Raw genomic sequence first — 288,358 nt, forward strand, 5'->3', positions numbered from 1 at the left:
TCGACTAGATTATTGCAATGCTATCTATCTTGGCATCACAAAGATATATCTCCAAAGATTACAATTAATCCAGAATAGTGCTGCAAAGCTGATCTTTGGAAAAAGTAAATTTGACCCTTTGCTCCTGAGTTTTCATTGGCTCCCGGTTTATCTTAGAATTCAATTCAAATGTGCCTGCATTTCATTCAAAATTTTATATGACATTTTTATTCCCTTCGTTCCCTTATTATGGAATGCTTACAGATTTTCCTTTGCAAGAGGCATCCAACAATTCAAACTCTCCCTTCCTTCTAGAAAAGGAATTAAAGGAGTTAAGATCTTCAGTCAATCTCCAGCTTATAAACTTTCTCAACTATGGAATGAACTCCCCTTAATTCTAAGGAGCCCTAGTTCTTCCCAATCTTTCCATAAACTTCTAAAAACTTTTCTTTTTGCCAAACATTTTGAAAACTAATCTCTTTGAAACTTTTGCTATTACTTTCTTTAGTTTTTATTTAATCTTTGTAAACTTTCTTTAGTTTTATCTAATTGTTGTAAACCGAGTTGAGCTTCCTTAGGTTGACGACCCTGTAATATTGCAATTATATAGGGTGGGAAGGAGTTTCTAGCAACTCCTATTCACTTTAACCCTCTGGCAGGAGAGTTTTGCTTTTGTTTTTATTTTTAGTCAGAGAAACAAGATATATATCTAGAAACAACTGTGATGAGAACTGCTTGATCACCAAAGACATTTCAGATAGACACTGCACAATACATAGGAAACATTTTAAGAATCTTTATTCAGCAACATGGAGTCATAAAATATCTTGTACACCCATTTTTTTTTTCCATTTGTTTTCTTGTCATACACATTTGCTTACATTCAGCAAAATTTCAAAAGCAACAACATCAAAGTGCATCTACTGGTGATCATGGTCAAAGTGCTACAATGGAGTACATCCTGGTCCGAAGACCACTACAGATTGCAATCGCTTCTTTAAATAAATAAATAAATAAACAAATAAACAAATCAATCCAACACTGACTTTGCTTAACAAGATAAAGCATGACTGTCCAAGAAGGGAGGGAAACATGCCCTCTATACAATTTAAATATTCTGTTTATTGGCAAAGGGGAATTTGAGTGCTTTTATTTTGTGGCCTACGTGGGGGGTTTCATAATGCCAGAAAAACACATCACCAATAATAGAATTCAGAGAGTTTAGTAACTGTAGTTTGGTCCTTTTTTGGTCAAGGATCTAAACGATGTGCTCTTCTCATTTTCACCCCAGTGACTTCCACAGTGCAACGGACTTTGGGTTTCATTTAATGCTGGCACATCTGCCCTAGGGGCTACATATACAAACAGAAAGCATATACTGTATATATATATTTTTTTTTTTTCAAAAATACTGAAACATTGATTTTGTTTCTTCATTCTTTGTGCACATGAATCCATAAAGCTTAATTTTACTTCTAACGAAGGATATTCCCAAGTAATTTAAGAGCACATTTTTCTATTATTTATAAGCAAACGTACTCCTCACCCTTAGTATATATACACACACAAACACACAGTAAATTATTTGTATGATTCCAAAATATTACATTTGTGGCTGATTGATTCTTTCTGTGTCATAATGGAACAATCTTTAAATGGTATAAAATGAATTTAACTCTTGCAAGCCAGGACTCAAACATTTCATGTACATTACTTAAAAAAAAAAATAGGTCCATGAAGTTGTCTTCAACAAATTGTTCAAACAAGCTAGACTGAATGCAAGTGAGTTTAAATAAAATGTCATCTACTGGGGTGGCATACTCATCATACGATGGCATCACCTGAACAGCGAATGACTTTATGAACAAATGCATTTTTGTCTTTACACAACTAATAAGATATGCTTTCAATGGTGCATTAATTATTATATTTGTGGACAAAAATTACAGAAAAACAAACAACTGGTTCTAAACACTAGTCTCCTTAGCATGTTTTTTGCTACTTCAGCTTGTCTGCGGTGTTCTTTGCTCTTAGGTTTAAAGACAATAGACTGTTTTCAGTCCAATTCTTTATATGTGAGGTTGCAAACCATTGGACCCCTGAGGAAGGCGTGTTCGCCGAAACACGGACTGTGTAGGGTCTGGTTGGATTTTTATCACTGTATTTTTTAGCATTGTACTTTTTAAATTGAATTTTCATGGTTTTAATAAATTATCTCCAGAACATCTGTATCCACAGTTTTTTTTCTAAACACTAGTCTTTAGGTTTTCAATTAACTGCAACAGAAGAGGACTCAGGCTGAAGTAGCCTAGTGATTAACAGGGATGTTCATCTGTTTGAAAATACACAGAAAATATCAGTGATATTTCTTAGGTTTTTTTTGGATTGCCCAACACATCCATAAAAAAAAAAAAGTGAAATGAACAAATGAAAATTCCATAAACATAGAAAACTAAACAAGATGAAACTGTTTAGGTTGCAGAGCAGCAGGCTGAGACTTAAAAGAAGCCAGGGTTCAAATCCCCCCTCCCCAGCTGGTCCTTGTGATCGTCACTCAATTGTCTCAGGTTCAAACTTAGATTATAAGCATTCAGATCATAGGAAAGGACCTACTGTGCCTGGATATATGAGGAGCTTGCATTTGGAGATGCGATTATATCCAAATACCAGTCTGTTTCTCCATGCTCTGTTTCTAGTAGAAGGCCAAGGAAGAAATGAAGCAAATAATTTCATGTTATAATACCACAATAGCAGTGTCTTAAATAAAGACTTCACACACCATTCTTTAGATCACCTATCATAAGAAACATAGAAAAATGACGGCAGATAAAGGCCAAATGGCCCATCCACAGTAACCATTATCTCTTCCTCTCTCTGAGAGATCCCACGTGCCTATCCCAGGCTATCTTGATTTCAGACACGATCTCTGTCTCCACTACCTCCTCCGGGAGACTGTTCCATGCATCCTTAGCCTATCACCTCTCAACTTCATCCTATGCCCTCTCATTCCAGAGCTTCCTTTCAAATGAGAGATTCAACTCATGCGCATTTACGCCATGTAGGTATTTAAACATCTTTATCATATCTCCCCTTTCCCACCTTTCCTCCAAAGTATACAGACTGAGATGTTTAAGTCTGTCCCCATAAGCCTTATGATAAAGACCATGCACCATTTTAGTAGCCTTCCTCTGGGGTCGCCTCCATTCTTTTTATATCTTTTTGAAAGTGCAGCCTCCACAATTGTACACAATATTCAAATGAGGTCTCACCAGAATCTTATACAGGGGCATCAATACTTCCCTTTTCCTACTGGCCATACCTCTTCCTATGCACCGCAGCATCCTTCTAGCTTTCGCCATCACCTTTTCAACCTGTTTTAGCTAAGTAAGCAATTACTAAGTTTTCTCGTATTTATTAAATCAAAAAAGAGGGGACCTGACCCATCCCCTGCCTCCCGCTGGTCTCACTCCAGCCCCCCCCCCTCCCAGGCCATCTCAAAATCAGGTATGGCTCTCTCAGTCTCCCCTGTTCCCAGCACCTCCTCTGGCTCTGCAATTTTAAAACTTCAGACAGCCGGCAGCATTAGCAACAGGATCCTGCTGCCGTCGACCTGCCCCAGAAGCCTTCACTCTACAGCACTTCCTGTGCCCGCATAGGCAGGATGTTGTAGAGCGAAGGCTTCCAGGGCAGGCAGACAGCAGCAGGATCCTTTTGTTAACACTGCTGGCTGCCCAAAGTTTTGTGAAATTGCAGCATTGGAGGAGGTACTGGGGACAGGGGAGACTCCCAACTTTGGGGTAGGGGCTGGACTGGAGAGACTCCAAAACCCAGGCAAACTCCCTCTAGTCCAGGAAACCATCTGGACACCCAGACAGTCCTCTAAAAAGAGGACCTGCCTGAGTAAATCCGGACGTTTGGTAACCCCTAGCAATTACCTAGGGAAATCCTTTTATGTGAGAAAATACCTGTGTTTTACCTGATGCACAAAGGGGTGAGGCCAGAAAACCACATTTAATTTTTAATCCCTGTATGTACTTTACACCAGTGTTCTTCAACTGCCAGTCCATGGACCAGTGCCGGTCCACAGAAATTTCCTGCTGGTCCACAGGGCCAGCACGTGCATCAGGCCCAAAACAATGTTCTTCAACCGCCGGTCCATGGTGCGATCGATGCGGCGTTATCTTCGAGCCAGTTCCCTCTTTCTAACTGATTCAGTGCACAAAGCCACGGGCAGCGGCTTCTACGAGCATCCTGCACCTGAACCGGACGCCTTCTCTCTGATGTTGCAACGTCAGAGGGAAGGCTTCCAGATGAGGCACGGGACGTGCAAGGTGCAATTAGTACTATTATGGAGGTGGGGTCTGGGGTGGAGATTGGGTAGAGATGGGCGGGGTTTGGCCCACGACTTAGCCCCGTGTTCTTCAACCGCCGGTCCACGGTGTATTCTTTTATTTCTGCCGGTCCATAGGTGTAAAAAGGTTGAAAAACACTGCTTTACACCACCAACTTTGCACTGGTTACAAAGGAAAGTTTTCCTTTGAACAGCTGATTCCAGGCCCAACATATCCATTTTGAAAAGTGCTCCCTAAACATGCATCTTGTAGAAACAGTAACATTGATAGCACCTTCATAGGTAGAACATATGGTAAGTTGTACTTTGAGGAAATTAACTTTGCAAACGAAATTAGTGCACCCCAGCAGGAAGAGAAGGCACAGAATGGAGCTTTCACTCAGGCCTGAATCATAATTTTTTGGGGCCGACACATATCAAGATGATTTGTCCCCTCTCAAAGCCTTTTTCCACTTCCCCTTCAGCAAATCTCCATTTTCTTCACTCCCCCCCCCCAGGTAAACCTTAACTTTCACTTCTCCTTGTCTCTTCACCTCTGCGAAATTTACCTAGCTAACCTCCCTCCCTTTTCACAAAGCTGTGCTAGTGGCTGCCACTGCGGTAACTGCCCGGAAACCCGTAGAAGCCCATAGGGATTTAAAGGTTTTTTGCCGTGAAGCTTTGTAAAAGAGGGTGTAAATAAGCTACAGCTTAGGGCCTCACAATCTGCAGGGGCCACATATAAGTTCAGAATTTTTTTTTGGGGGGGGGGAGGGGGAGGGAAGGGCTCAGAAAATTTTATGTGGCTTTTTATCAAACTTATTTAAATGTTCGAGAGGTGGAATTACTTTCATCTGTACTTTTAAAATAGCTTCATACATAACGAATCTAGTTAATATTGAAAGCAATTATGTTGCAAACAAATTTTTATTTTTAGTTGATTTAGAAGGTTCAGAGCACTCGAGAAGAGACAGGGAACTGTGGAGTGGTCTATGTCACGAGGACGGTCCAAACCTCCACAGTAATGGATCCAGGTGCCACAAAACCAATGAATAGTTCAAGAACAGACGCTGTGGAACCAGTTCCTGAAGTCCCGAGAATTGAAATTGGATTCCTTATTGACACAATATTTGCAATGCAATAGCACAATGTTGAAGCAACCAATGCGACAATCAGGTATGTGAAACCATCTATGTTGCTGTGCTCAGAAACAGAGCTACATGCGGCAGTAGAAAGAGTATCGATGTTGACATCAACCTTACGGGTGAACTGAGGCACTTCCATGCTTATGTCAAGCAGAAGTATCCAGGAAAAGAATAAATTTGCCACAAAGATCTGTATCAAATCATCTTTCAAGACAAGATTCATTTAGTTTTCCCTAATGTGGAAACAATACCACAACTATTTTTATGTCTAATGGTAACAGATTGTTCAGGAGAAAGATCATTTTCTCAGCTAAAGAGAATAAAAAATGAACTGAGAGCACTCAAGAAAAACTGCACTTAGCATCATGTGCATAGAAAGAGATAACCTGCGTAGCATATCATTTGAGGATACAATTCATGATTTGGTTTATGTGAAATCAAGGAGAAAAAATGTTTTAAGATACATCCAATATCACTTTGCAAACAAATGCACTCCACGAGTTGCATTGGCTCCCTGTGGAAACATAGAAACATAGAATATGACGGCAGAAAAGGGCCTACGGCCCAACAAGTCTGCCCACTCAAATAACCCTCCCCTCTAAGTTCCTCTTTGAAGTGAGCCCATGTGTTGATCCCATTTGATCTTAAAATCAGTCACGTTACTGGCCTCAACTACCTGAAGTGGAAGATTATTCCAACGGTCGACCACTCTTTCGGTGAAGAAGTACTTCCTAGTGTCACCATGGAATCTCCCGCCCCTGATTTTCAGCGGATGCCCCCTTGTCGCCGTAGGGCCTGTATGGAAGAAGATATCTTCTTCCACCTCAATGCGGCCAGTAACATATTTGAACGTCTCTATCATGTCACCCCTCTCTCTGCGTTCCTCGAGAGAGTAAAGGTGCAACTTACCTGGAAGCGCGCATTGTTTTCAAACTAGGCTGCTTGCACTATAAAGTCGTCACTGGTCAGGCTCCACAATACCCAACAGATTCATTTGCTTTTTTCATCTCAGAAACTCTTGAGAAAAACCCAAGCGTTGTTTGCCTTTCCACCAGTTAATGGCTGTCAATATTAAAAATTTCATGAGCGACAACTCTCTTTTCAAGCTGCAACGTGCGATAGTGATTTCAGGCATTTGGGCTCCTTGTCTCACTCTTACCTTCAGTTTAGAAAGCAATTGAAGCCCCGTCTTTTTAACAAATTGATAGGCAATTAGATCTCTTCATTCCGATTATTTCTCATAGAAACATAGAACATGACGGCAGAAAAGGGCCACGGCCCATCTAGTCTGCCCACACTAATGGCCCACCCCCTAACTACCTCCAGGAAAAGATCCCACATGCCAATCCCATCTTTTCTTAAAATCTGGCACACTGCTGGCCTCAATTACCTGTTGTGGAAGATTATTCCAGTGATCAACCACCCTTTCGGTGAAGAAATATTTTCTGGTGTCGCAATGAAATTTCCTACCCCTGATTTTCAACAGATGCCCTCTTGTTGCCATGGGTCCTTTAAGGAAAAAGAGATCCTCGGCAACAAGAGGGCATCCGTTGAAAATCAGGGGTGGGAAATTTCATGGCGACACCAGAAAATCACTAGAGTTGTTAATCACTAGCTTTTAACTCTGCTAAGCTCACTTAGTTTGTACCATCTTTTAATCATTGTAAACCGCATAGAACTTCATGGTCCTGTGGTATATAAAATGTTATTATTATTATTTCTGTATCCTTATTACTCTCCCAGGTCCAAAAGGTCTTTTTCTAGGCGTTTGGGACTTCGACGATTTTTTGGACAAGATTGTGGTATAAAGATAGATGACTTAGTGGTCTGGACAATCAAATGGCAGGATGTAGAAGTAGATGATTCTCGGAAAAAAAAAATTGGGATATATTTAGACTTTAGACGCAGCCAACTTTGGATGACTAGCGCCCTGTGCCCAAAATGGACTTAGATTTTTCTTATTATTATTATGCTGCTCTACACTTCCTGTTAAAAATCAGAATATATGGTAACTTTGGATTCTTTGTAGGACTTGGTAGCTAAACTGGGAAATACTTTAAGTCCACAGATTGAAGAATTAGAAAGAAAATTAATGAACTGAAAGCTGAATTAAAGAGTTTAAACAGGAATTATCTTCTATCAAAATTAATTTGGAAAAACTGATAGAGAATTAATGATGGTAAAACAAATCCAAGGAGCTTTGATAAAAGATAACACAAATTTAAGGAGGAAATTGGAAATCACTGAAAATAATTACCGTGCTAATAATTTACGTCTGTTGAATTTTCCTAAAGTTTCTTCAGTGATACCTAGAGAAATGCTTAATAAATATTTAATTGAAATCCTTAACATTCCTGAAGAAACTATACCCCCTTTAACACAAGTATATTATTTTCCCAATAAAATTCAAGAACAATGGCTAATGAATTACGAACAAGATCAAGTTCAACCAGAACACCAATTGGATATTACGGCTATCTTAGAGACTTTAGATAAAGAACTGGCTAAACCTGCTACTCTTTTAATAACAGTAGCTTTACTACCAGACAAAAACTGGATCATGAAATTATTCTTTAAAAATGGTTGCCATACAACTTATTTTGAGGAACTGGAAGAACTGGGATCGGTTTTGGTGGGAGTCTCTGTGTTACACTTTTAAAATGGAACGTATGATGGCCATACAACAGGGACATTATAGGAAGTTTATAGATATTTGGGAGCCTTGACAAAATTCTGTAAGGAGTGATTGTTGGTTTTCCTCTTTGATAATACACGTCCAGGGTGGGTGGGTGGGAAGATATTTTTTTAAATTTAGAATGCAATTTCTGGATATGTAGAATATAATTTTGACTGATTTTAAGTGCTGTTAAAGTGTAAAATGTCTGTAAAATATGTTGCACTTATTTTTGGCTTTAAAATGAATAAAGATATTTAAAAAATAAATAAATAAATAAAAAGAATTTCTTGGTTTGAAAATACAAATATTTCCTGATGTTTCCAGAGAAACTCAAAAACAGAGATGCCAATTCCTGATTTTGAAACCAGGAGTTACATCAATTGGGGGGTGTCTTTTTCCTTAGGTTTCCGTGTCAATGCATAGTGAGATATGGATCCAACGAATATGTTTTCTTTGAACCAACACCCCTAACTAACTTTCTGGCTTTAAAATGCCTTGAAAAAGAAGGAACATCGAGTTGAATGAGGAATTTTGGACTCCCAAAGTCTTCAATGTCAGATACTTTTATTTCTTTAGTTTGATTTAGAGTTTATACTTCTCCCTCCGTATTCGCGGTTTCAGCATTCGCAGTTTTGATTATTCACGGTTTTTAGCTTGCTGGCTCCTCCCCCCAAAATTACATCAGCTTGTGTAGAGAAATCGCTGATTCCAAGCTTTTACAGAGAAAATCAATGATTCCCAGCACTTTCTTCACTGTGCTTTGCCTCTCCTTCAGGAACAGGCCAGGTCTCCCACCATGTTATTCACAGTTTCACCATATTCACGATAGTTTTTAATAGAAAACAGCAAATAACATATGAAAAAGTTATTCACGGTTGTTCTGTATTTGCAGTTCTGTTAATCCCCTATCACAGTGAATACGGAGGGAGAAGTGTACTTACTTTGTCACTCAGATTTATCTTGGATCTAATTTTTGAGGATTTGAGTTTTATTTAAGTAGCAATATTTATTGTAATTGAAAATTTTCTTTATGATTGAACTTATTCAAACTTTTCTGTACAAGATAGTTTAATGCTTGATAAAATGTTTAAATTTATAAATAAATAACAATAAAAACTCCAATATATTTAGCATGTTTGGACACAGAGATCTTTAGAAGCAGGTTTATAACATAACATATTTGACTGCAGTGTTCTCCCCAGAATGGTTGGTTGGTTACAAACAGTATGCTTAGACTATATAGACCTAAACAAGGCAAAAGTAAACGTATGGGAAATGAACAGCTGATAAAACAGACTGTATCTTGAAAACATAAGCCGATAGTAGCTCAAAGACAAGCCGATCGGGTAGATGAAAAGTGAAACCTGGGAAAGATCTAAATTATTGTTCAAATGAGCTTCTATTAAAACCACAGCACTCGGGAAAATAAAAAAGGGAGAGTAAAATGGACTTACCGTAAGCAGAATAAATGTGAACAGGCGACAGTGGGGCTATGATATTTGATCCGTTGAAAGAGGCGCCAAAAAGTGTCGGCAGTGGATTGGATGCACACTGATAGGGGAGGGGCATCGGGCTGTTAAAAAAGGCTGCTTTAATAAATAAATGAAAATACTGGTGAAAAACTAAATAAAAAAAACAAAACCCCATGATAAAATGCCAAACCTGACTGCAAGTGGTAGTGAAAGTAGCATAAGGCATCCCGTACTGTTAGTGCCAGAGCTGCTTAGAATAAAGAACTGTGCTGTACATGAGGAGAAAAAAGAAAGAATGAGGTGATAAGATGTAAAGTGCTGGCCCCTCACTGCACCACTTGATAAAACTAAGGAGCGATGTTCTAGAGCAGGGGTGCCAACACTTTTTAGGCTTGCGAGCTACTTTTAAAATGACCAAGTCAAAATGATCTCCCAACAATAAAATTTTAAAAAAACACAAAGCACACTGTAAGCATAGAAAATGTTAATTATCATTCCTATTCCGGGGCTTTTTCAAAGAGGTCAAAGCAGATGACTCTATGCACTGTCACCTCCATACCATACAAAAATAGACAAAAATAGACAAATACCCCATACAAAAATAGACAAATACCCCCCTCCCTTTTTACTAAACCACGATAGCAGTTTTTAGCGCAGGGAGCTGCGCTGAATGCCCAGCGCTACTCTCGATGCTCATAGGCTCCCTGCGCTAAACGCTATTGCGGTTTAGTAAAAGGGGACCATAGTGTAAAATATAGATATCAGATATAAATTCAGACACATTTTGATCACTAAATTTAAGATAAAATCATTTTTCCTACCTTTGTTGTCTGGTGATTTCATGAGTCTGGTTGCACTTTCTTCTTCTGACTGTGCATCCAATCTTTCTTCCCTTCTTTCAGCCTGTATGCTTCCTCTCCTCCAGACCTCATTCTCTCCCCAAACTTTTTCTTCCTCTCTCCCAGCCTCCCTTTCTTTTTTTCTCTCTTCATGCCCCCTTCCTTTTTTTCAGTTTCTCTTCTTTCCTTCTGTCTCCCTGCCTGCCTTCTTTCTTTCTTTATCCCTGCCCTCCCCCCAAGCCACTGCCACTGCTGCTGCCATCGGGAAACAGGCCCCCAAGCCGCCGCCGCCGCCATCGGATAACAGGACCCAAAGCCACCGCCGCACCCAGCTCTCCCTGCTTCCCTGCGTCAGGCCGACCAGGAATCCTCTCCACAACGTCAATTCTGCCGTCGGAGAGGAAGTTCCGGTCCAGCCAGACAGCGATTGGCTGGCCAGAACTTCCTCTCCGATGGCAGAATTGACTTCGGGGAGACGAAGGCTGATCGGCCCGGTAGATCGCGATCGACCTATTGGGCACCCCTGTTATAGAGAAATGCTGCCGGGTCCTGCTTTCGAGGAAACAGAAAGTAGGCAGGACCCGGCAGCAAGAACAGCAAATTGTAAGCTTCACTGACCTGTCTCCCGCCTTAGCATGTAGCGAACGCATGCTCCGGGGCTCTAACATGTGCGTGCCGGCTTCCCTTCTCTTCCCTCCCCCCCGGATATAACTTCCGGTTTTGGAGGGAAGAGAAGGGAAGCTGGCACACAATCGTTAGAGCCCCGGAGCATAAGTTTGCTACGGGCTAAGGCGTGAAATCTCCAAGCCAGTTTTTTAAAAAATGTTGAGCAGCGGCGGCAGCAGCAGAATTCATGATCAGATGATAGCCGGGCGGTCATCTAAATTAGCCGGGCGGAGCGCCCGGCTAAAAGGCCCTAGGGAGAACACTGGACTGCCTTCCTTGAACAAATTTTACAATAAACTACATCAGTAACAGTGCATTTTTATACAACAGAATTATTGTTGACCTTTATTTCGACCTATATAAGCAGATTACAACTTTTTAACTGTTCCTTCAAAAATTCCCAGGTCTCATTCCCATTTGTTCCATTATTATTTCCTAATTAGACTTTGACCCTGTTTTACAAAGGCACGTTAGACATTTTAGCGCATACTAAATCTACATGCGCTAAACACTAACACATCCATAGACTAACATGCATGTATTAGCGTTTAGCGCGCACATGTAGATTTAGCATGCGCTAAAACACTTAGCATGCCTTTGTAAAAGGAGCCCTTTGTCTTAATGCCAAGAGGTACCTTGAAATTGCTAAAGGGTTTCAAGGTACTGAAACAGGGTCTCAATTTTCGCACTTAAATTTTTTCATTGCACAAGTTTGATATGTTTAATTTAATGTGAATAAATGATACACTGAATACTGATCTGAACAATTTATAGAAATATTCATAATAAAATAACTCATATAACATAAGCAAAATAGACAACAAAAAAATCCACCAACGGCAGTACCAATTTCAGCAAAACTGCAAAATACAGTATCCTGATTACTGTCAAGAAAGATATGTATCAAATTTTTTAGATGTCCCTTTACTAAGCTGGATACAGTCATGGAGTTTGCTCAGTATTAGCGGTGCTAGGGCACCCACTGCATCCACAGAGCTGGCTCCTATGGCTCAAAGTGTTATACTCCAAAACATGGATGGCCTTTGGACATAAGTACATTCTGATGAAAGATTCTGTACCTCCTTTTCTTACTAAAAGCAATGCAACAGCGTAATATATGTAGCTGATTCAAGTGTTGCAAACTCTGCCTTATCACTAGCGCAAGAAAATTTCTTGCCTTTGTCTCAAAGCATATTTTGCTTTTAAGGCACTTTTTTCTTTCTTTCTGGACCTAATAATCCTCCAAAGATGAGAAGCCTCAATGGTCAGCTTTCCAGCATGGATATTTAACAAGCAATTTTTGTGCTTTTGAATAAAAATTGACTAAACACTTAGCAAGGCACTGAGGCTACCTTCTTAAGTTTCCATTCACAACTTTTTGTCTTTAGGTTTCAAACACAGGCTTTTCCAGTCCTGGCTTTTTATACATGTCTGCTAATATCTCCTGACTTATATTGTATCTGCAATGGTGGGGGTAAGAGATCATCAATGACCACATCTAGTAGAACAATTTTTGGTCACATGCTATGATTTACATAACTAAAATTCTGAATGGCCCTCTTTTGTGGCACAAGACATGCGGCACATCTTGAGCAATCAAAATTTTCTCTCACCCTGATTAACTGGAGACATTTAAAAAACATGATAATTTAAATTATATTAAGTTCTACAGTAATGCACATATATTACTTTGATTTTAAGAATTAACTGGTAAAAATATAAAATATGCGCATTTTAGAGCACAGAGAAGTATATTCTTGTTGTAGATTGCAAAGTATCTTATTCAAATATGTCACTATTAAACCTCCAAATAGTTCTGACTGTTTGATAAGCAGCATAGAATCTGTTTTTCTCCTTGGGATCTAACTAGGTACTTGGGACCTAGGATTCATGTATGGCAATTCTTATGTTCTTATGTGAGCCAAGTATAGGACAATCAAGCCACTGTGACATCATTGATGAGTTTGTCTCATAGGCATTGGTAAAATGAGGCATTATGACATCACGCTCTGGAATGTGGCTACTATTTGGGTTTCTGCTAGGTACTTGGGACCTGGGTTGGCTACTGTTGAAAACAGTATACTGGGCTTGTTGGACCTTTGGTCTGTCCCAGTATGCAATTCTTATGTCCTTATGTTATTGTTATCAGTGAGCTACAGTGGAGAATTTGAGGCTGATTCATTAAACTTGTGAGCAATTAACTAAGACCTGCATATCATTTCATGGAGGTCATTAAGCATCATTGCCATAAAATGAATATGATGCTCAGATGTAAAAAAGCTGAACCCCTGCAAGTGTCAATCAAACATTATTTATGCAAAAGAGTAATTGTGCCTAGAATGCAAATTAGCTCACAATTCACCACAGCTTGAAAACCCATACTACCACTTGTGCTGCATTTTTGCTCACAAAACATCGTAATACTTTGAGACCTCACATGGGGCTGTTTTTCAAAGCCACGGTGCTGATTCCCCTATGGCAAATGCACTGAAACCCGTTCAGTTCATATGAGCTTTGGTGCATTTGCCACAGAATTGCTACCACGGCTTTGTAAAAGGGGCCTATGATTAGCAAAAGGCATTTTCATGCAAAAAATGAGATGTTTCCTTTTTGCACAGATAAAGAAGCAAAAGGATAAAAAGCAGGCTTACCAACAAGAATAAAATATGATAAAAACTTATTCAAATGAACTATTATATGAGTACAAATCAATAAAAATAAGCAACATTTAGGAGCCCTTTTACTGATACAAAAATACCTGTACAGATAAGGAAGCTAAAACATCCACCCAACCCCCAGAGCCATATGCAAAGATGCCAGGATGTCCAGGTACAATAAAGAGTTGCTGAACACAGAGATGACAATGGATTTAAAAATAGTCCCACCCACAGAGATTCTAATATACATGTGCTATCTCAAAGGCAAAGCAGCCTGAGCAGCACCGCCAAAAGCAAGCCATAACAGAACAAGTCAGCTAAGATTACTATTAGTAATGATTTTGTAGTGCTGCTTGCCCTGTATTGGTAGCATGGAATATTGCTACACCTTGGGTGTTGGCCAGGTACTAATGATCTGAATTGGCCACCGTGCGAACGGGCTACTGGGCTTGATGGACCATTGGTCTGACCCAGTAAGGCTATTCTTATGTTCTTGCAATACAATAGATACCAGTTTCTATATAAATGTTCACTATTATCTTAAATACTTAAATTAGCTTATAAATTTAGTGAGTGTATAAAAGTGCTCAGAGTCTTATCTCTTGCATGCGAGCCACGCTGAGATCAAAAAGGGACCATCATGACACTTTTATGTTCCTTATATTCTAAGTATTGATCTGTTATTCTGTAACCATCTCTCTAGTGCTTATAGTTTTATCATAAATTATTAAATGATTAATAAGCATAATGCACTTATCTTAGAGGATGGTTATACAGACCTGTACATATACAAATAGGAGACAGTCCCTGCTCTGTAGGGCTTACAAACTATTAAAGATCCACAGCAATCTATATGGATCAATACAGAAACCTCTTCTAAAAACACTTCCTGTCATTCATTAATGATTACTTGGGAATCATATGACAACTTATATTTTGAGACACAAAAGGGAAACATTTGAGAAACAAAACGGGGTGATGATAACCGGCAGCGTGTACTTTAAAGAGATACCCTAGGCCAGGGGTGTCCAATGTCAGTCCTCGAGGGCCGCAATCCAGTCAGGTTTTCAGGATTTCCCCAATGAATATGCATGAGATCTATGTGCATGCACTGCTTTCAATGCATATTCATTGGGGAAATCCTGAAAACCCGACTGGATTGCGGCCCTCGAGGACCGACATTGGACACCCCTGCCCTAGGCAATTGTCATGAATTTTATAGGCACAAAGCAGACAGTATTCATGAATACTTATGTTGAGTCCAGAGAGACAGTGGGGTGACTGGTTGAAACAGAGGAGAGGACTTTGGACAATTCAAATGACACCAAGGAGTTGAAATCTAATGAGGAACCTGCACTTCAAAGATTGATCTTGGCTAGACACAAGAAGAAAAACTGGAATAGATCACCACCTGAGAAGATAGAACATTTTTTTCTTCAAAGGAACAAGACCTGAAGGCATACATACTTGTCACCAGACCTACCCCGAAAATCATGCTAGGGCTTTTTTTCGGGGTAGGTCTTATTTGGGGGAAACACGGTAGCTACCTAGCCCAAAGCGCCTTCACTAAAAGTGGGTGTGGTGAGGGGGACAGATCATGGGCATGTTTTCGAGTTAAGCACCTCTATGTGAATTAGGTGCCGTTAGACTCCGATATTGGCACCTAAATTTAGATGAAGAAAACCCTGGCATAAATATGGTGCGCCTAAATGCTAGGACACTGAACGCTGCCTAAGCACACTTAGATGATGCTAAGCACGATTCCATAATGGGTGCCTAAGTTTTATAAAATCGGTGTCAATATCAGTGCCTAACTTTAAGTGGAATTTACATAATTAGGGCCTTACTGCCTTCCAAACAATATGATAAGGCAGTAGCTACAGACAGAGGGATGCTTTTAGGAGGCAGCAATTGCATCTGAGCTAACTGTAAAGTATCGTGCAAGTTCACGTCCATAACCCACCCCATTATAGGATTTATAGGCAGCACGTGAATTGGTGCACAGTCATGCCAGTTTAGTAATGATTACCACACTCTTACCAACAGCACAGTTTAGTTAAAGGGCCAATAAGTACACTGCACAGCATCCAAATCCGCTGCTATTTGGGTATAACCCCAGACCAAGAATCTTCGCTGTGAAAGGGTAAGAGATTTCCTTCATAAAGAGCAGCTAGTTATCAACAATGCAAGTCTTACCTGCTGTTTTCTATGGTACATTAGGGCCATCTCTAGGTCCCCAGTAAGTTTTTATAGGTCTTCCAGTCATTTGAGAGCCATAATCTGCTCTTTTGAATCTTGTAATCACACCCTTCCCTCCTTAGTCAGAGAAACATAAAAAAATTATGGCAGAATATTTCTAACTTTGTAATTTGAGTACATTGCTCTGATATTATAGTATTTTTCTGTGGTATATACTCTTTAGGGATTCCTTTCTCTTATCTTTGAGATAATGACCATATGGCATATCTACTCTGTACAGCTGTACCATCTACTATCCATTCTTCTCCCCCAGAGATCCTCTGTGCTCGTCCAATGCTTTCTTCAGATACAGTCTTCATCTTCACCACCTCCACTGGAAAGACATTCCAAGCATCCACCACCAGATTACTCCTGGGTTTATCTACTTTCACCTTTATCCTATAAGCCCTTCCTTTCAATTAAAAGAGATTTACCTCATGCATTTATATCATACCATACAATGTCTTATATCCAACAAATTTCAACTAGGATTCTATGTGGCGCACATTAAGATATCAGAAATTACATTACATTTTTGGTTGAGTTTAAGTAGGTTATAAGATTGTTTTGGATGTCACGTCCAGGTGCCTGGATGGATCTGATCTAATCTAAAACAAGATTTCTGAATTGCTCCAATACCATTTACTTCAAGGCAGTCTGTCTGGGTTCTGGAAGACCCTGAGCTTGGGAGCGTGTCTGGAGGGCCTCCAAGCATGCGCGGATGTGATGCAATGACATCACAGGCATGCGTGCATACATGTGACATCATCGCGTTGCATCCGTGCGCGCTCTGATGCTCTTTAGTGCTTTCCTGAACTGGTAGTAGGAGGGTATACGATGCACGCATTGCAGACCTTGGATCCTTGGACTTTAAAGGTAGACTCTAAAGAATTTCTTCCAGCAAATTTGTAGTGGAGATGGAAAGGTCAGTTTATGCCGCTGTGTTGTTCTTGAATTGTTGAAGGAGCATGTTACCTTAATATTAAATATTAGTCCCTGAGAGTTTTCTCCATATATGGCCTTGTAGACCATACAAGCAGTCTTAAATAGTGCTCTCTTTTTCATTGGCAACCAGTGGAATTCTCGCAACAAAGAAATAGCCTGTTCAAATTGGTTTACTCAAAAGATTAGCCTGACTGCAGTGTTCTGGAGCAGTTGTAATAGTTTAAATTCCTTCGCTGTGGTACTAGAATATAGAAAATTGCAATAGTCCAGATAGGGGAGTAGAACGGCCTGTGCAACAATCCTGAAACGATTCTGGCTTAAAACTTGTTTTATCGATCTAAGTTGTCTTAGCCTAAAGAAGAACTTTCTAACTATGGAGTCAATCTGGTCTCCGAAGGTCAGATATGAGTCCAGAATAGCATCAAGAACTTTGGCACTGGGTTTAGTGTGCTGCGGCGCTGAAAAGTTTGCAAGACACTGATTTATATGTTCTCTTCTCCCCCCCTCCATACTGTGCTATCCCTTGTTTCTTTTTGGGATATGCAGTTCTTTTCTATTTTAGTTGTAATTTTGTAAACCGCTCTGTTGCTGCTAAAGGAATGGTGATATATTAAATAAAATTAAACCATAAACCATAAACCACTCAGTTTATTTTTAAGTCACCTGTGTGATATATTAAATAAAATTAAACCATAAACCATAAACCACTCAGTTTATTTTTAAGTCACCTGTGTGGAATTGTGTCAAAGGCTCTGCTAAAATCTACATACATGACATCTAGCGCTCTCCTCTGATCCAACTACTGCCCTCTTCCAGTCTCTCAGCACTGGCCTTGAAAGCACATCCAAAGCATTCTTGAAGGCCAGGAACCAGAATCAGTTGTCTCTGTGAACAGCTGCATGTGCACCTTATCTTGCCATATCTACAGGTACTTGAACCTTGTAACACAGCTCTTTCAAACTGTGTGTAAAAATACATTTTTTACACCCAGAAAAATCTCTTGCATAAAAAATGAGGAGTTATATAAGAACATCCATAACTTTTGTGAATTAGCCCATTATCGCTGAAATCCTAAACCAGGACTAGCTCACATCTCCTGGGGTTAGCTGGTAAGCTTATCCACTAATGCAACCCAGTTTACCAGTGTGTTTCTTAAGTAAACACAATGGGAGTTATTTTAGAAGCTATATTTGCTATTTCCACATGGAAATACTTACATTTACATATATAAATGGTATCTATGTGGAAATCTCAATTTTGGGAAGGTCACAACATCTGCATTCTTATTTCCATGTTTTTAAAAGATGCATGTTGTGAGCTTGGTATAGGTGGTGCTGTGATTTACCTGTGTAGAACTTATTTTGCATGGCATGTCAAAGTGGAGGATGGCCAATCTCACTACTGGGCACATTTAAACATCGACACTTACAGCTCTTTTCTGTTCCAAACTATTATTTCACTGTCTATAATAAATTTGTGGCCTATATGAAAATAAATTTGGCTCTAGGAATCTTCCTGAAACCTCTAGCATAGTTCATACCCTTGTTGGAAGTTTCCAATAGGAGTGGGATGCCAATATGGAGTCTTCAGAAGGGAAAAATTTGAATGATGCTTCTAGACTTTCTTGTATTTTAGTTGATATCTTTATTGATATATTATTTATTCTGATGCACTGTTACTGATATACTGTATTTTAATGTAAACTGTTTTGAGTTGAACTCTTTCAGGGAAGCTGGTTTATAAGTATAAGAGGGGGTGCTGAAAAGTTGTCAGCCCAACCAACCAACTCCCTAAATTCTGAATGTTATTTTGCCACTGTAGCTGAAAAGAGTTATCTTATTTTGTTAAGTGCTAATTTGCAGACATGAAATTCTATATTTTGACATTGTTTCAGATCATTGGTTGAACCATATCCATGTCATTCTCATTTTGGTTGGGCTGAGAACTTTTCAGCATTCCCTCGTAACATAAAAAGTGTAGGCTTCCCAAGCCTGTCATGATAAGTTCATAGCCCGTTGGGATATAGAAGATGTGTGCAATGAATAAATAAGAGTTAAGTTTGTATATATGGACCTCCAAAGTAAGCAAATTGATACTATGTCAAGTTAACTCTGGCTTTCATGAAAACCCAACTGGCAGTGAGATCACCACAGCAGATTTGGGAAACTCTGTGGTAATTAATTCTGTGAGGGAAATAAAGACATAGACATTAATTTTACAGAATTACCCTCATAGAGAATTTTCTGGTAAAATTAGTCATTTCTTTGATGCCATGGCATGATTCTATATTAGAACAATTTTAAATATTTGCCAAGGTCCAGTTGAACATGAGTTTGCACCAGAGCTACTAAAGTACAGAACTGACTGGATTTGCTGTCACAAATTTTTTGATCATCCAGTGAGTGATAATTAACCTTCACAGGTATTTGAGGTAGAGTTTCTACTAGAATCTTTACCACAGGAAGAAACCTCTGTAGTAGGTGAACCATTGGCTAAGCACAAAAACAGAAAGTGGTCAGGGGAACTAATGGAAAAGCATTCTGATAGACAGAACCCTAAAACCATCAGCTCAATGCACGGCGGCAGCAAAGAAAGCAAACAGGATGTTGGGCATGATTAAAAAGGGGATCACGAGTAGGTCGGAGGATGTCATAATGCCACTTTACAGAGCAATGGTCAGACCACACTTAGAATACTGTGTCCAACACTGGTCTCCATACCTCAAGAAGGATATAACTCTGCTGGAGAGGGTGCAGAGGCGAGCCACGAAACTAGTCAAAGGTATGGAGAATTTGAGCTACAAAGAACGCCTCAGAAAACTGGGACTGTTCACCCTCGAAAAGAGAAGATTGAGAGGGGATTTGATAGAGACTTTTAAAATATTAAAAGGATTTGACATAATAGACCAGGAAGAAGCATTACTGACATTTTCAGATGTGACACGGACAAGAGCTCATAGCCTGAAACTGTGTAGCAGCAGGTTCAGGACAAATGTCAGGAAGTTCTGTTTCACACAGCGAGTGGTGAGCGCTTGGAAAGCTCTCCCAGAGGAGCTTGTGGCAGAGACTAGTGTTTCAAGGGCTTCAAGCGCAAGTTGGATGCACACCTTCTTGCAAATCATATCGGGGGATACGGGAAATCCGGGTCTCCAACAGGGAGCACCTAACTGGGCCTCCGCGTGTGCGGATCGCTGGACTAGATGGACCTAGGTCTGATCCGGTGAAGGCGTTTCTTATGTTCATTCAAACTGTCACTGAGGATAACTGTATTGAAGAACTCATCCAACTTGGCTGGGTTTCATAAAAAATGCATATATCAGGGAGCCCAACACTTCACAATGTCTGATTGAAGCACTGGTAACATAGCATAGATTCTTGTTTCACAACCTGTTTTCTCAGCTCACAGCCCTCATGCTATGAGGTTTTATCAGACAGTAAGTAAGCTGTATGTTGTGTTATCAGTGCTTCAACTAGGCATTGTGAAGGACCCCCTGAAGAAGGCATTTTTGCCAAAACCCAGCCGATTTGGGTCATTTCTTCAATAAAGTTATCCTCGGTGACAACTTGGTTGTTCTTTCATCATTTCCCCTCACCACCTCTGTTTTGTTAAACAAGCTCACCATTTCTGTCCAAAAAAAATAACCTGTGTCTGTACTGCAGTGCCTGGCCGACAGGGCCTGTATCAACACAAACTTTCCAATAAATTAAAGCACAGTACTTTCCTTTGGAGAACTTTTATCCTAAAAATGCACACCTAGGCAGCATTTCATTTTAGCAACCATTCACATATCTTCAAATTCAAAGGATAACAGAAAAGGTACAATTGCTACAGGAAAGATGTTCTCAAGAAGCAAATTTTTAAACCGTATTTAAAAAGAGCCTTCCTACAACAAACATCGCAAAACAAAATACTTTGTAATTATTTTATCCCAAAAGTACAATTTTCCAACTTATGATTGCTATGGCTTTTATCTTTCCTGCTGATGTCCTATTACTTTAGCCAATTTACCTTAAGGCACAAAAGAGAACATTTTTCACTTTTTCCCTGTACACCAACATTCGATTATACACACCACATCTGATATCCCATAGCAAATGTTAACCAGCATGGCACACAGTTTGGAAAGGGGCCCAATATATTTTTGAACTCAAAGATTAAGGATTGTCACTGAATTCCAAAGCAAAGTTCAGAAACATGAGCTATCAGTTCTAATGGGGATTGAGCACATTGGACTAAACGCAAAAGAAATGAAAAAATTATATATTGGCTTGACTTGAAAGGGGAAAACCCCCTCAAACACTGTGTGGTAATGCATTTCATGCATAAGGATACACGGAACCTACAATTAAATCTACAGCCAGGGCTGCATTTACAAGCATAAATGCTAAAGCGACAAATTAAAAATCAGACTTCTACTGTCCTTCAGAAGGCAATAAATACACTTTACATCCTAAATAGTCTTCATTGTGGTCTACTTCCCTGTGCTATTAGAGCTTTCTGGGGAATTTTTTTTTTTTTTTTTAATTGTGCTAAGGGCAGATCCACAGCAGACAATATAAACATTACTGCATTTAACTAGCAGATCTAATAGATCTTAAGCATACAACATGTAGACACATGCAGACTATAGGCTTTTCTTTTTTTAAGAAAAATTATATCTATATCTATATATATTTATAGGATGTATAAATAAATAAATAAATAAATACTTACTTTATGTTTCTTTAGATAATTTCATAAAGTCTCTGCATCAGGTCAAAAGCAACTCCTCTATAGTTCAGACCCTTGAAAGGCAATGGGCTATTCCAGACCTCTTCTACTAACAAAGGCCTCAATTCACCCAAAATTGGAACTCAGAAAAATTGGTGGGCAAAAGCTATTTGGTGACTTTGGCACATAAAAATGATTGCGCCCTACATTAAAATAATCCTCCCCGCAAAAAAAAACCAAAAACAACCCAGTTCAGAGACCCTGTGTATCATGGAAAAAGTGCATAACCTCCCTCTCCCATTTCCAGTTAGGCATAAAATAGGGTGTGCAGGCTCAGGGGAACTTCTTTTTGGTTTGGAGGAGCCAAACAAACCAATTGCTAGCCCTTCCCCCAAGCTCTGCTGTGCTGGGCAAAATATCAGTGGGCCAATGGCATCTGTAGCCCACCCAATTCCACTACCTTTGGGAGTGTGTATAAAGACCATCTCTTGCATGCTGAGTAACTTATCTGCCAAACTGCATATTTTCTGTGCCAAATATCTCCTCTTAAACCAGCTGCAATTTGGCAACAACTAACTCAGCCTTCAGAGGCCTAAAGGACTTTGTGTGACTCAAGACAGAAGAGAACAGCAAATGCTGAAAGGGTCAGAGCAGTTTTCTTCCCCACACCTTTTCATAAATCCCTCCCCCCTCCCCTTTGACATCACATGAAACTTATACTTATTTCACAAAGTCGCAGACATTCTACTTGGAACTACAGAATTGCAGAAATACCCATACTTGCTATACACAGGACAACTCCAATCACAGTTTCACATGTACCCCCAAAAAGGTTCCCCTCCCCTTATTCAAGCACCTAGCAGGAACTGTATTTTCCTGTATTCCCAATGTGAAACTCAATAACAAGTTATACAATAACAGCTTCTAAAAGGAGGCGATGAGCAGGAGACCAAAAGGCTTCTGTTCACCCTCTTTTCACCAATCAGTTTCACGAGGTATGTATATAGATGTGAATTAGATTGTTCATATTCACCATCTTAAGAGAAAGGAAAAATAAAGAGACCGGTGCTTCTTGAATGAAAAGTACACACAGCCTCTAGCCCCAGGATATCGTTCACATAACCTCAGCATCTCCCTGTTTAACGATTTGTGTAAGGCTTTCAGGACCCAACATGAAGAAAGCTTGGCTCAGGCCGTATGTGAAAAAAATATCAGCCTGCTGACACTATTCATCAAATCTGTGTTTTCGTTCTTGGCTGTACAGCTGGACCTTTGAGAAAGGTTGACCATTTATTTTCTGTATAGGGAAAGCAGAAACCACTTTTACAAGGAGATTGATTGGATCGACTTTCCAAAGAAGAAGCAAGCTACGGATCTAGCACCTAGCAGTTCAACAGGATCTGATCGAGACCTGCTATTCTCTTTCATTTCTTGGCAGCTACATGTTCAAGAACACTCATTCTGTTCAGACTGCTGCCTTAGTCTTTCTGGAGACAGACAATGGGCAAGAAAAAAATCAAATAACTATGTATAAAGAGTTACTTTTGTCTACAAGCACAAGACACGAGTGCTGTCCCATCAGAAATATGATCAGATCTCTGAATGCTCTTTCGCAGCAGGAAATGGCAGCTACAAAGGGAAGCCATTCGCCTTAAGAACCGCGGTCTTATCTTACTCATGTAGCACCTTTTAAATCTTTGGATCCGTCTTCATACACAGCTTCATAAGCTGGTTCTCATGCACCAGCAGAGACCTGTCACAGTAGGGAATCCGTTTCCATTCATGATTCTCTTCTGAAACGACAGTGCTGGTTTCTCCATGCTGCCAAAGTCAATTCCAGTACTCAAGATAAAATAAGGCAGGCCCTAAGGGGAAGGGTATTTCCTAAGGATGATGAATTCAGACAGTGGACGAAGGTTGTTTGGAGGAAATTTGTTGCACAACACCTGAATGTATTAATATATTGATTAATAGCTGCAGTAGACAACACTATAGTGGACCATACTGTAGTGGTTTGGTTGCAAGCTCTGAAATTTGATGGGCTAAGGTGATGGTTTAATGCCATGAAAGAAGAAACATTTTGTTTATAAAGAATTTAACACAGCAGCTTATCTTCTTAGGAGGTTTTTTTTTTTTTTTTGCAACATTTTACTATATAGCACTGACACTAGTCTCCTCCAGATGCATCAACAGGGGCCACTATTTGACTATACCGAATGATTCTTCTGACGTGGATGTTGGCTGCAGATATGGTCTTATGTTTAATGTTTTTCTTTTATCTTTCCCCTCATTCTAATTTCATACCCACATTTACATATCTATGTTGTTTATGAGTGTGTGCATGAATGATCTATCTATGTCTGTTATGCAATTTCTTTCTATGATTGCAATGGGCCTCAAGTAACCCTCTGATACAAACAATATAAGGGAAAGTGACTGTGTATATTATTACGGTTCACAGATGTATCTACTCAGTTCAGATTTAAAGAAACTGGAGCTGGATCTCTTACTGGTGGCTACCCAATAATCATCAATACTGTAAATTACCCTTGACTGCTCTGGAGATGGACGTGCTCTGATGTACTCCAGTCTTCTCCGACTCATTTTGCTGTTATCACCCACATAAAAAGGGCCTTCTTCACCCTAAATGGCCCCTGCAATACTGTGTCTGTGCTATTGTCTTACTGGAATAAGGAACAGAAAACTACTGCTAAGTATGGAGGGGGGGAGGGGATTGCTTGTCTCACTGGAATGAAGTTCCTGTTTGGCAAAGGACACCTTGAGCCTTTAACATTGTTGCAGAGCATTTCCTGAGGGCAGGCAGAGTCTAATCCTGACTTAAAAGATCTTGCCATCATCTTCACATCCACTGCTGCTGTGTAATCAAAGACTTTCCCTCTCAGGTATGCCTTAGCATCCAGACACAAAGCAGTGACGTGGCAAGTTTTTTGCCTTGGCTAAGGGCATGGAATTCCAGAGCCGAGAAACTTCACATTTCACTTCAGTTCCTGTGTCTTCTAGAGGAAAAAAAAGTTTCATTTCGGCTTGGTTAGCAGCCTCCCTCCACCTTGATATGTAAAATCTCGGAGAATCCAGGTCTTTTTCTTAGGGCCTGAAAAGAAACATTTAGAGAATGGAGGTAAATAGAGGTTCTGCATTTACAGCAGACATTCACATCAATTCTCGTGCAATGCATATTCCTATTCCTAACAATCACCATGGATGAGATAAACCTCCAAGTTTCACTTAGAAATTAAACTGGTATTTACTTCTGCCTATGTTCAACGGCAGCCCTGGGAATCTTGTGTTCTGCCCAGTGGCGCACTTAAGAATTGCCATACTGGGACAGACCGAAGATCCATCAAGCCCAGTATCCTGTTTCCAACAGTGACCAACCCAGGTCCCAAGTACCTGGCTAGATCCCATGTAGTAAAACAGATTTTATGCTGCTTATCCTAGGAATAATCAGTGGATTTCCCCAAGCCATCTCAATAATGGCCTATGGAGTTCTCTTTTAGGAAATTATCCAAACATTTTTAAAACTCTGCTAAGCTAACTGATTTCACCACATTCTCCCCCCCCCCCCCCCCCCCCCCCCCCCCCCCGATGATGACCCACAACAAAAATAAGGCAGGAGGGATGCCCACTCCCTCTTGCTGCCATGAAACCCCCTGCCAAACCAACACCCCCCCTGCCAGGACCCATCTCCCACCCTGTCCTTAGAAAAAATTGGCAGGAGGGATGTGCACTCCCTCATGCCACGTGCAAACTCTCCCACTGAACCGACCCCACCCATCAGGACCTGACCCGACTCCCACCTCTGCCAGGATCCCCCTCCTCTTCCCCACTCCAATCCTTAGAAAAAATCGGCAGGAGGGTTGCCCACTCCCTTCTGCCTCAGCACCCTGGTTCTCCCTACACCCCCCTGAACCTCCTCCCCCGTACCTCTGAGTGGAGATGATAGCAGGAGGAATGACCTGTTCCTCCTGCCCACAGGCCCGCCACTCCAAAATGGTGGACCTTCCCCTTCCTGGTGCATCTTAGGATGCACAGGGACGGCCTAAAGTCCTGATTGGCTCAGATGCCTTAGGCTCCTCCCAATGTATCCCAGGATGCACCAGGCACCTTGGGAGAGGCCTTATGCATCTGAGGAAATCCTGGGATACACTGGGAGGAGCCTAAGGCTATGATTTATACTTATGATTACTGAACTGCAAATAAAAACTATTTAAACATAAAATACTGTCCCGGTAGAGCACTGTGTTCAGAAAATGCCATGTTACTTGAAACATTGACTAAAGTGCGATATGCTGAGACTAGAGCAGCTGCTTTTTGCATGGCAGGTGTTAAAATGTGGAACGCATTGATGGGGCAAATATGCCTTTGTGCTGACAGATTGAAATTTAAAAAACTTTTGAAAACACCGTTACTCGTATCTGATTTCATGTACGGAAACATTTCTATTTGTATAGGCAATAAATGGAAGTGGGCAAAAAATAACACAAAGACTCAGCTTTTTGTAATGTTCATTTTATGCTATGTATGTTTTATATGGACACCGTCTAGATATAAATTTTAAAAATAAATAAATATAAATAATTTATAAGCAGATTGATTTACATCAGCTCTAGGGCAGTTATAAGAAAGCACACCTTACATTAATGCACAGTATAAGCCACTTATACTAGTATCTTATGAAAAAAAGCAGGTGCCGTCCTTCTTTTTAAAATAGGCAGGTTTTGGCTGCTTTAAACTAGGTGCCCTGTTATAGTAGAGGTTGGGAGGCCAAGTAGGTGCCTATTTTATAAAGATCAACTTCTCTTATATAAAAAATTTTGATGAATTAGAGAAATACTTTTCTTGTATTTTTCTTTTTCTTATTTTCTTATCTTCGAATTCACTTTTATTTATATCTTATGCTGAATATCATTTGTAGACCATGAGTTGGGGATTAGAGAGCTGCACAGGAACGGGGACGACGGGAATCCCGCAGGACCCGCGGATTCCCCCTTCGGGTCGCGGGGATCCCGTGGAGACGCCCCCTAGGGTTGTGGGGATCCCGTGGGGACGTCTCCGATGGTTGCGGGGTTCCTGTGGGGTTGGATGCGAGGCTCGTCTTCTCCCTACCTGCCCTGCCGCAGTACACAGCTGATCGGAACGGAAGTCTTCCACGATGTCAGTGCTGACGTCGGAGAGAGGGCTTAAGCAAAGCCCTCCCTCCCTCCGACATAAGCGCTGACATCGGGAAGACTTCCGTTCCGATCGGCTGTGTGCTGCGATCGGCAGTGGCGTACCAAGGGGGGCGGGAGGGCAGTCCGCCCCAGGTGCAGCCATAGGGGGGGGTGCAGAGCCGGCCAGGTCCCCTTACCTTTGTAGCGCTTCCTCTGACTGACCGACAACAGGCCCTGTCCGACAAACCTCCCTGCCCTGTAGCCGCGAATCTAAATTACTTTCTTACAGCAGCTTCAATACTCCAGCTGCTCTAAGAAGGTAATTTAGATTCGTGGCTACAGGGCAGGGAGGGAGAAAGGGAGGAAAGGTGGAGTGGAGAGGAAAAGACGCTTAAGGTAAAACTGAGGGTGGAGAAGGACGCTGAAAGAACATGGAAAAGATGGGGGGGGAGAAGGACACTGAAAGCACATGGGGAAGACAAAGGGGTGGAGAAGGGCGCTGAAAGGACATGGAAAAGATGGGGGGGAGAAGGACACTGAAAGCACATGGGGAAGACAAAGGGGTGGAGAAGGACGCTGAAAGGACATGGGGAAGACAGAGGGGAGGGAGAAGGACGCTGAAAGTACATGGGGAAGACAGGGGGAGAAGGACGCTGAAAGGACATGGGGAGATGGGGGAGGACACTGAAAGCACATGGGGAAGACAGAGGGGGGAGAAGGACGCTGAAAGCACATGGGGAAGACAAAGGGGTGGAGAAGGATGCTGAAAGGACATGGGGAAGACGGGGGGAGAAGGACGCTGAAAGGACATGGGGAAGGCGGAGGGGGGAGAAGGATGCTGAAAGGACATGGGGAAGACAGAGGGGGGAGAAGGACACTGAAAGCACTTGGGGAAGACAGAGGGGTGGAGAAGGACGCTGAAAGGACATGGGGAAGACGGAGGGGGGGAGAAGGACGCTGAAAGGACATGGGGAAGACAGAGGGGGAGAAGGACGCTGAAAGGACATGGGAAAGACAGAGGGGGGAGAAGGACACTGAAAGGACATGGGAAAGACAGAGGGGGGAGAAGGACGCTGAAAGGACATGGGAAAGACAGAGGGGGGAGAAGGACGCTGAAAGGACATGGAGAAGACGGAGGGGGATAAGGACGCTGAAAGGACATGGGAAAGACAGAGGGGGAGAAGGACACTGAAAGCACATGGGGAAGACAGAGGGGGGAGAAGGATGCTGACAGGACATGGGGAAGATGGGGGTGAGAAGGATGCTGAAAGGAAATGGGGAAGAGAGAGTGGGAAGAAGACGCTGGCAGGGAAGAAGACAGAGATGACATACTATGGGGGAGCGGAGGGAAGAAGATGGGTGCCAGACCAATTTGGAAGGGGGGAGAAAGGGAGAGGCAGAGTAACAGAGCAAATGGAAGACGCAGAGAGAAGAGAGATAGTGGATGGAAGGAATTGAATGAGAACATGAGGAAAGCAGAAACCAGGCAACAAAGATAGGAAAAAAATTCTATTTCTTTTTTTTTTTTTGCTTTAGGATAAAGTAGTATATTAGTTGTGTTGATAAAAATTTATAAACAAATCACTGGAGGAATAAGATTATATTCTGTGATGATAGTCTATGACGATTTCATTAATCACAGCTCTTGTACAAAAATCGTGATAAAAATTTATAAACATTAGAGGCTCTGGTAGAAACCCGTTTACAAAGTATGTATTCTTCCCAATTAATATTTCCAAATTAATAAAGTCTTTTTGCTTATTTGTAAATGGGTTTCTACCAGAGCCTTTAATTCAGTAGCATAATTAAATGAAATAACTATTTCTGTAGTTTATAGGGACGGGTGGGGATGGAGGGGATTCCTCGTGGGGACGGAAGGGATTCCTCGCAGGGACGGGTGGGATTCCTCATGGGGATGGGTGGAGACAGGTGAGACTTTGGCGGGGACAGGTGGGATTTCTGTCCCCGCGCAACTCTCTATTGGGGATACAAAAACCTCAAACGTTCGCGGCTTGTCTGATTTTAAGAACCTGTCCTTATCAGAACTGCCTTTTGCGAGCTATCATTGGTTCTTTTGTCCCCCTACACTGACCATACTCGAACTGTATTTTTTCTTTTACTTTAACGTTTTTTTCAGAGTAATAGTCACTATAATCAAAGCCGTGGAAGGGCATAATCAAAAGGGACGTCCAAGTCCGTTTTCGTCTAAGCCGCAAGTCGTCCAAAGTAAAAAACAGCCTAGGACACATTTTCGAAAAACACATCCAAAATATTTTTTTCTGGGGCTTGTCAAGCCCCAGCTTTTGCAGCTGGAAAATAAAATTATTCTTCAAGAAACTGAGATAAAAAATATAAAAGTTGAAATTGGTGAATCTAAGAATTCTATTGAAAATATACAACAGGAATTAAAAGCATCAAAACAGCTTAATGAAGTAATGATAAAAGATAATACAAATATGCGTAGAAAATTGGAAACTTTGGAGAATTTTTCGCGTAATAATAATCTCCGACTGATTAACTTTCCTAAGATACCCTCGGTGACGCCTAGGGATATGTTGAAACGTTATATGTTGGAGATTTTGGGTATTCCAGAGGATACATTACCACCACTTACTCAAGTATATTACCTACCAACGAAACCTATTAAATCACCATCTAAACAACAGGAGAATAATCAACCAATTAATGTTTCAGCAATTTTGGAACTTTCGGATAGAGAGTTCGCATCTCCGGCAACATTGCTTCTTACTGTGGCTCTTGCCCCAGATAAAAACTGGTTGCTTAGATTGTTCTTTAGAAACAAAATGAAAGAATTTCTTGGACAAAAAATATTAATGTTTCCAGACTTGGCACGGGAAACCCAGAGAAGAAGACGAGAGTTTCTTTTGTTGAAACCAGGAGTTATATCTCTTGGTGGGACTTTTTTTCTTCGACATCCTTGTAAATGTGTAATACAATACCATATGAAGAAATATGTATTCTTTGAACCATTCCAGTTGACAGCCTTTTTGGTAGGAACTCGGCTGGATGAAGGAAAATCAAAATCAAAGTGAAGTGCATTTGAATAATGATATCCTTCCTCAGCCAAGGGATCTTGTTTTCCTAATATTTGAATTGATAGTTGTTAGTATTTGTTACTAAGTCCGCCTTATCCTTCTTGGATCTAATTTTGAGGACTTGAGCTGAATTTAAGCTAAAAATTTTATTTTATTTTACCTGATTACCATGTATTTTACTTTTGAGTATTATTTTCCTGCTTTTCTTCAACTTTCTGTACAAGTGGATACTTGATTTATAACATGTAAAAATTTGATAAATAAATAATTAAAAAAACAAAAAACAAAATATTTTTTTCTTTTGAAAATTGTCTAATTATACGTCCTGCAGATCTGATCATCCATGTCGCTAAATCATCCATATTTATACCACATTTTCATCCAACTTTTTGTCCAAGTCAAAAATGCCAAGAACAAGCCCTGTTGGACGTGGGAGGGGTCTGCAAAGTGATGGACTGAACACCCAGACATGGCACCTAAATAGTGGGGTACCTTACAGGGCGCTGCTGTGAACTTCACAAAAAGGATGCCATGTCTTCATCTTACTACAGCTCTCTTATAGGTCATGGTGAGCCCCCTAAACCACCTCCAGAATCCCCTAGACCCACTTATCTACCACCCCAATAGCCCTTATGGCTGCAGGAGCCACTTATATGCCAGTAAAAAAGGGTTTTGGGGGTGTATAGGGGAGTGCACATGTTTAAGTATCAATGCAGTGATTACAGGGGCTTATGGGCATGGGTCCTCCTCTCCATGAGTCCCTAACCCACCCCCAAGATGGCTTAAGCTGCCTCTGTGCTGGACGACTAGGCTTTCCTATGCCAGGCTGCCAGATGATGATGGTCTGGAGGCTGAATTTTAAAGGTATGATTAATATTTTTATGGGGGTGGGGGGATCGGTGATCACTGGGGTAGTGTGTTGGGGTCTTTGTTATGTGTTTGCAGTGCTTATCTGGTGACTTTAGGTGTGTTTTTGTGACTTAGACCATGTTTTACATGGTCTAAGTCACAACATCCAAGTTCCGTCGATCCTGGGCTGTATAACTAAGTCTAAGCTGGCCCACATCCCGCCCAACTCCCGCCCTCGACACTCCTCCTGAAACGACATGTTTAGCTATGGTCGTTCAGCGGCACTATGAAGGCCTAGGTCATTTAGAAATACATCCAAAACCCATTTTTAATATCAGCACTTGGACTTATTTGGACAATGTTTGTCCAAGTGCCGACTTAGGCTTGTTTTTGGACGTTTTTCTCTTTCGATTATGAGCCCCATAGTCTTTATAATTACCACCTAGCCACTTTTACTGGATCCAAAAGTTTTCTGACATTTTCCATATACTTAGCTTTGGTGCACCTATTCTTAACCTTGGTGATTGAAATCCCCAGTTAGAGTGCCTAGATGTCAGGGTAACCAGCTCTACGGAGCATCTCTGTTTCACTCGCAACCGAGCTTCATCAGGAGATCATCCAAACAGATGTTACTTTAATCAACCATTTTAAGCTTTTTAAAGTGCATCTCAATAAACTCTAGCCAAGATGGCTTCTTCTGCCATCCTATACTCATCGACGCTTAAAGAAAAAAAGAAGAAAAGTATTTCTCTAATTCATCAAAATTTTTCATATAAGGGAAGTTTGTCATTGACATTTATATAGTAGGTAATAGTGTTATTTTAAAAAGATGCCTAGGCACCTAATGGTCTTCATAAAATGCCAAAATCACAGCTACAGTGCAACTGTCCACATTTACACCAGCTCGGGAGTCGGTGCCTAAACTCCTCTCCTGAACACATCTACACCAGGGTTCTGAACTTGTATATGGGGCTAATTTTATAAGAGGCATTATTCTCCTAACTCTATAAAAAGTATTGAAAATGATGTGGGCAAATTTGGGCAGGTACCCAATTTGCGCATGCACAATTTAATTGAATAACAATTAATTTGTACCAATAATTGGCATCTCAACAAGCAATTATTGGCGCTAATTGGAATGAATTACAAGCTAGGTATGGAAATTAAGGCTTGGGATCCACACCTAAGTTCTATGCACGAGTCAAAGAGGGAGTGGAAATGGGCGGGTCATTGGTGGATTGGGGGATGTTCCTTTAAGTTATGCAAATAGTTATAGAGGAGCATCACTGCATAAATTTAGGTGTGGGCATTTGCATCACATTTTTATTGGTGCAAATTGTCACACATAAAGTTAGGTGCGGTTGCCAGGCATAAGTGCTATTCTATAAACTGCACCCAACTTTAAGCGTGGTTTATAGAATAGCTCTTTCTTTGGTGCCGATTTTTTAGGCACCATATACAGAAATTAGTTTTAAAAAATAAGAACATAAGAATAGCCTTACTGGGTCAGACCAACAGTCCATCAAGCGCAGTAACCCATTCTCATGGAGGCCATCCAGGTCACTAGTACCTGGCTAAAACCCAAAAAGCAATAACATTCCATGCTACCGATACAGGGTAAGCAGTGGCTTGCCCCATGTCTTTCTGAATAACAGACTATGGACTTTTCCTCCAGGAACTTGTCCAAACCCTTCTTAAAACCGGTAACGCTATCCGCATTTACCACAACCTCTGGCAATGCGTTCCAGAGCTTAACTATTCTATGAGTGAAAAAATATTTCCTCCAATTGGTTTTAAAAGTATTTCCCTGTAACTTCATCGAGTGTCCCCTAATCTTTGTAATTTTTGACGGAGTGAAAAATCGATCCACATGTACCCATTCTGCTCCACTCTGGATTCTGTAGACTTCAATCATATCTCCCCTCAGCCATCTTTTTTTCCAAGCTGAAGAGCCCTAACCTTTTTAGTCTTTCCTCATACAAGAGGAGTTCCATCTTTTTTATCATCTTGTTCTCTCTTCTTTGAACTTTTTCTAGCACCGCTATATCTTTCTTGAGATAAGGAGATCAGAATCAAATGCAATACCCCAGGTGAGATCGCACCATGGCACGATACAGGGGCATTATAAAACATTATTAGTCTTGTTAACCTTCCTTTTTTTAATAATTCCTAGATTCTTGTTTGCTCTTTTGCCACCACCACACATTGGACGGAAGGTTACAGCATATTGTTTACAATGACACCCAGATCCTTTTCTTGGTTGCTAACCCCCGAGGTGGACCCTAGCGTCTGGTAACTATGATTTGGGTTATTCTTCCCAATGTGCATCACTTTGCATTTGTCCATATTAAATTTCATCTGCCACTTGGACGCCAAGTCTTCCAGTCTCCCAAGGTCTGGTCTGCAATTTTTCACAATCTGCATGCATTTTATGTAAGGTAAAGTTAAAAACTTTCTACTTCAACCAGGCTTTTGAGGGATTTTCCCCTTCCATTATTTTGCCACAAAACTAATTTGACAATGTAAGACCTTGACTGGGTTTTCTGTGCAGATTTTTAACATTGTGATTGATTTGACATTGTAATTATTCTATTTATTCTATTTGTCTATCTTTTCTGTTCTACCTTCTCTGTCTTATCTAATTTATGGAGTTCCTTTCTATTTTCAGTTTTATGTACATTCCTTCATCTGTAAACCACTTAGATCAGTCAATGCCAGAGCAGCATATCAAATTAATAAAAAATATAAACATAAATTACCCCTTTATAAAATTATCCCTCATAAGAACAGCCATACTGGGTTAGGCTGATAGTCCAGCAAGTCCAGTATCTTGTTTCCAACAGTGGCCAGTCCAAGTCACAAGTTGCTGGCAGAAACCCAAACAGTAGCTACTAATCTCAGGCCCAGCAGTGGCTTCCCGCATGTCTATCTCAATAGCAGACTATAGACTTTTCCTCCAGTAACTTGTCCAAAGTTTTTCTAAACCCAACACTGCATATTGTTTATGATGACACCTAGATCTTTTTTCTTGGGTGGCGACTCTTAAGGTGAACCCTAGTATCAAGTAACTATGATTTGGATTATTCTTCCCAGTGTGCATCATTTTGCAATTGGCCACATTAACCCCCTCTTTTACTAAGGCGCACTAGCTGTTTTAGCGCACGCTAAACGTTAATGTATCCATTATATTCTATGGACGCTTTAAAGTTTAGTGCGCGCTAAAATGGCTAGCGTGCCTTAGTAAAAGGACCTATAAATTTCATCTGCCACTTGGGGAAAAAGGGTTTTGAAAATAAACCCCTAAATTTCCATTAAAGTAAATGCCAGGTTTAGGCACTGCTCCCAGTGCAGAAGCTCTCACCTTTAAAGAGAATCAGTCCCACCTTACCTGCAGTTTGTTCACCATTTCTTCAAACAGTTTCCTGGCCTCAGGGCTGGTAGGGTCTTTGAAGTAGTCCACAATCCCAACCTGAACCACGATGGATTTAAGATTCCGACAAACACCTCAAATAAAATATAAATAGCCATTATGGAACTTGTCCTGGGTGAAGAGACATTCCCTTAAGATCAATTCCACCTTAGCTTCTAAAAAACTTAATTACACTAATTAGCTGACACTTAGGACTCCTTTTACTAAGCGTCCTATAGAGTGAATACAACCCCCCCCCACCCGCGGCCGTTACCTTATTTCGACCACCGCCCGCTGCCGCTGCTCCTGTGCTCTGCTCCTGCCCACGTAAGAAGAGTAAAGGAAAGGACAGGTGGGTGCAGCGATTGCACGCCACTGGCCCAGAAGCCTTATTCCCGACGTCAATTCTGACGTCGGACTGAAGGTCCGAACCAATGACTGGCCCGGACCTTCAGTCCGACGTCAGAATTGACGTCGGGGGTAAGACTTCTGGGCCGACGGCATGCAATCGTTGCACCCGCTTGGCCTTTCCCAGCAATTCGCTCTGTGCCGGCTCCCTTGACCCGCTGCTGAGCCAGGAGTCCAAACCCCCCGCCACTGCTGTATCCTCATAATTGAATTCAGCGGGTGGGTGGGCGGGCTTGGGGGGGGCAGAAGAGGACAAAGGTTGGAAGGCAGTGAGGGAAACATAGGAGGGAGGGAGGAAGGAATACCGGTAATTGGGGGGGAGAGATGACTAAGGCTGGAAGGCAGTGAGGGGAACATAGGAGGAATGAAGGAAGGGACAATAGTTGGGCCTGAGGAAGTAAAGAAAGAAAGAAATCAAAAGACAATGGGGGGGGGGGGGAAGGAAGAGGCAAAGGCTGGAAAACAGTGAGGGGAACATAGGAGGGAGGAAAAAGGAAGGGACAATTGGGCCTGAGGAAGGAAAGAAAGAAAGAAATCATCAGACAACGGGGAGGGGAGGGGAGGAAGAGGACAAAGGGGAAGGGGAACATAGGAGGAAGGAAGAAAGAGACAATTGTTGGGCCTGAGGAAGGAAATAAAGAAATCACCAGACAACTAAAGGTAGGAGAAATGATTTTATTTTCAATTTAGTGATCAAAATATGTCAGTTTTGAGAATTTATATCTGCTGTCTATATTTTGCACTATATTTGTCTATTTTTCTATAGTTGTTACTGAGGTGACATTGCATATTTTTTTAAAAGTTATCTGCCTTGACATCTGTGCCCTGTCCCTGCCTACCACTAGACCACCAGAGGGGGGACAGGGTGCAGAGTCTGGCAAGGAGTGTGGAGTTGGATGCATAGCCTGGCAGGGAGAATTTGGTTCAGAATGTTTTTTTTCTTGTTTTCCTCCTCTAAATTTAGGGTGCGTCTTATGGTCAGGTGCATCTTATGGAGCGAAAAATACAGCAAGTCTTGGCATCAGTTTACAGAATTACCCTGTTTTTCCCTCCTTTAGTTTATTAATCAAGCACATGAGAAAATAGCTTATCCACCTATTTTCTGTCCTTGGGTTTATATGGTTGGATGAGCTATAAGTACATTGCAGACCCAGTGGTTCCAAGTAGGGATTTCCTCTGTTACTTTAAGGGCCCAGGCACTGTTTGGTTAGTGTCAGTATGGTTTGGGAATAGAGCCTGGGTGGAGCTGAAGCTTAACCATTTAGCAGTGATATTCAGTCCACCAAAAGGCAAAGCAAGCAAATAAAGTTAGGACAGCAACGGAGCTAACTGGTGACTTCATTCAGATAGGTTACTTGTGGAGACTAGTGCATATGATGTCATTTGCTGCCAATTAGTATAAGAACAAGCATTCCCATGAAAAAGTCTGAGGACGGCTAAGACCTGTGTGCCCGAGAGAGGTTGGTTGGTGAAGTGGTGGTCAAGGGAGGTCGGTAAGAGTGTTCTGTTATGGTTTGTGGAGAGCAGAGAGAGAATGGAAGGAGATCCGCTCCCACTTGTGATGTTACCTGCTGCCGACTAGTACAGGAACTAGCTTTCCTGTGGCACAGCTGTGAACATATGATTGAAGGAATGCAAGACCAAAGGGGTTTGCCCAGTGGTGTACGAAGGGGGGGTGGTCTGCCCCAGGCGCCATGTTGGTGGGGGTGCCTCCTCTTCACCCCCTACCTCTTCCTATTCCACCCCTTCCTCCATACCTCTAGTTGAAGTTGCTGTTTGCAGTGGTCATCAACATGCTCTTCTCTTCAATGGAAATCAAGCACAAAAGTTAACATCCATGGAAGTGAGCCTCGATGATGTGCGCAGGCAGATAGAAAAACTAAAAACTGACAAATCCCCAGGTCTGGATGGAATCCATCCAAGGGTTCTGAAGGAATTAAAGGAGGAAATAGTGGAGCTACTACAGCAAATTTGCAACCTATCTCTGAAAACAGGTGTGATCCCGGAGGATTGGAAGATAGCCAACGTTACGCCCATCTTTAAAAAGGGATCAAGAGGTGACCCGGGAAACTATAGACCGGTGAGTCTGACCTCGGTTCCGGGGAAAATGGCGGAAGCACTGATAAAAGAAAACATCGATGAACATTTTGAAAAAAACAAACTTCTGAAACCAGCCAACATGATTTCTGCAGGGGAAGATCGTGCCTGACTAACTTATTGCACTTCTTCGAGGGAATTAACAAACAGATGGACAGAGGAGACCCAATAGACATCATATACCTAGATTTCCAGAAAGCCTTTGACAAGGTGCCTCATGAACGTCTACTCCGGAAACTGAAGAACCATGGGGTGGACGGAGATGTGCATAGATGGATCAGAAACTGGTTAGAAGGTAGGAAACAGAGGGTAGGAGTGAAGGGCCACTACTCGGACTGGAGGAAGGTCACGAGTGGTGTTCCGCAGGGCTCGGTGCTCGGGCCGCTGCTTTTTAATATATTCATAAATGATCTAGAAACAGGAACGAAGTGTGAGATAATAAAATTTGCGGACAACACCAAACTATTTAATGGAGCTCGGACGAAGGAGGAATGCGAAGAATTGCAAAGGGACTTGGACAAACTAGGGGAATGGGCTGAGAGATGGCAGATGAAATTCAATGTTGAGAAGTGCAAAGTTTTGCATGTGGGAAACAGAAACCCGAGGTACAATTATATGATGGGAGGGATGTTATTGACTGAGAGTACCCAAGAAAGGGACTTGGGGGTAATGGTGGACATGACAATGAAGCCGACGGCACAGTGCGCAGTGGCCGCTAAGAGAGCAAATAGAATGCTAGGTATAATCAAGAAGGGTATTACAACCAGAACGAAAGAAGTTATCCTGCCGCTGTACCGGGCAATGGTGCGTCCGCATCTTGAATACTGCATCCAGTATTGGTCACCGTACCTTAAGAAGGATATGGCGTTACTCGAGAGAGTTCAGAGGAGAGCGACACGACTGATTAAGGAGATGGAAAGCCTCTCATATGCTGAGAGATTAGAGAACCTGGGTCTCTTTTCCCTGGAGAAGAGGAGACTTAGAGGGGATATGATGGAGACTTACAAGATCATGAAGGGCATAGAGAGAGTAGAGAGGGACAGATTCTTCAAACTTTCAGAAAATAAAAAAACAAGAGGGCATTCGGAAAAGTTGAAAGGGGACAGATTCAGAACGAATGCTAGGAAGTTCTTCTTTACCCAACGTGTGGTGGACACCTGGAATGCGCTTCCAGAGGACGTTATAGGGCAGAGTACAGTTTTGGGGTTTAAGAAAGGATTGGACAATTTTCTGCTGGAAAAGGGGATAGAAGGGTATAGATAGAGGTTTACTACACAGGTCCTGGACCTGTTGGGCCGCCGCGTGAGCGGACTGCTGGGCGCGATGGACCTCAGGTCTGACCCAGCAGAGGCATTGCTTATGTTCTTATGACGTCACTTCCAGGTGCCACGCAGAGGAAATGATATCAGAAGGAGAGCTGATGGAGTCGCGAGGAACAAATTGTTGACTGCCATGAGCAACAACTTCAACTAGAAGGGGAAGGGAAAGGGGGGCATGCACGGCAGCCAGGATTGGGAGGGGGGGTGAGTGCGGTACCAATTTAGGGGCACTTTGAGTAGAACTATTCTTTACCAGCTTGAATAAGAGGAAGGTTGTTTTCAGAGGTTACGAATGATCAGATCAACTGCTCCTTTCTTGGACTCATCATCACTGAATGTCCTTGTACATTCACTGATCATTTCAAAGTTAGATTATTGCAACTCGCTCTATAAAGGAGTAGCTCTTAAAGAAATCTGTCGACTACAACTAATTCAAAACACAGCAATTAAAATTATAACAAATAGGAAAAAATTTGATCATGTGACTCCTCTTCTCAAAGAAGCGCATTGGCTTCCTATTGTTCACAGAATCTATATATATATAAAATCGGAGGTATGTATGTGTGTATGTTTGTGTGTGTGTGTGTGTATGTGCCGCGATCACGCAAAAACGGCTTGACCGATTTGAACGAAACTTGGTATGCAGATCCCTCACTACCTGGGATGATATGTTCTGGGGGTCTCGCGGCCCACCTGCACACGTGGGCGGAGCTACAAACAGAAAATCAGATTTCACCCATTCAAAAAACGGCTTGACCGATTTGAACGAAACTTGGTATGCAGATCCCTCACTACCTGGGATGATATGTTCTGGGGGTCTCGCGGCCCACCTGCACACGTGGGCGGAGCTACAAACATAAAATCAGATTTCACCCATTCATGTCTGGAAAAAATGTAAAAAGCTGCCATTCTCACAGTAATTCAAAAACGGCTTGACTGATTTGAACAAAACTTGGTATGCAGATCCCTCACTACCTGGGGTGATATGTTCTGGGGGTCTCGCGGCCCACCTGCACATGTGGGCGGAGCTACAAACAGAAAATCAGATTTCACCCATTCATGTCAAGCAAAAACGGCTTGACCGATTTGAATGAAACTTGGTATGCAGATCCCTCACTACCTGGGATGATATGTTCTGGGGGTCTCGCGGCCCACCTGCACACGTGGGCGGAGCTACAAACATAAAATCAGATTCACCCATTCATGTCAATGGAAAAAATGTAAAAAGCTGCCATTCCCACAGTAATTCAAAAACGGCTTGACCGATTTGAACTAAACTTGGTATGCAGATCCCTCACTACCTGGGGTGATATGTTCCGGGGGTCTCGCGGCCCACCTGAACACGTGGGCGGAGCTACAAACAGAACATCAGATTTCACCCATTCATGTCAATGGAAAAAATGTAAAAAGCTGCCATTCTCACTGTAATTCAAAAACGGCTTGACCGATTTGAACGAAACTTGGTATGCAGATCCCTCACTACCTGGGGTGATATGTTCTGGGGGTCTCGCGGCCCACCTGCACACGTGGGCGGAGCTACAAACAGAAAATCATATTTCACCCATTCATGTTAATGGAAAAAATGTAAAAAGCTGCCATTCTCACAGTAATTCAAAAACGGCTTGCACACACATACATACACACATACATACCTCCGATTTTATATATATAGATTAAATACCCGTGCAACGCCGGGGCATCAATGTAAAAAGCTGCCATTCTCACAGTAATTCAAAAACGGCTTGACCGATTTGAACGAAACTTGGTATGCAGATCCCTCACTACTTGGGGTGATATGTTCTGGGGGTCTCGCGGCCCACCTGCACACGTGGGCGGAGCTACAAACAGAAAATCAGATTTCACCCATTCATGTCAATGGAAAAAATGCAAAAAGCTGCCATTCTCACTGTAATTCAAAAACGGCTTGACCGATTTGAACGAAACTTGGTATGCTGATCCCTCACTACCTGGGGTGATATGTTCTGGGGGTCTCGCGGCCCACTTGCACACGTGGGCGGAGCTACAAACAGAAAATCAGATTTCACCCATTCATGTCAATGGAAAAAATGTAAAAAGCTGTCATTCTCACAGTAATTCAAAAACGGCTTGCACACACATACATACCTCCGATTTTATATATATAGATTAAATACCCGTGCAACGCCGGGGCATCAATGTAAAAAGCTGCCATTCTCACAGTAATTCAAAAACGGCTTGACCGATTTGAACGAAACTTGGTATGCAGATCCCTCACTACTTGGGGTGATATGTTCTGGGGGTCTCGCGGCCCACCTGCACACGTGGGCGGAGCTACAAACAGTAAATCAGATTTCACCCATTCATGTCAATGGAAAAAATGTAAAAAGCTGCCATTCTCACAGTAATTCAAAAACGGCTTGACCGATTTGAACGAAACTTGGTATGCAGATCCCTCACTACCTGGGGTGATATGTTCTGGGGGTCTCGCGGCCCACAACTCTATGTTGCTTGCTCAAGGGTGGGTTCACCCAAGAATTTATATGTTCTTGCTCCAGGAGGTGAAACAAAAAATGTTGTTTATAATCACGTTTTGCGTTAGTTGTATTGTATTCATTTTGTCAAATATTTCACATTATAATTTGAATATTGTACTTTTTATTAAGCTGTAAAAAAATAATTTCATTCACCACTATAAAGTACCTTTATTTGAATCCATTTACAGTGTTATTGCTATAATTAAATACCCATGCAACGCCGGGGCATCAGCTAGTCTCCTATAAAATAACACTATTAACATTCAAAATATTAACAATTAAAGCTCCATCATTCCTAGAAAGGTACATTATTCCATATATTCCTACTAGAAGTTTGAGATCAGAGGACAAAAACCTGCTAGTAATTCCATCGCTTAGCATAAGAAATACAAGACAAGATACGATCTTTGCAGTTACAGTGCCCAGAATATGGAACTCCTTACCATCAATTATTAAGGAAGAAAAATCACTAAGTAAATTTAAAGGACTGTTAAAATGCTGGTTGTACAAGGATGCCTTCGAGACCTAATTGTTGGATTCTCCTTTGACCCTGTTCTTTGCAGAAACTCACGTCTCCTCTGGTCTTAGGTTCCGAGAAATTAAAAAAACAGGAAAAACCCCTCTTAATGTTCTCTTTTAATTCACCTTTTGTTTTCTTTACTATGCTTATTGTAGTTCCCCCTACTTCTCCTATGTATCAGTTCGTAATGTTCATGTGTTTGTTGTAGTTAATAACTAAGATCCTGTTTTTAATTGTAAATCACTTTGAATTTATGATATTGTGATACATCAATATTTTAATAAAACTTGAAACTTTATTGTCTTAGGTTGGTGGCCCCACGGATAAATATGTTGTTCCTCAATCTTCAACAACTGCCAATTCTCAGGCCATTGACTCTCCTTTAATATGTTCCACTTCTGGGGTATCTCAGTCCAGTTGCAAGGTCCCCTCTTCCATTGCTGGTGGCAGAATGGAGTAGCCCTAGCTGAATCTCAGCTTGAGGAAGGCTCTTCTTTTTTTTGTATCCCCTCCTAGCATTTCTTTTCCAAAGCTTATCATTTTGGAAGCAATCTTAGCAGAGGATGCTATAACACCTGGACATCAAGTTTGCAGACGACACAAAGTTATGTCGGGCAATCAGATCACAAAAGGATAGCGAGAAACTTCAGAGAGATTTGAGCCAGTTAGAGAAATGGGCAGAGAAATGGCAGATGATGTTTAATGTGGAAAAATGCAAGGTAATGCATTTGGGCAGAAAGAACAAGGAGTATGAGTATAGAATGTCAGGTGCAACTCTGGGTAAGAGCGAACAAGAAAAGGACCTGGGGGTACTGATAGATAGGACCCTGAAACCGTCGGCACAATGTGTGGCAGCGGCAAAGAAAGCAAATAGAATGTTTGGGCATGATAAAGAAGGGAATCACTAGTAGATTAGAGAGGGTCATAATGCTGCTTTATAGAGCAATGGTCAGACCACACTTGGAATACTGTGTCCAACACTGGTCTCCCTACCTAAAGAAGGATATAAAACTTCTGGAGAGGGTGCAGAGGCGAGCCACGAAACTAGTTAAAGGTATAGAAAACTTGAACTACAAAGAACGACTTAAAAAACTGGGACTATTCTCCCTTGAGAAGAGGAGACTTGCGAGGGGATCTGATTGAGACTTTTAAGATAATAAAAGGAATTGACAAGATAGAGCAGGATAAAAAGTTCTTTACGATGTCAAATGTGACCAGGACAAGAGGTCACGGACTGAAGCTGAGGGGAGACAAGCCCAGGACAAATGCCAGGAAATTCTGCTTCACGCAGCGAGTGGTGGACACCTGGAACACTCTTTGAGTGGAGGTTGCTGCGGAACCCACCATTCTTGGTTTTAAGGGCAAGTTAGATGCACATCTCCTTGAAAGATGCATAGAAGGATAAGGGTGACTAAGTTTTTTTTCGCCAGGTTACAACTGGCTGGGCCTCCACGTGAGCGGATCACCGGACTTGATGGACCTAAGGTCTGAACCGGAGATGGCAGTTCTTATGTTCTTATGTTGTGTTATGTTCTTATATATCTGAAGAAATTTACCTCAGAGGCATTTGGATTTTAGGGCCCCTTTTGCAAAGCTGCAGTAGCAAGTACTGGTGTGACAAATTCAATGAAGCCCATAGGAACTGAATGGGTTGCATTGCATTTGCAATGCACAAATTGATACTACGGCTTTTTTAAAGGGGCTCTTAGTTTCTAAAACAAATTTATTATTAAGGTTTTGCGGAACACATTATGAGGCTGTTCTCTCAGGGTAACCCAGAGAGAACATATGACCCAGTTTCAAAGGGAGAATATCTTTAAACTTACCAGAGACTTTTTTATTCTATGAAAAAAACATAGAGAACAACTGACTTTCCCACCAATATTCAAACTGGTGACCAACGAACTGCCCTGTTCTCAATCAGGTCAGTGGACCCACTTTTTACAAAGACAAACTGCAGACCTCACAGCACACCCTGAAGAAAGCTAAAGCATGATGGCTGAAACGACGTCGGTTTCTATCTGACAAGACGTAGCGAGACCCGGAAACCTGCAACAAGCACATTATGAGGTTTTGCAAGAGACTACAGTATTTCCAAAATTCAAGTTCTTCATGCTAGATTAGAAAGTTTAAAAGGTTGCTTGGATACTCAGATCACAGCAAGCAGCTGGTGCTGCAAGAATTAAAGACATTTTGTGATTACATTGGATTTAGAAAAATTGGCTAATAATTCTAGAGCTAAGAACTTAAAACTGCTGGACTTTCCCAAGCTGCACTTTCTCTCTCTAAAAATATTGCTTCAAAATTATTTTAAAGATGTTTTACAGTTAGCTAATCATGAAGCTATCTTTATTTCTATTATGTATCAGTGCTTTCAGTTAATCAAATTGATGTTGCTCTGATTGATGAAAATTCACTGGTTTCCAATTTAACTGAATTTCTTGACTCAATACATGATTTGCTCTTCTCTAGAGCAACATTAGTGGTCAATTTCCAGGACAAAATGGATAAAACTGCACTGCTGAAGTCATATTTCTTGAAAATGGTTATTCCCTCTTGTAACCACAAGGTGAAAATTTTTCCTAATGTATCTGGGAGCAATCAGTTAAGGAGGAAATAGTTTTGACAGTTCAAGCCCCGGGTTCATGCTATCAGGACCTCATTTTTCCTCCATTTTACTGGATAAGTAGGTTATATTACCTTAGAGTAGTGGTTCTCAACCAGTGTGTCCCTTTAACCAGAAACAGCAACCTATTTGCATACCCAAGCATTACCGGCTGTAAATACAAAACCTTCCCTTATAGAACTTTTAAGTACCAAGCAAACAAACAACAACACTGGTTAGACAGCTACATAAATGGAGCAAGGCTGACATATAATGCCTTTAGAAAAACCATAAAAACTGCCTTATTCAACAAAATCATCACCTAAAAAAGTATCTTCACCTAACACTACATATGTCCGCTCCTGCTTTTAAGTCTGAAATGTCTAACATTATATTTTGCTGCCTTTTCAAGATTCTGTTTGCTATTTCATTGCCTTTTGGTAAGTTTCTCTCTCTACCTTTTTGTAAGACTCTATATGCTCTTTGTGAGATTCTATATGCTGTATCCCGGACCTTTTGTAAGATTCTATATGCTTCTTGTAAGTTTCTATATACTGTATCCCGGATTTCAACATATTGTAACTCGCTGACTGTCCAGCTCTCTTCAGTGTGAACCGCCTAGAAGTCTCACGACTATGGCAGTATAGAAAAATAAAGTTATTATTATTATTATTTAAATATCCATAACTGGTGGTTATTCTGCTTTTTGAATACCCTGCTACCATCAGTCACAAAGTCTGAAAGGGATTTTGTGTTGCTATTACTGAGGAAAAGGAGGGGAGACACTATGCTTGTAACTTGGTGAATAGGAGGGGGAAGAGAAGGCTAGTATACTCGCATATAGGTCACCTCCCCCCCAATTTTAGACCTTAAAAATGGGTAAAATGTTGTTATCTATACATGTGTACCTAATGGTTGGGCCTTTTCGATACGACATCCAAGTATGGCAATAATGTCTTTCGGAAGAAGACCAAAATGCGACAGCCATAATAATTTTTTTTTTTTAAAAATCTAAAACATATCGGGTGTTCCAAAATTCAGTGAGATAAATGTCTGCACAATGGGTATCTAGAGATGGTATCACTGGTCACTGACAAACGTTACCACATATACGCCAAAGAAAATGTCTGCAGTATTATTGTGCATAGAGAACGTCAGCTAGGATGTCAACACATTACGGCGATAGTGAAATGATGTTACAATGACATGCTGGTTGTGTATATATAGCACTAATGAAAACAAAAACAAAAACTGTGGATATAAATGTTCTGGAGATAATTTATTAAACACTGACATATAAAACCGTGAAAATTCAATTTAAAAAGTACAATGATAAAAAATACTGTGATAAAAATCCAACCGGTTGGATATTTTATCACAGTATTTTTTATCATTGTACTTTTTAAATTGAATTTTCATGGTTTTATATGTCAGTGTTTAATAAATTATCTCCAGAACATCTGTATCCACAGTTTTTGTTTTCATCGGTGGAATGTTTTCACTGTGGATCATTGGGTCTCCCCATTTTTCTTTATATATAGCACTAAACATGGAGAAATGTTTCTTTGTGGGAGTAAGGAGAGGGAGAAAAGAGGAAAGGAGAAGTAGTGGAGTTAGCAAGCATAGAGACAGATAGTGAGAGAGTGTGAGAGAAGAGAGTTTGATAGAGAGGTAGATAAAGGAAGAGGGAAACAAAGAAAGGCAGAGATACTGATAGAGGAGGAAAGAGGCAGAGAGAGAGACAGGAGGGATAAGATAGAACAAGAGGGAGCCCAATTACTCCTTCTAGAAGACTGAGGCCATGGTGCTCCTGTGCCTCCACTACAGGAGGCACATTTTTCAAATATCACCCTCACTTGCGGCCCCCCCCCTCCCCTCAGTATGTCCATGAGCGCCTTGAAAGCCGTCTGCGGCAGCTTATACAGACGAATGTAAAGCTGTGCCTCCCCAGGATCACAGCAACGCTCATGGCAGGGTGTTGCTCCAAGACATCTAACTTCTCATATTCTAACAAAGGAAAAAACACCACTGTGCAAAGCACAATCCACACAAGAAGCCATTAGGAGCTCAAATGCTCCCCCCACCTGCCCTACCTTTGCCCTGTTAACAAGAGGGTCCCCAAAAATGTAAGCCTCCTTCACTCCCCCCTCCTGACTCACACCTACATAGTTATAGCAATGTTGGAGTCAGTTCACTAAAGTTCAGTAAGCCACCATAAACCACACCATAAGCCACCACACCTACTTGTCCCCAATGAGCATCCCCACCTACCACCAATAGTACAAAAACGCCACACAAAGGCTTCCACACCACCCTGGTGCTCCCCAGTTTACAACCCACCTGGGTCATATTGGTCATTCCTCTCCTAGACCTCCCTATAAGCAGCCTGTTGCCATCTGTCCCAAGCAGACAGAAGAGCACCTCACCTTGGGATATAGACAGTTTAACAAAAGGCAAGGGAGGCGTCTTTTCAACCAATAATCAAGTCTTTATTAAACCCAAATACCATAACACAGACACAATAAAAGCATACAAAAATACCAATAGACTGATGTTGTAAAGGGAAAACAGGTTGAGTTGACACATTTGAAAAAACCAAATGAAAAACAACCCCAAAACCCAATTATAACTTCCAAATGTCAAGAGTGATATGACAACATACTTGAATGGAGGATAAGTGAAGGGTGCACAAAGAATGAGTCAGAGAAGAGAGTAGTACAGTATACCCCCGCATATTTGCGGTTCGCAAATCGCAGACTCAGTCTTTTGCGGTATTTTCCGACCACCTCTTCCTGGTATTAAAGTCTGGCTAAACCAATTAAGAGCTGCTTTGACACGTCAGATAGCATGTCAAAGCAGCTCCTAATTGGTGTAGCCTGACTTTAGTTCCCGGAAGAGGCGGTCGGAAAATACTAAGAATGATCACGCACCCGATTTTCAGCACTCACAGGCACACAGCTGCCCTCTCCTGCCTCCAATCCACTCCTGAACTGAATTCGTGGTTTTTGGGGGAGCACTGTATGTGTTATGTTATTTGGGTTTTATTTGCAACATGATTCTGAATGCTGTTTTTATGTGTTGGATATTTTTAATAGTGTCCCCTGAGGAAGGCATTCATGATATGCCAAAACTTGGATCCTTGTTGGGACCACTGGTTTAATAAAGACGATACGAAAAGAAGAAGAACAACATCAAAAATTACAAAAATCACAGATGATCAGCAGCCACTAAATATTTCAATGATATTGGAACGTTCGGACAAGGAAATAGAAACATAGAAACATAGAAGATGACGGCAGAAAAGGGCTACAGCCCATCAAGTCTGCCCACTCTGCTTACCCACCCCCTGTCTATGCCCTAATGACCCAATTTCCTTATCTTGACCCTCGTAGGGATCCCACATGGGTATCCCATTTATTCTTAAAGTCTGGCACGCTGTCTGCCTCGATCACCTGCACTGGAAGCTTGTTCCAATGATCAACCACTCTCTCTGTGAAGAAATACTTTCTGGTGTCGCCATGAAATTTTCCGCCCCTGAGTTTGAGCGGGTGCCCTCTTGTGGCCGAGGGTCCCTTGAGAAAGAAAATATCATCTTCCACTTCGACATGTCCCGTGAGGTACTTAAATGTTTCGATCATGTCTCCCCTCTTCGAAACATTTAAGTACCTCACGGGACGTGAGGTTGCCGGCCGCCCAATTCACGACACTTCCTCATGCAAATGGAGGCGATTGGAGTCATGCCCCCAACCAACCACACGGATCGATGAAGAGCGATCTCGACGCATGCGCAGACCATCTTCTTTGCCTATAGATGGTCTGCGCATGCTTACAGAACTTGAAACTATTTTTTTTAACTTTTTTTACTTTGCCAGCTCATGGTTTTAACCCGCTTTAAACCCGTGGGTTAAAACCATGAGCTCACACTGCGGGGAAGGGCAGGAGAGTTGGGGTAGAGAGCAGGGCGGCAAGTCAGAGTCTGAGAGAGAAGAGCAGGAGATTCCAAGGAAGGAGAGAGGTGCACTATCCTGTTATTGGAACTGGCTAAACTGGGAGAGTCGGGGCGGCAGAGAGCAGGAGAGTTGGCAGGGACTTGAGCGACTGGTCCTCAATAGTCATTTGTTTTGAGATTGGCTAGCCCAATCGGTGTTCCTCATTTTTTTTTAGTGAATCGCTGCCTGCCTACATTTGCATGCCGTTCCCCCTCATTTGCATGCGTGGATTGGATCGGGCGCGGATCGGGAGTAAGGATAGTGAATCAGGTCGGGGTCGCAAAGTGGTCAGGACATGATCGGTGTCCTTAGTGAATCTAGCCCTTAGTGTCAAGAGTTTACTGAGGGCATAGGGGGCGGACACTGCATCTGAATCAGTGAGGCTATATGAGAAGGTCTACCGCCTTAGATTTTGAACACAAGGAGCAATGCTAATTCTTCTGCCTCTGTGATTGCCTCAGCAAGTTATCAATAATCAGAAAACACTTAAGAGTCTTCTACTGGGTTTGAAGATGGAGAGACAAGCTGAGAAGGCCTCTTCTGAAATTTTTTTTCACAACTGATAATGCTTTCCAGAATTCCCTCTGTGGTAAACTTAACTATCTTTCCAGGAAAATCTTCATCAGTTACTACTAACCGATTATTGTTAAGCATCAGGCTTGGTAAAGCCAATATGATAGTCCACATGTCCTGAGTCAAATATGAGCACCTCTGCCCTTCTATATCAGCCGTGAGAGAGAAATTTAGAAGCAGAGAGGTTTGGTTAGAATTGCTTACTATTAAAATGGAGCAGAGCTTTGGGAGTGACAGGCGTGGACGTCAGAACCAGCATCTCCAGTCCTTTCAATCCCTCTCGGCATACCTCAGCTGCCACCTCCTGGTTGATCTCTGTCACATGGTCAAGTTCAAGCACCTGTAGCCGCATGCAGTTTCGAGCTTGGGAAACAGAAAAAATTTTTTTTATAGAAGAACAAAAATCATAGATCCTTTTCCTTTAAAATTGAAACATTAATACATTATAAGAAATGGAGGTGGGGAGACATGCAAGCAGTGTTGTAGGAGATGAAGGCGAGCTGGAGGGACAGACGTAGGTGACACTAAATCATTTCTCTCCTATTGTTTTATGGATAAGAGTGGAACAGGCAGTGAATGTTAGCATGAAAAGATGTTTCCATTAGTAAAGCAGTTTACTCTAGTGAGGGATCCTTATGGAAATAGGCCGCAGAGGGACAAGTGTTGTCAGTCAAGTGTGGATTTTGCGCCAGTTCTCAAGGGAATGTATATGTGCACATTTTCTCTGAGAGCTGACTAGGAAAACGTGGACACAGATTTGACTCTCCATATCTTTGAAACAGCAAATGTGTTGTCGTTGTGAGGTCATTACCAAAGACGGTGAAAGGTGAGCAGCCGCCTTTCAGATTCTGCCCAGCACCATCCTCATCTTCCAAATTTCTGGGGCTCCTTAAGCTCTCCCAATGCTTATCCCAAACTGAATTGCCATATATGGCAAGTCTGCCTGGAACCAGCCTTAGTACTTCATTTTATACCAATCATATTCTAATTAGAGATCCTCTGTGTTCATCTAATTAGAATATGATTTGTGTAAATTAAACATAGAAACATGATGGCAGGTAAAGGCCAAATGGCCCATCGAGTTTGCCTATCCGCAGCATCCACTCTTTCCTCCTCTCTCTAAGAGATCCAACATACCTGCCACATGCTTTCTTGAATTCAGACAGTCTTTGTTTCCACCACCTCTACCGGGAGCCTATTCCACACATCTACCACTCTTTCTGTAAAAATGTATTTCCTTAGATTATTCCTAAGCCTATCACCTTTTAACGTCATCTTATGCCCTCTCGTTTCAGAGCTTCTTTTCAAATGAAAGAGACTTGCCTCATATGCATGTATGCTTTGTAGGTATTTAAACATCTCTATCATAGCCTCCCTCTCCTGCCTTTTCTCCAAAGTATATTTATATCTTTAAGTCTGTCCCCATATGCTTTATGATGAGAGAAGGTTTTCACTGTTGAATTTGATACTCACTAAACGAGAAAAACTTGAAAGCTCTTTGTTTTCTCTAGCATAATTTAATGAAAATACTGAATTGTACTAAAATTCTGGATATTTAGCAAAAATATTGTTTAAACTTTGTCAAATAAACTTGCAGAATTTTGCAGCAAATTTTGTGCGCAGAATTTGGAATTTTTTTTTGCAGAATTCCACCAGAAGTAACACCATCTCTGCTCAGAAGCCCTTGGAAAATCATCCCATGGTCCAGGAAGCCACAATGTTCTTGAAGAAACCAACTATGCAACTATCCAACTATGCATTGATCTCCAGGATATGAACTTCTCTGCCTTGGTCTTGAACCTTGACAGGGAGGATTGATGAGAAGACTACCTGTGCACCTGTTTGCTTCACCTTATCTTCCAGAGCTACAAAGTCAGTTTTGATACATTTAGAGGGGGTACCTAGCAGTATCGTTTGTGCCAACATGGATAAGCAGCATTGGATAATAGTCATTAGGTTTGATGAGTCTCGGCAAGCTCTCCGTATATATAAGAAAAATGTTTTGTACATGTAATATTAAAGACATGTGGTTTGAAGACTGTATTCTTTGTTCACTTCTTTTTTTGGACATTGGTATATGCCTTTAAAAAAACAGGCATAAAATAGGCACTTTTTTGATTTCTCACACAGGCATTCCGTTATACAATCAAGCCCATGAGTGTTCAAAATTCACTACATGCTATGCAGATGATATATTGCTTCATTTGAAGAATCCTGAATCAACCATCCCACATTTACTGGAATTGATTGATCGATTTGGCAAATTTTCTGGTTACAAAATAAATTGGAGCAAATCAGAGGTTCTTTCATTAAATGTGCATTGTGTAAAAGGCATAAACTAGCCTAAAAGACATTTGGAGCATTGAGATAAAGCAGCAGATTTCTGCTACTCAATGGCCATGGATTTGGACTTGGAGGATGAGATGTACAGCGTCAGCATCTATGAGACAAACCTGGTTCTTTTTGTTACATAGAGTTTTTTGGACCCCAGTTTGTTTGCAAAAGTTAGACAGTTCAAAGTCTAATAGATGCTGGCATTGTCATGTTGAAGTAGGGACACTGGATCATTTGTTGTTTTATTGTCCCTTGATACTCAATTTTTGGAAATCAAAATGGGGATGAATTAATATGATACTGGATACATCAATTCTGTTGTCCTATGATGTGGTCATCCGTGGGACATTGTTGAAGGCTAAACTTCCATTAGACAGATATAAAAGCAGACTCCTTATCGTTATGACTGGGATTGCCTTGCCAATGATTACCAAGAATTGGAAAAACTGGGACAGGCTTAATTTTACCTTTTGGTGGGAAACTTTGGGCTCCTTTTACTAAGGTGTGCTAGCGGTTTTAGTGCACACTTACTGCGCGCTACAATGCCACGTGTGCTAGCTGCTAACGCCTCCATAGAGATTGCGTTAATATTTTCTGTTTAGCGCGGGGTTTGCGCATGCTAATCTTCAGCGCGCGCTAAAAACGCTAGCGCACCTTAGTAAAAGGAGCCCTTTATGTCTATGTTATAGATATGAAAAAATGAACTCAGAAATATTGGGTCATAATAAAATATTTTAAATAACATGGGGTCCATTGATGAATTTTGTTAACTCTGATTAGTTGCATAATGCCTTTATTTCCCATTTGATTTGCACATCCAGGGAGGGTGGGAGGAAGGAGGGGAAATATATTTTGTAGTATTCTTTGATCGAATGTAAGTGCTGTTTATGATATTAATTGTATGTATAATTTCATGCACTTTGTTCTCGAATTGAAAATTAATAAAGATTAAATCCCCCTCCCCCAAAAAATTCACTACATGCTAATGTCGCTTATCTAAGGCTGCAATTGTGTCATGGTTAATACAGCAGAAAATTATATACTAGCTAACAATCTAAAAAAATCAAAGCAAAATTCTAATGGTGATAAAAACAAATATTTCTATTGAAGATATCTCTATTAAAAATATTTTAAAAATTTGTTCTCTTAGGCTTCCGCAGCTGACATCATGATTATAGCAGGTTTTCGGGTCTCGCCGCATCTGGGAATTTGTTTGGGAAAAAAAGGACATTTATAAAGACAGGGCCACTGCTTATTCCTAGGATAGGCAGCATAAAATCTGTTTTACTCCTTGGGATCTCACCAGGTACTTGTGACCTGGGTTGACCACTTTTGAAAACAGAATATTGAGCTTGATGGACCTTTGGTCTATCCCAATATGGCAATTCTTTCCTTAAAAGCTTTTCAATATGGAACTATTTCCACCATAGTTTGAACCCTTGTTTCTACCTTCCCATGTTTCTGTTGAGTGGGGACCACATTCACAAGTCATGCAGATAAAAGTTCCTTGTTGCACACTAAGACTTGGACTATGTAAAAGAAAAAAAAATTATGACAAAATATTTTTTTCTGAAGTGTATAATTCCATAGTATACTAGTCATTGGTGACATATTCATACCAAGATTGTTTACCTAGAGATGCCAGACCCTGCACCCCGCATCCAGCGCCCCCTACTCCCAATGCCCTCAAGAGTGGCCAACATCTGCCAATCATTTGCAGGCAGCGGTTACTGAAACGTGTAGGCTGTTGGCTAAAAAGAGAAAGAAAACGGGTGAAAGGAGATTAGAAACCAAGCATATAATATAGAATAATGACAGGTACTTAGGGACCCCTCTCCTTCAGTCTGAAGGGAAAAATATCCTTCTGCAGAATACTGATTTATTTTAGTGTGGTCTATTTTTTCAAGAGTTGGCACAGACACCCCTACCCCCACTTATAGCTCTTTTATCCCTGTCTTTCCAGCTCTCCCCCAAGAATCACCTATCTTTCACCATTTTTTCATAATTTTCTAAATTTTTAGAAATTTGAAGTTGTTAGAGTTCTGGCATGCCACACTACAGCAGCCTCCATCCATTTTGATCTAGTGAAGTTTGCTGGGGCAGGCCAATCCAGTTAGTTCCATTTAAGTAAAACTCTGCCGCATCACAGAGGAAGATTAAACAAAGATACAAAAAAAATATTCTTGCAAAGTGGTAATTACAATTTAAATATAATTTGATTTCTGGGCACATCAAATTTCAATTGAAACAGATTATGTTCTTACCTTGCTAATATTTTTTGTAATAGATAGGTATGTCATTCTCAACAGATGGGTAATATCCCTATGCTCGCGAGCCATGCAGAAGGAATCCATTCCAGCTTTTGAATCCCTCTTCCTTCACTAGAGGGCTCAGCTGCCCCCTTCAGTTTGTACCAAAGCAGGCAATACAGAAACACATGTGAAGGAAGAGTACAGGGAAACTCCCCAAAGTACAACTCTGTTCTGCTCTGAAATCATAACAAACATATTAAACATTGTCATTGCATTGGCGTTGGAACGGGGGAGGCCACAGGGGCCAGGGCCTCCCCCCCAAATTTGCGGTCAGAAAAGTCAGTTATGGCTCTACTCCCCTATCCACCTCCTCCCAGTCGCTGTAATTTTAAATCTGTGGGGCAGATGCCGTGCAGCATCTCTGTAGAATGAATATTTCCAGAGCAGGCCTGCTTGTTGATGCTGCGCAGTGGCTGCCTACAGATTTAAAATTACAGAAACTTGGGAAAGTAGGTGGGGGGAGTTATCATGTCGCAGGATCCTGCTGGGGCTAGGGCAGAACTTTGGGTTCCCCCCCAAGAAAAAAGCATTCCGCTGCCTGAGTCATTGAACAATCAAAACAGTAAAACAATCATAAGAACATAAGAATTGCCACTGCTGAGTCAGACCAGTGGTCCATCATGCCCAGCAGTCCGCTCACACGGCGGCCCTCTGGTCTAAGACCAGCACCCTAACTGAGACTAGCCCTACCAGCGCACGTTCTTGTTCAGCAGAAACTTGTCTAACTTTGTCTTGAATCCTTGGAGGGTGTTTTCCCCTATAACAACCTCTGGAAGAGCGTTCCAGCTTTCTACTACTCTCTGGGTGAAGAAGAACTTCCTTACGTTTGTATGGAATCTATCCCTTTTCAACTTTAGAGAGTGCCCTCTTGTTCTCCCTACCTTGGAGAAAGTGAACAACCTGTCCTTATCTACTAAGTCTATCCCCTTCAGTACCTTGAATGTTTCGATCATGTCCCCTCTCAATCTCCTCTGTTCAAGGGAGAAGAGGCCCAGTTTCTCTAATCTTTCGCTGTACGGCAGCTCCTCCAGCCCCTTAACCATGTTAGTCGATCTTCTCTGGACCCTTTCGAGTAGTATCGTGTCCTTCATGTACGGCGACCAGTGCTGGACGCAGTACTCCAGGTGAGGGCGTACCATGTCCCAGTACAGCGGCATGATAACCTTCTCTGATCTGTTCGTGATCCCCTTCTTTATCATTCCTAGCATTCTGTTTGCCCTTTTTGCTGCCGCCGCACATTGTGTGGACAGCTTCATCGACTTGTCGATCAGAACTCCTAAGTCCCTTTCCTGGGAGGTCTCTCCAAGTACCGCCCCGAACATCCTGTATTCGTGCATGAGATTTTTGTTACCGACATGCATCACTTTACACTTATCCACGTTGAACCTCATCTGCCATGTCGATGCCCATTCCTCGAGCTTGATTATGTCACGTTGCAGATCTTCGCAATCCCCCTGCGTCTTTACTACTCTGAAAAACTTCATATCATCCGCAAATTTAATCACCTCGCTCGTCGTACCTATGTCCAGATCATTTATAAATATGTTAAAGAGCACGGGTCCAAGCACTGAGCCGTGCGGCACCCCACTGGTGACGCTCTTCCAGTTCGAGTATTGTCCATTTACCCTCACTCTCTGTTTCCTATGCTCCAGCCAGTTTTTAATCCACGTGAGTATTTCACCCTCAATTCCATGGCTTGCAATTTTCCGAAGTAGTCGTTCATGCGGAACCTTGTCGAACGCCTTCTGAAAATCCAGATATACAATGTCGATCGGATCGCCCTTGTCTATTTGTCTGTTTACTCCTTCAAAGAAGTGCAGCAAGTTCGTCAAACACGATCTGCCTTTGCTAAAACCGTGCTGACTGGTCCTCATCAGCCCGTGTCCGTCAAGGTGATCAATGATGCTGTCCTTTATCAGTGACTCTTCCATCTTTCCCAGTACCGAAGTCAGACTCACCGGTCTGTAGTTCCCCGGATCTCCCCTCGAACTTTTCTTGAAGATCGGTGTAACATTCGCCACTTTCCAGTCTTCCGGAATCTTTCCCGATTTGATCGACAGATTGGAGACCCCTGTTCTGGATGGATGGGACATACAAAAGCAGTTCCAGAAATCTAGGATGGGATCACTGTGCCGGCTTGTAACACTGAGGACCCAAAGGCAGAGTCCTCCCTTGCCGCTACATTCACTCTGTAAAACTTGGAAAATGTATATAGAGTGGACCAGGTCATTGCCCTACAAATCTCCACTGGGGAGACCGCCCAAGCTTCTGCCAATGAAGAAGCCATACGTCTAGTTGAATGTGCCTTTACAGAGATTGTTTTCCACAGGCAATATATACTGATGAAATGGCCCCATGGATCCATTTGGATATCGTGGCCTTGGAAGTCAGAGCACCATGTCTAGACTGACTAGTGAACACAAAAAGATGGTCATTTACCCTGAACTCGTTGGTGACCTCAAGATATTGTAGAAGAACTCTTCTCACATCCCACTTCTTCAGAATCTGGTCCTTGATCTTACTGTATGTGAACTGGAATGCCAGCAATCTGACTTTTTGATTGACACGGAAAGTCAAAACAACCTTCTATAAAAAGGACAGAACAGTGCGCAAAAAAATTCTGGTCTTTATGAAATTGAGGAAAGGCTCTCTGCAAGAAAGAGCCTGTAGCCTGAGACTCTTCTCGCTGAAGTAATAGCCACAAGAAAAACTGTCTTGAGCATCAGATCCATCAAGGATGTTTCCTTCAGCAGCTCGTATGGAGTCTGACTGAGACCTTGCAAAAACTACGTTATGGTTCCATAAAGGAAACAGGTGTTTTACCAGGGGACTGAGTTATAGCACCCCCATTTAGGAATCTGGCTATGTCCAGATGAGACACTAACGAAGCCTTATGCTCTCAAGCTCTGAAACAAGATAGTCCTGCCACTTGGATTCTGAGGGACGTCACTAAGTCTCTTGTCAAGGCAAAAGCTCTGCCTTCTCTTTAATGCACCGATGCATTAGACTAGTGGTTCCCAACCCTATCCTGGAGGACCACCAGGCCAGTCAAGTTTTTGGGATAGCCCTAATGAATATGCATGAGAGAGATTTGCATATAATGGAGGTGACAGGCATGCAAATCTGCCCCATGCATATTCATTAGGGCTATTCCAAAAACCCGATTGGCCTGGTGGTCCTCCAGGAAAGGGTTGGGAACCAATGCATTAGACTGTCATAGGCTTTATGGCTTTGAGCAGAGTAGCAGTGACTACCTCTGAATATCCTTTGTGTGCTAACGCCATGCGCTCAAGAGCCATGCCATAAGAGCAAAGTGATCCAGATCTTCTATGACCACTGGCCCCTGAGAAAAAAGGTCCAGTTATACTTGCAATCTGAGACGTGCGCCTTTCTGAAGACACACTAGGTCTGCATACCATGGTCTGTGGGGCCAATCTGGAGCCACGAGATTGACCATTCCCTGATGGCTTGTAATCCTGTGGAATAGTGCTGCCTAATTCAGAAAAATATTTGGTTTCGATTTGACCTATTGAATTGATTTTTTTATTTGATTCACTTTTCCTGCCCAATAGGGCATTTTTTTCCCCAAATGTTCTGATGGGTTTAATTTGTAGACTCTTCACCCACTCCAGCCTCCTTTGCCCTCTCCAGCCCCATGCCGGCACTGTAATGCAAACAAAATAAACAAAAGACCTTTTGACTCTCTGTTAGGTCCTAGCTCACACTCGCTGTCTAACACTAGCTCTGACAGGGTACACATTTCAAATCTGATATTGTAATCACAAAAAATAAAATTATTTTTTCTACCTTTTGTTGTTTGGTCATTTTATTATTCAAATCATGTTGGTCCCAGGATCTGGTTTCTGTTTGTCTTCTGTTAACTCACTGTCAGGGTCTCCTGCCCATTTGACATTTTCTTCTTTCTCTGTGCTCACCATCTATCTTCCATCGCCATATCCAATATTTATGTTTCTTTCCCACTGTCTATCATCTCTCTCTCTCCCTGCTTTGTACCCTGAGTCAAACCTTCCTATTCCCCTTCATTCAGCATCTCTCCCTTCCTCCCTACATTATCATGCACACCCCTCTCCCCATGCACCATCTCTCCCTGCCCTCCACCCTATGTTCAACATTTCTCCCTCTCTCTTCTCCATGCATGTCTCCTTCCCTGCCACCATATGCAGGATAACTCCCTCTCATCCCTTTCTACCTCTCTAGCATCTCTCCCCTCCTCTCCTCCATCCCATCTCCACCAATTTTTCCTCTCTCCTCTCTTCCCCCCCATGTGCAGCAGCTTTCCATCCCTGCTATCCCCCTGTGCAGCAGTTTTTCATCCCTCCCTTCCATCCCCCTGTACAGCAGCTTTCCATCCCTTCTATTCCCCAGTGCAGCACCTCCTGTACAACCCCCATCCCTTTGTGCCTCCTAAAGTAGCAGCACAGGTGGCAGTGACAGGCTTAGGAGAAGCAGCGCGGTGAGCAGGCTTATTGTGGCCTGCCTGCTAAGACTTCCCTCTGCTGTGTTATCAGTGATGTCATCAGTGATGCAGCAGAGGGAAGGCCCCGGTGGGGCAGGCCAGGAGAAACTTGTTCACTGTGCAGGCCAGGAGATGCCTGTTCACTGCACTGCTTCTGCCAAGCTGGTCACCGCCACTGCTGCTGCTGCTACGTTAGGATTCAACTAGTACTAGGCTAATGATAAGTAAACACAGAAAGTCCAAAATACTAGAACTTACCATACATTCAAGAGATGTAACGAACTAATAAATTAATCATAACACGTTGGGGATGTCTCAGAACGCTACTCTGGTAAATGTGTAGCAGTGTAGCAGCACTCCTCACCGACTTCACCCAAAACGTGAGACTATCTTTTTTGTCTATCTATCTTATATTTATAAATATAACTCTTGTAAACTTGATTATATGGGCTTATAAATAATTTCTTATGTCATTTATTCATTTCTTCATTCTGTATTAATTCATTGCTTTAAAAGAATTTTACAGCATTTAGCTTTGAGTGTCATAATCAGATGTTAAATGTACCGCCTCCCATCGACGCGTTTCAAATCTTCAACGTTTTTGCTTATGCAGATGATATTCAGCTGCTACACCAGTTAGACTCTAATAATCCCTCTGAAACAACAGCTATTAATGAGAAACTTGAAATGATTCACCAATGGCTTGAGGCAAATAGATTAGCCCTGAACGTAAACAAATCAAACGTTATGCTCTTTCCTTGGAAAGAAGGTCTCAAACTCACGTTTCCCATTACTATTAAAGGTTCTACCCTGCAATCGACCAATAGCATCAAGATTCTCGGGGTTACTTTTGACTGCAAACTCATCTTCCATGAACATATCAGTAATATTGTTAGATCTACCTTCCTTAGATTATGTCAAATTCGGTAATTGCTAAATTCTTATATCCCAAATCACTGAATATACTAATTCATTCGCTGGTGAGCTCAAAACTGGATTATTGCAACGCATTGTTCAAAGGAATTACCTTAAAAGAAATCTGCCGCCTGCAGATTGTTCAAAATGCCTCAATTAAACTTATAAGGAATGCTAAAAAATTTGATCATATGACTCCTTTACTTAAGGAAGCGCATTGGCTTCCGGTTGCTCATCGTATAACTTACAAACTATGTCTACTGACTTTCAAATCCCTTCTTTATAAAGCACCTGATTTTATTCATAGATTATTGATTTCCTACTCTTCTCTTAGATCCACTGATCAGCATCTCCTGACTGTTCCCTCCCTAAAAACTATTAATACATGGCGACAAACTATTTTTTCCATTACTGCCCCCCAAATATGGAATCTACTCCCAATTCACTTGCGAGAAGAACTGAATTTGGATAGATTTAAGAGAAATCTAAAATGCTTTCTTTTTTAAAGATGCATTTGACAACTAATAAAACTATATTTGGTCCTCTAACCAGACATTAGGTTTATATCAGGTGCTTTGAGTGAGCCCTGGTTTCTAAATTCTCTGATACTTATTGCTCTTCCCTTCCCTAACGTTTTTCCTTTATGTCTTCTTTACTATTTTTTAAATTGTATTTCTGCACCTACCCCTTCCTTCTGTATCAATTAATTTTGTCTTGTCAGTCATATTTATATAATTTGTTTCTCTTTGATTATTGTAACCCAATATTTTTATCTTTTGTTCATCGCTTAGAAGTCGATATAAGCGATTAATCAAATACATAATAAACTTGGAAACTTCTTCAGGATGGGGCAAGTACTGACACTAAAACCAAAACCAAAAACCTTCATATTAATTTTCAATCAAATCCTATCTCTTACTGTTAAACATACCATTTTACTAACCTGATAGGTTTCACCATTGCATTCATTGTGCGGCCATTCTGATAGTTAAATATGGCCACGGCGTTCTTCACAAGCCTTATTATACTCCTCCCTCATGATGTCACAATCTCAACTAACCACCCCCTGCATGCGCTGTCATCATCCGAACTTGAGGAAATGTATACCTCCATACTGCAACATTGAATCACTAACACACAGCAGAAATCATATACGCTCATTCGGCAAGCAGCATCCAATCACTTGTTTCGTTTAAACCATCGGGCTGCATGCTGTTCAACTCATACATCCATTTCAACTCTTTCAAATTTAAAATCCGCTCATAATTTCTTTCCTCCCTCCCACCCTATCTTAACTACATCTATGACTCTCCATTTAAGATCTGCCATCTTATGTTTACATGACATCCAATGGCGAACTATGGGAGGTCTCAGTGTGTGTGTGTGTACGGGGAACTTATGTTCTGTAAGTCTAATTTTTACAGACCGAGTGGTATGGCCCACATAAATTTTTGGGCAAGGGCATTGTATAATATAAATCACATGTGAGGAGTTGCAATCTGTAATCTCTTTAGCCCTGTATCTCTTCCCTGTAATGGGGTGATGCCAACTATCTGCAATCATAGCATATTGGCACCATTGGCAATTACCACAAATATTATGGGAGCCATTGGTATTATCTAACTGTTTCACAAATGTTCTCCTATGTTTTTTAGATCTTTTGTAAGCCAATACAGGGGCTTCATCAATAGATTTATCTATTAGTTGAACCACATGCCAATGCTTACATATAATTTGCCCAATCTTAGGGGCAAGGAAAGAGTATTGCTGAACGAATGTGAAAATATGTTCTGAAGTTGATTTCTGTTGATATTGAAGTAGAAGGGGGCGCTGAGCATATTTAGCTGTAATGCGTGACGTATTACAGTGTTGGGGTAACCTCTTTGCTGAAACCGCTTTTTCATAACCTGCGCTTGTTTTTAAATTCATTTAAAGAGTAACAAATTCTTTGTAATCTAAGGAACTGACTAATGGGTAAACTAGTCTTCAGTTTATAAGGATGAAAGCTATGAAACCTTAAAAGACTGTTTCTATCAGTCGGTTTACGATAGATAGTGGTTATCAACTGTTTGTGATGTTTAATTATTCTAATGTCCAAAAATGAAATTTCTACCCTCTCTACAGTGGCAGTAAATTGAATGTGCTCATTGATCTGATTTAACCATGTTATAAACTCATCTAAGGACTCTTTACTTGAAGTCCAAATCAAAAGCACATCATCCAAAAATTACTTCCATATACGAATATGTGAATAATACTGGGACCCAAACAGATACTGTTCTTCCAATTCAGTCATATATAAGGTGGCCAGAGATGGGGCCAGAGATGCTCCCATAGCAATCCCATGTATTTGTCTATAGAAGCTACCTTGATGCCAAAAATAACTACATGTGAGTATTAATTTGGCCAGCTCCAATAAAAAATAGGCAGGTATTCTGTTACCACGCTGTATTCGCGTAAAGATGTTCTGTAAAAGATCTATCTCTCCCTGCGTTGGTATCATGGTTTATAAAGCTGTAACATCTAAGATTACCAGAGAATCTCTGTTTGGTTCTCTGGAAGGATCTCTGAGAAGAGGCTCCACCTGAGTATTATCAAAAGCACATGGAGCCATGAAAATTAGACTGCCTGGGGCCTCTGCGGTCAGGTAGAGATTTTGGCCAACAATCTGCCACGCTAATCATGAGACTGTTCAGTCCCTTTCTGAACTACATTTGTTCCTTGAAAGGAAGTATTTTGAGGGTAGCCTTGGAGGAATCTCCAGTCCATTGCCTGATCCTGAGCATTTTACAGGCTGAGATCGAATAAGCCGAAACTTTGCTCATGACTCTGATGATGTTGAAGAGAGCATTGGCTACATAGGCCATTCCTGCTAATGGGAGATGGTACAGAGGTTTGCCATTGGCCAGCTCAAGCCCCTGCAACCTGGTATGACAAGCACATGTTACAAAGGAAGCTTCTACAGCTGCCTTGATTCCCAAGGCTAGTCCATCAAATTGTTTTTTAAGAATCACATCCACTCTGCGAACCTGCAGATCCTTTAATATCATGCCTCCCTCATTTGGTAGGGATGTGCATTTGGTTACCTGCGCTACTAAGGAATCTTACTTTGAGCTGAGTGAACAGCTGCTGACACTTCTGTGCAATCAGAAACAGCTGAGCCATTGTCTTGGCTACTTTAAGGGACTCTTCAGGAGCATTCTAATGTTCTATGACTAATACACTGATGTCAGGATTCCAGGAAAACGAGGAAGACTGGGCTCTCACTCCACTCATTATAGACCAAGGAGCAGAGGAGACTTACTGGGAGTCCAAGTTTAACTCCCACAAAGAGTCCTCAATAAGCTCAACCAGATCTGAGGGTCTGAACATCCAGTGTACCATGGGGTCATCTCCTTGATCGAGGGCCGCCACCGTATCCTGTGCACTCATACCGGTCTGCAATCCTGCATCTTCCGATAGGAAGGGCTCATTGTTTGACAGCAAAGGAATACAAATAGACTCCTTATCATCTGAGTTTCCCTCGGAAAGGTCAATTGGATCCTAGCCAGGTTCTGACACCGAAGTCTATTCGCCCTGGGAGCCTCCTCAGGTGCCTCCTGTTGCGCTGCCAGACTTCCCCTGGGAATCTCATCCATTCAGATAAGATTTCCATATCAGATTGACAAATTCTGGAGAAAATGCCATATTTAATCGTAGCTCATTGGGTAAGTCTCTCCTATCTGTACCCTATCTGTAAGGAGTCTCCTTTAGATGACTTCAGCTTGCATCTCTTGGGCTCCATGGTCTCCATGCTCCTGCACTTAGAACGATCGCCATTCTGGGGCTCTGGAAGGGATGTACTCCCAATTGATAGACCCTCTGACCATTCTTCAGCCCTAAACAGCAAAGGGGAAGCTAAGCCAACCTCTCCTTCCACCCCATTCACGTGCTGTGTGGCACGTGGTGCAAGGGTGCTCTTCGGACGCACATCTAGCACAAACCTGGCATGAGCAGAGGATAAAGGAGCAAGAGGACTCCATACCAGTCAGTTTTGAGGCAAAGCGAGGTGATCTGAAGGTTCTGGAGAGCTCTGAAAAAAAAAAATTGGGAAATCTAAGATGGACACCACAGCAGCATTTTGGTGCAAAAAAACGGTTCCAAAATACTTTAATTGAAATAAAAAAACAGCGATTTATGATTTAACAGGGAAGGGGCAGAAACCTAAAAAAACTGGTTATGATGGCCCCCCCCCTGTGATTTTCTTCACAGGCTGTAACAGCCTTACTTACTGTGACCTGTGCTGGAAATGTGCTGCAGCCTGCCTCAGCTCCAAAGGTCCAAAGTGATCTAAGGAAATCACTGCCTAAAAATGAACCGCTCCTCCAACACCGAATCTTCAGACTGCCAGTTGGGCCAGTGTCAGACTGAGCCTTGCACCCCCATGGACCAATGGAAACGAAAGGGAGGGGAGGCAAAACTCAGCTGGAATCCTGTGAAACCCTGCTGACCCCCTACAGATGCCTGACAGCCTGTTCTCAAGTCCCTGTGAAGCAGTAGGCAAGCAATGCTCCAAGCTCAAAAAAAATCTTCTGCAGACTGGTCAACAGGTACCACAGGGTGATTGGTCTGTCAGCTGCAGACCTCAGTTTGCTTCTCCTCAATGCAGGCACAGCTGAACCCTAAGAGGGGATCTCTGAGCACCAAAAACTGTCAAAAATTCACGGAATGAACAGAAAAAGACTGAAAAAAATAAAGAAATATACAGAGCAGATCAGAAAGACTCCTTCCGGCTCGTGTGCAAAAGGAAAAATTGAAGGGAGCAGTGGAGGAGGGATTCAAAAGCTAGATTGGATTCTTTCTGCACGCTTCACAAGCATGGGGATATTACTTGTCTGTCCAGAATGACACATCTATTGCACTATAAAAAGTATTATTTCATTGCTTCTGTATGATACTCCTGTTTTGCTTTTCAAGTCCTCAGTGGTACAGTATAACAGCACAGATATTCCCACTTTGGGAACAGGACGTGTCCATCTCACTGGACCAGTTTCTGCATGGTTCCAGCTGACTCCCTTTGTTATCTGCGTTTGCACCCTAGCTACAAACCCCCAATCAGGTACTCCCATTTTAGTAAAACAGATGGCCTTCCTATAAGATTAGGTTCACGTTTTCAAATTTCAGGGCTTAGTTATTGTTACAATAAATAGTTACAAAGGAAAGTTGCATTAACAAGAGACAGAGACCATGGGTCGTTTTAGACTAGCTTTCCTGTGGCTAAGGGGTTATGTCTCCTTTTATTTATAGCAACCCAAGGAAAGGGGAAGCCATGCAGAAAATCACCTCATCAAAAAAATAACAGTTCAGTGACAGGTGGAAATATAAGACAGATCTGAAAGGGCTTCGTTGAATATTTTTCTATTAACCTTTGCCTCAGCATGGATTTAAAATTATATTTTCTAGCAACTTTTCCTCCATGGGGGAAGCCTCTGCTTGCCCTGGATCGGTAGCATGGAATATTGCTACTCCTTGGGTTTTGGCCAGGTACTAGTGACCTGGATTGGCCACCGTGAGAACGGGCTACTGGGCTTGATGGACCATTGGTCTGACCCAGTAAGGCTATTCTTATGTTCTTATCCCTTAGTCTTAAAACCTCCCCCTAGAAACAGTCATATAACTGAATTGTTATGAGGGGGTGCTGAAAAGTTCTCAGCCCAGCCAAGAAGAGAATGATATGGATATGGGTTCTGAAACAATGTCAAAATATAGGTTTCTGCAAATTGGCACTTAATGAAATAAGATAATACTCTTTTCAGCTAAAGTGGCAAAACAACACTCAGAATTTAGGAAGTTGGTTGGTTGGGCTGAGAACTTTTCAGAACCCCCTCGTATTTCTCCATATGTGAGCCAGTGCCGAGATATTGCAGTGTTAACCCCTGTAAATAGGCAAGAAGGTTGCATCTGAAATCTGAGCCACCCACACACAAGATCAAAGCAAAATACCTGCTACAGATGCACCATCTATGTTTTTTCTTAGCATCCTTCAGATTAACACAGTTGCTGGGGAATAGCTTGATGCTGTCTGACAGAGAAGAAAACTGCCAGACAGATCTAAAACCAAAGCAAGGCTGAACTTGGTGGATCTATAGCAGTGGTGTAGCTATTGGGTGGAAGGGTTCATAGACAAAATCACGCGAGACAACGGCGCGCCGACAACTGAGCGCAAGGTTGACGGCGCGCCGAAGAAAAGCACTATTTTAAAGGGTTCCAACGGGGGGTGTTGGTGGGGAACCCCCCTATTTTACTTAACAGACATCGCGCTGGCGTTGTGGGGGGTTGTAACCCCCCTCATTATACTTGAAACCGAACTTCTTGCATGTTTTTTAGGGAAAAAGTTCAGTTTTAAGTATAATGTGGGGGGTTACAACCCCCTAAACCCCCCACAACGCCAGCGCAATGTCTGTTAAGTAAAGTGGGGGGGTTCCCCCCCACACCCCCCGTCGGAGCCCTTTAAAATAGTGCTTTTCTTCGGCGCGCCGTCAACCTTGCGCTCAGTTGTCTGCGCTCAGTTGTCGGCACGCCGTTGTCTCGCGTGATTTAGTCCCGTCACCGGGTGGAAGACTTGGGGGGCCTGAGCTCCCCACAAATTGGTTGGCAGGGGTCTCTGTGTCCCACCAGCAGATGGCCTCCTCCAGATGATGCTTATTTTCGTCAGCCGTAGCGCTGCCTGCCCTGCTCAACACCCCCCCCCCAAAGCATGCATGAAAACTTTGAATGCACAGAGGGTGGACCTCCCTTGAACATGCTCAGTTTCATCAAAACCAAATATGTGTGCAGGGAGGGGGAAGGGAGGAGCAGGACAAACAGCATGGTAGCTCAAGAAAACCAATGTTGACTGAAGGAAGGCTTCGGCTGGCAGGATTTGGGGACCCCCGCCAGCCCGGGTATGAGGAGTTGTGGAGGGGGAAGAGAGTAATGGAGTATAATTTTTGCCCCCCCCCCCACACTCTGGACTCAATCCCCCCCAAACCTGAAGTCTGGCTACACACCTGATCTATGGTTTAAACTGCAGAATGATATAGCCAAGCTCTTTACAGAGGCTGTAACAGTATTTTAAAATTTCCATTAGTTTTAACTTTCCCTAATTGTCATTCCCTCATTCTCCTTTGTGCACAAACCAGCATGATACTGCTCTTACCAAGGGTGCAGTGGTGCCACCTGTAGGGAGATAATATCTCTGCAGCCAGCACCCAGTGCCCAAATCACTTCATGGCCCACAGGATCTGTAGAGCTCCTGTAACGATACAGAGGTGTCAGATTTAAATTCAGAACATTTCACTACTATTTTTTTCATGCATCTGCACAGTTTTATTACTTCCCTTATAACTGTGTCAAGTAAATTACCAGGCATTTTACCCACACCTTATAATTGGGGACTGGCAGAACTGGCTATGTACAAAATTTACTTCAACATATCCAGATAAATGTATTTACTTAACCTGAGAAAATATGATTATTCTGTATGGGGGAGTTATATTTTATGGCAACAAGGCTGCATATTATATACCTGCTGCCTGCACTTAAAGTCTGTCTTTCCCCTCTGCAGACTCAACATCCCAGTCAAAGCTAAGAGAAGGACAACCATGGCTAGGGTTACCATATTTGTGGAGACAAAAGAGAGGACACAAAAAATACAAATTGTTGCTATCTTTGCTGAAGAAATATTTAATCGTAGCTCATTGGGTAAGTCTCTCCTATCTGTACCCTTCTTCTCTATTGCCAATTCCAGACCACATCTCTTTTCTTGCTGAATCTTATGTTTGGAACAGACTGCCTGAGACCGTATGTCAAGCTCTGTCTCTGGCAGTATTCAAATCTAAGCTAAAAGGTCACTTTTTCGAGATTGCTTTTAACTCTAACTCCTACTCATGTGTAAAACACTCATTCCTGTTTTATCATTCCCTCTCTGAGAAACTCCTGTCCTGTTTCTCTGTTGATTAGATTGTAAGCTCTACTGGGTAAGGAGTTCCCACCTCAACCCTCTTAGTGAAAACCTCTGAATGATAAAATTAGGCCCCAACTATGAGCAGTTTTTATCTGAAGAGCAAAAGTAAGTGTAAATGTGTGTGCGTGCCAAGTTTATTAACAATTTGTTATACACTTCTCCCTCCGTATCCACGGGGGTTAAGTGCAGAGTCGGACCGTGAAGTGTGAAAAACCGCAAATAACTTCTAGGCCGGCTCTGACCCACCCCCACCTCCCTCCCGGCATCCTGAACCTTACCTGGTAGTCTAGCGGGCTTTCGGGGCAGGAGCAATCTTCCTATGCTCCTGCCCTGTGCAGATCACTCATAGGAAATGGCTGCCTTGAGCTCCCGTAGTCTCTCGAGAGACTAGACTACGGGAGCTCACAGCAGCCATTTCCTATGAGTGATCTGCATGGGGCAGGAGCGTAGGAAGATTGCTCCTGCCCCGAAAACCCACTAGACCATCAGGTAAGGCTTAAAAATAGGTGAAACAATTAAAATCGCCCCCCCCCAAAAAAAAAAAAAAATCGTAAATAACTGAATCCATGGATGCTGAAACCGTGGATTCAGAGGGAGAAGTGTACCACCAAATCAAAATTTCTTAGCGGTTTACAGAGCATTAAAAGGGATTACATAATGTAATGATGAAGAGCAAGAATGCAAGCATATATGTATGTTTCTGTTTGACCTAGAATGGAAATACAAATGTACCTGTGTGCATACTAAATGAAGAGAACTGGACAAATTACCTTTGTACACTGTCCTAATACTGCCTCCACTCTTATCTGTATCCTTTCAGAAGCACCAAAGAAAGCTAAATAACTTTTTTTTACATCTTCCCCTTTTTTTTACATCTTCTATTTGTGAAGTTTTTTTTCACATACAAAATTTTGTAAATCTGTATTTTCTACACCTTGCCCATTTCTCACTCTTTGGGGTAGAGAATGACATTCCCCATCCGCGCGGGAACTCATTTTCCCGTCCCCGTGAGTTCTTTTCCTGTCCCTGCCCCATTTCTGCAAGCTCCATCCTCATCTGCACAAGCTTCAAACACTTTAAAATCATAAGTTTTCAAGGCTTGTGCGGTTAAGGCAGAGTTTACAAGAATGGGGCAGGGACAGGGATAGCGCAAAACTCATGGGGACAGGACAGTGAAACTGAGTTCCTGTGGGGGAGGGGGCAAATTTGTCCCCGTGTCATTCTTTACTTTGGGGGTACTCCATTCTAGACATCACTGCTCTAATGGGATTTATATACCACTTGGAATTTTTCCCTATCTGTCCCAGCAGGCTCACAGTCTGTAAGTATACATGGGACAGTCGAGGGATTAAGTGATTTGCTCAGGATCATAAGGGGCAGTGTGGGGTTTGAACTCACACTGTATCTCTAACCACTATGCCACACTCATGTGACTCAGGATGAGGGAGATGGTGATAGAAGTAAATGAAGATTTGTGCTAGGGGTATACAAATTATTTATTGTTTACAAGGTACATGGTGTACTGCTAGAAGAGGGGGCGCTCAAAGTAGTTTACAATCTAAACCAGAGAGGAAAGGAATGTCATAAAATCATAACGAAAGAAAAAATAGACAAAAAAAGTATGTTTGGTTAGGGTCCAGTATAGGGTTAATCCAGCTCTATATAGAATAACTGCCTTTTGGTGGATTTATGATATTGGCTAACTGACAGGGTCTTTTACAAAGCCACAGTAGCGATGCTATGGGGGTAAATGCATCGAAGCCCGTGGGCTTCAGTGTATTTACTGCGGCAGCATCATTACAGTGGCTATGTAAGAGGGGCCCTGAAGGATAGAACATTTTGAAAATAACATGGAATCAGAGGCATCCATTCATACACTCTAGAATTAAGTTTTGCAACTTTCAGGAGATGATTAAGAGTGAATTTCTCAAAATGGGAAATACAAGTATTACTGGTGACCAAGGGAACCTCTCCCAGATGAGTGTTCAGTGCACCTTTGATATGATATCAGACTTTTATTAAAGAAGAAATAAACCTCTCCATTTTATAGCATTCAGATTTTTGCCCTGGTTGAAAGTACTTTTAGTGCAGTGTATTAGCAGAACAAAATGTATTCAGCTATCAGAATACATCCAGACTGGCTATTCATCCACTTGGGAAATTAAACTGGCTAAATGATCTGACCCGCTTTTTGTAAGTATTCTCTCTAGCTCCAGGAGATAGGATTCCCAATGACTAATATCCAAAGCTGCAATAATCTTTAAATACACACATGCACACACTTGTCGCACAGTTGCCAGTCTGCTGCCAGACCACCACCACCACCACAAACTTGATTTTCTGATTGAAATACAATATGCAAATTTGATTTCTCACCTGAAAAAACATATTCTCTGGAGAGAAGCTTGTGCCTCTCCTATGGGAGCCCCTACCCTGCTAGAATTCCCCAATCTGTCAAGCTTTTGCGTAATCAAATAGTAGGAGCTGACAATGACAAGTTAACATGCGGAAAAAGCCCAAGGTGGTGCTAAACATTCAGTGCTGCTGGTGCCCTAAATAGAAAATGACTAAGACAGGATGGAGAAGAGGAAGTTCCAGATGGAAACGGCACTTAAACATAGCACAACTACAGAAGATTATTATTTGAGAGGGGGGGGGGGGAAGAGATGAGACTGAAGGGTCACAACAGGCTCCCCATGTAATACAGGTCCATACGATCACTGTACCCCACTTCTGAAGTACCTTTATTAGTTACCCCTTTCCCATCGTTTTCAATTTAAGATTCTCTGCTTAGATCATATGGTGCTTCACCAAGGTATCCCCTCCTGTCTGTCCAATCTGATCACACCCTACACTCCAACAAGATGTCTTTGTTTCCTAGACACTAACCGTCTGGTCCGTCCCCCTTCCAAAGCTTACCTTGAGGCAATCAGACACTCAGCATTCTTTTCCATTTGAGTAGCATTATAGTCGGAGGCTTCAAGGGGGATATTTATGTCACCAAGTATAAGAAGACTGGTATGTTGGAGGGTAAGGTTGGAGATAATTTCTTGTAAGTTGGTCTTATCGATTGGTTGGGGGCCAGGAGCGTGATATACCAACAGAAAGCAGAGGCTGTTTTTGGTGATACTAGACTTGTCTTATGTATGGTTATGTATTCGAGGTCTGGGTGAATGGCAGAGTCAATCAGTGTTAGGCTGAAGGAGCTTCTGTAGATAATGGCTATACCACCTCCTCACTTGTCCTGCCTGGGAATGTGGATAATGCTGTATCCCATTGGGCAAAGGTGGGGTAGCTCTGGACTGTTGGGCTCTTTTAACCAGGTTTCAGCGATGAAGAGGAGCCCTGGATTGTTAGTTAGGATTAGTTCTTTAATTAAGAATATCCTTGCTGTAGCCTAGCAGCTGCAAATGGGGAAGGCAAGTACAGCAGACTGATACTGACAAAGGAACAGACAGATTCAGGTAACTTTACTGCAGTGGTTCTCAACCGGTGTGTGAACACCCCAGAAGTGTGTCACACAGAGCCAGCATACAAGCAGAGGAGTGGCTCCAGTAATGTGCAGGCATGGTGTGTAGGCACAGTGTAAAAGATGGTTTGCTGGAATCCCTGGGATCTGCCAGATCTTTAATAGTAAACTCATCCTTCCCTCCCCCAGACTCCAGTTCTTTCAGCCCTTTGGTACCACCTCCTCCCCCTCTGAGTTCATTACCTTCTCAGAATTCTGTCCCACCCCCAGTCCTTCAAATCTCTCTATTCTTCCAGTGGTGGTAACAACTCATAGAAACATAGAAATAGACGGCAGATAAGGGCCACGGCCCATCCAGTCTGCCCTCCCTAATGTCCCTGCCCACAGCCTGGGAAGTTGAGTCAGCCAGATAGGATGCAGCTTAGTTGGGCAGACGCCACTCTTTCAGTCCCGGGATGAACTCGATAGAGTCCCAATGCCGCTGCCCGGAGATTCCCGGCTCCCAGTGCTCAGGAAGATGAAGGCCCGATAGTGAAGAATGAGAGCAGAAAGCGAAGGCTTCCTAGGCAAAGCGATCACCTTCCAGACTGGAGACCAGCAGAGCCGCCCCAATGCTCCTCACAGCCCAGAGTGTCCTCGGCAGACACTGTTCTCGGGCACAGCAGGACCCAGGCTCATGGCGCACTGACATCACTCCCCAGCCGCGCGCTTCTCCCAACCGGTTCGTAGCTGCCTGTCTCCACACGCCCTTTAACACAATGGAGTCTCAGCCCAAGAGGGAAGCCAGCATGCTGCTACTGTGCGCACGACCCGTTAAAACGTTACTGTTTCAAGTAGACTCGTTCTCTCCGGGGGTGGGGTGGGGGCTAGTGGTTACATTCACTCCATAAGACGCACAGACATTTCCACTCACTTTTGGTGGGGGGGGGGGGGATGTGCGTCTTATGGAGCGAAAATACATTAATTAATTTTTATAGTTTAATTTTGTTTGAAAATCAGGTTGGGTCAGTATTTTTGTATGAGGGAACTTAGCTTGTAAAAGAAGAGTTACAGGATGCAAAGTGGAGGCGTGGCTGGTGGGGAATGGGCAGCCAGGAAAATTTTTGTGTCATGTTATTTCCCATGTCATTTTACAAGAATGTTAATTTTGTTCATATTCTTCTATGGGTGCTTTTGTTCCATGATTAATGCTGTCAAGAGTAAACACTCTTCCTAAAGAGAACGCACTGTTTTGGAAAGAGGGCACACTCTTGAGTGTGCACTATTAGTAAAAATAATGTGCACTCTTCCAGATAGAACCACGCAAACATGCGGCATTGGGAAAAGAGTGCACATTCATTGCTAACAACGTGCACTCTTTAGGAAGAGTACAATCTCTTTCCAAATAGTGCACACTCTGTGCAAAGAGTGCACAATATTATCGTTGAAGAAAAACCACAAAGTGGCATTTTTTCTGTTTGGTTTTCATTTGATAACGACATACAGTGATATGGGATATGCCACTGACATGTCTGATGTGGTCACAAATGACAGACCAACTCTTGTGGTTATAACACCAGGCTCTTAACCAGGGAAGTCTGGTTCAAAGTGAGCTATTGCTCCTCATGATCTTGGGCAAGTCACTTAACCTCACCTTCCCTCAATGCCCTAGGTACAAATTTAGATTGTGAGCCTTCCAGGGACAAGAAAATACCCAAAGTACCTAAATGTAACTCACCTTGAGCTACTACTGAAAAAGGTGCGAGCTAAATCCAAACAAACACATTGGTTCCACTAATTTATGAAATGTGCCATATTGGGAATTAGGCATTCTCTTTGATCTCATGCTAACAATTTTAACCCACCGGTACGTGACAGCCTGTAGCGCCCGGCAGTAGCAGCTCGCCAGCCAGAGAGAGCGATCTGTCAGGATGTTGGGGCAGTGGGAGATGCGGAGAATCAGCAGATTGGCACCGGTAGACTTCAGCAAGGACTCCAGCCCGCTTTCAAGGCAGCCCCTAGAGAGAAACCAGCAGGGGATGGCAACCAAAAGAAATATCAGCATAATTCCATGCCAGCCCCAACCAGCAGAGGGAGAACACACAGAGATGCGACCACAGCCAACAAGAAAGAGGTAGGTCAAGTACCAAGGAGTTATAAACTTGCTCAGTTCTAAGATAAATTACAAACGTCTATGGTAGTGGTTTGGGGTTAATGTCCCAGTGGGATATTTTAGTATTTATATCTCTCCTGTAGGCTTGGGGGGAAGTTATCAACATAGTCCTGCTATTTAGTGTTAACCCCAGTTATTAGTACCTAGGTCTCATTGCATAAAATGGGACCTATGCCAAAACAGCATGAGCTTGTTGAAAATATTATATCTTAACAACAGCATCTAAATATTAGAAGGAAATCAGCATGCTGGGGGTGGCCAATAATTTCATGCTATTCAAATAAACTAATGTAGTCAAGGGCTCCTTTTATGAAACCGCGTTAGCGGCTTTATCGCACGGGACTTTTCATCACGCGCTAGCCCCCGCGCTATCTGAAAAACTACCGCCTGCTCAAGAGGAGGCAGTAGCGGCTAGCGCAGCCAGCGGTTTAACGTGCGCTATTACGCGCGCTAAACCATTAACACGGCTTCGTAAAAGGAGCCCTAAGTGTGACTGCAAACATAGTGGGGCCGAGGATATCCAGATATCTTTAAAACATGCTATATGCAGCAGCACAGCCTTAACCCACAAGTTGCCGAATATCCAACTAATATTAATCAGATATGGCGCCACTGAATATTACCCCCCACCCGATTGAGTATTAAGCTATCACATTTGTTATTTGGGACTGTTGCATGTAATTCTTACCGTGTGCTTTTCATGAACTCTTCTTTGCTCTCTTTCTTTCCCCTCTGCCGGGGCTTTAGGTTCTGAAGGGTCAGGGAATGGGCCTGGGTGCACCATTGTGACAAGGTCACCAGGAACTATAAGGAGGGAAGAGGCAGTGGGTTAAATGTAAGATGGTGGCGGGAAAATTTGATGCACTGATTTATAGACCGAGAAAGAAAGCAATGAAAATGTCTTATTTCCATAAATTCTTTCAAAACAAAATCCGGCACAATATCAGAGGTAAACACACAGTTTGAAAAAGGCTCTTCACAGGTAACTGAGCTAATGTCTTCCTTCTCTCATTCTCTCTGCTCAGTATTCATTGTCTGATCATCTCACTTTTTATCTTTCCCAGTGGTGTCGCGAGGGTGAGAGATAGTGCCCCTCCCCCGCTCTCATCTCCGCCACCCCCCGTTCCTGCCTGCTGCACGCGCCCCCCCTTCCCTTGTAGCTCTAGTCAAAGATGTTGCCAGCAGCGGTCAACAATGTGTTCCTTGTGATCCCATCGACTCTCCCTCTGAAGTCACTTCCTATGCGCTGCACCTGGAAACGATATCAGCCGGAGAGCTGACGGGGTTGCGAAGAGCATGTTGTTGACAATCGCAAACAACAACATCAACTAGAGGTATGGGAGAGGGGAAGGGAAGGGGGGCTCGCGAGTGGATGGGAGGAATGGGAAGAGGCAGGGGGTGGAGAGAAGGGGAGGCGGAGCCTCCACCAATGAGGTGCCCAGGGCAGACTGCCCGCTTGTCTCCCCCCTTACTACGCCACTGATCTTTCCTCTCTTCTCCAGTCTAAAAAAGTTGCAATCGTAACTGAGTGTGCGCACCATTAATAATCTTACACTTCCATCCCATGTGCCTGTTCCTTCGGCCACACTCACTCCCTTTTCTCTTTTTCTTTCACCATGCAGCATGTCCCTTAACTGTGCCCAAGTTTGTCATCACACCTTCACTGAATGTTTCTTCCCTAAACCTGTCTCACATCGCATGCCATTAATAGCCAATCAATGATCTAATTTTGGACAATGCCATTCATATACTCTTACAGCATGCAAGTTCTATTTTTCCCTTTCTGATAGTTCCTGGACCTCAGCGCCATACCTAAGTACTTCCGATGAATCTTTGTGCTGTGATTTCAGTATTCATGTTGATAACTTTCGGCATCCCCTTACTGGGCTTGTCTCCTCATATCTAACCCAATGATCCACAGACTGGTCCACTGCACCCCCCTCCCTTCCTTCCCCAGTCAGATTTTAAAAACATCCCTAATCAATAAATGCAGGAGATACACATTTTGCCTGATATTCAGCGCTATTTAAATGGTTAGGAATGGCTCCTTTTCAGAAAAGAGGACTGTCCGGGTGTCCAAATGGATTTAGAAAACCTGGTACTTTGCCTATGTTTTGGACAGCCCTGGCTCTGCTAGAGCTCAGGGATACATTTGGAGGGCCTCAGAGCATGCACAGATGTGTCCCCGAGCTCTGTCATGACATCACATGCATGTACACATGTTTGTGATGTGACACTATGACATACACATGAATGTGATGTCATTGCATCACATTCACACATGCTTAGAGGTCTTCCAGATGGGGCCCTGAGCTCCGGGAAGAAGAGATGAGGCTGTGTTGGGGCAAGGCTGGGGTGGGGGGGCCACATGCCCTCTTTTTTGCCATAAAAATATGGTAACCCTATCTCTACTGGATGCCTGCCTTTAGGGACTATGGCCCTGCTTATGCAGCACAAACTCTTAATATTGGGCTGGTAAAGCACCCTCTGAGCACTCGAGGATTGCCCACAGTAGTCTGCACTCTTTCCAGTGGCACTGAGCAAGATTCACCTTTCCTACTTTGCCTTTTACTTGGGAGTTGTATCTGATCAAGGGCCGCTAATGCATTTTATTTTTTGACATCTTTACCTTGTATCATGAAGCATTTTGTGGTATGCTCATAAAAATGATTTTGCAGAAAGGATAACTGTAATGCAATATACTCACCAAAGATTCTGGCATACAATTCTACTTTTGTTATAAACTAGCTGGCATACTGTGATAAGAAATCCCTTTGTACTGTATTTTTTCTTTTTTTTTTTTTAAATAAGCAATAATTTTTTTAAAGCAAATTCTCCCAGTCAGCACTGTGACTCCTATCAGTTTGCTAGCCACTCATTTATTCTGCTTCAAAGTCACTCTAGTCTATTCTGCTCTATTCTACAATTTACGTATAAATTGCTATATCCCAATAGGTTCATAGCCCACAGCTAAGCAAGAATTATACAAAGATTTCTACTTGGCAACAAATAGTACACTAAGAACTAATAAAAAGCTATAACAAGCTCTACTTAAAAGCATAATATTTCTTAAAAAAAAAAAAAAAAAAAAAACGCTTTCAAACTTTTACAAAAAAATTTAGGAGTGTTCTTACACTTCCCCCTCCGAATTCCGCGGTTTCAGCATCTGTGGATTCGGTTATTCTAAATTTTAATACAAAAATTTTTTTTAATTTTTCAGGCTATTTTAATGCTCTGTAAGCCCCCTCTTAAGCCTTACCTGGTGGTCTAGTGGGTTTTCGGGGCAGAAGCGATCTTCCCATGCTCCTGCTCCATGCAGATTGCTCATAGGAAATGGCTGCCTTGAGCTCCCATAGTCTCTCGAGACTACGACGGGAGCTCAAGGCAGCCATTTCCTATGAGCGATCTGCACGGGGCAGGAGCGTGGGAAGATCGCTCCTGCCCCGAAAACCCGCTAGACCACCAGGTAAGGCTTAAGGGGGGGCTTACAGGGCTTAAAATAGCCGGGGAAGCGGGGGTTAGGGACAGAACCGGCCCGAATATTATTTGCGGGCCGGCTCTGCCCCTAACCCCCGTGGATACAGAGGGAGAAGTGTATTTATCAGCTATAGGAAGTTCGTTCCATATCAAAGCAATCTGATACAAAAAAGAGATACTGAAAACTTTCTTAAAACATACACCTTTGAAGCTAGAAAACCCTAATAGAGATGACAATCGTCTAGGATCTGGAATATAATTAGCTCTGTTAAACATACAAGTATCTGACCATTGTTTACATATGCCAAAATAAACATTCCTCTTGCTTCAAAACAAAGACAGTGTAATTTCATCAGTAATGGCGTAGCTCTCTCAGATTTCCTAGAGCATAGGTGTCAAACTCAAGACCTGCAGGCCAAATCCGGCCTGCCTGGTCATTTTATGCGGTCCGATGCCCCTTTTGGCCAGCTCCCGCCTCCTCACAGCCAGAGTGTGCATGGAGCTGCATGCAGTGGCTCCTCCTGCATCCCACACCTCATCCAGAAGCATTCCCTCTAATGTACAATGTCAGAGAGAAGGCTTCCTGTTCAGGTGCAGGATGTACGATTTGCTGCTGCATGCGGCTCTGTGCAAACTACAGCTGTGAGGAAGAAGGAACCGGCCACAAGATAACACCGGATTGGGGGCGGGGGGGGGGGGCCTTGGACCTTGGGCCGCGTAAAACAGCCAGGTTGGAGCCGGCCAGAAGGTTAGACACCTGCCGGAGGGAGGCACAGCATGGAGGGAGGGAGCCAACACAGGTAGGGGGAATGGTTTTATTTTCAAGTTCGAATTGGGTCAGTTTTGAGCATTTTGCACTGCTCAGGAAGAAATACATTTGTTTCTTTTTCTCTGGGGGTTGTACTGCATGCAGAAACTTGAATCTTAGGGTGCTTTTTTAAAATATATTAGTACTTTTAGTTTTTGGTCCTGTATTTGCTTAGGGGTTATCTGTGTTCTGGTAGGAATGAATGTTGAAAAGCATACAGTGTGTTTTATGTAGTTTAATTTTGTGGTTAACCATTACCATTATGTGTTAATAAGATTATATTGTGTGTGTGTGAAAGATGAATGGAAAAAATGGTGTTATAATTAGTATTATTATGGGGATGGGGTCTGGGGCGGAGATTAGGCGGGGTCTGGCCCGCGACTTAGTGTTTTGGATTTCGGCCCTTAATGTGATCGAGTTTGACACCCCTGACCTAGAGCTATGAATCAGTTTAGCAGCAGCAGGGATTAACATGCAGTTTAGACACAACTCTCATTTCACAGCTCTCTTGAACAGGTGTGCCCTGAAGCGCCAAAAGCCATCATCTCGGACCTTCGTTACCTTGGAGGACACCCTGGTATTCTCTAGCAGTACCCGGGTCCAGACAGCGGGATGCCGGGCTACAAACTTCCAGTCCTTGCAGACCTCGGCGGCTTGCAGGAGGGTCTTGGTGTCCAGGTAGGTGAAAATGCAGAAGAGCGCCGCTCTCATTTTCAGGATCTCTGGGCTGATGACCTCGTTCGACCTGGACGGGCTGCCCCTTTCCTGTTTGGCAATCTTTCCTCCAGCCCCCTCAGACCGAGCTGTGTCAGACAAACAGATGGAGATATATGACACATAGTGCCTACGCCACTTTAGTATTCACAAGCTAGTGGTTTCTCTGGCTCTCACAGTATGCATCTCAACTTTTGGAACATTACACTGAGTGTCTGAGTTCTTGGATTTTTAATATCACCCACTCTTCTGACTATTTCAGTTCTAATTGAGAGCTGCAGAGCCATGGATTTCCTCCAGTTATCCTTGAAACCATGGAACACAATTAGAATAAGTTATTCGAGACCTCTGTCTTCCTAAAGACCATCAAAAGCTAAATATAATGAGCCACTGAATCTCAAAGAAGGACTGCCACAGTGTTCTCTTCGCTTCTTTCACACAAATTATTTCTGTAACAGCTGCCATCACAATTCAAATCCACATGACAAATATTTCAAATCTACTGCCACAAACTGCATACAGAAAAAAAGGGCTGTCAACATCTATTTCAGCTACACCAGTGTACAGTGAATTTGTTCTGTGACTTTGAGAGAGCAAAGCTGCATCTCACAATGCCTGGTACTTAATCTTTTAAGATTACTTTAAAGATAATCACTTGAAGTAAAAACAGTGTTTTTCAAATAGTTTTGACTTTCTTTTTTTGGTTTTGTACAAACAATTTTGGGGTGGATCTTAAATCACCAAAAAGAGCAGAGTAGAGACTCCTGTCTACATGGAGAAGACAGCATAAGCCATGCAGCTTGGTTTTCATGCAGCTCTCCCCGAACACTGCCTCTAATTGGTTATGTTATGGCTCCACCCAAACTCCGCCCCTAGACCAATCCTAACTTAAGCCCTCTTTTACTAAGCCACGGTAGACATTTCTACCATGGCCCGAGGCACTAAATACTCTGACGCTCATAAGAATTCTATGAGCGTTGGAGCATTTAGCGCTCCAGGCCACGGAAGAAACCTCTACTGCAGCTTAGTAAAATGGAGGGTTAATCAGTTTCGCAAAGGCCAGTTAGAGTCCATATTCAACAGCACTAGTCAGTTAAGTGGAGCTGAAAATCTGTGGCCAGACAGCTCAGCAGGGTTTCACCAGGCAAGAGCCTCTCCTGCCCAGTAAAATCCCCTTTGAATATTGATCCCTTAATGAATTACAAGTGCCACCCCCCAACCCCCTTTTTCAGCTGCATATAAGAATTTGGATGAACTGTAAAATAATTTATATGTCCAGAATTATATGTATAGCTATATAATTTTTGTTAAAAGCACTGGCACAGTGGACCAGATTCTATAAATGGCACTCAAAAATAAGTGCAGTGAAACGATTGTCACCTTTTATAGAATCGCACTTTGAGCCAATTGCCATGTCCTAACTTTTGGCACCATATTTACACCTGCTGGTGCCCAAGTAGAGAATAGAGACTCAGGGGCAAATTCTATAAGAAGCGGCCAAAAGTTAGGCGCCGATATAGGCACTGTTCAGCGCGATTCAAGCACAATTGGGTGCTGTTTAGTGAATCACGCTGAGCGGCATCTATTTTGGAGGCGCCCATTAAATAGGCCAACTCTAGGCACAACTAAAAGTTAGGCGCCCATGCGAGCGCTTAAGCACGCTTAAGATCAGCAATTCTGTAATAAGGCACCTCAGACAAAGCCACGCCCACGACTAACTATGTTTTTGAAGGCCGCCTAAATTTTTAGAGGCGCCTTGTTACAAAATTGCGCTTGATAGGCGCCTATGTTTCAATCAGTGCTGATTAAAAAGCTTAATTGAGCTTGTTATTCAATTTAGATAGGCACCTATCTCGTTGGGCGCCTCCGAAATAGGTGCCTAATTTTGGGTGCTGGTTACAAAATTTGGGCCTCATTATTCTGTAACAAAGTGCACAATCTTTTGGAACACCCCTGACAAATCTAGGGAACAACTCTTTAGGAAATTATGAGTAAAGGCTAGATACCGTATTCTAGCCCTAGCACTGGCTGAACTTGAAACTGAGAAGTAGCTAGAGGAAAGTGGTTAAAAAAAACAACAAAAAACATTCCTACCTACTTTGTATTTGAAGATCAAGATCTCTAAGGGAAAGGAAGACACAGATAGACACACTAGATAGAAAAATGAAGCCAGATAAAGACCCTATGGTCTATGTTTTTAAGATGGCTTGTGTGGATTGAAATGTATGTGCATTTTGTACCTTGTAAAAGTCATCACGTCTCTGTACATTTTTCACATTCCGCCGTCTAAAAAATAAAACTCAGATTGCACTTAGGTAGGGAGTTTATTGTGTTAGCCTCTGAAACACATTCATCATCAAAGGACAAATAGAAATATTCAAAAAGTTATTTAAGAATAAGGGCTGGATTCACTAAGGCCACGGATCCAATCCAATCCGTGAGTGATCCGATCCGTAGCTGGGGGGCTGATTCACGATTCATGCAAATAAGGGCAATTGAAATCACACTCGGATCGCTCTCTAACAATCCCGACGCATGTGCAACCCATCTTGCCTGTAGATGGTCTGCGCATGTGCTGGCCCTCCGTGCCCAGCAGAGCTGGAAACTTTTTTTTACTTTGCGAGCCCGTGGTTTTAACCCGCTTTAAACCCATGGGTTAAAACCACGGGCTTGCACTGCGGGGAAAGGCAAGAGAGTTGGGGCAGAGAGCAGGGCGGTGAGGCGGGAAAAAAAGGGTGACGAGTCAGGCAGAGAGAAGGGCAGCGAGTTGGGGCTGAGAGCAGGGCGGCATGTCAGGGCAGAGAGCAGGGTGGCAAGAGTGGAGAATCGGGGCAGAGAGAAGGGCGGCAGAGAGCAGGGCAGTCGTAAAGTACCAGAGTGAGTGGTCCTCAGCAGTTGCTTAATTTTTGACTGGCCAGCCCAGTCGGTGTCCCTCATTTTTTTTTAGTGAATCGCTGCCTGCCTATATTTGCATGCCATTCCCTCTCATTTGCATGCTCAGATCGGATCACACGCGAATCGGGAGTAAGGTTAGTGAATCGGATCAGGGTCGCTAAGTGATCGCAAAGTGGTCGGGACACGATCGATGTCCTTAGTGAATCTAGCCCTAAGAAACCATAAATCTTGCTTGTACAAATCTTCACACCCCTTTCTCAGTTCTTAGTGCAATTTCTTTCATAGGAGCTAACAGCCATGAGTCATTTAGGGTAAGTGTCAGAATTTCTATTGGATTCAGGCTGGGTCACTCAAGGACAGTCACAATCTTTTTTTAGACCACTCCATTGTTTTGTGCTCAGGATCATTGTCCTGCTTAAAGGTGAATCTTTTACCATGTTCTGTGGCAAACTGAAGAGATTTCCTTTATGAGCTGTCTGTACTTTCCTTTTTGAGCCATCTGTACTTTCTTTTGATCTTCTTAAGCTTCCCTGTCCCACTGCTGCAAAACATTCCTGTGAGCGAGTGAGCGGTGTAGCGGTAGGTGTCCCCGAGAACACTCCCTCACCGATGTTGACATTAAGCCACTTTACAGCAGGTAGCACTAAACTGTCAGAGGGTGGGGCTCATGCCCTAGAGCAGAGAGTCCCCAAGGGAAGAGGTCTCAAGGAGTGAGACCCCATGTACAGTGGTCTCCTGGAGGAGTACCATGAATGAAGAAATCCTCCCCGAGATGTTGGCTGGGCTGCAGTAACTATAGGGGAAATACAGGGAAGCAAAGAGTGGCCCAATTTCCAAGGTTTGCACCTAATATAAGGAGTAAATACCAAGGTGTTACAAGAAAAGGAACAGAAGATAGAAAAGCTAACATAATGCTTTTTTTAAAAAATTTGTGAGGATCTAGACCAGGGGTGGGCAACTCCAGTCCTCGAGGGCCAGAATCCAGTCGGGTTTTCAGGATTTCCCCAATGAATATGCATGAGATCTATTTGCATGCACTGCTTTCAATGCATATTCATTGGGGAAATCCTGAAAACCCGACTGGATTCCGACCCTCGATGACCAGAGTTGCCCACCCCTGATCTAGACTTCGCCTGTCCTAACTAGAGCTAGGCCTAGATTTATACATGAGTAAGTTGAACTACACTGTAGAAGCCTGACAATATAGGACTACTGTAGAGGGGAGAAAGGGAAAGGGATTGGGACTTGTATACTGTCTTTTTGTAGTTTTACAACCACGCTCAAAACAGTTTACATACAAGTACTTCAAGCATTTTCCCTATCTGTCCTGGTGGGCTCACAATCTATCTATTATATCTGGGGCAATGGAGACTTGCCTAGGGTCACAAGGAGTACCATGGGATTTGAACCCACAACCTCAACCATTGCTAATGTGACTGTTGCTATGTTAAGCCCTGAAACTGCTATTTTGTCTGCCTGTTCAGTAATAAAATTTATTTTTTATTTAAACTGCAACTTGGTTTTGTCTATGAGGCTCCCAGTCTGTCCACAAGCCATGCTGCCACAATCCCTATAACATAACAATGCCTCTGGGACTAAAAATGAACAAAAAAAAACAGAATTAAAATACCCTATGAACAAATAGAGGCCAAGAAAAAGAATAGGGGTGAATAAATGACCTCTAATACTAAAATGGGTATTAAAGTCTAAAAGATTTTTAATGCAAAGAGAGTATTTCCATACACATCCAAGGGCTCAGCTGAAGATGGGAGACTTTTAGAAGTATCCAAAGGACTCGACAAAGCGGAGGTTCCGCCTGCCTCAGAGGTCAATATCTAAAAAAAATACATGGTAACTTGTATTTGTGTTAAACATATAAATTAATAAAAACATAAGTAATAAATAAATAATAAAAAAAATCACATAATGCATAAATAGATGGATCCTAAAAAAAGTTAAAACGGTGAATGCATGATAAATAAATAATAAAATAGACAAAGCACGATAAACAACCAAAGAGATATATGAGGCAAAGTGCACATTCATAAAATGATAAACAATATCAAACAGCCACCACCATGTTTTAGTGAAGGAAGGGTGCTAACAGGGTAATGTGCTATATTTGATCTATGTCACATATATAGTTTAGCACTGGGACCAGAATGCTCCATTTTCAACTTACTTGATCAAAGTACCTTCCTTCACATAAATGCAGTGTCCCCTACATGCTTCTCTGCAAATACTATGCAGCTCATTATCTGGTTTTTCTTCAGAAGTGGCGTCATTCTCCCATACAGGCCATGTTTGTGGAATAATCTTGAAAATGTTCAATAGTCAGCATTTTCCCCAGTCTCATTCAGAAACCTCTGCAGTTTTTTAAAGTCACCTTAAGCCCTTCAGTGAATTTCCTCAGCAGTTTTCTTAATCCATATAGCCAGAGGTTTGGCCTAATGTAGGCAGTGTCTTGTTAGCACTACTGTATATTGTTTACACTTTACAGTCATGGACTTGACTGTACGCCCAAGGAAGCAAACATATAGACATTTTCTCACACTCTTTCCCCCATCTGTACCTTTGAACAATTTTAACCTAGAGTTCTCTTGGCAGATCCATGTTTGGCATGTTTAATCCTTCAGGAGTGTTGAATAACTATGATTAGACACAAATGGGCTCTTATTATTATGGGATATGTTAAGGAAATTTTTGGAAACAAGAGCTAAACCGGATGTCCCATAATAGAGTGTGAAGAATTATGTAATCAGAACTATTGGTGCTTCCCCCACTCTCTATTCTTAATTACTGAGCCGGGCTTTCAGCTCAGTCTGTGTTCCACATACTTTTGAGTAAATATGTCAGAAATGTGAATGGAAACTACTGAGGAAGGACCAAGATGGCGTTGGAGACAGACGTGTGAGTTTTGTGCTCTCCCCGATAGAAGTCTGGTCAGACGGAGCAGCTTACCTTAGCATTATTTTTCACTCATGGGTAAGCAAAAAGGAAATCCTTGGTCTGGTCCTCCAGCGGCCGTGACTTCCAGATGTCTGATCCAGAGAACCATTTCCTTGCCTCGCAATGGAGGCACTGCCGACTTTGGGAGAACACAAGAGTCAGCGGTGAATCTCAGCATTGATAGGGTTTTGCTAAACCAGGATCACAGGCAGGCCCCTCTCCAACCCAGAAGGACAAACCTAACAGGACTGGAGGTTGGTTTGTCCTCTCAAGTGGAAAGGACAATGCCTAACCCCGGAGGAGCAGCGAGGGAGGATATGGTGGTGGAGAATTGCCTTGCTGAGGTCCTGAAACCAGCATCTTGTATGGAAGTCAACCAGCCTTCGGGAGTACAATTTGGAGAGATGGTGAAATCTGCTACTATTGACATAGAAGCGCTGTGGAGAAGTTATGGACTCCAATTTAAAAAAGGCAGTAATTACGTTGAGGAATGACTATAATACTATCAATTCCTTGGTGAACACTCAAGATGAGACACTGCGATAACACGGTGAAAGTATTAAAAAACATGAACAACTTCTTAATCAAATTAAGACTCTAGAAATAGAAATTATTAACCAGAAAAAGTTAGAATATAGAAAACAAAGAATAAAATCATTTGAGAATATTAAATTTTCCTAAATCTCCAATTGTTGAGATGGTACGGAGGTATTTGTGTGAGATACTGTTAATTTCAACAGAGAATTTATCACCAATTCTGAAAGCTCAATATTACTTTTGGTATGGCAATGAGAGCAAAAAGTCAGATTTCTACAAATAATAACAAATTATTACTCATAATGACTGGTGTTGCCATTCAACAAATTACATATAATTGGAAAAACTGGAGTAGATTAAATTATAATTTCTGGTGGAATTCCTTATGTCATGTTTATAAAATGGAGAGATTTATTGCAATACAGCGGGGATGTTTCAGCAAATTTCAAGATGTGTGGGAGCCATTAACAAAGTATTGTACTGATTAGATGACATTGTTTCCCTTAAATTTACAAGTTCAATGGTGAAGGGGGGGTAATTTTATTATTACATATTGTATAAGATATTTGATTATATGATAGGAAAGGGTGGGAAGGGTGGGTGATAAGAGCATATTATTTGTACCATTGATGATTATTAAGTGATATATTTATTGTTAATTTTTTTGGACATATTGTCACACTTATTGTAAGTCTGAAAATGAATAAAGAAATTAAAAAAAAAAAAAAGAAAGAAAGCTCAATATCTCACTTAAGAACAAGCCAGAGAAATCTACTCCGATTGGCATTGTTGGAGAGGTTGGTGAAGAGATGAATTTAACCAATTCTCTGGAAATTTCCTTGATATGATTACTGACAGAACTACTCTTATAGTGACGTTTGCCTTGGAATATGATAGAGATTTAATTCTTTGGACTTATTTCAGACATATTAATGAGCAATGTCTTGGTTCATCAATTTGTTTATTTCCTGCTATATCTCTAGTGACACAGAAAAGATGGAAGAATTTTTTGGCCTATCTGCCTAGAGTCCTTTCCCTGGGAGCTACCTTTATATTAAAATTTCCAGCAAAATGTTGCAAAAATTTTCTTTTTTTAAAACTGAAACAATTGTTAGATTTTATTGTGGCTAGAGAATGGAGTGGAGTAATGATTAAATCAGTGGCCTCTCCTACAGATTAATGTGAACTGGCTGCCAACACTGTACCTCCAATTGCTGTCTTCTTTAATATATATAAGTTACTTCTGTATTTTTATTTCTCCTTGGTCCCTAAAAATATTGTGGACTAAATAATGAAAATTTTTTATAGTTAGGTGATTTGTTTGTTTTTCACTATAAATTTTCTTGAGAATTTATGACTCTGTATTCAAGTACGGTATGCTTGTCTTTAAGTATGTAAATCTATACAAAATTTATCCTCTAGACTGCAGGGGTATCCAACCTGCGGCCCCGTGAAGGATTTTGTGTGGCCCCGGTCGAGGGCGATGCAGTGTTTTCCTCTGCTGGCCCTGGGTGCTCCCTCCTCTGTCTTGCTGCAGCATTTGCACATTTGTGTGGCCCCAGAAACATTTTTTTCGGCCAATGCGGCCCAGGGAAGCTAAAAGGTTGGACACCCCTGCTCTAGAGCAAGAAGTATGATTCTTAATGCTTTACATTGAAGCTTTAGAAACATTCTTTGCATTTTAATACCTGGTACTTGGTGTCACCTTTCATTCTGGGATAGGGGTGGAAATAGGAGGGATGATAGTAATATGTGTGGAATTACTTGAATTGTATTTTTGTTTAATTCATTCATTACAATGTTATAATTATAATTAAAACAATGGGGGATAAGGGAAGGATGAAAGGGAAGGGTGTAGAGTTATGTAATGGGTAATATGGAAATTTATTTTGAAGGAATGATAGACATATGTTTGAAAATTAATATTGTGAATATAAATGTAATGATTATTTTATTGTACTATGTTCAAATGATTTTTATTATTTCAACAATAAACAAACGAATACAGTGAGAAAATTTTCCAGGAAATAACAGAGCAAACACATACCCTCCCCCCCTCCCTTCCCATCCCACCCCACCCCAAGAGTCCAGTGCCAAAACAAAGATTGAGAGTTGGAGGTAAACCTATTAATTCAAGAGTCTACTGCGAGCATGCGGTGTGAGGTCCTGCCAGAAACATTCCCAGGTCTGGCAGAATCCACGACCTGGCCCATGATCCAAGTCTCCCACCAGTCTCCGCTCCAGCGTAGCGTGTATTATCATCAAGACTCTCCATTGGGCATAGGAAGGGGGATCTCGGGACAGCCAGTTAGTGAGAATTGCTTTCTTCCCCATCAAGAGCACTCTAGTGATAAAAGCTGACATTCCTTTGGGTTTAGGCGTGGCTATATTATAGTATCCAAATAATGCTCTCGGTTGCGGGAGCCAACGCCTCCCCCAAAGCATCGTACTATAATGTCCTAGATGTCTCCAAAACTGTTGAATTTTGGGGCAAGTCCAAAGCATATGCCCCAATGAAGCGTGAGCACATTTCGGGCAAGAGTGAGATGCAGTAATCCCCATCTGGGCTGCACGTTCCGGTGGGATATCATTTTATTGTATTATATCATTGTATATTTATTGGATTCCTTCAATAAAATGTTATAAATTAAGTATGTAAATCTATAAATTAAAAAAAAAACAAAAAAAACTACTGAGGCTTAAAGCCTCACGTGGGCAGAATGGGTGAATGTGTCTAAGTGGATGTTCAGCCCTCAAGAGTACATCTGCACTTTCTATAACTGCTCTGGCATTCTGAAATTGTTTAGGTACCTTCTGGATATTACTGAAACTAAACTCTTATCTTTGGCTTAAGTAGTCAAGCAGTAATTTAAAAAAAATGGCCACATGCTAATGGCAACATTAGCTTATTGCTATTAATGCAAAAACTAGAAAAAGACATTTTTACGGCTGCATTAAAAATGGCCTTAGCACGTAAAAAAGACCCACATAAGGGCATGCTAAGGATACTTTTTACAGATATTTAGTAAAAAGCCCTGTAATGTATTCTGAATTATATCTATAGGCAGCAAAATGGGAAAAATGTACATTACTGTAAAGACTTTTACAAAGCATTGTACGTTGTCAGTTAGGTGAATTATTGAAAATTCTGACATAACTGTGCCCTCACAGCCTTTGGGATAGAGGCTCACCTGCCATCAGCCTGCAGCCTCCCACTGCCTGATTGGAGTTCAGCTGCTGGGTTTCTGCCAGGTCTTGATGCTCCTGCTCCCACATCTCTGCTTCCGACTCAGTTGTCCTGGAACCTACGTCGGACACGTCGCCTTCCTCCCCTTCTGTGCTGTTTCGATAGGTCCTGCGTTGCCAGTTTTGGATAGCTTGCCTGCGGAGGCCAGAGCTTCGCATGTTACCAAGTCTCTCAAGACCACTGTCCACGGCTCGGCCTTGTGCATGGGGGTGCAACCCGTCCACGCAGCCATCAGCTGGGTGCAGCTCACCACTATCACTGTCATAGCAGCCAGAGCTCTGGGAGACCGTTTTTACCCTGCTGGAAGTATTAACAGGAGGGAAAACCAAGAGCAACAAGAAGGTTATCATATGGCTCTAGGCCATTAGGGAGAGAGTGAGCCATGCCTTGTTCTTCTCCATTGCGCTTGTGGGCTTGTTTAGTTCTGATTTTCTTAGGGAAATCAGTAGGACCATCTGAACTACAAGACCCTTCGTGCAATGGGGCAAAACCAGGATTAGATCAGTTTTCCCTGATGACCTGGAGCCAGTGAGCCACCTTAAGCAAGAGAAATAAGCATTTCAAATTTACAGATACAGCCTGTTTTCAAAGGTAAAACCAGCCTGGAGTCTTGGCTCAAGATATGGAATAGCAATTCAAAAGGAAACATCTTGGTTTCTCCCCACATCACAAAACCACCAGAAACTTTTTATGTTATTAATATTCTGAATTTATATAACACCTCTCATCCAAACATTGTCCCATTCTTTTTCTAGTATACCAAACCAGCATCTGGGCAGAGGGGCATCTTATCAAAGGATAATGAATGATAGTTTTATTAGTTTGTTATAATGGGGTAAATGGGGCAAAGAAGGGTTGGTTTGTGACTGACCGAGGAAGAAACTGCTTGTGGGTTCTTAGATCGTTAAAAGGCAGGGGTTCTCAACCCAGTTCTCAGGGCATATCCAGCCAGTCAAGTTTGCAGGATATCCAAAATGAATAGGTAAGCCCTGGACTTTTGGGGGGTCCTACTAGGTGTTCGCCTAGTGTTCTCTTCAGGAGCATGAGATGGGGCAGAGTATATAATATTTATTTTCTGGGGCGTGAGCCGGGACTGGAAACTTCTCCAGGAGGCCGATAAAAGCTGTTACAGTTCACACAGTCTCCTTCTTGAATAACTGAGACCACACGCTTGATGTGCTCTAAACCACTATTTTGTTTTACTGATACAATTCAGTTCAATTCAAACAGGTATTTCTTCAGCGGAGGCAGGGGAAAAAAACTTTTTTACTAACACAGAAGTTCCAACTCTTCAATGCAGATATGGGGAACTTCGACTGCTGGTCACAGATCACATCTCTACTCATAAATGCATCTAGTAGCAGAATCACACTCGCATGACTTTGATGATCTCTCTTGTACCTGGGACTCTGTAGATGGTAAGTCTCCTGATAGCTGGAGATAAACTGGTATCCTCTGGGATCTTTTATATAACCACTTAAAGATATTCACTTGATAGATGCCGTTATCAGAGACTAATTAGAACAGATTCCTAATACGGAGAAAAGACCTCAATGTTTCCCGAGAATAAACCCAGGAAACTACTATGACAAGTACTAAGTTGTCACAGAAAACACATCCTCGGTCAGAGAAAAACTCTGTAAAAGTTCAATCAGTGCTATTGCATCAAAATAAATATTTTCAAAATCTCTTTAAGTAGAAATCTCTAGATAATGTAAGAAACCCGCACTTATCTTAATGGTATCCTCTGATATGGGAAAGATCACCGCAGCCCAGTTGAATACACTCTCCTGGTGCAGTTTTTCAATTTAACATAGTCCAGAAGATCATCTTTTAATTCTCGACAGGCCCTGTTTCACAATCATGCTGCATTAGGGAGTTTATTTGAAAACGAGCTACTGCTTCAAAAATCTTCTTTGAGATCCTCTAGAATCTGCCAAGCCAGGCACTGCTATGGTGATGTGAGGGTTCCTTTCCTCAGCCTTGGTAAAATACTTAGCTAGATGTCAAGCCAGTAAAATAAAGCAGCTTTCATCCTCTCCTCCAAATTCTATTAAGTGGGTAGAGGTTCCCCGATGCCCCTGGTTTACCCGAACTCTAGGACAGCCTTAATTTTATTGTCGGCTATTTATAAGATTCACTATGAAGTAGACGCCTCAGCTTTCAATTGTTGTGTTGCTGCTGGCTTTTAAGGCATTAGGTCTCAGAATCTCCGCAACTGTAAGATCTTGTGTAGGAGGGAAATCCAAGAGATACAAGGTTTGCATTTTGTTCCAGGTTTTCTAGCTCTACAAAATTCCTTCTATTATATTATATTCCTTTCATTATAATAACTGACTCCTTTAGCAATTTCTCCTAATAGGTAATATAAAGAATTACACTTCTCCCTCCGTATTCGCGGTTTCGTCAATCGCGGTTTCGATTATTCGCGGTTTTTAGTATGCTGGCTCCTCCCCCCCATTACATCACTGAAATCGCCGATTCACACCTTTTACAGAGAAAATCACTGATTCCAAATTGCACAGAGAATATCATTGATTCCCAGCGATTGTACAGTACAGAGGAAATAGCTGATTAACACTGTTTACAGAGAAAATCGCTGATTCCCATCATGCACAGCTGATTCCCAGCAATGCACAGAGAAAATTGCTGATTTCAAGTTTCACAGAGAAAACCATCCACTGCCTCTCCATCCACCGCTTCCACCCATGAAGATCCACTTCAACTGCCTGAGGAGGGACCTGGTACTCACTCATCCTCTTTTTCTCCTCTTCCTGCACTGCATGCAGTACATGTACTGGACAATGAGGAGGAAGACACCTACTGAATAAGAGATAATTACTGTACTGTACTCTATACAGTACAGTACCAGTTCACTCATGTTTAATGTACAGCACAGCACTGTGTCATTCAAAAGTTGCAATAAATGTTTTCAACTTAAATCGTGAATCTCTTATTTTTTTGTTATTCGCAATTTCTCCTTATTCTCTATGAGGGGCATAATTGAAAGGGACGTCTAAGTCCGTTTATGTCCATATCGCAAGTCGTCCAAAGTTAAAAAGAGCATAAGACACATTTTCGAAAAATACGTCCAACTTTTTTTTACTTTCGAATATCGTCTAATTATACGTCCTGCCGATCTGATCGTCCAAGCCACTAAATCGTCTATCTTTATACCACATTTCCGTCCAACATTTCGTCCAAGTCCAAAACGCCTAGAACAAGCCCTGTTGGACGTGGGAGGGGTCTGCAAAGTGATAGACTTTGCACACCCAGACATGCCACCTAAATAGTGGGGTACCTTACAGGGCACTGCTGTGAATTTCACAAAAAGGGTGCCATGGCTTCTCCTCCCTAAAGCTCCCTTATAGGTCATGATGAGCCCTCCAAACCACCTGCAGAATCCCCTAGACCAGTGGTCTCAAACTCGCGGCCCGGGGGCCACATGCGGCCCGCCAGGTACTATTTTGAGGCCCTCGGTATGTTTATCTTAATCTTAAAAGTAAAATAAAACAGTTTCTTGATCCTATGTCTCTTTAGCTATAAATTACAATATTATTATTAAGACTTAACCAAAAGGAAAGATTTATAAACTATAGAGTTTTACCTCATGCAAAATTGTTATTTCTTTAATACGACATTAACTATTTTTTTTCTGAGGCCCTCCAAATACTGACAAATTCAAAATGTGGCCCTGCAAAGGGTTTGAGTTTGAGACCACTGCCCTAGACCCATTTATCTTCCACCCCAATAGCCCGTATGGCTGCAGGAGCACTTATATGCCAGTAAAAAAGGGTTTTGGGGTGTATAGGGCAGTGCACATGTTTCAGTATCAATGCAGTGATTACAGGGGCTTATGGGCATGGGTCCTCCTCTCTATGGGTCCCTAACCTACCCCCAAGACGACTTCAACTGCCTCTGGGCTGGATAACTAGGCTTTCCTATGCCAGGCGGCCAGGTGATGATGGTCTGGAGGCTGAAATTTAAAGATGTGAATAAAATTTTTATGGGGGTGGGGGGGTTGGTGATCACTGGGGTAGTGTGTGGGGGTCTGTGTTATGTGTTTGCAGTGCTTATCTGGTGGGTTTAGGTGGGTTTCTATGACTTAGACCATGTTTTACATGGTCTAAGTCACAACGTCCAAGTTCCGTCTAGGCTCTGTTGTTAAACTTTCGGTTATACATGCCGTACAACTAAGTCTAAGCTGGCCCACATCCTGCCCAAATCCCGCCCGCGACACGCCTCCCAAAATGCCCCGTTTAGCTTTGGATGTTGAGCGGCACTATGAAGGCCTAGGTCGTTTTTAAATACGTCCAAAACCCGGTTTTATTATCGGCGCTTGGACGTTTTTGAGAAATGTTCGTCCAAGTGCCGACTTATGCAGGTTTTTGGACATTTTTCTCTTTCGATTATGAGCCCCTATGAGTTTTACTAGAAAACCGCGAATAACATGAAAAGTTATCCGCGGTTTTTCAGTATTCGCTGTCTTGGTATTCCCCAATCACCGCGAATACGGAGGGCGAAGTGTAAATCAAAGAAAATAAGGCAATACCTTTTTATCGGACTAACTCAATGCATTTTATGATGAGCTTTCGAAGGTAGCCCTTCTTCTTGAGATCAGAGAAGAGCAAATGTTGACAAATATCAGTATATATAAGGAAAATATGAAAGCATTTCAGGGATAGGAAGAGGGTGGGCAGGAGACAGGAAGGTGGCAGAGCAGTTTTAAATGTCTTTATAGTGGGAAAGAAAGCCTAGATCTCTGTTAAGTCCTGTCTGGTAGGTGTCAAAATACCTTATTTTGATTTCAAAGGTTTTAAGTTTCAAGTTTATTAACTTTTAATATACCGACCATCAACTAGTATCTAGCCGGTTTACAGTAAAATGTTAAAAATAGGGATGAAAGATTATATTCTTGGATTGTCTTAAAGTTTATTTATTTATTTATTTATTCCATTTTCTATACCGTTCTCCCAGGGAAGCTCAGAACGGTTTACATGCGTTTATTCAGGTACTCAAGCATTTTTCCCTGTCTGTCCCGGCGGGCTCACAATCTATTTAACATACCTGGGGCAATGGGGGGATTAAGTGACTTGCCCAGGGTCACAAGGTGCAGCGTGGGTTTGAACCCACAACCCCAGGGTGCTGAGGCTGTAGCTTTTAACCACTGCACCACACTCTCCCCCTTTATGATTCTCACCATAAAATCATTGGTACAGTGGTCAGTTTTTCTAAAGTGTTATCCAACGGAGGTGACATCCTGGTTGGTATTGTAATTCTTAATATGATATCTATGTAGGTTGATTCTGGTCTTAAGCATTGGGCTTGCTTCGCCGATGTAATATGCCTCTTTGCACTGAATGATGAACATGTGAAGGATCCTTTTATGCTGAATGTTTTTCCCGTATGAGTAACCGTAGGCTCCTTTGAGATGTGCCTGCACAGTTTGCAGATTTGTTATACTACAGAGATGTGTACCATTCTCTTCTTCATGGGTTTGTGTGGGGAGCTTGCTTTTTTATCAATTTTTGTTTCAAATTAGGTACCTGACAGAAGGCCAGCACAGGTGGAGCTGGGAATATTTCTTTTAGTAATTCATCTTCCTGGAATAGTGGTTGTAGTTCTCATATAATTTTTCTTAGTTTTTCCAGCTCTGGATTGTATTTCACTACCAAGGGGGTCCTGTCTGTGGTTTTCTTGTCCTTGTAGTGGAGTAAGTTTTCTCTGGGTGTTTTAAGGGATGAGGCAATATTCTTGGAGACTCTTTTAGGGTTGTATCCATCCTTTTGTTTTATAATAGGAAAAAGGAAAAGAGAGATCATCAAAGCACAGCTTTGCTCCTGACCAGTGGCATTACTGAATACACAAGCCAGGTTCCTATTGGTGGAAGCTGGGGGACTTTTCAAGCACACAGTAGAAACAGTGTGAAAACCCCACAGATTCTACAAATATGCATGAAATAAATTTGCATGCAGTACCTCTATTCTATGCAAATCTCTCTCATGCATATCCATTTTGGGTATCTTGAAATCTATCTGGCTAAGTGTATCCTGAGGACTGGGTTGAGAACCCCTGAACTGGGCAAAGCTAAGAGATCAGACATACAGAAGGATCCCTGATAAGGGCTTACTCTGCCTTGCGAGAAAGTAAGGGGAGTCAGCAAGGCAGGAAAGATTCATTCCATCCTTCTCCAACAACCTGCGATTTTTATCTTTTATTAAGAAATACACCATGATTTTTTTTTTTTTTTTTTGCACCATTCTCAATTCTGGAGGAAGAAACACAGTCTCAAATATAATGGTGGCTCTTTTTCATTTTTTAGGTAACAACCCTCAACTGGATTTTTGGAATCTCTAAGACTGGGTTTAAAAGTCCTTAATTTCATTTTAAATCAATCTGTGGGCGTCAAAACATTAAATTAAAGATTGCAATAAAAGAGGTGATGTCTTCTGTAAGTAGCACAGATCAAAATGCAAAACCAACACAGGGATACAGTAACTGAATGAGACAAGTCTTACAAGTGCGGTAAGATCTGTCCTACAGCAGGGCTTCACAAACCTGTCCTTGGGATCCCAACAGCCAGATGGGTTTTCAGGATATCCACAGTGAAAATGAATATACAAATTTAATACATATTGAACCTCCAATGTTTGCTAATTTATCTCTTGCATATTCATTGTAGATATCCTGAAAACCCAACTGGCTGTGGGATCCCCAGGACAGATTTGGGAAGTTCTGGCCTACAGAGTCAGTTGGAAAGGGTGGCATACAAGAAATGTTAAAAACATATGAAAAGCCTTACTAGGTTAGACCAATGGTCCATCTAGCCCAGTATCCCATCTTCATGGTTGCCAATCCTCCAGGTCACAAATACCTGCTAAAAACTCAAATAGTAGCAACATTCCATGCTACCAATCCAAGGCAAGCAGTGGCTTCCCCCATGCTTGTCTCAATAGCAGACAATGGACTTTTCCTCTAGGAACTTGTCCAAACCTTTTTTTAAAACCAGCTATATTAACCACTCTTACCACATTCTCTCAGAAATGTGTTTCAGAGCTTAACTTTTCTCTGACTGAAAAAATATTTCCTATTGGTTTTAAAAGTATTTCCCTGAAGGAGTGAAGGAGTGGTGCAATGATCAACCACAATCACTGAGGCTCAATGGGGCATACTGGGATGGTCAGTAGGTGAAGCGGCTTCTAGAGAACATAGGAACACATCCCCAAAAGTGATGGGCATGGGCTTTGCCTAGAAAAAGGCCAGATTAACAGCGCCATTTTAGCTAGTGATAATGCTACCGGGCCCTTCCACAAAGCAGCGGTAAGCACTAGCGCATGCTTTCCACAGCAAAAAATGACTTACCACAGTGCATGCTGATGCATCTTGCAGTAATTTTGCCATGTGTATGTGTTACCCATATGCTAAAAAATAAAATTTATCTTTTGGTTTGGGAAGGACATTAATTGGTTAATGTAGCTACGGTTGACATATGCTAACCTGTTTTAATAATCGCATGCTAATGGCAAAATTAGTGTGTGGTCATTAATACCAAAAATAGGAATTTTGGCTATTTTACTCCAGTGGTAAAAATGCTTTAACATGTGGAAATCAGCTGCAATTAGGGAGCGATAAGGCCACTTTTTACTGCTGTTTGAACAAGGGGTCCTTTTACTAAGGTGCGCCAACCAATTTAGTACATGCTAATGATTAGCACATGCTATCCAAAATAATTTCAGTATCCCTCAAGGATACATACTGTCCCCTTTACTCTTTAATATCTATTTGGCTCCTCTACCAATCTACCAATCTATTGGTCTTACCGCATACGCTTACGCAGATGACATCCAGATCATCTACTCTATCGATGCCTCCAGCTCCAACAACATTAGTCTAAATCTAAATTAGATTAAATTCTAAATTAGATAAAAATCTAAATTAGACAAAATAAGTCAATGGCTTCACAAAAATATGCTGTCACTTAGCTTATCAAAAACAAGATGTTTGCTATTTCCATGGAAAGATAACTTACAGCTCACATCTCCCATCACTATAAATGACACTCCAATTATCTCTGTGAACGCTATTAAAATCCTGGGAGTAATTATAGATAGCAAACTGTCCTATCGTACACAAATTAACTCAGTAATAAAGAATTGTTCCATTAGACTAAGGACGATTAGATCTCTTGTGAACATTTTGGACCCTCAATCCCTCAACATTCTAATTCACTCTCTTATTATATCCAAACTTGACTACTGTAATGCATTATATAAGGGTATGTACCAAATAGATATTCACCGTTTACAATTGATACAAAATACAGCCATAAAAATTATTACTAAGAGGAAGAAATTTGACCATGTTACTCCTCTACTGAAAAGTGCGCATTGGCTACCAATTCCACATCGAATTATATATAAAATAGCTATTCTTTCTTTCAAGTCTCAAAATACTAATGAACCGGCCTTTATCCACAAGCTCCTTATTCCACATAAACCTTCTAGAGTCTTAAGATCTTCATCTCAACATCTTCTTTATACACCATCCCTGAAAATCATCAGCATGCGTCGGGCCACTTCATTTCCAATTACGACCCCCACAGTATGGAATTCCCTGCCACTTCATATCAGGGCGGAAAAAAATCTAGATAAATTTAAGGGAAATCTAAAGTGCTATCTCTTCCGAGATGCATATAACTGTTGAAGAGACTTGGAATCAGCCAAGGTTATTTAATAATCTTTATCCCCTAGCTTCCCTATTGTGGTTTACTCTTCTTGTTCTCTTTACTTTTAAATTGTAATTCTCCCCACTTTCCTATTGTTTCACGTTTGTGATGTATTGTTTAGTCTGTACTCATTTGTTCATTGTTTTCCCCCTTTTAATACAAATTGTAAAATGCTTAGAAATCTTGATTTGCGTTTTATCAAAATTTTAATAAACTTGAAGCTTGAAGACGCCCATATTCCTACGGGCGTCTTAGCATTTAGCACTTGCTAAATCAGGTAATGCACCTTAGTAAAAGGACCCCTACATGAGTTGTGATGGACTGTGTTCACATTGATACAATTTCTTTTTAGTGTAGGTTGGTAAGGGACATATTTAACTTCCCTTCCCCAAGCCAGAAGTTTGGAAGACATACTAGAATCTTCTTAACTCTCACCCTTTCTTCTCTTGACTATGCAGATATAAGTTGCAGTCATTGCTTAGAAAGCATTTCATAATTTATAGGTAGTGAAGCAGCTTCACTCTTATGTATGTCAATAGGAATTAAAAACAATTATATAGGCAGTTGATCTGTCTGCTGCAATATGCATAGCTAGGTATTCCTAAGAATATTTTAGCTAGACTTCAGACATACAGAACACTGCAGCCACGGTGGTAACTGAATGCTGAAGAGGGAAGAAGGCACCTCTGTCCCTCATCTTACTCCACTGGTCATTGATTAGACAATGCATCATTTTTAGTCTTCACCTTAACATTCAGATCCCTTAGAAGAATAGCGAAAAATTATGTCTTACCTGACAATTTTCTTTATTTTAGACGCAGCAGTTGAATCCAGAAACGAGTGGGTTCTGTTCATCTACCATCAGGTGGAGATAGAGACTACCGAGCTGAACTCTGCCTCATTGGATGGCAAGTCTCCTGGTCAATCAGTATTGCTCATATCCAAGCATTATAAAATATCCAACAAAACTCCTTTCCCACACCTCAGAACTCAAAATTTGCAACAAATAGCATGGAAACTGAGGCAGCTTACTAACACTAACAAAAACCGTACACTCTTGCAACTGCTCCAAATTACAGATAGGGTGGGACTCTGGATTCATCTGCAGCAAATGAATCCAGAGACAAGTGGGATGTAGCAAAGTAGTACTAAGTAGGGAGGGAAGAGGCCACAGCCTCTGAAAGCACCAAGGCTCCAAGCTGCACATTGGAATGTGCTGCCACACTCAGCCAATGAATGGATGACCATGTTGCTGCTGTACAAATCTCTTCCAAAGAAAAGCAACGGGATTCTGCCCAGAACATTGCTACGGCTCTGGTGGAATGCGCATTAATCATCAATGAAATCTGCTTACTTGTGAGAACATAAGTGGACACGATGGCCTCCTGAATCTATCTGACAAAAGGACAAAATCTGACAAAAATCTGTGCTACCTGACAAAAGGACAAACAGATGATCCATATGCCGAAAGTCATTGGTTTCTTGAAGAAACTGAATTAGAACTCTGCATACATCAAAGAGTAGCAGCAACCAAAACTGCTAGCCATAGTCTTCTTCCCTAAAGGATGAAAGGAAAAGTGACTGATATGAAATGAAGATATCACTTTTGGAAGAAAGGAAGGAACCCTGCCTCAGAAAAGTGGAGAAAATGATTTTGACGTGACACTCTGCAGGCTGAAGCCAATGCTACTAGAAATACTGTCTTGATTGTAAGATCTTTAAGCATAGCCTTATGAAGCAGTTCAAAGACAGCCTTTTGCAAACCCAATGTACCATACTAAAGATCCAATCTAGACAAGGCCTCTGCAGAGGAGGCCTCAGCTTATTGACTCCTTTCAAAAACCACATCACATCTGGCTGTGTGGCCAAGGAAGAATTAGAGATCCTGCCCCTATAGGGAATTGCAGGCCAGGCCCTTAGAAAGTCCGTCCTGTAGAAAGGTGAGAATGTGCGACAGTGAAGCACTAAATGGGCAACAGCCCTCTGTGTACAACAAGCCTCAAACACACAACATATGTGAGCGTACGCAGTTGAAGTAGAGCACTTCTTGGCATGAAGTAAAGTGGTTATAACTTTCTCTGAGTAGCCCTTCCTTCTGAACTTTGACCTTTTAATAGCCAGGCTATAATATCAAAGCAGGAGGGCTCCTCTATCTGAATTGGCCTTTGACACAGAATGTCCTGTTTCACTGGTATTCTCAATGACTCGTCCGCCCACAGCCTGATGAGAGTTGCATACCAGGCTAGTCCGGAGCAACTAGTATCACAAGCCCAGAGTGTCGAACCATCCGATGCAGAACCCTGCTTATCATCGGCCATGGAGGAAAGATGTAAAGAAGAGAATCCTGAGACCATGGCTGAAGAAGAGTATTGATGCCCTCCAAAGTCACATCTCTGTGCCTGCTGAAAATCCAGGGAACTTTGGCATTGCAACTCATTGCCATGCAATCCATGACTGGCATGTCCTATTTCTGCACAACCAATTGAAAAGCCCTCAAGGACAATTCCCATTCTCCTGGATCCACCATATTTCTGTTCAGATAATCTGCTTGAACAGCTGCGGAGATCAGAAGAAGGTGCACCTCCACCCAGCCCAATAGAAAGTGTTCTTCTGCCATCAAAACAGCACTGCAGGTTCCTCCCTGTTTGTTGATATACACCATCATCATGATGTTGTCCAATAACACTCAAATTGCCCTGCCCTCTACCAGGGTCTGGAAGGCAAGGAGAGACGTGTACCACTCTCAACTCCATTGTGCCTCCTATTTGGACCACATGCCCTGTGCGTTGGATTAAAGACAATGAGTTCCCCACCCCTTTAGGCTTGCATCCGTGGTCACCAGAATCCAGTCTGGGGAGGCCAGTGGCATGTCCTGAAGCAGAATAGGAAGATGAAGCCAACAGATCATATTGCTGCAGGCATGTCCAACACAGCAGTTTGTCGTAATCCTGAGACACCATTGATCACTGTGACAACAGAGATTGCTTAAGAGGTCTCATGTGAAAATGAGCCCATGTCCAAGGTCACCACCACTGACCCCAAAACCTGGACGTAATCCTATGTCTGAGGACAAAGAGCTCATTGCAGATTGTGAACCTGAGACTAATCTGTCTTGTCATGAAACAGGGAGAAACACTTTGCTTTGGATGGTGTCAAATTGCACCCTTAGGTATTCAGGAGAGAAAACACCCTGGCTTTGGCTGACTCTCCGGTACAGAGGGAGCCTGAATCAGACAGTCATCTAAGTATGGATAAACTTAAATCCCTTTTTTCCTCAGGAATGCCACTACCACCATGATTTTGGAAAATATACCGGGTTGGGAGGGGGGCATGGCAAGACCATAGGACATGGTCCAAAATTGGAAATGCAGGCCCAGAATGTCAAAGTGTAGAAAACGTTGATGAGGAGGCCAAATTGGAATTATGTAACACATCTCCTTGAGGTCCAAAGCCATAAGAAACTCTTCCGGTTGCACTACCACAATTACGAACTGCACAGTTTCCATGCAAAAGTGCTTGACCCTCAAACACTCATTAACCTTCTTGAGGTCTAGCACCGGATGGAAGGAGCCCCCCTTCTTTGGCACAACATAGTATATTGAGTACCAGACCTGACCGCAATCTTGCATAGGCAAGGGACTAACTGCCCCCAGCTAGGGTACTTAGTGCCCAGCCAGCCAGTACTAGGGTACTTAGTGTCTCTTTGACTGACTCTCTTTTGGTCAAGTTAGCGCTCGGGGACTCCAAGAAAAAATCTGTGATGGGAGAGGTGGAGTTTAGCTTGTAGCCATTGCAAATAATATCCAGGACCCATTGATCTGTGGTAATCTTGGTCCACTCCCCCCAAAATTGGGATAGCTGTCCCCCAAGGAGTTTGCAGAGTGAGTCAGAACCCTGCCATTGTGATGGATGGGGCACTATCAGTCGGGCAGACTGTGAAGCTGCTCTCTTGTCAGCACACTGCTCTCTTGTCAGCTTTTGAATAAACTTAGACTTAGGATTAAAGGAGGGTTTGCCTGGTCTTTACCGCTTGGTATCTCAAAACTGGAATCTGCCCTGAGAGGATTTAAAAGGAGCCCTTGGCCTAGGCAAGCACTGAGCCTTGGAATCCCCAAAATCCTTCACTAACCTCTCCAATTCCTCACCAAGCAAGCGCTTACCTTTGAAAGGAAGCTTCATCAATCGTTGCTTAGAAGCAGCATCAGCTGCCCAATGGTGGAGCCATAAGAAACACTTTGTAGTTACTGCCAACAGCATCTGCTTGGCTGGAGTTCTAATGAGGTTATAGAGGGCATTTGCGAATAGGCTAGTCCTATCTCTGTGTCTGGAAACTCTGAAGGAAGCTGAGAACTAGACTTTACCCACGAATCTGTGACCTATTGAACCCAGCTAAGACAAGCCCTGGCTGCATAAGAGCTACACACTACCACTTGCAAGGCAAGTGCCGACACCTCAAAAGACATCTTCAAGGAAGCCTCTAGCTTCCTTTCTTGAATATCCTTCAGTGGCACACCTCCCTCCACAGGAAGCATGGTCTTCTTAGTAACTGCTGCCACTAGAGCACCCACTTTAGGTAGCTTGAATTTATCCTGCTCCTCTAGAGCCATAGGATAAAGCTGAGCCATAGCCTTTGCCACATGCAGCCCTACATCTGGCGTGGTCCACTGCACAGAAATTAACTCCTGCATTGCCTCATGTACATGAAAGGCTTTTGAAGGCTGAGATTGATGGGAATAATAGTATTAAGCGAGATATAAGGGAAGGCCCATTTCCCGTTATATGTGAGACATACCTGGCCTGGGATATTTTTGCCTGAAGGTCCATCAAGCCCAGCATCCTGTTTCCAATCATGGACAACAAACAAAAGGAGTGGGGTTAGACAATAGCCTTTCCAAATGTGGAGAAGCCAGAAAGATCAATAAAAGCAAAATTTATTGTATAAATCCACAGGGATATAGACCAGACACGGCACAGTGTTTAGTATGCCTGCCTCAGTGGTCAAAAGTACACTGGGCAAAGATGTTATAAATAAAGTCACCAGCACACATAATAAGGTGCCTTGTGGATCTCCAGTTGTCTGAACATGCACAAAATTGAAGGTAAGGAAAAAAACATCACCCAGTTTACTTTTGATCCCTGGAGATAGATAGAGCATACTGGTTGACTAGGAGACTTGCCATCCAATAAGGCTGAATTTAACTCAGTAATCTCTATCTCCACCGGCTGGTAGACGGACAGAACCCACTTGTCTCTGGATTCATCTGCTGGTGATGCTAAGGCCAGACTAGCTTTCCAATTGAATACGTTCCAGCAAGGCCATTAAGCATTAAGGTCTAATCAGGAAGCCTATTTTAAGGACTGTTCTCTCAAGAAAATTCATTTCATAGAGATGTGCACAGGGCTAAATGTTTTGGTCTGTTTTTGGCTTGTTTGAATTTTTTTCCTGTTTTCAGCCTTTTTTTATATTTATAATGCATATTAGACCTTTGATATAAAACACTTTAATTTATACATTTTTAAAGATGTACTAATGAATGCACATCCCTAGCACTTAGTAAAGTCTAGGAAATGTTCCTTTACAGGGGACAGTCCATATTTTTTAACTTAGTCTCTCTGGAATTTGGATTGGAATTGCTTTACCAGCATTTTTGTAGGAGTTGAAGACCCTTTTTATGAAGACATTGTAAATTCATTTGGACCCTTTACAGTCAAACTCTGAGTCAGGGAAACAACTCTGGGCTCTTTTTACCAAGCAGAGCTAGTGATTCCCATGTGGCAAATACAATGAATACCTTTCAATTCTTTGCATTTTCTGTGTGGAAATCACTAGCGCAGCTTTGTAAAAGAAGCCCTCTATGTTCTATTTCAAAGCTCTTACTGGTCAGAGGCTAAAAGTGCTTTTTGGTTTATAATGTATCATAATTTGGGATTATTTCCTCAGCAATGTTGAAATACTATGGATGGCGATTCCTTTAAACACTGGTCATGCTGCTTACAATTATACCCAAATACTTGCCACAAGATGCTATCTGAAGACTGGCAATATCTGGATAAAGGTGATATTCAGCACGGGGATAGCTACCCAGTTAACTTAAGAGAGCTTCGCTGACAAGGTACAGCATTAAAAACAAAATGATGAGAAAGCATGCAAAGCTTTGAATTTGGAAATGCATTCCAATTCAGATATGCCTCAAATGATGAAGTTTTTGATGGAAGGAGAGAGACTGCTTGATATTCCCTTTGTACGTTCTGTAGACACTTTGTTTAGGAGACTCGGACTGAATTGCACATTGCCTCTCCCCTTCGTGGCCTATGAGGGGAAGTCGGGGAGAAGGGCTGGGTCTGGGATGACATACTCACCAGCATTCTGAGAACACTGACTGCTATCATGGGCTTGCATTTTATGTTCAGAAAATCTGAATAACTTCTGTTCTGATCAAATTGTAATGCCCTAGCCTTAAGAGCTAGGTTACAAGCAGCCCGGATTTCTGCATCCAGTAACACAATCCACTTGGACAATTGATATGAATCACATTTCTCATGGAAGAAAGAAATCCTTTTCAAATGATCATGCAAACATACATGGCCATATTTCAGAAGCCATTTGAAATTTGCATATCTGCATGGTGCCATGTCAACAGAGAACATTAGAGCTTTGATGCGACACTGTGAGAAAAGAAACTGATGGTGCCATACTTTAGGTTCATAAGCTGATGTGGAATAACTTAGACAATAAACAGTGCAGTGCACGCTTCATGATCCCTCTAGAAAATGAGACAGTTTCCCCCCTATACAATGAAAGCTTACCCTGTGCTGGAAGAAGACCTCTGATTGGAGACTGCATATGAGTTGTGCACAGCAGAACCAGGCCCAGAGTGTCTCTCCCTCTAAAGCAAAAACAGAAGAGAGAACCTGATCAACCTTGTCCCATTATGTACCAGGAGAAAAGCACTCAAATGCTATCTATTTCAATATCGCTTATCTAGAGAATGAGTTTTCTCCACAGCACTGTTTGTCTATAATATATGTGTCCCCCAAAGGGGAAAGAGGAGTAGAGATATGTTTGCAAACTATTTTTTAAGTTTTACAAGGAAAGATTCACCGTGGGCTGAGCCTGATGAAACCTCAAAATATACAGATGCTGGATCTAATACTATTACCTACCCCAACTGTGGATTCACGCAGCCTCTGTATCATACAACCATGATATGTAAAAAGCCTCAGACACTTATGTGAAGGCTGCTATATTACTGTCACCGTTACTTGTGACTATTGTATAACCATCCACCATAGACTGAAATCGATCATAGGCAAACCTCCCCCCCCCCTCTACATTCATTCTCCAAACAACCTGTGTTATACAGATTTTTCATTACAACACGCAGGGTAAAACTTGACTTATCTGTGCAGCGCCTGTTTCCTATCTGATTCCAACAGGACCCATTTCACCAAAGCTTCATCAGGGGATCTGAAAAAGGTGTTTCGAAAATGAGCCGCATGGGCTTTTTTTTGCTGGTACATATCCTTACTTATATTTCATATGTGCATCAAAATGTTCTAAAATAATTGTATCCGATGAGGATTTGATTTAAAAAAAAAAGTTTAATCATTGAGGAAGCCCAATAAGGAGGATGAAACAGGCCCTGTCGGGTGGATTTTAAGTGCATCCAAAAATGTTTTATAAAAAGAACTGCACCTAAAAGTTACACTGTCTTATTTATTTATTTGGTTTTATATCCTATTCTCCCAGGAAAGCTCAGAACTGGTTACAAGTTTACATACATAGTAAAGTATATTTCAGGTGATGGCAAACATGGCATGGCAAGACCCTGTCTGACAGAGATGGTAAAACATAACCTGACAAACGTGATAAGGTGAGATATAGTATAACATGCATTGTATGACAAAACATAGTATGGCAAACACTGCATGCCAAACATAGTATTATAAGCGTGGTTAACACAGCATGGCAACCATTGTATTATATATACAACATAGCATGGCAAACATAGCACATATACAAGCATAGTATGGTAAATATAGCATGCCAAACAGTGTTATATATAAGCAAAGCATGGTAAACAGAGTATTATATATACAAACATAGCATGACAAACATAGTACATGGTAGATGATGCTGGAGAAAACCGTGACACCCAGATCACAAAACTCCTAAACTGCCTCACGGAAATCAAAAACTGGATGTCCGTTAACAAATTACAACTAAACGCCTCCAAAATGGAACTCCTTTGGATCCGCAAAGAACACTGCAACTATGCCCATCCCTCGCTATGCTGGGACTCGAATACCTTAACTGGAAAAGATCAAGCACGCAGCCTAGGAATGCTCCTTGTCTCCAACCTGTCATTTTCCAACCATATCTCTCAGGCGGTAGCTTCATCGTTTTACTTTTCTGAGTCTGACTTCACCCAACTACTCTATGCCTTAGTCCTCTCCTGCATGGACTACTGCAGAGCCCTATTCAACAGTCTTAAGGCGAAGAACATACGACATCTCTAGTGTGTACAAAATGCAGCAATCATAAAAAAAACCTCCATGCCCGCGATCCTGTCTCCCAGACTGTAGAAGGATTTATGGTTCACTTAGCAGTATTATAAACACGTTACGTCTCTGTTAAGTGGTCTAGAGAAAACCATAACCTCTTATTCAAGTTCAAATATCAAGGTCTAATTATACGACACAAAACCCAGGCTAATGAGAAATATCTTTATTATGAAAATAGAAAAATATAATTCACAAGCCAGCTGCAGAATCTAAGTATTGTTCAAAATATCTAATTACACAAATGAAACTCAGTACATGATTGTCACAATCTAATGGTTAAACACACACACTATTCCTTATAATAATAATCCCTGATTAACAAATGATTATATTATCACCCAGGTAACTTTCCAACCCTTTACCTTTACCACAATTGATTCCTATCTAATTCCCAAGCTAATAAAAGTAATTTCCGTATGCTCACCCTTAATTAGCCTCTCCGGCACAATTAGGTGGAAGAGAAAATTTCTTGTCAGCTGAAAGACGTCAGGAATACCGTTGTAAAAGTTACACGTGTTGAAAATCCTTGATGAGGCTATAAATCATCAGCAATGAGTTCTGTTTATCTGTGCTAAATTCAGAACAGTTTTTAAATGTCCGAATTTCTATCTCTTAGGCAGAGAATCACACGAGGTAACTTACAGGTCTAATTATTGAAAGAAAAAGTTTACATATAGAACATCTGTGAGCAGATCTGAGCTTCCCCGGACCTTATCACAGACTAACTAATTATTAATTAATTAGCACCTTTCTTTTCTTGAATCTCATCAGATGACTTCCTCGGACCAATCCAGAAACAGAACTTGATGAATAGCCTTTCTGTATAAAGTATCATATATGCTGGAAGACCCAGGGCCGTTAGACAGATAAGAACAGAATAATTTCTTCAAGATTCACACTGTCCCATTATTAAAGCACAGATGAATGCCCTTGAATAGCAACATTCGGGTACATCCCCATAATGCATCAGGCAGAAACAGCAAAGCTGTGTACTTCTTACTTCTTGCAAAATTCATGCTGGAAAGTTGCTTGCAGAGAGAGATTCTTGAAACAATGGTTCAGGCTTGATGACATCATAGAGGCCTAACCTTCAGGTGTGAATACGGAAATATCCCTACAAGACTCTATCGTCAAGTCACTGGCTGCCCGTAGCCAAACGTTGTATCTTCAAGGACCTGATGCTAGCGTTCAAATCCTTGCATGACATGATGCCTGGCTATGTGACAGCCAAGCTTCCTCAGTAAGTGTGAACAGGTCCCTCCACTCCCAGGATGAAATATGCCTCAAAACGCCTCCTGGTCGTGCCTTTCAACTGCAAACCGCCAAATGGTGTTCCTACTCCTACTTCATACCGAGCCACTGGAATCAACTGCCCCGGAGATCAGATCCCTTGATGGTCTCCTCAACTTTAGGAAAGCAATAAAAACATACCTTTTCATTTAACTCCCCTGCCACGTTCGAAGGATTACAAAGAAATGGATATCGGTACCAGATCCTCAGTATGTGTCATGTTAGAATAAAACTTGTATTGAAAAATCTTGAAATGTAACTATGGCAAATTGTACCTGTAAACTGTATATTATATATATATTGGTATTAGATTCCTAGTATGTGTCAAGTTAGGATAAAAACTTGTACTATAACTATGACAAATTGTAATATGTTAACCGTTTATTATATATGCTAACCTGTAACCCGTTCTGCGCTCTTTGGGGAACATGGGATAGAAAATGAATTAAATAAATAAATATATAAGTGTGGCTAATCTAATATCGCATGACAGTATGATATGTAACATGGTAGAACCTAGCGCGGTAGACATGGGATGGCAAATATTGTGTAGTGGGCATAGCATGAGAATTTGTAGCACGGTAGACAGCGTAGCAAATATACCCCCTCCCCCAAAAATTAGCATATTGAGAAAAGTAATTATCTGTAAGAATGGTTTCTGAGGTCCTCTTCTTTATTTACCTCTCCCCCCCCCTTTTTACTAAACCACAGTAGAAGCTTTTACCGCGGCCCGGAGCGCTAAATGCTCATAGAATTCCTATGTGCGTTGGAGCTTTTAGCACCCCTGGACGCAGTAGAAATCTTTACCATGGTTTAGTACAAAGGGGGTGGGGGTAATGAAATAATAAAAAGACTTTTTGAAGGATTTTAGATCCAGCATAAATTTTGAGGTTTCACTATATGGTCTATACCAGTGGTCTCAAACCCGCGGCCCGGGGGCCACATGCGGCCCGCCAGGTACTACTTTGCGGCCCGCAGTCTGTACTAGTGCTGCCCACTCTTTGCAGTGTCCTCCGGCTTCCCCCCTGGCCTCCCACTCTTACCTTCAGATAATTACCGCAGCCTGCAGAGAGGATTGCCAGTGCTGTAGCGATCGTTGTAGGCTGCCATCGTCCTCAGCAGCACGTTCCTTCTGCCGCGATCCTGCCCCTGACGTCAGAGGAGGGTCAGGATCGCGGCAGAGGGAACGTGCTGCAGAGGCCGATGGCAGCCTACAAGGAACGCTACAGCACCGGTGATCGTCTCTGCAGGCTGCGGTAATTAGCTGAAACTAAGACCGGAAGGCCAGGGGGAAGATGGAGGACACTGCAAAGAGAGGGGAACATGCAGGCCTTCGGGGAGGGGGGGGGGGGCGCGAGAAGTTCATAAACTATAAAGAGTTTTACCTCATGCAAAATTGTCATTTCTTTAATAAGATATTAACTATTTTTTCTGCGGCCCTCCAAGTACCTACAAATCCAAAATGTGGCCCTGCAAAGGGTTTGAGTTTGAGACCACTGGTCTATACGCATCGTATTTGGCTGTGCATGCTTGATGGCCTGGTGCTTAACACACTAGTCTTGTCAGGGAGACAAACTGAGACTTGATCCTAACCGAATGAGCGAAATGCCACAGGCCACTTGAGGTCTTGGAGATATGAAGAAATTAAATCCATTGATAAATCCTTGCAGAGACAGACATGAGTTAACAAAAATGAATCGCTCGTATTCCTGATGCTTGCTATGCAACATCTAGCTATTGCTTCCTGAGCTAATGCTATTGGAAGTTAGGACAAGGAGAACATCGTCTAATAATGCCAGGAATCTCTCTAATAATATAATTTTATGAAACAACAAATGGTGGGGGGAGTGCTGTTTCATTATTACATTTTCAACAGTGAAGGACAGGCAAGCTCTGTAGGGCTGCAGGAATCCTGCCTGTGCATAGCAACCAAATGCACAATATTGACCCACTGGCAGCAATGCAATTGGAAAACTCTGGATCAGCTTAGAGGAAAGTGTGTGTGTGTGTGTGTGTGTGTTGTGTGTGTGGGGGGGGGAGGGGGGGAATTCTATAAATTAGGGCCAGGAGGTAGGTGCCACAATGAAGTGTGGTTAGTGACAATTCTACAAATGCTCGGTGTGCCTAAGCCATTATGGACTACTAGTGCCAAGCTGCTTTGGTTTCCTGAAAGTTAGGCATGCAAACCTACGTTCCCTCTAAGCGAAGTGCGCAAGCTATCGCTCATACATTTTGCTCACAAAAATATTGACCCAACCTGACTGTCAACCAAAATTAACCCACCCTTTTACAAAACCGCACAAAAGGTTTGCAGCGCTGGCCGGCACGCTGAATGCTCTGCGCTGCTCTGACGCTCATTGGAACTCTATCACGGCCAGAGCAGCGCAGAGCATTCAGCACCCCAGCTGGCGCTAAAAACCTCTTGCGCGGTTTTGTAAAAGGGTGGGTTAATTTTGTTTGAAAGTCGGGTTGGGTCAATATTTTTGTGAGTGAAATGTATGAGTGGTAGCTTACACACTTTGCTTAGAGGGAACTTAGTTTAGGATGCCTAACTTTCAGGAAACCAAAGCAGCTTGGCACTAGTAGTCCATAATGGCTTAGGCACACCGAGCAGCCTTTGTAGAATTGGCACTGACCCCCTCTTCTACAAAGCCGAGCTAGCGGCTGCTGCGCGGTAATGGCCCAGAAGCCCATAGAGATTTAAAGGGCTTCGGGGCTGTTGCCGCGCGGCTTTGTAGAAGAGGGGCTAAGTCAGGGATCTCAAAGTCCCTCCTTGAGGGCCGCAATCCAGTCGGGTTTTCAGGATTTCCCCAATGAATATGCATTGAAAGCAGTGCATGCACATAGATCTCATGCATATTCATTGGGGAAATCCTGAAAACCCGACTGGATTGCGGCCCTCAAGGAGGGGACTTTGAGACCCCTGGGCTAAGTGCACCTCACTGTGGCACCTACTTCCTGGCCCCAATTTATAGAATTCCTCCCTTCCCCCCCCATTGTTTCCTATGAAATCTGCTCAGCTATGTTAAGCTTGATATGCAGCCCTTTCCTAGCAACAGAAGAAAAATCTTCACTTTTTAAGGTTCTGGCTCCACTAGAATAGGAAAAAAAAAGAAAATGGCAAACAGCTCAGAAAATATTCATCTTGAGATACAACCCTGTACAGGTTGACTTTGTAAGTGCAATATAAAGGCTCTCTGATACTCGCTGGCTACGGCAATAGAAAGTTAATAACCAAAAGCATTTGTAAGCTCCATAATGGTGTTGGCACTGGCCACATAAGTGCTTTTTATATACAAAACATTACAGTGGATTGAACAGATAAACAGATAGCATCACTGAATTTAAGTATAAATTGATCAGGTTTAAGTCAGATGTTACAAATTATACATCTTCTGTGTACTGAATATTGGACCTTTAAGCAGCAACGTACCTAGTAGATTTGACATCCGAGGTTAATCATTTTTAACTCCCCCCTCCTCTATATAATTTTTTTTTTTTAGTAATTTTAGTAATAATCCATGAGTCACACAACAAGGGTGCACCTAGGAAAAGGCAGCATCTTAAACGCTGCAGTGAGCGCTAGAACATCAATACACCCATTGTAAAACTAAACAAGTCAGATTAATATAGACCGATCCTACATAGTCAATTATAACAGAAAAAAAATCCTTATGCTTGTTATATACACAAAACACAGATACATCCTCGTCCAGTATGGAATAAGTAATCACAATCTAAAAATAGAAATATGTTCAAAAGTTATACGGAACTGCCATGAAGCCAGACTGCATATAATTCAACACCACAGAAACAGTGACATGTTCCCTAATACTGCGCAAAATATAAAGAAAGCAGATGTAAATTTGAAAAAAAAAACACTGACAAATAACAAATCACCACTTTACATACTAACAAATAGAAATAAAACAAAAAAATGGAAAATAAGAAAATATTTTATTTGGACTAATTGAGGCCAAAACATCCTTCCTCAGGTCAGTATAGTATACTGCAGTTACGCTATACTGTCCTGACCTGAGGAAGGGGGTTTTGGTCTCTGAAAGTTAGTAGTCCAATAAAAAAATTACCTTATTTCCACTTTCTATTTATAAACATTTATCAATACAGCTACAATACTACTTTATTCTAAAGCAACAAAAACATTTTTTTTCTACCTTTTGTCTTTTCTGAGCTCTGCTTTTCTCAACTTCTCTTCACTCTTTTCTCTCCATCCAAAATCTGCCCTCTTTCTCTACCCCTTTCATCCATTGTCTGCCTTCTCTCTGCCCTTCCATTCACTGCCGCCCTCTCTCTCTCTTCCATCCAGTGTCTGCCCTCTCCCCCTTCCATATGGCATCTTCCCTCTTTCAATGCCCCTTCCATAATATGTCTATCTTGTGCCCCTTCTCTCCTTTATACTTTATTCATTTCAGCTTCACACCTCTCCATTTTTCTATCTCCTTCTTTAACTCCTACCCCATGCTCTGGCACCTCGCTCTCTTCTTTTCCTTCCTTCCACCCCACCCATTCCCACGGTCTGGCATCTCTGTCTCCTTCTCTTCCCTTCCTTTCCCCTCCCCATGCCCTGGCATCTCTCTCTTCCCCTCTCTTTCCTTTCCACTTCTCCCTGCTCTCTCTGGCATTTCCTCTCCTTCTTTTCCCTCCCTCCTTTCCCCCTGGTCTGGCATCTCTGTCTTCTTCCCTTACCTCCCCCACCCCACACGCTGGCATCTTTCTTATCTCCTTCCCTTACTTCTCTCCCTTTCCCTCCCCCTCAGTGCTCTGGCATCTCCTCTCCTTCCTTCCCCCCTCTCTCCATTCCTTATGATCTGCATTTTTTTTCCTCTCCATTCCCTTCCCTTGTCTTCCTTCTCCCTTTTCCCCAATTGAATAGCTTTCTTCCTTACCCATCCACCCTTCCTCCGCAATCAGTGTAGCATTTCTTCCTACTACCTCCCTGGATGGTTACATCTCTCTCATTATCGTCAGCGGCATCCTTCACAACTTGCTCTTGCTGGCTTTGGGCCTTCCTTTCTACTAGTCCCGCTTACTTTCTACTTCTGCAAAGGTAGGACCTGGTAGAAGAAAGCCCGATGCCGCTAGAGCAGCGAGTTGTGAAGGCTGCCACTGCCAGAAGGAGAAGAAGTTCATGGACCATGATGCCAGCCCTGGGAGTAACCCCTTATGGGTTGCACCTGGGGCAGATGGTCCCTACCCCCATGGTACATCACTTCCTTTAAGTGTGTGAGGAAACTGAAAGGAGACCCCTACCTGCATGGAGTGCATAAAAGCTGAGATACCTGTCTGTGGGAGATCTTAAAGCCAGGGATGCTGCACTGCCCCAAACTACCATTGGGGGTGCTGCCACAGCTGCTGATGATCTGGAGTTGCTTCTCGGCCCGATCTGCCCGATCCAGGAGCTCTTCGATAAACTGCTGCAGCCGCACCTTGGCACTGGCTTCCCGGTTTGCCGTCTCCTTCAGAAAATGATCTATCTGGATGACCTCCCTGTGGATGCCCAACACAAGCAAGAATCAGATGGATAAAAGAGCAAACATGCAGCTAACACAACTCACCATATTCAAGAGCAATCACTTAAATAAGACATGTACATTCCCCACGCTTTTACTGTATAATGAAACGACAGAGGCAATGAATGATTTGAGTATTATGAGCCAGCCTGACTGCTACTGGTTTCTTTCTTGATATATGATGCCCTTGGTAACAAACAGTGCCGTGTATGCTTTTCAGCGCTATAGAAATGATAAACAGTTATAGTAGTAAATATCTGACTAGGTCTGAGATGTGTATGAGTACCCTGCAACCTAATACTCAGTTTCACTCTGCTCCTTTACATACTTATTACATTTTTTTAAAAAAAATCAAAACATGGCACCTATTAAAATGTTTACTTAATACCAAGAAAATTTGTAATTATAGACTGGAGCGGAAAAAGTAAAATTGGAAGAAATGCAGTAGGTTCAGATATTGTTTAAGGGATTTAAAAAAAAAAGTTCATACTTTAACAAAAGTAAAGAGAGAGAGGCAGGCGCCCAGCAGGACACTAACAGTACAGTCTTACAAACTGGTGCCTAGATGTACATGCCGCTTACAATTGTCTAAGGGACCATTAATTGACAATTAGGCACCCATGTGCATTAGGCGCTATTCTATAAAGACCATAGTGCCTAAGTATAATGGGGTGGACCATTGAATTATACATGCCACTTGGCACACACAGGTGTGCCAACCTACGCCAGCTGTTGACATGATACACGAGGGTAGGCCTACACTTAGGGCTCCTTTTACAAAGGCACGCTAGCGGTTTAACGCGCGTAATAGCTCACGCTAAACCGCCGGACGCACTAGCCGCTACCGCCTCCTCTTGAGCAAGCGGTAGTTTTTGGTCAGCGTGGGGGTTAGCACGTGATGAAAAGTCACACGTGTTAACCCCGCTAGCACGGCTTTGTAAAAGGAGCCCTTAGACGCACCAATGCCAACCTTAAGCTAGTATTTTATAAAGGAAATTTGGTATTAAGATACTGTTTTTAGAATTGGTGCTAAGTGAATGGTATTAGAGCGCTTAAACTAAAAGACCAATTTATAGAATTTTTCCCTAAGAAAATGTTAATAGAATATTTTATCACCTCTATGTTAAGATCAATAATAGCACAAGGCAACAAAAATTTTTTTCTCCAGAATCATCCGATAATACAGCACATTTTTCTAAATCAGTTTTCCATGTAGATTTCAGATCTGTTAGGTTTTTTTTCAGTCACATAAACTTTTAAAGTTATGCCTAATGTTAGTTTATAGCGTTTTAGCATATAGGGTTTTAAGAATTGCAGCATCAACTTAAAGAAATGTTGCAGTATCTTCGGTCCAAAGTCAAATAAGCACACAGCATAGCATAATTATACTGGACCGTGTCACTTAGCAGCCAATATTTCTTCAAAAATGCTAAGAGTATGATTTTTTTTTTTGTGAGTTGTGTCTGGATTGTCACAGCACAAACATCCAAAAGTAGTTGGCCATCATACTCTCATTCCAGAAACCTTGGTAGCAACGCTCCATTAATTGAATGTCCTGGTGAAAACGTACTCCTTGCTCATCACTCACCATACCAAGATTTTCCGGAAAAAAGTCAAGATGTGAGTGCAAAAAGTGTATTTTTAATGAAATGCGACAGCCAAGTTTCTTATATCAGTCAAACAGATTCTGAACTCCTTCCTTGTATGAAGACTTATGGTTGCCCAGAAAGTTTTCCGGTAACCACTTGAATGCCTCCCAAGCTATCTAACACGACCAATTCCTACCTAAACCTCACCTACCCACTCTACACCCTTAATATACTCTAATATGCTTCTAACTACCCAACTATTGCTAAAATGCCTCTATTTACCCACCACTTACCACCTTATTTACCCATCACTTACCACCTTAAGATCTCGACAACTCTTTGGTAATTCTTATTACCCAACATTTATCACTTTAAGATAACGACAACTCTTTGGTAATTCTTATGTAACTCTTATGACATCTCTTATGCTATTCCTGTAAATTTTTATGTAAACTTTTATGTAATCTCTGAAAACTTTTATGTAATCCGCCTAGAACCGCAAGGTATTGGCGGAATAGAAATCATTAATGTAATGTAATTGCTTAAAATCTTCATCCGGCATAACAGACTTGATCTGTGGGCCTATAAATATCCCTTCCTTTAGTTTTGCAGTGCTGATTTTTGGAAATTTCTTAACAAGATATTGAAAACCTGGTGGGTTTTCTTTATCCATGGCCTTTACCAGGCTCTTCTTCAACCCCAGCTTGATATGAAGAGGTGGAAGAAATATTTTATGAGATTCCATCAATGGTATAAATTTTACACTGCTTGTCCCTGGGTTATAGGTATTCCTCAGCTGCCAGACTTGCTTGACATAATGTTCAGCTGTAGATCTGCTATCCCACAAGCACAGGAAACAGCAGTATTTAGTGAATTCTCTTTGCATTCCCATTAGCATGCCAATGACCTTCAAATCACCACAGATGTTCCACTGGTGTGTTTTATATCTGATTGATTCCAGTAAATTCTTCATATTCTCATAAGACTCCTTTAGATGAGCAGAATGGGCAATTGGTATACTTGGTTTGTAATTTCTGTTGTGCAGTAACACTGCCTTCAAGCTTCTCTGTGAAGAATCAATGGAAAGACGCCATTCATCTGGACAATGCACTTGTGACAAACTGTTGATGTCATGACAAAAGCACGAGCCATTTACAGTGAAGAATGTTGTTAAGTTATGATTCATTTTTCTGTAATGAGTTACTGTATATTAGCATCTTTTGCAAGCAAGTGCTTTTGCTTAAGCTTTCAAGCAAGAAGTTCTGTCTTTTCTTCTGAAAGATTTAGATCACAAATAAGATCATTGAGCTCAGCTTGTGTAAAGATCTCTGGTTCTGAATCTTCATCATTCACATAATCAGGATCAGATAATTCTGGATTGTGACCTGCTGCTGCATCATCATTATTATATTTCTCATCATGTTCCACAGAAGCAAGTCCATCTTGTGGAGGTACAGTGACAGACAGTGAGTCATCATGAGGAACAGGCCTAATATCAGAATCCAGAGTAGGCTATATAATTTTGTGCTTTTAGTTGAGAATCCACTTGTGTTCACAAGGCAAAAGTAGCAATCTTTAATATGGTCTTGCGGTTCCCTCCATATCATTGGGATTGCAAATGACATTGCTGCCTTTTGTCAATTGAGCCAGTCACGAAGTCCGCTGGAACAATTGGTACAGATGATATGTGGAGCCCAAGACTTATCCTGGTCACCCAGTGGACAGCCAAAGTACAATCTGTATACCTTCTTCAGATCTACGGTAATTGGGCGTCATTGTGCTTTCATCGTGAATGAACCACAGACGTAACAGAAACTATCTAGATGACAATGTCTTGGCATGATAAAGAATGATATTAATCACCGTAAATAATGTCTGTAGCATAAAAAAAACAAAGACAACTGTCATTAACCCTCCTTATACATTTATCTGTTAGTTTTTTTCGGTCACGTAAACTTTTAAAGTTATGACTAATGTTAGCTTATAGCATTTTAGCATATAGGGTTTTAAGAATTGCAGCATCAACTTAAAGAAATGTTGCAGTATCTTCGGTCCAAAGTCAAATAAGCACACAGCATAGCATAATTATACTGGACCATGTCACTTAGCAACCAATATTTCTTCAAAAATGCTAAGAGTATGATTTCTTTTTGTGAGTTGTGTCTGGATTGTTTATAATTATATATAATGAGCCTCATCACAAAAAAGCAACGTGCTAGTGAAAAACTAAACACAGATTTGAAATCAGCATGAAAAATACTACGAAACCCACCCAACACTAACTCTGATGAAAATGAAGTGTTGACCTATGTAATTATGCATGCAACTTTGAGAAACACCTCCAATCCGCCCATGACTCTCCCTTTTTGGCAATACGTCTAAATTTTAGGCATAAATGCTGTGCCTAAATTTATGAATGAATAGAAATGCTCCACTTATAAACTCAAGAGCACTATTCCAACAGAAGAAAAGGCTTCAGGTATTATCACGGCAGAGCATAAAAGCTCAAACCTCCTCCACCACATCATGGGCCAAAAAACTTCCGGAAAGTATGTACTACTGCCACTATTCTAGCGACAGGACGCTGGTATGAACAAGAAAGCAAGCAATGCAGTGAGTACTACGGCTGATATATTCATCTCAGTTCGAGGTACTATATAGAGATAGATAAAGTGATTGTATATGCTTTTTTCACAGACATATGTGGGGAAGTGAAAGTGGATAAAGCCCTGAAGAAACGGTTGTATACCGTGAAACGTTGGCTATCACATTGTACCACCGTTACCTACATAGTATGAAAAGCTGCTAGTGATTATAGTCCTGCTAGAGTAGTGGCAGTAGCACATTCTTTCCGGAAGATTTTTGGCCGATGATGTGGGTGGAGGAGGTTTGAGCTTTTATGCTCTGCCGTGATAATATCTGAGGCCTTTTCTTCCGTTGGAATAGTGCTCTTGAGTTTATAAGTGGAGCATTTCTATTCATTCATTTATATTTATCCACTTCGACGGTTTTAAATAGATTAACAGTGCCTAAATTTATACCACAAATTTAAATTAAAAACAATTAATGCTAATAATTGCTCATTAAGAAGCCATTTAGCACTAATTGGCTCATTATTCAATTAAGTTGAGCAAGCAAATTGGGCACACACCCAGATTTGCACACACAACTCAGCCATTCAGAGAGTGGTGCAGGGCTAGGCAGGAGCATGAAAAGCTCGCTCCTGCCTTGTGCGCCGCTGGCCGCAAGAGATGAGGAGGCAGCCGTCCAGCAAGGGAGGGGCAGGAGCATGGAAAGCTCCTGCCGATACAGCGCTGGACCACCGGAATTAAAAAAAGGTACCGGGGGGGAGTGTTATATTCGCTCCATAAGACACACAGACATTTCCACCCACTTTTGGGGTAAAAAAAGTGCATCTTATGCAGCGAAAAATACGGTAACTTGTAACTGATGTTAATTGCATTGGATGGTAGGCACCTAATGAAGTAAGTGCCTACCACAAAGTAGGCGTGATTAAGGGGCAGATCATGGGCATGTTTTGGACTTAGGCGCTAGTATTTAGGCCAAGAAAACCCTGGCATAAATATGGTGCAACTAAAATTAGAATATCTAAGACCACTTTAGGCACCTCTAGGTGTGATTCTATAAAGTGCGCCTAACATTTATAGAATTGCACCTAAGTGCCACACTACTTAGCGCCTAAGTTTTAGAAAAATTTATTAAATCAGACCATCAGTTCCTAAATGGACAATTTTCTAACTTAGCAACTCCAGACTGGCATGCCGTTGCTGCAGGCTGAGTGCCAATTCTACAGCGGCATCTAGATGCCAAGCTGCCATTACAGAATAGTAGCTTAAACCCAAATTAACACACCTAAGTTTAGGCGCAACCATTTAAGCCAGGTCAACAGCAGACATAAATGGCATGCCTAAGCGTACTATGCAATGCGTAAAACTGATAGTATTCTTAAAGTTATGGGGCTCATTTTCAAAAAATGATAGATGTCCAAAAGACAGCATAAACCAGCACTTGGACATTTTACTAGTCAAAATGTCCAAGTGGGCATTCTCAAAACAGGCTTTCTATGTCTTTCTGGTTGTTTTGTCTCCAGTGCATCTAAATCTTAAGGGGGGCATGTTAAAGACGTGCTTTGGGCGGGCTTAGGATTTGGACACTCTGCAAAGATAATCAAACCGTTAAGAAAGCATCCAGGGCTTTTTCTTAGATGTTGGAACTAGACCTGTTTTAAAAGCGTCTAAATGCTAAAAAGGTGCCCAAACTGACCAGATGACCACTGGAGGGATTAAGGCATAACTTCCCCCAGTGGTCATTGACCCCCCTCCCACTACCCAAAGATGTGAAAAAACCCAGTACTGTCCAGCCTGTATGAAAGATTCAAATGGTTCACGTACATCAGTACAGCAGGGCAGAGAGGCACTCTAAGGATTACTGCAGTGAATGTCATAGTAAAAGTCCCAGGTACAGATGTCACTATAACTTGCTTGTATTGTATGGTGAGCCCTCCAAAACCTACCGTACCTACAGGCATAAGGGCTATTGTTGTGGTGTACAGGTAGGTACAGTAAGTTGTGGGTGGGTTTTGGAGGACTCACTGTACAATATAAGCAAGCTATAGTGACATCTATACCTGGAACTTTTAATATGACATTCACTGTAGTAATCGTTAGAATACCCCTCTGCTGCACTCAGGAATGCTCAGCTGGCTGTGTCAGTTTGCTAAGAATGCTGGCTGCATGGACATCAGAAAAACTTGCTTTTGTGCATTTTTCATGTGAACGTCTTTATATTCGAGAATGGCCAAAAAAGATAGATGTACTAAGGGCCCAAATGTCTAGATAATTTATTTTCAAACAAAAAAGACAGACCTTGCAGTTTTGAAAATGAACTTTTTCTCTACTGGATTTCTGGACATCTTTCCCAAAACATCCAAACTCAGACTTAGACATCCTATTGAAAATGCCCCTCTATGCATGTTAATTGGAGACAGGCTCATGCCCCTCCCATGCTCCTTCCATGTGTACATCCCCTTGTGGTTATGTACTAAAGCACCTACAAGCTACAGGTGCCAGTTACAGAACTGCTCTTTAAGGCTTTCTGCGATTCAATGTCGTTCCTCTGAGTAGCTTGTCAGAAAGACCTGGCTATGAGAAACATCTAATTAATCAGACCATAAGAGCACATAATCATTTGTGAACTCATACAGATATATATGTCACAGTCAGTCACATTCACCCCTCTGGTTGAGCACACTTCAGATCACTCATAAGCTTCTGCATGCACTCCATCACCCACTTATACAAGGACTCACTGTTGTTTCTTGGTTAACTCCTGCTCCTTCTGCAGAAGGTCCTGTTTCAGGGAAGCTAGCATTTCCACACTGACATCCACCTGACGAGTAAGCTCAGAAGCTCGGTCCTCCAAATCTTGCTTCTCTTGGCTCAACCTCACGCTCTCCAGCTTTGCTTTCTCCAGTTCTGAACTCTTCCTGTCCAGTTCCACCTGCAAGCGACCCACCTGGGATGCAATCTTCTGCTCCACCTCTTCTGTCAGCTTCTCCAACCGCTTGTCCACTTCCAGCTTCTCAAATGCCCTGACCTTTAATCTTGCCAAGCCTTCCTCATAGGCAGCATCTACTGCAGCTGAGGCAACCGCTGCAGCTGCCACAGCACTGGAAGGAGTCGAAGTGGCCATCCCCTTTTTAGTAAATATCTCACTCAGGGGGATTTCTATTTCGTGCATGTAACGAGATGATGCAGAATCTAGATCTTCTCCCTGGATGAGATCACAGGTGAATCTCTGCTCCTTCCCCTGGAAGGAAGTGCTTTCAAAGATGTCCCTGCGGGTGGCTGGAGTCAGCAAGGTCGTTTCACTGGACAGAGGGAATACGGTGGCATCACAAATGCTATTGGTCTTAGAAAGGACATAAAGAGTCTCATAGGTGTGGTTATACTCCAGGTGCGCTCGTAAGGATGAGAGACTCCGGAAGCGTTTGTGTTCCCCACACCGCGGACAACGATAAGGCAAGTCCAGAGAGGCCATTCCTCAGCTACAACCGCAATGTCTACTGTGTACCCGTCCTCGGAGCAACCACCAATGGCCTGTCATGGTGTGTGGGCTTGGCATTAACATCAGAAACAGCAGTGGGTATAAAGTGCCAAAACACGGTACAGTTTTGAGTCCACAAAGTCATGTCTGGGACAAACAGAGAAGGAAGTCCACCTACGTTTCAGTCCTTCTTGTTCCATTCAGCCAGATTTCAAAGATATGCCATCAAGTGCATTAGTTTTGAAATGAATTTCCTGAAACAGAAAGGAAATCAGGATCAATATACAGTGGTATTTGGGTTATTTCCTATCTTTCCTAATTTGGTCCTACCAACTGCTAGATCAATGGTTCTCAACCTTTTTTTCCATCGTGATACACCTGACAGTGAAGTCAACACAAGTAGAGATGGTAAAGATGTATCAACCGGGACTTTTATCAACTCCCCAAAAAACCCCACTGACTCAACACAGCCAGTGTTTTGGCACCTAAGTGCCTTCCTCAGTTACGATCATGTTTTTTCATGTATTTACGCGCAAACAAGAGGGTCCTAGGGATTTCTCAGGGTCCAAGTCCCCAATGATTTGGGTCTTAGGCATTTCTTATGTGGATTATTGAACTGTTCTTTTAATAAAGCCTGCATTTTGAACATCATCTTCTCCACAGCGTTTTTGTTTTAATGTATTTATAAATGTCTCAGTTATCGTAGTGTAGGTTTTTGTAAGGTATTGACATAAGGAAGGTAATTTTATAACAGCACCAAAATAAGAAATATTACGTTACATTATATCATTTTATATGTGATTGTATATCCCGCCAATTCCGCCAAAGCAGAGCTTGAGGTGGGTTACAACAGCATTATTATTACGCATCTCAAAAGGTGCCTATTTCAAGGGTACCGTATTTTTCGCTCCATAAGACACACCTTTTTTCCCCAAAAAGGGTGCGTCTTATGGAACGAAACCCCCTCCCTCCACCCCAAACCCCCTCCCCCCACCAGGTTACCTTATTTTAATTCTGGCTCCCTCCCTCGCTGAACGCGGCTGCCTCTCTAGCGGCAAATCTCTTTGAAAATCTTACCATTCACAGATTGTTCTGCTATCATCCTTTCATATCTATATTATAAACAAAGTGTTTCCCACCAAAAAGAAAAGTTCAACCTATCCCAACTTTTCCAATTTCTAGTTATTAATTGCATGGCCACCCAGTCATAATAAGAAGTCTATTTTGATATTTGTCAATTGGACTGTTAAGTTTTAACAATGTCCCAAATAAAACCACGTCATACGACAATGGAATAGAGACACATAATATCAAATTGATTTTACCCCAAATTGACTTCCAGAAATTGAGTATCAACGGGCAATAAAAGATGATCCAGTGTCCCTACTTCAAGTTGACAGTGTCAGCATCTATTATATGGGCCATTCTAGATACACCAATAATAAGCTTTGCTACTGAATTCATCAGTAGTTGTATCCTAACTTTCACAATCCCCAAATATAATGCATTGCAATAATCCACCTTACTTAAAATCAACACTTGCACCAGAGTACAGAAATCATGATACAGAAAGCATTGGTTTTAACCATTACAACATTTGTAACTGCATGTACGCCACCTGATTGTCTTCAGTATTTGATTTCCCATTGTCAATGACTTATCCAAGCATCCCCCCCAACACATTCAACTCTTTTTTAACCGATAATTGCTCCCCCATCACATTTACATTCTCTAATTCCAAACAATTCTTCGGATTATTTTTATAATCATCACCTCTGTTTTGTTCACATTCAGTTTTAAACCATGAACATCCATCTATTCCACAATCTTCTCCATGCAACCTTGTAAATACTTCTCTATCTCATGGACATCTTTACCTATCGGGAAAAAAAAAATAGTTCATCTGCACAGAGCCTATATTATACTCCTCTAAGTTCTGAAACACAACTCCTAATGTGGACATATACAAATTGGAAAGTATGGCTGAAAGGACCAAGCCCTGTGGTACACCTCTCTTCACATCCACGGTCCTAGAAACCTCTACCCCATTTCTCACTCTAAATCAGGGGTACCCACACTTTTTGGGCTTGCGAGCTACTTTTAAAATGACCAAGTCAAAATGATCTACCAACAATAAAATTTTTAAAAAAACCACAAAGCACACTGTACGCAGAGAAAATGTTAATTATCATTTCTATTCTGGGGTTTTTTCCAAGAGGTCAAGGCAGATTACTCTATGCACTGTCACCTCAGTAACAACCATACAAAAATAAACAAATATACCCCCCTCCCTTTTTACTAAACCACAATAGCGCAGGGAGCTGCGCTGAATGCCCAGCGCTGCTTTTGACGCTCATAGGCTCTCTGCACTAAAAAAACGCTATTGCAGTTTAGTAAAAGAGGGGCCATAATGCAAAATATAGACAGCAGATATAAATTCAGACACATTTTAATCACTAAATTTAAAATAAAATTATTTTTCCTACCTTTGTTGTCTGGTGATTTCATGAGTCTCTGGTTGCACTTTCTTCTTCTGACTGTGCATCCAATCTTTCTTCCCTGCTTTCAGCCTGAATGCTTCCTCTCCTCCAGACCTCATTCCCTCCCCCAACTTTTTCTTCCTCTCTCCCTGCCTCTCTTTCTTTTTTTCTCTCTTCATGCCCTCTTTCTTTTTTTTCTGTTTCCCTTCTGTCTCCCTGCCTGCCCACTTTCTTTCTTTCTTTCTTCATGCCTTCCTCCAAGCCACTGCTGCCGCCATCAGGGAACAGGCCCCATAGCCGCCGCTGTCCCAAGCTCTCCCTGCGTCGGGCCGACCAGCATTCCTCTCCCCGACATCAATTCTGCCGTCGAAGAGGAAGTTCCGGCCCAGCCAGGCAGCAAATGGCTGGCCTGAACTTCCTCTCCAACGGCAGAATTGACGTCGGGGAGAAGAAGGCTGATCGGCCCAGTAGATTGCCAAGGCAAAGTGAGTCTATCACGGAGCTTTGGCAATCTATCGGTCGATCGCGATGACCTATTGGGCACCCCTGCTCTAAATGATCTGCCCCCCAGATAAGATGCGAGCCATTGTAAAACTTCCTTATCAATTCCCAATCTTTCCAACTTCAATAACAATATGTCCAAATTAACAGAGTCAAAAGCCTCTGAAACATCCAGGGACAAAAGGCAATATCTCAAATTTTTATCCATCCCTTCCCTCACGACATCCAATACAGAAATCAATAGCAGCTCCATGCTAAGCATGTGTCGAAACCCAAATTGAAATTGATCTAAACAATCATTCCGACTTACATAATCATTTAATCATCATCACTACTTTTTCTATCAACTGAGAAATGGTACTACAGAAATAGGACGAAAATTTTTCATCTCATCAACATTTAATCCAATCTCTTTCAAAATCGGTGTAACCGTAGATTCTTTACATCCTTATGGAAATATTCCCTCTTCTAAAGACTTTTTCACAACTGAAGTTATGAAAAAACGTACATCCTGTGATATCTAATGTATTATATTAGTATTGCATGGGTCTAACATCGCATGTGTAGGCATACCTAGTGGCATACCTAATGTATTTGACACCCAGGGTCGGTTAATTGTTATCACCCCCTCCTCTGCAGTGAAGTGAGCACTAGAAAATCACTACACTCATTGTAAAACTAAACAAGCCAGATGAGTATAGATTTGATTCTGCACACTCAATGCTAACAGAAAACCATGTCTTTTTCATACACATAGAACACAGATATACCCTTGGCCAGTATGGAATACATAATCACAACCTAAGACATTTTAATTTAATCATGAAATTGTGATTATAGGGCAAACTGAATGGGCCAGTCAGGTCTTTATCTGCCATCATTTACTATGTTACTAAAAATAGAAATATGTTCAAAAGTTAAATTGAACCATAAAGAAACCAGACTCTGTATACAATGCAACTCCACAGAAACAATGACCCATGTCCCCTAATACTGTGAATCATATAAAGATACAAGATGTAAATATGGAAAAAAAAAACCCTGACAAATAATCACTACTTTACAAATTAACAAATAAAAGTAAATAAATAAAAAATGGAAAATAAGATACCATTTTATTGGCCTAATCCATTTTTTAATTAAATTTCAGAGGCCAGAACTCCCTTTCTCAGGTCAGGACAGTATATTGCTGTCACATGTTATGGTATTCTGTTGTGACCTGAGGAAGGGGATTTTGGGCTCCAAGTTAATATAAAATGTATTAGAATTGGTGCAATAAAAAGATCCTTATGTCCATTTTTTATTTATAAATGTTTATCAAGACATCTATAATACTACTTTATCCTAAAGCAAAAAAAAAAAGAAAAAAAAATTCTTGTTTCTACCTTTTTTGTCTCTGGTTTCTGCTTTCCCCATCTTCTCTTCATTCTATTTTTTTCATCCACTGTCTGCGTTCTTTCTCTGCCCCTTCCATTTGGTCTGTGCCCCAATGGCATACCTGATAGGGCGGGACCCCGGGACGGAGAACTTCCTCCTCCATGCAGTGGTAAGATGCATGGATCAGTCATGTGGTTGCAGGTCTGTCACCCCAGAATAGAAAGTTGATGTCAGAGGGGGCGAGGGCTAACAGAACCGACAGCCACGCACAGGTGGACCGTAGACCCACGACTACTCCAACGCCCTTTCACTCCCTTACCCGGGGTGGATTTCATCCCTGCCCTTGATACACCACTGCTCCCTTCTCTTCTTTTTACATGATGCATTCCACATTCATCCCTCTCTCCATTTTTATTTCTCCTCTCTGTCTCCACTCTCTCCCCCTCATGTTCTCTCCCTCCCCTTTCTCTTCCTGCTCTAGCATCGCTCTCTCTCCCTTCCCTTTTCTTTTTTCCCCCTTCCCTGGTCTTACTTCTTCATCCCAATTTGGTGGCTTTCTCCCTTACCCCTCGCTCCCCCAATCAGGTACAATATTCTATCTCCCCCCCCCCTTGGATGGGTACCTTTTTTTTTCTCTCTCTCTCTCTCTCTCTTTTCTTCTCCCTATAGACTTTCGCTTGTACTCTTCAGGCTGCTGGCACCTCAGTGAGCTAAATATATTGCCCCGGAAGCTTTCCCTCTGCTTCAACTTCCTGTACCTGTAGAGGGAAAGCTTCTGGGCTGCCAAATGCAGCATGTTTAGCTGATTGATGCTGCCAGCGGCCCTAAGATTTAAGACTGCAGTGTGGGGAAGAGACCAGAGCACCCCCTTATGATCTGCACCTGGGGCGAACTGTCTCCACCGCCCCATCCTTGGTATGTCACTGCCCCAGTATCTCTCTTCATTGTGAACACACATCATGCCACTCTATGACTACTGTTGCTGGAGTCTCTGCAAAGAGGTGAGGCCAGTTCTGCAGCATGCAGGAGTAATTCACTCACTATCTCCACATGGCCTGCAAGGGCTCCAGTAGAATCCCTCTGCTGCGCTGCAGATTGTCAGGGGTGCTAGCACTGACCTGCTGCTAAACTTCCTGCAGCCACCTTTCCCAAACAGCAAGAGTGATTCAACACAGACAAGAGAGTTGGCTGCCCTCCAGCTGAGGCATAAGCATGGCTGCAGATATGTCAAGGCAACTCCAGCAGTGTCATCACTGCTTTATACTTACACAGAGGCCTGCCAGATGATCAGAGTTAACATGGGTGTTGGGGTACAGAGCCTGGCATCTCGACTTTCTTTCCCCTCCCCCAACTAACCCCTGCCCTTCTCAATCCCCCACCCCTGAAGTCCAGCATCATAAAATATAAAACTTTTTTTTTTACCTGGCTCCTGGTGGAGAGGAAATCCAAGCTGAATGCTAGCCTGGGAGGCTTCAGAATCACAATGATGCTGCAGGCAACTGTTGATGTCTGTCTGGGCTCTGGGATGAATAAAAGGCCCTGGATTTCTCCAGCAAGGGGGGAGGAGAGGGGCAGTACTAACTTATAGCAGCATCAACTGAAGCTCCTGAGTCTCCCCCTATTGTGGTACAGTCCTTTATGAGGAATCCTGGGCTCATGTGTAGGAACTCAGATCCAGTGGCTGCAGCAGCTGAGCCAGCCTACAGGCAGGGACACCTGAGTAGACCAGCAGAGCCTATCCAATGCCCCAACAGCAGCACAAGTGAACAATGCAGGCAAGTATGAGGGGGCAGGGGTGGGGGGAAACAGCTCTATGAACGGGGCAGTGCAATACAAACTGCTGATGTCTGTGTGGGCTAATGGGTAAATCAGTGCCTAAGAAGCAGGCACCTCAGAGAAGTGCTCCTTTTTAAAGGTGTGTGGGTAATTCCTTATATAAATGTTTTTGTGAAATACAAATTGTTCAATGGTGCCTCTGGTACTGGTGCCTCCAATGATATGACAGATCCAAACCTACTGATGGTCCACCTACTTTAAACAGTGAGTATTCTGTGGGGATATATTTGTAGCTATTTTATAAAGGTAACTTATGCACCTATTTGTCTTTATAAAATAAGAACATAAGAATAGCCCTTATTGGGTCAGGGTCCAGTAGCCCGTTCCCACGGTGGCCAATCCAGGTCTTTAGTACCTGGCCAAAACCCAAGGAGTAGCAATATTCCATGCTACCGATACAGGGCAAGCAGTGGCTTCCCCCATGTCTATGTCAATAACACTATGGGCTTTTCCTCCAGGAACTTGTCCAAACCTTTCTTAAAACCAGTTATGCTATCCGCTCTTACCACAACTTCTGGCAATGCATTCCACCTAAAGCTTCTATACAGTTACACCTGTGTATGTGCTAGGAAAATTAGTGCTTATTTGCCTACCTGCCCCAGCTCCAGGAATGCTTACACATATACATTACATTACATTAGTGACTTCTATTCCGTCTGTACCTTGCAGTTCTAGGCGGATTACAAAAGAGCTGACTGGACATTTCCAGGAACGTTACAATTTTGTTGGTTACACATTGGGTAAAAATAGCTGGATAATTCCAGGAACGTTACAATTATTTTTGGTTACAGATGAGATAGGGTACCCCCAGACAGTGGCGTAGCGAGGGTGGGAGACACCCAGGACAGTGGCACCCCCTCACCCTCTTCTCCTCCCCAACTCCTCCCCTCCCCCCGCTGCACGTGCGCTCCCCTTCCCTTCCCCCGAACCTGTTTAGCTTCCCCGACACGAGCAGCATCTCTAACTTGCTGCCTGAGCCCACATCGGCTCTCCCTCTGATGTCACTTCCTAGTCACAGGACCCAGAAGTAATGTCAGAGTGGAGTGCCGAGGCTGGCACAAGCAGCAGGTTGGAGCTGCTGCTCGTGCCAGCGAAGAGCTAGAGGTACGGTGGTGGAGAATTGAAGGCACTACTAGTGGATTAATTCCGTCTACCCCCCCCCCTCCAAGAACTTGTAGGCTGCCTCATATTCCAGAGACTTAAAAGCCACCACTCTCACCTCTGCACTGCCCCCTTAAGAATCAATTAGTTGTAAAGCAGCCAGGAACATTTGTAGAGGACAAAAACAAGAGAGAGAGAGGGGTACGGGGATACTCCCCGACAAATAAATCTAATCGGCTCATGTCAAGAAATGCAAAACAGCAACAATTAAACAAAATTGAACCAGGTCAGTAAACATTATAAACTGGAATGACAACGACAACGAGACACAGCCTGCACTGTCAGAAGGGGGCGCCCTAATTAGGGACCCCCAAAACTGAGTGCTAAACCCATTCTGATGGCACTCTTATAAAGGCTGGTCAGAAAACAGAAATCCAGCTTACCAGTATTGGAAAGGAAGACAATCAGCAAAGTACAGGGCGAGTTATCGGAATAAAGTGTGAATTTACAAGAAAGAAGATTTGCAAAGATAAGAACCGAATCTTTCGTTCTTGTACAATCCCACTTTATTCTGGGACTAGTGGGACATAACAGAGCATCAGAGAGAATCAGGGTGGGACTGATGAGCCTGCTGTCAAAACAGAGGAACAGAGCAGAATCTTGTTTGGCCGCCACATTGATCCTATAAAACTTGGAGAACGTATGCAAAGAGGACCAGGTAGCGGCCCTGCAAATCTCTTCCAAAGAGACCGACAACAACCTCTGCCCAAGAGGATGAGATACCTCTGATAGAATGAGCCCTTACCACAAGGTTTTCCTCCTTTGCATTCCATCATCCTGAAAAGAAGAGCATATGGTTCCCCACTATGGCTCTTTCTGATCCTGGGCATGTCACTTAACCCTCTAATGCCCTAGACACAAAATAACACACTGTGAGCCCTCTAGGGTCAGAGAAAGAATTTGCATGTCATAAATGCAAACTGAATTGGTTGTACCTCAGAAAGGTGATATATCAAGCTCATGATCCTTTACTCTTTGATGCCATCCGGCACCCACATTCTCATTCCTAAACACAGGTTCCATAATGATAAGAACAACCAACAACATCTGGTCTCTTAGGTCCCCTGCACGGACTGCTAGAAAGACCTGACCACATTAGCCATATCTAGTTAATTTACAATACTGACAAAGTTCCAGTTAGTACTACTATTAATCATTTTTATAGCGCTACTAGGCATACACACCACTGTACATATTATACGCAGGTACTATCTGTGTCCCTTGCAGGCTCATAATCTAAGTTTTGCACCTGGGGCAATGGCGTGCCAAATGACATGCCCGGGGTCACAAGGAGGCTACAGTGGGTGCATTAGGATGAGGGGATTAAGAGTTAAAAGCAACCTCAAAAAAGTGGGCTATTAGTCTGGACTCACATGTCCCCCAAATAAGAAAATAAAACTGGTGTCATCTACTTTCTCTTCTCTGAACTTATGCAAAGCAAGAAGTGGTGGTACCAGTAGTAGCAGGAAGCACGGGGTCCTGTGTGCCAGTACTGCACTCACAGACTACTGTAGTCTGCAAGGCTTTCTACTCCACACTGGAGAAGGCCAATGTACACTCACTGACTCATAGGGCCCATGTTGACTGGCCAGTAGTCCAGAGAGAGGGGAGCAGTCCTCTTTCTGTGATCCCATCAACTCACGATAGTACATTTGAGGTTGGGAACCAGTGTTTTAATCTCCCAATATGATCTAAATTAGCAAACAAAGGCAAAATGCTTGCAGTGGCCTCAGTATTCACCCCACTTCCCAACCCAAACTGTTAGTCTCTCCTTGAAGTCCCCCCTTCCTCCGGGGTACTCTTTCTTTCTGTCCTCCCTCAAGGTATTTTCTCTCTGCTCCCTAGGACACCCTTTCTCTACCCCCTTCCCAGGCACAATCTTTTTCTCTGTACCCTCGTCTTGTCTTCTCTCCTTGGCACACCTGCCTCCATGGTGCTTCCTATGAGCCAGATCTTGCGCTCAGATGTCTTCGCGCTCAGTTGTCTACACGCAATTGTCCGCACACTTTTGTCTTGCGGGCATTTGACTACGAACCGCCAGATCCTTCAGGTCACCACAACTCTTCAACTCCTAAGTGCTCCTTATTGGATCTACATTGTGGTATTTGTGAGGACAACGCTATGACGGGGCCCAACTGCTCTCTACATTCTCTTGGACCTCTATGTTCTGCCACGTGTGCTGAAGGGAAGAAGATGAGGCCATATGCATAGGCACACACGACCAGCAGCAACAAGCAACCCTCAGATCCATCCACTATTTGAGATATATATAAATATCTAACATTATGCAGTCTTACAGGTCCCTAGTGCTTCCTGCCAGACAAAATCAGCTATGCAAATGCCTGCAATTCTGCAAATACTTCTAGTTAATTACAGAATGTTGTGGCAGGCAGACACCAGGCTCTGAGGCTGGAACAAACTAAAAACAAGTTTCTGCTAAAAGCAGGAAACAGGACTTTAAAGCAACTTGGGGAAAAGGAAGGGATTCAGAAAATACAGCAACCAGGAATCCAGGTGGGAAGGGCTCCCAAAACTAGCTCTGTCCACTATTATTCTTTCCCGAGGTCTAGTGAGAGTACTGAGTCTGTTTCTCTAGCAGGGCAGCCAGTGAAACACAAGTTCAATGTAAAGGTGGGATATGACAGTCCCAGGGAAACTGCAGCTACCTAGTGTGAAAGAACCAGGGCTGTAGGTGAATAAATTAGCCTCAGCTGAACCAAGAAGGGGAGATCAGACATGCACAATCTCCCAGGCTCTGCAGCTTCCACTGGTAACAAGAAACCAGGTGGAGTTCTGTCTGTGGTTCCTGGTAGGCAGAAAACTTCCTGAAAGAAAGGTATTGGGCTTTGCAGTTTAAACCTTTACAAGAGAGAAGAATAATTATCTGGAAGGGAATTAGAAGCCAGTCCTAAGAGTTCCTTTGACTCCCAGGGAGGGGGTAGTGTAGCAGAGAGTGAGGACTTGAGTGCATGGAAACAATCGCATATAATTTGAGCCCCAGTGATACAGAGTGGGAGGGGCTCCTGAGACAGGCTTCTTTATGCAAGACGAGTATATGGAAGAGTCGCATGAAAGAGTTCATAATTTGCTAGATTTGGGGTTTAAGTTTTGATCCTGAATTACAAGTTTGAAAGTAAATGTGTGTGTGTGACAGCTGTGCTGGGAAGGCAAAAAGAGGTGCTGAGATGGGGCAGGGCAGAAGTATGTTTGTGTTTAAGCCTCCCCAGTGAACTGGAGATTTGTCCCATGGGTCAGGGCGCTAGGAGTCCTGAGGGCTGCCTTTCCAGTTACAGATAGAAAGGACACTGGAAGCAAATGGGTGGGCAGGGTCAACTATATTTGGGAGGAATGCTACATCTAGCAGTGCTTTAAAGCAGTCCTGTGAGTGTCCTAATAGGAAAAGAAAGTTTGCCAGAAATAAAGTTTTTGGAGAAATAATTTTCCTGTTTACCTGGAAAGATGTAAGAACACAGCTGGCAGGGACAATTATTTTGACCAGCCAGCTGGCCAAGGGACTTGGGGGACTAGGAGCCTCAGTGAAAAAGCATAGTCGCATGCTGGAGTTTTTGGTTTGCCCTACTTTTGAACTGTGCTATATATAGGGTGATGTGGCTATGAACTGCTTGAATATGATGTCATTTTGAACTATGATGTGGGGCATAAAATGATGCCGTGAAAGGATTGCTGAGCGGAAAAGGTGAACAGCACTTAATTTTGGAGTTTGTTTAATAAATCCAGAGACTCTTTTGGTACATATTCCAGTTTCGTGGTTTTCCTTCCAACCGGGCATAAAAAAAAAGGCGCATAAATCTTGCCTGCAGTCCAGGCAAGGCTTTACCCCACAATGTGCAGTATACTACTTGGACCCAGCTGTCAAGTCAATTTTACCTTGAGAACAAAAGGAATAGTGAGGCAACTCAAATAAAATTTTATTGATGGTCAAGAAAAAGGCTTCAAAACAATTGTAAAAACAGTCCTAGATGTTTTGGGGTTCCCAGCTCCTGTGTCAGGGGTAACTATTATATTACTAGTTCATGATCTGCAAGCCCTGATGTTAGAGGCAGATCTGGATATTGTTGCTATCACAGAGATGTGGTTCAGTGAATCCCATGGATGGGATGTAAACATACCGGGATATAATCTTTTTAGGAAGGACAGAGATGGTCAAAAAGGTGGAGGAGTAGCTCTCTATGTAAAGATCGATATCCAAGCAACTGAAATGCAAGGGATCTGGGGAGAGGAAGAAGCGATATGGATCTCTCTGAAAAGAGAAGATGGAACTTCTATCTACGTGGGTGTAGTCTACAGACCTCTGACTCAATCGCAACAAATTGATAAGAATCTGATTGTGGCTATCCAGAAGTTTAGACGGAAAGAGGAGGTGCTGCTGTTGGAAGATTTCAACCTGCCGGATGCGGACTGGAATGTTCCGTCTGCAGAATCGGAAAGAAGTAGGGAGATTGTGGATGCCTTTCAAGAGGCTCTGCTCAGACAAATGGCGACGGAACCCACGAGGGAAAAAGTGATATTGGATCTGGTCCTCACAAATGGAGAAAGTATCTCTAATGTTCAAGAGGGTGCTCACCTGGGAAGTAGCGATCATCAAATGGTTTGGTTTGATATAACGGCTAAAGTGGAGAGTGGCCGCATGATACTTAAAGTCCTAGATTTCAAACGTAAAGACTTTAATGAAATGGGAGAGTAGCTGAAGAAAGAGCTGTTAGGATGGGAGGACATAAGAGAAGTGGAAAGACAGTGGTCTAAGTTGAAAGACAGTGGTCTAAGTTGAAAGAAGTGATAAAAATAGCTATGGACCTTTATGTGAAGAAAATAAATAAAAACAAGAGAAAAAGGAAACCGATATGGTTCTCCAAACTAGTTGTGGAGAAAATAAAGGCAAAAGAGTTGGCGTTCGTGAAATATAAAAAAAAAACCAAACGGGGGGAGTGGCAAGATGGTGGTGGTGTGAGGAAAGGAAAAGGAATTGACCCCAAAATATCCACAAAGAAGAAAATCCAGAGAAAACCAAAAAACTCTGTGGAGTGACGATGTTCCTAAATGGTGTGAGAAGTCAGGAAGGATGCTGTAAGAGCTTATTGTGTCTGCTTTCCTCAAAATATACCTCGTTTTTTCTAATGCCACATACGAAAAGGAAAGGGGTGGACAGGGCCATTTCCTCGCCGGCCCTGGCGTCCACCCCGGTTCAGCAGATGATGGACCATTTTTTCTTGGCCCCTCCAGGAACTGCTCAATCCGGAGTGGAGAGGCCGGCGCTGGGCGGAGACGAGAGGGAGTCGTTCACTCTTTTGGGCATTGAAATATCTTTATCTCCTCCGGCTTCCCTTCACCTTCCGTGTCCAGCGATTGATGAGGCGTTGAGGCAGGAGATACGCAATCCCAGAAATGGAGACGCGGGGTCTCCCGGCGGGAGCACGATGTCCTCGGCAGAACGACTGATGTCTGCAAGCAAGAATGAGGAATTTTCACCCTCTTCCACGGAGGTATCCTTGAACAGCATCTGGCTGCTTCTTCAGCGGATGGAGAGCAAAATGGGAAAATCAACGGAAGAGGTAACCAAAATAGCAGATAAACTAGACTCCTTAACAAAAACTGTGGAATTAATGAAATTGGAATTTATAGCCCAAGCTAAGCAAATGCAGGATGATATACAGCATTTGCAACAGTTTAAGATAGCCTCAGTTAAAGATAACACTTCAATACATAGAAAACTGGATCAATTTGAAAATTTCAACAGACGATTAAACCTCTGCATTTTAAATTTTCCACAAATTCCGGGAACGTTACCTCTAGATATATTGAAAAAATATTTGATTGAAAATTTACAAATTTCTTCAAATTGCATTCCTCCAGTAAATAAGATTTATTATTTACCAAATAAAAAGATTCTCAGAACAGAAGAAGGAGAAAAAGGAAAAGAAAGAGGAAAAAAGAACAATGAAATAGACTTTGCCAATGTAACCGCTCTTCTTAAACAAACAATAACAGTAGACACTGATAGAGCAACGCTCCTAGTATCGTTTGTATTTGAGCAAGATGTTAACATGATTTTGAAATTGTACTTCAAAAATTTCCAAAAATTATTTGCACTACAGAAAATATGGATTTATCCAGATGTCGCTAAGACCACTCAAGAACGAAGGAAATAATTTATTTCTATGCGTCAAGATACTATTAAATTAGGAGCCACGTTTCTTTTGGCATATCCCTGCAAATGTTTAGTTAGGTATTTAGGAGTCATATTCACCTTTTTCTCTCCAAATCATCTAAGGGAGTTTTTAGATGTTAAGAAGATCGTTAAGGAATGTTGAAAGAGGGATAGTAGAAGTTAAAGCAGTTGTTTAGAAGCACTAAGGCTTTTATTTAATCAATTTCCTTTCCTCCCCTCATTTTATGTAACTACTTACCACTCTCCCCATTATAGTTGTCTATGAAGGGGAATAAGATTATCTGTATAAGTAAGATTGAACTTTAATACCTTGATTTGTTTTTCTTCCCTGTGTTTAATGGAGCAAGATGTATTCTTGTAAATTTTGATTTATAATTAGAAATAAATAATAATAATTTAAAAAAAACAACCCAAGAAGAGGAGTGCAGAAAGGACTAGAGGGTGAAACTGAAAGACACCAAGAGAGAGATATGTCTGGCGAAAGCACAGGTGGAAGAACAAATGGCTAAACATGTAAAAAAGGGAGACAAAAATTTTTTCAGATATATTAGTGAAAGGAGGAAGATGAAAAATGGAATTGCTAAACTAAAAAGATGCTGGGAATCGATATGCGGACTATGATGAGGAAAAAGCAAATGTGCTAAACAAATACTTCTGTTCTGTGTTCACGGAAGAAAATCCTGGAGAAGGACCAAGATTGTCTGGCAAAGTAACACGACAAAATGGAGTAGATTCTGCACTGTTCATGGAGGAGAGTGTTTATGAGCAACTTGAAAAACTGAAGGTGGATAAAGCGATGGAACCGGATGGCATCCATCCCAGGATACTGAGGGAGCTCAGAGAGGTTCTGGCGGGTCCTATTAAAGACTTGTTCAACAAATCTCTGGAGACGGGAGTGGTTCCTGGGGATTGGAGGAGAGCTGGTGTGGTCCTTATTCACAAAAGTGGTCACAGGGATGAAGCGGGGAACTACAGGCCGGTGAGCCTCACTTCGGTTGTTGGAAAAATAATGGAATTGTTGCTGAAAGAAAGGATAGGATACTTCCTTGAATCTAATGGGTTATAGGATCCGAGGTAACATAGCTTTACAAAAAGTAATTGTGCCAAACGATCCTGATTGAATTTTTTGATTGGGTGACCAGAGAGCTGGATCGAGAACATATGCTAGATGTAATTTACTTAGATTTTAGCAAAGCCTTTGATACGGTTCCTCATAGGAGGCTCTTGAACAAACTTGAACAGCTGAAGTTAGGACCCAAAGTTGTGAACTGGGTTAGAAACTGGCTGTCGGACAGACGCCAGAGGGTGGTGGTTAATGGAAGTCGCTCAGAGGAAGGAAAGGTGAGTAGTGGAGTGCTGGGGCCGATCCTGTTCAATATGTTTGTGAGTGACATTGCTGAAGGGTTAGAAGGAAAAGTTTGCCTTTTGCGGATGATACCAAGATTTGTAACAGAGTAGACAGCAAAGAGGTAGTGGAAAATATGAAAAAGGATCTGCAAAATTTAGCAGAATGGTCTAATGCCTGGCAACTAAAATTCAATGGAAAGAAATGCAGAGTAATGCATTTGGGGATTAATAATAGGAAGGAACCGTATGTGCTGGGAGGTGAGAAGCTGTTATGCACAGATGAGGAGAGTGACCTTGGGGCGATAGTGTCCGAAGATCTAAGGGCGAAAAAACAGTGTGACAAGGCGGTGGCTGCTGCCAGAAGGACGCTGGGCTATATAAAGAGAGGCATAGCAGTAGAGGGAAGAAAGTGTTGATGCCCCTGTACAGGTCATTGGTGAGGCCCCACTTGGAGTATTGCATTCAGTTTTGGAGACCGTATCTGGCGAAGGTCGTAAGAAGACTTGAAGAGGTCCAGAGGAGGGTGACGAAAATTATAGAAGGCTTGTGCCAGAAGACATATGAGGAGAGACTAGAAGCCCTTAATATGTATACCCTAGAGGAAGGGAGGGACAGAGGAGATATGATTCAGACATTCAAATACTTGAAGGGTATTAACGTAGAACAAAATCTTTTCCAGAGAAAGGAAAATGGTAAAACCAGAGGACATAATTTGAGGTTGAGGGGTGGTAGATTCAAGAGCAATGTTAGGAAATTCTACTTTATGGAGAGAGTGGTGGATGCCTGGAATGCACTCCCGAGAGAGGTGGTGGAGAGGAAAACGGTGACGGAGTTCAAAGAAGCGTGAGATGAACACAGACGATCTAGAATCAAAAAATAATATTAAATATTGAACTAAGGCCAGTATTGGGCAGACTTACACGATCTGTGTCTGTATATGGCTGTTTGTGGGAGGATGGGCTGGAGAGGGCTTCAATGTCTGGAAGAGTGTCGATGGGCTAGAGTAGGCTTTTGACGGAGATTTCAGCAGTTGGAACCCAAGCACAGTACCAGGTAGAGCTTTGGATTCTTGCCCAGAAATAGCTAAGAAGAAAAAATTAAAAAATTTAAATTGAATCAGGTTGGGCAGACTGGATGGACAATTCGGGTCTATATCTGCCGTCATCTACTATGTTACTATGTAGTAAGTTAGATAATAACATATCCACCTTTTGTAATGTACCACTAGACATAGAAAAAGATTCTTTAATGACAATGCAATGAAATGGAAAAGCAGCTGTTCACCAAGGTACATTGCTACAAGCTGGAGCTCTAGAATCCAGGAGAAAAAAAAGCCAGAAATTTCCAATAGGTTGAAAACCAGCAAATAAACATGTTTGTGCTGGCACATACTCATTTATTTTTGCCCTTAGAAATATGAAGGCAAATCAGAAAGTAAAGGAAAAATACATTTAATGGCTTTAATAGAAGTAACTGTGAGCAATTGAACATATCACTTTTCCACATAGTCCCAATTTAAGACGATGCATTTCTTGTTTTGTTCAACTAGCTTTTGCATTCCTGCAGAGAATTTTTTTTTTTTGCTGCTCCTGAAGCCAGGAGAGCACTACATCCTTTACTTCATCATGCTTTGTTTTTTGCTCTATGGGTCATAGTAATGCACCCATGTCTTTTTGCCAGTGACAATTCTCTCCAGAATATTCAGATCTTCTTCATACCATCTCAGGAACTGAGCTGTTACTAGAGAATGGCACAGTGACTGTTACCCGCGACTAGCCTTGAATAACCCGCAGGAACGTGGGGGAGGGGAAGATTAGTTGTCATGGATACAGGGACAAGGCCATTCACCGTCTTGTGGAGCGGTAAATGGCCTTTTCACCTGAAGTAAAGTATCTGCCGCGGGTTGCCTCCCTTCCCACTCCTCCCAGTCAGCAGCTCTCCTCGCGATCGTGCATCCAGCAGTTTCCTCTCGCGACTGTGGGTGCAGCAGCCCCCTCTCACAAGTCCAGCAGCCCCCTCCCTCTCATGGGTCCAGCAGCCCCCCACCTTCGCACCCTGCATCCCTCCTGATCACCAATGGCAAAAAACCCTACAAACCTGAAACGCTCCGGCTGGAAGTTACATCGGAAGGAGAGACTCAGCGGCAAGAAGGTTCTGGTTGGAGCAGCCCTGCATGCATATTCTCAGGTTCTGGTTCCTGTTTCTTTCTGTCTTTTCTTAACTCACTCACCAGGATCTCCTCCCCATTTGACATTTCTTTGTTCTCCAAGCTCACCATCCATCTTCTATCTCTGTGTATGTATTTTCCCAATGTTCAGCATCTCCCTTCTCTGTGTCTCCTATACTTCCCTTTCTAGTATTTCCCATGTGTCCATCTCCTTGCCTTCATCATCATCATCATCACCATTCTATGTCCCCATCCCTTCCCCCTGTGTCCAGCATCACTCCTCTGTGTCCCTATGTCTACCGAGTCCAGCATATCCCTTCTGGGTTCCTCGGTGCAGGACTGCAGGGTGTGACTGGAACTGAAGAGTTGCGTGAAACTGGAAATTACATCAAGGAAGGATTCAGTAGAGGGAAGGCTTTGGTTCTGGCCTCTGAAGATTATTCTCCATGGCGTGGCTAAGGACTCTTAAAGGTAAAATAGGTGAGGGTCAAGAGGGGAGCTGAGAAGAAGGTTTAAGTGTATTGATCTAGGCACAATTTTTTTTACAGCAGCAGCAAGGCTTTTTACTGCTCCCATGGGGCAGTAAAAGGCTTTGCTCCTGTTCCTGCAGTAAATTGGATTAATTTTTTCCTGTTACATAGTAACATAGTAGATGATGGCAGATAAAGACCCGAATGGCCCATCCAGTCTGCCCATCCAGTCTGCCCAACCTGGGTTCCAACTGCTGAAATCTCCGTCAAAACCTACTCCAGCCCATCTACACCCTCCCAGCCATTGAAGCCCCACCCCATCCTCCCCCAAACGGCCATGATTTCCCAAGGGAACCCATCCCTGTATCATTCTCTCTAAGGGAAAGGAAAGGATAGTAGCTGTCATGGATGGGTAGACTGAATAGGCCATATGTCTTTATCTTCCTTTGTTTGTCTCCGTTTCTGTGTAAGCTATTTATATACTTAATGACTGAATCATCAACTGAAATGACTAGTAGCCCCTGAAGCCATTGAAGAAAGTTGTGAGGAAAAGATGTCAATCACTCAGCAGTGGAATGTCCAAAATTCACTTTATTAAATAGCAGCATCATACGAATCTGTAGACTCGACACTGACAGTGTTTAGGCAAATTGCCTATGTCAAGAGTCATAAATGCAAAATAAACTGCTGGGGAATAAAGGTCAAAAAAATGTTCCTGAAGGTCCAAATAATGTAATACAACAAATAAAGGAACCAAAAATACGCTTCAGATACCTTATTAACCTTGAGTGGTGCTCAGAAACCAAGATGGCATATAAAGAACTCAAAATTGGGGAAAACCCCTAAAGAGATTCTTATGATATCTATCATTGCACCAGTGTATGGTATAAAGGTACTGTAAACTCTTTGAAAATTATGTTCATAGCTGGTAATGTATCCAAAACTTGAATTGTCCAATATGGCTTTAAAGAGAGATAGCTAAACAGCTTAATAAGTAAACTTAGCTTGAATGTTCAACCCGCGATGGTACAGCTGGGTTCTGACGCGTTTCGCCCCTATGGCTTCATCAGAGAACCCGCCAAGCTAAAGATGAACACGACTTGAAACAGTCCTGAAAAAATGAAACAAAAGAACAAGATGCATGACTAAGTTAACTACTAAAAGGCAACTTGTAAAATTAGGTAAGTAACAAAGTCAACGACGCTACCGGTGGACTACCTGTGCTGAAACAATGGATTTTCAATTTCCTGTAACGTGAGCGCTCAGCTGAGCTCTCGATTTTTATGCAGGGAGAAATGTCAATCACCATTTAGTGGAGGAACGCCCACCACTCTACTTCCTTGTTAAGGCCAGAAGGAGCCACTGTCTGCCAGTGAAAAATGAAGCTCTGTTCTTGCTTCCAAAGCCAAGCCTGTACATTGCCCCCTCTATTACTGTGTGCCACCTTCAAAACAACGAATTTTAAGTCCTGTAATTGATGAAAAGAAGATTGCCAATGCTGAACCAACGGGGCATTAATGTCTCCTCTTCTGATTTTACTGAGGTGTTCAATAATGCGGGTCTTGATGCATCTGGTGGTGTGTCCCACGTATAACATGTTGCATGGACAAAAAATCAAATATACAACACCCTGAGTGTTGCAATCTGTACGTTGCTGTAAAATATGTTGCTTCCTTAGCCGGGGATGTTGAATGCTGGTGGTTTCAAAAACATGCGCACACACCGTGCACTGTCCACATTTGAAATGACCCGTAAGAGGTGCCTCAATGTTGTCTGATTTACTGGAAAAGTAAGAGGTAGATATATGATCCCTCAGATTTCTGCCTCTGGAATATGCAAATAGAGGAGGCTGTTCAAGGCATGTATGTGTCTGCAAAATGTGCCAATGGGTACTGATGATTTTTTTAATATTAAATGCTTGATAAGAGTAAGGCAATGTACATACCATTCGGGATTCAGAGTGGTCAGGAGACTGATTTAACAGGTAAGAGCGATGAGCATATAAAGCCCGTTTGTAGGCTTTTCTGATGGTACCATGGGGATACCCTCGATCTTTGAACCGCTGCCACATGTAGTACAAAACACATTACAATTAGATGAATTCACCACTAAGATGGATAATTTCAAGAAAGAAATGGAGGTCTTCAGAGCAGATATTAAAAAAACTAAAATAGGTAAATTCAGACGGGACGAGGGTGATTACATCCGGGGATATGTTTATCCCTGGATGGATCGCAATAAACGTTCCCGACAGTTAAAAAAACCTACGTACACACATACATCGAGTGGGTCAGGAGGGGATGATTCTAGCACTGATTCTAGCACTTCTACAACATCAGGTTCGATACAAACCCGTTCTGCTTCTGTAAATTTTCAAGGGACGGCCTCCCACAAACAAGGAGGCCCCCGGACTGCCAAGGGGAGACGTCCACCGAAGCCCTGACAGTGATTAACAATAACGTATTTAACCTATCCAGTAGGGGGCTATCCACCATGGAATTGACTGTTTTATCCAAGGGGCTGTCTTTCGTCCCTTTCACGAATTACAACCCCTTGGACACTAGGATAAGTCTGTATAAACTCATTAGGAAATGCAATTTAAAATTATTCTTTCAAGACAAACCCAGTGACCCAGAGCTTACTGGCCTACATAGGCCGTCAACCTGGAATCCTCCAGGGAATTTGGATCCGCATTTAACGGTGTTTTACAATCTGGTTGAAAAGGACATTGTCACCTTAGAGGCACAGCAGTCTTACATCAGACGGAATATGTCCCTTGAGATGACCCGGGCGTTACGAAGCATGGCTCAAGACCCTGACATTGTCATACGGTCAGCTGACAAGGGTGGTGGCATAGTTGTTTTAGACACTTCTTCTTACATAATGGAAGCTCGCAGACAATTGAGTGATCCTCATTACTACCAGCCCTTGCCAGGGGACCCTACAGTGGACATTGCAGATTTTATTCAGCATGTCCTCGTTCAGGCCTTGGAAAAAGGTATCATTACTGAGAAGGAGTACCGCTATCTTCATCAAAATTTCCCGGTCATCCCTGTGATATACTTCGTCCCAAAAATACACAAACATGCCACCAATCCTCCTGGGCGTCCCATAGTTTCGGGCATCGGCTCCATTTTGGAGCCTCTGTCCACCTTTGTGGACCAATATCTTAAACCTTTAGTTACCACCGCGAAGTCATACGTTAAGGACACTACTAGTATGCTTGCATGGCTCCAGGAGGCTCAATCTATACCTCAAGGAGCCTTATTGGTTACTTTAGACATTCAAGCCCTATACACTAATATTCCCCAATCCAGCGCGATTGAGACTGTGAGGAAATACCTTGAATCTTTACAGTTGTCTGCAGCTAGAACAGACTTTTTAGTCACCCTAGCCAGTATAGCTTTGCAGCATAACTACTTCATGTTTGATTCTGAATTTTTTTTGCAAATAAAAGGAACAGCAATGGGGGCAACCATGGCCCCTTCTGTAGCATGTCTTTACGTCACTGACTTCGAGGAAACACATGTTTATTCTTCTACATATGTTTCTGACATTTACACATGGAAGCGTTACATCGATGATGTATTTTTGATATGGACCAATACACTTGAAGCCTTTTATCAGTTCCTTCAGTGGCTTAATACACGCAATCCACACTTACAATTCACTTCTTGTACTTCTTACACCCAGATTGCTTTTTTAGATATCACTATCACTCTTAATCAAGGGATTTTTCACACTTCCATACACCGCAAGAACACAGATAGGAACGCTTTGTTACACTATGACAGTTATCATCCACGTCACTTGAGAGATAATTTACCAGTGGGTCAGTTTTTGAGACTCAGGCGGTTGTGCAGTACCACGGAAGAATACAAACATCGTTCAGAAGACATGTGGCAGCGGTTCAAAGATCGAGGGTATCCCCATGGTACCATCAGAAAAGCCTACAAACGGGCTTTATATGCTCATCGCTCTTACCTGTTAAATCAGTCTCCTGACCACTCTGAATCCCGAATGGTATGTACATTGCCTTACTCTTATCAAGCATTTAATATTAAAAAAATCATCAGTACCCATTGGCACATTTTGCAGACACATACATGCCTTGAACAGCCTCCTCTATTTGCATATTCCAGAGGCAGAAATCTGAGGGATCATATATCTACCTCTTACTTTTCCAGTAAATCAGACAACATTGAGGCACCTCTTACGGGTCATTTCAAATGTGGACAGTGCACGGTGTGTGCGCATGTTTTTGAAACCACCAGCATTCAACATCCCCGGCTAAGGAAGCAACATATTTTACAGCAACGTACAGATTGCAACACTCAGGGTGTTGTATATTTGATTTTTTGTCCATGCAACATGTTATACGTGGGACACACCACCAGATGCATCAAGACCCGCATTATTGAACACCTCAGTAAAATCAGAAGAGGAGACATTAATGCCCCGTTGGTTCAGCATTGGCAATCTTCTTTTCATCAATTACAGGACTTAAAATTCGTTGTTTTGAAGGTGGCACACAGTAATAGAGGGGGCAATGTACAGGCTTGGCTTTGGAAGCAAGAACAGAGCTTCATTTTTCACTGGCAGACAGTGGCTCCTTCTGGCCTTAACAAGGAAGTAGAGTGGTGGGCGTTCCTCCACTAAATGGTGATTGACATTTCTCCCTGCATAAAAATCGAGAGCTCAGCTGAGCGCTCACGTTACAGGAAATTGAAAATCCATTGTTTCAGCACAGGTAGTCCACCGGTAGCGTCGTTGACTTTGTTACTTACCTAATTTTACAAGTTGCCTTTTAGTAGTTAACTTAGTCATGCATCTTGTTCTTTTGTTTCATTTTTTCAGGACTGTTTCAAGTCGTGTTCATCTTTAGCTTGGCGGGTTCTCTGATGAAGCCATAGGGGCGAAACGCGTCAGAACCCAGCTGTACCATCGCGGGTTGAACATTCAAGCTAAGTTTACTTATTAAGCTGTTTAGCTATCTCTCTTTAAAGCCATATTGGACAATTCAAGTTTTGGATACATTACCAGCTATGAACATAATTTTCAAAGAGTTTACAGTACCTTTATACCATACACTGGTGCAATGATAGATATCATAAGAATCTCTTTAGGGGTTTTCCCCAATTTTGAGTTCTTTATATGCCATCTTGGTTTCTGAGCACCACTCAAGGTCAATAAGGTATCTGAAGCGTATTTTTGGTTCCTTTATTTGTTGTATTACAAGAGTCATAAATGAACATGTTAAAATAAACATCTTAAAACATGAATCTAATGAATCATAAAAGTACATACAAGGAAATCTTTTCCTCACGACTTTCTTCCTTGGCTTATTGACCAATTAATTACCTACCTTATATGTTCTAGGGCTGTAACAAATCATATAAAAGCTAGAGCAAATGGATTTTAGACTTTTAGGGCCTCTTTTACAAAGCTGTTTAGCACAGGACACTGCGATAACAGTCCCGAAGGTTAAAAAAAACTAATGACCAATGTTGTTTTTTAATGGAATTTAAAACCCAGAATTTTTTATTTATGAAAGTTGTTATTTTTTTTTAATACAGTACTAATTTGTACAGAAAAATCATAATGTTCATAGAAAAACATAAGGAAAACATTCAGAATAATATTTATATGTATGTCGCTATCCTAGTCCACAAGAAGGAGGATCCATTCAAAGAGGAGACTAATAAAGAAAGGAAAAACCTAAAATAATCAAAAGAAAGTAAGGGTCAGAATGCAAAGCTATAAAAATACCTTATACCTTCTATAACAATTTAGCTCATATGCCCTATCCATAAGTTGCTAATACAGAAATTTACTTAGCTGCCAGAAAGGAGATTAAATGAGAAGCATTCTAAAAATATATATTTAATAGGCCTGTAACAAATTATACATTTGCTGGGGAATTTCAAGAATAAACTGTTCTAAGTTGAAGAACACCAGAGGGGAGCAATAGAAATTGCTTCCACTTCTTTTGTGTCTTGCAACAATTATCAAGAAATATCATCAATTTAAATCCCAAAAAAGGTTTTTCCCTTATTCTTGAAATATTGTTTCAGCCTCTAGTCCAGGGGTGTCAAAATCCCTCCTCAAGGGCCGTAATCCAGTCGGGTTTTCAGGATTTCCCTAATGAATATGCGTGAGATCTATTGGCATGCACTGCTTTCATTGTATGCTAATAGATCTCGTGCATATTCATTGGGGAAATCCTGAAAACCCGACTGGATTGTGGCCCTCGAGGAGGGACCTTGATACCACTGCTCTAGTCCCTCTCATAAGCATTTGCAAATGATAACCAGTATTGCATGACATAATTTAAAATCAGATCTAAATTCTAAATTTCATTCCAGAGTCAAGTTATATCTTCTTTGATTCTACGAGTCCCACAATGCTTAGATGGCTTGCAGTTACTATATGTGATGTCATTTCAGGCTGTTGTGACAGGGAAGCTCCTGTCCCAGCTAAAAGAACTACTAAATCCAGCAAGCACACAGCCCTGGTCCCTGGAAAACTTGGCATGGAGCCCAGACAGCCGGCACAGCTAGGAGGGGAAGAAAAAAAGGCAGGTCATAGTACAGCCCAAGAGCCAGAGGGGGAGGGCACTGGAAAGCAATTATTCCCCCTATTACTCCTTTCCTCAAGCCCTGAAACATAAAACCAACCCAGGAGGGGGTGGGGTTAGCACTTGTGGTGTGCAGGTCAAACAGCCTCAAATAGGAAACAGGCAGAGTCAGCAGGGGAGCTCAGCTGGCTCTAATCAGGAGAACCCAGCCACACCCCGAGACTCCAGCTTCTCCAGAGTACCTGTTCCCCAACCTCGGATGTTTGCAGGACGCCAGCTCCACAGCAGGGAAAGTCTAATCCCAGGAAGGTATAGTACCTGGCCCAGTCAGTCTTGGGGGGAAAACCCGGGAGTTGGTCCTCAGGGAAAGAATGTTATGAGAGAGCTGGCAGGTAGGCAAGGAGGGGGCTGGGAGGAACAGCCTGATGTTAATGGGTGGAGAAACAGCCTTGAATACCTGAACAATGAGTGGGAGATGAGCAGTCTTCCGACGAGAATGAATTTGAAGAGGGCATGGATATAGGAGGGAGTGAAACCTGAAAGGTCGTTTCCTATCCTAGGAGAAATCCAGTCCTGGTTAATTAAAACCCTGAGTTAAAGCAGGGCTTGGAACAAGGCAGAAGCAGCTCTGCCCAATTAAGGGAAGATATTCTGGGAAGTTTGTTTTGCCCTACTTCTGTGGAACTTATAAAAGAAAAGTTGATAGTTTTGCTTTCCTCTTGAACTGAAGCAACATATGAGGAACCTGAGAGCTGGCACAGGTTGTGCTCAGCTGTATAAAGGAACTCAGGACACACTGGAATTATTGTTTTGGAGCGGGGCTTTTTTCTGTTAACCAGCACTGTTTGTTTCCTAACCCTAAAGTCCAGTGCAAAGTAGTTTTGGACTGAGATACTGGTAATTGTACCAGAGGACATTGATGAAAATCCCTACCCAGTTTAATGTTTTTTCTCCTTATTCTAAGAGCAGTAATAAACTTGGTGGATTTTACTCAAGATCCAGCATCCGGGTTTTTCTTTCAACCAGCCACATGAAAGGTGCTACAATAAATCTACCTTTGGTCTGAACCAGGCTTCCCACCTACTTAGGAACTGGCCCGGCCACACTGTGAAATATTACAGATTTCAGAAAAGCACACAGAAGCCATCTCCATGGGTGATATGTTAGAGACTCAAAGAAAATATACAAGCCTTAAAATGACTCTTTCAATAACTTTCCATTTTTACTCTTACAGCAATATCCCCTGTTTTGTCTGCAAAGTATTAATCTTTGAAATCTTTTTCTCCTGATGGGAAATATTTCCCCATAGATCTTTAACTTGTGCTGCCAATTATCTGTAGGTAATATGTTAGTTAGTATGTTAGTTAGACTTGTGTTCGAGTTCCAGTGACTTGATGAATTACAGATCTAAAAAAAAATTGGTTTTCTGCTAGTCCGGTAAGGTCCTCCAGTGTCATCCCCATGGTTGTTTTCAACATGTCCAGCCATTTGATTGCAAGCCACCCTCTTCACTTGATTCCTTTAATGTTCCCAAACATGATGTCCTTCTCCAATGATTTTTCTCTTCTTACAGTTTGACCAAAATAAGACAGTCCTAACTTCATCATTTGGGCTTCAAGTGACATAGCTGGTTTGATTTCTTCCAGAATCGATTTATTAGTTCTTCTGGTGGTCCTTGGCATGCATAAAGTCCAAAGCTCAAATGAATCAATCTTCTTTCTATCTTGTTTCTGTAGTGTCCAGCTTCCACATCCAAAATTGACCACTGAGAAAATGAGTGCGTGGACAAGTCTGATTTTTGTTTGGAGTGTTATTTCCTTGCCTTTGAATACTTTGTAGGTAGTATAGCTTTGGCTAAATCTGAAATAACCAGCCAGATTGATTCACAAGTCATTACAGATGGTATACTCACAAGTATAAAACAAAAAGATGAGATTACATTAGTGCTATTGCCCCTCACTGCTTCTCCAGTGGTGCAAAGGGTTAACTGAACTGATTGTTCCAGTACGGACATTGTTGAACACTCCAGATCTCACAGAAGGTCCTCAGCGGTTCCAGCCAGTTGAGAAGCAGACTCTCTCGATCCCATTGGGCACTTCTGGTGCTTGTCTGCTGATAGACCATGTCCTGCAGTTCAAGGAAAACCCGCTGCACTTATTTGTAGAGGCAAAGGGCTAGATTCACTAAGCAAACTAATCGTGTACCGTTCAGTTTGCGCTCACTTTCTGACTCTGGCTCGATTCACTAACCTTCCTCCAGACCCCATCCGCACCGATCTGATCTGCGCATGCAAATGAGTAAAAAGGCATGTAAATTTCTTAACACGTCGATTCATGAAACCATTTCGTCCAAACCGACTGGCCTTTCCTGTCCAAAAAGTTACGACTGCTGAGGACCAGTCGTTTACATCCTCACCAACTATTTCTGCTTAGCAGCTGACGCGTGCATGTTAAGAACCCCATTAAAAATATATACAGTATCTACCCCTCCAAAAATCTAAAATATTTTAAATATATGTAAACTTTCATATACATAAGCGTTAGAAATATTTTTTTTATTTTTTGGGAATGTGCATAGCGAGCGCGGGAGTGAATCTCGTATTTGTAATGCGCATGGTGAGAAAATCACTGATTAACCCCGTGCTCTCCTTGCGCATTCTACATTTCAAATATCAATGCCAAATAACAAAAAAATCCAAAATCAAATAAAACTTTTATGGGCCAGCTATCCCCCCTTCCTTCCAGCTGGATTGTCTCGTGCATGTGACGTCAAGGTGTCGCTAGTGGTTGCTAAAACCAACAAAGATACAGTGCGCACGCGTGTCGATCGATGTTTCAGCGCTAATAGCAGCGTGTTTACGATTGGATCATTTGCATGGACAAGCTTTACTGAATCGATCGGCTACAATAACTCGGAAACGGATAGGATACGAATTGGATAGATTTCGAGACTTTAGTGAATCCTGCCCTAAGTTCTTCTGTCAGGGCTGAGTGTTACCTCAAACTCAAGGAGCCGCTACTCCACTCAATACAGGGGATTCAGCTCCTGTAAGTCCACTTCCAATGCTCCTCTGATCTCTCCAACTTGGGTTACATAAGAATCAATAGGGCCTGCAACAAGGACTATAGGCAGCCAAACTAACCATTGCACCCGGGAACCCTTGTGCTTCCTCATATGCTCAGTGCCAAAAATACTTAGTAAGAAGAGAAAAACCGCCACTCAGCATTTGCAGCTGGTCGCCATCTTGGAACCAGAATTTATTAATAAACCCCAAATCCCTCTTCTGTCCCAAGCTTTAATACCAATTTCCCCACCAAAGTAACCTGCACTAAAGGAGTGGGCCTACAAAGGCTTCTGAAGTTCTGATCTCAGTATTCCCCTCAGAAAAGACAGTACAGTACTTGGGATCTTCCCTTACCATATATCTGTTTCAAGAGGAAATGCTTCCAACAATGTTCCTTGGATTCGTTTTCTAATTAGTCTGCTAGAGTGACCTTTTCAGCCATTCTGCTTTCCTAACAATACCTTAATTAGCACCTATTCAGCCCGGTATCAGTTTTCTCACCATTAGACAAAGGAACACAAATAAAAGAGCCCTATTTTAGGCAGTTAAACACTAAAGAAATGCTTGAACAAATGAATTTTATACTCTTTTACCAATTTAATTTATTCTAGAGCAGTAATAAGGAACTTATACAGAATACTTATACAAATGTTTGCATGAGATGAAATTTACTTCTGCATGGAAAAGATGTTTTCCTACATAAGATCCATGCATAAGAAACTGGCACACACAGAGCAATGTGGACGACTAAGGCCCCCCCCCCCCTGCTGCACAAAAGGTTTCTTTGCAAGCTGGTCTTAACCAGTCTTACTTGCAAGGAAACTCTCCTGCAGAGTTCTCTGTGGGCCGTTTGCTCTAAAATCACAGTTAAAATCCTGTGGGTCGCTGTGGTACCGGTAAATTATCCAATTTGAAAACAGTGATCGATGCTGAAATAATTTTGTATCAAATGATTTTGACGGAGGTCTGTCATAATCCCATTCAATCAGTCATTGGAGAAAGCAACTGACACATACACAGAGCCGGTAGAGGAAGCCCTGAAGAAGCCTCCTGCCACTCAGCTGTTCGGGGCATGAAGAGTAGTTTTCTGGGTTTTTTTTTCTTTTTTCATTTTAATGGGCACAGATGTGCGTGTGTAACACATGCACAATGTGCCCATTAAAAACAAACAAACAACAAATCATGCTGGGACCCCCCCAAACTTAAAAAACCACTCCCTCTTGCCATCAGCCTCCCCCACAAGCCCCCCAAGTTTAAATTAAAGATCGGCAGGAGGGATGCCCACTCCCTCTTGCTGGCAGGCCTATCTGTTCAAAATGGTGGCCCCCTTTCCGGTGCATCCTGGAATGCACTGGGAGGGGCCTAAGACTCCGATTGGTTCAGGCACTTAAGGCCTGGGCCAATCAGAGTCTTAGGCTCTTTTCAGGTGCATCCTGGAACATACTGAGAAGGGCCTAAGGCTCTGATTGGTTCAGATACCTAAGGTACCTCCGTAATTTACCGTTTGTGCTGATGCTAAACCGGTTAAATGCACGGTGAGTTTTGTGCTTCTGGCACTGTGGTTGCTACTGACCTCTGGTAGCAGCCACTGAGAATCCTACGTTAATGCAAGGAGCTCATTAGTATTCTAATGAGCACGCCATGTAATGCACAGCAGGGAAATGCATTGTTTTACTGACAGGGTCTAAGCTGTCGTAGTCTTACTTTCCTGTCAGTGCCTACACATTGAGGGGCAGATTCTCAAAAATAAACCTGCCTTTAACGTGTTCACTAAACCGGTTCCAGCTGGTTTAGCGTGCATGTGTTTTAGCAGCGGATTATCAAAACGGCTTACTAAGGTCTTTTACGAGTTTTCTAGTGGTCTCCGATACTGCCATGCAAATGTAGTACAATGAGGCCATTAGTATTAAAATGAGCACTCTGAGCGATTCTCTATAATCGCCAAGTGATTCTCTAACCTCGTTGTGCCACATTTGCGGCCAAAATTTACCAAAAGGTCTAAGCTGTCATTGCCTTACTTTCTGATCAGTGCCTGAGCGCTGATTGCCTCAGGCACTGACAGGAAAGTAAGGTTTGACAGCTAAGACCCCCCCCCCCAAGCAAATTAAAATTAAAAAACAACCAACCCCAAATTGAAGATTGGCAGGAGGAAACAGACTTCTTCTGATTATGATGGGAGTGGCCATGCAAATGATAAGAAATTGGAAGAACTAGGACAGATTAAATTTTTCCTTTTGGTGGGAAACGCTCTGTTTGTATTACAGATATGAAAGAATGAATGCAGAACAATCGGGTAATAGTAAAAAGTTTAAAGAAATATGGGGTCCATTAGAGGCATTTGTTATATAAAAGACTGATTACCTGATTAATCTTTAATTTCCAGATGATTTCTACACACATCCAGAGAGGGTGGGAGGGAGGGGTAAAGTACTTTGTTTAGTATTTGTTTGAAGATAAGTGCTGTTATATGTTTTCTCTGACTGTATATTTGTTTGCACTTTGTATAAGTTCTGAAAATGAATAAAGATTAAAAAAAAAAAAAATCGGCAGGAGGTTGCCATCTCAGAAGAAAAAAATCTGCCACATGTACACTTCATATGTTCTATTATTGTTACAACCTTTACATAATATAGCTATAGTAAACAAACCTTGCAAAAAAAAACAAAACAACCAAACCATATTCCAGACTATATAGAAAATCTGTCATAATTAAGCAACACTAATGTCCAATAGCAACAACCCTACATATAAAAAGGCAGCGCACTAGAATTCCAATATGTTTTGGGCTGAAAATACAAAAAATGACTACTGTAGATACAGGAGCCAGCTCTGTGGGTGCTGTGGGTGTTTGACCATCCCCAATATTGAATAAATTCCTTGGCTGTGTCCAGGGAAAAGTAATTTCCATTGAGTTTAGCACCCCCAATAATTCTTAAAAGTTGTCTCCTATGGCTGCAGATTTCTGAACAGAAACTAAACACTAGCAGAATCCTGCACCCTGCTTGCTCACACATGCAAAAGCACAGATAAGGCTCCGTTTACTAAGCTGTGATAGCGTTTTTAGCGCGCGCAGAATTTTAGCATGCGCTAAACCCGTGCTACGCGGCTAGAACTAACGCCAGTTCAATGCTGGCATTAGTGTCTAGCGTGTGTGGCAATTCTGCGCCTCAATGGCTGTGAAAAAAGGGACCACCCATCTAAATAGAGATATGAAGGCAAAAAACTAAGCTGGAAAATTCAAGAAGTCAGACTCTACATGTACAGCAATAACTAGAGAAATAAAAGCGTAAATGCAAGATATCAGAGATGCACATTTGCCAAAGCTGACATATTCCACTTAAACTCAGAATAAAATATTTTTCTACTTTTGTTGTCTGAGCATTGCATTTTTCATTTGCTTTGGTTCCAGTGTCTCATTTCTGCATTTCTCTGCTTCTTCCTAATTATCTTGCAAGGGTCTCCTTTCCATTTGACATCTTCTCTCTCCATGTCCATCATCCATTTTTTCCTGTGTCCCATTCGGCATTTCCCCTCTGTCCCTGTCTCTATCCTCCCTTCTTGTTCAGCATGGGGGAAATTCTATAAGAGGCACCTAACTTACCCCCCCTTTTATGAAGCCACATTAGGCTTTTTTATCGTTGGCCGCAGCGGTAAAAACTCAGACGTTCATAGGAACTCTGTGAGCATTGGAGTTTTACCACCACGAGCGGCAATAAAAAAAGCCTAATGTGACTTTATAAAAGGGAGGGCTAATTAGTAAATTGGCTTTAATTATGAGCTTTAACAAACTCTTAATTGAAAAAAAAATTAATTGGCTGATAGGCGCCTATCTTTATAGGCAAGATTCTACAAAAGATAGGCACCTAACTCCAAACTAGGCATGCTTAGGGGCGGAGAAGGACTTAGGCGCTGCTAGGCAGGATTCTCTAAAGGACTAGGCACCTATAATGTAGGCCTTTAAAACCCTGGCCTACATTATAGGCACCTAAGTTTTAAGTTAGGTGTGATTCTGTAATAGGCACCTAAGTGTGGTTGACAAGAGATAGGTGCCTATATTATAGGTGCCTCTTTTAGATGCCATTTACAGAATTTTCCCCTTAGTGTTCTTATCTCTTTTCCTGTGTCCAGCGTCACCCCTTTGTGTCCCTCTCTTCTCTCCACTTCCCCCAGGGTCTAACATCTCTTTCCCTTTCTTCCTCTCCCTTCTAGAACCAGTATCTCTCCCCCTTTTTCCCTCATGGCTCTGACTTCTTTCCTTCTCCTCCCTGCTGCCCTGCAGGTCTGATATCTTGTCCTCTCCCCCTATTCCCCTCACCCCTGCTATCCTCTAAAAAGCAGTAAATTGCTAAGAGCAATGAAGACACAATGCCACCAGCAGCTATGGGGCCTTCTTGCAATTGCCTCAAAGGAGGATGGACATAGCAGAAGGAAGGCCCTATGGCCTCTAGAAGTAGTATGTCTTTATTGCTGCCTGCAACTCATAGCTTTTAAAGGACTGCTGGGGCTAACCCTGCTGGGGTTGCCAGACGTCCAGGAAAACCCGAACATGTCCTCTTTTTAGAGGACTGTCTGGGTGCCCGGACGGACTTTCCAAAATCTGGTAGTTTGTCTGGCTTTAGGAAAACCCTGGCCTCTGGCCATGTCTGGAGGGCTTCTGAGCATGTGCAGATGACATCACATGCATCTGTGCATGCTTGGAGACCCTCCAAATGCAGCCCAGAGGTCAGAGAAGAAAGCCGAGGCTTTGTGGGGGGTGAAATGGGGCGGGGCTAGGGTGGAACTGGGCGGGGCCATGTGTTCGGGTTTCTATGTTGGAAAATCTGGTAACCCCAGCTGGGGTGGGAACACACAACAGCCTGGGGGGGGGGGGGGATAGAGGCAGAGGGAGAGATGCCAGATCCATGAGAGGGAAGGAAAGAGAAAGGAGAGTAAACTGCTTGATTGTGAGGGCAGGAGCAGGGAGCCTTAGGCTGCAAAACCTCTTCTTCTCTGTTGCTATTTTAAGGGTCTGCTGGTAGACAGCCTGGCTATTGAAAAAATAGACAGGCCAGCTAAATTCCAACCAGTTAGCAACCATATGAGACACTGCGTCCTTCTTAGCTCCTGGCCTATGCCGTTCTGAACGTGAATTCGCAGGCCTTCAGCATGCGCAGATGCTCAAGGCCCAGGAAGAGGAGGCCGATCTTCGGACACTGGCACCAAGCACAGGACATGCTGGTGCCCAGATGACGGTAAGAAGCGGCGGGGGGGTGCCCAATTGCGTCAGGGGGTGCAGGATAGCGTCAGGGGGGTACCCAATCGCGTCGGGGGGGGGGGGGTGCCGGATCGCATCGGGGGGAGGGTGCCAGATTGCGGGGGAAGGAGGCCGGATCGCGGGAGGCGAGGGTGCCGGATCACGGGGGGGGCGCTCGTAAATCGAGCCAAGCTCGGTTTCCGAGGTGCCGATTTTGCAAATGAAACCGGTGCACTCGTAAACCGAGGTACCACTGTATTACATTTCCACTGTCTGTGTCCCGCAAATGACAAGATGGTTCAGATAGGCTGGAATGAGTTTTAACATCTCTAGTAGCTGGATCCTAAGGATAGTGCTGGGCAGATTTTACAGTCTATGTCCCAGAAATGACAAAGAAAGACAATTTAATAATGAATTAATAATAAATGTGACTGTTAGGCAGACTGAATGGATTGTTCCGGTCTTTATCTGCCATCATTTACTACGGTACTATATGAGTGAGACACTGGTCCCAGGTAAAGGTCTAGAAGTGTACTATCTTGAAGAAACTCATAATGTAAATTAACTTATTTTAATTTAAATGTTTGCATGTAGTTTAATCTTATTGAATATATCAGAAAACTTCAGATACGATAGGAAACTGTAGTTTGGATATTTTCTGGACTGAGACTTGGGCTTATTGATTCAGGTCCTCTTTATCTCTGTCACATTATATAATGTATATCTGACTCCCCAACATCTCCATCGTTGGAATTCTGGTATTTCACCCTATTGTTGGAGATGTTGTAATCTACCTGGAGAAATGATTCATATGTGATGGACTTGTCCATGAATTCAAATTTTTTGGAAAGCTATAGTGAGATATATTCCAATTCTAGTTCAAACAGAACTTCTGCTAGACCCTGTTCTTATTTTATTGGGTAAATCACCAGATCAGTTGAGCTCTTTTGAACATTTGGATTTTATACGACAACTTTTTGTGGGCTGCAAAGCTCTGCATTGCACAAACATGGAAAAGATCCTATATTACCTTCACAGCATTTCTGGCTGGATAAAGTCTGGCATATCGCTGGAATGGAAAAATTAGTATGGCTTCAAAAACACAAATTATGGAAATATGAATTGTTTGGGGCTCCTCTTTTTCAAACTACTGTAATATCTCTAAATTCTTCTTAATTTTCACGCATTATCTATTCTACACTGTCCTTCAACCCACCATAAAAATATATAATTTTTTTTCTCTTTCTGTTTTCTTTCCTATGGTCTCTGGAGTACTGTTGCTGTACTTGTTCTAACATTTACATGTGACCTTTTTATGGTCTATCTCTTGGTTTCTGAGCTTGTTGCTCAATTACGGTTATTGACTTGATACTCTTATACTTACAATTTTGCCCATTTGATATGGTCTGTATATTTCTTGTAGTCTCGAGACTACAACAGGAACTCACGGCAGCCATTTTGATGACGGCTCTGCATGGGGCAGGAGCATAAGACGATCAATCCTGCCCCGCATCACCACTAGACAAGTTCAAGTTCAAGTTTATTATTTGATAAATCGCCTATATAAAACATTCTAAGCGATGAACAATTTAAAAACCAAGTAAGGTCTGGGGAAGGTCCGGGATGCAGAGTTTCTGTTATTACAAACCACTGGGCAAAAATCGCAAATAACCAAATCCGTGGGTACTGAAACCGCGGATCCGGAGGGGGTACTGTACAAGATATAATATAGCTTTTGCACAAATATAAAGACTTAAAATTTTTAACACCTTCAGATGCAAGGCAAAGAGCTAGGGGTGGCCACATATCCTCAGATAGAGAAGGATAGGCTAAACTAGCCTGGTTTTATTCTCGCTGCATATATAGAAGCGTAGGTTCAGTTTCTTAAGAGCACCTCTTCTTTCTTTTTTTTTAAACTGGATCCTAAGGGCTTCTAGCTCAATCAGAAACAGGCACTTAAGAGTTTTATTTGAAATCACCTGGATAGGGTGATCTCGATTTCTAAACATCTCTACACTCCTATCTAGGGCAGTAATTTTAGGAAAGCCATAAGTTAAGCCCCTTATTTACTATCTAACTCCCATTACTCCATCTTATCTGTCTATAATATGCTGCACTTTTGCTTACACCCTATGTTTATTAAAAAGTTTTATTGTGTATTGTGCTGACATTGTAAGTAGCACACTATACCATAATCTGTAATGCATACTTTTTTTTTCCATTGATAGCATCTATTACCTATGTCTGCATTGATCATGTTGTACACTGCTGTGGATGCAATTTCTTCAAAAAGACAGTACAGTAAAACCTTGGTTTGTGAGCATAATTCGTTCCAGAAGCATGCTTGTAATCCAAAGCACTCGTATATCAAAGCGAATTTCCCCATAGGAAATAATGGAAACTCAGACAATTTGTTCCATAACCTAAAAACTTTAATATAAAATACGATACGTACTTGTGTTGCAAGACCTTGCTCATTTACAACAGTCACTACACTCCTGCAGCGTCAGAGAGAGAAGAACCATCGGCTCAGTTGTGATGATGTGACGTGAGTATACGGTATGTACTCGTATTGCAAGACTGCTCGTTTAGAACAGTCACTACACTCGCAGTGGCAGAGAGAGAAGAACCATTGGCTCAATTGTGATGTATGTATACTGTATGTACTCGAATTGCAAGACATTGTTTGTATACCAAGTTAAAATTTAATAAAATGTTTTGCTTGTCTTGCAAAACACTTGCAAACCAAGTTACTTGCAATCCAAGGTTTTACTGTATATAAATCCTAAGAAATAAAGTAAATTTTGGCTCCCTCCTGAAATGGTATGCATGTACGTTGGGCCTGGCCACTAAGAATCACCACTATACACTAGCCAGGACTTCCCTCCTCTTGATGGCTGTGAACACTGCATCTACAGCAGTCCCAGCTTGCTCCTAGATGAAAAGCCAGGTGTGGTTATCAAACATACAGCTTCTGCATGGTAACACACAATACTACCACTATGTCATAGCTCCAAATGCAGGAAATACTTGCTTAAAAGCATATGTACTATAAGTACAACCATTTGATGCCTGCTTTGTAACTGGAAATAACTGCTAAAAGACACAAAACTGGTATTCAGAGCCATTCTTTCTCAAGTGCTGATAGGATGAAGTGGCCAAATAGATTTGCCAAGGTTGCTATGGCAGCTGCACTGTATCTCCATAGTCTGCAACAGAGCTGATCAAGGGTTGCCATAGCAACCACAGCAAAGCTAGGGCACACTTCAGATTGTCGGCACTTCAGAGCGGTTGGCGCTGTCATTCGTTTTCAATGTGTGCAGCAAAACAAAATATATAATGAACCATAAGGTCATTATAGCAGTCCAGCCCACACTAGCAATAAAATTTTTATACTGGGCTTCCAACAAGTGGTGAAAAACATGCAAAGAATGGCTCATGGAATACTTTCCAACACACCTCTGCGTGTGTACTGTTGAGACAATTGCAGAGATAGATGTGGAGGGTGCTTTTTTGCAGCAGGGGCAAATTGTACGGTGGAGGGACAGCTTTTGGGAGTGTGGGATGGGACATTTTATAAGGGTAACAGCAGTTTGAAGGGAGGTGAGTCAGTAGTGAATTTGGGGGATGGGATGTTTGCAGGATGGTAGTGAAGTTGCACGGAGTAGTTTTTGGGGCAGAGGCAGTTTGTGGGTGGTGGGGCAGTTGTGAAGTAGTTTAAGGGGTAAGGGCATTTTGCAAGGTGGAAGGTCAGTTGCAGGGCAGACTGCAGAGCAATGATCAGTTGTGGGATATAGTTTTGGGGGTTTGGGAAGCTGGTGGAGTAGTAGAGCACATGTGGAGCATAGTTTTTATGAATGGGGCAATTGCAGGGCATAGTTTTTGTGGGTGGGGCAATTTGCAGGTGGTTAAAATTGGGATAGGAACAATAAGAGGGTTTATGGGGCAATTGCAGGGATAGATTTTGGGGATGGGGCAGTTTGCAGGGTGGCAGGGCAGTAGCAGGGGTATCATCTAGGGCGGGTCAGTTTATGATATGGTAGGGAAGTTGAAGGATAGTTTTGGGGGGAGGTATAGTTTGTCTTAGAACATAAGAATAGTCATACTGGGTCAAACCAATGATCCATCTAGCCCAGTATCCTGCTTCCAATCATGGTCAATCCAGGTAATGAGTTCAGAATCCCAGAGAGAAGCAAGATTCTATGCAACCAGTCCCAGAGAACTAGTGGCTTTCATCATGTCAAGAAAACATGGGATAGGCACGAGGGATCTCTTAAGAGAGAGAAAGAGATAATGGTTAATGCAGATGGGCAGACTGGATGGGCCATTTGGCCTTTATCTGCCATCATGTTTCTATGTCTGTCTTAATAACAGATTATAGACTTTTCTTCCAGAAAGTTGTCCAAACCTTTTTAAAATCCAGATACTCTTAACTGCTGTTAACACATTCTCTAGCAACAAGTTGTAAAGCTTAACCAATGCAGACAAGACAGCAGCATGGTTTTGAGCCATTAACCTCAGAGTTATAAGCCCAGCACATTCCATTGGGATAGTAGTCTGGTAGCTTGAGACCATTAGGTTGAAAGTGCCTATTAAGGTTCCCTGAGATGTAGATGGGCAAAAGGAGTTACATGTATTTAATGGGCCATGTGGCAAAGGACTTGCAGCATGTGATGTGCAATTATGCAGTGACGAGAGGAGACCTTCTGGCAATTCAAGGTAGGAAGGCACAAGTTTGAGTTGTGTCTAAGAGGGCTCCAGTGAACTCTAGAGTTTGAGTGGGTTCTAGTTAAGATTTCTCGTAGTTGATTGTGAATCCCAGGAAGGCCCGATGAGAAGAGGTCTCTAGTTCTGAAATCCTGCTTGATTGGAGTGTGCACTCAAATGTCAGAGTGCTTAGCAATTAAATGTTCTGCAGGACTGAAGAAATTATGCAATCCAGATCCACAAAGGTAAAACTGAAGGGACACGTCTTGTAGTTTTCCATAGAATGTGTTTTGGAGCTGTAAGAAAACCAGGCCCTGTTTGTTTTTCCTTCTCTGTAATAATGCAAGGACATCTATGTTTGAAAAGATGTGTGTTCTTATGCTATGTTTAATCCAGATATTGTTTGCCTTCTCTTGCCGAAATATTATAAGGCTATTCTATTATGAAGTTTTCCTTAAGTTGTGTTTGAAGTTGTAAATCCAGATTGTTTGCCTTCTCCTGCTGATATACTACAAGGCCATTGTATATTTGAGAGCTGTGTTTTCTTATTCTGTTGTAAAGTGAATCTAATTGTTTTCTTAGCTGTATTTGTAAGAAAATTTAGATAAGACTCTGCTGGCCAAAGTACCTCTAGACTTTGGTCTTAGATAAGTAAAGGATTTTGTTATTTCTTTTAAAGTTGCATGTGATCTGTTATGGTTTGCATTTATCATATGATATGGTTTGCATTTACGTCATATGCTGACGACCCTTACCCATGTAAAATGATATAAAATGAGATACAGAATATTCAATAAAGTGGACATGTTTGAGAGATAATAGGTGTCTGTTTTCTCTTAGATATTGTCCCCGGATGCATCTGCTTGTCAAATGACAGAGTGTGTACGGCCATAATCGGGCCTTATCAAAAACCATTTTCCCTGAATGTTCAGGACACTGAATCCAAGATAGAAGAGAGAGAACATGTTGCAAACAGGGGCATAGCAGAACTGAGCAGACGCAAGAGTGCCAGCTTTAGTAGCTGAGGCATACCACAGATTTCCATTCTGCTCAGGCAGCACAGGCTTGGGGCGAGAGGAGGCTTGGACCCTGGTTTAGTCATTCTGGGCTCAGTTCTTAGGTGTGGAGCACAGGGCTTTTTGAGCTCTCTACCTGTTTTAGGATGGAAGAAAGGCAGCAAAAAACAAATGAATCCTCCCCTTTTTCCTTTACTACAAAATTGAGTTGGTACATAAGGCACATGCCACAAGGCCAGAGACTTCAGACTACCAAGTTTGCAGCCTGCTTCTAGGTGCCAGAAAAGTGGCAAGAGACAATTTTCACTCCAAAACTAGAACATTTATATTTCACCTCCCATGGCCAGATCCCCATAGCGAAGTTATAACATTCCCTCATTATATATAATACTGTTACCTCAGCTACCAGCAACCCTATGGTGCAGGTATAAACATTACCTTCAGGTTTTGAGCTAATAAAGGAGGCCCATATTATCAAATCAGTAGGGTGTTGCAGTGACCTGTTCACACAGGGAAAAATCAACAACTTGCAATATAAAGTCTCAGAAATTCATAGTATAGTGCTAGCCTTAGCTAAAGATAATATAGTGTGCTACTCCACATGCCAAGATTTACAGAATGCAGCCAATACAGGCTTTTAAGACATTAGCTGTAACATCCATCAAGCAGCTCTTAGGGTGGTCAAGGGTATGGCAACTATGATTTAATGAAGAAAAATACAAGCTACTCCTTGGGTTTTGGCCAGGTACTAGTGACTTGGATTGGCTACCGTGAGAATGGGCTACTGGATCATTGGTCTTACCCAGTAAGGCTATTCTTATGTTCTTATGCATTTGGGGTGCAGAAGTTCATCGAAGGAATGCATGACAGGAGTGACTCCAACATGCATCAAACAGGAGAGAAATTCTAGGGTTACCACAGAGGATAATATCAGGATTACAGTGGGACAAGCACCAAAGAAATGTTCAAGCACATAAGGAGACAAAAAAAAGGGGTGATGAGAGACATCATCTGGAATACTGCAGTTAGTTCAGGAGACTCTTTCTAAAAAGATATTCACCTATTAAGATAGTGTGGCGCAGTGGTTAAAGCTACAGGCTCAGCACCCTGAGGTTGTGGGTTCAAACCCACACTGCTCTTTGTGACCCTGGGCAAGTCACTTAATCCCCCCATTGCCCCATTATATAGATTGTGAGCCCACTGGGACAGACAGGGAAAAATGCTTGAGTATCTGAATAAATGCATGTAAACCATTCTGAGCTTCCTTGGGAGAACGGTATAGAAAATTGAATAAATAAATAAATATACCTCATGAGGTGAGAAAAATATCTGTAGTATTATAGCAGTCCAGCCTTTGAATTGTTAGAATGGAGGGTCACCCCTGAGGTGGGTACAGGATAAATTTGCAGTGTCTGTGGCAAAAAATATTCTCCTTCCTTATCTTTTAAACCAGGGCACATGTACTGTAAAGAGTTCCCTGCTAAATTATGACCTTACTGTTACTGTGGTATCAATAGAGAGTTAAGCACAGGAAAAATATCAAAAGCCAAAATACATTGGAGACCTAAGTAGCTTTAGGATATAAAGCTTCTTTAATGGGTGCAGTATTTAAGTGTGTACAGCAGTGTCTCAAAGTTTTTTAAGCTCCGGCACACTAAACGGAGCAAATGTTTTCATGGCACATTATAACTGAAATGATAAAATTGCAATACCAACAAAAAAATAAATTTGAGAGTTATTTATTTACAGTTCTTTAAGCTATGAATGGGTATATGGTGAAACTAAAGTAGACAGAATTGCTAATCAGTGCGATGGATGTGCTTGTTTTGAGTGCAAATTAACTCAAAACGCGGCTCGATAGTTGACAAGCAAACACGCATTTCATTATCCACCATCTGCAGTCATTCTCTTTTTTTCAATTTAATTTCCGTCAGAGCTGAAAATCTAAGTTCGCAAAGATAAGAAATCCAAACGTTATCAAAGCCTTGATTGCTTTGTTGCTCAAGTTAGGAGGATAACTACTGCATAAAAAATAAAACTAAAAATTACTTGCTGTTAGTTTTCAAGGACCAATCATGTCAAAGAATGATGCTTGTCTGGGCACACCAACGTTCATTAAATTGACAGATTCTTGCGTAGGCAACGTTCATGTCATCTATTCTAGTGTATAGTTATGAAGGGAATTTTTAAAAATAAAGTAAAATTCTGGGATCTCTTGTGGCACACCACTGTGCCGTGGCACACAGTTTGAGAGACACTGATATAAAGGATAAGAGAAATAAGAAGCAAAAGATGTTGAGGGGCATAATCAAAAGAAATGTTTAAGTCTAATTTGGACGTAGGGTGCTAGTCACCCAAAGTCAGCAGCTCCAAAATGTCCATTCTCGAAAAGTTCATCCAAATATACTGTATGTTTTTTAAAATCGTCTATCTGTACGTCCAGGCATTTGATCGTCCAGACTGCCAGTACGTCTATCTTTATACCATATTCTCGTTCAAATCTCAAACGCCCAGAACAAGACCTGGACGTGGGAAAGGCCAGCAATGTGATGGACTGGTCACCCAGACATAGCAAGAGAACAGTGGGACAACTTATAGAGCACTGCTGTGAACTTCACAAAAAGGATGCCACATAAACATCTCACCAGAACTCCCTTATAGGTCATGGTGAACCCCCCAAAACCTACTATACTCACCTGTCTTCAAACCCAATAGCCCTTATGGCTGAAGGTGGCACCTATATGGCAGTACAGTAGGGTTTGGGGGGACTCACATTTTTCACCTTGAATGCAGTAGTTAGAGTGATTTATGGGCCTGGGTCCTCCTCTCTATGGTTTACTAGCCCATCCACCCCCAGACTACTTAAGCTACCTCTGTGCAGCTCTACTAGGCTTTCCTATGCTAGGTGCTGATGTTCTGGAGGCAGGTATGTACGTTTTTATTCTGAGTTTGATGGCGGTGGGGGGAGGGGTCAGTGATCAATGGGGGAGCATCAACAAGCAGGCCTGGGGATGTAGGAGCAGGGGTGATGCCCACTCATGGGTCCTCCAGCAAAATGGCTGCTATGACCAGGGAGTTGATAGGTAGGCCCAGGAAGTCTACTGGGCAGTGGGGGGGGGGGGAGGGAGGGGGATCTGGGTTAGGGCCTGATCTTGGCGGGGGATGGGGGTGCTGGGAGGAGGACTGGAATGGGGGCCCACCCACCTGTCAGGGGTGGTCAGAGGAGTTGGATTGGCATGGGAGTAGGGTGGGAGGAGCTTGCCCAATATTCAATCTCCTACCCGGTTAGCTAACAGAGCAGCAGGTTGAATGTCTCACCTAGCTGCATGTATTCTAGAAACAGCTAGAGTCCACACAGAGTCCTAATATTCAGTGCCCATTCCTGCATAGGTGCCAGCACTGAATATCAAGGACCAATTTAGCCCATTGCAGTCAGATTTTTAAAAAAACAAACCACTGACTGCTGCAAGCTGAATATTGACAGGTTAATTTCTGGAGTAGGGGTCAGTACGTTCTGTCAGCAAACCTGACAACATAACATTTTGACAGCCTGTTATACATGTGTATTCTAGAGGAAAAGAGGCAGAACAGGGATCTTACGGACATACACTAATACCTAAAAGGTATAAATAATGCATAACAAGAAAACACTTTTCAATGGAAAGGAAGCTGAAGATGTTCAAAAAGAGGGTTGTGATATACAGCTCAAGGGACTCAGACTCAGAAGTAACTGCATTAAATATTTCTGCACAGAAACAGTAATGATTCTGGTGGAGAAGTTCAGAAAACATGGGATAAGTACAGGAGAACATTAGATTCAAGGATTTAAGGGTAAAATCTGAGATCAGGTAGACTCTTGGATCAGGAATTAGAAAATTAGGTGGACCCTACCATCTTCTGAAAAATTTAAAAGGGATAGCTGTGTTAGTCTGGGTAACAAAAATGACAGAGGCAGGTGCCACTTTATAGGCTAATCAATTTATTGAGGTATGAGTTCTGAGGACCAGATTCTACTCGATCACGTGTGCCTAGTATCTCCACTATATACAAATTTTTCTCATGCATATTCAGCTCTGTGTCCCATCTCATTGTAGTAGGTTGATAGTATTTCAGAACTCAAGTTGGCTTCAGTTTTAGTGTTTTCTCCATGGACAAGTAGTCTTAAGTCAGCCACACTTTGGTAATGGCATCTAATATTCCTAATGTCCCGTCATCTAACATTCCCAATTCTTTGAGCCTTTGTGGCATGTCTACAAATAAAGTGATTTTTTGAACTCTACACCCTTGGCTGAATACTTGACATCTTATCCTAATGACTCCTTTGTTGTGTGTTCTTCTCTCGTCGTTGAGGCCTGTTCTTGGCTTCCAATTCAATGTTCCATGGGCGGACCATTTATCATATATACTCATATATAAGCTGAGATTTTTGAGCCTAAAAATGGGGTCTTGGTTTATATTCAAGTCATCCCCCTCCCAACTGACCTGCTTGCTGCTGTCCCTGTCTCATAGAAACATGATGCCAGATAAAGGCCAAACGGCCTATCCAGTCTCCCCAATAACCATCAGTATGCTGCTGTTCACCCCCTCCACTCTTCTCTCCCTCAGATGGCCAGTGCTGCTGTCATGACATTGAGTGGAATTAATCTGTATGGATCCTGAACTTGGTTGCCCCCAATAATAACTGTTTGGAGCAGCAAGGTATGTATTCACCAAAGTCATGGGCTGTACCTCTGAAGACTCAAAATCAGATGCAAACCAGTAGCTGAATGCAAACCGAGATATTTCTCACAGTGAACGGCAGTTGGTAATGCTGACTAGATCGGGCTGTGCTGAGACAATCTCATAGGGAGGGGCTTCTCTCTTTGAACACTGTGGTTGGAGGCTACCAGAAAAGAGGCTGCTGGGGCTGTGTGTATGCTTGTACTGGCACATGGCTGTTCAAGTGAGAGTCTCCATGCGCGCCTTCCTCTGACTCGACTCTCATGTCTCCTTCCTGCGAACCATGCTGAGTGCTGGCCACTGCGTATCCTGCCTCTTTCAGTCACCACAAAGCTGCACATCCAACACTCTGCTTACCTGCACCTGACAGGTGAGGATGGGGCTTTCTCAGTACTGCAGGGGACTTAAAGTCGTTCTCTCCAGTTAGGTCATGGGAGGGGTCCCTGAGAGGCCATTCCGCAGCTAGAGATGTTTGTCTCCCCTGTCAGGTTCCTTTTTAAGGGCCTTTCTCCTTAGGAAGGGTTTCCAACACCATGGGTTATTGCTTGGTGGGTTAAGGTTGACAGGAAGTCAGCGCTCATTCCAGAGGTATTGGGATAGTCTGAAAAACTGAAGTCTCCTAAGATGGTTACGCGCTTGTAGGAGATGAACAAGTTGGTGATGAAGTCAAGGAGGACCTCAAGGGTATCAGAAGGAGAGTGGGGTGCCCTATAAAGCAGGATGAAAGTAACTTCACTATTGGGGCCCATGGTGAATGCGAGGCATTCTAGTGTGGGGAGGGCGAGAGAATCAATCAATTTAGGAGAGGCACTTGTTTTGATGATTGCAGCTACACCACCTCCCTTCTTTACAGTGCGAGAGCAGGTCAAGTCTTGGTAACCAGGGGGGTAAAGATCACCTAGTGCAACCCCGTCATTGTCTTGGAGCCAGGTCTCTGTAATCATGAAGGCATCCCATCTGTTGTCATTGAGGAGATTGTGGAGAATGATGGATTTGTTATTGGCGGATCTTGCATTGATAAGAGCTATTGAAAGAGGGTTGTTGGCTGTAGTCAGTGGGGAGGGCTGGATGAGGGTGAGGTTCAGGAGGTTCCTAGTTCAGTGGCTCTTATGTTGTGAACTTAGGTCACCATATCTGCCTTGTCCTATGATTACTGGGATGGTGAAGTATAGTATGGTAAGCAGTGTTGGAGTAGTAGTAAGGTGCCTGTTGCTGTATGGTATTGATCCAGGCTGGGGAAGTATGGGGGGTGAGGTGGTGGGGTATAGGAGCCATGGTGGTCAGAGGGCAGGTTCTGGGTACTGGCAATACTGTTGCTGGAGAGGGATGGCTTGGGAGTATTGCTGCTGGAGGAGGGCAGTACTGCTGCTAGGGGGGTTTGAGGGTATTGCCGCTAAAAGGGAGGTGGCAGGGGTGAGATCAGAGAGGAGAGATGGATTGTTCCCTGATGGGTTTGCATGCATCCAGGTAATATGGGTAATGGGTATGGCTCCTGGCTTGGTCTCTCCGGTCCACTCAGGGGCTACACAAAGCTGGTGGGCAGAGCCTGGTGGGTCTCGGCATCGCTGCGATGATCAGCAGGAGAAGGAGGGAGCAAAATGGAGGACTCCTTGTTCCTTCCCCTGCCTGGAGCACGGTCAATGGTCTGCTGGTCATTGGCCCTTCAGTAGGGCTTGGAGGAGAGCTGGAGCTGGTGGGCGGAGCCTGGTGGTTCTCGGCATCGCTGCGATGATTGGCAGGGGAAGGAGGGAGCAAAATGGAGGACTCCTTGTTCCTTCCCCCTGCCTGCAGATAACAGTTTCTCTGATTTTCAGAGATGGGGGTAATGCTGTGTACAATCCCCTCTTTCTTGCTGAAAGCAGTCTACAGTACAGTTGTCAGCTTGCACGTCCTCGGGATCCAAGAAGAGTGAAAAAGCTCTGAAATTGCTGGATGTCCTCAGAGTGTTGCTTTGTTATCTGGAAGTGACAAATGAGTTTCAACTATTGGATCATCTCTTAGTGCTGGCAAGACTTAGTGTGTGATGATCTTAAGGTGGCCAAAGAGGTTGAAAAGGTGACACCAAAAGCTAGAAGGATGCTAGGGTGCATAAGGAGAGGTATAGCCAGTAGGAAAAAGGGGGTACTGATGCCCATGTACAGACTCCGGTGAGATATCATTTAAAATACTGTGCACAATTCTGGAGACTGTACCTTCAAAAAGATATAAACGGGATGGAGTCTGTACAGATGAAGGCTACTAAAATCGTTAGTGGTCTTCATCATAAGGTGTATGGGGACAGACTTAAAAGATCTTTGGAGGAAAGGTGGGAGAGAGGAGATATGATAGAGATGTTTAAATGCTTATGTGGCATAAATGCGCATAAGGTGAGTCTCTTCCTCTGACATCACTTCCTGGACACGCACCTAGGAAGTGATGTCAGAGGATAAACTGACACTGGCGCGACAACAGCTTGGGGGTTGCTACTCATGCTAAGAATGTTACAGAAGTACGGGGAAAGGAAAGCAACACGCGTGCGGCAAGAGGTGGCGGGGAAGGAGTGTGTGGAGGTGGGGGGCAGGGGGGGGCAGGGGAGGTGTGCTACCACCCCTAGCGCCTCTCACCCTTGGTATACCACTGGCCGTTACCCACTTATCTAATTGGGTTAAGACAGTACTACCTTTTATGTGGTCCCATCTGTGGTTATGTTTGAGAGCACCGGCACTGAACCTCACTGATGCCCACATATCTTCCGGGTCCGCCCTGACTCCACCCATGGACTTCCCCAACACTAACCAGATAATGCTGTAGGTCCTGTTCAGGTAAGTGCCAGTGAATATATCCTCCTGGCCTCTCCTGCCTGCTTAAAACACTTTGAAATACCTACTGCACCTTGGGTTTGCAGGCAGTATATAAGAAAATAAATAAATAAATTTAATTTTATCTTTAGTTTAATGAGTAGAATGTGTAACAGAAAGGCTCCTGGAATAAACTGAATTCTCACAATCACTGACTTGGATGTAACTCCCAAATAACATAACATAATACTCCATTTGCATACCTCAAACACCTTGCAGCTTTATACAGTTAACACCCTCCTCTCCTTTTACTACGCCGCGGTAAAGATTTCTACCATGGCCTGAAGAGCTAAATGTTCCAACAATTTTTCAATGCTCGTACAATTCCTATGAGCGTTGAAGCATTTAGCGCTCCGGGCCGTGGTGGAAACCTCTACCGTGGCTTAGTAAAAGAGGACCATAAAGAAAACTGTGCATTCACAGAGAATTACAAAATAACAATGGAAACATACATTACACCCACATTTCCCCCCCATAAGTGCTTAAATAAGTTTTTAATATTTTCCTACAATGATCATAAGATACAGATGCTCATATTATAGGGCCTAATTTTCTCTCCCAAACAGCAACCCGAAAAGCCAACATCTTTTCCACATATTTCAATTTAAAACAGCCCCTTAACGTCCACTGGAAACAAAAAATGAAGGGCACCTCGATATATTGAAAGCAAATTAATTAATCAGATAACACGGCAATAGGCCACAAAGCATCTTTTAATAAAAACAGCCAAATTTGAAAACTACCCTGGGCTCTATCGGAAGCCAGGATAGTTTATGAAAATAAGGAGTGCTTTGGATAATTTAATTCTCTTGTATGCAGGATTTGCAGAAGCCTGAGGGGGTATTGGGCCCCCCAAATATTTTGTGATAACAAAACTTAAAGCGTTTGGATATTGTTTGTGTCGATTATTACAATGTCCCACGGAGACAGTCCACTGAACTACTCTCACCACAATGAATGGTTCACTCTATACTAGCACTGCAGGAAAGAAATATCCTAGATTCATTGAGCAGCAATCTACCCTCCCTCTATCCCGCTGACAGGAGAGTAGAGCTTCTTGCCTTGCTTGACCTCCCAGCTGGCTTCAGTCTGATGTCTGGATGCACACAGCCCTGTCATCTCACAGCATCCTTTGGGGATTGTGTGGCGCAGTGGTTGTGGGTTCAAATACCATGCTGCTTCTTGTGACCCTGAGCAAGTCACTTAATCCCCCATTGCCCCAGGAACATTAGATAGAGTGTGAGCCCACTGGGACAGATAGGGAAAATGCTTGAGTACCTGAATGTAAACCACTTAGGCTATAACTGGTATGGTAAAATTATGGTCATACCTGTTAATTTTCTTTCCTTTAGAAGCAGCAGATGAATCCAGAGACTAGTGGGTATAGCTCACATCGACCAGCAGGTGGAGATAGAGAACTGATTAACAGTTGGCCTTAAAGGCTGGTGTTCCTTCAGTTAATTCAGTTATGCACTTTGCCCAAGCATCCCGAAAGGAGAATGAGCAGCCACAAACTCCATTCCAGTAAAAACATTGTCTTTCTCTTCTGAATACCATTGATATTCCTATCTTTTTTATTTTAATTCAATTGAAAATTTTATATTTTTTTTTTTTTTTTTTTTTCAGTCATGAAAGAATACACTTACCAACTATAGCCCCGGCTACCCTAATGACATAAACCCCCTACACCCAGCCCGTGCATTTGGGGAGGGGCTCTGGATTCATCTGCTGCTTCTAAAGGAAAGAAAATTAACAGGTATGACCATAATTTTACCTTCCATAGCAAAGCAGCAGATGAATCCAGAGACTAGTGGGATGTAGCAAAGCAAAACTCAAACTGGGTGGGACGCCAATGCCGCCTCTGCCAGCACTGCTGCGCCAAAACTCGCCTCTGAACGGGCCGCTACATCTAACCGATAATGCTTTGAAAAAGTATTCCCTGACGACCAAGTGGCCGCCCGGCAAATCTCCTCTAATGACATCCCCCCGGACTCCGCCCAAGATGTAGCCAAAGCCCGAGTAGAATGAGCATGAAGATGCTCCGGTACTTTCTTCCCTGACAACACATACGCCGAAGCAATAGCGTCCTTGACCCAACGCGCAATGGACGCTTTAGACGCCGCCATCCCCTTGTTTTTCCCCGCAAACGCGACAAAGAGATGGTCCGACCGGCGAAAATCATTCGTCACCTCCAAATAATGGAGAAGCATACGGCGCACATCTAGTAGCCGTACCGACGAAAAACGCTTCCCCCAATCATCCTTCCTGAAGGATGGCAGGAACAAACTCTGGTTCACATGAAAGGACGAAACAACCTTAGGCAGGAAGGACGGCACCGTCCGCACCGTCACCCCAGTCTCCGAAAAACGCAAAAAGGGTTCCCTGCAAGAAAGTGCTTGCAGCTCTGATACTCGCCTTGCTGAAGCCATCGCCACCAAAAAAACTGTCTTTAGTGTGACATCTTTCAACGTGGCCGCTGACAGGGGCTCAAAAGGTGCCCCCTGCAACTTCCCAAGGACGAGCTTAAGGTTCCAAGTAGGACAAATTCGCTTAACCGGCGGCCTGATATGTTGAACCCCCTTGAGGAAACGCACCACGTCCGGCTGTGATGCGAGAGCCGAGCGAGCCACCCGGCCCCTGTAACAGGCAATGGCCGACACTTGAACCTTTAAAGAGTTATATGCTAACCCTTTCTCTACGCCCTCCTGCAGGAACGCAAGAATAGCCGGCAGAGAAGCATGGAAAGGCGCAACTCCGTGGCTTCCGCACCATGCCTCAAAGATTCTCCAGACCCTCGCATAGGAGGCTGACGTTGACATCCTCTTAGCCTTAAGCAGGGTTGAAATCACCCGTTCTGAATAGCCCTTCTTCTTCAGCCTTGCCCTTTCAATAGCCAGGCCGTAAGACCAAAGCGGCCCGGATCGTCCATGAATATTGGACCCTGAGTTAGCAAGTCCGGAGTTACCTGGAACGCTATCTGCTCGCCTACCGACAGCAGCATCAGATCTGCGTACCACGGCCGCCGTGGCCAATCCGGAGCTACCAGGATTACTCTGCCTCGAAAGCGAGAGATGCGTTGCAACACCCGCCCTATCATGGGCCAAGGTGGGAATACATAAAGAAGGGAGTTCGGAGGCCACGGGAGAGCTAATGCGTCCACCCCCTCCGATCCCTGATCCTTGCGTCGGCTGAAGAACCGAGGCACCTTCGCATTGCGGGAAGAGGCCATGAGATCCATCTCTGGCAACCCCCAACGACGGACTAGCAGGTCGAACGCTCGAGCCGACAACTCCCATTCTCCCGGATCGAGAAGAGTTCTGCTGAGGAAGTCCGCCTGCACGTTTTCGTGCCCTGCAATGTGTGCCGCCGATAGAAGCGGAACATGCATCTCTGCCCATCGAAACAAATGACTTGCCTCTTCGGCTAACTGCGGGCTCCGGGTCCCCCCTTGCCGATTGACATACGCGACCGCCGTGACACTGTCCGACAAGATCCTGGTCGGTCTGTCGTGAACTCGGGCCTGAAACGCCCGCAGCGCTAACCGGATCGCTCTTAACTCCAGCAAGTTTATGGGCCATTGAGCCTCCTGGGAAGACCAAATTCCCTGCACCGACGTCTGCATGCAGTGGGCTCCCCAGCCCTGCAGGCTGGCATCCGTTGTCACTACCACCCAATCCGGTGTGGCCAACGGCATGCCCCTCCAAAGATGTAAGTCCTGGAGCCACCAGCGCATGCTGTGAGCTGCTCGAGGACTCCACTGGAGACGGACATTGTAGTTCAGCGAAGCTGGAGACCAGCGAGAGAGCAGAGACTGCTGTAAGGGCCTCATGTGGCTCCGGGCCCAGGGAACCACCTCCAGAGTCGCCACCATGGAGCCCAGCACCTGTACATAATCCCAGACGCGAGGTCTGGGTGCCCCGAGCAGGAGGCGAATTTGAGCCTGCAATTTCTCCCCCCGATCTTGGGGTAGAAACACCTTCCCCAGAGCCGTATCGAACCTTACCCCCAGATGCACCAAAGACTGCGAAGGGGTCAAAACACTCTTGGGAAAGTTGACAATCCACCCCAACGACTGAAGGAGAGAGATCACTCTCTGCGTCACCGCCCGACTCTCCTGCCGGGATGAGGCGCGTATCAACCAATCGTCCAAGTAAGGGTGTACCCGAATCCCTTCCTTGCGTAGAAAAGCGGCTACCACCACCATGACCTTGGAAAACGTGCGGGGGGGCCGTCGCCAGGCCAAAGGGCATAGCCCGAAACTGAAAATGCTGGCCCAGAATTGCAAACCGCAGATACCGCTGGTGCGGAGGCCATATCGGAATATGGAGGTACGCCTCTTTGAGATCGAGAGACGTGAGGAACTCTCCTGGTCTCACCGCCGCAATCACCGAGCGCACCGTTTCCATTCGGAAATGGCGCACGCTGAGGAATCTGTTGACCCCTTTGAGATCCAGTACTGGTCTGAAGGACCCCCCCTTCTTTGGTACAATGAAGTACAGGGAATAGAAACCGCGGCCTACCTCTTCTGGGGGCACCGGTACCACCGCCCCCAGATCGAGCAGCCCCTGCAGAGTCCTGCGGACCTCGGCTCCCTTGGCCGCACCACGGCACGGGGACACCAAGAAAGAATCTACGACGGGAGCGGCAAATTCTAATTTGTACCCTTCGCGAACAATGTCCAATACCCATTGGTCGGACGTGACTTTGGCCCACTCCGCCCGGAATGCCGAAAGCCGACCCCCTAAGGGCAGGGCGGAGGGAGCCAAGCCCCCGTCATTGTGGAGGGCGACTGGCGGGGGTACGGGCTGACTGCCCGGAAGAGGGTCTCGCCGTCCGAAAGGAACTTCTCTGCTGAAACCGAGGTCTCGAAGCAGAAAACGGGCCAGATGCAGACCTGGAAAAAGGCTTACCAGCCCTGGCCCGCCTAACATCCCGGAAACGCGGCCTAGACGATGCGGCCCTTACCGGAGGCCTAGCCCTGTCCTCCGGCAAACGCTGCGTTTTGGTATCCCCAAAATCTTTTACCAGTTTCTCCAACTCCGTTCCAAACAATAAACCCCCTTTAAATGGAAGTCTCACCAGCCGTAGCTTGGATGCTGCATCGGCCGCCCAATGACGGAGCCACAAGGACCTGCGGGAAACCACAGACAGAGACATCTGTTTCGCAGACGCCCTAATAATATCATACAAGGAGTCCGCCAAATAAGCCAAGCCGGACTCCAAATCAGCCAGTTCCGAAGGGATAGAACCTCCAGACTCCAGCAAATTATCGGTCAACCCTTGGGACCACTGCAGACAAGCTCGCGCCGCGTAAGAACTGCAGATCGCGGCCTGCAAGGTAACTGCAGCCACTTCAAAGGACATCTTTAGGGAAGCTTCAACCTTCCTATCCTGTGCATCCTTAAGTGTCACGCCCCCTTCTACCGGCAAGGTAGTTCGTTTAGTCACTGCTGCCACCAGAGCGTCCACTTTAGGCAATCTAAACCTGTCCAATTCGGTCGGAACGACCGGATACAAGAGCCTCATGGCCCTTGCCACCCGCAAACTGGCCTCCGGCGTCTCCCATTGCGCCGAGATTAGCTCCTGCATGGCCTCATGGACCGGAAAGGCCTTAGACGGCCTACGGGTACCTACGGACCCCGTGGCATCTTCCTGAGCAATGTTCAAACTTTGCAAAGCTTTAGTAATAAAAGAAGAAAGCTCCTCTCTATGGAACAACCGGATAGCCGTAGGGTCATCCCCCTCCCTACCCGGGATACTCTCCGCGTCCCAATCCAAGAGCTCCCCTTCCTCCAATGACTCAGGCAGGGAGAAAGGAGATCTGGGCAAAATATCCGCCGCCTCCGCAGACCCTAGCCTGCGTTTCTTAGCCCCCTGCAACTGCCCCGGGGATCCTGCTGCCCCTGCCGAGGTTCTATCCTCTGTCCCCCCCCCCCCTTAGAGGTAGAGGGTACCGCAAGGGCTTGCCCGGCCCCCAGCCCCGGCTGGGTAGGCTGCGAGCGCTGCAATTGAAATGCCTGATGGAGCAACAAAACAAACTCGGGCGAAAATGCACCCCAGCTAAGAGGCACTCCCCCGCCCTGCTCCGAGCCGAGGGGAGGGGCCGCGCCGGCCACCAGCGCTCTTGCCTGTTCCCCCGCCGCCTCACTTTTGTCCTCCGTGGCCGAGTCCTGCAGGAACCCTGCATCGACTTCGAGCGGCGGGGACATTGCGCAAGAGTCCCGTACCCGGGACATGGCCGCCTCACAGGCCGCCAAAAACGGGTCGTCTGCCGGTGCTTCCAAGCACCCGGCAGAGCACGGCCCCGCTCGTGTTCGGCGCTTCCCGCAGCGCGAACACATCTGACCAGCCTCTTCAGCCATCCCCCCTCGGCCTGCCAAAAGCTCCGACGCGGGGTTTTTTTTTTTTTTTTTGTTTTTTTTTTGAACACACGCGGCGAACGCCGCCGAAAGACGACTCCGCCCACTAATACGCCCGGCACCCGGGAAACGCGACTCCACTCAAAAAAGGCAAAACCAACACTTACCCGGTCCGCCGCTTACCCCCGAAGCCAGGCCATCGTTGGTAAAACGTACTGGAAGCCGAGTTAACCACTGCCCGGCTCAGTACTAGCAGGCAGGCTGTAAATTTTTTTTTTTTTTTTTTTTTTTTATACTGGAATGAAGCAGCCAGCCACTATCCTGCACCTGGAAAGGAACCCCTCTATCCAACGGAGGGGAGGGTGGAGCAGGGACCTGGGAGGGCCCAGGTGTACCTCCCAAAGCCGGCACCAATCAGCCAGGCACCCCCACCTACTGAAGAGAACTAGTCTCAACAGAGGAATCCTAACAGAACACCACCTCCATCTACCCTGCAGCAGGCAGAGACCCGGAGCTAGAAGGATAGCTCCAACCCTGCTGGGAGATAGAGCAAAACTGAATTAACTGAAGGAACACCAGCCTTTAAGGCCAACTGTTAATCAGTTCTCTATCTCCACCTGCTGGTCGATGTGAGCTATACCCACTAGTCTCTGGATTCATCTGCTGCTTTGCTATGGAAATAAATAATAAAATAAATAAAACCCTTCGCTCTCATCAGACTGAAGCTGGCAGATGAGGTCTAAGGATTTAGCAACATTTGATAAGGTGTACAGTGAAGATTAAACAAATTCAAAAGCACACCACAACAAAAAAAAGGTTAAATACTGTCACACAGAGCAGCCAAATATTTGACAATGCCACATCTCCCCCTTGCTTCTCTCATGGCAGAGGCGGTGTGGATAAACAGAAGCCTCTATGCCTCGACATGTTTAAGCTCCCTAGTTTGACAAATCAGAAATGACTAAAAATGAAGGAAAGGCATGGTTAATGAAATATAGAAATTTAAGATGATTATTAGATAGGCAAACATGAGCCACAATCAGAAAAAGATTCAGGGCTGGTTTATATTCTCAATATGCTCCTGAATGTATGTGTGAAGCAATATGCTTGATGCAGATGTGACTGTGGACTGTGATTATCACGTGTGTGTCGAAATAATGATCTTGGAGTTTGTTGTGTACATTCAAAGTGTAGAATTAGTATGAATACACTAGTGTCACAATGCAACATTATGATGGGCGTCTGTGATGGGATGTGCATCCCTTCATATGAGAAAGTACTTCTACAAGAGAGGGGTACACCAGAACTTTAGTCTCCCAAGGATTTCCTAAGGGATGGACGATAGGTAACTGAGGTTAAGCGGGGAATAGCCGGGTAAATCTAATTCCTCATGTGGTAGTACTAGCCATTGTGAAAGACTAGGTGGATGGTGTTAGGAACAGGCTACCCATAATTCCCTAGAGTGCTGCTTTCCCCAATAACAGAGAAGACTGGATGACATTTACATTGGATTTGATGAATTGATTTACATCCTAATTTGCAATTGAACTACAGAGAAAAGGATTTAAACATAGAAAAGACTCTTAAAGACTGGAACTAGACTTCTGACAAGGAGCAGAGCTTCAGTTTGGACCCTTTCAGCCATTAGGGGACATTTTGAGGGGTTCAGAGGGACCTCGCTCTGAACTACAAGGGGGGAGGGAAGGCTAGTTAATGGACTCCCATTACAATGCGCATAGTTTGAAATTCTTGGGAACAAGGACTCTCTCGGTGACCCTTAGCTGAGGAATGCTGCCTAACCCTTGGTAAGCCCTAGCACACATGTGTCAAACACAAGGCCCGCAGGCCAAATCTGGCCTGCCTGGACATTTTCTGTGGCTTGAGGGCGATGCGATGATTTCCTTATTGCCAACCCCCGGGTGTTTTACCTTTTGGCTGGTTCCCTCCTCCTCATTGTTGCATTCGGGTTTCTGTGCACAAAGCTGCATTCGGCCCGCATTCGGGTTTCTGTGCAAAAAGCCACGGGCAGCGTCTCCTCATGCATCCTCCGACTCATCCGGAAGCCTTCCCTCTGATGTTGCCTGCGGCTTGTGCACAGAAACAAATGCGGCACTGAGGAGGAGGGAGCCGGCCAGAAGGTAAACACCCACTGGAGGGAGACAACATTTTGAGGTACAGAATAGAGGGAGGGAGAGGTGCATGTTGGGACTCGAGAAAGAGGGAGCACAAACTTCGGACAAATGATAGAAGGAAGGAGGGAGGGGGCATGAATTTGGGACATAGAATGAAGGGAAGGAGAGAGGGGAGCATGAGCCATAGAATGGAAGAATGGAGTGAGGGAAAGATGCTGAGGTGAGGGACGGAATAGAAAGGGAGAATTGGGTGTCTGAGAGAAGGAAAGAGATATTGCACATGAGGAGATGAAGAAAGAGGAGAATTGTTGGGTAGAGAGAGGGCAGGAGAGAGAATTATTTGACATAGTGGTGGGAGAGGAGTGAGGAGAGACATGATGGTGGGAGAGGAGTGAGGTGTCAGACCACCAAATGGGAAGGAGAGAGAGAGAGATACCAGACCACGGAATGGAAGAGAAGGAGGGAAGAGAGAGATGCCAGACCACGAAATGGAATAGAAAGAGGGGAGAGAGATGTCAGCCCATGGAATGGAAGAGAAGGAGGGGAGAGAGAGAGATGCCAGACCGCAGAAAAGAGAGGAAAGAGGGAAAGAGATGTTAGACCTCAGGAAGAGGAGGAGGAGGATAGAGAGATGCCAGACCATGAGAGAGGAGAGAGATTCTAGGCTATGGGAAGGAGAGGAGAAAGATGCCAGACCATATGAGCGGGAAGGGGGAAGACAGAGTTGTCTGACCATTGGAGAGGGATGAGATGGTGCACAGGGATGGAGGAGAAAGGGAGACAGAGGAGGAGATGGTGCATAGCAATGGATGCGGCAGGGAAGAGATAAGAAGAAATGCTTCTTATGGACAGATGGGAATAGGCGAGAAGAAAGAGGAGGAGATGGTACACATGGATAGATGGGAAGGGAGGACATGGAAAAGTAGATAGATTTTGAGAAGAAAGCAGAAAAATGGAAGAAAGTTAAATGTTAAAAGTTAATGCTAAAGATGACAAATGGATAAGGTGGCCCTGGATACACAGTTAAGAACACAGACAGAAGGAAGTGCAGCCAGAGACTGGGAAAAGAAGGTTTGAAAAACAAAATCAGCAGACAACAAAGGTAGGGAAAATGATTTTATTTTAAATTTAGTGATTGAATTGTGTCAGTTTTGAGAATTTACATCTTCTGTCTACATAGGCAACAGAACACTTTTTTGGGGGGCCCTCAAGCTCTCCCCTCCTTCCCTTCCATTCTGTGGTCTGGCATCTCTCTCTCCTTCCCTTTCCAGTGGTCTGACATCTCTCCCTTCTTTGGGTCATCTCTCCTCCCTTCCAGTGTAACATTTCTCCCTCCCTCCTCTCTACCACTATCATATCCAACAATTCTCCCTTTCTTCCTTTCCCCATATACATCATCTCTTGTTCCCTCTCACACCACACACCTAAGTCAAACAATTTTCCGTTCCTTTTCCTTCCCCCACTGGCAGCATTTCTTTCTCTCCCTTCCCACTACTCCTCCTGTGCAGCATCTCTTTTTTCCTCCTTTCTTATCCCCCAGCCCATACATTTGTCCTTCCCAACCCTTTCCCAGTACGTGCAGTATCTGTCTTTCCCAAACCCCTGAGAATCTGTCCTCCCTGCCTGTTCAACTCCCTACCCCCTGCACCCAGTCTATCCCTGCCAGGCTCTGCACCAGCCCTCTTCCCTCCCTCCCTCCCACCCATTAGATACTGCGCCTAGCCCCCTTCCCTCCTCCTCCCCACGGTCAGACTCTGCACCCAGCCCCCTTCCTTTCCTCCACCTCCCCTATCAGACTCTGCATCCAGCCCCTCTCCATTAGACTCTGCACCCATCCCCCCTCCTTCCCTCTCTCCCTGTCAGGTTCTGCACCCAGCCCCCTTCCCTCCCTCCCCTGACAGGCTCTGCACCGAGCCCCTTTCCTTCCCTCCCCTGTCAGGCTCTGCATCCAGTCCCCGTCCTTCTCTTCCCTGTCAGACTCTGCACCCAGTCCCTCACCCTGTCAGACTCTGCACCCAGCACCCTTCCTTCCCTCCCCTATCAGACTCTGCACCCAGTCCCCACCCTGTCAGGTTCTGCACCCAGGCCCCTTCCCTCCCTCCCCTGACAGGCTATGCACCGAGCCCCTTTCCTTCCCTCCCCTGTCAGGCTCTGCATCCAGTCCCCGTCCTTCTCTTCCCTGTCAGACTCTGCACCCAGCCCCTCACCCTGTCAGACTCTGAACCCAGCACCCTTCCTTCCCTCCCCTATCAGACTCTGCACCCAGCCCCCACCCTGTCAGGTTCTACACCGAGCCCCCTTTCCTCCTTCCCCAGTCAGACTCTATACCCAGCCCCCTTCCCTCGCTTACTCACTGTGCACTCTGCCCCATCCTCCTACCTCCTCTGGCCTGGTGGTCCAGAGTTGCAGCGGGCAGGAGCGAGCTTTCTGGCTCCTGTCCCACTGCTAACTCGGCCGGTCGTGGCTGGTTTCTTCTACTGCTAAGTGGCAATGAGCGGGAGCGTGCTTTGATGCTCTTGCTCAGCGCTCAGCAGCTTCTTTGACTGGCGCTGATCAACAGCATCAAAGCGCGCTCCCATTCATTGCTGCTTCTTTGACTGAGTGCCAGTCAAGAGTGTCAAAGCGCACTCCTGCTCATTGCCGCTCAGCAGCAGAATAAACCAGCTGCGATCGGCCGGGTTAGCAGTGGGACAGGAGCCGGAAAGCTCGCTCCTATCTGCTGCACCTCTGGACTACCAGGGATGATGAAAGTGGCAATTCTGGGGGAGGCCACAGCCCATGTGGTCCCCCCCCCCATTCTGACACTTATGGCTGTCTATATTTTGCACTATTCAGGAAGAAATGCATTTGTTTATTTTTCTCTTGGGTTGTACTGCATGCAGAGTCTTGAATCTTAGCGTTTCATTTGTATATATTAATACTTTTAGTTTGTGGTCCCGTATTTGCATGGGGTATCTGTGTTATGGTAGGAATGAATGTTGAGAAGCATACTGTGTGCTTTGTGTAGTTTAATTTTGTGGTTAACCATTACGTGTTGTTAATAATATTGTGTGTATATATCAAGTTTCAAGTTTATTAGGATTTTTATATACCGCCTATCAAGGTTATCTAAGCGGTTTTTACAATCAGGTACTCAAGCATTTTTCCCTCTCTGTCCCGGTGGGCTCACAATCTATCTAACGTACCTGAAAAATGAATGGAAAAAATGGTATTAAAATTAATACTATTATGGGGCGGGGTCTGGCCCGCGACTTAGCCTGTGTTTTCGATTTCGGCTCCTTAATGTGATTGAGTTTGACACCCCTGAAGCAAGAACACTTGGCCTATACCTTCAGGTAAGCAGTGGCAGAGACTTGGCCTACACCCTCAAGTAGGCAGGACAGAGCTTCACAGAGAGTGATGTGTAGCTGTGTACACAAGATTCTGGAACTCTTTAGAGGCATGTGAAGGGCAATTTTACAACAGGGCACTTTTATGTACCACTTACATATATAAGTGTACAGAAAACCAGCACTTACACACACGAGTCAGCAAACTGACTGAGAGTTATTCTGAATGGACACATGCAAGTGGCATAGCATGCAAATGCAAGGCAGTGTTCACATGGGTAGAGCATGGCAGGACTTCCACTTATCTGCCCACCTTACAGAATACAGAAAGATATGCATGCCTTTGTTGTATTTAAATATTTGGAGTTACACCAGGACTATGGTTGGTAAAACTGCTAGTGCATAAGTGTTAGACACACCAATACTGGATTACACTATGCTGTTATGGAATACTCCCAGTGCATCCAAAGGATTTGAAGCAGCAAACTCTGCACCAAATCACAAAGAACCACAAAAAAGAGCAGAGAAGACCAGGCCTTCATGCTTGAAAAGTTACTTTAATGGCATCATCTCTCGTTTCCTCTCATACCACACACCTATGTCAAACAATTTTCCGTTCCTTTTCCTTCCCCCACTGGCAGCATGCAGAATAAAAACTAAAAATGAACCCGACACAGACTGTGTTTCAGCTGAAGAGCCTGCATCAGGGGTCCTAAAACACAAACATTTAATAAATAATGGAAATACAATCATAAAATAAACATCTACTAAAATAAAGTGATGATAAAAAGGCCCAAGAGATATAAATAAACATGAATATCATAAAATCAAAATAAAAAATGTGTTAAAAACAAATATAAATATAACTAGTATTTTAACCCGTTATATTAACGAGTGCTAGAGTAGATGTCTGCCTGTCTGTGTTTTTTTTTTTGTCTCTCTCTCCTTCGACACTGTCTGTCATTCTTTCTGTCTGTGTTTCTCCCTGGCCCCCTGTCTGTCTATCTTTATTTCTAACTCTATCCTCTTCCCTCACATGTGCCCTTTTTTCTTTCTCCTCCCCACTTCCTTCCAAAGTCTGCTCCCCCTGTCCCTCAGACTTCCATTTAGCAGCTGTCCCTCCTCTCCCCCCCACTTCTATTCAGTGTCTGTCTACCCCTCTCTACCCCTTCTATCTACTGTTCACCCTTTGTCTTGCCCCTTCCATTCACTGTCCTCTCTTCTCTTCTGGCGGGTCCTGTCTTCATGAAAACAGGAAGTAGGCAGGACCCGCCAGAAAGGAAGGCCTGAAGCCAGCAACAGCAGCTGCTGCCCGAAGAAGCCAGGCCTTAACAACAAACCTCCCTCCAGCGTTGGCAGCCGCGAGAGCCGTCTAACAAGGGAGGGATACCGCTGGACCAACAGGCTTTTAAAAAAAAAACTTACCAACGATGGCGGCAGTGCTGGGGGGGTGGAGGGTTTGAAAAGGTGCAGCGGCGGCAGTGTTGGGGGGGGGGGCTTGAAAAGCCGCTCGATGTCAACTTCGGCCATGAAGTATGCCGCCTGCATCGAACTTTGTAAGCACGCATGCGCACTCATGCCGGCCACAGCCCGACAGATCAGGGATCAGGGAAACATGCGGTAAGAGTGCGCATGCGCGCTTAGCATTTTATTATATAGATGAGATTTCTTCTAGAATAGTTAAAAAAGAGTTATTTTATCAGCAGGCATTGTATTATGATAATTCGAATAAGTCAGGAAGAATGTTGGCTAAGTATCTTAAAGCAAAGAAAAAGAAAGTAAAAATTTTAGCTATAAAAGATGAAAAAGGAGAAATTCATTCTAAAATTAATAACATTTTGGAACAATTTTTGAAATTTTATAAAGCATTATATTCTTCCAAGCTTGATTCAAATAAGAAAACTAAAGGAGATGAATTTTTAAAATTAACTGAAGGACCTAAAATTCCTGATCATTTAAAAGAATCTCTTGAAAAGCTGATTACATTGAAGGAAATACAGGCTGCATTGAAATCCCTTAGAGTAGGATCCACTCCAAGAGGTGATGGTTTCACTGTTGAATTTTATAAATCATTTCAAACCACATTAATACCCCGATTATTAAATTTATATCAAGATCAACTGATTAATGGTTGTATTACAGGTGCTATGGCAGAATCTTTAACTATTGTCTTGCCCAAGCCAAATAAAGATCCTACTTTGGTCTCAAACTACAAGCCTATTTTGTTGATTAATGTGGATGGGAAATTGTTGGCAAAGACTTTGGTTATGAGATTGGCTAAAGCTCTCCCATATATTATTGGAATGCACCAGACAAGGTTTGTTGCTCAAAGACATTTTTCTAATAACACCAGGATGGCTTTTCATATGTTAAATTTATCAAAAAATTTAAATGATCCGGCCTTCTCTGTATCACTTGATGCAGAGAAGGCCTTTGATCGTGTGAAATGGACTTTTATGTACCAGACAATGGAATGGTTTGGAATTGGTTCAGGATTTATACAAATGATTCAAGCCTTGTATAGTTCCCCTTCCGCTAAATTATATATTAATAACAATTTTTCAGATCGTTTTGACTTACGGAGGGGTGTTAGACAAGGATGTCCATTATCTCCTTTACTGTTTGATATTGTATTGGAACCCTTATTATTGGTTATACAACAATTAAAGGAGATTCAGGGTATTCCTTATTCAGGTTGGGAATATAAAGTTTCTGCTTATGTGGACGATATTTTGCTTCATTTGAGAAATACGGAATCTACCATTCCACACTTATTGGAATTGATAAATAAATTTGGGGAAATATCAGGATATAAAATAAATTGGTATAAATCAGAGATTCTTCCATTAAATATTCATTGTAAAAAAGGATTATTTGATTTGTTTTCTTTTATATGGAAAGATGAAGGCATTAAATATTTAGGAATTTGGATTCATAATACAATAGAAGAAACGATGAAGATAAATGAAAAATTTTTATTGACAAAGGTTACCGAGATGTGTGAGCAATGGAACCCAATGCATCTGTCTTGGTGGGGGAGAGTTCAGACAGTTAAAATGATGATTTTGCCTGTAGTTTGTTATCAAATGAGTATGTTACCAATTTATTTTCAGGGGTCCTTTTATAAGAAATTAAATAGTATTCTAACAAAATTTATTTGGCTTGGGAAATCTGCAAGATTCGTTATGGTAGCTTTACAAAAGCCAATTGCAGAGGGTGGGGTAAATTTTCCCAACTTTTATATGTACCATCAAGCCTATATTATGCGTCAAGGTATGTACTGGATCCTCCCTGAGCTCATGAAAGAGTTTCCAGATTGGTTGACATTGGAATGGCAACTCATGTTTCCTTTGAGATTGAGTCATGTCATCAGTATCAAAATGCCTAGATTATATAAAGATCACAGAATATTAATATATACATGGAAAACATTAAGATATGTTAATGATTTAACACCTATTTCAATTTTTAAATCAACATATCAGACTATATGGCTAAACTCCAAGATTAAAATTGGCGGTTATAAGGTCATCTGGAAATATTGGATGAAGGCAGGCATACGTACTTTAGATGATGTTATTTCTAATGGTAGGTTGCTTGACTTTTCACAATTGCAACGAAAATATGATCTTAATAAATCACAAAATTATAAATGGTTGCAATTGAAGCAAGCCATTCAGGCAGGGTTCCCTGAATGGAAAACTCTTAATGATAAGTATAGTTTGCCTTTCTTATGTTTTCAGGTGGACTTTCTGGGTCACCAGGCTGCACAGTGGTATAAATTGATATCTGGATTTATGAATAAAAAACCAAAAAATGGCCTTCGGGATATTTGGAGCATTGAGATTAAGTATCAAATTACTTTGTCTCAATGGCCACGAATTTGGTCTTGGAGGATGAGATGTAGTGTTGGCATCTATGAGACAAACTTGGTATTTTCTGTTACATAGAGCATTCTGGACCCCGGTGCGTTTACAAAAGTTAGATCGTTCTAAGTCTAATAGATGTTGGCACTGTCATCTTGAAGCTGGTACATTGGATCATTTATTGTTTTTTTGTCCTCTAATACATAACTTTTGGAAATCTATTTGGAGTCAAGTTAATAATTTACTTGAGAATCCAGTAGCGCTTTCATACGATACAATATTATTTGGTACATCAATGAGGGCAAAGAGCCAAAATCCTCTAAAAACAATAAACTTTTATTCATAACTAGCTGATGCCCCGGCGTTGCACGGGTATTTAATTATAGCAATAACACTGTAAATGGATTCAAATAAAGATACTTTATAGTGGTGAATGAAATTATTTTTTTACAGCTTAATAAAAAGTACAATATTCAAATTATAATGTGAAATATTTGACAAAATGAATACAATACAACTAACGCAAAACGTGATTATAAACAACATTTTTTGTTTCACCTCCTGGAGCAAGAACATATAAATTCTTGGGTGAACCCACCCTTGAGCAAGCAACATAGAGTTGTGGGCCGCGAGACCCCCAGAACATATCACCCCAGGTAGTGAGGGATCTGCATACCAAGTTTCGTTCAAATCGGTCAAGCCGTTTTTGAATTACTGTGAGAATGGCAGCTTTTTACATTGATGCCCCGGCGTTGCACGGGTATTTAATCTATATATATAAAATCGGAGGTATGTATGTGTGTATGTATGTGTGTGCAAGCCGTTTTTGAATTACTGTGAGAATGGCAGCTTTTTACATTGATGCCCCGGCGTTGCACGGGTATTTAATCTATATATATAAAATCGGAGGTATGTATGTGTGTATGTATGTGTGTGCAAGCCGTTTTTGAATTACTGTGAGAATGGCAGCTTTTTACATTTTTTCCATTGACATGAATGGGTGAAATCTGATTTTCTGTTTGTAGCTCCGCCCACGTGTGCAGGTGGGCCGCAAGACCCCAGAACATACCACTCCAGGTAGTGAGGGATCTGCATACCAAGTTTCGTTCAAATCGGTCAAGCCGTTTTTGCGTGATCACAGCACATACACACACACACACACACACACACACACATACCTCCGATTTTATATATATAGATGACAGGAGCTGCCATCCAACATATTACAAAAAATTGGAAAAACTATGATAGATTAAGTTATAATTTTTGGTGGAATTCATTGTGCTTATTTTTAAAATGGAAAGAATATTAGCTATTCAGCAGGGATGTTATAAAAAGTTTAATGATGTTTGGGAGCCATTAACAAATTATTGTAAAGATTGATTATAACTAATAATTTATTTCTTCCCCTTTTAATTATTGAAGTATAGGGTGGGAGGTGGGAGGGTTTAATTTTAAGGTATATGAAACTAGGATGTTTATATGGGAGAAGGGAGGGAGGGAGGAATTATTTTATGATTCAATATATGTTTGATTAACAAGTGATATTAAAATGTATATAATTGTATTATACTTCACTTGTTGAAAGTTTAAAAATGAATAAAGATTTAAAAAATAAAATAAAAAGTGTAATAAAAATATAGAAGAACCTAAAATAAGAAATGTAACAAAATATAATACATTTGAAGATTAGCACTATGTCTTTATGTAATCGCTCTTGTGCAAGCAAAACTCTGTATATTGAAAATGTGAAACGGATGTCACCTCCACACCCCTTTCTATAGACTCACACTTGTCAAAAGTTTCTTCAATATTCACCAACCCTCAGAAGTGCCACCACGATACTCAAAACATTTCATTGTATCTGGCTTCACGCACTATATCTTCACTGGGTCCAACTTTTCCAACTGTCTTAGTTGAAATGTTTTTAAAGTTATTTTTAAACATTTTGTAAACAACTAAGACAGTTAGGCCAGGAAGTGATGTCAGAGGGCAAGCGGATAAGCTGATCATGCTTGTGAAGAGTTAAAGAGGTACAGGGGGAGGGAGGGCGTGAATGTGGTGTGGGGGGTGGAGAGAAGGGCTCGGGGGGGGGGCCTCCTATCCTCGCTTTACCACTGACTGCAACTCCCTTTATGTGGGTCGGCGGCAAACTCTACTATTCTGAATAAACTGCAGATGATACAAGACACGGCGATCAGACTAATATTCACACTAAAAAAAAAAATTGATTTCCATCTCACCAAACTATAAGAACTTATACTGGCTACCCGTCAAAACTTGTATCATCTTCAAACTATCATGTATAATGTTCCAAATTCTATATGCAAAAAAACGAAGGGTCACTCATAAACTTATTCATCAATTCCTAGTCAACATCAACCAGAAAACTGGAGTCACTTCAACTACTCCTTTCATCTCCCAAAGGAATTAAATACAAATACACATTCAACTCACTCTTCATTTATCTTGGCATCAAGACCTGGAATAACCTTCTGACTGACATTAGGATGGAAACATTCTACAACAGATTATGAAAAAAATTTAAATCTCTCTTCTTTGAAAGCATACACACTATAGACAACTAACTCAAAATACCTAGTATCACTAAATCTCATACTCAACCCAAGCATTTTACCCATACAGTTATGGAACATCAATCCTTCTTTCCCCATTACTCCATTTGTAACTCGGTCCTCCTCAAATTGTTATAATATAATGTAGCATATACATCTGTAATTCCTAATATTGTAAATCGCCTTGAACCTATTTGGGCACATACAAGAAATACAAGATTAGATTAGATGATAATAATAATAATAATAATAACAGCTTATATACCGCAATACCGTGAAGTTCTATGCGGTTTACAAAGATTAAGCAAAGGTACAAATTGATTGACTTTAAGAAGGGAGGAAGAAAGAGGGTTAATAGGACAGGAAAGAAACTATGGCCAGTGGTTTGTAGAAAGTTGCAGGCTGTGTCCCCCATCTCCCCCAAATAGATGGCTCACCCTACATCTGAGAGCTTGTTTAAAGCTAGCTTTTGGGTTTTGGCGATCTTGCACTAAAAAAGAGTTGACAAAAATTACTCCCTTGTACAATAATGACTATGACAAGGGACCATGGGGAGGTATTGCAACCTCAGAATAGGTTTCAGGGGGCCAGAAGATAAATAAAAAATGATAAGTATATGGATAAATAATTTTTTGTGGGGCAGTTTGCAAATAGACCAAACTGGGATTCTGTTTCTGCATGTCCCAGGTCTCTTTTTGAACACTTCAGATTCCCAAATATTCGTTTTTCTGGCCACTGCTATACACCAGAAGCTGAATATCCACAGACGGTCACCCTCCAGAGCCACCAAGTCAAATGGGAAGAATGAAGAGCATGATATATGTATAAATCAAGGTGTGTGTATGGAAACTGAGCATACAGTACATGAGTATATGTATTTAACAGAAATGTCATGATAAAACCGTTACCCAAATTGCTGCTAGCTACTACAGACATTAGACTGCACAAATATAAAGCATGCAAGTAAAGAAAGACAGCACAATCTGATATGTACGTGCAGAGAAGTCTGATTACCAGCAAAATGACAATTGCTATAATTTTTGTTACCAGATGCCTGTCAAACCCAGTCGATATTTTTCCCCCCTTAGTGTCAGAAAACAGAAAGCAACACATTAACAGAATCTCCTCAACAGCTTATTGGGGGAGGGGGGAGGGAAAAAGCTAAGAATCCGCATTTTACTATGTGATCTCTTCCATCAACCCCAGCTCCTTGTTCCCCCCTCCATTCCTTCCCAGCATATATTATACTCCACTACAAGCCCAAGTACCAATTACAATTCTTCAAAAGCCTAGGCAAGCCCAAAATCAGTCAATTAGAGCTGGCCTTCCGATTCACCAACAATCTGCAGTTGATATTCTCAGTGTAACAGCAGCTTCCACCTTAAGAAGCTGCATATTGAAATCTGATCCTGAACCCCATTCAGTGCCGCTTACCTATGCAGGGCTCTCTCTTCTCACACCTTCTTGTAAGGCAACCCCCCCCCCCCCCCATGCATTTAGGACACTGCAAGTCCTTGGAATTAGCCGTATTATCTTCCGCTTCTAAGTTGTAGGGCAGAATAAAAATAGCCGTTCTCCGGTTCCGTACCTGTTTTAGTGCTCCCGGCAGATTCGCTTCTCCCTTTCCCCGTTTCCTCCAGAGAGGGCAGCAGCCTCTCTCTGCGCCGAGCCAGTCAGCTGCAGCAGGCAAAGCAGAAGGAAGCAAGGTTGGTTTCAAAGAAATGTGTGCTATCAGACAGGCAGTGGAAGAAGGAAAAGCTGCCGTATTTAAAGACTAACCACGCAAAAGCAACAACTCCGGATCTAGCTGGCAGTGGGACAGTCCTCTTGTCTCTCGTCCCCTCTGACAGGGCACAGAATCGGGGTAATAGCGATGCTTCTTAGCAGCATGCTGTGGAGCCCGGGGAAGACTCCATTTACAAGGAGAGGGGTGCACTGGTTTGCCCAGGCGGGGACAGAGTGTAGGTGGCGGAGGGCTTAGCCTGAACTAGGGCCTATCGAGGAAAATCTCTGGAACACAGGAGTCTGTTAGTGTCCCCCTGGATGCTTGCTGCACTAAGCAGAGCACTGATGCTCCTTGACGACCCCCTGGGAGCGTTCCATCCATAGTCCTCCCTCCACCCTGCAGCCACCACCAACTCTCACCCTCCACTGTCATTACCACTTTGTGGGAGCCAAGCTGTAGGAGTCCTCACTGCCAACACTCAGCTGTTTCTGTGACCCTGCCCTTGTAATTTTCTGTTACCATTATTATTTACAAGTAAAAAACAAAACAAAACACCAAACCCCGGTCAATTCTGTCAAATATGGAGGAGGCCAAGGGGCAGGTAAAGTGACTGATGAAACTTGCTGAGGCTCCTGGGTGACTGGTGGTGGTGGCAGACCTGGCACACTAATCCTGCAAGAGACAAGGTCACTGAGCACTTTTCACACATCATTACGAACACATGGGTTTTGAAATTTAATTTAACATTACTAGGAAATTGAATATGATAGACAAAAGGTTATGCTTTATATGAGAGGTGTTTATTAGTGCCTGTACACAACCATGGTTGGACTAAGCTAGAGGTGAAACACCCAGTATAATAACTTGCTTAGTGTGTAAATGCAAAGGAGGCTTTCACAGGAGAACAGCATGGGCGGAACCAGCATTTACACACCTAACTTAAAGAACGCTGTTAAGTAATGTGCGAAAGTGCCACATTTAAGCACACCCAATCATGCCTGCCATTGACAGGAGCTCATTGGTGGTTTCTAATCACGTCATAATCTCCCCCTGAGGCCATCCAGCACACAAGAACTTTATGCTGCTTTCCCACTCATTCAGATTGCCTGCTATCCCTGACTCTTCTAGAACTGATTCCTGAGTCACCAGTTGGGCGCTGCTCTATCTGATCCTGTGCCTGGCATGAGGATGAAAGGGGCTGCTAGCGTGGAATCCACCACCAGCCGCAGAGGTTCAAATTTATCTATCCAGGCCTGGATATTTTCTCTGCTGGGCTGCGGTGTCTAGAGCCTGTGACACCAGGTGGAGGTAGACGGGAGTAGGGTACATGCCTCTGCTCCACCTGACACCATATCTAGAGGGGAAGCTGCATATACATTAGAGAATGACACGGTGAAAAAATTGGTCCCCGTCACCGCCCCGTCCCCGTCTCACCATCCCCGTCACCGCCCTGTCCCCGTCTCACCATCCCCGTCACCGCCCCGTCCCCGTCTCACCATCCTCTTCACCGCCCCGTCACCGCCACTGCCACCCCATTCACCGCCCCGTCACCGCCACTGCAATCCCATTCACTTTTCTTTATTTACGTATAAAGGAAACATTCTTTAAAACTTTAAAACTTAGTTAAATATTAGTTAATAACTATACAAAAACAAAACACGCAGAGAAAAAATTAATTAATATAAATTCCCTGACTTCCCTGCACTGTCCCCCCTTGAAGGTCTGTCCCCATCCTGAAAGCCTGATGCCCCCCCCCCCCGACGTCCGATACATCCCTCCCCCCGAAGGACCGCCGACTCCCCAACAATATCGGGCCAGGAGGGAGCCCAAATCCTCCTGGCCACGGCGACCCCCTAACCCCACCCCGCACTACATTACGGGCAGGAGGGATCCCAGGCCCTCCTGCCCTCGACGCAAACCCCCCTCCCCCCAACGACCGCCCCCCCCAGCCGACCCGCGACCCCCCTGGCGACCCCCACTACCCCCCCACCCCCCTTCCCCGTACCTTTGGTAGTTGGGCCAGAAGGGAGCCCAAACCCTCCTGGCCACGGCGACCCCCTAACCCCACCCCGCACTACATTACGGGCAGGAGGGATCCCAGGCCCTCCTGCCCTCGACGCAAACCCCCCTCCCCCCAATGACCGCCCCCCCCAGCCGACCCGCGATCCCCCTGGCGACCCCCACGACCCCCCCACCCCCCTTCCCCGTACCTTTGGTAGTTGGCCGGACAGACGGGAGCCAAACCCGCCTGTCCGGCAGGCAGCCAACGAAGGAATGAGGCCGGATTGGCCCATCCATCCTAAAGCTCCGCCTACTGGTGGGGCCTAAAGCGCGTGGGCCAATCAGAATAGGCCCTGGAGCCTTAGGTCCCACCTGGGGGCGCGGCCTGAGGCACATGGTCGGGTTGGGCCCATGTGCCTCAGGCCGCGCCCCCAGGTGGGACCTAAGGCTCCAGGGCCTATTCTGATTGGCCCACGCGCCTTAGGCCCCACCAGTAGGCGGAGCTTTAGGATGGATGGGCCAATCCGGCCTCATTCCTTCGTTGGCTGCCTGCCGGACAGGCGGGTTTGGCTCCCGTCTGTCCGGCCAACTACCAAAGGTACGGGGAAGGGGGGTGGGAGGGTCGTGGGGGTCGCCAGGGGGATCGCGGGTCGGCTGGGGGGGCGGTCGGAGGTTCTTGGGGGGGGCGGTCTTTGGGGGGGAGGGGGGTTTGCGTCGAGGGCAGGAGGGCCTGGGATCCCTCCTGCCCGTAATGTAGTGCGGGGTGGGGTTAGGGGGTCGCCGTGGCCAGGAGGGTTTGGGCTCCCTTCTGGCCCGATATTGTCGGGAAGTCGGCGGTCCTTCGGGGTGGGGGTGCGAGTGGTCCTGCCGGGGGGGGGGGATGTATCGGACGTCGGGGAGTCGGCCGGGCAAGAGGGCTTGGGCTCCCTCTTGCTCCGATCGCGGGTGCGGGTGGGAGCGCGTTATATGCGTGAAAATACGGTAAATAGCGGTTCCTAGAAGGGGGTACATTGGCCCGCGGGGACAAACCTGTTCACCGTTTCCGCGGTCGGTGAATGGCCTTGTCCCCGTCACCGCAGCGACTGCTAGTTTTCTTCCCCGTTTTCGGCGGTGACCCGCGGCTTAAATGCGGTGGCCGCGGGTAAACCGTCACCGTGTCATTCTCTAATATACATATGTCCATTTTCAAAGACACGCCTGTGTGGCACACCCTGCAGGACATTGCAGACACAAAGCAGATGGAGAAGAGAGCAGCAGCAATGCAGATTACAAACAATTCAAAACACAGCACTGAGACTCATCTACTCATTGAGGAAACACGACCACATTACAGAAGCATACCTCAACTCACATTGGCTTCCAATCCCAGCAAGAATACTTTTCAAATTTTACTGTCTACTTTACAAAACTATAAACAGAGACAGCCCAACCTACCTGAACAACCGCCTCATCCAAACCACCTCAACCAGGCATAGAAAAACTCACACCCCATTCACACACCCTCCAATTAAAGAAGTTAAATGGAATAAAAAAACTATATGATGACCTCCTAGCCACTCAAGCAGTAAAATTAGACAACCAAATCTCCAATCTACTGATAACGACCCCAGACTACAAATCATTCAGAAAAGAAATAAAGACTATACTTTTCAAAAAATCCCTGAAAAAGACTTAACACCACAAGCTGCCGTCTTTCCTCCCACCACCTCCCTGACCTCCCGAAAAAACCCGATCTACTCTTTATCTTCCCTGGAAATGACCTGTTACTCTCTCCATCTCCCCTGGAAAATGTCCAGATATCTTTTTGTAATCCACCTTATTTAACTCTTTTGAAATCCGCCTTGAACCGCAAGATAATAGCGGAATAGAAATCCATAATGTAATATAATTATTTAAGAACTGCCAGAATTGTCCCCCCCCTCCTCCATTACATGGCAGACAGCTAGAATGGATGCAGCTTTAAGTGAAGTGAGTCTAAGGGGGTCCCTCAACCTCCATGTAATCAATATCACCAGCCCACAGGGACATGCATGAATGCCTAATGGTTCAATTCACCCCAAACCAGGGTGCTTTTTAGTCTATCTGGCAGCTTTGTATTTAGGACACACTGCAGTGTTTTTAGAAGATTTTCAGCTGGGGTCAGGAGTCTCCACTCCAACCTCCATTCATTGCATTGCCACCGCCTCTGCTCCTTATTCCCTGCCAGGGTAAGTCATAGTTTGAGTGCTCACAGTTTGTACGAGACACTGTGGCATGAGCATCTCCTCCTCCCCAGGGTGTTGCGGCACACCTGAAATCTCAGGAGGCACACAGTTTGCGATACACTGCTTTAAACCAGTGTTCTTCAACCACCTGTCCATGGACTTGTGCCTGTCCACAGAAATTTCCTGCCGGTCCACAGGGCCGGCATCTGCATCGGGCCCAAAACTGAATTATTCAACTGCCGGTCCACGGTGCGATCGATGCGTTGTTAATAAAATTATATTGTGTGTATAGATGAAAAATGAATGGAAAAAATAGTGTTACAATTAGGACTATGGGGGCAGGGTCTGGGGTAGAGATTGGGTAGAGATGGGCGGGGTCTGGCCCACGACTTAGCCCAGTGTTCTTCAACCGCCGGTCTGCAGACCGATGCCGGTCCACAAAATAATTCTTTTATTTCTGCCGGCCCATAGGTGGAAAAAGGTTGAAGAACACTGCCTTAAACCATTATTTTTCACCATGTAAGTACACACACGTACTTTTAGTCACATAAGCCAATATTCAAACACAGTGTACTCAGAACCTCGATGCTGAAAATCAGCTAGATTTGTGTGCATGCACTGCCAGTTAGGAATCCAGTATTTACCCTTTGTATATTAACAGACCCTAGTGTTTGGCTTTGACAAATCAGAAAGAGCGGTCAACCTTGTGCGTGCCCAAAGTGGAATAATCAAGCCAGTGAAACCAAGCAGAAAATATATTATGCAGAGGAGAGCAAGGGAAGGACTTAGAAGCTGCATAAACCCTTGTCACACTGTAAGGCTCAAATATACAGCAAGCAGAGGGATTGGGGTGTGCGCTAGTAGAGCTGTGTATGAGTCCCCAGGATTAGAATAAGCAAGATTAGCTGCGAGTGAGGAATGAGATGCAGTCATGGACCATGAGAGTATGAGAGAAATGGCATATTATTCACCTCTTGGTAACCTGCTTGCCCTCTAATTTACAGCAGGTGATTAATTTCTCTCAAATGCAAACTGAAACGCAGACATTTTAAAAAACACACACAATTGCAGTACAAATTTATTCTCTGGGATTTCATTATGAATTTGTTCTTCCCCTTCGCCCCACCTGTAAACAACATTCACTGTTCCTTGCAATGTTTTCCATTTATAAAACATGAGGCCTTATTAATGCCTCTTCAGAACAGACATCAAATATTGATGGGAGAGCCTGAAAGGATCAGTAACGCAGTCTGGGAACCCTTCCTTAGAGCAGGTACTGGTGCTACCACCGCTTCTCTGGCTTACACATATTATTTCCAACCTAATGGAAGCTGGTCAGAATTATACAACAAGGGTTGAGATTGTATGACCATCCATCTGTTTGGGTGCAAAAGAACTCTTCGAAAATGAAGTGGAACGGGATGAAACTTGCATAATAGAAAATCTAGTAAAAAGACATGTCGGGGGAAATTCTATAAAAGTTGCCCAAAGATAGGTGCCTAAACAAATAGGCGTCTCTCGTAAATTAGCTTCAATTATGAGCTTTAAAAGTTCATAACTGGGGGAAAAAAAAATTAATTGGGTGACTGGCGCCTCTCTTCTTAGGCATGATTCTACAAAAGATACAGTGTAGGTGTCTAACTCCAAAGTAGGCGTGTTTAGGGGGCAGAGAAGGACTTAGGAGGAGGGAGGGGAGTGTGGCGCAGTGGTCAGAGCCACAGCCTCCACACCCTGAGGCTATGGGCCCAAACCCCACACTGCCACCCATGACCCCAGGCAGGTCACCCAATCCTCCACCTCCCCAGGTACATCAGATAGACTATGAGCAACCAGAACAGAAAGGGAAAATAAAGCTGAAAAGTATTTTGTGTGGCCCCAGTCAAGGGCGAAGCAGTATTTTCCTCTGCTGCCCCCGGGTGTTTACCGTCTTGCTGGCTCCCTCCTCTGTCTTGCTGCAGCGTTTGCGCGTTTGTGCAGTCCCAGAAATTTTTTTTTTGGCCAATGTGGCTCAGGGAAGCCAAAAGGTTGGACACCTCTGTTTTACAGTCTTTTTATAATAAATACCAGGTGGTATAGACATCTCACTTGCCTTTATTTTGTTGCACTTTCATACTTTAAGGCAAGATTCCTTTTATCCTTAAGTTTTAAGTTAGGTACGATTCTGTAATTTCCCCATCAAGTATAAAAAAAAAAAAAGGGGGCAAAACTGAAACAGGGGTTCCGTACAAATAAGCATCCAACCCCCTATGGGAGCAGATCTGGGAGCAAAATAGCTCTTCAAAAATTTAGTAGAATGGGGGAGAAAGTTGGCATGTGGGAAAAAATTGGCAAGACACATGCAACTTGGATAGAGAGTGAGCCTATCAGGGCAGATAGGGGAAAGTTCTTGAGTACTTGAATGTAAACTAGAGAATGACACGGGGAAAAAAAATCTGTCACTGTCCCCTTCACTGCCCCGTCCCCGCAGCATCCACCCTTCCTTCTCACCACTTCACTGCTCTTTGGCACCCCTCGTGCGGTCCATGCATCTCTTTCCCTCCCCCTTACCTTCTTGGCGCGTTTTAAGGTTTCACACTTGTTAAAAGCTGCCGGAGTGTTCGTGCAGTCGCGTGTGTGTGTGGGTGGAAGCTTCTCCTCTAACGCAACCGGAAGGAAGGAGGTAGGGGGGAGGGGGCCGTGCGATCGGTGACCGCGTGCATTCCCTCCCTTAACAGCAGGGACAAGGCCATTCACCGCTCCGCGGGTAACATCCACCATGTCATTCTCTAATGTAAACCACTTAGGCTATAAGTGATATATAAATACTATAGATCAGTGGTCTCAAATTCAAACCCTTTGCAGGGCCACATTTTGAGTTTGTAGGTACTTGGAAGGCCTCAGAAAAAATAGTTAATGTCTTATTAAAGAAATGACAATTTTTCATGAGATAAAACTCTTTATAGTTTATAAATCTTTCCTTTTGGCTAAGTCTTAATAATAATATTGTAATTTATAGCTAAAGAGACATATGATCAAGAAACTGTTTTATTTTTCATTTGTGATTATGATAAACAAACATACCGAGGGCCTCAAAATAGTACCTGGTGGGCCGCGAGTTTGAGACCACTGCTATAAATAAATGAATTCTGTACATAGTGCTCAAATTTGAACACTGAAAAAAAAAAAAAGAGCACTAAGCACTATTCTATAAACCAGTGTGTCGCGAACTTTTCGGCCGGCGGCACACTAAACGCAGTACCTCGGCTGGAAGGCACCCGGAAGTGCGCGGCCTTCGCTGCGTTGATATCATGCGCATGCCTGATGTCATCATGTTGACGTCCGCGCATGCACAGAGGCCCATCTGGCCGCTTCGGTGGAGGGATCCAGGAGGAGGGGAGGTACGGAGAGAGGAGGAGAGACACCAGCGAGGAGGAGAGTCATCCGCGCCGGCTGACTGCCTACAGGACGTGCCTCTCACATCGAGAGGCACGTCCTGAAGGCAGTCAGCCGGCGTGGATGACTCTCCTCCTCGCCAGTGTGTTGCGGCACACCTGAAATCTCAGGAGGCACACAGTTTGCGATATACAGTACTGCTATAAACAGTGCACTAAGCTTGGCAGAAGGAGTAATCTAGTGGTTTGTGTAGTGGCCTAAGAACTGGGAGAACTGGGTTCAATTCCCACTATAGCTACTTGTGACTCTGGGCAAGTCACTTAAAATCCTCCCTTGCCCCAGGTACAATAGACAGCTGTATGTAATATGTAAGCTGCTTTGATTGTAACTGCAGAAAAGCAGGGTATCAAGTCCCATCCTCCTTCCATTTATAGAATAACACATAAAGCCAGGATACAATTTGTGCATGTGGATTTACAGCATCTGAAACCTGGTGTAAATCCTCGCCACTAAATTGGGCGTGGATCTACCATCCTATATAATAAAAGACTAAGCGCACATGCGCACTTAGGATTTTGTGTTGCCTGCCGCTGTGGTGTGTGATCCGTGGCAGCCAACCCAGCGGCAGGGAACATTCTGGCCACTTCCCTCCTCCCGCCCTCACTCACCGTGGAAGCCAGGCAAGCTCTCTCCCTGCCCGCGTCCTCGGCAGGGAACACACCTCAGTTTTATTCGCTGCCGCCGCTGCTGATCCTCCTGTAAAGAGGCCATCCCTTTGACGCGATCCCATGCGTCAAAGGGAACGTGCTACCGAGGCTGGAGAGCGGCCTGCGAAGTTCGCTAAAGCCGGCCACCATCGCAGGCTGCTCATTACAGGAGGATCAGCAGCTGAGAGGAACCGCCGCCGGCACTTTTAAAAACTTAAAACAAAAATCTTCGGCCGCAGCAGGCCAGCCCGCGGGAAGGGAAGGGGGAGGGTCCGAACGAAGCAGGCCAGATCGCAAGGAGGGGCTGAAACGGAGGACAGCTCAGGTAAGAGAAGGGAATTGCTTCAGCAGGGACCTGGAGGGGAAGGGAAATATCACTGCTGCTTCTGCAAAGGAAAGTGGGGGGGGGAGAGAAGGGAATGGGGGGGAAATGCTGCTACTACTTCACAGGGACCTGGTGGGGAAGGGAAATACCACTGCTGCTTCTGCAAAGAAAAGTGGGGGGGGGGGAGAGAAGGGAATGGGGGGTGGGAGAAAATGCTGCTACTACTTTATAGGATCTGGAGGGGAAGGGAAATATCACTGCTGTTTCTGCAAAGGAAAGTGGGGGGGGGGAGAGAAGGGAATGGGGGTGGGGGAAAATGCTGCTACTACTTCACAGGGACCTGGAGGGGAAGGGAAATACACTGCTGCTTCTGCAAAGGAAAGTGGGGGGGAGAGAAGGGAATGGGGGGTAGGGGAAAATGCTGCTACTACTTCACAGAATCTGGAGGGGAAGGAAATATCACTGCTGTTTCTGCAAAGGAAAGTGGGGGGGAGGAGAGAAGGGAATGGGGGGTGGGGGAAAATGCTGCTACTACTTCACAGGATCTGGAGGGGAAGGAAATATCACTGCTGCTTCTGCAAAGGAAAGTGGGGGGGGGGGGGGAGAGAAGGGAATGGGGGTGGGGGAAAATGCTGCTACTACTTCACAGGGACCTGGAGGGGAAGGGAAATACCACTGCTGCTTCTGCAAAGGAAAGTGTGTGTGTGGGGGAGAGAGACAGAAAGAAATACAGACAGACAAAAGAAGGCCAGGGAGAGGGACAGACAGAAAAAAAGACAGACAGGGAACCAGAGAGACAGACAGAAAGAAAGAGACAGACAGACAAAGGGTGCCAGGGAGAGAGAGAAAAAAATAGCAGGAGGGAGAGAGACAGAAAGAAAGGAAGAAAGAGACAGGAGCAGGGAGAGAGACATAAATAAAGAAAGACAGATAGGCATATATTCTAGCACCCGTTAATGTAACGGGCTTAAACACTAGTACTCTATAAAACTGTGCACAAGGTCTAAGAATGCACAAGCCCCTCCCATGGCCACACCCCCTTTTCAGATCTGCATAGAAACATTTACGCATGCATCTTTATAGAATCTCAACTAGGAAGATGCGCATGTAAATTGTAATTGTTGCCAATTAATGCCACAAAACTGACACTCTTGCAGTCAATAGTAAGGTACTGAAATTAACTCATCTCTTCAAACAAAAACCAGTATCATATTTGCATTCTTTCTTTTTTTGTTTATTTTTCTAAGGCCTTCAGAAGTGCCAGTTTGTTAGTCAAGTGTTTTCAATGGCTAAAAACATTAGTATTATTAGAAACCAGTAATTTGTGTAGATTAATATCCAACCCACTCTATTAAATCATATATAAATACGGTGACTGGGTTGATACATCAAGAATAAAGCTATAGGCTTGTTCGAAATACCTCAGCCCCACCACTCCACCGCAATAATAATCTTTTCTAAAGCGAGAGATTTACGTGGTGCTTCATCATTGGTAAATCGTTTTTAGCGCTGTGATTGTATTTAATTTAGTTTTTTATAAGTTTATAAATTCAATAAATAAACAATTGTGAATTTGTATAAAATCGTATACTTAACGTCTATGCACAGCTAGACTTGGGAGTCCGACCCGACATGTTTCGCACTGATTGTGCTGTCTCAAGGGTCTCCCTGCATAACAGAATGAAAAAACATTTTAGGGCAGTGATCATGATCTTTCTCAACCTCTCACCGCTCCCATATCAAATTAAATAACAATGTAACTATCTCCTCTCATCAGGACTCACCAAGGAAGCCGCAGTCATCCGACTCACAAGTGTAGTGTCTGTGAAAGATGGCGGCGGCGTCCTCAGTACTGGTGTAAATAATTTTCTTAATGAGACACACCCCCCCACACGCAGCCGTCCATTGGTCCATTCACCCTCCAATCAATGTGATCCAATCAATCTCAGCATTCAATCCCCGCGGTTCAACAGTATCTAATGTAAAAATTGTTCTCTGTTCAATCTCATTCAATCTCCGTACATCCTTCTCACCCTCCCTCCCCGTCACTCTCTGCACCACACGCCACCTCAATTGATCCACCCCATGTTTATATTTTTGCCAGTGGGTAACCAAGGGGGCCTGAACAACATTATTGACGATCCGTGATTTATGTTCATTAAGTCGGATCCTGATCTTACGGTTAGTTCTACCAATGTAGATCAGCTCACAGGGACATACAATCGCATAAATTACATCCTCAGATGTGCAATCTGTACTTGTGTTTGAATATAATGATACTGATCTACCTGGAGGTCTCCATACATCCCCTATAATGGTCGAAGAACACCACTGGCACTTCCCACAAGGATTGTGGGATCCTCTCTCCCTCACAGTCTTCTTCTCATATTTTAAAGGGTCACATCTCTGCCCCAGGGTCCTACCCCTAGAATATGCCACACGAGGGAACTCGCTAAGAGATGGATGAATCTGTACTATGTGCCAGTAATAGTGCATATATCCCACCAACATCCTAGTGGCTTTCGAATAAGGAAGCACACATGTCAGAACGTCTTGGGTGCTCCCCTCAACGTCCTCTTGAATACCCAAAAGTAGGTCCCTCTGAGCATATCTAGCCCTTAAATACGCCTGACGTATAGATTTTTCCGGGTAACCCCTCCTGCGGAATCTATTAGCTAACAGATCCGCCTGTTTTTTATACTCTTCTAAAGAGGAACAGACCCTACGAATGCGTAGAAACTGTGCTATAGGGAGATTAAATCTTAACTTAAATGGGTGGAAACTATCGTAATGGAGGATGGTGTTACGGGTCACTGGCTTACGATAGAGGGAAGTCTGGATTTTACCGTCAACAACAGTAATAGCAATATCCAAAAATACCATCTGTGTGGGATGGCATAGCATGGTAAATTTTATGTTATCATCAATCATATTGAGATATTGTATAAATTGATCCAGCTTATCCCTTGTATCACCCCAGATGAAAAAAACGTCATCAAGAAAGCGGCCCCAAAATACAGTGGAACCAAACCATTGAGATGAATATATATGGTCCTCTTCAAATTTAGCCATAAAAAGGGCTGCCACAGAGGGGGCCAGAGTCGCCCCCATGGCCACCCCCTGAACCTGTTGATAGAAATCATGATGGTAACGAAAATAACTTTCCTGAATGACCCACCTAGCTAACTGTATGAGGAAGGTGGTAGAGATACGGTGAGGAGGGGCACGGAGATCAAGGTTTTCAGCTATAACATTCAGTGCCTCTACCTGGGGGATCCAGACTTCCCTCTATCGTAAGCCAGTGACCCGTAACACCATCCTCCATTACGATAGTTTCCACCCATTTAAGTTAAGATTTAATCTCCCTATAGCACAGTTTCTACGCATTCGTAGGGTCTGTTCCTCTTTAGAAGAGTATAAAAAACAGGCGGATCTGTTAGCTAATAGATTCCGCAGGAGGGGTTACCCGGAAAAATCTATACGTCAGGCGTATTTAAGGGCTAGATATGCTCAGAGGGACCTACTTTTGGGTATTCAAGAGGACATTGAGGGGAGCACCCAAGACGTTCTGACATGTGTGCTTCCTTATTCGAAAGCCACTAGGATGTTGGTGGGATATATGCACTATTACTGGCACATAGTACAGATTCATCCATCTCTTAGCGAGTTCCCTCGTGTGGCATATTCTAGGGGTAGGACCCTGGGGCAGAGATGTGACCCTTTAAAATATGAGAAGAAGACTGTGAGGGAGAGAGGATCCCACAATCCTTGTGGGAAGTGCCAGTGGTGTTCTTCGACCATTATAGGGGATGTATGGAGACCTCCAGGTAGATCAGTATCATTATATTCAAACACAAGTACAGATTGCACATCTGAGGATGTAATTTATGCGATTGTATGTCCCTGTGAGCTGATCTACATTGGTAGAACTAACCGTAAGATCAGGATCCGACTTAATGAACATAAATCACGGATCGTCAATAATGTTGTTCAGGCCCCCTTGGTTACCCACTGGCAAAAATATAAACATGGGGTGGATCAATTGAGGTGGCGTGTGGTGCAGAGAGTGACGGGGAGGGAGGGTGAGAAGGATGTACGGAGATTGAATGAGATTGAACAGAGAACAATTTTTACATTAGATACTGTTGAACCGCGGGGATTGAATGCTGAGATTGATTGGATCACATTGATTGGAGGGTGAATGGACCAATGGACGGCTGCGTGTGGGGGGGTGTGTCTCATTAAGAAAATTATTTACACCAGTACTGAGGACGCCGCCGCCATCTTTCACAGACACTACACTTGTGAGTCGGATGACTGCGGCTTCCTTGGTGAGTCCTGATGAGAGGAGATAGTTACATTGTTATTTAATTTGATATGGGAGCGGTGAGAGGTTGAGAAAGATCATGATCACTGCCCTAAAATGTTTTTTCATTCTGTTATGCAGGGAGACCCTTGAGACAGCACAATCAGTGCGAAACATGTCGGGTCGGACTCCCAAGTCTAGCTGTGCATAGACGTTAAGTATACGATTTTATACAAATTCACAATTGTTTATTTATTGAATTTATAAACTTATAAAAAACTAAATTAAATACAATCACAGCGCTAAAAACGATTTACCAATGATGAAGCACCACGTAAATCTCTCGCTTTAGAAAAGATTATTATTGCGGTGGAGTGGTGGGGCTGAGGTATTTCGAACAAGCCTATAGCTTTATTCTTGATGTATCAACCCAGTCACCGTATTTATATAAAAACATTAGTATGGCATTGGCTTCCTCATTAGGCCCGTGAATTATACTTAATCAACTCTTCAAAAGTGTTCAGTGCTCTATTTTATATTAATTTCATTAAATAGCTATGATAAAAAGCTAAAACGTATCTTTTATTTGTTTGTTCGTTCATATCGGGAAGGGACCTGTCATTTCGACGTGTTTCGCCTGGAGGCTATTTCAAAGTGTCCCCTTCCGTTTTGTATCTGCACCATCCCGATACAAAACGGAAGGGGGGAACTTTTCTTGAAACAGCTATAGCTATAGCTCCATTACCTATAAACTGCCCTACTTCTCAAAAATTCTCTCACAACTGCCCTACAATCGTCAAACTAAAAAATGACCCACTCATAACTATCCCACCATATTCCCAACTACCCCAACCTACTACTAGTACTTCTGCTCCTTGTGACCCTGGGCAAGTCACTTAATCCCCTGTTGCCCCAGATACATTAGGTAGAATGGGAACCCACTAGGATAGATAGGGAAAAATGCTTGAGTAGCTGAATATAAAGCCACTTAGGCTATAAGTGGTATATAAATACATAAATAAAAATACTACTACTTATCATTTCTACAGCGTTACTAAACATACACAGCGCTGTACATCAAAACGTAGAAGAGACAGTCCCATCTCAGAAGAGCTTACAATCTAGTCAAGACAGACAAATTGGACAAGAAGGTGCATCAATATACAGGGCTCAGGTGGAGAAATTACAGGGGGAATGATAAGACAGATATTGGTGCTGAGCAGGTGGGTTCTACTATTCCTCACTCTAAAAGCTACCTTTTGTGACTGCCCCACCACTCTGAAAACAAACCCACAGGAAAGGCGAGCAATCTATTGGCCATTTACAGGGGTAATATTTTTGGAAAGCTTATAGGTGCTTATTTTAGGAATCCTATGCATGTTTGAGATGTTTGCATTTTTTTTGCTACTTCAGCTTCTCTGCGGTGTTCTTTGCTCACATGTTTAAAGACAATAGACTGTTTTCAGTCAATTCTTTATATGTGAGGTTGCAAACCATTGGACCCCTGAGGAAGGCGTGTTCACCGAAACACGGACCATGTAGGGTCCGGTTGGATTTTTATCACAGTATTTTTTAGCATTGTACTTTTAAAATTGAATTTCATGGTTTTAATAAATTATCTCCAGAACATCTGTATCCATAGTTTTTGTTTTCATTGGTGGATTGTTTTCACTGTGGATCATCGGGTCTCCCCATTTTTCTTTGTTGCGATAAATTTATGTCTTAATTATTGTAACATTGTATTTATGAGATCTTTTATGTGATGTATAATGTGATTCACTGATTGCCCAGCTTTTCTTGATGTAAACTGCCTAGAACTCATGGTATGGTGGTATAAAAAAAGAAAGTTTACTATTATTTATTATTATTATAGTCCAGGGCTACTGTGCTAAATCCTCCTGAAATAAACACTTGAGCTCTGATTTCACATTGCTTCTTATATTATTTGTTATGTTAAAGCTCAATGCTCATTACTCGTATTTGATATTTGTATTTGGGTGAATAATATTTTTCATTATTCATATTCAGCCAAATAGCAAAATATGCTGTTCGATACAGTGCTAATGGTGAAGTTCTGGGCATGTAATGGGTGGGATTAGGGCTGGCCCCCAAAAATAAGTTTGTATTCCACATTTCAGAAGAATGCATCTCTGTGTTCCAAAAGACAGACATCAGGTTTTATAGCTACTACTTGGGACATTCAGGTTTAAGAAATGTAATGCGCTATAGGGATATTGGGGTGATCACCCCCTAAATCCCCCAATATTTCTTGTCCTTCTCACCCCCTAAAAGTGATATTAGAGAGCTCTCTGACAATGTCATAAAACAGATGTGTATATTTCCAAAATGGCTATCATCTGTGTATATATACTGGCACTTAAATATGTGTCTGACAATAGTTCTGAACATATATGTTGATGTTGTCATGTTGTTCCTATTGATATTTGAGATATTTATGCTTTTGAAATAGGTGCTACTAGCAGCCCTTAAATATCTATTTCACAATGTATCTTAGAATAGGCTCAATGTTGGCAGATTCTGTTCTTAATTTCAATTTGCACGTCCTTTCTAAAATGCCAGTCGTAATGTTGTATAAGGATACTAAACAAAGTTAAATATTTAAAAATCTGATGTCCAGTTATGTTCTTAGAAGGGTTGTGTTGGTATGTCATGCTTGTAGAGTTTCAATATCAGAAATCCCAGAAGGGAAGGATTGTGCAAGACTGAAATGTTGCCTAGGGTGTCTAAAACTCCTGCATTGGCATTGGGATTAGTTCATGATCTATTTTGATTAAGGGAGAGGGAAAGGAAGAACACTAGGTGAGAGGGTGTCAATGGAGTTCTGTCCCAGACACCTTGCTTTTTTTCCCCTTCTTTTCAATATCTTCTCTTTAGGTTAGCCTGATGAAGCCACATCTGATCTACTAGCGACGGCAAAGCATCTTCCCCTCAGTTTGCAATCCACAAGGTTTGGAATTTGAAAAATAAGGGATTTCAGTGCTATCTATATTTTCTGGATCTACACAAACAGACTGATAAGTTGCATATAAGTTGCAATTTGCTCAAGACTTTCTTCCGAGCCTTGTTCACCATCACATCAAATAGTCATGGAGGGGCATTTTCGATAGGATGTTTAAATCCAACTTTGGATATTTCCCGCAAGATGTCCAAAATTGGGGACAAATAAACACCCATCTTTGAAACCAGTGAAACCGCTAGATGTCCAAAATATTTTGTTTGGAAATCTACTTAAGACTTCTTAGCCGACAGGTTGTCCAACCTCAGGACGCCTAACTTTATTTGCCATTTTCAACAACAGAAATGTCCAAGCGCAAAACATCCGGACCATTTGGACATGAGAGCGGGTCAGCATTTTAATGGACTGGTCATATAGACAGGCTAACAGAGCAGTGGGTCACCTTAGATGGCACTGCTGTGAACGTCACATAAAGGGTGCCAGATGTACATCTCACCATATACCTCTTCTAATGTATGGTGAGCCCTCCAAAACATACTATGTCAATCTGTCTACCACCCCAACAGCCCTTATGACTGCAGGTGGTTCATCTCTCCCCACAATCCCCCCCATGCACACACAGGCACTCCTCTTATTGGACAAGTCTCTCTTATCTATATCCTTCTCTATGGCCAACTCCAGACTCCATCCCTTCTGCTTTACTGCACAGTAAGCCTGGAAGTGCCTGACTCGGTACGTCAAGTTCCCTCTCTGGCAGTATTCAAATCCAGACTCAAAGCCTACTTCTTTAAAGATGCTTTCAATTCCAAACTTCAACCCACCTTCTAAGTACCAATATCTGTCTTATCATTCCCTCTGTAATTCCCCCACCTCTTGTCTAGTTTGTCTGTCTTGACTATACTGTAAGCTCTTTTGAGCAGGTTCTGTCTTTTATGTTTTGATGTACAGTGCTGTGTATGTCTAGTATCACTATAGAAATGATTATTATTAGTAGTAGGTGGCACATATATAGCAGTGTAGTAGGGTTTTGGTGGGTACATACTTTCTACCATAAATGTTGTGCTTAGAGTGGTTTTGGGCCTGGGTTCTCCTCTTAATGGCTCACTAGCCCCTTCACCAGGATACTTAAGTCACCTGTATGATGCTATATACCAGTGGTCTCAAACTCGTGGCCCGCCAGGTACTATTTTGAGGCCCTCGGTATGTTTATTATAATCACAAAAGTAAAATAAAACAGTTTCTTGATCATATGTCTCTTTAGCTATAAATTACAATATTATTATCAAGACTTAGCCAAAAGGAAAGATTTTTAAACTATAAAGAGTTTTACCTCATGCAAAGTTGTCATTTCTTTAATAAGACATTAACTATTTTTTCTGCGGCCCTCCAAGTACCTACAAATCCAAAATGTGGCCCTACAAAGGATTTGAGTTTGAGACCACTGCTCTATACAGTGTATCACAGAACAGCGGTGTGCCTCGATACACTGGCAAGGAGGAGAGTCATCCGTGCCAGCTGACCGCCTACAGGCCGTGCCTCTCGCAGCGAGAGACACGTCCTGTAGGCAGTCAGCCAGCATGGATGACTCTCCTCCTCGCTGGTGTCTGTCCTCCTTTTCCTGTACTTCCCCTCCTCCCAGATCCCTCCACCAAAGCAGGTCACAACCAGTTGGGCCTCCATGCATGTGCAGACGTTGACGTGATGACATCATGCATGCACGTGATGTCATCACATCGACGACCACGCACATCCAGGTGCCGTCCAGCTGGCACTGGGTTTAGTGTGCCGCTGGCCAGAAAGTTTGTGAGACACTGCTCTACTACAATTTCCCATACCAGATGCTGCTGTTCTAGAGACAGATATATACTGCTTCATTCAGATTTTTTTGGGGGGTGGGAAAGGGATAGTGACTACTGGGGGAGTATGGGGGGTCATAACTTAATCCCTCCCGTGGTCATCTGATCAGTTTGGGTAGCTTTTTGGGACTTAGACACTTTTAAAACAGATTTATTCTTGAACATCTAAGTTTCTTCCAGGATGTCATGGGAAATGTTCGATTATCGCCGTAAGACATCCAAGTCTAAGCCTGCCCCAGAGCAGGCCTCCAACATGCTCCCCTTTAGTCTTGGAAGCACAGTGAGTAGAATGCCTCACAAGACATCCAGAAATATGGTTTCAAAAATCATCACAAAGACGTCCTGATGATTAGGATATCCAAGTTCCAGTTTATGCCGTCTTTTGGACATCTTTCTTTTTTGAAAATGCCCCTGAAATTATATATTTTTGATTCGCAAAAAATAACACTTTATTCCTGGCATAGAAAAGTGCAGCACAGCAAAACAAATGATTAACTTCACTTGAATTTTGGGGTTTTTTTTAAACCGTGGCTGGCTTTAAATCTGGCAGAAGAAACTCCTAGTCCCCTTTCAAAACCGACCAAACACTGAATCAAAATATCATGATTAAGTATTTAAAGAAAGGACAAATCAGTACGGGCTAAAAAAGTTAGATAATAAATACATAAAACTTCTGGGGCAAAAAAAGTTTTATGGATTTATGTATTATCTAACTTTTTTAGCCCGTACTGATTTATCCTTTCTTTAAATACTTAATCATGATATTTTGATTCAGTGCTTGGTCGGTTTTGAAAGGGGACTAGGAGTTTCTTCTGCCAAATTTCTGTTTTGTAACATTTATTATTATATTTGACTTATTTAGGGTTTTTTTGTGGCCTTCTGGCTTTAAATCTACCAGTCTAGGACTCAACTGTCTTCCTGTGGTCTAGACAGCTTCTTGGCATCTTAACATTAACAAATAACACTCTCAGGCAGAATCTGGGCCTTTTACCATGACTATAACCTAATCGCAGCAGTAGCATATACCCTGTCCTCTTCCCAGCCTTGCTCGAAGCTCTGCCTCTGGAATTCTTTCCTTAGGGAGCCCACAAGAAGAGCATGCTCACTAAACAGAACCTTAAGTGGCCTCACCTGGGCCCAATTAAAGTTGCAATCAGGGCAGTTCTAGCAGCATTTCACATATAAGAAGCTGGGTCTTAATCCTCTACTGCTCATTTTTAGATGTCATGGTAGGACTATTCAAGCTATCACAGGATGATTCTCTTTACTTCACGAATTGGAGCCATGTAGAAAGCCTCATGGTAGAGCCCATAGTCTGCTGCAAAATTAGTGCAACCCCCCAACCCCCCCCCCCCCACAAAAAACCAAAAACCAGCAGCATGCTATAATCAGTGAGCATGCAAATTACTGATGCATTAAAATCAAATCAGTAGCTCATTACCTACCCTGTCAGTACCTGTGCCGTAATCGACTCAGGCACTGAAAGGAGGGATCACACACACACATTGCAGCACATTTATTGTTGCCCCCCCCCCCTCCTGATTCTCAAAACAAATTGACCCCAACCTGACATCTGTCCTCACCCTCCCCAAGAAAAAGCTGTTGTCTAGAAATCTCTCTCTCCCCCCCCCCACTCCCCAACATGAACAATGTCCCTCCTGCCCCAACTCCTGAAGAATTTCCCTGATAGTCTAATGGCCCCCTCTTCCCCTCCACCTACTTTGAAAAAAAAAAAAATCCCTGGTAATCTAGTAGCTTGTCTCCTTTCCACTAAAAAAAAGGCCTTGGTAATCTAGTGGAACCTCATCCACCCACCCTGTACCCCTTGCCTGGATCCCCAAGCCCCATAACTTAATGCAGGGGCCTCTGCCCTCTAGTATTGTCACTTGCAAAATGGCAACACCCTGCCCTACTTGATACATCCTCAGATGCACTGGGTGGTATCAGGCTCCCTTATATGTAGGGTTACCATATGGCGCCAGAAAAAGGAGGATGGATGGAGACATCCGGGTTTTACTTCCATTGCTTTCAGTGGAAATAAACCCAGATGTCTCTATCCATCCTCCATACTTCTTTCAATGGAAGTAAAACCCGGATATCTCAATCCATCCTCTTTTTTTCTGGAGCTATATGGTAACCCTACTTATATGGCAATATGACACTGCCTGGTGCATCCCAGGATGCAACATGCAGGGCAGTGTGCCACCCTTTTATAGATTACTGCACTGGAGGCAGGAACAAGTAGGCATTGCTCCTGCCTCCTTTAAGGTATGTGGACTGGGGACGAGGGGGAGGGGGGCTAGGCAAAGAGTTGCAGGGTGGGTGGAGGGTCCAATGATTACAAGGGAATTTTATTGGAGTGGGTGGGAAGGAGGGGAAGCCAGTAGACTACCAGGGAATTTTGTGGGGAAGAAGGGGAGCCTTTAGATTACCAGGCCAACAATTTGGTTTTGTATCGTATGAAGGAGAGGCTTGGGTCAAGTCAAGAAGGGAACTACTAGGCTAGCAGGGCAACTTTTTTGTATCAGGGGAAGGGGGTTTGGGTTGGGTTAGGTCAGGAGGACAAATTGGACCACTGCAGAAAGCAGTTTTGGGTAGGTGGTCAGATTGGAGAGGAGGTGCTCCTAGGCACCCACTCCACTCAACCAACCCTTCTATGCTGCCCCAGAGACCTAACACAAAGTTTTCTGCACAATGCATGGCTGAGGAATAATCATTGCATTAACATGCATTGTAATGTGATTTGTGGTAAGGGTTTCTGTATGAATTAACACCTGAGCTGAAACTCTTCTTGCATTGCTATTCTGCGCTAAGACAATACTACATTTATGTTAACCATGTGGGAAGTTTTCTGTATGGGCCCCAAACTTTGCTTTTTTTATAAGCCCTCCTAAACTGAAGCAAACATAGGAACGGCCAGTATTTTTCAGTACTGCTGCAGTTTGATGATAAAGGACAGAAAAATTTTGCAGGTAGAGAGTGAATGAGAAGAATCTCAAAGGGGGTCTTTTATTAGCAAATAGTACATTTTATCTGCAGCAGGATCCATAGGAATAAAATGGATCCTCTGGGCAAGTAACTTGTGCCATTCTTTAGCAAAAGACTCCCAAATTCCTAAAAGGTTTTGGAGACTGACATAATAAAGTTGTGTAAACAAATGGGTACAACTGATTCAGCACACTTTTTTCAGTACCTCCCTAAAACCTAAACTTTACAACTGATGCTGTAAGCTAATAAACTGCGTTGCTGATAACCCCCAAAAATGCACTGAAAATTAAAAATGTGCTGAAAAGAACAATGAACTAACAAAGTACTCTAAAATGAAAGAAAACTATTTTACCACCATCTTAACTTCAAATAGAGGTGGAACTTAAGTTTGACTTACACCTCTAATCACTGAATTCAATAAAATGGAAGTTACTTGGTCTAGTCCAGGGGTAGGCAATTCCGGTCCTCGAGAGCCGGAGCCAGGTCAGGTTTTCAGGATATCCACAATTAATATGTATGAGATAGATTTGCATGCATCGCCTCCTTGAGATGCAAATCAACTCATGCATATTTATTGTGGATATCCTGAAAACCTGACCTGGCTCCGGCTCTCGAGGACCGGAATTGCCTACCCTGGTCTAGTCATAAATAATCATGGACCTCCATGCCAATCTAAGCTCATAACTCCCAAAGCTGGGTATGTAAACCCTTTGAAAATTAGCCTACCGGTAACTGCTTTATAAAATGGTGTACATTTCAAGTACATTTTCTGCAATGCGACTAAGGGCTCCTTTTACTAAGGTGCGCTAGCGTTTTTAGTGCGTGCAAAAGATTAGTGCGCGCTAGCCCAAAAATTATCTCCTGCTTAAAAGGAGGTGGTAGCGGCTAGCACGCGTGGCATTTTAGCACGCACTATTCCGTGTGTTAAGGCCCTAACGCACCTTTGTATAAGGAGCCCTAAGCTAAGGATGTGCACATAAACATTTTTTTTGTTTCATTTTCAGATCAATCACCATTTTGGTTTGTTTTCAGGTTCTAAACAATTCAGAACGTGCATTCTATTCATTCCCATTCAAGTCAGCAGGGCAAGCAATTCTGCACTTTTAAACGTGAGATTTTCCATCCATTTTAAATCACTTTCTTAAATCTGAAAGGCAACTGCCGGGAAGGCAACAGCATCCAAGATTTTCCACTTTATTCGTTCCGTATTTTTCAGATGGAACGAAAAAAGTGGAAAAATCACTGGAGTAAGTGTATAGCCCTTGATGGAGACTGCCCCAACTTTGTTGGCTGGGCTGAGAGCAGCTATTCAGTGGCCCCTCGTAGATCTCATGCATGTTTAATGGAGAAATCCTGAAAACCTAACCAGGTTGCCCACCCCTGGTATAGAATCACATTTAGCACTGCCTGAGTGCTGCTATTCATCTTAACTTTTAGGCGCTTCCATTTCTGCCAGATTTTTCTTGGCCCAAATGCCTACAATAGCACATAAATTTTAAAAAAAATGCCCACAATCCGTCCCTAACCGTGCCCACTTTTAACTACATGCACTGGACGACTGCACTGTTGTGCTATGCGCCTACCAAGTTGTACACTGAACTTTCAACTAGCTCCAATTAATGTCAGTTATGAGGTATTAATTGGCATTTATTAGCATGAATTAGTCATATTATTTAAGCTATGCACATACATCAGTTAAGCGTGCTGATGATTATATGTATAACTTTAGACACTGTGGCAGAGTCCAGTCTAGACCTGCCTGGAGCCTTGCACACATGTTTTCAAACCAGCAAAGATGCTCATGGAAGTTATAAGGAAAAGCTTTTATTTACACACACTTTTGAGCCTGTTCCCTCATAGGCTTAGGGGAAGTAGTTTCTCTATGCAAATAAACAGTCTCAGCTAGACCCATAAACATACTCCATAGTTCTTAGAATAATAAGTTGGGCCTACCTCAGTCAGCCAAATATCAAAAGTCTCACAATGTCAGCTCCTTCAAACAGTCCTTTCCAGACTTATACAGTTAGGGAATTCTCCTGGTGAGTGTTTCTTGAGGCTTGTATCAGCCTCTAGATTTGGAAGCCTCCTCTCACTCTGGGACCCCCTCCAATGTTTCTCCTCTATAGCAGATAAACACCTCCCTGCTGAACCCGCCCCCTGACTTAGCAGGGTTAGTTGTTAAGGTAACTCAGAGCTGAACTATAAAGCCCAGGGCAGTCTGGGACATTGTGACCAAGCAGATGTAAGCCCGACCCAAGCTTTAGCTGAAATAAAAACCCCCAGGGTTAAACTAGAAACCCGGCAGAGAAAGTCCAGGATCTGGGAAGATGAAGCTGAGGAAAATAATAATAAGGCTCAGTTGGAACGGCAGGCCGCCCAGTTGGGTTCGGTGGAGGACTCAGTGAAGCGGGTGGGCGGTAGTGTGACGAATTTGCAGGATCAGATACAGGAACGAGTGGAGGAGATAGCCCAAGTCCTGACGTCCATCACAGAAAGAGTGGAAGGGTTGGAAGGTGTTACATCTAATGAACATCTGGGCACAAAGAACCTTGAACCCGCTGTGCTTCACTGGCCAGAGGACTTTGAGAATTTGTGTTCAGATTCCCGGCCTGAGGAAAAGAAATTTAAGAATAGGCGACGCAAATAATTTTTGCTGGATGAGGGAATCACCATGCTTATAGGGATAAGCAGGATTTAAGGGTGGGGATATGTGACCAAGCAGATGTAAGCCCGACCCAAGCTTTAGCTGAAATAAAACCCCCCAGGGTTAAACTAGAAACCCGGCAGAGAAAGTCCAGGATCTGGGAAGATGAAGCTGAGGAAAATAATAGGAATCACCACCAGGGGAGCTCTAGAGGTCCCTGGTCGTCAGCTGACACTGCTAGGTCAGGACACTCCCCAAGAGTAGAAAAGCCAACAGTGGCTTTCAAACAAGGCAACAGGTTAGGGAGGAAGTTTGTGCCTTGCCTCCCTAGGGTGCTTCCCAAGCCAAACAGGGTCAATGGTCCTGGCCCTATGGAATGGAGTGAAGTTGAGCCAGCAGAGGACTTGCCCAGGCTCCGGGAAGAGCCTATGGATTTTGAAGAAACCTGTGCTGCTGTGGAAGTTGATTACCCTGAAAGAATGCAGGTGGACTTAGCTTGTTGCCACAAACTGTGAGTGGAATTTACAGTGAAATGTTTGGGGTAGTGTTTTGTTTGTTTTGCCATATAACACACGAGTGGAGAATTACTGTGGAAAGCTTGGAGAGGCGGGGAGAGGTTTGCTTCCAGCTGGGAGGGAATTTTGTAAAGCTGTTTTTTGGCTTTCAATTGCAAACCTAGAGCTATCTCCTTCTTCCTGGCATTTGGCTCAATCCTGCCAGAGGCTTGTTTTTTCTTTGTTTGAAGCACTGTTGTTTTGCAAAGCAGTGCCCTGGACTGTGTGTTGTGCTGCTACCCAAATGACTTGAAAGTTTTGGACTGACAAAGAGAAGCTGAGTTTTCAGCCTGTGTTGGTGTTGAACTTTATTTTTCCTTGTTTTGGATATGTTTTGGGACTGTTAGTTTGGCCATTGCCATTGATCCCACTCCTGATACCAATTATGTGGTCACCACTTTAGCCTAACACAGGCAAGGCCAAGATACAGGTGACTACAAACACAGTACTTTTTGCGTGTGACCCGAACCGGAGTCACCCTGCAGGCTGGATTGGAGTTCAAATACAAAACAACAAAAAAAAAATACTTAATCAAATGGTTGAAAATATCTTTCAGCTTTACTCTGGATCAATATACAGGTAAGTCGTTCATCAGTAGTGATATCAATGGCAATGGCCAAACTAACAGTCCCAAAACATATCCAAAACAAGGAAAAATAAAGTTCAACACCAACACAGGCTGAAAACTCAGCTTCTCTTTGTCAGTCCAAAACTTTCAAGTCATTTGGGTAGCAGCACAACACACAGTCCAGGGCACTGCTTTGCAAAACAACAGTGCTTCAAACAAAGAAAAAACAAGCCTCTGGCAGGATTGAGCCAAATGCCAGGAAGAAGGAGATAGCTCTAGGTTTGCAATTGAAAGCCAAAAAACAGCTTTACAAAATTCCCTCCCAGCTGGAAGCAAACCTCTCCCCGCCTCTCCAAGCTTTCCACAGTAATTCTCCACTCGTGTGTTATATGGCAAAACAAACAAAACACTACCCCAAACATTTCACTGTAAATTCCACTCACAGTTTGTGGCAACAAGCTAAGTCCACCTGCATTCTTTCAGGGTAATCAACTTCCACAGCAGCACAGGTTTCTTCAAAATCCATAGGCTCTTCCCGGAGCCTGGGCAAGTCCTCTGCTGGCTCAACTTCACTCCATTCCATAGGGCCAGGACCATTGACCCTGTTTGGCTTGGGAAGCACCCTAGGGAGGCAAGGCACAAACTTCCTCCCTAACCTGTTGCCTTGTTTGAAAGCCACTGTTGGCTTTTCTACTCTTGGGGAGTGTCCTGACCTAGCAGTGTCAGCTGACGACCAGGGACCTCTAGAGCTCCCCTGGTGGTGATTCCTATTATTTTCCTCAGCTTCATCTTCCCAGATCCTGGACTTTCTCTGCCGGGTTTCTAGTTTAACCCTGGGGGTTTTTATTTCAGCTAAAGCTTGGGTCGGGCTTACATCTGCTTGGTCACAACATGTAGTCTCCTTGGGCTAGCAACCCCTGCTGTATGGAGGTGGAATGGTAGCATTAGCAGAAGTTAACCCCTTATTCTATCACAGGCACCATACATAGAATTTGGGCTAATGTGTGTACCCTCTGATCTATTTAATAAGGATGTTCTTACTGTGAGAGTGCAACACAGCCACTCCCATCTGTGCATGCCCTGTGCTAGATCTTATTTGCAAAATGACTTTATACTCGTAAAGATAATGCGGTAAATATTCAGCAGTGGTGGGAGTTATGCTGACCATTGTTGACATTATTCTTGGATATTTAATGTCAAGCCATGGTGCCTCCAGTCCTGTAATCCACAGGATTCCAGAAACTTGACCATTCTCTGTTTTAAAAGCATTTCCATTAATGTGCTTACCACAGAAGTATAGATAATGAGCGTGAAGAATCCAGAATAAAACCCAGAATTCTAGAGGGCCTAAGGACTGTGTTTTATGCAGTCCCATTTATTCAGTTACCTAATCCCTCCTTTTACAAAGCCACAGTAGTCGCTGCCACATGGCAAATGCTCCAATGCTCATTAAATTCCTATGGCCGTCGGAGAGATTACCACAGCAGCAGCTGCTACTGCGGCTTTGTAAAAGGGGCCCTTAGCTGGTTAAGTGCTGAATATTGACACTTAAACAGCCAACTGCTGACTCAGCCACAGGAGTGCCCCCCAAAATAGCCAGCTTTTACTTAGGCACTAAGGAGGAAATTCTATAACCAGCACCTATTTTAGGCATTGGTAGGTGCCCTGCCGATGCCTAAGTAATTGAAAAATGCAGCCAGAAATGGCAGTGTTGAAGCCGCCTACCGATGCCTAAATAAAAGGCGGCTGAAATGGCCACTGGAATTGTGCCTAGGTAGTCGTTTTAAGCCACAGAATGCCAAAGTCGGTGTGGTTAACACCAGAAGTAGCATCCACTAATGAATATTTATGAGACAGATTTGCATGCCTGTCACCTCTATTGTTTGCAAAGATCTCTCATGCATATTCAATAGGGATATCCTGGAAACCTTCTTATTAGCACTGTCAGGTTGAAAAAAATGTGATAAGTTTCACCCTGATGTAGCTTGTACTGGTGAAATAATGACCACAGGTGGACATTTTGTAATAAGTTTTGCTGGGCTTAGTTGGGTGTTTGTATGAAGGAAACATGGAGCTCTGGCTTTGAGATAAATGAAGTATTTTTTTTATATCTTTATTAATTTTTAAAACTCACAATAAGTGTAATATAATACAATCATTTATACTTTAACATCACTTAATATATCATCAAATTCTAACTCGCATCAAATTTCCCCCCTCCCTTATACCCAACAGTTATTCATAAACAAAAGAAATCATAAAATATTCCCACCCACCCACCCCCATCCCACCCTGGACGTGTATGAACAAAAGGGAAAAAATTAATATTTATTCTATGGCAGTAATTTCAATGAAGTATTTTTTAATATGAAAAGTTGTTTGTCTTTGTGTCATGTGAACTATAATTTGGAGATTTCTTAGGACCAGTGATTGAGTTTCAAAACCTGTTTGGTCTGAAAGTTATGGATTCATACTGAGACCCTTTTTCTCTTAATTTTGAATGAGTGTTTTTTAATGGTGTGTTCAGTCGATAAGGAATAATTTTAGTAATCAACAAAAATTACCAAAATAATGTAGAGTTTTGAACAGGCCAAGTGTTCTTACCTATGAAGCAATGACGGAAATGGTAAGGAAGAAACTTAGGAACACTTCCAAAAATATGGCAAATGGTAGAACATGCCTGGACTTTTCTCAAGAAAACGGTGAGCGAGGCGCAAAATCTGTATATCCCCAGATTCAGAAAGGGGTGAAAAAAGAGTCAAACAAAAGACCTGGCGTGGATAACTAAAATAGAGAAGGAAGCGATAGGCAATAAGAAAAATTCATTCAGGAAATGGAAAAAGGACAAAACTGAGAGGAACTGGAAAGAGCACAGGAAGTATCAAAAAGAATGTCACCGAGTGGTTCGAAAAGCCAAAAGAGAGTATGAGTATGAAGAGAGGCTAGCCAGGGAAGCACAAAATTTCAAACCGTTCTTTAGATATGTTAAAGGGAAGCAACCGGCTAGGGAGGAGGTGGGACTGCTGGACGACGGAGACAGGAAGGGAGTGGTGAAGGAGGAGAAAGAAGTGGCAGAAAGACTTAACATGTTCTTTTCGTCTGTATTTACAAACAAAGACACATCCAACATACCGGAACCTGAGCAATTCTTCAATGGAAATCAAGCAGAAAAATTAACATCCATGGAAGTGAGCCTTGAAGATGTACACAGGCAGATAGAAAAACTAAAAACTGACAAATCCCCGGGTCCGGACGGAATCCTTCCATGGGTTCTGAAGGAATTAAAGGAGGAGATAACGGAACTACTGCAGCAAATTTGCAATCTATCCCTGAAAACAAGCATGATCCCGGAGGACTGGAAGATAGCCAACGTTACGCACATCTTTAAAAAGGGATCAAGAGGTAACCTGGGAAACTACAGACCGGTGAGACTGACCTCGGTTCCGGGGAAAATGGCGGAAGCACTGATAAAAGAAAACATCGATGAACATTTTGAAAGAAACAAACTTCTGATAACCAGCCAACATGGTTTCTGCAAGGGGAGATCGTGCCTAACGAACTTATTGCACTTTTTCGAAGGAATTATCAAACGGATGGACAAAGGAGACCCCATAGACATCATATATCTAGATTTCCAAAAAGCCTTTGACAAGGTGCCCCATGAACGCCTACTCCGGAAACTGAAGAACCATGGGGTGGAAGGAGACGTACATAGATGGATCAGAAACTGGTTAGCGGGTAGGAAACAGAGGATAGGAGTGAAGGGCCACTACTCTGACTGGAGGAGGGTCACGAGTGGGGTCCCGCAGAGCTCGGTTCTCGGGCCGCTGCTATTTAATATATTTATAAATGATCTAGAAACAGGGATGAAGTGTGAGATAATAAAATTTGCGGACGACACCAAACTATTTAGTGGAGCTCGGACTAAAGAGGACTGTGAAGAATTGCAAAGGGACTTGAACAAACTAGGGGAATGGATGACGAGATGGCAGATGAAGTTCAACGTTGAGAAATGTAAAGTATTACATGTGGGAAACAGAAACACGAGGTACAACTATACGATGGGAGGGGGGGATGTTATTAAATGAGAGTACCCAAGAAAGGGACTTGGGGGTAATGGTGGACATGACAATGAAGCTGACGGCACAGTGCACAGCGGCTGCTAAGAAGGCAAACAGAATGCTAGGCATAATCAAGAAGGGTATTACAACCAGAACGAAAGAAGTTATCCTGCCATTGTATCAGGCGATGGTGCATCCGCATCTGGAGTACTGCGTCCAATATTGGTCGCTGTACCTTAAGAAGGACATGGCGTTACTCGAGAGGGTTCAGAGGAGAGCGACATACGCTAAGAGATTGGAGAAACTGGGTCTCTTTTCCCTGGAGAAGAGGAGACTTAGAGGGGATATGATAGAGACTTACAAGATCATGAAGGGCATAGAGAGAGTAGAGAAGGACAGATTCTTCAAACTTTCAAATAATAAAAGAACAAGAGGGCATTCAGAAAAGTTGAAAGGGGACAGATTCAAAACGAATGCTAGGAAGTTCTTCTTTACCCAACGTGTGGTGGACACCTGGAATGCGCTTCCAGAAAGCGTAATAGGGCAGAGTATGGTACTGGGGTTCAAGAAAGGATTAGACAATTTCCTGCTGGAAAAGGGGATAGAGGGGTATAGATAGAGGATTACTGCATAGTTCCTGGACCTGTTGGGTCGCCGCGTGAGCGGACTTCTGGGCACGATGGACCTCAGGTCTGACCCAGCAGAGGCATTGCTTATGTTCTTATGTTCACACAGGTTATGGGAGAGAGGGGTAAGCACAGGGAATCAAAGGTCAGTGTACTGCAGGGATCTCAAGTCCCTCCTTGAGGGCCGCAATCCAGTCGGATTTTCAGGATTTCCCCAATGAATATGCATTGAAAGCAGTGCATGCACATAGATGTCATGCATATTCATTGGGGAAATCCTAAAAACCCGACTGGATTGCGGCCCTCAAGGAAGGACTTTGAAACCCCTGGTGTACTGGAAGGTGAAAGGTTGGCTACCAGAAGGTGGTCACAGTGACACAGCTTGACTGGCAGCCTCACAGGGCCAATCACTTTCTATCGGCTTCTTAGGTAAGATATATGCACATGCATTTTCATGCTTTATCTCATCTCTTGTGTTTCTTTACCAGCTCCTGCACACAGGCAAATTTTCCAAGACATACAATGTAAGCATAATTCTTCTCTGCCTGTTAAGGTTAGCAAGTCTTTTACTCTGAGCTGATTCAGGACCTGGGACAGCTGCCTCTTTTCACCAGCAGATGGCACTATAACCCACTGTGGAACAGTATATTAGGTATTGTAGTCACTTTTGTTGTTTAATGTTTTTAATATATATGATAGCCCACAAGAAAGTTATTAGCCAAGACTGGTTCTAAAGACAAAATAACAGCGGGCACTTGAGATCCAAGGTCTCTAATTCAATTTCATTTATATTGATATTCTTGATCTAGCATCAGCCTATTTTTAGGAAGTTTAGTGAGTTTCACATAGAAGGCATATTTTTAATATATTTTTACTATTCTGCTTTTATGATCGTAGTATATATAATGTTATAAAAATTTTTTTTTACCAATAAACCATTAAAATAAAATGCACAAACAAGAAAATAATACTGTTGCTTTCCTCTTTTTGACCTGGTTCAACTGCATAGTGCTTAATGCTGTGTTGTATTGTTCAGTTAAGGATCCTTTTTCTAAACTGTGGTAACAAATTGCCTTAGTACACCCTGCATGCTTAAGCTTCTTTTTTTTTTTTCTTTCTAGGGATGTTTTTCTATTTATTTTATTAATGACAGTTACCATTAATGTGTGGCCATTTTAAAAAGTTATCATGAGAGTCCTTACTGCCACCAGTTAGCCCAGGGGTTTCCAACCTGCAGCCCAAGGGCCACATGCGGCCCTGTGAACTATTTTGTGTAGCCCCGGTCGAGGGCGATGCAATGTTTTCCTCTGCTGCCCCCGGGTGTTTACCGTCTTGCCGGCTCCCTCCCCTGTCTTGCTACAGCGTTTGTACGGCCCCAGAAACTTTTTTTTCAGCCAATGCGGCCCAGGGAAGCCATAAGGTTGGACACCCCTGAGTTAGCCTGTGGTAATGTAAATGTGCTAACTGGTTAGCACATGCATGCCCACCTTGTGCCCTGACATGCCTCCTCAAAAAGATATTTAAAAATTACCTGTTAAGGTAAATGATTCCAAGTAGAATTCAGTTGTGTAAGTTTCTCATTTTACAAGCTATGCTAACAGAGTGAAGTTACACAGAATGAAAAGACAGCCTAGTTGAGGTTTTGTCATGTTTGTGAAGCTGTCCTAGAAAGTTCCTACTGAACTGAATCATTAACCTGCTAAATACTGTATGCAAGGTATTCTAGTGTCTTAGGAGGACATTGCTCAGTTAAATAATTCTGTGATAAAAAAAAAATCTTTGATTTTCTGCTCCATTAAGGAGGATCAACTCTGATATGAATTTCATAATGGATAATGTCAGAGATAAGACTGTTCAGATTTATTGCAGGAAGAGATTAAGCATAATTGCACAAATTTTTCGTAACAGGTTTAGAAAGGTTAATCATGTGCAAGGGCAATCCATTTGCTTTTTGGCTGGCTAGGAGGAGTCAGTTTTGGAGTCCGTTCGAGACTGGAATTCCCGTACTGAGGTGTGGAACACACTAGGGCATAGTAGGACACAGCAGCAAGATAACTCCCAAATATTCTGGAAAATAAGTTCTTTTGTTACAAGACCAGAAGACATAGTAAGATAAAGACCCAGTTGAAAAGGGCAGCTGGTTACACAGTTAGTTCATTCTTATTTTCTTTTCTTTTTATAGCTTGTAGAATTATTTATTTTCAGGCACATTTTTAGATCATGAATAAGAGAAACTAATGACCCAATTCTATAAATGATGCCCTTATTTGGGCACAAATAAAAATTAGAGCTAAGCGCTATTCTATAAACAGCGCTCTGAGTTGGATACTGTTTATACTGTAGAATAACATTTGGCACCCAGGATCTGCACCCAGTTTGGGGCAGTTTAAATTCTTGTGCCTAAGGCCCCCTTTTATCAAGCTGCATTAGGGTTTTTTTTTATATTGCTGGCTGCTGCAGTACTGAGCTGCTCTGGGAACAATGGCTCACCGCATAACATATAAATTAAGTCTGCTGATTCTCAAATCTCTTCTTTATAAATCTCCCGCCTTCATTCATAGATTATTGACTCCCCATACCTCTACAAGATTACTCAGGTCTAACGACCAACATCTATTAATAGTTCCTTCACTCAAAAACATTAATACATGGCGGCAATTCATCTTTTCTGTCACAGCCCCCTAAATATGGAATTCCCTCCCTATTTACGTACGGGAAGAACACAATTTAGACAGATTCAAGAGCAAGTTAAAATGCTTTCTTTTTAAAGATGCATTTGACAGCTAGAAAGCTAGATTAGGATCCTCAGTTGAATCTTATTTCCTAACTTTTTTGAAGCCCACTGCTCTCCCCCCTCCTATTGTTTTTTCCCTTACTCGTCTTATTTACTATCAATAACTTGTATTTCTTTCCCCATTTTTTTCCTGCTGTATTATATGTTCTGTCAGGTTAGTCGTATTTAATTGGTTTGTTTCTCCCAGAAATTTGTAATTTTACTGTTTTGTACATCGCTTAGAATTTTGAATAAGCGATTAATCAAATCTATAATAAACTTGAAACTTGAAACCCCATCCAACGTCCAGAATGTCATAACATCTGGAGTTTGCAAAGGGCTGAGGGTAGAAATATGGTAAAGAATAGGTATAAGGGATGAGGAAGGAGAAGAGAAAAGTAGTTCATTCAGACATGAGGGGATGGGGTAGGAAAGAAATTGAGCACTGCTGTCACTATTGGGGAGATGAGGATGGGAATGAAGAGCATTGCAATCACTCTTTACTGATATGTACTCACATTCACATACAGTACCTTCACTTAAAATACCTGTTCACGATCAAAATGGTAGGCCTTTCCCTCCCCGCCGCACTTGGGTGGAAGGTTTCAGCATATTGTCTACAATGACACCCAGATCTTTTTCTTGGGTGCTGACCCCCATGGTGGACCCTAGCATCTGGTAACTATGATTTGGGTTATTCTTCCCAATATGCATAACCTTGCATTTTTCTACATATAAATTTCATCTGCCATTTGGAAGCCCAGTCTTGTAGCTTCCTAAGGTCTGCCTGCAATTTTTCACAATCTGAATGCATTTTAACAACTTTGGACAGTTTAGTGTCATCTGCAAATTTAATCACCTCACTCATCATTCCAATTTCCAGATCATTTATAAATAAGTTAAATAGCACCAGTCCCAGTACAGATCTCTGTGGCACTACACTATTAACTCTCCATGGAGAAAAATGACCATTTAACACAATGATTCCCAAACTTGTCCTGGAGGACCACCAGCCAGTTGAGTTTTCAGGATAGCCCTAATGAATATGCATTGGGCAGATTTGCATGCCTGTCACCTCCATTATATGCAAATCTATCTCATGCATATTTATTAGGGCTATCCCAAAAACCTGACCGGCCGGTGGTCCTCCAGGATAGGGTTGGGAATCACTGATTTAACCCTACCCTCTGTTTTCTAGCCGATAACCAATTCCTAATCTACAACTGAACTTTCCCACCTATCTTTAATTTTCTCAGGAGCCTCTTATTCAAAATCTTTCTGAAAATCTAGATATATTACATCAACTGGCTCACCTTTATCCACATGTTTATTCACACCTTCAAAGAAGTCAAGCAAATTGTTGAGGCAAGATCTCCCTCGGCTGACTCTGTCCCATTAAAACATGTTTGTCTACATGTTTCATAATTTTATATTTTATAATGGTTTCCATTATTTTGCCCGGCACTAAAGTCAGGCTTACTGGTATGTAATTTCCCAGATCTCTCCTGGAGCCCTTTAAAAAATTGTCATAACTTTGCCCACCCTCCAATCTTCAGGTACTACAGAGGATTTTAGCAACAAGTTACAGATCACTAACAGCAGATCAGCAATTTCAGTACCCTAGGATGTATATCATCCAGTCCAGGTGATTTATCACTCTTTAACTTGTCAATATGGCTTAGTACGTCTTCCAGGTTCACCATGCTTTCTTTCAGTTCCTCCACATCATCACCCTTGAAAACCATTTCTGGTTCATGTAGATCTCTTACATCTTCTTCTGTAAAGACTGAAGCAAAAAATTCCCATCATGCACTTCAACATGTTTTGCAAAATCAATTCTACGTGAGTAAATCTCAGCAACACCCATGCCTTGCCCCTGGTATGCCTTGTTTTTATAAGGGGATATCTGAAGATAGCTGGAGCATCCACATTTTTTTTTTTTAATTAAAATTTGATATACCATCTGGGTTTAATCAGATCAGTGATTTTCAATATTAATGCAATAAAATCAAATCAAAAGGAACTCCATTAAATCATAGGAAAGGCCTACTACAACCCTACCAGGATCAAACAAATGTAAATAGTGAAATTTCAAAAACTGTGATTTTTTTTTTAATGAGTTAAATCACAAATAGGGCTTCTAAAATAAGCTCATTATTCTTAGAAATGACATAAACAAGTATACAAGACTTGGTGACCTCCCCCACCCCCAAATCTCAATACAGTTGGATCAACCCTATCTGAGATCTTCAGTACCCTGTGCCATTTTTTACATTCTGCACACATGACCAATCATACTGTACCTGGCTCACAGGAAACTTTCCTGAATCTACCCACTCTATATGGCATCCTCTGATTAGGGAAAAAAAAAACCCCCACTTCAGCAATGATTAATATGTTTTAATAAGAGCTTGAGCACACTGCGTACTGATTTCTCATTCATTATTTTGTATATGCTACAGAGAGAGCTGTTCCGTGTTGCCAGCTTTCTTCAGGGAGAGAGAAGGCTGGGCACAGAATGTTCACATAAAGAATCTCAGTCATACTTTCTGGCAGGGGAAGGACTACCATGATATGGCTGCACAGCACAGACCCATGCCAGCTCTCTCTGGCACTGTATTAATAGGGGGCCTGGCCCACTTACAAAGCCATGTTAAAATGTGGCCTGCACTATTTTAAGTGCAGCTTTAAAATGATCACCATTTCCTTTTTCCTATTAGCACCTTGTGACCCTGGGCAAGTCATTAACCCTTTCAGGACCATAAGGATCGTAGGCCAATTTTTGTGGTTTTGACGACATTTTTATGGTAAAAAGGGCTTGCAGATGCCAAAAAATTGATTTTTTTTGTGAAATATCATTATTTTTATTTAAAAAAATCACACTTCTGGCTTATGGACAGTGTGGCAAGTGAATCTTCTCGTCAATCTAGCAACGATGCTAATGAATGAATGTCAGAACCAGTTTGTTTACATAAAGGTAGTATCATATGGAATCCGTACATATCAAATTTAGAACTGTAGACTATCCCAATCAAAATGTATAGGATTTTAAAGTTATGGGACAAATATGTCCCTTGGTCCTGAAAGGGTTAATCCTCCCATTGCCCCAGGTATTTTAGATAGATTGTGAGCCTGCTGGGACAGACAAGGAAAAATGCTTGAGTACCTGAATAAATTCATGTAAACCGTTCTGCGCTTCCCTGGAAGAACGGTAGAGAAAATTGAATGAATTAGTGCATAGCCATTTCCCCGGACGGCTTTTCAAAACCCAGCATTTTGTCTGGGTTTTGAAAAGCTTTCCTCCACATAGTGTCGGGCAAGCTTGGGGGCGGGTCTAGGGGCCCGGATTTTCCAGAAGGACAATCTGGTAACCCTACACATGATTCCCATGCATCTTACCGACACCTATTTTGTAGGCAGTAAGGGCACCCGTGCTAATCCTGCACAAAACAGTCAGTGCGCACTAATGTCCATGCAAGAACCCAATTAGTTCAAGGCATACTTACTCTCTGCCCCAAAACAGACGCTAAAAAAATAAAATCTGTTTTTCAGTGCATGGGAAGTACAGGACACTTAAATACATCCTGCGGTAGTGTCTATTTAACTTGTGGTAAGCACATGCTAGTGCTTACTGCAGATTGTTAAAAGGATCCCCAGGTGTGCTATACTGCTTTTAAGTATTTATTTTTTGTTTATTCATATTTATTATTTGTCAATTTTATTAAAAAAAGTATTCTGGTGAAACAGAATTTAACAAAAAAAAAAATCATAGAATTTAAAAAAGCACAATGGATAAAAAAAAGATAAATGCATTAAAATAAAAGTTGTGTTAATCATTAACCCCCCTCATTTACAAATTGCTATGAGCGTCCAAGCTGTTACCACCCCAGACGGCGCTAAAAATGTTAGCGTGGCTTTGTAAAAGAGGGGTAAAATGTGATAACAGGCAATAAGAAACAAAAAATGAATAGTGTATACTAAATGAGGAAGCACCTGAGCCAATCAGGACCTTAGGCTCCTCCCCGTGCATCACATGGTGCACCAGGGAGGGGAAGGCCCATTTTCCATGGGCATGGCTTGGAGCTGGAGGGGCATGCTTCTAGAAAAGGTACCGGGGTGGTGGTTTGGGAAGCATCTAGTGGCAGGAGGGAGGAAGGAGAATCTCCGTTGGTAGGAGGTAGTGAGCATCCCTCCTGCCTTTTTTTGGGGGGGAGGAGGAAGAGGGGGGTCTCCATTGGCAGGAGAGAGTCGGCATCCCTCCTGTCAATTTTCTCTCATGGGAGAGGGGGGATTCTCGGTGCCTCGTGCAAAATATCTGTGCCGTTGAAAAAAATTGAAAAAACACCAGGCAGACCTGTCGGTAACACCTGTCATATTTTCCTGATAGGTAAATCCCCTGGGTTTGATTTTTTTTTTTTTTTTGCATAGTCAAGCGATGTTAGTGCATCAGTTGCTTGGCTACTTTGCATAGGGTTTTAGCTAATTTGCATGGCTGGATTGGAAAATGGGCAATCAAGGGAAAACACGCAATGAGCCATTTTGTGCATCCGGTCGGTAAAAGCGATTGTCGCTAAAGCTATGAAAGCAGGTTTAGCGATGATTGCTTACTTTAGTGCATCTAACCCTAAGTTCAGCTATTTGTGGAAGGATAGAACTATTTTCCTTATACACACACAGAAGCAGCTCTTTAACTAAATATCCTTTCTGTACATTTTTAACATGCTTATTTCTATATATATCTAATATACCTTTTTCAAATCTCTCTTGGGAGTGGTCAAATCACCCGAGGGAGGTGGTGGGGAAGAAAACGGTGACAGAGTTCAAAAAAGCGTGGGATGAACACAGAGGATCTCGATTCAGAAAATAATCTATATATATAAAATCGGATGTATGTATGTATGTGCCGCGATCACGCAAAAACGGCTTGACCGATTTGAACGAAACTTGGTATGCAGATCCCTCACTACCCGGGATGATATGTTCTGGGGGTCTCGCGGCCCACCTGCACACGTGGGCGGAGCTACAAACAGATAATCAGATTTCACCCATTCATATCAATGGAAAAAATGTAAAGAGCTGCCAACGCAAAAACGGCTTGCCCGATTTGAACGAAACTTGGTATGCCGATCCCTCACTACCTGGGGTGATATGTTCTGGGGGTCTCACGGCCCACCTGCACACCTGGGCGGAGCTACAAACAGAAAATCAGATTTCACCCATTCATGTCAATGGAAAAAATGTAAAACAGCTGCCAACGCAAAACCGGCTTGCCCGATTTGAACGAAACTTGGTATGCGGATCCCTCACTACCCGGGATGATATGTTCTGGGGGTCTCGCGGCCCAACTGCACACGTGGGCGGAGCTACAAACATAACTTCAGATTTCAGCCATTCAAGTCAATGGGAAAAATGTAAAAAGCTGTGGGACCGATTTGAACTAAACTTGGTATGCTGATCCCTCACTACCTGGGGTGATATGTTCTGGGGGTCTCTCGGCCCACCTGCACACATGGGTGGAGCTACAAACAAAAAATCAGATTTCACCCATTCATGTCAATGGAAAAAATGTAAAAAACTGCCATTCTCACAGTAATTCCAACTACCTGGGGTGATATGTTCTGGGGGTCTCGTGGCTCACCTGCACACGTGGGCGGAGCTACAAACAGAACATCAGATTTCACCCATTCATGTCAATGGAAAAAATGTAAAAAGCTGCCATTCTCACTGTGACCAATTTGGACGAAACTTGGTATGCAGATCCCTCACTACCTGGGGTGATATGTTCTGGGGGTCTCGCGGCCCACCTGCACACGTGGGCGGAGCTACAAACAGAAAATCAGATTTCACCCATTCATGTCAATGGAAAAAATGTAAAAAGCTGCCATTCTCACAGTAATTCACAAACGGCTTGACCGATTTGAACGAAACTTGGTATACAGATCCCTCACTACCTGGGGTGATATGTTCTGGGGGTCTCGCGGCCCTCCTGCACACGTGGGCGGAGCTACAAACAGAAAATCACATTTCACCCATTCATGTCAATGGAAAAAATGTAAAAAGCTGCCATTCTCACAGTAATTCACAAACGTCTTGACCAATTTGAACGAAACTTGGTATGCAGATCCCTCACTACCTGGGATGATATGTTCTTGGGGTCTCGCGACCCCCCTGCACACGTGGGCGGAGCTACAAACAGAAAATCGGATTTCACCCATTCATGTCAATGGAAATAATGTAAAAAGCTGCCATTCTCACAGTAATTCACAAACGGCTTGACCGATTTGAACGAAACTTGGTATGCAGATCCCTCACTACCTGGGATGATATGTTCTGGGGGTCTCGCGGCCCACCTGCACATGTGGGCAGAGCTACAAACAGAAAATCAGATTTCACCCATTCATGTCAATGGAAAAAATGTAAAAAGCTGCCATTCTCACAGTAATTCACAAACGGCTTGACCGATTTGAACGAAACTTGGTATGCAGATCCCTCACTACCTGGGGTGATATGTTCTGGGGGTCTCTCGGCCCACAACTCTATGTTGCTTGCTCAAGGGTGGGTACACCCAACAATTTATATGTTCTTGCTCCTGGAGGTGAAACTAAAAATGTTGTTTATAATCACGTTTTGCATTAGTTGTATTGTATTCATTTTGTCAAATATTTCACATTATAGTTTGAATATTGTACTTTTTATTAAGCTGTAAAACAATAATTTCATTCACCACTATAAAGTATCTTTATTTGAATCCATTTACAGTGTTATTGCTATAATTAAATACCCGTGCAACGCTGGGTCATCAGCTAGTGGTATATATTGAAGAACTAAGGCCAGTACTGGGCAGACTTGTACGAGTTTGTGTCTGTATATGGCCGTTTGGTTGAGGATGGGCTGGGGAGGGCTTAGACAGCTGGGATGGTTTAGATGGGCTGGAATGAGCTTTGATGGAGCTTGCAAAGATTTCCTTATCTTGAATTTTGCATATGGGGAAACTAAATGAGCCTCGCCTTTGCAGCTCACAAGCGATTTTTCAGTGCAGGTTCTCTTTTGTTCAGGGCAGTGCCTGTATCTTGGGCACTTTCAAGTTGAGTGCTTGTACTGAAGCTAGCAAGAGAGGGAGGATGGAGACGAGGCGGAGGCTGGATAGTCTTGGCTGGGCCCCCCTTTCAGAAGCGGAGGAGATGCTCCAAAAGTATCGCAGGTTTTTTAAAAAAAAAGTTTCATGCTCTGAAAGCATGCACAGACCATCTACAGACAAAGAAGATGGTCTGCGCATGCTTCAGGATCGTTCACTATCAATCCGCGTGATTGGTGGGGGGCGTTCCTTCGATCGCCCCCATTTGCATGCTGACCCTTTGTGAATTTGTTGGCCTGCCATGGATCGACCACGGATCGGGCAGGTTAGTGAATCTAGCTCTTTGTTAAGTAGGTGACAGAGCGGTGACAAAACAGTTTGAATGAAAGCCAAGGTCCTTGCTGAGTCCTATCCAGTGGGTATAAAAATATTTTATCATTTTGATTTCAAAAGTCTTATGCTCCTTTTAATATTCTCACCATAAAATCATTGGGGCAGTGGTCAGTTTTTCCAAAGTGCTGTCCAACAGAGGTGACATCCTGGTTGGCACTTTAATTTTTAATATGATATCTATGTAAGTTTAGTTTATCCTAGTCTCTAGCATCTGGCCTGTTTCACCAATGTAGCATCCTTCTTTGTACTTTTTGCACTGAATGATATATATCACATCGGAAGATGAGCATGTGAAGGATCCCCTTGTGTTGAATGTTTTTCTCATATGAGTAACCATGGGATCTTTTGAGAGGTGCTTGTACAGTTTTCAGCTTGCCACACCACAAGGACGTGTGCCATTTTCTTCTTTGTGGGTTTGTGTAGGGAGTTTGCTTCTTACCAATTTCTGTTTTGGATTAGGTGGCTGATAGAAGGCCAGCACAGTGGAGCTATGAATTAGAGAATGACACGGTGACAAAATTAATCAACGTTCCCGCCCCCACGGATAACTGCGGGAAACCATCTTCATGTCATTCTTTAAGGAGAAAGGGAAGAATCAGAGTATGAATGGCCACAACCACTGCCCCGCAAGCTTTGCTTTGAAAAATGCTGGGGTAGAAGCAGTGGCGTACCTAGGGTATGTGGCACCCGGGGCCCATCATTTTTTGACACCCCCCCCCCATGTAAAAAAATATTTTTTGTAATGACCATGAAATGGAATAAATGGTCAGAATAGAAACAGGCAGTGAAAATTTTCTTATATTCCAAACATAACATAACATAAATTATGTCTGAATTGTCATGACATCAGAAGTACATATGGAGTAGTTGCAGGTGATGCTTGGGACAGTTCTGATTGTGTTAGTTCGGTTTTATGTGATTTTTGAATAGAAGGGTTTTTATTTCTTTTTGAAGGTTTTGCAGTATGTGGTCGATGTCAATTGGTTGTAGGGTTGGGGGTCGAGTGTTGCAGCTCGAATGGCTAGGAGGTTGTCGAACAGTTTTTTTCATTTGACGTTTTTGGTTGGAGGGTGTGTGAATGGTGCGTGAGTTCTCCTATGTCTGTTTGAAGTGGATTGAATTATTTAGCTGAAGAAATTAGTTACCCCCTCATCCCACACACATTAATTCTCTTCTATTTTTGTTCCCATTATAAAAAACACTGATAAGTTCCCAGAAAAAAAATACATTAAAATAAGAAGTGAAAACAAAGGCCCCTACAGATGAGAACATAACATAAGAATAGCCTAACTGGGTCAGACCAATGGTCCATCATGCCCAGTAGCCCATTCTCATGGTAGCCAATCCAGGATACTAATACCTGGTCAAAACCTAAAGAGTAGCAACATTCCATGCTACCGATCCAGGGCAAGCAGACACTTCCCCCATGTCTTAATAACAGATTATGGACTTTTCCTCCAGGAATTTGTCCAAATCTTTCTTAAAACCAGCTACACTATCTGCTTTTACCATAACTTCTGGCCACTTCATTTTTAAGTTTAGATCTTTCCTTTCAAACAGAGACCTTGCTAGATGTCAAATACAGCACAAGGTAACTTCACATGGACTTAGCTGTGCAGGAAATGTGAATCTCCTCATACACCCACCATATAGTGCAAAAATGTGCAAAGGTCTGTTTTTTTCTTTCGATCACTACATAGCCTAATGCCACACAAGCAGCGCTGTTACAAACATATTCTGTAGGTCAATGCTAAGGATAACAAAGTTTCCTTCCTTGGACCAGAAGGAGATACTGATAAACCACTGGAAGAGATCCAACACAACACCCAAAGACCCACTCAGTGTGTGAACCAATTGAGTGGAGTGGACTAACTGGGGGGTGGAAATGGGCCCGGAGTTTGCTCAGCAGAATTTCCCAGACCACCTCTTCCTCTCAACACATTGACACGCTGCCACCACCACCACTAGAAACACCTCACTGGGTAGGCCAGCTATGCTATAAACTTTATAAAACACATTATTATATTTTCTTATAAAGCACATATTTTAACTGAACTCTCTGACATCCTCAGCCTTTCCATTCACAAAAATAGAAGGAAGAAAAGTTCCCATTTCCTGCTGTTTCATGTCCCCGGCCTATACAATATTTTTTTTCTGCAGACCCTTCAAAAGTCTGACCAAATCCTCGTTTCACTTGCATTATAAAGTACTGAGGATGCCATCTCTCCCCAATCCCAGGTTCTAAAGTCTAAGACAGTAGCGCAAACTAATGCTGCCAGATTTAGGAAAAAAAATTTTGATTCGATTCAGCCTATTGAATTGGTTTTTCAATTCGATTTTCCTGCCCAGTTGGGTGATTTTTTTCAAAACTCCTGGTGGGTTTTATAGCTTTTTCACCCCCTTTGGCTTCTCCTAACCACACTGGCGCTGTGGTGTAAATAAAATAAAGAAACAAAAAGGACTTTTCCTCTCTCTGTTAAATCCTAGCTCACGTTTGCAGTCCAACACCAGCTCTGTCAGGATACACATTTCAAATCTGACATATTATAATCACAAAACAGAAAATAAAATTAATTTTTCTACCTTTTGTTGTCTGGTTATATTTCAAATCTTGTTGGTCCAAGGCTCTGGTTTTCTTCTGATAACTTGCTTGCCAGGGTCTCCTTCTTTCTTCTTGCTAACCATCCATCTGCCAACTCTGTCCTCCCTTTCCATTTCCCTTCCCTCCCCAGGAAGTCTGGTATCTTTCCTTTTTTTCATCTCCCTCCACAGATCCACCTTTTCTTAACTACCCTTTCATCCGGCATCTCTCCCTCCTTCCCCACCACCCCAGAGTCCACCATCTCTTCCTTTCTTTTCCCAATTACCCTCCTATCCAGTATCTCTATCCCTCCTCCACACCATCCCTTGTGTCCAATTTCTCTCCCTTTCAGTTCCTTCCCTCCCTAAATCTCATGGTCCATCATTTCTCTCCCTCTCCTCTATTTTCAGACCCATTATTTCTTCATCCCCCCCCAAAGTTTGGCATATGCACGTCTCTTTGAACACCCCCTTCCCTCCGTGTACTTCTAAACCAGGGTCCCCCCCAAAGGCCTGTCCCCCCTTAAAGGTCTGCCTGTCCCCCCTTGAAGGCCTGCACCCCCCTTGAAGGCCTGTCCCACCCCCTTGTAGGCCTGTCCCCCCCTTGAAGGCCTGTCCCTCCCCCTTGTAGGCCTGTCCCCCCCACCTTGAAGATCTGCCTGCCTGTCCCCCCCTTGAAGGCCTGTCCCCCCCCTTGAAGGTCTGCACCCCCCCAAAGGCCTGCACCCCCCTAAAGGCCTGTCCCCCCTTGAAGGCCTGTCCCACCCCCTTGTAGGCCTGTCCCCCCCCTTGTAGGCCTGCCTGCCTGTCCCCCCTTGAAGGCCTGTCCCCCCCTTGAAGGCCTGCACCCCCCCTGAAGTCCTGCACCCCCCTGAAGGCCTGTCCCACCCCCTTGTAGGCCTGCCCACCCCCTTGTAGACCTATCCCCCATTGTAGGCCTGTCCCCCCTTGAAGGCCTGGTAGAAGGACTGAGGTTGAAATAGACACTAAAAAATGACATGGGATTATTTCCTGCGGTTATCCGCGGGGACGGGGACGGTGATGAATTTTGTCACCGTGTCATTCTCTACTATGAATATTTCTTTTAGCAATTCATCTTCTTGGAGTAGTGGTTGTAGATCTCTTATCATTTTTCTTAGTTTTTCCAGCTCAGGATTATATGTCACAGAGCTGGAAAAACTAAGAAAAATGATAAGAGAGTGTCACTAACATAAAAACATTCAATGACTCAATACTGCATGCGTTTCGGTACTCAGGGTACCTTCCTCAAGAGTCTTGAAATTTGTTAAGAACCAAACGGTTGGTGTTTTAAAGGTACATTTTGAAAAAAAAAAAATGTTGCCTCTCTTGTAAAGAAGATTTAGACTGGCTCTCAATTGGATCAAATTCAGTGAAGCCCTCTGCAGCAATGAGCCAATCCCCTTTCTTGTGTTTCATTGTACTGCTTTATTGTGAACCAGTCTAAATCTTCTTTATAAGAGCTTATGTACTCTCAGTTTGAGAGAATGTTAGCAGAAAAATCGGGTGAATTCCAAAAGTTCAAAGAGATTTGAGGTCCATTAGATTCTTAAGTCAAACACCTTTAGGCTATATTGTGTCTTCTGGAACCTACCAGATTCGAGATAGTTTAATTATTCTTCATACACATCTAGGACGAACAGGAGGGAGGGAGGGAGGGAAGGGTTGAAGGGGAAGGTTGTTTCATGTCTTCATATAAGTGCTTTTTGATGGTATTACTGTTTATATAAATTGTTGCACTTTTTATAAGCTGTTTTTATAAAAATCAATAAACAGTTATAAAAATGAAAAAGAAATATTTCCACGTCCTTCTGCTGTGGCAAGCTGCAAACTGTGCATCTCACCATCTCCACTGTGACAATATTCCAAGTATCCACCAACCTCTGTGTGAAAAAGTACTTCCTGAGGTAGCCTGTAAGGTTTTAATCTACACCAATCTTTTTGGGCAGGAAAAATCCTTGCAGACACAGAGAACAAATTGCATATGAGAACCAAAGACTAAGCAAGTACAGAAAGCAGAAATGTGCTGTTAATTAGTCAGCTGCTCTAGGGAAGCATATTTAATTGAAAGACATTGCAGGTGATGTGCAGGATGGATCACCCTGGAGAGATTATGGAAATTCCCTTAGTTCTCTTGATTTGCTCTGATCACCGTTTGTGCAAACTCCTTAAGCCACACCAAATATCTCGGGAGATAAATTATTTATTATTTATTGTTATTTGATATATCGCTTAGCCCAACACATGGGTCAAAGCATTTTACAAGTTAAAAACATGAAACTAAGAAAGGAACTCCAAAAGGTATAAAAAATTTAAACCATTATAAGTAAAATTAATTAATTAATTAAAACATCATAACTACAGCTACATTTAAAAGTAATAGGGCTAGATCCACTAAGGACACCGATTGTATCCTGACTACTTTGCGACTCCAACCCGATTCACTAACTTTACTCCTGATCCGATCCATGCCCGATTCATGCATGCAAATGAGGGGGAATAGTATGCAAATGTAGGAAGGCAGCAATTCACTAAAAAATTTCATGAACACCAACTGGGCTGGCTGATCAAAAAATAAACAACTGCTGAGGACCAGTCGCTCAGGACCTTTCCCTGCTCTCTGCTCTGACTCTCCTGCTCTCTGCTGCCCTGACTCGCCATCCTGCTCTCTGCCCTGACTCTTCTTATGCCGCCCTGCTCTCTGCCCCGACTCTCCTGCCCTTCTCTGCAGTATGAGCCCGTGGTTTTAACCCGTGGGTTTACATTAAAATTTAATGATTAAATCACTATTTTATTAAAGGAAATTCTTCACACTTATCCTTTTCTCTTTTCCTGTCTTTTTCCTAGAAGATTTCTTTTAATTCAGGTGCTCGTTTGTGTTAGGATATCAATAAAATACTTATATTCCACATAGTGCTAATTACAATAAAATTCAGCAAATAAGGGAACAGGCATCCCTGAAAAAATAGTGGATTAACTGGTTAAACACAAAAAAATAAAGAGTTTAAACGTTCAAGATCTTCTTAAATTAAAAAAAAAAAGACTTCTATAGTTTCTGAGAAATGAGAGTTCCAATCTCTGGCAGCCTGTAAGAAAATAAAGGAAGTAGTGAAAAAAATCTTGTATAGCATACTTGGACTGCAGAGGAAAATAGAACAAGAGGCTATTCTTTGCTCAAAAAAATATAAAGGAAGCAGAAGGAACAGATAAATAGGTTAAATAACTTGGCACTAAATCATATAATATCCAGAAAACCAGGAGGAAGTGACTCCTTTCTGAAGTCAAACACCCAAAAGAAATCAGTATAGAGGAAATTCTGTAAAGGACATCTAAAAAGATATCCTGATCTTTTGACTTTTCCCTTTACTCAGGCACTACTGTTTAACCGAAAGGCAACTAAATACAAGAGAAGTTTCTAACTGCCTAACTGAAAAGACCTCTGTAGGGCTACTTATTTTCCAGCTGTATTTTAAACTTTTTTTTTTTTTTAACTTTATGTTCAAACATTTTTATTGAAGGAACAAAAAGAAAATACATTCATATAATATATAAAGATATTTCTTACAAATAAATACACATATAGAAAAAAAATTCCATTCCATATAATACATATTATCAAATAATATTATCATTCCTCCAATCATTTTATATTATAAACCATAATCCCTCGTTATCACCACCTATCTCTCCTTTCCCTGGCCTTCCCTTCCTCCTCTCTCCAACCCATTTCTTTTTTCCCCCTCCATCCCATTCCCTCTTCCCTCCATCCCATTTTCCTTCCCCGGATGAAAGGTGACAAAAACAGCCAAGATCTGGAATGCAATTAAGACAACCATAGCTTCAATGTAATTAATTGAGAATTAAATTTCTTGCCCTAGGTGAAAGTTTTTGAACATATGGATCCCAAGTTTTCATAAAAAGACGAGTACGTCTAGGAGATCTACGAACCTCCCAAACCTCAAATAGCAGTAAACGATGTAATTGATTCCTCCAATGCCTAAAACTTGGAGGCTCTGTCTGTAACTTATACTGCATAATACATTTATGACCTATCATACATGCTTTCTGAAACAAAAGACATCTCCCTTGACCAAATACCCTACAAGCCGCTGCCTTACCAATGTTTAAAGTGAGTTAAAGCCACAGGCTCGCGAAGTAAAAAAATTAAACAAAAAAAAAAGTTTCAAGCTCTATTAGGATGCACAGACCATCTGCAGGCAAAGAAGATGGTCTGCGCATGCATCAGGATCACTCTGCAGCGATCCCTGCGGTCGGTTGGAGGTGTGACTTTGATCGCCCTCATATGCATGTGGACAAAAGAGCATAAAAACATAAGAATTGCCGCTGCTGGGTCTGACCAGTGGTCCATCATGCCCAGCCGTCTGCTCACGTGGCGGCCCCCAGGTCAAAGACCAGTGCTCTAAATGAGTCCAGCCTCACCTGCATACGTTCCAGTTTAGCAGGAACTTGTCCAACTTTGTCTTGAAATCCCTGGAGGGTGTTTTCCCCTATAACAGACTCTGGAAGAGCGTTCCAGTTTTCTACCACTCTCTGGGTGAAGAAGAACTTCCTTACGTTTGTATGGAATCTATCCCCTTTCAACTTTAGAGAGTGCCCTCTCATTCTCCCTCCCTTGGAGAGAGTGAACAATCTGTCTTTATCTGCTAAGTCTATTCCCTTCAGTATTTTGAATGTTTCGATCATGTCCCCTCACAGTCTCCTCTTTTCAAGGGAGAAGAGGCCCAGTTTCTCCAATCTTTCATTGTACGGCAACTCCTCCAGCCCCTTAACCATTTTAGTCACTCTTCTCTGGATCCTTTTGAATAGTACCGTGTTCTTCTTCATGTATGGCGACCAGTGCTGGACACAGTACTCCAGGTGAGGGTGCACCATAGCCCGGTACAGTGGCATGATAACCTTCTCTGATCTGTTTGTGATCCCCTTCTTTATCATTCCTAGAATTCTGTTTGCCCTTTTCGCTGCCACCGCACATTGCGCGAACGGCTTCATCGATTTGTTGATTAGAACTCCCAAGTCTCTTTCCTGGGAGGTCTCTCCAAGTATCGCCCCAGATATCCTGTATTCGTGCATGAGATTTTTGTTACCGACATGCATTACTTTACACTTATCCACGTTGAACCTCATTTGCCATGTCGATGCCCATTTCTCGAGCTTGATTATGTCACGTTGCAGATCTTCTCAATCTCTCTGTGTCTTCACTACTCTGAATAATTTCGTATTGTCCACAAATTTAATCACCTCACTCGTCGTACCAATGTCCAGATCATTTATAAAGATGTTGAAGAGCACGGGTCCAAGCACCGAGCCCTGCGGCACCTCACTAGTGACGCTCTTCCAGTCCGAGTATTGTCCATTTACCCCACTCTCTGTTTCCTATGCTCCAACCAGTTTTTAATCCACGTGAGTATTTCACCGTCGATTCCATGGCTCGCAATTTTCCAAAGTAGTCGTTCATGTGGAACCTTTTGAACGCCTTCTGAAAATCCAGATATACAATGTCGACTGGGTCGCCCTTGTCTATCTGCCTGTTTACTCCCTCGAAAAAGTGCAAGTTCGTCAAACAAGATCTGCCTTTGCTGAAACCATGCTGGCTGGTCCTCATCAGACCTTGTCCGTCAAGGTGATCAATGATGTGGTCCTTTATCAGCACCTCTACCATATTTCCTGGTACTGAATTCAGACTCACTGGTCTGTAATTTCCTGAATCTCCCCTCAAACCTTTTTTGAAGATCAGCGTAACATTCTCCACCTTCCAGTCTTCCGGAATCTTTCCTGATTTATCAACAGATTGGCTATTAGTTGAAGCAGTTCAGGTAGGGTCCCTTTCAGTTCCTTGATGACCCGTGGATGGGTGCCATCTGGTCCCGGGGATTTATCGGTCTTAAGCCTATTGATCTGCCTGCATACCTCTTCTTGACTGACCATCAACCCTGTCAGTTTCCCGTCTTTGTTTTCAGCATATAACCTGATGGGTTCTGGTATGCTGTGTATATCCTCTTCGGTAAATACAGATGCAAAAAATGTGTTCAGTTTGTCGGTGATTGCTTTCTGCTCCTTTAGCACTCCCTTTATTCCATGGTCATCCAACGGTCGCATCGCTCCCTTCGTGGGAAGTTTTTAGCCTCCTTGGCTATTTTTTCTTCGTGGTCTCTTTTGGACGTTGATGTTGCTTGTGCTTATTCCAGTTTTCATCCGTTCTTAACCTTTTCCATTCCTTAAACAAAGTTTTCTTGTCTCTGATCGCTTCCTTCACCTCTACAGTGAGCCATGCTGGTTCCTTGTTCTTTTTCCTCTTGGATCCCTTGTTTATATGCAGTATATATAGATTTTGTGCCTCGGTGACTGTATCCTTAAAAAGGGACCAAGCTTGCTCTAGCATTTTTACAGTGCTTATCCTCTTCTTAATCTTTTTTCCACCATGAGTCTCATCCCTTCGTAATTCCCTTTTCGGAAGTTCAGTGCCGTGGCCGTCATTCTGGACTGATGTTTCGCCCCTGTGTCTAATGCAAAGCGGATCATGTTGTGATCGCTGTTTCCCAGCATCCCTTCTACTTCTACACCTTGTGCTAGTCCTCACAGTCCATTTAGAATTAAGTCCAGAATTGCATTTCCTCTTTTCTTCTCCTTCGCTTCATGAATCTGCCCCCTGGCCACCGATCGGATCGGATCGCTCACGGATCAGATCCGTGGCCTTAGTGAATCTAGCCCAAAGTTTCTTATGTAAATCCCTGCCTCCGCCACCCCCCATGTTGCTCCCGAGACTCCAATTTGACAAGGATTAAGGAGTCTGGGAGATAATCAGATTAGCGGGATATGTAATCAAGGAGGCACAGGGCTAAGGACTAGATTCACTAAGCTTTGCAAGCCTTCTTCAACCAGTTTGTGAGCCTTCTCCAACCCCGACCCAATTCACTAATCTTCTGGTCAATCCAATATACACCCGATCCGATCTGCACCTGATCCAATCCGTACATGCAAATGAGGAGAAATGGCATGCAAAGTAGGAAGGCAGCGATTCACCAAACCAACGAAGGAACCCCGATTGGGCTGTCCGATCAAAAAAGAAGCGACTGCTGAGGACTAGTTGATTGGGCATAGGCTGAGGCCAGATAACTCCAGTAGGCCGGAGGAGTTGTAATCCCTAGTCTCAACTGCAACCCACTCAGACCAGTGTTGAGATTTCCTGGAATTTACAGGTGTGATAGGTGTCACAGATGATATGAAAACTGAGTTTGTGAATAAATTAAAACTAAGTGATTATATATTAAAATTTATGAACTCAGATGAGAAATCTAGTGAAAAAGCCTGAGACTTTGTAATTAAAGATTGATGTTTAAATTGCTGTATCTGCACTCTAGCTATGCTAAGGAAGTTGAAAGGTTGCTGTGACTTTTAAGACAAGGGTGAATTTAGAACTTGTTCATATACAAGAGGATGTATTGTATGGAATTAAAGATAAGGTTCTCAGAGGAAACAGGAAAACCTGGTCCTTATAGATAAGAACACACAAAGCTAATTGGGAGTTAGCAGGGAAGACTTAGCGGATCATGGACAGGACAGAAATCCGGATGGATCAAATGGGACGCAAGAGGGAAGAAAGTGCAAGAAAGTAACATGCCGCAAACTCAAATGTATATACACGAATGCAAGGAGTCTAAGGAACAAGATGGGTGAATTAGAAACTACGGCATAAAAAGAGAACCTTGACATCATCGGCATCACGGAAACATGGTGGAACGAGGAAAATGTCTGAGACAAGCTATACCGCAGAGACAGAATGGGTCAAAAAGGTGGGGGCATTGCCCTGTACGTCAAAGAGGGAATAGAGTCTGCCAGAGAGAACATGCCGGAAACAAAGAATAAGTTAGAATCTCTATGGGTCAAAATTCCGAGAACAAATGGAACAGAAATGAAGATCAGCATCTACTACCGACCCCCAGGGCAGTCCAAAGAAATTGATGAAGAAATGACGACAGATTAAACACAATGCAAGGGAGGAAATGCAGTTATCATGGGTGACTTCAATTACCCAGGGATAGACTGGAACCTAGGCACCTCTGGCTGCAGTAGGGAAACCAAGTTCCTGGATGCAATGGGTGATTGCTTCCTGGAAAAACTTGTCAAGGAAAACACGAGAGGAAATGAAATTCTGGACTTATTTCCAAATGGACTATGAGGACCAGCACAAGATGTAGAAGTAGAAGGGACGCTGGTAAGCAGTGATCATAATATGATCTGCTTCAACCTGGACACGGGGATGAAACAATGATCCAGAACGACGGCCACGGTGCTGAACTTCCGAAAAGGGAATTACGAAGAGATGAGACTCATGGTGGGGAAGAAGATTAAGAAAAGGATAGGTGCTGTAAAAATGCTGGAGTCAGCATGGTCCCTTTTCAAGGACACAGTCACCAAGGCGCAAAATCTATATATACCACATATCGACAAGGGATCAAAGAGGAAAAAGAACAAGGAACTGGCATGGCTCACTGTAGAGGTGAAGGAAGCGATCAGAGACAAGAAAACTTTGTTTAAGGAATGGAAAAGGTCAAGAAGGACAAAAACTGGAATAAGCACAAGCAACATCAATGCAGGTGCCATAAGGCGGTAAGAGGGGCCAAAAGGGACTACGAGGAAAAAATTGCCAAGGAGGCGAAAAACTTTAAGCCGTTCTTTCGATATATTAAGGGGAAACAACCTGCGAAGGAAGTGGTGGGGCCGTTGGATGACCATGGAATAAAGGGAGTGCTAAAGGAGGACAAAGCCATAGCCGACAAACTGAACACGTATTTTGCATCTGTATTTATGGAAGAGGATATACGCAACATACTGGAGGCTGACAGGCTATACCTAGGAAACAAAGATGGGAAACTGACTGGGTTGACGGTCAGTCTAGAAGAGGTATGCAGGCAGATTGACAGGCTTAAAAATGACAAATCTCTGGGACTGGATGGCATCCATCCGAGGGTAATCAAGGAACTGAAAGGGGTTATAGCTGAACTGCTCCAACTAATAACCAATCTGTCGATCAAATCGGGAAGGATTCCAGAAGACTGGAAAGTGGTGAATGTTACACCGATCTTCAAGAAAGGTTCGAGGGGAGACACGGAAAACTACAGGCCGGTGAGTCTGATCTCAGTACCAGGAAAGATGGTAGAGGCGCTGATAAAGGATCGCATCGTTGGCCACCTTGACGGACACAATCTGATGAGAACCATCCAGCACAGCTTCAGCAAAGGAAGATCTTGCTTGATGAACTTGCTGCACTTTTTCGAGGGAGTTAACAGGCAGATAGACAAAGGTGACCCGGTCAACATTATATATCTGGATTTTCAGAAGGCGTTTGACAAGGTCCCGCATGAACGACTACTTCAAAAAATTGCGAGCCATGGGATTGAGGGTGGAATACACATGTGCAGTGTTCCCTCTAAGCGGGCGGGTGTTGTGAGCAAACTTTTTTCACTGTGAGCTAAAAATATCGGGCGCCAGCAAGTTATGAGCCAAATAAATATGTTGCTTTCTACCACAGAACTTCCTTACGTTTGTATGGAATCTATCCCCTTTCAACTTTAGAGAGTGCCCTCTCGTTCTCCCTGCCTTAGCTACTAAGTCTATTCCCTTCAGTACCTTGAATGTTTCTATCATGTCCCCTCTCAATCTCCTCTGCTCAAGGGAGAAGAGGCCCAGTTTCTCTAATCTTTCGCTGTACGGCAACTCCTCCAGCCCCTTAACCATTTTAGTTGCTCTTCTCTGGATCCTTTCGAGTAGTACCGTGTCCTTCTTAAAGTACCAGTGCTGGACGCAGTACTCCAGGTGAGGGCGTACCATGGCCCGGTACAGCAGCATGATAACCTTCTCTGTCTCTTCAGTCCAGCATCTGCCCCTTCCATTCACTGTCTGTCTTTCCCTGCCATCTCTCCTCCTGCCCCCCCCCCCCCCCCAATTTGGTCTAGCATCCATCATCTTCCTTCTGTTCCCCTCATGGTCTGGCATCTCTATCCTTCCCTCCCCCCTGTGGTTTTTAGCATATCTCTCTTCTCATTTCCTCCACTCAGATCTGATCATTCTCTGCTCTCTCTTCCCTTTTCTTCTCTATTTTCTGCCTCCATCTAAATTAAATTCTTTCTTACTATTTAGTCCCGTTTCCCTCTTTTCACTGTGTCTACACACAGCTTGTCACCCCTTTCCCTCACCCCTCCATTATCTTACTATTTTCTTCCCCCTTTATTTATCTCCTCCTTCCATCCAGTATGTGTTCTTTCCCCACTTCCATTCAGCATCTGCTCTCCCTTCTCAACTGACATCCATCTGCCTTCTGCTCTCTCTCCCTTCTTCTCACTTCCATCATCTGTCCCCTTCTCTCTCTCTCTCATCTCCTCCATTCCATCATCTGCCCCTTCTCTCTCTCTCTCTCTCTCCCCCCCCCAACTTCCATCATCTGCCCCCCTTCCCCTCACCTTTGTGGGTCACTTTCTTTCCCCTGAGGGTGGCTCATGTCACAGGGGAAGCTTTGGCCGAGCAGAACCGCTTGATTGACAGTGGAACTTACTTGATTGATGTCGATGCTGGGGCCCGTTGCCGTTTGAAGGAAAAAAAAAAAGGTGGAAAAAAGGAACCTGTAAAGGCGAGAGGAAGGGAAACCTCCAGGACAGCTGCTTTTTGCCCTCCTTCAGCGGCCCAAGAGTTCAGACCAGCAGCGGCAGCTGTGTATGCTTTTAACTTCGGCACAGAGCTGCCCCTAATCAATAGTTTAGCGCGGTTTCATGAGGCAGCCTCGGGGCCTTTGATAGCCGGCCCGCTTCGATGATGCGATGTGGGCCGGCCTAGCAAAGGCCCCGAGGCTGCCTTATGAAACCGCGCTAAACTATTGATTAGGGGCAGCTCTGTGCCGAAGTTAAAAGCATACACAGCTGCCGCTGCTGGTCTGGAGGTGCGGAGACAAGGCAGGAGGCAAACGCGGTGGAAGGCAGGAGTCCCGGCGAAGGCAGGAGTCCCGGCACAGCGACTGCAACAGGAAGTTGCAAGTCAGCTGACGCCGGCCTTTCGTTGCGGCGGGGACCGAATCCTTCGCGGACCGGCAAGATTTTGTTTGCGGACCGGCGGTTGAAGAACTGTGCTCTACACTGTGTGCGCTGTGACGAGAAACTTGTGCGCTGCGAGGTAATATTTTGTGCGTCAGCGCACCCCAGCGCAGCTTAGCGGGAACACTGCACATGTGGATCAAAAACTGGTTGGTAGATAGAAAACAAAGAGTGGGGGTAAATGGACAATACTTGGACTGGAAAAGCGTCACCAGTGGAGTGCCGCAGGGTTCAGTGCCTGGGCCTGTGCTCTTCAACATATTTATAAACAACCTGGAAATTGGAATGACGAGCAAGGTGATTAAATTTGCAGATGATACAAAGTTATTCAGAGTAGTGAAGATGCAGGAGGATTGCGAAGACCTGCAACAGGACATAAACACGCTTGAGGAATGGGCTGTGACATGGCAAACGAAGTTTAACGTGGACAAGTGTAAGGTGATGCATGTTGGTAATATAAATCTTGTACACTAATACTGGATGTCTGGTGCAGTACTTGGAGAGACACCCCAGGAAAGAGACTTGGGAGTACTGGTCGACAAGTCGATGAAGCCACCCGTGCAATGTGCGGCGGCAGTGGAAAGGGCAAGCTGCATGCTTGGAATTATTAAGAAGGGGATCATGAACAGATCAGAGAAGGTTATCATGCCACTGTACCGGGCCATGGTACGACCTTACCTGGAATACTACATCCAGCACTGATCACCATACTTGAAGAAGGACACAGTACTACTCGAAAGGGTCCAGAGAAGAGTGACTAAAATGGTTAAGGGGCTGGAGGAGTTGTCGTACAGTGAGAGATTAGAGAAACTGGGCCTCTTCTCCCTTGAAAAGAGGAGACTGAGAGGAGACATGATTGAAACCTTCAAGATAATGAAGGGAATAGACTTAGTAGATAAAGACAGGTTGTTCACCCTCTCCAAGGTAGGGAGAACGAGAGGGCACTCTCTAAAGTTAAAAGGGGATAGATTCCGTACAAATGTAAGGAAGTTCTTTTTCACCCAGAGAGTGGTAGAAACCTGGAACACTCTCCTGGAAGCTGTCGTAGGGGAAAACACCCTCCAGGGATTCAATACAAAGTTAGACAAGTTCCTGCAGAACTGGAATGTACGCAGGTAGAGCTGGTCTCTGTTAGAGCGCTGGTCTTTGACCTAGAGGCCACTGCGGGAGCGGACTGCTGGGCACGATGGACCACTGGTCTGACCCAGCAGCAGCAATTCTTATGTTCTTAGTTCATACAGAAGTTAGGATGTGTATGCAGGATGTAGGCCTTTTACTGACATGATTGGTGTCTGAAAAGGTTAAAGGGTCCAAAAGTTATTTAGAAGTCATATGGAGAAAAAGTGAAACACTGTCACCTGATGGGTTTAAAAACTGAACATTAGAATGGACTTAACATTAAATTAAGGATTTAAATGTAAAATTGACTCCTGTGAAGGAAGTCATGTGATCAACTATGCCATTGTATTCTAAAGCATGATAATTACTACAAATGATATCACATAGGGTATAAATCTGTTTGACCTTAATTTCTCCTTTGGAGAGCACTGAAATTTTGATGCCATGTATCGGCTCTCCCCAGGCATGGGAAGCATTAATAAACTTATTTGACTATTACATGGCATTTTCTCATGTCTGTTATTTGAATTCACAGAATGGAGTCTCTGGCCCAGTTATGTTGGGAGAGAGATTCCATTCTGGCAATTCTTTTGGCCCCGATGTTCAAATCTTCCAGCCTGGCTTGAACACCAGGCACAGATCCCTAGCTGAAAGAAATCTAGCCCAGTCCAAGGTGCAGTTGGACAAACAGGAACCTTGATTGTAGATTTCCAATTTAACTGTGTACAATTTACTCAGTGATGACAGTCATCAGGTTCAAGAAATCTTTTCAATTAATTATGCAATTATTTCTCTGTCTATTCTCCCCCTTGGAATAATAAAGGGGTCTCCCTCAGTATACAGGGCATCGGCAGGAGAATAAGGATAACCAAGCCCTTCTCTCTTTTCCCCAAACACTGTTTTCTCACTTTCAATTCTTTTCTCTTTGTCCTCTCCCAAGAACCAGTCTCCCTCGGTACAGTGGGCTTTGGCGGGAGAATCAGGATCAACCAAAAGCCTGTATTTTCTGTCTATTCTCTGTCCTCTCCCAGGAACCATTTAGGAGTCTCCCTTGGTGCTAGGGCCTTGGCGGGAGAAACAGGACAACCAAAAGCCAGGAATCTCTGTCCCTCTCTTCTTTTATAATCTTCCACCATCCCCTCAGGATAAAGGGACCTCCTATTCTTCCCAGCTTAGCTCCAGTGACCCTCTGAAAAGTCCACTGTCTCTGTCTTTATGGTACAGGCATTTTTCTGTGTGTGTAGGGGGGTGTCATTTTGTTAGAGCGGGCTTATCCAATCTACAGCCCAGGGGCCAGAACCTAGCATATTTTTTCTGGCCCTCAGAAGCTTGCCATTTCTTGTGCTTCTTAAAGTAGGATTCCCCCTTCCCCACTGTGACTTGGCTCTCTGCGCAGTGCTGTGCTGTGTGGAAAATTTAGGTTGATCTCGCGGTTTCAAGTCTTGCGAGGGTTACCGTATGGCTCCAGAAAAAGGAGGATGTACTGAGAGTCTCATCTGGGTTTTACTTACATTGCTTTCAATGGAAGTAAAATCTGATCGTCTCTATCTATCCTCCTAACTTCCATAGCTTTCAATGGAAGTAAAACCCAGATGTCTCAATCTGTCCTTCTTATAGTAACTCTAGCACCAACCCAAACTTCTGGCACTATGCAGGTCAAGCTTGCAGAGAGCCAGGTTATGGTGGAGAGTAGAAATCCTGCTGTTTTTTCTGCAGCTGAAGCCAGGTGAAGGGAAGGAAACTGAATGAAGGCTGGGGGAGGTTACATGAGCAAGAGAAACTGGTTGAATGCTGATTGGGTTAAATGAGCAAGAATGAATTTGGGTGAAAGCTGGAGAAGGGACGATGCAGCATTATATTTTGCCACTATTTGACAAAACATACGGCAAAAGCAACTGTGCGTGTTTTGGCCTTCTAAGTGTTACAAGTCTGCATTAAAGATGTGAATATTTTTTTAAATTATGGATTTTTTTCATAGCTTAGAATGCCAAAATGAACCAGAAGAGGAAGCTCACCTGAAATCTGTTTCATATTTCACATGCAAGTCCATACGTCAACATAGACAAATGCCTAGGGTGCCAAATTCTGATGGCACAAATACCTGAACTAAACAGGACCCTGATTATTTAGGACTGGCTCTATGATCTCTGAGGAGAACCTCTCCTCCTCACTGCTTTCTGATCCTGCCTGTTGGCACCAACATTTTAATTCAGGCCCGTGGGACTAGTTGACACTGCAGTACCAGAGATTCCAAGGTTGGCTCATCCCCAGCCATGTCTAAAACCAGTTCTGGCAGATGCTTATTTCAAAACCTGACATATTCGTTTTGGTCCCAGTCTCTCCTTTCTGTTTTCCTCTGGCATCTCTTAACTCCCTTCCCAGGGTTTCATTGTCCATTTGGCATTTCTTCTCTTTCTCCATGACCTCTATCCATCTTCTCTCTTCATCCAACCATGGCACTATTCACCCTATCTAATATTTCCACTGTGTCCCTGATCCTACCCTCCTACCATGCTGAGTATCCTCCTTCACTGTGTCCATATTCTTGTCCTTTTCAGCACCACCACCCTTCTGTGTCCCCATCCTCTCTCACATGCCTATCCTCATCCCTCTGTGTCTCTTTCCCTCCCAATATTCAGAATCTTTCCCTCCCTTGTCCCTTCCTCTATCTTCCCATGCCCAGGAATTCAACAAATGTCTTTCTTTCTACTGTTCCCTACCCCACCTACATGCGGATCCAATATCTCTTCCTCCTTTCCCTACAGGTCCCAAATCATTTAGCTACCGTCCTGCAATATGGAAACTCTCTCCCTTCCCTTATCCTCTTCTCCTGTGGTTCTACATCTCTCTCCCACTTCCTTTCTCTTCTCCCTCCCTCTCTCCTTCCTTCCTGCCTGGTGCTTTAAATTTGCCCTCAATTTGGCACCAGCAGAAGCAGCCTCACTGTCAAAAGCAGGTTACCTATGGTTGGTCCACAGGGCCTTCCCTCTACTAGCCCCACCTCCTCTGATTCTCCTTCCTGTTTTCAGAGGGGTGGGACCTGCAGAGGGAAGGTCCTGTAGATGGCTCACAGTCTGCCTGTTTACTGTGCCGAGGTTTCTGATGCCAGTGTCTGTGTTCAAGGTCAAATTTAAGAGAGTGAGTGATGCTGAACTGACAGAGGGGTAAAGGAGTGAGAGATATTTATTGTGAGGGCAAGGAGCCAATGCTGGAGGGAAGGGCATGTGAGCAGGAGAAAGGGATCAAATATGTGTGTCACACACCTAATGTGTGTGATTTGACATGTCTGCAGGTACTATAGAGATGAGTTCCCATGCTTATTCTTTCAGCATTTCAATCTTTCTGCAATTCAAAGTGGCTCATATGTATCTCTATCTTTATTACAAATTTCTGTACCACTAGTACTAACCAAGGTCAGTTCAAAGAAGTTTACAAAATTACATTCAGAACTTCCAAAACAAAATCATACGTAAGACTTACACATTCTCAAACATTAGAGCAGGGATAGGGAACTCCGGTCCTCGAGAGCCGTATTCCAGTCGGGTTTTCAGGATTTCCCTAATGAATATGCATTGAAAGCAGTGCATGCAAATAGATCTCATGCATATTCATTGGAGAAATCCTGAAAACCCGACTGGAATACGGCTCTTGAGGACCTGAGTTCCCTACCCCTGCATTAGAGCGTTAAAACCCCTAAATCTCAACATCCCACATTTCTTACTGTCAGGCTGCAGGAATGACACAATTTAAAGGTAGTCTGGGTGCCAAATGATGACATCAGCACCTTGTGCCACAGGTATTTCCTGCACTTCCAAATACAAGGGTCTGATGAAATGTTCTCAACCCAACCAACAAAGTTGGGGCAGTCTCCATCAAGGGCTATACACTTAGTCCAGTGATTTTCCACTTTTTTCATTCCGTCAGAAAAATATGGAACAAAAAAAAAGTGGAAAATCACTGGACTAAGTGTATAGCCCTTGATGGAGACTGCCCCAACTTTGTTGGTTGGGTTGAGAACTTTTCAGCAGCCCCTCGTAGCTTTGTCCCATCATCAGTCATCTTCATTGGAATTATCACTCCTTCATGAGACTCAATCCGGCTTTAGACCGCTTTTCAGCACAGAAACGGTAATTGCGGCCATCTTAGATTACTTGCACCTATTTTTAAGCAAAGGCCTCAGTGCCCTGATCATGCAATTCGACATGAGCTCTGCCTTTGACCTTGTAGACCATGCAAATTTGCTACAGTGTCTAGACGCTATTGGCATCAGAGGCGAAGTGCTAAACTGGTTTCATGGTTTCCTTTCGTCCCGAACCTATCAGGTTCGCTTCAATAATGATCTCTCCAACATCTGGAGCAACCCATCCGGCGTTCCGCAAGGGTCCCCACTATCCCCTCTGCTTTTCAATATTTACATGACCTCACTGAGCGTTCAATTAACCCAGCTGGGGATAAAATTATTCAGTTATGCTGATGACTTCACAATTATTATCTCATTTGCCAACTCCATCTCGGAAACAATTCCAAAAGCATCAGAAGCCATAAACTTGATGGAACATTGGATGACAGACTTCAAACTCAAGCTCAATACTGAGAAGACAAAATTCTTTGTCGCTACACCGCGCCCTCTTGACATCAAAACCCCACTAGACATCAACAAACATAACTACCCCATACAGCCCACCATTAAAATACTGGGTGTAACTCTGGACCAATGCCTCACCATGAAAGATCAGGTGGACTCCCTAATCAAAAAGAGTTTTTTCACCCTCTGGAAACTTAAATCCATTAAAGCATACTTTGATAACTCTGCCTTCAGAATCTTGGTACAATCCTTCGTATTAAGTCAACTCGACTACTGTAACATCGCCTACTTAGCAATCCCCCAAAAGAATATGCGACGATTACAACTAATGCAAAACACTGCAGTCAGACTAATCTTCGGTCTAAAGAAGTTCGATCACATGACGCCATACTTCAAACAGCTACACTGGCTGCCGATGGAAGCTCGTGTAAAGTTTAAGTTCGCCTGCCTCTGTTTTAAAGTTTTCTACGGTCTAACCCCTAAATACATCACTGACCTATTCTCCTTCTCAGCCAACAAACACAAAAGAAGCTCCCACTCGCACTTCGTTTCTCCCCCGGTTAGAGGATGCAAATTAAAAAAACACCATGAGCATCTTTTCTCACATCAGGCTGCTCTATGGGGTAAAGACCTAGAACAACTCCTATTGCCCACCACTTATGAGGTATTCAGGAAACGCCTCAAAACTCACCTATTCCTGAAATACCTAGACAGCTGACCCACTTCCCTCCTTCCCCTCTCTTGCACTTTCTCCCCATTGTTCCCACATCCCTTAAGTTAACTCAACTTGTACGTCAACTCAACTTGTACTCCACTAATCTTCTGTAAACCGCATAGAACTTAACGGTATTGCGGCATATAAACTGTTATTATTATTATTATTATTATCAATTGGACATAATCCACATAAATACTGTATAACATTCCCATCCAAAATTTCTAATAAAATCCCCCAAAAGTTTTAAAAACATATTAAACAGCAGGTCTCTGCTGGGAAAGAGTTCGTAAAAATGTGCCTGCATGACTGTACCCTGCTGTAAGAATAATCCTGCTCAACTCCATGTAGAGTGACTAGTGGTTTACTGTATTTTGATTTACATTTTAGTGCGGGCTCCTCCTTAAGGCCTGGGCTAGGGTTACCAGATGTCTGGGGAAAACCTGGACATGTCCTCTTTTTAGCCTGGACTGATTTTCAAAGTCTGGTAATTTGTCTGTGTTTCTGAGTTCAGAACCGCGTCTGGTGCGAGCAGCAGCGAGGAGATGATACTCGCTGCCACTGAAGATTTTGAAGAGGCATGAGGGGTGGGTGTGGTGGTATGCATACAATGGGGAAGAGTATGGCAGGGGCACTTGGTGAGCTGATGCTGGGTGCCACTGCCCTGAGCACCTCCTTCCCTCACTATGCAACTGTGTGGAATAAACACAAAGGATCCCTATATGAAAGAGTTTGGAATCGACGCAAAAAAGGTGTATGCACAGAGCAGCAGGTACAACTCTAGATGCGTTGTAGGACAGACTGGATGGACCATACAGATATTTATCTACCGTCATTTACTATATATCACCTCTTTTTGCCTTTGCACCTGTTTTCTCTTGGTTATTGGACTTTCTTTTTTTTTTTTTTTAATTCTTTATTTAATTTTATAATTTGACATAATAAACAGTCAATTCAAAGAAATATTCCAATACCAGTCTCAACCATTGTTACATAATAATCAAAAAGGTAAATAGGTAAATTAAAATAACAAAAAAGAAAATAAACAAAACAATAGTACAGTACAATAGGAAAAATTTTCCCTTATAATTCTAAGTATACTGGTTTGGAGAAATTAGACCTCAATAAAGGGGAGAAAGCTACTTTCGCTGAATTTTCAATCAAACATTACAAAGAAAATACAGATGGTATTGAGTAGGGGCAAGGAACCTAATTAAACTAAGCGGGTTGTAACTACAATTCTCTCAGGAATATTAACTTTGCTCTTTCGCAGAAATAAATTTTATCAACTGCTGAGGTTCAAAATAAACATGTCTATTCCCCTGATAGACCATCACACATTCACATGGTTATCTGAGTACGAACGTAGCACCCAGCTGTAAGACCCTCGGTCTCAAAATGAGAAACTGTTTTCTTCTCTTTTGGGTCAATCTTGACACATCAGGATACATTCTCACAATTTTTGTCATAAATGGTATATCCTTAAACTTAAAAAACATCTTAAGCATCCATTCTCTGTCAGAGTCTATAGCAAACTGTACTAGCAGCGTCGCAGTTGCCGGTGGTTCATTATCCGACCTCTCAAGGAAATTTGTTAGGTCCAAACTATCAGCAGACAAATTCTGCTGGCCTGGTTCCTGACCCAAAGTCCTAGTTGGCAAATAATATATTTTAGTGAGGGGTGGATAAGAAGTTTCGGGCACTTTCAAAATCTCTTTCAGGTATTTCTTAAACATATCTTGTGGAGAAATAGTTGAAAGTTTTGGAAAATTTATAATCCGAAGATTACATCTTCTGGTCATGTTTTCCAGCATTTCAACTTTAAAATTAAGATTTCCACTATCCCTGACCCACACCGAGGCCTGGGACTCCACAGATTTTATTCTGGTCTCATGTCCATCCACTTTTGTTTCCACACTAGATAGTCTATTTTTCAGTTCCATATTTTCAGAAACAACAGTTGTATATCTTGTGGTAAGTTGCTGCATTTGAGATCCTAAAGAGAGTTGTAATGTAGATATTGCTTCCCATAATGTTTCCGTAGTGAAAACTTTGGGCCTCTGCATGGGAACTAGTTCAGACCCCTGACCCTCTGTTGCAAATAAGTTACCTGAAACCTCAGCTGGAGATACGTTCAATTTCAAGAAATCCTGAGGAATTTGCAGTTTCAATTTCTCCAAGTGCTCAGATAATCCACTTGGCTTCCCTTCACCGTCCACCGAGACGTCTCCCGATCTCGGCTGCGCTGGTGAGGAAACACCCTGGGGCGCTCCGACCTCCATCTGCTGGTTTGACGCCCCCGGGCGACTCAGAGGACTCCGCTCCTCCGGAGACAGCGATGTTACTTCGAGGGAGGGATCTGACGCCTCAGCCAGCGCGTCTCTCCCTGCCGAAGAAAACTCCGGATGACTCATTCCAGCCCCACGCTGGAGGAAAGCATCCATCGGGCCCGCAGCTGCCACCGTAGATTCCTCCGGGAAAACCCGGAGCTTAGACTTTCGTTTAACCATCAGGTAAAAGCTAACAGCTCAAAGCCTGCGTGAGTGCTCAACCGCCAGCTACTCGCGGCCATCTTGTCCAGCACACGCCCCCTGTCCAGCACACGCCCCCCGTTTATTGGACTTTCAATGCAGTATATGACATTGCTCATCTGATGAACCATTGTGATGTTTTCCTGTTTGTTCATCACCCAGTTCTTGTAGTTCCTTTGTTTCTTCCTTCTTTTCCCTTATTTGTTTGGATTCCTTCATTTGTATGGGAATTTTGCAAGCCTGATCACAGCTGTGCCACTGCTAGCTTTTGTTGACAAGACAGACTTACTAGGAAACTTGTTGCTAGGTTACAGGAAGCATTTGAGACAAGAGTGGTGGATGGATGGTACTGCCTCCCAAAAGAAAGTGGTGGAGACAAAAAGGACAACAAAATTATGGGATATGCACAGAGGATCATTAGTGATAGGAGTATAAACAATCAAGCCAGAGATCAAGTAGGGTCTGCGATGTTGGAATATTATGAGAAAACGGTCAGACCAAGGGCTCCTTTTACAAAGCTGCAGTAGGGATTTCCGGCGCAGCAAATGTGACAAAGCTCAAAGGAACTGAATGGACTTTGTCGCATTTGCCACATGGGAATCATTAACACAGCTTTGTAAAAAGAGTCCTAAATGAGCCTAGTGGTCTTTGTGTGTTACTGTATTGTTGTTATGGGACTACACCTTACAGAACATGTTTTATATTTTAAACCAGTGGTTCCCAACCCTGTCCTTGAGGACCACCAGCCACTCGGGTTTTCAGGACAGCTCTAATGAATATGCATGGGACAGATTTGCGTGCCTGTCACCTCCATTATATGCAAATTTCTCTCATGCATATTCATTAGGGCTATCCCAAAAACCCGACTGGCTGGTAGTCTTCCAGGACAGGGTTGGGAACCACTGTTCTAAACACTGTGTGAACCTTGAAATAATGACTCATATTCAGTGTTATTTTCTGCAGAATAGGATTTTTTTATTGAGCAATTATTTAGATTTTATATTTTAGGCATCATTTTGACTTTGTAAATTTTGTGCTCAGTTTCCTGAAGCAAACTGGCAGGTTGGCTGCCAAAATATACATCAGTTTCCCTAGGATACCTTTAAGTAAGGTTGACAGTGGAGAATATATTATTATACTACTTAACTGGGGAATCATGGTTGTTGCAGGGCTCTTTTTTTTTTAGCTACTTTTTAACATCTATATATAGGAAGCACTTTGGATACAGACTGATTGGCAATAGACCAAGAATAAATCACTTGTGCCAACCATGCCTATGAGTGACTCAACATAAAAACAACTGGTACTCCCTAGTTGCCAATTTTCATATCTAAAATAAAATTTAATGATAATATTGTGGTGACTAATAAGATCTAATTGGGTTCTTTTTTGTACCTTCTACCTGATATATTTTATGACATAGATTTGCCGTCATATTGCCAGGACAAACACCCAAACCCAAAAATTGCACTGCAGTTAATAGGAAGGTCCAGATATTTAAAATAAAGATCTAAAAATAGAAGGTTAATTGAAAATGGGCTCTGGATATCCACAAACAGAGAAAGCAATGTGCTATTAATGAGTTCTAAGAAGACTCTGGCTGTGCAAAGACCATTCACAGCTGTCATGTTAACAATTACTGGTACAATGCTTGGCTCTATGGGGTGTGGGTCACCTGCTTTTTGATTCTGTTAAAGAGGAAAGAATTTACACCAGGGAATACATTTAAGAGCAGGGTGAAACCTGCCGCTGCATATGAATGATGACTGACTGCTGTTTTCCTACAGCCAGAGATAAAAGAAATTGTGAAATAGAAGACTTCTGTAGTGCCTGTCCATCAGCAGAAGAAATAGATTAACATATATGGACTAAAATCAGTCACTGAGGATCCAAGGGAGAGGGCACCAAAGAAAGAAGTTTGTGCTGTAAAGTGCGTTTAATTTCTGTGTATGAAATACTTGAGAGTTGGCATTTCCTGGAGGGTGTGTTACGAGGGGCTGCTGAAAAGTTCTCAGCCCAGAAAGAAGAGAATGATGTGAAGTCATTAAACATATAAGTTACTTCACACTTTTCTTGACACTTTTCATGTCAATGATATGAAATGAAATGAAAAGTGTTACAGAAAGTCTCCAAATAATACAGAACACGGCCATAAAAGTTATTTTGAATGCTAATAAATTCGACCATGTAACTCCACTCCTGGTAAAAGCACACTGGATCCCGTTTACACACAGGATCACCTATAAAATAATAACGCACAAATATAAAAATTGCCGCTATTCTTAGACAAACTTCTTATTCCATATACGCTATCGTGTTTGCTTAGGTCTACTGACCAACATTTATTAACTATTCCTTCACTGAAGATTATTCAGCGCCATGATATTTTCTCTGTCATCGCTCCACAATTTTGGAATGCCCCACAGACGCACCTAAGAGAAGAAAAACTTTGGACTGGTTCAAAAGCAAATTGAAAATCCTTTTATTTAAGGATGCCTTCAATCTATAACAAATAGGCATTTCAACTTCCATCCATTCTATGATTCCCTATCTTTTATCCTCTACTTTGTTATTTTTGCCTTAAATGTTCTTCTGTCATATCACAAATGTATTTTCCTCCTTTCCTTCCCTCTTTGTTTCAATGTCTAATTGTATTTGTATTTTGTAATTATTTTGTACGCTCATTTAAAATTTTGTACCCATTTTTAATCTCTGTACATCACTTAGGTATTTGATGTGATCGAATCAAATTTTTAGAAAACTTGAAAGTGTGGAATAACTTGTACGTTTCATAGCTCCACATTCTCTTCTTGGTTGGGCTGAGAACTTTTCAGTGGCCCCTCATAGAAAACATGTCTTCTTGAGCTCTTCCACTTCAAGGTCCCTTCAGAGACTAATACTATTACTGTGAAAAAAGGAAAACATTAAATTGAACCACAATTGGTTAGATTATGAAAAGACTGGCAGATCTTCAAGATCATGAAAAGGGCAAGTCTCTACATCTAGAATACTTTACACTTAGTTCTAGTCATTAAATTTAATTACCATATTATTATTCCACAAAGAGTTTCAAAGCAAATGACATCGTATAACAAAATAATTTAAACCATCTTTGTAATATGCAATTTACATATGACTACAACTCAGAAATTAAGGCTCACTTGCAGTCACAAATTACTTTTCCAAATTCTAAAACATTTCCGGGACAATGAATTGATACTGATCTTGCTAGATTTGTTCGTCAGGAAATGAGCATCCATGTACAACTGTGCAAGCAGGGTTTGCCTCTTGGAAAGCAGGCCAAGTCCTTCCAATTGATATTTCCCCAAAATTGTCTGAGGGAGCTCAATCTAAACCCCTTCTGTTCCCCCCCCCAAATGTAGTCAAGTTTTGAGGTCAGGAGGAGCAAACCTTTTGTAAAACAGGTGCCAGTGTGAGGTTGCAGGCCCAATTCGCATAGACACCATTTCAAACAAAATCCGTTGGGGAGAGTGGCTGCTCCCCTTCCATCCCACCTAGCTATGCCTCTGCCCTCACCCCACCAGCTTGATCTTTTATATTGTTACTCTATTATGTTTATGCTTTACTTATTTAGTAATAAACATATGATTGTCATCCATTCGTCATTTTATGCTCCAGTTTTACACCTTCTCTTATCTTTCTATTTTTCTCTCCCATTTTGATGTTCAGACCCTTGAAATCTCTTTTTTTTTGCTGCTTTTTTTGTCTTTGTCTCTTTGTCTCCTTTGTTGACGTTTCCTTACGCCATCTTTCCATTGATGATCAGGCATTCTCCATCTCCAGCGGGGATAGACCAATTCACTACAAGGGCTTTTGCTGGCATGACCAGCAGATCTAGTGATTTTAAAAAGCAGCGTGTGGGGAACAAAGAATATCATATGCTCCCCAAATGCGCATTGCAGCAGCTTTCTAAAATTGCTGCATCCAGCAGCCTAGAACACCCTCACCCCCTTCATCTCCTGTCCCCCCCAAAGCCAAAAAACCCCACCCCAATTACCCAATCCCTTCCCCCAACAGGCAAGTTTCCCTCACTTCCAAACATAGCCCTGGCTCTTACTGGAAGGGGGGGTGGGGTTGGTGACTAGTGGGGGAAGGAGCAATCCCCCATTGCTCATACCCTGTTGGTTGCCAGGTTAGAAATGGCGCTAGTTGACCCTTAGTTGTAGTCTTGCAGTACTGGCACTAGGGGTCAGTATGCCAAATAAGGACAAGTGTACCTTATTTGGCAGCTTTACTCCTCATAGTAGTATTATGATGTCACTGTTTGGGGTCACCAGCACCATTTTGAACTCAGACACCAATGGCTTAAGAGCCCCCAATAGAAAGCAGGGAGTCCTTCCAGTAAGAGTTGGAGATAGGATGGAGGAGAATATCTTGCCTCTTGGGAGGTTGTATTGAAAGTGTCTTGGCTGTGGACAATTTTTGGTATATCTGTGTTTTGCCTTTGTAATATGGAGGATATAAATCTATAATTTGGTGCCACCCAAACCATGCCCCCTTGAAATCTTCACATAAGTAGTGCCATTCTAAAATCACTATTTTCTTGTGCAGCTGATTTAAATGAGTAATTGCCACTATTTACATAGGGGAGGATTCCAAAACAAAGCCCTTTGTCCATTTACTAAGAGGCTTATGAGACACTCATATTTTAAAAGTGTTTTTCTATTCTTTATGGCCCTCTTTTACAAAGCTGCACAGCCAGGTGCCGCACAGCAAATGCTCCGATGCCCATTCAGTCCCTCTCAGAGCATTTACCGCTCCAGCCCACGCTGCCGGCTTTTGTAAAAGAGGGGGTATATATGTAAGTTGCCTGAACCCTAATATTAGGTCCTAAGCAACGTACATAAAAATTAAGACTACTGCATACACCAGGACATGCAGAATTAAAACATAATCAGATATGAAAACAATATTTAATTATCATTGGCATAAGAATTTGCAAAATAAAAAGTTTTCATGGCCCATTGAAAACTCAGATGGGCAAGTCACTTAATTCCCCCCCATTGCCCCAGGTACATTAGATAGATTGTGAGTCTGCTAGGACAGACAGGGAAAAAATGCTTAAGTACCTGAATGTTAAGGGTTTGAGTTCCCTCGTGAGAACAGTATAGAAAACAATAAACAAACAAATAAATAAATAAAAAGAAATGTGTCTCAGGTATGAAGGGAGAGCAGTCCAGAGCTTAATTGCTTGGAAAATAAGGTTAAAAGAAGAGTAGCCAAGATGATAAAAGGGATGGGACTCCTATTGAATTCAGCTTGGAAAAGAGATGGCTGAGGGGAGATATGATTGAGGTCTACAAAATCCTGAGAGGTATAGAATGGGTACAAGTGGATCAATTTTCTACTCCATCAAAAATTACAAAAACTAGGAGACACTTGATGAAGTTACAGGGAGATACTTTTAAAATCAATAGGAAGAAATATTTTTTTCAATCATTACCAGAATGCATTACCAGAGGATATGGTAACAGCGGTTAATGAAGATAGGTTTAAAAAAAGTTTAGACAAGTTCCTGGAGGAAAAGTCCATAGTCCTGCTATTGAGACAGACATGGCGGTAGCCACTGCTTGCCCAGAATCGGCAGCATAGAATGTTACTACTATTTGGGTTTGTGCCAGGTATTTTTGACTTAGATTGGTCCCTGGGATGAAGGGATACTGGGATAGATGGAATATTGGTCGGACTCAGTAAGGCTATTTTTTATGTTATTATGAATTGGAAAGAAGAGCCAAAAATTTGTTTAAATAAAATTCCTCTACTAGATGGAAATTCAAGTAATCAACGATACCAACTCTGTGGATGTTTGGATGTAAGTAAACCTTTTCTATCCTGCCTCTATCTCAACAGATCCTACAGTGGAAAACTGCTCTTTACTCATTAGACTCGGTTATCCCAAAAGCTCTCTCTCTCCCCAGTTAACTAAACAAACTTCAGAACCTTGGTACAACCCCCAGCTATGACTCCTAAAATAACAATTTCACTCTCTAGAACAGGGGTCTCAAAGTCCCCCCTTGACGGCTGCATTCCAGTTGGGTTTTCAGGATTTCCCCAATGAATATGCATGAGATCTAAGTGCATGCACTGCTTTCAATGCATATTCATTGGGGAAATCCTGAAAATCCGACTGGATTGCGGCCCTCAAGGAGGGGCTTTGAGATCCCTGCTATAGAGTGACATTGGCGACACAAAAAAAAAATCACCTCCCTCAAACTCTGAATTAGGCCAGCTTTTATTTTGTAATCATCCTGGTCTCTTTTTCCAGTCTCTTAGAATATGTTATCTGCTTAGAGCTGTAGAGGTTTAACACAGAATACAACAACTGAATTGTACTGTACTGTATTTAATTTGTATATAATCTATATAAAAACAAGGAAAAAGAATACAAAATGACTATTCATTCAGCTTTAAAACAACATTACACACAACAAATCACCATAGCAAAAAAACTCTTCTGCCTTATACTCAATCCTATAAACATTAACCACACCGCCTGCCCCTACTGCCCATTCTTCCTCCTTCCCCACAGCCCAAGACTTAGGGACAACATTTATAGATAAAGTAACTCACATACATTCTACATTCACAACACCCCAAACCCCTGTCTCACTTATCCTTACAGATTAATCCAGCAACTCTCTCTCCAGTACCCTTTCCAGCTTTAATATCCCTTCTATGTCTGAACTTTTCACCCTAATTGCATCTATGAACTTACTAGGAGGCATAAGTTAGTAGTAGTTGGTGATTTCCTTCTGAGAGGTACAGAGGCATCTGCAGACCAGACATGATGTCAAGGAAGGTATGCTGTCAACCAAGATGTTAAGGAGAGCTTGCCAAGGCTCATCAAGCCTAATGACTATTATCCAATGCTGCTCATCAGTGTTGGCACTAATGATATTGCTAGGTCCCCCTCCAAATGTATCAAAAGTGACTTTGTGGCTCTGGTAGAGAATAGTCAGCTGTGCAGGTGATATTCTTGTTGATCCTTCCTTTCAAGGGTAAAGGCCTGAATAGAGAAGCTCACATCCTGAAGATGAACATGTGGCTGTGTGAATGGTGGCTTCGAGAGCATTTTGGCTTCCTGGACCATGGGATGATTTTCCAAGGGATGATGTGCATCTATTAAAGAAGGGAAGAAGTGTCTTCCTGCAGCAGACTGGTTAACCTAAAGAAGAAGGCTTTAAACTAGAACTGTTGAAGCAGGGTGATCAAAGCCCCCAAGTAAAAAGCCCATAATAATAATAACAATTTATATACCGCAGGACCGTGAAGTTCTATGCGGTTTACAATGATTAAATATGGAACAAACAAAGTTCAGAATTAGTGATTAACAGTTCTAGAGATCATTTGTTGAGGATTAAGATTGTATAGGTTGGTTTCCTAAGTATTTCAGGAACAGATGTGTTGTTAGGCGTTTCCTGAATTCCCTATAAGTAGTAGGCACGAGCAGTTGTTCTAGATCTTTACCCCATAATGCTGCTTGATGTGAGAAAAGATGTTGGTGATGACTTTTAAATTTACAACCTCTAACCGGTGGAGAAACAAAGTTCGGGTGTGAGCTTCGCCTATGTCTGTTGGTTGTGAAAGAGAAAAGGTCTGTTATATATTTAGGGGCTAAGCCGTAAAGTAGCTTGAAGCAAAAACAACCAAACTTGAATTTCACACGTGCCTCCATCGGCAGCCAGTGTAGAAGTCGAGTGGAAGGTGTTACGTGATCATACTTCTTCAGTCCACAATCGCCGCATATTCTTCTGGGGGAGTGCCAAATAGGCGATGTTACAATAATCGAGTTGCCTCAGTATAAGGGATTGTACCAGAATTCTAAATGATGAGACACTGAAGTAAGCTCTGATGGACCGAAGCTTCCAGAGGGTGAGAAAGATTTTTCTAATCAAGGAGTCTACCTGGTCTTTCATGGTCAGGCTCTGGTCCAGTGTTACTCCCAATACCTTCATAGTGGGTTGAATGGGATAACTAAGATTATTGATGCTTTAATGTCAAGTGGGTGTGATGATGCTATAAAAAATTTTGTTTTCTCTGAGTTTAGTTTTAGTCTGAATTCAGTCATCCATTGCTCCATCTGATTTTGTACTTCTGTTGCTTTGGGAGTGACTTCTGAGACAGTTAGTGAATGGGATAATTATCGTGAAATCATCAGTGTAGCTAAATAGTTTTATCCCCAGCTGGGACAATTGCGCACCCAATGAGGACATGTAGACATTGAAGAGCAAAGGGAATAATGGTGACCCATGTGGCACGCCAGATGGATTGCTTCATGTGTCAGAGGGATCGTTATTAAAATGGACTTGGTAGGTGCGTGATATAAGGAAACCTCAAAACCAGTTTAATACCTCTCCTATGATTTCAATTGCATCTAGGCATTGTAACAGTTTCCCATGGTCCACCAATTCAAAGGCAGAGCTCATGTCAAATTGCATGATTAGGGCGTTGAGGCCCTTACTAAACAAGTAACGCAAATTGTCCAGGATAGCAGCAATTACTGTCTTAGTGCTAAACAGAGGCCTAAAACCAGATTGAGTTTCATGCAGAAGAGAGAACTGGTCGAGATATTCCTTCAGTTGGGTGTGTACCAATCCTTCCATGATTTTTACCATAAATGGAATGGATGCTACTGGTCTATAGTTGGTTACTGATGTTGATGATTCTTTGTTTTTTTGGGGATTGTGGTTATTATAATGTGACCATTATTAGTGAGGAATTTTCCATTGTTTAGGTTATTGGTTAGATAATTCAATAGAGATAGTTTAAAGTCTAATGGAGCTGCTTTCATAATTTCTGGGGGACATGAGTCCAGGACACAGTATGATTTAGAGTATTTGTTATATAACTTGATGTAGTTATTCCATTCTAAATTGTGGAAGGAACTCCAAATCATGTCTGCTGGTATTTAATTTCGTTGTATATCAGTTGATTGATATTCGTACGAGACAATTGTCGAGTAGTTATTTCTTAGGTTTTTAATTTTTGAATCGAAATGTTGTGCTAGGTCATTTGCTGAGGGTAGCTTGATATTATGCATGGGTTGAGTGTAACGTGTGGTGTCAAATAAATTCGTAACTATGTTGAACAGTTCTTTTGAATTAGCTCCTTTTGAGCTAGTATTAGATGAGTTAATTTTGGATGAGTAAAAAGTTTTATGTTTTTCTTTTATCTGTTGTTTGTAGAGTTTTATGTTGGATCTCCAGTTGTTCCGGTCTGACAGTTTTCCCGTTTTTTTCCAGATACTTTCTAATCGTCTTACTAATAGTTTCATTGTTAGGAGTTCAATGTCAAACCATTTGTTGTATTTATTTGAGCAGCTTTTACTATTTCATTTAGGGGCAATTTTATCTAAAAGTGAATCATTAAATACCTCTACACAAATGGGGAAAGCGGACAATGTCTGGAAAACAGTACAGTCAAACCTTGGTTTGCGAGCATAATTTGTTCCAGAAGCATGCTTGTAATCCAAAGCACTCGCATATCAAACCGAATTTCCCCATAGGAAATAATGGAAACTCAGATGATTCGTTCCAGAACCCAAAAATTTTAATACAAAATACTATACCTACTTGTATTGCAAGACCTCACTCATTTAGAACAGTCACTACACTCCTGCAGTATCAGAGAGAGAAGAACCATCGGCTCAGTTGTGATGATATGACACGTATGTATACTGTATGTATTCGTATTGCAAGTCTTTGCTTGTTTAGAACAGTCGCTACGCTCCTGCAACGTCAGAGAGAGAAGAACCATCGACTCAGTTGTGATGTGTGTATACTGTATGTACTTGTATTGCAAGACATTGCTTGTATATTGAGATGGATAACCTGGACATACTAGTCTCACTTGTGTATGCTGGACACTACAGACATTTTTAACATATATTTTCCCATAACCTGGCCCAGCCTGTACCTTGCTGTCTGTGAACACATGTATCCTTTGAAATGCTAACCCAGCTGGCCTTTGCTGCAAAGTTCCTGTCTCCATTCCATGCTGGGAGGATACTTCTCCAAGGTTCTGCTGAGCTGTTATCAGTGCTATATGACTTCACATATAACAGGCACCCTAGAAAGCCATAAAACATTTATAACAAGCAACATTCCCTGCAGGATTACAGGGGAGTAAGAGACATAGGAGCCTGATACCAAGACAGAACTCTTACCCAGGCTGGCCTGTCTCTGAAGCAAGTTATGGGAACATAGCACAGCTGAGGTGCTGGAGGTCACCCTTGCCAACTTTCTGTATAAGACTATCTACAACAGCGGTCTCAAACACGCGGCCCAAGGGCCGCATGCGGCTCTCCAGGCCTATTTTGTGGCTCGCGGTCTGGACGCGATCAAGACAGCATTTCTCTTCCCCTTCCCTTCCTTTTGAAGCAGCAGCGTGTCTGGCCGGCTCAGTCCATCGTTCCGTTCAAAGCCGCAGGTTGGCGGCTCCTCGCGCTATCCACTCCTGCATCGGAAGCCTCTCTGACGTCACAACATCAGAGAGGCTTCAGACGCAGGCACGGATCTCTCGAGGAGCCGCCATCTGCGGCTTTGAACTGAAAGATCAACTAAGCCAGCCAGACACGCTGCTGCTCCACAAGGAAGGGAATGGAAGGGGAGGGGGAAAGAGAAATGCTTCTGCTGCATAGGAAAGGAGAACCCTAGGGAAAAGCTGCTGTTGCTGCTGTACAGGGAAAGGGATAGGGAGGGAAAGGGGAGACAAATGCCTCTCCAACACAGGAAATGGGGAAGGGAAATGCTTCTGCTGCACAGGAAAGGGGGAAGGGAAATGCTGCTTCTGTTGCTGCTGCACCCAATTGGGGAAAGAGAGGGAAGGAAGGAGAAGGGAGAGGAGAGGAACAAGAGAAGCCAAGTTCATGGGAGGGAGGGAAGGAAAGGAGATATCAGACCATGGAGGGAGAGGGGGAGATGCCAGGGCATGGGGGAAGGGAAGGAGACAGATGCCAGATCAGGGGAAAGGAAGGAAGGAGGGAGGGAGAGAAAGGAAGGAAAGAGATGCCAGACCATGGAAATAGGACGGAAGAAGAGAGAGATAGGAAGGGAAGGTAAGACATGGAAACGTAGATTTTGAAAAGAAAGCGGAAAAATTGAACATTAAGTTAATGCCAAAGATGGATGCAAGGCAGAATGTGAAGACGGAGAGAAAAGCAGTCAAAGGACAAGAAGGCCCTGGAAACATAGTTGAAAGTACAGAAAAATAAAGTCACCAGACAACAAAGGTAGGGAAAATGATTTTATTTTCAATATAGTGATTGAAATGTGTCAGTTTTGAGAAAGAAAATATATTAAACTTTAAATGTGAGGGCTGCAGAAAAAATAGAGTACTTGGAGGGCCGCAGAAAAAATAGTTAATGTCTTATTAAAGAAATGACAATTTTGCATAAGGTAAAACTTTATAGTTTATATATCTTTCCTTTTAACTGTTAAAGGAAAGTTTTATAAACTATAAAGATTTTACCTCATGCAAAATTGTCATTTCTTTAATAAGACATTATTTTTTCTGCGGCCCTCCAAGTACCTACAAATCCAAAATGTGGCCCTACAAAGGGTTTGAGTTTGAGACCACTGATCTACAAGGATGCCATCCAAACCACAAATTAGCATCTGCAAGGTGATAAGGATCTCAGAGCTGGAGGAAGAAAGTTCACGAAGAATTCTCTGTTTCTGCTCAGGCCCCCTTCCTGGGGGGGGTGGGGAAGTGAGAGAGGCGTGGACTGGGGAGAGGAATAGTTAGGTATACATTTTTGTACCAATAGGGAAGTAAATGACCAGAGTTCGGGGATGTGCTTTTTTGGAACGCAGGAAGAATTTCTCTGTATAAAAAAAACAGTGCATCACAGGTAGAGCCAGAGAGATTCACTTGCTTATGCTGCGGGGAACTGCTAGCCCCCTGCTAAGCATATGAGTGTAAGTTCTATTCTCCATTGCATATTCTGAACTGACAATATATTTCTTTCTACTATGCCTTTGCTGCTGTAATTTTGTAAGTCTTTATACTAACAATAAAAAATATTGTCTGTTTTGGAACATACAATGCCGTTTCGTAGTCATTCCAATGAGGTAAAATAAGTGGCATTACTTCAGTATCAAGTTAAAATGTAATCAAATGTTTTGCTTGTCTTGCAAAACACTTGCAAACCAAGTTACTTGCAATCGAAGGTTTTACTGTATACTAATGCTTGAAGTATGGGAAACAAAGTTCTGGATCTCACGGAGAACCATGGCTATAATCTGTTCAGTTTTCCAAGTTTATTTTTCCTTTGCTATACCATCTATCAATAATTTACCTAGATGGTTTACAATTATTAAGAAATAAAAACATGTAATAAAATAAAATCCACATACTGATTTAGGATTTACTATAAAGGGGGGTTGCAGGTCCTATAAAACACACTGGACAGAAGGGGAAGGACAATGGCGATCCAGGGGAGGCCACATTGCTGATCGATGCTGGGGGGGGCCCATCACCATTTGAAAAAAATAAATACCCTCCTTCATCGGGCCCCCCTGACCATTTTGGGCCATAGGCACGTGCCTACTGGGCCTATTCGTTAATCCGGCCCTGGCTGTACATCTGGAACAATCTGCCTGATTCAGCGCGTCAGGTTCCCTCTCTGGCAGTACTCAAATCCTGGTTGAGGACCCACTTTTTTGAAGCTGCATTTAAGTCCTAACCCTATCAACCTGTAAACCACCAATATCTGTGTCATTTCCTCCATAGTCCCCTATCATATCCTCATCAGTTCCCTTGTAAATTCCTACCTGAGCAATAAGCATAGATTTACCTCTGTCCTATGTGTCTGTCTTAATTAGATAGTAAGCTCTTTTGTAGAGAATGACATAGGGACCGTTTACCGCGGTAAACTGTGATTACCACAGTAAATTCACAGTAATGGGGACATTTGCAACTGGTTTACCACAGGAATGGGGACAAGACCTTTCGCCACCCTGCGGGAATGGGGACAGGACCTTTCACCGCCCCGTGGAAGCGGTGAAAAGTCTTGCTCCCGTGGTAAAAAAATTGTGCCCGTGTCAGACTCGGCATCTCTTCCCCAGCTCCTCTTGGGCCTATTTACCTTCAGGAGCCAGCTATGCCACGATGAAGACAGAAGAAATCCAAAACCAAAGCCTGAGACCAATGTGATTTGAAGAATAAAATTACCAGACAACAAAAGGTAGCAAAAAAAATGTATTTTATATTTTGTGATTATAATATTTCAGATTTGAAATATGTATTCTGCTAGAGCTGGTATTAGACATAACTGGGAACCACAAAGCCCAGGCTGTGCTTCTTTAGCTTCCAGCTGGCTTAGGGCTCTCTCTTTGACCAGGGGGCAGTTGCCCTAGTTGTATTCCCCTAACACTATTCCTGCCATGTGTGACTGAAGTACTGTATTCTGTTAGCTTGATTTTTCTATGTAGCATTCTGTAGTAATTTGGTTTGTTCAGTTTTCACAATAGTGGAGGGGATATTTGTGAAAGGGAGGGGAGACAGGGGTTTTGTTGATCCTTGCTCTGTATTATTTGTGTTTATAAAATGACAATTGTATACCTTAATAAAATAAGTTCAGTATAAAATCATAACTATTCGAGACTTGTGCGGGTGGGATCTGACAGCTTGCAGGGACGGGGACTGAGCTTGTGGGGACGGAGCAGGAACGGGAACGAGCTCACAGGGATGGGGTAGGAACGGTGATACATTTTTTCCCCGTGTCATTCTTTACTCTTTCGAGCAGGGACTGTCTCTTGAGTGTTTAATGTACAGCGTTGCATATGTCTGGTAGTGCTATAAAAATAATAAATAGTAGTAGTAGTATACATGGATGGCTGTATTCTATAAATTTAAGTGCGCAAAGGACACTTAACTTTAGGCAATCTCTTAGAGAATGAGGGAGACAGTGCCCATCAAGGCTTTGTGGACCCCTTTAAAATTGTCAAAAATAGATGTCTCTAAAGGGAAATTCTGTTGGACTTGTAAAGATACTATTAGAACTATGGAACATATAATATTCAAATGTCCCTATGTAGCTATGTATTGGAAAAAGGTTTGGTCAACCATATTAAATTTGTTTTCTGTATCAGAACCACTAACTTACTCAATAATTATTTTACGGGGCGTTTGGTCTAAAATCTGTGATAGTCCCAAAACACAATTACTGAAGAATTTATTAATGATAACAATCAAAACAATATTATCTAATTGGAAAGACTTTTCTAGATTGGATGATAATGGTGGTGGAACACAGTATGCCTGTATGGTAAATATGAGAAAATATATGTAATTAGGAGTGGTGGCTTGAGAAAATTCAACAAAATATGGGATTTTTTTAGTTAATTTACTAACTATATTGGATTGCTGTGATACCTTAGGACTAATTTTTATTTATGTTGTTCTTAATATTGTTCTTTATGTATTTTTATTATTTAATATTGTGTTTATTAGTCTGTTATCTTGTTGTAACATTTAAAATTTTAATAAAAATATTTATGGGAAAAAAGTAATTTATCACATTTCTGCTGCTGTAGACCCTCCTAGTCAATGCATTTTCTGCCTTATAATCTGAGTACACGATTCCTCTTTAAGATTAAGCCTCGCTCTTTCCTCCAGCCTGTTACTTCACTCACTGTATTTTTAATAACTCAGTAAGAGTCCAAATTAAAACAGTATCCCAGGCAAACGCACATGCCAGCTTTTTGAAACTATTCTTAGGAATAAAGGACGTACTGGAGTGTGGCACACTTAAAAACCATATGGCACAGGACATTCCAGCTCACAATGTTCTACCTCATGCTACAGTGCGCCCCAGTCTATAACTGTGTGAGCAGAATTGCATGAGACCTTTCAATATTTGCATAGGAGCAATTTTCTCCCCAGCTTTAATATATCTGTGCATTTATCGCCCCTGTGGCACCAGGAGCAAGCATGGCGTCCCTTTATTCTTTGAAAAATAAACTTGCAAGTGGTATCAGAAATAGAAATTCTATTTTCGTCTGCTGGGTTAAGGCTAGGAAAGAAAAAAAGGGAAGAATAAAATGCAGTATATGGGGACTAATACACAATAAAGAATATAATTAAATCTGTTACAATCCAAGATAAATACAAGCTGCCTTTGTTCCTAGGGAAATTACAATGTATGATCCAGATTTATGCCAAATTATTTTACAATCATATTATTAGGCATATTGCTTTGGATGCCTGTGTAGGGAAGGATCACTTTAAAATTATTATGCCTGATTTTTAAAATACTGAGGGGCTCTTATTTATTTATGACCCCCACCCCCCTTTTTTTATGAAGCTAGTTAGGAATTCTATGGAGCTTTTATCACTGCGGCCGGAGATAAAAAACGCTAATGCAGCTTCATAAAGGGGGGGGTAATTTATTTTAAAATTTATATACTGTCTATTAACTAGGAAGTTTACATCAACACTTACATAATACTCAAGTGCAAGCATCAAATAACAGCATCATAGCTTATCCTTTCTTCAAATTGAATCTACTACTTCACTAAACAAGCAGTCGCTTTACAAGAATGCTGCAAAAAAACAATTGTGTTTTAAATCATTTTTTGAATTTTAACCTATCTGCACATAGCCGCAGCTGACCTACCAATGAATTCCATCATTTAACGCCAGCTGTGCAAAAGGCAGCCGCCCTAGTATTTGCATATCTCCCCTTTACCATCAAATCCAATAACTTCTGATTTTCCGATCTCAAAGATCTGCTCGGTTGATAAGGTACCACAACTTTGCTGAAATACCATGGGGTTTTGATGGCAAAGAGTTTGATGAACAACAGAAATCACTTTTTCTTAAATTAGCATGCGTTGACCCTACCATGGGCCACGTGGCACTTAGGGGTCCTTTTATCAAGGCACGGTAGGGGTTTAACGTGCGGAATACCGCGCGTTAAACTGCCTGCCTCGCTAGTCGCTAACGCCTCCACTGATGAGGCGTTAGTTTTTTGGCTTGCCGCAGGGGTTAGCGCGTGATTAAATGTCCGACGTACTAACCCCACTAGCGCACCTTGATAAAAGGAGCCCATAGAGTCAGAATCTATAAATTGCGCCTACATGTGCCTACATTTTAGGTGCCACTCTGGGCAGTTGTCAATCGGGGCTCCTTTTACTAAGCTGCGATAGCATTTTTAGCGTATGCTAAACCCGTGCTACGCGGCTAGAACTAATGCAAGCTCAATGTTGGCATTAACGTCTAGTGCGCGGCATTTTAGCACGCATTATCCCGCGCATTAATGTCCTAATGCAGCTTAGTAAAAGGAGCCCTTGGTGCTGTTTATAAAATCACAACTAGCAGCACCTAAATGGACTTAGGTGTCGCTAAGCGTAGTAGAGGTAGGTGCCGGTATTTTAAGCCAGGCAAACCTGGGCTAATTTACCAGTGCCTATCTCACGCACCTAGGAATATTTATGTTTACCACACCTATTCTTTGCCCCCTAATCATGCCTACTTTTCAGATAGGAGTCGTTAGGTGTCAGAGGGCACCTCAACTTAGGCGTCGCTAGGCACCATGCAGACATCAGCATGTAATTATCAATTGTTAGAACATAAGAATTGCTACTGCTGGGTCTGACCAGTGGTCCATCGTGCCCAGCAGTCCGCTCATGCGACTGCCCTCTGGTCAAAGACCAGCGCCCTGAGACTAGCCCCCCCTGCAGGAACTTGTTCAGCAGGAACTTGTGTAACTTTGTATTGAATCCCTGGAGGGTGTTTTCCCCTATGACAGAGTCCGGAAGAGCGTTCCAGTTTTCTACTACTCTCTGGGTGAGGAACTTCCTTACATTCGTACGGAATCTATCCCCTTTCAATTTTAGAGAGTGCCCTCTCGTTTTCCCTACCTTGTTCAATTATCAATTAATTGAAGGCACCAGCATACCTTGTAAATTGTATTTCTCCTTATGTTTTGCTTTTGGAACTACGTTCTGCTACACACAGAATGCTTTGTCAATTCCAACACGTTCTGCTACACAGAATGCTTTGTCAATTCCAACGAAGAAAGAGTTGAGACTACAGTCTGTAAGATCTGGAGTTATTTCTTGTGCAGGGCTTAGGGAATGGAACTAGCTTCCACTTTATCTCTGGAATGAAATGAACATTTCTGTGTTTAAAAAAAAACCTGTTGATGTGATATCTGTTTTGCCAGATGATATATGTAGAGTAAGAATATCATAGTTAAATGGAGAAAAATGTGAATGTTCTGTGCTGATGTTAGGATGGAGTAGAATTAAGATTATATTATACTTTATTTTATGTGATATTGTGTACTGTATGTTGTTTAACTGTGTATGTTTTGTTGTATTCTGCTTTGGGAAAAGCAGATTAGAAGTAAATAAACTATAATTAAAATAATTTTTAATCAGTTTGTAATTGCACGGTCAATTACCATCAATGTTGCTTTGATAATAATAAGTTTGCTAATGATGAGTTGCACTAAGGGATAAATTGGGAAAGTAGTTACTATCAAATGGCAAGCCTCAAAACCAGAAAACAGGCTTCAAAATAGACTACTATTGGGATCAGAAGCCCAGCTCATATCACTGGCTCAGCAGTAATCTAAGGAAATTCTTTTTTACAGAAAGGGTGGTAGATTCATAGAATAGTCTCCTGGTAGAGGTGGTAGAGAAGGCATGGGACAGGCTTGTGGGTTCTCTTAGGGAGAGGAGGAAATAGCAGATGCTGTGGATGGACAGACTAGATGGGCCATTTGACCTTTATCTGCCATCATGTTTCTATATGTAATGTATTTTAAAAGGATTATGCATGTTTGGAAGCCGCCTAGGTTTATAGGTGGGGTATAAATTTTTAAATAATATACATGGGTGGGAGCATGGTGCAGATGAGGGTAAGGAGGCAGGGATGGATGAAGGCATGCAGCCTTGTTCTGGAAGGACAGGTCTGAATGGGTGGGAGCAGTGAGATGACATGGCAGGAAATCCTGGAGAATGGAATGGTTGGGATCTGAGGGTGGGATTGTTAGGTGTGGGTACGTGCCTTTGTGGGTTACTCCATTCTTGCTGTTGGGGGATTATAATGGTGTGGGTGGCTATACATGAGGTTTTGACTGATGGGGGCAGAGGGGAGGGGACATGTCATAGGTGTGGGTTCCCAGGATAGGAAGGGAGAGGGATGTGTGTGTGTTTTGGAAGGGCCTGTGCTATGGGTATTGAATGGGTTTCAGGTGTGTGGCTGGCAGGCATGTCTCCCGCAGAAGCAGCCTGGCCTGTGAGACTGCCAGTGGTGTATGCAATGGGTGTGGATTAGGGGTTTTGAGTGGCTATCAGTTGCAGGGGCCCGGGATGCTGTGAGGGCCTTCTGTGGCCACTGTGCTGTCCTTCCTCACACTCCTTCTTGTTAGCTGCTTGTATGGTATAGGGGTTCTGAATGAGGGGTTGCTATGCACTGGGAACGGGATGGTTGCAGGGGTGCTGTGGGGGTACTTACATTGGGTGCAGTCTCATGCACCCAATGAGCACGCCTATACTGGGGCCTCAGGGACTCTTGGTCTCGATGTATTCTGAAATGCCTGCAAGATACAAGTAAAGGGAGAATAGGGTCAGGTGAAGGGACATCTTGCCTTCACATACATGATTATTTTGGGGACATTTTGTGCCATGCAGTTGGCAAGGGGCTGCTCTCAGGGAGGGCTGTGTCTGTGTCTGTGCATAAGGGGACTGGCCAACATGGCCCTGATAGGTTATGAGCTGATGTGACCCTAGGGTTAGTGGTGTTTTTTTTTTAGTGGACATGAGCAGTTCTGTGTGTTGGAGCCACGCCCTGCCTGTGTGCAGTGCATGGACAGGAGTGTTGCATTGTACCTGGGGAGTTAGAGTGTGACACTCACTGATACAGACTGCTGCGGATGCCTCTCCATGCCCTCAAAGAGACACCAAGAGAGGGTAAGTGGTGGTGGAACTTGAAAATATACCTCCCATATCGGAAGCACAGGTGCACCAGTGCCTCTAGTTCCTATGGCAAGCAGTCTGGCTCCCTCCTAAGCGACATTGTTCTCTCTTCTCTCATACTTTCCTCTCTCTCTCTCGATCTCATTACTCCCTCAAAGAAATGCTACTCCATGTGTAGTGCTATATATATACACGTTCAGTACGTTGTGGGAACGTCATTTTGCTACCATAGTAATGTCCTGACATCATTGCTGACGTTTTCTGTGGTGGATCACAGAGTGGACATTTTGCGTAGGGTGTTTTCAGAGATGCGGGGGACATTTATCACCAAACAGTGAACCAGGCTGTGGACACTAATTTGTTGAATGCCTATTTTGGCAATTTTCAATAAAAACCTCATCGATTTTGGACATTTCTTTGATTATAAGGGCTGGTGAATTTTGAACATGTTCCTCAAAACATCCAAACTTTTATTTGAATGTCATATCAAAAATACCCCTCAGTGTCTTTTTAGGTTTCATCTAATTCCCTTTTATAGTCTTTTAATATGCAATAGCAAAATACAGTGTTCTCAATTCAATCATTTGTTTCTGCTCTCTGCAATTTTTGTTCAAGATCATGTACACTATTAGAATAGCATGGAACATTATACAGTATTAATGATGGGAGCAGCCTACAGACCTTATTTATTTATTTTTTCAAAACTGATAAAAATATAATTAAAAATATAAAACAATTTAACTTTTTAAATAAAAACTATTTACAAAAAAACTACAGTGATACCTTGGAATCTGAACTTAATCCGTTCTAGAACCCCGTTCAAGTTTCAAAGCGTTCGAGTTCCAAGACAATTTTTCCCATTGAAAATAATAGAAAGTGGATTAATCCATTCCTGGGACCCACAAACTCAAATTTTAACAGGAAATACACTGGATTTTAAGGTAAAATATTAACAAATATTCCAAAGCAGCATTCAGATTCTGAGGCAGAAACACACACATACAATGTGCAGGGCGTTCGGATTCCAAAAGCAGAGTTCGGATTTGGGGGCAAAATTTACTACAATAAAAAGTTTGGATTCCAAAGTGTTCGAGTTCTGGGACGTTCAGATTCCGAGCTACCACTGTATTTACAAAAAGTGGGGGAGGATAGGCCAGGGGAGGGGGGCAGAGAGGGGTGGGAGTAGGATAACCCCCCCCCCTGCAAGGAGGAGCACCTACCATGCACAGGGGGAGCATGGCTGGTTCCTTAGGAGGCTTATGGCTGGGGGGGAAGCACCCCTCTGTTGTCCTCCAGGGCCACCATGCGACCCTCCAGGGCCACTATGCTGAACGGGAGGAGCTAGATGTGATGGAGGGCTGGTTCCCTACAGCCCTTATTTTTAATGTACTAAGCTGTCCTACCATGATAGCCCACCACTTTATCTGTTGGAGCTCTATGCCCATCTATATAAATCCAATTCTTACAGAATTTCTGAAGATCTACCCTACTCTGCTTAATTTATAGCATAATGGTCAGATCATGGAATAAGTTGACCCCATATTTTTAAACATCTTAAAAGAATGTGATTAATTTCAGGAAAGAAGGTTAAATCTAATGCCTGGTCTTTCTGTATGAATCGCACAGTTAACCTTTTTGTCTACAGTTCAGTATATTCATACCATGCAGAAAACATTCATTAAAATGCTGTTGGGGGACAACGGCAGCATGGAAAGTAGATTCTGCCAAAGTAAATATCAATATCAGACAGGGAAATGAGACATGATTCATGGCTCTCCCTGGCTTTCTCAGGGACTCCTGGGAGCACCTTGTTAAATTGTTATATGAATATACGAGGGGGTGCTGAAAAGTTCTTGGCCCAACCAACAAACTTCCTAAATTCTGAGTGTTATTTTGCCACCGTAACTGAAAAGAGTGTTATCTTATTTCATTAAGTGCCAATATGCAGAAACAAAATTCTATGTTTTGACATTGTTTCAGATCATTGATTGAACCATATCCACATCATTCTCTTCTTGGTTGGGCTGAGAACTTTTCAGCCCTCCCCCTCCCCAACCCACCACCATAAGGAGAACATCTTACTGAATTCAGTAGGGCTGACAAGAACCCCTTGACACCATCTATATCATGTACTTATCTTTCCACAGGGTCCAACCTATTTCAGAAGAGATCTGCTTACAACATCAGATGGTCTGTTTGCAAGAAATGAATGGATGGCATCGTTCATTAATAGCTGACATAAAGTCTGTGATCTGTCTTCTGGTAGCTCCTTGCTTGTCATACCCAGGAGCAGGCAGGAGTGAGTACAGTAACCATGACAGGGTTAATGGTTAATGAAACTTTTTTGCTCTCCCTTTTCAGATGCTGTTTGATCACATGGATTCTTTTAAATCATTTTCTTTGAACATTTCTGTAAACCTCAATGACTTGGTGTACAGCAGGTTATAAAGGGCTGATGGAACTGCCTTCTTCCAAGATGCCCATTGTACTTTACATCTCTTGTCATTGTCAAATATTGAAAGCACAGAATAGCACAAGGACAAGGTTAATAGTTAACTAAATTCTTTCTAGTGAATTTCTTGCTGGACCTGGGCCTCTTCTCCGTTTTGTCTAACATTTCTCCAGGACTCTTTGTGAAAGACAGCACACCTCCAAGCTCTGAGACCTGAAAGTAGGTACACCGTGAATAGAAGAAATGAAAATGAAAAAAAAAAAAAAAATCCCTCATACAGAGGCAACTAGGTGCACTGAATAAATGTGTGTTTTATAGAAGAACTAGCGTTAAGCCCGTTACATTAATAGATGCTAGAATAGATGTGTAGAATTTCTTTCTTTCTGTCTCTCTCCTTCCTGCTGTATTTCTTTCTCTCTCCCTGCCCCGTCTATCTTTCTTTCTGTCTCTCTCCCTGCCCCATCTATCTTTCTTTCTTTCTCTCTCCCTGCCCCCTTTCTTTCTTGTTTGCTTTCTCTCTCTCCCTGCCCCATTTCTTTCTTTCTGTCTCTCTCCCTGCCCCGTCTGTCTTTCTTTCTCTCTTTCTTTCTGTCTTTCTCCCTGCCCCCTGTCTCTTTATGTCTTTCTTTCTTCTATTGGCTACCGCGCTATCCATTACCATTTCCTTAGTCCTCTGTACCCTTTTGGCAATCATTGATCCTCCACTACATTTATCACCCTTTCAGTCCCAGCTCCATTCCTATCTATCCTTCCTTCCATTGCCTCCAAGGCCATTCTTCCTGTCCATATATTCCATCCCCACTCAGCTTCTCTTCCTTTTTACCCTTTCTCTTGTACCCTACCCCAGGACCAATTTCTCTCTCGTCACTCCCCTGCTCCTCCCCACGGTACTGCAACTCTCCCCCTCCCCATTACTTTAACCCTCTTCACCCAACCGCACCCCAGCACCAGAGCCTGCACCAATTCAAACCCCACCCCCCTCCCCTACCTACCTCCTCCCTGATGGACCCTTCACACGCACACACACCTGGTTCACCATCCCCACAGGTCTGCCCTTCCTCCTTCCATGTGGGTCTGGTCTCCTGTACCACTATTACTTACCCGAGGCAGCAGCAGCGGACCTGACCTACCAACCCCTCCTCCCTCCCTCTGTGTCCCAAAGCAGTAGCAGTGGCAGCAGTCCTGACCCGCCAACCTCCCATTTCTTACCCAAAGCAGCAGTGGCAGCGTTGTAAACAGGCTGTTTGCAGCCAGCCCTGACAGGGCCTTTCCTCTACCGCATCCGAAGTGATGCAGCAGAGGAAAGGCCCTCCCTGGGCTTGCCGTGAACAGCCTGTTTACAGCGCTGCCACTGCTGCTTTGGATAAGGAATGGGGGGTTGGTAGATAAGGATTGCTGCTACTGTGCTGAAACGCTTCCCTGCTCAGCGGTTCCTCCCTGAGACGCTTCCCTGCTCGGCAGTTCCTCCCTGCTCGGTGGTTCTTCTACTGTACAGGCGGAGGCACGGAGTTTCAAGTGTGCATGTGCGGCTAGGGTTTTATTATTATAGATGACAGAGAAACTTGGAAGCAGCAGAGCAGTAGTAGAGAATGTTGATTGTTCTGCAAGAAAATTCAACTCATTCTGAAGTCGTTCTACATTTTCCAGAACTTTCAGTTATTCTATGGGCCCAATAGTCAAAAAAAGCTGAGCTCCTAAACCAATGCTCCTAAACGTGTGCTTTATTTTCAGTTGCACTGCCTCACTGGATGGTAGCATGGAATGTTGCTACTATTTGGGTTTTTGCCAGGTACTAGTGTCTTGGATTGGCTACCGTGAAGTCAGGCTACTGGGCTAAATGATCTTATTATCATCTTAATTTAGGAGTTTAAAAGTTATGCTTACAAATTTAGGCCTTCCATTCACTTGTCTAGGTTTATGAGCCTAGTGCTGAAAATCTGTGCTAAGGGGGTAATTCCACGGCACGAGTCTTAACGGGAGTAGTATTACTAACCTCCAAGTGTGTTCATGCCGCAGCCCCTCAGTATTTCTCTTCTCTTATCGCTCCTTATACGCCGCCCCAAGAACTCCGTTCCTCAGATAAGTTGCTTTTATCTGCACCCTTCTCCTACACTGCCAATTCCAGACTTCATTCCTTTCATCTAGCTGCCCCATGTGCTTGGAATAAACTTCCCGAGTTTGTCTCTTACCTTGTTTAAAAGCAGACTGAAAATTCACCTTTTTGATATAGCCTTCAATCCATAACCTTATTCCCCACTGCCCACTGCTCACCATCCTAGCCAGCAGATTAACCATCTCCATTAACTATACCTACCCTGGCATCCTGTTTGTCTCTCTTGTCTGTTTAGATTGTAAGCTCTTTCAAGCAGGGCCTGTCTCCTTCGGGACTCTGTACAGCACTGCATAGGTCTGGTAGCGCTCTAGAAATAATTAATAGTAGTAGTAGTAGAGATGGAGCTGAAGAATGTCAATTTCATCCTTCTGCAATCAACTCGCGAGTAAAGGAATATCACCTATTGTCAGGACTCATATGTCCTTTGCACCAGAATGTGCTATTGTTCCATGTCTGCTGGTTATAACTTAAGCAACAAAGAAACCCATTAAGAGGAGTACTGAAAAATTGAGAGAACAAGCCTCCCCTGTCCCAAGAAAGGGGGTGAGGGGAAGAGACAGCTCAACAAGGCAACCTAACCTTTTTTTTAATTTTTTATTAAGTGAATGGGAAGCCCTCAGTCTCACAGCCTGCAGTGGGGAACTAGCCCCTAATGCACCAGCTGTCACAGTCATACACCCAGAAGGGTATTATCTGTGAACCATCCCCAGGCCCAGACTGACCCAAGTGAAACTTAAATGTGAATTAACTAGTGCACAAACTAGTATGCTAAAAGTGAAATAATTAAATAAACAAAACAAAAAGCTAGTTAGGCTGTCTCTGCCCCTCATCTGAGGGTACAGCAGCATCCAAAATCGTCCAAGCTTGCACAATCACAAGCTGAACATGAAGTTAAAAAGGTACTTAGCTTCTCCGTAGAAATTTGGAGTAGATAAATGTGTAGCCAGCATAAATTGAACCCGTTTCTCGAGCATGATTATGTCACGTTGCAGATCTTCGCAATCCCCCTGTGTCTTCACTACTCTGAACAACTTCGTATCATCCACAAATTTAATCACCTCACTCGTCGTACCAATGTCCAGATCGTTTTTCACTTTTAGCACACTAGTTTGTGCACTAGTTAATTCACGTTTAAGTTTCACTTGGGTCAACCTGGGGATGTTTCACCCCTTCTGGGTGTATGACTGTGACAGCTGGTGTATTAGGGGCTAGTTCCCCACTGCAGGCTGTGAGACTGAGGGCTTCCGATTCACTTAAAAAAATTTTTTTGGTTGCCTCATTGAGCTGTCTCTTCCCCTCACCCCCTTTCTTGGGTCAGGGGAGACTTGTTCTCTCGGTTATAACTTAAGAACATAACATAAGAATTGCTGCTGCTGGGTCAGACCAGTGGCTCATGCGTCTGACCCCAGGTCAAAGACCAGTGCTCTAAATGAGTCCAGCCTCACCTGCATACGTTCCAGTTTAGCAGGAACTTGTCCAACTTTGTCTTGAATCCCTGAAAGGTGTTCTCCCCTATAACAGATTCCGTAAGAGCGTTCCAGTTTTCTACCACTCTCTGGGTGAAGAAGAGCTTCCTTACGTTTGTACAGAATCTATTCCTTTTTAACTTTAGAGAGTGCCCTCTCGTTCTCCCTTCCTTGGAGAGGGTGAACAATCTGTCTCTATCTACTAAGTCTATTCCCTTCAGTATCGTGAATGTTTCGATCATGTCCCCTCTCAATCTCATCTTTTCAAGGGAGAAGAGGCCCAGTTTCTCAAATCTCTCAATGTACGGAAACTCCTCCAGCCCCTTAACCATTTTAGTTGCTCTTCTCTGGACCCTTTCGAGTAGTACCATGTCCTTCTTCATGTATGGCGACCAGTGCTGGACGCAGTACTCCAGGTGAGGGCACACCATGGCCCAGGACAGCGGCATGATAACCTTCTCTGATCTGTTCGTGATCCCCTTCTTTATCATTCCTAGCATTCTGTTCGCCTTTTTCACTACCGTTCATTGCACGGACGGCTTCATCAACTTGTCGATCAGAACTCCCAAGTCTCTTTCCTGGGAGGTCTCTCCAAGTATTGCCCCGGACATCCTGTATTCGTACATGAGATTTTTGTTACCTACATGCATCACTGTACACTTATCCACATTGAACCTCATTTGCCATGTCGATGCTCATTTCTCAAGCTTGATTATGTCTCATTGCAGATATTCGCAATCCCCCTGTGTCTTTACTACTCTGAATAACTTCGTATCGTCCACAAATTTAATTACCTCACTCATCGTACCAATGTCCAGATCATTTATAAAGATGTTGAAGAGCACGAGTCCAAGCACCAAGCCCTGCGGCACCCAACTGGTGACGCTCTTCCAGTCCGAGTATTGTCCTTTTACTCCCACTCTCTCCTATGCTCCAGCCAGTTTTTAATCCACGTGAGTATTTCACCCTCGATTCCATGGCTTGCAATTTTCTGAAGTAGTCGTTCATGTGGAACCTTGTAGAACGCCTTCTGAAAATCAAGATATACAATGTCGACCGGGTCACCCTTGTCTATTTGCCTGTTTACTCCCTCAAAGAAGTGCAGCAAGTTCTTCAAATAAGATCTGCCTATGCTGAAACCGTGCTGGCTGGTCCTTGCATCAGCCCATGTCCTTTATCAGCACCTCTATCATCTTTCCTGGTGCCGAGGTCAGACTCACCAGTCTGTAGTTTCCCGGATTTCCCCTCAAACCTTTTTTGAAGATCAGCATAACATTTGCCACCTTCCAGTCTTCCAGAATCTTTCCCAATTTGATCGACAGATTGGCTATTAGTTGAAGCAGTTCAGCTATAGTCCCTTTCAGTTCCTTGATGACCCTCAGATGGATACCATCCGATCCCGGGGATTTATCATTCTTAAGCCTATCGATCTGCCTGCATACCTCTTCTAGACTGACCGTCAACCCTGTCAGTTCTACAGTGAGCCACACTGGTTCCTTGTTCGTTTTCCTCTTGGATCTCTTGTTGATACGCGGTATATTTAGATTTTGTGCCTCGGTGACTGTGTCCTTATAAAGGGACCAAGCTTGCTCTAGCGTTTTTACAGTGCTTATCCTCTTCTTAATCTTCTTCCCTACCATGAGTCTCATCCCTTCGTAATTCCCTTTTCGGAAGTTCAGTGCCGTGGCCATCGTTCTGGACCGATGTTTCGCCCCTGCATCTAGGTCGAAGCGGATCATGTTGTGATCGCTGTTTCCCAGTGTACCTTCTACTTCTACACCACCCTGGTACATCTGTGAATTGTTGTGTATCATATCAGTAAATAAATAAAATAAGCCACTATAGTCCTGATTCAGTCCAATAGCATACAACAGAAAAATCTTTGGTACCTCCAGTGTAGTAGACCCTGGGATGTTACTGAGGATCTAGAGCAGGGGTGGGCAACTCCAGTCCTCGAGGGCCAGAATCCAGTCGGGTTTTCAGGATTTCCCCAATGAATATGCATTGAAAGCAGTGCATGCAAATAGATCTCATGCATATTCATTGGGGAAATCCTGAAAACCCGACTGGATTCCAGCCCTCAAGGAACGGAGTTGCCCACCCCTGCTCTAGAGCGACTCCTTTTTTTTAATATGGATTTCCAAACTCTTTTCAGTGAATCCCTTCTGGATATGAACCATTTGGAGAATTTGTAGCTGCAATCACCGCCCTTGAAACAGCACTTTGCAAAACAGGGCCACTGTCGGGCTGCTTTTGAAATTGCGGCATACTTGAAGCAGCTTGACTTTCAATATTAAGCCAAGTATGAGGGTCATTCAAAAAGTTTTTGCACTTTCATATTTTTGTGGGAAATGGTTGGGGCAGGAGAGAGGTTAAGAGAGACATGTTGGAGAATGTCAAGTGGCTAGTCAGTCAGGCAAGCCGGCTAACCTTGCAGGTAGTGATGTAATTTGCTTTTGATATATTTAATAAATAGTGTTAAAAAAATAATAAGTGTGTAAAGTTTCTGAAGATCCTTCGTGCTAATGATTTCGGACTTTTCCACCTTTTTCGTGACTCTGTACTCTTAAGAATTTTGTTTGTGATTCACTTTGCATACTCACTTTCATGTTTTTTTGTGGACTTTAGTTACAATGGACTTTAGTAGTGTTTTCAGCCTGGCTTGAACAGTAGAAAGTGGAGGGGTTTTTTTGACCAGTGACTGTAGCAGCTCCTTTATTACTATTTATGGACTATTGAAGTCCCAAGTAAGGAGCGTTGTCTCTGATGTCTTTTTTTCCCCCACTGTTATATTTGTATTACATTAAAAAAAAAAGTTTTATGTTGCTGGTGTACTATATATTTTGCTGTATTTGAATTTTCTGTGATTTATATAAAGTTTGTTTCTTTGTAAAATTAGCCCACAGTGTTAAGTCACTTGGAGAAAAAGAAGTGCTTTAATGTTGTTTTGATCACAATTAGTGTGTGCCCAATTGGGGTCTCTTGTAAAATATATATCCAGACTTGGATGCCCTGCTACATCAAGACTACTAATAACAGTTTGAAATCTCTGGCAGCTGCAAGTAACGCAGCTGTGCATTAGAGTGGGATATGATGAGAGTTTAAGACAAGGCAAATTCAAGGTCTACGTTCAAGTAGAATTCACACTTTGACTGTGACTGGCAAATAGCTCTAATCCTTAATGCAATGTTTCTGTCTTGGTGTGCTCAGAGCAAACGTATATCAGCAGCTTTGAAGAATATTAATAGCAGACCTCTTGCTGAGCACCTTTGCATTGAATTAAAGCTGATACTGTGATTATACAGATGTTTAATAGTTCTACAGGCTGATGCTTAGAACTCTGGCGCCGGAAAATACTGCTGGAGCAGCACAAAAAAAAAACCCCTTTCCAATTCTCAGCACTAATAGTATACAAATCATATACGCACTGTTGGCACTGAGAAATAGGAAGTTAAGAGAGGAATGTATGTTGTGCATGCACACAAGAATTGTGCATTAAGGGCAGCTCTTGTGCACATGCTAAGGGGAAGAAAAGATGCAGTTGACCATCTCACTCTCCTTCTCCTCCCTCTTCCTCGTCGCCAGCTTTTTTTTCTCTCGCTCTTACCCCCCCCCTCTGAAATGCTCTGCCATCCTGAACAATAACTGCCTCTTCCACATGGCGGTGCTAATTTCATTGGTGACGTGCAAGGTAGCGGTTCTGCCTTTTCACCACTCTACCAAGAGGGTTGAAGGAAAGAAGAGAATTAAAGTTTGCACTGATTAGGAGGCTTTATTTTTTGGAGCACAGACAGTCTGCAGCCTATGGAGGCTATCACACTCCAATGCCAGCTCTGAGCCATGTCCGTCTCAACAGCAGACTATGGACTTTTCCTCCAGGAACTTGTCCAAACCTTTTTTAAAACCAGCTACATTAACTGCTCCTATCACATCATCTGGCAACGCGTTCCAGAGTTTAACTATTCTCTGAGTGAAAAAATATTTCCTCCTATTGATTTTAAAAGTATTACTCTGTAACTTCATCAAGTGTCGCCTAGTCTTTATAAATTTTGATGCAGTAAAAAATCGATCCACTTGTACCTGTTCTACATCACTCAGTATTTTGTAGACTTCAATCATATCTCCCCCTCAGCCGTCTCTTTTTCAGGCTGAAGAACCCTAACCTCTCTAGTCTTTCCTCATATGAAAAGAGTTCCATCCTCTTTATCATCTTGGTCGCTCTTCTATGAACTTTTTCTAGTGCCACTATATCTTTTTTGAGATAAGAAGCCAGAACTGAACACAATACTCAAGGTAAGGTCATACCATTGAGCGATACAGAGGCATTATAACATTCTTAGTCTTGTTAACCACACCTTTTCTAATAATTCCTAGAATCCCGTTTGCTTTCTTGGCCACTCCTGCACATTGGGCAGAAGGCTTCAATGTATTGTCTATGATGACACCCAGATCCTTTTCCTGAGTGCTGACCCCGCAAGGTGTTTCCTAGTATCCAATAACTATGACATTAAATTTCATCTAAGTCAAAAATAGGAAAGGTGAGGATGATTGTACAAACAAAATTTTCAGGGCTGAGAAGTCAAAGCAAAATATGTAACACAAAGAGAAGACTTCTCAGAAGAAAGGTCACAAACTTATTTTTAGAAAAATATTCAGTTACTGTAAAGGACACTTAGGCATACACTCAGAATATGTGTAGTCTGACCAAGAGCCAAAGCTCCTATAGCCAAACCCACCGTCCCATTAAGTGTTGAAAATAAGGTGTTCTTCTGAAATATCTGACTAAATTTTTCAGTGGCAGGAAGGATAAAGAAATCCTACTTAACTTAAATTTATTAGGAGGTCCCGACATGGGCCATGTTTCGTGGTCTTTTTCAAGGAACCCAGAGGGAAGAAATGGAAAAAATTCCAATGCCAGAGAAAAGCAGGGTGATGTCGACAAGGAGATAATTCATAAATTTAAGAAACAGCTTCATGGCATGATGCCCCTTGAAGCATTGGAAACTTCGGCATTACGCCATGAAGCTGTTTCTTAAATTTATGAATTATCTCCTTGTCTACATCACCCTGCTTTTCTCTGGCATTGGAATTTTTTCCATTTCTTCCCTCTGGGTTCCTTGAAAAAGACCACGAAACATGGCCCATGTCGGGACCTCCTAATAAATTTAAGTTAAGTAGGATTTCTTTATCCTTCCTGCCATTGAAAAATTTAGTCAGATATTTCAGAAGAACACCTTATTTTCAACACTTAATAGCCATACAAAGTGATGGGACGGTGGGTTCGGCTAAAGGAGCTCTGGCTCTTGGTCGGACTACACATATTCTGAGTGTATGCCTAAGTGTCCTTCACAGTAACTGAATCTTTTTCTAAAAATAATTTTTGTGACCTTTCTTCTGAGAAGTCTTCTCTTTGTGTTACATTAAATTTCATCTGCCCTAGTCTTCTAATTTCCTAAGGTCTTCCTGCAGTTTTTCACAGTCCACATGCGTTTTAATAACTTTGAACAGTTTAGTGTCATCTGCAAATTTAATCACCTCACTTGTCTTTCCAATTTCTAGATCATTTATAAATAAGTTAAATAGCACTGATCCTAGCACAGATCCCTGCGGCACATCATTATTTCATTAAGAAAAATGACCATTCAACCCTACCCTCTGTTTTCCATCGGATAACCAGTTCTTAATCCACAATTGAACATTGCCTCCTATCCCAAGACTCTTTAATTTTCTCAGAACCTCTCATGAGGAATTCTATCAAAAGACTTCTGGAAATCTAGATATGCTACATCAACCAGCTCGCCTTTATCCACCTGTGCTAATACGCAGAATACATCTGTTCTGGGCTTCCATGATGGTCCATGCATGATTTAAAGTCTTAATCATAGTCGCCCTTTCAAAAATTAAATGCTGCTACAGTAGATTTCTTTAGCTATGTCACTCTAGATATCAGCTTATATTTGATTTTATGATCACTGTTTCCTGGTAGACCCAAGACCATTACCTCTTGTACTATGCCCTGCATTTCACTAAGGACCACTAAAATGGAATCTGGGCAGGATGCACAGTTTTGAGTACACGTATAAGTTATAGAAGCACCCCAGAGTTTCCCTTTGAAAACTCACATGCAGACCGTGGACACAAGGTGTAAGCAGCCCACAGGCATTTCATAATTATCCTCTTAATCTTTCCATGCAGTGCTGACATAAATGACGTTTAGTAACCGCACAGTGATGTTTATTTCTGTGGTAAAATTTCATATTTCTATCAATAAAGTTGAATTTGATTGTACCAAAAGCCCCTTCCCTCATATCTCCTTTCATGATTTCTCCCCTCTTCACCTTCTTGGAACAACCATCCTCTCTGTTTTCCTGCATTTACAATGGAGTTTGTCCTCCTTACTGTGAGCCCCCCTGAGCCTGTGTTGTTCTGCATCATTTGCAAGGCATTTTATATCACTGGGAAGCAGTCAGCGGCATAATAAACACCTGTATCATGTTTGGTGCTGAAGTGTGTTTAGTGGTGCATGCATGCCAGTGGGATTTATTCTATGTGGGCAACTTCTGTATGGTTTGCTTCCAATTTCATGAGTAGGCTGCTTTCTTGTTTAAAGATCCCTTCAAATATGGATGTACTTGTAGTTATTGATGGAGGTAGCTTGGCTTGAAGTACTCTGACTGTGACAACTTTCCTTTGGCACATGAGCTCCATATTCAAAACTACCTCACATGTTACTTTACCAAACATTTTTCTTATAATGATCTCTCTCACCTCCGCAGCCCTTCCATCTTCCTCCTTCTTTACTCCATTTTCTGTGTACAGTATAATCTTGTTATAACGGACTTCAAGGAACCTGGAAAAACAGTCTATTATATCCAGAGTTGCATTTTTAAAAAACTTTATTTAGGTCAACTTGAAACAGCGTACAATCAATGAACAACAGTCTCTGAACAAGCATATCAGCAACATCAATAACAAAACTCAGCAAAACATTGGTAAGGCATAAAATGATTGCAAAACCAGAACACTAAAAGATGTTCTAAAGCAAGGATCTCAAAGTCCCTCCTTGAGGGCCGCAATCCAGTCGGGTTTTCAGGATTTCCCCAATGAATATGCATTGAAAGCAGTGCATGCACATAGATCTCATGCATATTCATTGGGGAAATCCTGAAAACCCGACTGGATTGCGGCCCTCAAGGAGGGACTTTGAGACCCCTGTTCTAAAGCATTATGTCAAGTTTCAAGTTTCAAGTTTATTAGATGGCTTGATTAACCGCTTAAACCAAGTTTCTAAGCGGTGTACATTTTAAAAACTACATATGTTGGGTAACAAAACAGTCAATACAATTAATAAATAAGCTTAATGTGCTAAAAATTAACATTGTTAAACACAAGGTAAGAAGGGATGAAATACAATTTGTAAAGAAAAGAGAAGACATCAAAGGAAAATACAAAAGGATAATAAGACAATTGGGGGAAATAAAATAAACAAAGCAATAAGATAAAAGATTAACTTGCAAATGCATCTCTAAAAAGGAAAGTTTTTAATTCATTTTTAAATTTAGCAAATTCTTTCTCCTCCCGTAAAAACATAGGGAGGGCGTTCCATGTCTGCGGTGCAGTACAAGAGAAGATAAATTGTCTCCTTGTATTAATAATTTTAAGAGAGGGAATAGATAAAAGACTTTGTTCGCTAGATCGTAAAGTTCTCTTTGCAGAATAAGGGATAAGTAATCCCTTATGTCGTACTGTCCTGGAAAGAAAAATACTCTGTCATTTTCTTCTGGGCTGCATTTTGATACTATATCACCGGCATGTCTGCATGTTCGTTATAGCCGAACAAAACTATAGTTAAAAGCAGCTCTGGGGACCAAATTGGTAGTCCGTTATATCCGAAAGTCCGTTATATGCGAGTCTGCTATATGCAATGATTTTCTGTATGTTTATAAAGGCGCACGGCCAGGACCAGTGGACCTCGTTTGCTATAGGCAAGGTTCTATTATATGCAAGTCCGTTATAACGAGATTATACTGTATATTAATGTCTTGCCGGCCACTAATGACTGTCATCTGTGTCAGACAAACGTATTGGATATTATTCAAAAACAGATTTCTTGGATTAATCTGAGAAGTTGCTCAATATAAAATATTTTGCAAAGAAAGAAAGAAAGAAAATAAAGCAACCCAACCACTATTGTTGGAATCTAATGTACAGCAGCTGCAGTATCACACAGGTATAAAGGGCCTGATTCTATAAACGGTGCTTAAATCGGTAAGTGCCTAGGAAAACACGCCTACCACATGTCACTCAAAGTTAGGCGCCATTTATAAACCACACTCTAGTGGTGTCTAACTCAAATTAGTCACTGGTAAGTATCAAAAACCTAGGTGCCAGTATATTAGACCCGGGTTTTCTTGGAATAAAATACCTGTATCTAACTCAATTCATGTCAGAAAACTCTGTTCCTAACCATGCTTACTTTTCAGGTAGATGCCTCAGTGTAGACACCTATATCCAAGTTATAGGTGCCGACCGGCAATTTAATTTTCTTATTGTTTTTTAATGGCATTTTCAAGGGGGAGGATAGCATGGGGGAAAAGAAGGGGGTTAGGACATCTGGATGAATTTTTTGAAAAGTAGGGGTTCTTTTCCCCCATGCTATCCTCCCCTCTCCCTCTCCCTACCTGTAATATTCCTCTATGACTTAACAATGTAACCAGCATCCACTATGTAACCTTCTCGTATACTTCCAGCTCCCTCTGACGCTCCCTTCATTTTCCCACTTTGTAACCTCTCCTCAAAATTAAATAGTCCCCAACGCCTTCAATTGTATTCCTCTTCCTGGAAATGTCCAGTTATCTATTTGATGTAATCCGCTTAGAACTGCAAGGTACAGGCGGAATAGAAGTCAGTAATGTAATGTAATGTAATTACCAGCACCAATTAACCAATTAGTAAAAATTAAGTTAGGCAACTACACTGGTAGGCGCCATTTATAGAATCAGGGCCAAAATGCTCACTATACTGAATAAGAGAGGCCTAAGCCTTTAATGTATCCTGCTTTCCAGGAACCAAACAGCAACAGCCAACTTTTGAGCTACATACACAGGAGCCAGAGAGGAACCACAGTCTGCTCCAGAACGGGTTCCATCTTCTCTCAGTTTTTAAAATGAGTTCCAAACCAAATGCAAGGACTAGGAAACACTCAATGAAGCTGCTAAAGGGGGGATATATCAATCAGCATTAGGACCTCAAGTTGCATTATTTGGGCTTTAATGCAACTTAAAAGGCTCTAATGCTGCTTGACCTAAAATACCACTCTGATATTTAAGTCACCATGGGTTAGGTACTAATGAGTTACTGCAAGTCATGTTAGGACTTATAAATCACAGTAAAATTGCCCCATCTTTCTGCAGGGGTTATTTTACTGCCCATGAGAATCAGTTCACAAAACTGCAACCCAAAGCACCTGGGCTGCAAGAATATCCCCCCCCCCAGTTCTGCCTGCACCTTTCCCCTGCCACCCCCCCCCCAGCAAAAGTTCTATCCACTCCCTCCCCAGGGGCTACCTGTTAAAAAGTATTGGTAGTTGGGGGGGGGGGGGTTCCTAGTACAGTAAAGGGTTATCTTTTACCACACCTTAATGAATCCACCCCTAAGCAATCAATTTAAAACAAGTTGGAAAATATTTCTTCAATCAATGTCTAATTAAACCCTGGAATTTGTTGCCAGAGAATGTGGTTTAAAAAAGGTTTGGACAAGTTCTTAAAAAAAAACCCAAAAAGTCCATAAGCTTATTAAAATAGACTTGGGAAAATTCACGGCTTATTTATTCTTTTGGGACCTTGCCAGGTACTTGTGACCTGGATTGACCGCTGTTGGAAACAAGAAACTGGACTTGATGGTTCTGTGGCCTGTCCCAGTATGACCATGCTTATATTTTTCTGAAGCTCAGCCTCCATCATTCCACTGTACACACTGAGAGCTGGGAAACTGGTGGCGTAGCTGGAATCAGGCAAAACTATCAACAGTCCATCTACCAACACCAAGAACAACCAGAAATCCTCTCTTGCCAATGTGTCTCACTTTGTGCGGCAAACACACTGCTGAGTGAATGATGGATCCATAGCTATACTGCTAATCTGTCTTCCTGTGCCCATTGCTTGGGGGTTTCTGTCCCTTTTTCCTTCTCTCAGTACAGTAGGGCTGGCTTGGATGATGTGGTTAATATTTAATTTTGCTGCCACTCATCGATTGTGCACTAATGTACACCTGAAAGATTCAGCCCCCCAGTACTGCACTTTCCCAACTCCTTGGGTGCCTGTGTACAAGACAGCACCTGCTGACAGGGCTAATCTTTAACAGTGGTATCACATATCTGTCTTGTGCTAACTCTTTCATATTGGGGCAACACTCCTGTGAAGAAAGCACTGGCCCCCATTGACAGGGTTAATGGTTAATCCTGGCCCTTCTCTCTTTCTCCCTCTCTCACTTCCACTTCACAGCAGCCTAATTTGAATTTGAATTTGTTTCTGCTCTGCTTTCCTTTCCTCTCATCCAGGGCATTTGCACCTCTTGGGAAAATCTTTCTTCAATAATCACATTAAAAAAGGGGCAATGAAAGATGAATACTGCATGCCTCCCCCCTCCCCCCCATATGTTTAATTGCAAAAAGCATAAGGAAAAACAGCTGAGCAGGGAAGAATCCAAGGATGTGTGCAAGGCGAGCACTTTTGGTTTATTTGGGTTTTCTCTCCCCAGTGATTGGATATTTTATTTTTTGTTTATTCACATATATAGAGGACTTTTACTAAGCTGTGTTAGGTGCTAATAAAACACTTAATATACCAAAAAGCCCCACATAGGGCATGCTAAAGCCTTCCATGTTTATTTTAGTTTATCTGTGCTCTAACTGCTTGTTAATTTTTTTTTTTATTATTATTTTTGGGGGGAGGGGGGTCATTTGGGGCAGAGAGTGGATATCCTGCATTAACTAGTTAGCTCATCTACATTATTGCACACTGACTGGCTAATGTGTGGTTAACGTGGGAGCCTTTACTGCCTCCTAAATTGGTGCCGATACGTGCATGTGTAGAAAGTTTTAAAAATGACCATGCACTAATAGTAACCTTAGGGCCTCTTTACAAAGTCACGGATATAAAACTGCTAAAACCCCTCTCCAATGGGTCAAGCACCTATCTCCCTTCCTTCTAGCACCAACTCCAACCCATATGGATCTAGCACCTCTGTCCCCACCAGCCCCCAGATCAGATCCAGCATTGCTCTTCACTTCAGCTCCAGCTCTGAAGCCAGCCAGCATTCCCTCCCCCCCCCCCCCCCATCCATGGGTTCCTTAAGCTCTGGAACTAACCAGAGACGAGCGCCAAAGCTAGTGAAAGGTATGGAGAACCTGGACTACGAGGAATGACTTAGGAGACTGGGATTGTTCTCCCTTGAAAAGAGGAGACTGTGAGGGGATCTGATCGAGACTTTCAAAATACTGAAAGGATTTGACAAAATGGAGTAGGGAAAGCTGTTATTTACAATGTCCAGTGTGACACAGACAAGAGGACTTAGACTGAAGCTGAGGCGGGACAGGTCCAGGACGAATATCAGGAAGTTCTGTTTCACGCAGCGAGTGGTGGACACCTGGAATGCTCTCCCAGAGGAAGTAATTGCAGAATCCACCGTTCTAGGATTTAAGGGTAAACTAGAAGCACATCTCCTTAAGAGTGGCATAGAGTGATACGGGTAAGAGTAAATTAGATGCACATCTCCCTTGAGAAGCATACAGTGATATGGGGACTAAAACTATGCCACGGTACACCTGGCGGGGCCTCCGCGTGTGCGGATCACCGGACTTGATGGACCCAGGATCTGATCCAGAGATGGCAATTCTTATGTTATATTCTTAAGGTAGTGATGCTGCCATGGTAAATGCACCAAAGCCCATAGGAATTGAACAGTCTTCGGCTTTGTAAAAGGAACCCTTAGGGGGAAATTGAGTTAACTGAGAAATGCTGTTTAAAATGGCATAACCCATTAAAGTTTAAGTTCCTACCAGCGCCTAAATTATTATTATAAACTAGTTATTTAGCCCGTTACATTAACGGGTGCTAGCATTCCCTCCCTCTCCATTTCCCTCCCCCCACACCACTTCCCTGTGCAGCAGCAGCAGCATTTCCCCTACCCCCTCTTTCCCTACCCGCGATCTGCCGGCTCCCTTAGTCCCTTACTGCCCCCCCTTCCCTTCCCTTCCCGCGGTCCCGACAAACCTTCCGATTCCAGCAGCCTCTGCAGCACTCTACACACGCTGCTTCGGGGACTTCTACTGCCCAGCAAATCAGGACAGTAGAAGGCCCCGAAGCAGCGTGAGTAGAGTGTTTGCTGACCCCCTAAGATGGATCCTAGCATCTGCCAGCTATGATTTGACTTTGTCCACATTAAATTTTAACTTGAATTTGGATGCCCAGTCTTCCCATTTCCTAAGATCGTCCTGCAATTTTTCACAGGCCACATGCATTTTAACAACTTTGAATAGTTTTTTTTTTCATTTAGTTCTTTACTATTTTATGCCCAGACGCGATGAGGGAGCTGGATGCACGTCAGAAGCCCGGGGCTCGCTCCGCTCTCTTTTTCTCTCACCACTGAGGGCGCCGGGGGCTCGAAGGAGAAACGCTAGCAGGCAATGTACTACTGCTGCTGGAGTTTGTCAGCGGCAGCGGGGGACAACTTCCCTCAGACAGCGCTCATACCCTGCCGCACGTGCACCGCCGCCCGTGCTCTCTGCCATCCACGTGTTCAAGTATGGCTCTGGAAGACTACCGGGCTCTTTTGCGCCTCTGCCTGCTGTTTCTCCTGCTGCTCCCTGCACTCCTCAATGCAACAGGTAGGACCGCAGGTCGCTCGATGGCCCCCGGATCTATATATTGAGCGGATGGGCATCCTCTGTGGTTGCATTGCCTCGGCCGAAGGTGAAAGACAAATAGCTGGGCTGAAGGGTCCTCAGGTTGGTGGCGGTGGGTGCCCCTTCCATGCCTTGAAAGGCTGGAAGTGGATTTACTTCACGAAAGAAGTAGTGGGTTGTGTGAAACCTCCGTTTAATGCATGCGAGTTTACTGCCATTGCCAAGGTGACCAGCCTTGGGGTGGGGGGGGGGGGAAGAGAGAGTGTTTTGCGCGCATGCGCACTCCTATCTGCAGTGCCCTACAGTGCATGGAAAACGGAACACGCATGGCTTAGGCTTTTATTATATTATATTATTATAATTATTATTAAATAAAAGGCACCAGAATTGCACTTATCTAGGTGCTTAATGACACTATGGGCATGTGTAACGTTGGAAGTGGCATTAGGTGCCAAAAAAAGCCTACGTAGGTGCGATTCACAACAAAGATAGGTGCCAGAAATGTAGGCATGGAAATCCCTGACCTACATTTCTGGTGCCTATCCTTTCCAGAGGTGTGATTCTTTATAAGGTGCTGTTGAGTGATTGGCGGCTGCTTTTTAGGTGGTCACCGATATCAGCGCCATATAGAGAATCCAGGCCATAGTGTACAACCATAAATGAAAAATTCATGGAAAACCAGGGGTTTTTATGGCTGAGGTAAAAATTGCATTGGTGTGTAGGAAAGTCTCATGTAAGGGCACACCAAGGTCAATTCTTACCAAAGCTTCCTCTGATTTAAGGTTCTGCTGTTTTCTTCCCATATAGGTCCCTTTGCTATATATATTTAAGAGTATTAATCTATCTAATCTAATAATCCATTTCTATACCACATAGGAACATAAGAATTGTCCTATTGGGATAGACTGAAGGTCCATCAAGCCCAGCATCCTGTTTCCAACAGTGGCAAACCTAGGTCCCAAGTACAAAGCTAGATCCCAAGTAGTAAAGCAGATTTTATGCTGCTTATCCTAGGAATAAGCAGTGGATTTTCCCAAGCCATCTCAATAATGGCCTATGAACTTCTCTTTTAGGAAATTATCCAAGCCTTTTTTTAAACCCCGCAAAGCTAACTGATTTCACCACATTCTCCGGCAATGAATTCCAGAGTTTAATTACATGTTGTGTGAAGAAATATTTTCTCTGGTTTGTTTTAAATCTACTACTTAGTAGCTTCATTGTATGCCCCCTAGTCTTAGTATTTTTGGAAAGTGTGAACAAGCATTTTACATCTACCCTCTCCACTCCACTCAGTATTTTATAGACCTTTATCTTATCATCCCTGAGCCATCTCTTCTCCAGGCTGAAGAGCCCTAGCCGGTTTAGCCTTTCCTCATAGGGAATTTGTCTCAAACCTTTGATCATTTTCATCGCCCTTCTTTAGTTATGGACAAACCACTCCCCCCCCCCTTTAATAAGCAGCAGTAGAGGTTTCTACCATGGACCAGAGCACTAAATGCTCCAACGCTGCTCCAATGCTCATAAGAATTCCTATGAGCATTAGAGCAGCGTTGGCGTATTTAGTGCTGCGGGCTGTGGTAGAAACCTCTACTGCTGCTTAGTAAAATATGTTCTATTGTCCATTGATACTTAATTTTTGGAAGTCAATTTGGAGACAAATCAATGTTGTACTTGGGTCATTGATACCAATTACTTATGAAGCCATAATCTGTGGTACTCTATTACATATTATACCTTCTTTGGATCGACATAAAAGCTGGCTTTTCTTGATAATGATGGGAATAGCCATCCTAGATGGTTACATGTAACTGGAAGAGTTATGATCGACTTAATTACACCTTCTGGTGGGCAAACTTATGTTCTAGTTACAAGTATGAAAGAATGAATGTGGAATGTTTGGGATATAGTAACGCATTTATAATGGTGTGAAGTCCATTGACTGCATTTATTGAGTCACAATAACTCATGTACCTTTCCTTTTATTTGACTTCCTTACACATCCAGGGTGGGTGGGTGGGTGGGGAGAGGGGAATGTATTATTGTTTGCTATATTTATAATATTGAAATTAAATATGTACTTCTTCTTTTATTAGTTATGGGGAGGAGGGGGGAGAAAATGATTGTTTTTTGAATTATTTGTGTATTCAAAGTGCGTTCTGTGTAGTGTTTATGTTTAAACTCATTGTATTGCACTGTTAACATTTGAAAATTAATAAAGATTTTTTTTAAAAAAAGATATACACATATTTAGGCAGACTTTTAGCTTTTATGCAAATACATGCATCTTAATCAATACTCTAATTATTTATATGCATATTCAGTGCGTGAATATTTATTTAGTGCCCACTTTTCAGAATTACCCCATAGCAGGGGTGTAGCCAGAACTCCATTTTTAATAATAATAAACTTTATTTTTCTATACCGCCATAGTCAGATGACTTCTAGGCAGTTCACAATGTAAGAAGGTTGGACAATCAACGAACTACAGAAAGCATGAAGAATAAATGTTACATGAGAAATAGGAGTTACCTGAGAGATTAAATTAGGGTTAGCAGTGGGGAAATGACATAGTGAAAGAGGATCGTCTGTTTAGTTAATGAATTTGTTGAATAGAGTGGTTTTAATTGATTTTCGGAATGATTTGTAGGTCTGTTTGGGTTCATTTATGCAGTTTCCCAGCCAGGATTGCTGTCTATTCACTTGGAACATGAAGGTTCTGTCCAGGAAGGATTTTTATCTGCAGCCTGTGATCTTTGGGTATCTTTGTTTCTAGTTGTTCATGTGGGGTTGTGCAGAATGAAGTGTGTTTGCAGGTAGGAAGGTACTAGACCCCAGGCTTGTTTAAAACAGATACATGCAAATTTGAACAGTATCGCACCTCCATTGGTAGCCAGTGTAATTTTTTGTAGTAGGGGCTAATGTGGCTGTTTTTCTCAGGCCGAAGATTAAGCGAACTGCAGTGTTCTGCACTAATCTCAATTTTTTTACTGTTTTTTGTGGGATACCCAGATAGACGATGTTGCAGTAGTCTAGGATCGATAGGATCAGCGACTGCACCAGTAACCTAAAGGATGTTGTGTCAAAGTATTTTTTAATAGTCCTCAGCTTCCACAGCATGTAAAAGCATTTTTTTACCAGTAAGTTTGTGTGGTCAGTCATGGTTAAGTGTGTATCTAGTGTGATACCTAGTATTTTTATGGTTTTGGATATTGGATATTCATGGTCATTTATTTTTAACTATGTTCTCATTATTTTGTCATTGGAGCTTGCCAAAAAGACTTTTGTTTTCTCTGTGTTTAGTTTCAGTTTGAAGTTGGTGGTCCATTTTTCGATTTCTATCATTGTGTTTGAGAGGTTGTCTATAATTTCATTTGTGATGTCATTTAAGGGGATTAGGATGGATATGTCATCTGCGTATATATAGTGCTTTAAGTTTAGTTTTTGCAGTAGGTGACCTAAGGATGCGATATAGATGTTGAACAGTGTGGGTGATAGAGGGGAGCCTTGGGGCACGCCCGACTGGCTTTTCCATGGGTTGGAGTAGTTTCCATTGCTGGTTACTCAGTAGGATCTGTTTGTTAGGAATTCTTGGACCCATTTCTTTACCTTTCCCGAGATTCCCATTGCATCAAGGCACAGTAGCATGATTTCATGGTCTACTAGGTCGAATGCACTGCTGAGGTCTAGTTGCAGAATCAGTGCACTTTTGCCTTTGCTAAAAAGATCATAGAGGTGGTTTAGTATGGAAGCTATGACAGTTTCTGTGTTGAATCCTTTCCTGAAACCTGATTGGTGTTTGCTAAGGATGTTAAATTTGTCTAGGTAGTTTACAAGTTGTAGGTTGACCAATCCTTCCTGTAGCTTTGTGAAAAGGGGAATGCTCGCTATGGGTCTGTAATTGGTTGTCAGTGCTGTAGAGGTATTCTGATCTTTGGGGATAGGTGTAATCAATATGTGTCCCATATCCTTGTTTAATGTTCCGTTTTTGTAAGGGCAGTTGTTATCCAAGTGAATAGTTCCTTTTTGAAGTCTGGTGGGGCAACTGTCATGATTTTAGGGGGACATTTGTTGAGTAGGCAGTTTGATTTGGTATATTTATTGAATAAACTTAGGAACTGATGCCAGTTTGGGAACTCAAAGTGGTCCCAGATCGTGTCTGCTCTGGAATCTTGGTTGTGGGGTTCAAGGTAGTGAAGTGTATTTGTTGTGGGTGTGGGTAGAGTTGCTCTTAGGTCTGTGACTTTATTTTTAAAAACGTTGGCTAAGATTTGAGCAGATGGGGTGCTCTCATTGTCCTTTTTCAGGATTCGTGTTGTACCTGTTAACGTTTTTACTAATTTGAACAATTCTTTACTGTTTATTTTTGTTGTACCTATTTTTTGTGCATAGTGCTTTGTGTGTTTTTCTTTGATCAAATTTTTGTATATTTTCATCTTTTGTTTCCAGTTTGTCTTGTCTGTTTCTTTGTTTGTTTTTTGCCAAATTCTCTCCAATTTTCTTAGATCCTGTTTGTAGGTTAGTAG

General features: G+C 42.8%; 1 protein-coding gene across 5 annotated transcripts; it reads right to left on the minus strand.

The window, feature by feature from the left end:
- Positions 1-22,404: 22,404 nt before the first annotated feature.
- FBXO41 (F-box protein 41) lies at positions 22,405-206,683 on the minus strand. Of its 5 annotated transcripts, none has more exons than XM_033953771.1 (14): positions 206,560-206,683; positions 119,977-120,080; positions 117,467-118,457; positions 110,318-110,525; positions 101,970-102,049; positions 86,382-86,737; positions 76,657-76,898; positions 72,499-72,614; positions 71,503-71,655; positions 65,383-65,478; positions 52,134-52,252; positions 48,372-48,530; positions 34,123-34,238; positions 22,405-24,770 (listed from the first exon to the last, which is right to left on the minus strand). In XM_033953771.1, the coding sequence occupies exons 3-14, from the start codon at positions 118,195-118,197 to the stop codon at positions 24,708-24,710; spliced, it is 2,439 nt and encodes an 812-aa protein (XP_033809662.1). In that variant the 5' UTR covers positions 118,198-118,457; positions 119,977-120,080; positions 206,560-206,683; the 3' UTR covers positions 22,405-24,707. The 5 variants fall into 5 exon arrangements, with proteins under 5 accessions (XP_033809662.1, XP_033809669.1, XP_033809651.1 ...); XM_033953778.1 differs by lacking the exon at positions 119,977-120,080 and adding an exon at positions 183,733-183,821 and having other exon boundaries at positions 206,560-206,662; XM_033953760.1 differs by lacking the exon at positions 206,560-206,683 and adding an exon at positions 183,733-184,505.
- Positions 206,684-288,358: the final 81,675 nt, after the last annotated feature.

This window comes from Geotrypetes seraphini, chromosome 1, assembly GCF_902459505.1.
Source record: "Geotrypetes seraphini chromosome 1, aGeoSer1.1, whole genome shotgun sequence".
In the NCBI taxonomy this organism is placed as follows: domain Eukaryota; kingdom Metazoa; phylum Chordata; class Amphibia; order Gymnophiona; family Dermophiidae; genus Geotrypetes; species Geotrypetes seraphini.

Excerpts from the sequence above, each read along its gene's own strand:
- FBXO41 (XM_033953771.1), bottom strand. The coding sequence starts at position 118,197 with ATGGCCTCTCTGGACTTGCCTTATCGTTGTCCGCGGTGTGGGGAACAC. Across the intron at positions 48,531-52,133 it reads GCAGGGTCTGGCATCTCTAG|CTCGAAACTGCATGCGGCTA; the intron begins GTAAACAATCTT and ends CTGTTTCCCAAG. Across the intron at positions 24,771-34,122 it reads AAATGGTGAACAAACTGCAG|GCCCTAAGAAAAAGACCTGG; the intron begins GTAAGGTGGGAC and ends GTTTCTTTTCAG.